Source organism: Podarcis vaucheri (assembly GCF_965113315.1).
Source record: "Podarcis vaucheri genome assembly, chromosome: 9".
Taxonomy (NCBI): Eukaryota; Metazoa; Chordata; class Lepidosauria; order Squamata; family Lacertidae; genus Podarcis; species Podarcis vaucheri.
The window spans coordinates 51,615,658-51,859,450 of NC_138767.1; the positions used below are offsets into that span (position 1 = coordinate 51,615,658).

Here is a 243,793-nt window from a genome sequence, read left to right on the forward strand (position 1 = left end):
CCATGATGTCTTTCAACCTTTCTGCAATAGGAATGATTCGGAGGGAAATTGCTAGAAATGTTTAGATCAATAACAAGTGCAGTAATCCTTTCAAACAATGTTTTTTGTCTGTAAGGTAAGAGCTGCACTGTGAGCTTAGCTAGATGTAAATAAGTTTTTTTCATTTTAACCCTTGCCTAACATTTATTTGCCTCTGTAGCATTTTGCAAGCTAGTTAGCCTCACTGCCTCCATTTCCCCATCTGGAAAATGTTTACGCTACAGCTTTGTACAACTGGTTTCATGATGGATTAATTAACATACGATATACTTGTGCAAATGCCAAGTATTAAGCATAATAATCCTTTATGTACCACCTTTTAAATTTCTTTGGAGTGATTCAGTGCTAGAGACTCTTTTTTTGGATTCTAAAAGAGACAGACAAAAATGAGAAAAACATCAAACAGTATCAAACAAAATAGCACTTGTAACAGTGGAATTCAGTATGTGGATTCAATTAACTCTTTGGCAGTGTCGGTTGTGGCATATCCTATTGTCAGCTCCAGGCATTGTGCCAATAAATGCATGACTGTTGGAATCTAGGGGCTACAGATGGTTTGTAAAACTTCTGTCTGTTCTTGTTTTCAGCCAATTTCTGGAGTGCAACAACAAGTGGCAAGGCAAGCAAAGGCTTTCCTGTCCCTAGGAAAGATGGCAGAAGTCCAGATCAGCAAGCGCAGACCCGGCGGCGAGAAATCGTGGTTGTGGTTCGCAACTGTGAAGTCTTTGATTGGGAAAGGGGTTATGCTGGCTGTCAATCAAGGCAAAGTGCAGACTAATGTGCTTAACATTGCAAACGAGGATTGTATCAAAGTGGCAGCTGTTCTGAACAATGCATACTACCTAGAAAACCTGCATTTCACCATTGAAGGAAAGGACACACACTATTTCATCAAGACCACCTCGCCAGAGAGTGACCTGGGCACGCTGAGACTGACTAGCGGACGAAAGGCCCTAGAAAATGGTATCAACGTCACTGTTTCCCAGTCTACCACTGTAGTGAACGGCAGGACTCGTAGGTTTGCCGATGTTGAAATGCAGTATGGTGCACTGGCTCTTCATGTCCGCTACGGCATGACACTTGATGAGGAGAAGGCACGGATATTAGAGCAGGCTAGGCAAAGGGCTCTTTCCAATGCCTGGGCCAGAGAACAACAAAGAGTGAGAGATGGAGAGGAAGGTGCCAGGTTATGGACAGAAGGGGAAAAGAGGCAACTGTTGAGTGCTGGAAAAGTCCAAGGATATGATGGGTACTATGTACTCTCCGTGGAGCAATACCCCGAATTAGCAGACAGCGCTAACAATATACAGTTCCTTAGGCAAAGTGAGATTGGAAAGAGGTAACACACTGGTTGAGCCTGGGCTGCCAAAGAGACTGACCCTGTACCAGTGTCTTCTGAGAGGGAGACCAAATTGTTTTGCTGCATTACTACTTGAGCCTAAATGTACACCTTTGCTCAGATTTTTCTGTAGCACAATCCCAATAAGACTCTACAACAAAGAGAGAGCCTTCCAGAAGAATGAGATTGCTAAAAAGAAAAACTGGGAGTTGTTTTTCCCTACTCTGAATGACCTTAAAGGTGATCTGCTTTAAAGAATATGTTTACATATGCATATCGCTGCACTCGAGTTGAACTAAAAGTATTACAAGGAAGACCTAAAGGGTTTGCAACAAGCTGCCTATTCTTTTGAGGCACTGTCTTTTAACTAAGAAACAGATCCATACAGTGTTTCCAAATATTACTAAATTGTTGACCTTTGCTTACAAGAAACTAGTCTCTCTCTCCTCCTCTCTCTCTTGCTCTCTTCCTCTCTCTGCATAGGATGTGGTATATATCTTTGTTCATTTTAAAATGTGGGGCAAAAACTCTTGTTTATGGACACCCCAATGGCTTTAAACTGTGCTTCTTTCTAAAAGGACATTGGCACAAGCAATTTATGCTACAATGGGAATTTAATAATGGATTTTACAATGATAACATGGTTTGCCTTGGGTGGGGTGGGGGAATGGCAAGTAGAATCCTTGTCACAGAGCAGCAAAGGAAACCTTGATTTTTTTTGTAAATTATGTGAGACAAGTTGTTTATGGATTTTTATATGAATTACAATTTACTGTACATCAAATATTAGTCTCAGAGGAGTTAATTTATGTAAAGTGTTTAAAAAAGGTTTATACTTAAAATAAAATGATAAAAATGTGCAGTGTGTGAATTTTTTTAAAGGAATTGCACCTTTTGTTATGTTATAGCTGTACAGTATAAAGAGTTATATTGTAGAGATATAACAGTGTATACTAATGGACAGAAGTGTTAATATTTTTGTATTAGCTTTAAAAACAGTGCATTTTTCTCTTTCAATTGCTTGTGGGAAAGGTTAGTGTGGGGCAGCCACTCCGCCCCGCTTCCTGTGCCCTGCTTGGCCCTTGCCACTCGCTGCTAAGAGGGAGAGCAACTCAATAAAATTTATGTATGACAGTAGAAGACTTTTGTAGGCTGGGCTTGCCTTGTCCTCTTCCAGCCCTAAAGGTGTATTTATTCATTTTGCGGCTCTGTTGTGTATTTTTAAAATGTGGGATGTAAAGCTGTGTTATGTGGTGAAAGGAGCAATCCTATACACAGAGAGGTTAGTCTCATTATGTTGAATGGGGCTCATTCTCTAGTGAGCGAGTTTAGGATTGCAGCCTCAGGTGCTCTGCAAATGTACATGAATGGAAAGTTGGTGCAGTGCTCGCTGCCACAACGACAGGGCTTCTGCCTATGTCTTCTGAAAAGGTTTTCAGTATTTCACTGGAAAAACACATAACATGGGTAGGTGGAAAAGCAAGTTAAACTAATACCTTAGCCTTTAAACCTCTTGTCCACCAAAAAGAGTCTATGAATTGCAAGAAAAAGGAAGGTGAGAGTATTGACTTAGTGCCTAATCCACATCATAAAGCTACCATACAGTTTGGCAGAGCTTTTTTCAGCCAGAAACTCACAGGAACTCAGTTTTGGCACCTCTCAGGTGGGTGCCATTGCCATTAGAAGAGAACAAGGGAGGTGTTTATGGTGAGTTCCAGAACCTCTTTTTCTAGGAAAAAATAGCACTACAGTTTGGCATGACCTGCTCATAAGGACAGTCCAATCTAATATGGTTGGACTCAAGACATGCAAACAGCAGAGGTTAACACAGGCCCTTTTGAGGCAGGTTTCAATACTGGGCATCTGCTCTGGAACATCTGAAGTAACAATCAAGGGGAATGCTTCTGATACGAATATGTTCCAAGTGCATCTCTCAACACAGTCTGCTGTCCCTGATCTTAGATTGGGGGGGGGGGACATAAGTCTCATACCAAATGATAGAGCTCTCTGGAAGGTTTGAACCCCAGCACCTAACTTTATAACAAAATCAAATCACTGGGAGACAGTGGCTCTTAGTATGCCTGAGACTGCTTTCAGAGGAATCTAGGTCATGTAATCTCACAATATGCATTCTATTTCAGTAGCACAGAATTCATCACTCTTCCAAAATTCTGAGACTCTCAGCTTCCAGTGTGCTGGGTTTAAAAAAAAAAAAAACTACCCCTCAGACTTGCAGAGATAACATTTAAAAATAACATTCACGCATGTACTTCCCACTAAGCCTTCCTGTGCTAGAGAATCTGCATTAAAGTGTTCCTTGGTTCCTGGCCTCTGCTCATATGCCGTCCCTTCATCAAATTTTATAACTACACCAGTTCCAAAAAGCTCAGCACTTGTAACTGGACTGAACCATGCCTGATTAAAAATACAGTGTGGGGAGGTTGCATCATTTGTAAGTGGGCAGGGAAAGACAAAGAGGGGCATCTTATTTTTAGGGCTACTGCTTCCCACATTCCTCAGTATTTCTGGATAAGATCCCTTGTTCCTGAGGCTGTTTTCAGCCACAAAATGACTAAAATATTGTGGGGTTTGATTGGTTTTTTTGGGTGGGTGGAGGAGAAAGGTTAATTGTGCTGTACTCAGTATGCAGAAGGGCAACAAATGGCAGGTGAATGTGTCTTAAATACCTGAAGGGGTGAAATAAAAATAGTTTCCTAACTGCTTTCTGCACCGAGATTCTATAGTATTATGTGTGCTCTCAACTGCACAGTAGGAGTCTTGTCAAACAGGCTGCGAGTAGGTCAAGCAAGTTACTGAATCCACACTATCAGTGCTGTTGCTATTCATGTACCCCTTGGGTAGAAGCTACAGAACTGCTGACATTTAGAATAAAAGCTGTTATTTTATTAAAGTGCAAATTAACAGTTAAGTTTGTTTTTATTTTTCAACCTTCAAAGAGCCCAAATTTAGCAACTATGATTCATGAAACCCACAGCTCAGTGCCATTATTTCACATATTATTTTTAATCTGGGAAATGTATGGGGATTGCAGTTCTGTTAACTCGGATTTAACAGCATTGTATTAGAGGTTTGTCAGCTCTAGCTGTGGAATTAGGTTCATGCTCAAAAAATGTAGTGGAATGTTATTGACTTGGAATACCGCAAACATATCCAGTGTGTTACATGTCAGAATAGAATTAAAGCTTCTACTTCCTGTGCCCTTGTTCTTTCTCCCTGGTTTAGGCACTGGTAGCCCCCAAACTATAGTTTCTCTTGATGGTCACCTAGACTTAGATAAAGGTCCAACCAGCAGCCTTTTCTCTAGCTATACACTAAAGAGAAAAACAATCATTCTGAGATGGACAGGCTCCTACATGAGACAGAGACTTGGGGGGATTTGCAAACAAGAAAATTTAAAAGAAATGGGAAAAAATGTATTAAAATAAATACCCTACAAAAAACAAGGAGATTCAGAGTATTTTAGGCAAAATGCTTTCATGCTATTTTGAAATGTAAATTTTGTCTGATTTGTATTGTTCTTTTAATTTGCCTTCTGAACTTTATATGTGTCCTGAATTTTTCCACACCTTGATGACTATAGATTGCATCTAGGCTTTCCAATAAAAGCCAAGCCAATGTGTCTGCGTTTAGATTTGTTTTCTTAACTATGTGTGTCAGACATTATAACTGTGTTGTTGCTTTTCTGTTCCTACTTGTAGATGCAAAGTGATCCAGTACTGCTAGTATTGATTCATTTGCTGCCCAGTTGGGAGTTATTTCCTGCCCCCTCTGCCCAGTGGCCCAGACTGCTAGCTCAGCAAGGCTAATTACTCCATGGGATCTCTCTAGCGGCCTACTTTACAGAAGCATTAACTACACCTCACATTGTTAAGCATCATAAAGCTAAGAGAAAATGAAAAATGAAGGCTTATTCCCTTTCATATTAAAAAACACAGTACTTAATTAAAGCAGCTGATTATATATAACCAGTTTGACACTGATAAGTCATTCAAGGCCTGAAGAGCCTTCAATCCAAATTCACACCATTTGCTGAAAAGTGCTGCCTTCAAAACACTCTGCATGTTTTTATGTTAGGTAGAATAGGCAGACTTCATCACATTTGCTTTGTAGTGACAACTGTAGCTTGATAAACATGCTCATCCAGCCCAAATTGGTTATTCTATGTCACCTTTTAAAAAAAATATGCTGGTTACAGACTTGGTATTTTCACACAGATGAGAGAAACAGATCTTCCATTTTACAAGGGGAAATAATGTCATCCTGAAAGCATTATTAGCGTTTTTATAGAGTAGTGACTAAATGCAGCAACAACAGTACTACAATACTTCACACGTGTATAACACTTAAGAATGTTCAAAGTGCTTCACACTGTAGCCTATCCTTATAACAGCTGTGTTAAGCCAATCTATAATTATTGCCATATTATATCACTGCAAGAACTCTAATAAACTATTGATATAAAAGGGGGAAATCCTAGCTTGGAGCCAAGTCCAGCTTCAGGAGAGCAGCAACATTTTGTTTCAAATACGAGTCATGAGAGTTTACTATCTGAGGATATACTACACTGATTTTACTAAAGGAAACATTAAGCATTGTAGCCCAAACAACACATTTTCTGTTAATGGTTGGTCTGCCTCAGCAGTGGACCACTTTTGGGGTGGGGGGGCTAGGTCATATGACCAGACTGGGGTGTGCTGAATGAATCCAGAGCCAGACTAGATTAGATAGAGATGACAAAAAGTTATAGATGCTCTACCAGAAACCCAGATTAAAACTCACGTTTATGTACCACTGTACTGAGAACCTGTATCTTGGAGGTAGGGTGAACTCTGTGCTTCGTAAACAGTGAAGCAAGCATGCCCATCACTGCAGCACCGGTCAAACCTAGCCTACATCCATTTAGGTCTGCAGTGGGGAATATGTTGTTGGACTGTAACTCCCATCATCCCAGACCTCAATCAGATATCTGTTATAAAGACCTGGGTAACAGACCTCTCCACTAAGAGGGGGGGGGGGTACAAAAAAGCAATCTCACCTCTTTGTGCAAAAGAAAAAGATATTTAAAAAAAAATTAATTACAAGTACTATTGCAGCCAATAGCATTTTCAAGAGCAAGTAATTCTGGGGCATGATTTTCATCAGGAAAATGACACAGGGTTTTTTTTAATGCCATGCTGTGGTTCTATTATGATTTTGTACTATTATTGCGAATTTCTTATATCCTATGAAACACGTTGAGCACAAATGTATTTGTGGGAAATGTGGTATATAAATAAATAGACTATGGCTTGCCTTTATTACATACACAGCCCAATAAACCCCTTGACAGCATACAAATCAATAGGGCTAATTTAACCCAACAACCCCCACCCCCTCATACAAACAAACAAAACTTACTGCAATCAGCTAGATGCAACCAACCATACTCTGAGCTCTCCAATCTCTTGCACCGCCAACAAAAACAGACAGATAAATAAAGAACTTATCCTCACAACACTGGCACAAAAACTCTGCACATACACTAAGCCAAAGAATGAAAAATCACTACCCCCTTATTTCTCTCTCTCTCCCCCCCCCCACTTCACAATGTCTGTGACAGCTCTGTCTCACACCAAACGTAACTGACCTGTAGAAAGGACTCTATGAATTGAAAACAGAGACATAGTATGTACCCTTGTTAACACTGAAAATCCTTTAAGGAAAACAACTTTAAGAGGTGGAAAGAAAATAAATTGACTGTAACTATGATCCAGAGCCAGACCCACTGCAGGTATTCATGCTAAATAAGAAGATGGCCAGTTGCAAACAAGCATGTGTTTGACAAAATGTGCAGATTGGCCCTTCAATCTGTTTTTAGATTGCAGCCATATGTACCCAGCCCTTTCATTGGACAAGTTACATTGCACCTAGGGTGTCCTGCTCCGAGTTTGGAATTAACAATAATCAACAGTATTAACTGTATTTGGTCTCTGAAGCAATGGCATAGACTCTATGGTTTGTGAACTGCATGGACCACCAGTGTTTTAACAAGTCCCTAGAGTGTGTTAAAAGTTATTTTGGCTTTTAAGTTCTAGAAATTTGATCAGAACCCACAAACTTTTGTCTGGAGGTTTGATGTACTGGCACCCTGACAAATAAACATCACTTGTAAATGTAAAAGTCTAGCCAACAGAAGGAAACTTTTTTAAAAAAGCAAGCCTCTTTTGTACTCTATATTGCTCAAGAATGGAAGACTAGTGAATCTTGGCAGTGGTAGTAGGGGAAGCAGCCTATGATTTTCAAGATGGCTTTTATTGTTGACTTTACAAGTGCTTTAGTGCCAAATTTTTCAAACTACTGAGAAGGAGAAAAATAACTGCTGAAGATTTGCATAAATGTAGATGTAATGGCATTTGCATTTATGCAAGTATAAACAGGAATATATTTTATAGAGATTTAAAGTTATTATTAGATTACAACATGTAGAATGGAAAGCACATAACTTCAATGCTCAGGAGTATGCCCTGGTGGCCAGCTTCAAGGTTAGTGATTCCCCCATGGCTTGGATGTATGGCTCACATCCACCAGGGGGCATGTGTTTAGTCTGGTGGGTCCAATTTTATGGAAGTCCCTCTTCCAGTTGAGGTCAGATAGGCCTCCTTTCTACAGGGCTTCCACTACCTACTGGAAAACTTTCCCCATTCAAGCAGGCCTTTTAACTGAAGTTTCGTTTTATAGGTAGTTTTGACCTATTTGTATTATAACCTAATAAACCACTTAGGGACTATTGTAGTTAGGGTAATTGTTCATATAAATAAATGTCATGAATAGGGGTGCTGCTACCAAACAGGCAGGTATCACCCCATCTTAAAGGGAACCTGGCTCTCCTGTGTGAGCAGATACTTGGACAATCCCGTAGGAGCTGCTCCACTCATGCCCCATCCAATGAAGGGAATGAGAGAGCTCTCGTCAGAAGCGAGGGCCATATGCACATTTAAATTGGGGCTGCCATATTTCAAAGGTAAAAACCAGCAGACCGCAAAAGTTGAGCTTTTTTAGGAAGACCCCAAATTTTTTAGGCCAGTATCTAATGTCTTTCTAGTGCTCAGTCACTCTCTCCCCCCCCCCCCACTTTTGCATGAGGGTCTCTTCATGTTACTAATAACTTTGAGTAAACTTTTCTATTAAATAACTTGACTTCAAATTATGTCATGGAGGAATAGGAATTCCTGGGATCCTCCATAAGTGGAAAAATAGATTCAGAATTAACCAATTACCTAATGGTGCATTTTAGAGTCCATGGCTTCTACAAAACAAACTTAATACGTTCGGGAACAAGATCGGGGGAAATATTATAAAGCTATGATTGAGGCTACTACAGAGGGAGAAGTTGGTTTGGTTCCCTGTGGCTCCTAGGTAACTTCCAAATAACCTGTTTGTTGAGCATTTATCCTGATTTGTTCCTGGTGAGGTTATACAAACATGCACCAAGCAAGTGTTATCCCATGCTTCTCAGTAAATTTCCTCATCACTTTCCCTATCACAAAAAGTCTGGGGGCGGGGTGTAGGAGTGCCAAATCAACTTTAATTGTTTTACCTAATTTTGCTGGCGTGGAACAATGTTTGAAGTGAATATCACTGTTCCCTTGTAGCTTAGGGCAGCCATATGTCAACAACTTTCAGGTCTTCCTAAAATAAAGCTCAAGTTTTGAGGAAACAAAACTCATTCAAATACTGGGACCCTTTACCTTAACATTATTACTGGATACGTCCTCTAACTAGCACCGGCAAATTGTTCCAGGGGATGAAATTACAGGATCTAATTAATCTGAGACACTTAGGAACAGAAAACTCACACTTGACCCCCTGGGAATGTGTTGTTTCTATCCCTCATTGAAATTGTACCCATACAATTTAGAAGGCAATGAAAGCAATAGGTTTTTCACAGGAATTATGCTAAAACCTATCAGGTTTAATAGAAAATGGGAGCCTTCCCCTGGGTTGCTTGTTTTAAAGCCACTGCAGAGAATTCTACAGCAGAGGCAGAATCTGTCTGTTGCATTTTATAGCTAAAAGATTATTTTCAATCGCATTCTGTATGACAGTTCAAATAATCTTCACGGGACAGGGCGAACTCATGTTGTGCACGTGGAATAGCTCTCATGGAGAGATCGCTTTAAATGGCCCCTTCCAGGCACTCATGTGCAGTTCTTGCCAAGAGAATCAGTATGTTTTCCATGCTACACTTCCATAAAATCTCTGATGGCGTTATGGGAAAGACAACACAAGCCGGTCCATACAAATGGCTCACTTGTGTTGAGACAGTCACCCAGGAGTAATTTAAAGGGGGCTCCCAGTAGTTTCAGAAGCTCTTGAGATACCTTGTCACCCATCTTCAATTATTCCCACCCATCCACCCAACACAGTGCTCTCCTCTACTGATGAGCCCTTCCCCACTACTGCTTTTCCAGCTGAAACTATTTTAAAGCCATGTGTCTTCTGATGGGTGTATATGACCAGGGAAGGAGTAGCTAGTAAAAAGTAGACTCCATAGGCAGAGCAGACGGTTCCAACTCCTTTCTCCTGCCCCAAGTGCTACTTTTAAATTGCCTCCCAACCTGCCCCTCGAACGATTCAGTGGCAAAAACTCTTTCTTGCACACAGAGCTGCCAGCATCACATCTAGTTTGTTCCAGATTTCACAAAGACCAGAGTGCAAACAGACTCTGTGTAGTGCAAGAACGGTGGATCTCTACAACCGTCAGGGGTACCAACTTGAATAAAATATGGGGGGGGGCAGGTAAGCCCCATCCCGCATAATCAGTCGCATGACATGGCACACACCATTTGAACGGCAATGTCCATCAACTTTGGGGGAGGGGCAGACCTCTCAAATATTTTATTGGGGGGAGTGAAGGTACCTCGACCCAATGCTACGATCAGCTCCTGCAAAAGCTGCAATCCTAATTTGGAAGTAAATTCCCCTGAATTTATTGCTTCCCAATAAGTTTGTTTATTATTAGGGTACCAGTCAGTGTATCTGTTTTAAGAGATACAGAAGCAACATTCTATACTTTTTCTGGCTGATCCGTAACTTAAAATTACAAGCTGGCAGTCAAAAACAGCTCCACCACCTCCCACTTCAGCCAAGACCATTTATTCTTCATTTCTGTCATTTAAGCACAGTTTATGAGCCCAGAAGTAATATAAGAATTTGTAAGTCCATTACAAATACACTTTTATAAGTAGAGAGCTTTATAAAAAAATAAAAAAGCAATTTCCTCTGGATTTTGATTACAGGACTTCAGAGAGGTTGATTTTAAAGGGTCCTTGAAAACCAAAATTCCAGCTCAAAGGAAGAACTCTTTCAGGAGCAGCAGGCTTCCTGAAAATGCAAATTCTTTTTGGCAATTCTCCCACCTCTCTCCCTTGTAAACAGAGAGCATGAATGGGAAAAGTCTTGAACTGGTTGGGGAGCAGCCTGCAGTTCACATCTCTACAAGAGAGCAACCAGTGCAACTTGCTTTGATCAAAATACTAAGCACTTGTAGTACTCCTGAAAACAGGATTGGGATTTTCAACCTGAATAATTTGTTGGGATGTCAACAACCTGAATAAGGAGGGACAGGTAAACCTTTAAAAGGAGCCTGTCTTTTAAACATCAGTTAAGCTGCATGTGCTCCCTGTAGGTCGTGCAAATTTCTATGCAGTTAATATGTCCCCTGCTCAAATCATAAATGGGGCTTAGACCCATAAAAAGGCCTTATAGGTAACCAGTCATCAGTTCTTCCACATTTGCTCTACCACAAATGTGATGCTAGCACCCCCTAGTGGAGGATAAAAGTTTGGGAGAGACTCAGAAAGTGGTTGGGGGAAGGGGCCAGAGTATGCCTTGTGCCATTTAAGCAGAGTCTGCATTTCTTTTGCTATTGTTTGAAGAATTCTAATTATCCTGCATTTTAACAGCTTAGCACTGCCCACAGAGTTTCACAAATAAAGGCTATTACTGCTGCTTCATGCTTCAGCTCACTGATGCCTGGGCCTTGCAACAACAACAAAACAACAAAATCACTCCCTTAAGATTTCTTTTCACCTCAAGCAGAAGCTTTGTCAAACAAGGTTCCTCTCGCCTGGCAGATCAAAATGGAGCTTGCTGCCAAGAATTGTTTTCTGGTCAGCTGAGTGTGGCAGGCCCCAGCGCCAACACCTCTGACTGCTTCGTGAACTACAGCCGCGGCTCCGATTCAGCTGTTCTGCACGCAGCCCACCAGGCAGCGAAGAGGCCAGAGGAACTCAGAAAAGAACAGATGAAGGTGTAGCTCTGGGAGGAATGGAAGGTGCTGCTAAGTCAGCTCACCAAACTCACCCAGGTGAGCAACAAGCAGCAGGCCTGCTCTGCCTGCCTTGCCTCTTCCAATACTGGAGACTCTGAGCAAAGGGAAATCACCCCTCAGGTGGGTGGGGGTGGATTGAAGATTATATGATAGCTATGCCTACTTGGATGACCCCTGGCAAATGAACACCAAACAGCTGGGGTCACTCAACTCACAGTTTCGTGGAACTAGGACAACACTCCAGAAACCAACGTTTTGCCTTTGACTTCTGCTGCCTTGAACTATCGCTAACAGCATATTACCACTATTGTGTTGTGGCTTTATTTTTTTATGGCATTTCAACATCTTAATGTGGGAAACAATTTAAAGTCTAAACATACCAACCTTTCTAGAAGACGGCTGTTAAGCTGCTTCCATCCAAGTGTGCAAACACGCACAGCACTAAAGCTGTTTAATTTGCTTCACGTCAGCTCACCAGCAATTAATATGCCTGCTATAACAAGGCCCATAAAACTCGCTAGCAGTAGGGGAGTGAAATGATTATAACATTTTCTCCCCTTTCAGCAATACCCGTCTACAGTTTGAGCACTGTCAAATCTTTTTAAAAGCAGATAAAGAAGCTGAGCTGCATCTGAACAGCTGTTGTTTACTGAAGCAATAATTAGCAACAGGGATAGTGTTAAAATACCTGCTACCTGATACAAAACCAAAACAGCACACACATACACACACAAACCTGCCCCCTACCTGCTGGTTAGCCAAACAAACAAAAAATCAGCAATACAAAGAATAAGCTGCTCTGAGGTTTCTTAATTTGTTTTATTAAACAATCAGAAGCCACCCGCTCTACTGTGCACTGCTCATTTAGGCAAACCTGCTTGGTGCCACGTAATTAAATTCAAGTTGTCCCACTTGACTTTATTATGCATCTCTGGATAATTACTAATCAATATGTGCAAGTCTGGACTTACATGGCTGTTCTAGCGTATCTTCTCCAGGAAACATTTGTACCAGGTAGATACCGTATTTTTCGCCCTATAGGACGCACCGTCCCATAAGACGCACCTAGTTTTTTGGGGGGGAAATAAAGGGGGGAAATTATTTTTCCCCCCCAGGCGCGGGGCTGGGGCAGCCCGAGCTTCCCCCGACCCCAGCCCCCAAACAGGCAGCTCTCTGCAAGCCGTGGGAGCCCAGCGGTGGCTCCCACTGCTTGAGGAGAGATCCGCAGGCGCGCGCAGGCTTCGGGATGCCGGCAACTCTCCCCAAGCAGCGGGAACATTCCCGCTGCTTGGGGAGAGATCCGCGAAGCCTGGACACGCTGAGATCAGCACGCGCAGGCTTCGGGATGCCGGCAACTCTCCCCAAGCAGCGGGAACGTTCCCGCTGCTTGGGGAGAGATCCGCGAAGCCTGGACGCGCTGAGATCAGCGCGCGCAGGCTTCGGGATGCCGGCAACTCTCCCCAAGCAGCGGGAACGTTCCCGCTGCTTGGGGAGAGATCCGCGAAGCCTGGACGCGCTGAGATCAGCGCGCGCAGGCTTCGGGATGCCGGCAACTCTCCCCAAGCAGCAGGAACGTTCCCGCTGCTTGGGGAGAGATCCGCGAAGCCTGGACGCGCTGAGATCAGCGCGCGCAGGCTTCGGGATGCCGGCAACTCTCCCCAAGCAGCGGGAACGTTCCCGCTGCTTGGGGAGAGATCCGCGAAGCCTGGACGCGCTGAGGTCAGCGTGCGCAGGCTTCGGGATGCCGGCAACTCTCCCCAAGCAGCGGGAACATTCCCGCTGCTTGCGGAGAGATCCGCGAAGCCTGGACGCGCTGAGATCAGCGCGCGCAGGCTTCGGGATGCCGGCAACTCTCCCCAAGCAGCGGGAGCGTTCCCGCTGCTTGAGGAGAGGTCCGCGAAGCCTGGAGAGCGAGAGGGGTCGGTGCGCACCTACCGCTCTCGCTCTCCAGGCTTCAGCGAAAGCCTGCATTCGCCCCATAAGACGCACCCACATTTCCCCTTCATTTTTGGAGGGGAAAAAGTGCGTCTTATAGGGCAAAAAATACGGTAAATCAAACATATACTACAATCTGGGACCAGCATGGTACAAATAAAACCCAATTTTAATAATTAATTTAATCACAGACACACCCATGCAGCAAAAAAACTCCCACTAAGTTACATGGATCGAGGATTGCAGCCTAAATCAACACTTCTCCAAGCTTATTCTCAAAAACCTCAATCAGATATCTGTTTCAAAGCAACCTCATCCCTTTGTTAAACAACAGGAAAAGCTTGTGAGAGTCCGCACTAAAGTTGGCAGACCCAAAAATATACTGACCTTGAACCCAGAGTATGGTCTGAAGGCTCAAGAGGAAAGCAGGCCTGCTCTTTTCCAATAGTTGAGACTCTGAGCAAAGGGAAGTCATCCCTCAGAGGGGTGGGGGGTGGCTTGAACATTATCTGACATGCACCACACACACTGCCTTGGGTTCCCGGCATGAACTGTGACATAAATTTAGCAACATAAATAACATAGGACTCTGAGTAGGACTTAGTTAAATACCACCCATTGGTCACAACCTGGGGCCCTACTAAGCATTTGTTACAGCTGACAGACATTCCTTTGTTAGGCAGATTAGCAATTGCCCAGATTGGTTAGCTGGTTGGTAGTTAATCAGTAGGTTATGAAATAGTCCTCTTGAGAGTCTAAAGACATTGTTTGATTGTTTTAAAGATGAGAGCCATCAAACCTTGAGGAAAGGGGGTTCTCCTTTACTCAGCTAAGAGGAGGCATATGTGTGTGAAGAAACAACAATTTGAGACACATCTGAAACAGACACAAAGGAAGGAGTTACCAAAGGAGGGAAGAGTCTCTCTCTCTCTCTCTCTCTCTCTCTCTCTCTCTCTTGACTTGATACGGCACAGCAGATCTCCTGCCTCACTGGAGTGTGAATGTTGCTTGTAAATAAAGCAGTATTTTAAGTCTCCAGTGTTCTTTCCACCCAAAGAAATGCAGCATGGGTAATGCTGCCTCTCTAGAACTTCTTACTGCTCTTGAAGTGAACTGCTGTAACCAATCGTTTTGATTTTTTTTCAGGACAAGCCAGAAAGTTGCCTGAAGAAAAACAGCATCCTTTTCAGGACTGGAAACATTATTCTGATTTTGCCAGGAGGAAACAAAGTGGTTGAACTCTTTCAAAGCACACTCAAAGAGAGGCCACCTTTCTGGGCACATTTGGAGTAGGTAGGTAATCTGCCCAGGCTGAGCACACTGATAGCAGCATCTGACCTGACAACCTGCTGACTTCACTCTCTACTGCTGCAGACCTATCCCAGACCGATGCACTTCCCAGCCCTTCATTTAACCCAGGGGCAGGCAACCTAAGGCCCGGGAGCCGGATGCGGCCCAATTGCCTTCTCAATCCAGCCAACGAACTGAAATCAGTTCTGGAATCTGCGTGTTTTTACATGAGTAGAATGCGTCCTTTTATTTAAAATGCATCTCTGGGTTATTTGTGGGGCATATGAATTCGTTCATCCCCCCAAAAAAAAATATAGTCCAGCCCACCACATGGTCTGAGGGACGGCTGAAAAAGGTTGCTGAAATCTGATTTAACCCTTGACTCTAATTCCTAGGAAGTATTACGCAGAAAGGAAAAGACCCTTTCTTGTTAAATTAGAAGGAAATAGTTCACGTGCTCCTGCAAGTTATCTAAGTCCCACCTAGAGCTAAAGATGCTCAATAAGGTAAAAAAGAAAAGAAAAGGTGTGACTATTATCAGGAAGGAAGAACATACCACAAGGTAAAACAGGTGTTGCCTGTGATACCTGGCATGATGTCTGAATTAGCTTTCACAGTGAAGGAGCTCAAAATGATTATCAGGAGCCTGTGCTCTTTCACCATCAAAACCAAGCAAAATAGGTTAAAGTAAACACTCCAGCAGTGACAGCCGCTGAGCAACAGAAGGAAATTCCTTGCTGACAGGCTGCAGTTAAGGCAGACTAGCAAGCCTGAAGTGCACAACCCAGACGTAACACACAATCATAACTGTGCACTGAAACCACCAGAATGAGCAGTCATAGCACCGTGAGTAAGCAATAGAGTGGAAGCCTTTCCACTGAAATGCTTCCTGGTGTCTAAACTAGAGTTCAAACTAACATTTCAAATTTCTTTCTCTTGCTCACTCCTGTATATCCTTCTTGAAGATTTTTGTTTTGTTTCTGTAAAAACAAAGAAGTGGGAATCTTTTACCTTTGGCTATGAGCTTTAGGACACAACTGGATGTGATGTGGGAGATCTGCAATCAGGATTTCCTGTGTGGTGATTTTTGTTTTTTAAGTGAAAAGCAGCTAAAGGGAAGAGGCATGTGGGAAACAACCCTTTCTCTCCTGAAATAAATTATGTCACCCAAGCCGCTCTTTGCCCCATTGGGAAACCATACATGTATGCTCCCTTCCAGCACGAACTCCTCAATCTAACCCCGCCCCCCAAAAAAACTGTTTTTTAAACTTTTTAAAATCACTGGAGATCACACCTAGTCAGGATGACCAGATGCAAAAGAGGACAGGGCTCCTACAGTGCAAAATTTAATTTATAAGCCAGTGCATCCACCTCACAAGCCCCAGGTTCCCTTGCCTAAAAAAAATCAAGTGCTTTGAGGATGACATGATCAAAATTACATGCCCTCCAACATTTCTCCAATTAAAACAGGGACGTCCCATTCCATAATAATAATTTTACTATTTATACCCCACACATCTTACTGGGTTGCCCCAGCTACTCTGGGCAGCTTCCAACATATATAAAAAGATAATAAAACATGAAACATTTTTTTTTTAACTTCGCTATATAGGATTGCCTTCAGATGGCTCAGGGGTTGGATAACTCCATACCCTCCAACATTTCCCCAAAGAAAATAGGGATGTCCTAAGGAAAAGCAGGACATTCTGAGATCAAATCAGAAACCGGGACGGCTTCTCTAAATCAAGGACATCCCTGGAAAATAGGGACACTTAAAGGGTCTGAAATTGTCCACTGCTGTCTCACTCCCAGCTTTTCTCGCCTAGCAACACCACTTTCTAATGAAGCTTAGACTTCTGGCAGCGGACAGGCTGATTTCATGCCACATCAAACACAGGACAGGAAGGCAAGTGATCAGGCAAAAGTAGGAAATGTAGGCCTGGTAAGTTTTTCTCCCCTTAAAGGTACAGGAAACCCAGCCAGAGATTTGTTTTCTTGACTCTCAGAACTTTAAGGTCCAGAAGGCATTCTGCAACCATGATTTCACCATAATTCAGTGGCTCTTGATACTATTGACCATAGTAGCCTCATGAACTGCTCTGTGGGACAGGAACAATATTCTACCATGGTTCTGCCCCTGCCTACAAAGTTGTGTCCAAAGGACAACATTGGGAGACTGTTTCAGCCCCGTGGTCTTTGCACTGCGGTGCACCACAGGGTAAAACCTTGTCACTTTCTATATGAAGCTATTGGATGTGGTCATTCAGAGTACTGGGGCAAAGTGTCAAAAAAACACTGATGATACAGCTCTGTTTCTCCATAACATCAGTGTTAGGAGAGGGTGTGCATGGTCTGGACTGATGTCTGGGTGCAGAGATGAGGTGCAGAGGATGAGAGCCAATAAACCTTGGGAAGATGGAGGCACTGTGGGCTGGTGGGCCCCATGTCCAGGAAATTATCCATTTGCCTGTTCTGGATTGGGCTCCTTCTGAAATAAGAGGATCCATCTTTGTCCTTCGAAGGTCAGACAGCCTCCATTAGCTATGACTTGTACTCCAGTTATGGCCATTCTTGTATAGGGATAGTCTGGCCACAGGGATTCATGGATTGGTAACCTCAAGGCTCAATTATTGCAACATGACCTATGCAGGGCTACCCCTGAGCCTGGTCCAAGGCTCCAGCTGGTGCAAAACACCACAGCTAGAATGTTGATGGAGACAGACCATCACTCCAGCAGCCAAAAGCTTGCACTGGCTGCCCATATACTGCTGAGCCAGGTTTAAAGTTATTGTATTATGTTACAAAGCCCTTAAGACCTTGGGTCCAGGAAACCTCAGGGAGTGCCTGATCTCTTAATGCCTAATTACTGAGGTCTTGAGGGAAGTCACTGTTAGTGCTTCCCTCCTGTTTCATATCCATGAATCGTATCCACAAGGAGCAGTGTGTTCAGTTTTGTGGGTCCAATTCTGTGGAACTTCCATCCAGTTGAGGTCAGAGAAGCTCCCTCTATCTTGAAGTCATTGAAGACTTTTTATTTCAGCATACTTTTTAATCTGAATTCTGATTTTATATGTTTAACTTGTTTTTAGTCTTATTGTATTGGGGTCCCCAGTGCACTGCTTAGAGGCAGCTGTGATGAAGTGGCACAAAAAATGTTAAACAAATAGGCCATCATCACAGCTCTGCGACACTTGAAAACAACATTTTGCATCCAGAAGCAAGAGCATCTGAAACTTGAGTATTCCACACACGCCCTTTTTGGCAAATGGCATTCGGACTGAGGCCTGCCTCTTAAGTCTCCTTTCCAGGCTCTGGTTGTTTGATTCCTGCCACTCAGTGGAATCGTGTGTGAAGTTTCTGATTTGTGTTGACTCCTCCAGAGTGGGAGAAAAAGCTGATCTTCAAAGGGGAAAACAGCATCAACCACTGATTAAAGTGCAGCTTTAGCATGCTGCTCAAACGCAACTGGGTGCATCTCACATGGCACATTCTGATTAGGAGCGTGCAGAAAACTCAAAGGAAGGATTTCTTTTTCTTTTTCCAGCAAGCTGATAGGCAGAATGATGAAAGTTTAAGGGATTTTTTAATAGCTTCGGATTTAAAACACAAAATGCAATTGAACTAAGTGCAGTAAATCCAATTAGTCACCCTGGCTCTGTCCTTTTATTAGTTATTTCATTGAGTTTTAATAGGCTCTTTGGCCCCATCTAGAACAGAGGCAAGAGGGCTTTGACCTTAGGGAGGCCTGCACCAAAAGGTACTCTGTCAAATTAGTGATGCAAGCACAGAGCTTTATCTGCAGTAGAGTGCATGGTCTGTCCACCACTCTGCTACCCTGAACCAGCAGACACTTAGTGCTCCCTCCCCTGGCCACTGACGGATTTGCAGAACTGAAGAATGGGGAGACTACATAAGCATTGTCTTGGGGCACATTGTTAGGAGATATATTTCAAAGACTTGGTGAACTCAGGCAGCCCTCAGACCCCAGGGGCTTCAGCACATGCAAATTCCAAAAAGGTACACCATCCAAGCTGCAGTTTGGATATGGATATTAGTGGTACACTGAGGCAATCCCAGTAGCACACTCTACTCCTGTTCACTGCCAAACAATCTGACTGGCTGGTCCCCATAGTCACAGCTGTAGTACCAGTTAGGATACAGGTTTGTTTATTCCTCCTTTGCAGGAGGACAGGGCAACTAACCAACTGCTGGATGTCCCTCCAATTGGAAGCTTCTCCATTCCACTTTCCTACTTTTCATCTTACACGTGGATCTAGTACCTTATCTTAGAGTCACAGAGTAGGAGTTTAGAACTGCATGATCCAAAGATGAGAACTAGAGTCAAGTAGAAGCCCATCTCACACATGGAACATAGGAAGCTGCCTTACACTAAGTCTGGCCATTGGTCTCTCAAACGTAGTATTTACGCTACACTGACTGGCCAGCAGCACTCTAAGATTTCAGCCAGGGTTTACCCAGAAAAGCCAGGGATTGAACCTGAGACCTTCTGCATAGACATGGTGCTGCAGTTTCTGGATTTTACAAGAATCCTCACAACAAGAGTGGTTCTGGACTATGTACTACAGTGATACTTTGGTTTACAACCATAATCCATTCCGGAGATCTGGTTGTAAACCAAAACAGGTTGTAACCCAAGGTGTGCTTTTGCTGATGGGGCCTCCCCCCCAAAATTGGTTGTAATCCAAAAAAAGGGACACACACTTCAGGGTTTGCCGTGGTTGTAATCCAAAACGGTTGCAAACCAAGGTATCACTGTATGTGCAATACTTTAGGAAAGTATTGTTGTTTGTGAGCAGACAAGACAAACTCCATTTCCGGATCACTCTTTCATAGCTAACAAATTGAGCCAAACCTGGGTTTTGAAGGGCCTCTGCTCCAAGAGTGCTGAGTTATATGCCACATGTCAAAACTAAAATTATGTGTGAAATTGTAGACACCTAGATTATTGAGTTAACCATCCATGGGAGAGCAGCAGGTCACACTATGGCTCTTCAAATAGGTTTTACTATATAAACATAAAGCAAAGATTGCTAAGTGTATCAACATCCCTATAAGGAGCCGAGTATTCTAGGGCAGCTTATACACAGCAGAACAAGGACAAGCAATTTTTTGGTGACCCAATGTTTACAGCAGAGAAAGGTCTAAGCAAAGGTCAGGCAAAATTGTCCTGGAAATATCATCAGTGTTACATTTAAGTGGTCACTTAAGCTAAAGGTTGCTTATTGCTGGAGTCTGCAAATGTTGTAGCTATTCACTCCCTGATAATCATGTTGTTTTATTTTTTCCATTTATTTATTGAGTAAATCGAACTAATAAAAACACAAACCATGACTGTCATGGGAACACTCCAAGGAGGAGTGATCCAGTGCGGCTGAGGAAAGGAGGGGGGTGCTGGCGTCAACTGTATTTTTACTCACAAAGCAATCAATACAGTTTAACACAAATAGTCCTTGAATGTTCCACATTGTGCATTGCTTTCCCGGGGATGGAAAGGGGAAGTGTATTCATTCTCTCTCTCTCTCTCTCTCTCTCTCTCTCTCTCTCTCTCTCATGGTTTCATACATGCCTTTTGGACTTATTTTACTTCTCTCTAGATCTTCACATCCCATGAAAAGACCTACATCTAAAGCAGGGCTGGGAAAACTTTGGCCTTCCAGATGTTGTTGAATTCCAATTTCCATCAGCCCAGCCAGAATAGCCAATGGCTAGGCAAGATGGGAGTTGTAGTCAGGTAGCATCTAGAGGGTGAAAGGGTTCTCAGCCCTGATCTAAAGCATGACATAAAATAAAAACAGCTGCAAATAATTTTTTTAACAATTCCAAAAATAACTGAAGATAAATTTTAAAACAATACAAAACGAACATCAGTGGCAGAGAGACCTTTTCATTCAGATGGAAAAGCTTCGTGTGTAACAGTTGTTCTTCTGTCCTACACAGATTGGAGGGGAGGGCAAAGTCTGAAAAACGCCCGTGGTCTACAGGCAAGAGCAGGAACACTTGAGGCTAAAGCTGCCTTTTTACAACCTCTTTATTCAAAGCTAAGGAGACACTGCTCTGTTATGTGGATTAGTTTAATTACATTTCGTTATTCAGCTTCCACATCAAGCAGAATCAGAATAGGGAAACTGTACATGGAGATAAAACTGCTGAAACTCATGACAGACTCGTCTCCTTTTTTTTATCATCTCCCAATAAGACCTACAGGGGTCAGGTATAGTAAGATCACTTTTATAGGAAACATGAATTCATTATTTAAAGTCAGGTTACAGAATTTGATCTATGTTTAGTACTGAGGTCAATTGTGTATATATAGTATAAAAATCAAGCAGGCCTAAAATATACACACTAGTTACACATGTCATGTCTGGTAAGATCATTCCACATATGCCTCAGCCAATATTTATCCTCTGTGCAAAAATCCTGTAAATTCATTTTTGAAAGCAAAAGTCTGAGAGCCATTATGAGACTAGCCTCATCCTTGATGGCATTTAGACAGGCAGTGAAAGCAGTCCATGTGCCTTTAAATATATGACTGAAGGTTATTTTAACTGTTCCATTTTGGTTCTAATGTTTTAGTTTTAGTTTTTTGTTTGGCTTTATTTTCTTCTTTTATGTAAACCACTTTGCGGACCTTGTTAGGGCAGTGTATTTTTGAAGCAAATAAATGTATGTTCCTATTTCTTTAATTTTAAAAAAATACAGGTTCATAGGTTAGTGAGACATTGCTATGGGCATAAACCCTACTCCTCTTCTCTAATTCTTTGCACAATAATCCATTCCAAATATTCTTTTTATAAAAAACACACCAAACTGCAGGTATGCAGGGGAGTAACCTGTAATATTATGACACAAATATTATTCACATAACAATTACAAAAGCAGCAAATGAGGTATGTGGATGAAGGACTGCACTTTGTGTGCTCAGTGAACAGGATGCCCCCACAATCTTGAGGGAAGCTGTGATGTTTTGTTCAATGAATTTAAAACTACTGGCACCAGTCCTATCTTTTTAACTGACACGGGCTTTTCCATGCCTTTAACAGCTGTATGACAGGTGGGTCTCAACAGGTAAACCTCTTCCCATCACTATATCTCCATGAAGCAGAGAAGTCATCTGGTGGTTTCTACTTATTACAGAGTTGTTAAATAGATGCATTCTTTGCCCATTTAGAAAAGTTGCAACCTAGGAGAAAAGGCCATGCAGAGGCTACTTTAAAGTAAACAAGTAGCTTCTCAGGAATACCTTCCAAAATATGTTTCCTCATTGGTGATGAATTATTCACAAGTGATGTCTGCTAACAATGACAATATTCTAAATATATAATGTAAACAGGTTTCTTACCTGTTCATTATGTTGTCAAGCTGGCATGCTGCACAATTCGCTTTCATCAAAGGTAAGGTGTATGCTCATTCAACTATTTGAAGATTGTATAGATCTCCTATGTAGATGAAATAAACAACCAGAAATAATATTGGTCAATAATAAAAATGGCTCAAGAGGTTATCACTTACTTTCTAACATAGCAGCTCATTCAAACAGTGCTGAAAAAGAGATAGTTCACAGAAACCACTTGAACAGTATCACGAAGTACATGTACAATATATTTGGTGCAATTTCTTTAGATGCCATTTATTATTCCACACGGTACTCAACATCCCTATTCAGAATTTACTATCCATGGATTGTAGCAACATGGTACAGAGTGGACTCATATTTGAAGAGTGGAAGAAGTTACCAGCAGAAATAAAGGCAAATGGAAGCAATTGGGAAAGGGGTCACAGAATTGTGCAGCATCCTCCATATTTCTGAGGCTGTTCTGCCACATTGTATGCCAAGATTAGATACAGAAACTTACATACAAAACATTTAGCAATAGATTATCTTGACCACGCCTGGGATGTGACCTAGAACACTGTTCCACACTTAACACAATAATATTTTATTATGATTTGCTGCTTGCAGACAAGTGAATCCTGCACTCTGCACATAGGCTAACATTTCAGCTAATTTTCAAGAAGAATGGCATTTCCCAGATCTACAGAAATTTCTACATCATGGTAACACTGGCCTTGGGACACTAACCTTCTGTGTCTCGCCCTGCACATCTCCCTTTCCCTCTGAGAATGCCACAGAGGCTATTTCCTTCCCCCCTATGTCCGTAATTCTCATACCAATGGCTATATTGTGCCCCTTTCCATATTCTGGGACACACACATCAGATTTGTCATTGAAGAATTGATGATTATGCAAGTCAGATCCCTTGTAACCCACACTGAAAACAGCCTACTACAGTGGTGCCTCGCAAGACGAAAAGAATCCGTTCTGTGATTCTCTTCGTCTAGCGGTTTTTTCGTCTTGCGAAGCAAGCCCATTGACGGATTAGCGCTATTAGCGGCTTTTAGCGGCTTATCTGCTGATCGGATCAGCTGATAAGCGGCTTAGCGGCTTAGAAAAGGGGGGGGAGGGAAAAACCAGCAGGAACTCGCAAGACATTGTCATCTTGCGAAGCAAGCCCATAGGAAATTCATTTTGTGAAGCACCTCCAAAACGGAAAACTCTTTCGTCTAGCGAGTTTTCGGTCTTGCGAGGCATTCGTCTTGCGGGGCACCACTGTAGCTGTACATTGTGGCAAATGTACAGTGGTACCTCTGGTTAAGAACTTAATACGTTCTGGAGGTCCGTTCTTAACCTGAAACTGTTCTTAACCTGAGGTACCACTTTAGCTAATGGGGCCTCCTGCTGCTGCTGCGCCGCTGCAGCACGATTTCTGTTCACATCCTGAAGCAAAGTTCTTAACCTAAGGTACTATTTCTGGGTTAGCGGAGTCTGTAACCTGAAGCGTCTGTAACCCGAGGTACCACTGTCCTACCATATTTTTTAAGTTGCAGGCAGACAGCAAAAATAGAAGGTTCACTGAGCTCCTGCACTGCTGTGCAAGACTTGATGGGACACAACTTGTACAGATCTGAGCACAAGTTGTACAGATCTGAGCACAGAATTTAGTTTCAATTGGAGCAACAGGAAACATTTTCTTAGCACATTCAAACCTAGTTCCCAACATGGGTTAGGGACACTTAATAAAGCATAAGGGTTCAAAACAAAACTTTTAGACCAGACTGTAAACTGAAGCTAAGGAAAGCTGCAGATGTTTTGAGCATTCATTTTCTCTCCCAGCAATTGCTTTAATGGGTTGGAGCTCCTGGGAGACCATTTGACTTTTGCTCATGTCTATGCCATTCCTCCCTGTCATGCTGACTGTGCAAAAGCTTAAAGCTGTCAACAACCTGCATTCGGTATTATTTCAAGTAAAGAAAAATAAAGTGACATCTGATCTGTCAAGAGGAAGGTGGGGATTTTGTTCTGAAAAATAGAAAGCAAAAATGTTCTGTGCAGAATCAATAGTCAAATCAATATTGTGCCCTCCCACCAAAAGCTCAGCTTGGCCTGAACTGCAGTCTTCCTCTCACTGCCCCCATCCCCCCCGGTTACAGCAACCATCCATTAAAGTGAGTGAATGGAACTTACTTTGCCAGGACCACATCTTTGGTAAGTGTTTCTGAAGCAATACAGTAATGATTATTTTGCAGTATTGCATTTTAATAATTAAAATAAAGCACTGAGCATTATGCGCACTACTCTGTGGGAAATACTTCCCAGTAACCAGGGCCCTCAGAAAGCATAATTCACATTAGCAGAGAGATGCTTCCACAGAGCAGAAGCCAATGGCGATAGCATAAAGGTGACCCTGACTCATTCTCTCTCTTTCTAAAACAGAATCAACAACCAAGCTTTCAAAAACATGCTTTTCACCTCACAGAATTGCTTCTTTTTCAGTTCTTCCAATTAGAGAGAGAAGAACCTACTGCTCACAGTTACTGTCCACATCAGAATGGAAAACAATTTGCATAAAACAAGAGTGGGGGGTAAAAGAGGAGAATGAAATAGAAGACACACAGACTGCAAGAGAAAACATGCAGGAGAATGTCACAGCAAAACCAATAACTAACAGTCTACACCATACATTTAAAGCACTCTTACACTGCTTTAACAGTCATGGCTTCCCCCAAAAGAATCCTGGGAACTATTGAAGGTCCCCCATCAACATTGTGTCCTCTCTCTGGTGAGGCAAGGTCAAAGGAAGCTTAATCTATTTCACCAGCATGATTTGTTGTTTTTTTCCTCTTCAGAAGGGGATTCATGTGGTCAACCACTGGGGAACATAATACTGCTCTAATTTTCAAAATGAACAAGACACCAAATGACAATAATTTTGCCAGAATCTGGGACGGAGTGTAGGGGAAAGGAAGAAAATCATTAAGTAAAACTGACAGGTCTTTCACCTTATTTTGTCATTTTCATTAGAAACGATGATGATGATGATGATGTGACTTCAGTGGGCTTGGTGGGCAAATAATTCAGAAAGAAATCCATTCTCACACTGTCAGCAAGGTCACCATTAGGTCACGATGGAATTGCATCTGAAAAGAGTTACAGGGCAGTACGGGCCAGAACACACTAGCTGGAGGGGTTGTGACATTTAAAGAGGGGGATGCATAACTTGAACAGTGATAAGATGAATTACCGTATTTTTTGCTCTATAACACGCACCTGACCATAACACGCACATAGTTTTTAGAGGAGGAAAATCCGTAGGCATGCCACCCGTAGGCATTCACTCCATAACACGCACAGACATTTCCCCTTACTTTCTAGGAGGAAAAAAGTGAGTGTTATAGTGCAAAAAATACGGTAACTTATGTGGGGAAAGATAATTAAACCACCTGAAATGCATGTGTGATTTCAGCCTTAGATTTGCAAACTGCATCCTGAAGGCAGTAACAGCATTTGTAAAAGGTTTAAAACACACATTCTTTCACACCAGCCCTTAAATAAACGCTTTCCACATTGCATCTAGAAAATATTATCCTGACTGAGTATCACTTTGGAAACAACCCACTGCTATCCTGCGAAAGAACTTTCAAATCCAGAGGGGCCTATTTTTTGTTTGCATACACATCAAATGTTTACAGGAGAGAAAAGAGTCTTTATTGGACAAACACACAGCCTCTTCAGTTGCACCTGCAACACTCCAAATAGACGCCAGACCACACCTATAAGGTAAGATTTCCCATTTTTGACCAGCTCTTGTCTTTGAAAAAGTCTTTAAGGACAGCCTCCTAGCAGATGAGACAATATTAACTACTATACTTTGCACAATGGTACACATACAAATTTAAAAAGTGAACAAGCACCCCCCTCCCAATGTTCCCTGGTTTTGAAAATAACAGGCAAATGCTCCAAAACATACTGTAATTTCTTCAGATGTTGAGAAGTCTAAACTCAAAAGATTTCCCCCCTATGTCTTTTGTCCTTCCCTTAAGTACAAAAAGTCCAATTTTGCACACCCTACATGAGGATTACTTCTGGACTTCACACAAGTCTATTTCAAATTGCAGCAAGGCCACTCACTTGACTTAAATTGGTACAGGAAAGACGAAGGACATTGCTTTAATCTATGAAGAGACACAGTTAAGCACTTTCCAGGGTTTTATGTGCAGGTTTCATAAAAATCCCAGATAGATAGATAGATAAGATTAGGTAACACATTATCAGAGCCAGACTCACTAATGCCTCAAGAGCAAATGAAAAGAGTCATTGACTGACTATTAAAGTGTAACAAAATTACTGACAAGGAAATGGTTGGATAGCAGAGCTATAATAATTAGCAATACTTTTAATCAAATATTTTATATCTCTCCATCTCAACAGTGGATAAACCAGTTCCCATCTCCTGTTCCCCGCAGTAACAGAGAGATTTTTATCCATGTTGCCAACAGAGACACATCTGCCTGAAGAACATATACAGTGGTACCTCAGGTTACATACACTTCAGGTTACACACTCCGCTAACCCAGAAATAGTGCTTCAGGTTAAGAACTTTGCTTCAGGATAAGAACAGAAATCGGGCTCTGGCGGCGCAGCAGCAGCAGGAGGCCCCATTAGCTAAAGTGGTGCTTCAGGTTAAGAACAGTTTCAGGTTAAGAACAGACCTCCGGAACGAATTAAATACTTAACCTGAGGTACCACTGTACACATTCTTTTTGCCTCCTCCTCCCCCCCAATATATGTTTTCTAACTTTTTCCATTGTCAAATAGTGTTCAGAATACAAATAGAAAATTAACCTTCCTGTTACTAAGCCCTTTGTCAAAAGTCATTTCTAAAGAAAAGGACCAGCAGAATAAGAGAGAGGGGCTACTATGTTGAAACACAAAGATTTTTTTAACAGCTTAGAGTGACTGGTGTTGTTTTTTTTTGGGGGGGGGGGTAAAATGTATTCTTGAAGGAGTCCAAACTGAAGGATGAAAATAAATTCCATTTTCTCACTCGGTGAGAAATTCTGAATTTCTGAATACAACCCTCCCATTTACTGAATGATTTTCATTTTGAGGTTCTTGTTAATGTTTATTTGTAATTCATAGGAACAGAGAAAGCTGCCTTGTATGCCTTGTATTGAATCAGACCACTAAGCCCTCCAGCCATGTATGTACGTGTACATACAGAAAAGCTCAACAACTCTGGTGAATCCTCCCCCAAAAAGCTCAACAACTCCAAGCAATCCTCCCCTTTCACCCACTCCACGCACACTCCTCCTCCCTCCAATGACAATGGGTAGATCCTTGCCAATTTTTTTATACTGGAAGTAGATCACAGTCTCTTGGGAGTTGGACGTGCTTGTTCTACATGAACATGATCTACAGTTCAAGCTCAGTCAAATCCCTTCTTGGTCAAAGATGCTGAGCTATCCAATCAAGGGAGGTTTTTAACAAAGGAAGGTCCAGAAATCTCATGAAGGCTCACACAGTACAGCTCTCAGTGTCTCAGAAATTAGAATTTTCATTTGCCATAAAATCAAGCAGCAGCCTGGACACTGCAGCACCAGATCAGTTCCCAAAACCACAGAAAAAGTCAACACTGGGAGCTCACAAAGGAGGCATGGAGATAATGGTGTCCCTGTTTGTCTCAAGCAACTGGTAATGAGATACTGTCTCTGCACATGGAGGTTCCACAGCTAATATACTTTGTAAAACCTAAACTTATGAATTTGTCTGACATTTAAAAAAAAAAAACACCTAAGCTAATGGTGTGCATATTATGTTTGTCAAAATGTTGCTAACTACAACATGTACCTCTTTAAATGTAATGTTTAAAGTATATTTGTTTTTCCCCCACTTTGTACACATCATGGAAACAAACCTAGGTAAGGGTCTAATATATCCATCTCAGTTTCCAACACCATTTCCATTATACAGTGGTACCTCAGGTTAAGTACTTAGAATCATAGAATCATAGAATCATAGAGTTGGAAGAGACCACAAGGGCCATCGAGTCCAACCCCCTGCCAAGCAGGAAACACCATCAGAGCACTCCTGACATATGGTTGTCAAGCCTCTGCTTAAAGACCTCCAAAGTAGGAGACTCCACCACACTCCTTGGCAGCAAATTCCACTGTCGAACAGCTCTTACTGTCAGGAAGTTCTTCCTAATGTTTAGGTGGAATCTTCTTTCTTGTAGTTTGGATCCATTGCTCCGTGTCCGCTTCTCCGGAGCAGCAGAAAACAACCTTTCTCCCTCCTCTATGTGACATCCTTTTATATATTTGAACATGGCTATCATATCACCCCTTAACCTCCTCTTCTCCAGGCTAAACATGCCCAGCTCCCTTAGCCGTTCCTCATAAGGCATCGTTTCCAGGCCTTCGACCATTTTGGTTGCCCTCCTCTGGACACGTTCCAGTATGTCAGTGTCCTTCTTGAATTGTGGTGCCCAGAACTGGACACAGTACTCTAGGCGAGGTCTGACCAGAGCAGAATACAGTGGCACTATTACTTCCCTTGATCTAGGTGCTATACTCCTATTGATGCAGCCCAGAATTGCATTGGCTTTTTTAGCTGCCGCGTCACACTGTTGGCTCATGTCAAGTTTATGGTCAACCAAGACTCCTAGATCCTTTTCACATGTACTGCTCTCAAGCCAGGTGTCACCCATCTTGTATTTGTGCCTCTCATTTTTTTTGCCCAAGTGCAATACTTTACATTTCTCCCTGTTAATTCGTTCCGGAGGTCCGTTCTTAACTTGAAACTGTTCTTAACCTGAAGCACCACTTAAGCTAATGGGGCCTCCTGCTGCCGCACCGCCGGAGCACGATTTCTGTTCTCATCCTGAAGCAAAGTTCTTAACCTGAAGCACTATTTCTGGGTTAGCGGAGTCTGTAATCTGAAGCGTATGTAACCCGAGGTACCACTGTATATACATAAGAATAAAAAGCCACAACCAACCACAATGCATACGAGTTTTGAATGCCAACACCTATAGAATGCAAATCTATAGCATAGTGTTGCACACCACTCCAATCTTCAAGCTGTCTGAGATTCCAGGGGTCCCACAGCCTTGGATCCCAGCCGAAATCAAACGCTGCTTTGACACTCTTTCCAGCTTGCTGCTTTTTCTTCCAGTTTCTGGCTCACATCACTCAGCTCTCTACTCTGGCCTTTTGTCCTTCCATTTGCCATCTCACACAGATCCACTTCCTTGGTTCCCTTAATGGCCCATCGCCCAGGCGACCACCTCAACAGGAAGCTAGCCTGCCTTAAAATATAACACTTGCTGGATCCAGCGATTAGGAGGGTCTCTGCATACAGCCTACTTCCCCCCACACCAAGCGCATAACAATATATTCCTTGAAACTATAACACATGACAAAGCCTTCCATTTTCCAAGGGCCAAATGGGAAAATAAGAATCACAAATTTAATGGAGTTGCTATGAAGATGAGTACTAGGAGGCTTGTAAAATGTGAAGGCCACAATCCAGACATGCCTGATTCCTGCTGATTTTTTTTAAAAATCCCCCCAAAAAATTATTACAAATCAAAACAAATTACTTTAATTTAATACAATTTCTTAAAATCAGGTTTCCTGCTCCTGTTGCACACATATGTCAATCATGTTTGGGAAAGATAGAAATTTTGTTCCTTAGCACTTAGGATTGTTTCACAGGTACACAATTTCTTATCACCACTTGATGATCCCACTGAAAAGTATTATATGGAAGTATTATTTGTGCTACTGTCCAGGGCATGGCCTGAAGCGAAGACAAATGATGTAATAACCTTATGGAAGCTAAGCAGATCTGGGTCTATTAAGTGCAATGCCCAGATGGCTGAAAGGCTGGATATAAACGTAATGAATAAATGTGTGGTGATGACTCGTTCACACGTGGAGGTCATTCCTTGAAATTGCACTCAGTGTGTAACAAACTTTGATGTGTGAATGAGCCTTTAGACTAGGCCATTTCTGTCACTTTATTGCAGAATGGAAATCACTCTGACAGCAGCTGCCTAAAATGGCACTGGCTACTGTTGCTCAGGCTCTGGGGACAGCACTTCCAAACTATTACTCACAGCATGATGACCATTTCAGCAGGTCACAGCAGATATTTTCCTGCTAGATTCTCACTTCCTACCCCTGCATCTTCTATACTAGTTTCCATCTTTAAAACTTTACTGTTTGCAAACTTTTGGAGCTTCCCTCCCCCCAACCCCTTTCCTTTTTCTTTGCTGGGCAATAAATAGCAACCCAACAAATGCATACAAATAGCTTTCCATTAGAATTTTAATGTACTCTTGGAATGAAAGAAAAGCTTAATATAAATCTTTAAAAAAATAATAATAACCAGAACATAAATTCAGACTGGGACATTGCCACCTAGGCTGAGCTGGAGAGTTCACTGTCTGCTGTCCCCCTCGTAAATTAACTGAGGTCTCCTGCTGCTGTAAATGAATAGCGCATCTTGGAAAAGATCATATCTGTCAAGATTGCAGATTGGTTTTCTCTCAGAGTTTGCAAAAAGTCACAGCTTTACAATGCCTTCATTATGTCGATGAGAATGGCTTCCCAACTGGAAAGAAATGTGTGTTTTATTCCGTTAGGCCTAAGATTTACAGAAAAAGCAATTTTCCTTCACAGTCAAGATACAACTCCCACCCCCACGAAAAATGTCATTTCACGTCTTTCATTCAGTCACCTTTTTACTGACAAATGTATATTCTTTCAGCTTCATGTGTACTCAAGAATTGTGACATTTAATGGCCAAGTAAGGTTAATCACAGGTGAGTGCATATACCTGATGGATATTGCAGCCAAGGCTGTATTCTCTGCCTTAAGAGAAATTGAATGATCTGAGCATATGATCTGGTGTCTCTCACACTTCTGTAAATGTGGGTAGCTAATATTTCAATTCCATCTGGAGAGCTAGGAAATCCACCTCAAAATGTTACAATACGCTAGGACTGTGACCTAAAAGAAAAAAAGGAGGGTAAAGAGATATATATGTATATATTGTGCCCGCAAGTAGGGCTAGACGCTTCTCTCTTTCTGACTTTGCATGACTGCAGTGCACTTAAAGACAAGTTTAGAACTGTTTCTGGCTCAGCTTTTAATTTACTAGTTTCTGTCACAATCCTGGACATTATGTGCACTGACCTTGTACTTGGCTACATGAATGCAAATAGGCAGTTTTCTCAGGGCAAAGTGCCCTATTAGCATTCATTAATGCTAATGCTAATGTTACTCCTCAGTGCAGCATAAAACTCTTAATGCCAAGTTATTTGCTGAGGAGCAATATAAAAATTGCTACTCCACAGCGAGCCTAAGCCACCTGCTGCTCCAAATCAGCAAGAAGATAATGAAGTGTGTGTCTGCTTGCTTTCGTTACGTAAGTGACTATTTCAAAATGAACAGCAGTTCTAAGGCTGTCTTAAGGGTTTTTTTTTTTCGAGGTCTGAGACAAATGTGTTAATGAGGTCCCTGCCACCCTTTGTGCAGGCCAGTTTTGTTTGAACTTGCCACAGAGTTTTCACACAAAATGGTTGGTTTCATTTTTCACATACTTCCCTTCTCTTTCTTTCATTAGAAAGCTCCAAAACAACTGCCATTTTAAAACAAACCTGTTGTTCTGTTTCACCGTATCTTTTTACCTAAGCATATTTGCATCCCAGAGAAATGTCCCTTCCCTTTGTACAATCATATTGCTGCAATCCAACCTGAAACCTTATGGTGCAGGGCAGTAGGAAATCTCTTAAATAAATTAAATCAAAGCTAGGAAAGCTATAAGTCATCAGTTATTCTAACCCCTTGCTTCCATTCTTAATGTGTGGACTAGGTTAGCATAGCAATATAGCAAAATAAAAGGTACAGGTTTCACTACTAATATAGCTCTCTAGCTCAGCCTACTCGTAACAGGTTTACTTTCTGTGTGACTACACTCACCTGTAAAATCCAGAGGTGAAGGAGTAGGAATTCAATCTATGTCTCATTGGTGCTGGTAGATATTATATATCTCAGTCCTCCTCTAAGGAGCTCAGATTGTTCTACATGGGGGTGAGGACTCTTTTTCTGCCCAAAGGACACATTCCTTCATGAGCAACCTTGAGGACCCAGGTGCAGGGCTTATCAGGGGCAAGGGGTGTGAAAGCAGCACTAAAGACATTGCACAACAACTTGGGATCAAAATGGCCACAACTTTATTGATTATAGATGCCAGTAGGCTTTGGCACAGGCATTGGGTATGGATCCTGAACCAACTAACCTGATTGCTGGTTGATTACTCCACCAGGGTCGATCCAGAGATAAAGGATTTTCCCCACAACGCAGGATCAAATAGGCCAAACCCACCAGGACACCATTTGGGGAGTTATATGGCCCATTAGCCCTCATCTAGGCCTTCAGACAAAACTCTGCCCCCCCATACCCTTTTACCCTTGTTCCAGTTTAGACTAAGAACCCAACCCAATTCCTTTTTCTACCATCTGAGTCAGCATCTCCTCACCGTCTTGCCACCAAACCACTCACATCTACAAGCAATCACACAAGCCCCTGTAGCTATCCCATAGCCAGGCCTCATTGCCCCGAAATGATATATGCATGCCACCAGGCCTGAAAAGCTTTGCATCGCTGAAACAGATGCCAGGGTGCTGAATCACCTGGCCTCCCAAATGTTCCACTGTGCTGCACATTGCCCTGTTCACCTTCTTTCAGAAGTTCCAACTTCAGATCCTACTCTCAGCAGAAGGCTGATGTTCCTACACACACACAATAACGCACGCACAAATCTATCCCCCTGTCCAAGAAAGCAAGAGGCATATCACAGTTCGAAGAAACATGCCAGCCTGGCAAAATCATCCAAGCAGAGCTCAGAGCAGGACAATGGAGAGGTGCAGCCTGGAGAGAATCTAAAGAGAGAGTGCATTTACCCCTGGGTTTCAGAGTCTCCACTGCGCTAATCACTGCACCTGTTCTCGCCTCGACACACATTAGGCCGTATGTCTGCACATTTAGCTAAAACTCACATCCAATCCATATTTTCATGTAAATCAACTCTATTGATAACTTGAGCAGCAAGCAGCTTCTAAATGCAGGTAATCAAATGGTTAGTTTTAAAAAGGCTTAAATAGATGGTTGAATCTAGCTGAGATGAAAGAGGCGGCAAAAAGTCAATGCAAGGCCAGGCCCTCCAGGTTGCAACTCAGAGTGGCAGAGAAACAATGCCAGTGAGAGGTCTCCAAGATCTGGTCTAAATAGGATTAGATATTCTACATAGGTATAACCAATCAATGCACGATAATAGATGCTAAGGCTTGAACAGTTGCTAACAGTTCCCTAAAGGGAACATTTAAAATGTTCAAAATACAGAGAAGGGGGGGGCATCTAAGAAATAACATACGGTAATGCTCAATTGGTGCAGAACACCACCATGCTAGCTCTTTTGTGGAACTAAAAGAGCACCAGAGCTTTTGAAAGGGCGCTTTTGTTCCCATATTTTATTCTGAAAGAATTTGCAGCAATTGCCAAAAGAAGGATACTTTAATGGCTGCTTACCTACAAGTCTGCTTTCTTCACAATGCAGCTGATAATGCAGGCCTCTCCCTGCAGACTTTCTGCAAGTGATGGTTCCTGGTACATTGCTAAAGTTATTTCCATTCACTTTAACAGCTTACTCAAAGAGGAGTGGGGGCAGCAGAAAGAGGTTTTTTTTAAAAAAAATATCTGGATACAAAGAAAGGTTTTATCTATTGTATTCTAACTTTAGAATAGTTTTTCCCCATTCCAAATGTTAGGTTTTATAGAAGGTCTCCCATTTGAAGGGGAACAAGCTCAGTTTTAGGTACAGCATATGCCCACTTTGCAATTTCTTAATCTTCACTTTAATGTTAACATGCTATCAGCAGAACAGATGGTGACCATTCAACAATAATAGCGGTTCTCTGACAACTATATTAGAGGGATCAGGCCACCATAAGGTGCACCTTGTAACAATAGTTTTTACCCTTTCCTTATTTTGCAGTTGTAACTGTTTTATTTAGTTTATAATTGTATATTTTATTGCTGTAATCTGCCCTGGGACCTTATGGTCAGTGGGACTGTATGGCCAACTCCCATTGTTCTAGGTGCATTTTGCGACAGGAAATTTCATTAGGGTGAGCGGTTTCTAAGCACTGGGCGCCTGAGATTTCAGATTAAAACTGCAGAGTAGAAGGAAAGGAGGACCCTTCTCTGCCTCCCCACTTCCAGCCACTCTTTGAAGACGGGAGAAGAGGCCCTCTTAAGAATATTAGGGGGGGCATAGGAAGGACTAGACCATGTGAAAAATGAACATAATATTTGGGCTACAGTTCATTCATTTTCAGCTTTGTATTCTTGTTATAAAAAAGCATGCCTAGACATTCTCTTGTTGCTCCCATAACCTAGGTTTAAGGTGCCATTTAGCTCCTAGCTTTCATATCTCAGTTTCTAACACTGCTTATGGTAAAAGGCAGATAATAAATTGATGGGCCAAATTCCTGCTCGCCCACAACTCCAGCATATCAAAATGGCAGTTCTCAGTCTGCAGCTGCTGCTCCTCTGCAGGATCCCAGAGGAAGGGCACTTTGAACAGTCATGGCTTCTCCCAAAGAACCCTTTGAACTGTAGTTAGTTAAAAGGTGCTGAAAGTTGTTAGGAGACCTCTATCCCAGTCTCAGAGCTAAAATTTCCAGAGTTCCCAGTGAAGAGGGGTTGATTGTTAAAGCACTCTGGCAATGGTTGCTTTGTGAGGGGGAAAACGGTCTCCTAACAACTCTCAGCACCCTTAATAAACCACAGGATTCTTTGTAGGAAGCCATGATTGTTAAAAGTGCTATAATATTCCCTTAAATGTATAGTACAGAAGAGGCCTAGGACTTAGTATGTGGTGATAAGTGTCCCTGCTCTGTGTGCTGCCTTCTCAGTAAAAACACCACACACAAACACATAAAAATAAAAAAGATACATAGCTAAATTCTATGTCGTAAGTGATTTTTTACAGTTTGGCCCTGTAACAACACTATGTGAGGCATATTTAAAAAGCCACATACCAATATTGTGGGCTGCCCTCTGAGAGGAAGTGTCTCTGTTCTAGCTAGCACAGCCAGTGTTTTCAAGATGGATTCACAACACATACACCACTTCCCAAATTACAATTGCATCTTTTTTTTAATAACAAATATCGCAACACAATTGTTTCTCATTAAATTGCAACGGTCCCCAACTGGGCTTTACCTCTTCAGGCTCAATTCACATATTAACCATATTCAAATACTAACATTCTCGTCTTAGAAATCAATTTGGTGGTTGTCTTCAGATATAATCATCTTAGGTCAAACCTGAAGCAGCAAAATGGCCTTAGATCACTCTAGCATTCTGCTCTCTGAGGAGAAATCTTTTGGCTCCGGCTAAAATATTATTATTGCTATTGGTTTTTATTGATTTATTGGTTTGTTTGTTGCTTGTATAGGATATCTTGTTTTTTAATGTTCGATGTTTTGTTGTTTTATATGTTGTAAGCCGCCCAGAGTGGCTGGGGAAACTCAGCCAGATGGGCGGGATATAAATTTATTATTATTATTATTATTAGTTGTTGTTGTTCTAAAATAGCCAGAATCTTGAGGAAAGGAAGGGCCTGCTCTTTGAATTGTGCCTTTTCTTCTTTGTACGACAGCTCCATTTAAGTGTATGAGTTCAGAATGACAAATTGCTATAAATTCTGGTATTTTGGTAGGGGGTACACAGGGGACAGGGATCTAAAGCCCAGGTTTCATCCTCCATCCTATTTAATTAACTGATTATATCATGGATATTAGCACTGTGTGTCTAGTTTGGGATGTGTGTGTGGAAAATATTATGTGTGGGGAAATATTATGCCGCCTGACTCAAACATTATTATTAAGTCAGGACTGGCAAGTGTTGATACCTTTTCCTGGCTCAGTTTTTAGCACCTTTAATGGCTGCATGACATTATCTCCCTTCATATCTTGTGCACTTGGAGGACAGTCATGTGTGAAACAAGAAATGGGGTCAGGCCTGCTCCTTGTTCTGCACATCTGCCCTTGATGTGGGTTACTCGTGAAGGCGACTGTATGATGAATAAAGTAGCCACGTCTGCATCACCAAAAAAGGCAGGTGCAATATAGTGCTAATTTGCACAAATTTTTCATGTTGTGTATATGTGTGCATATATTAGGAATAATTGCTGTAATTTTAATAGAAATGCACCTCACTATAGTGGGGGAAGTCTGTAATAAGGTAAAACCCAGTCTTCTTGAGTTCTTACAACTTATAGGATCCTGAAGAAGGGTATAGCTGGAAAAGGGTACTCCTGTTTGGGAGTGAGGATGAACTACAATGTTTTATGGCAAGTCTCCCGTGTTTCTTTCTGTTACACGATGGTTAAAAGTAGGGTGGTGTGTAAATTCAACGAAGTAATAATAATAATAAGTCATAAATAGAAGTACATGAATTGTGTGGGGAAAACAGAGCAAAATTACAGTTGGAAAACAGTCCACCATCTGTTGTGAATGGTGACGTACTACAGGCTGGTACAATACTAATATAAGAAAGGCTGCTGTAAGATGTGTTACCACTGGTCACTGTACATTATGGCTTTGGACAGCTTTTAGAGCTGCTGCTGGTATATGCTGTAATATTTTTTGCTTCAGAAATATATATACAGCGGTACCTCGGGTTAAGAACTTAATTCGTTCTGGAGGTCCGTTCTTAACCTGAAACTGTTCTTAACCTGAGGTACCACTTTAGCTAATGGGGCTGCTCGCTGCCACCGCGCAATTTCTGTTCTCATCCTGAAGCAAAGTTCTTAACCCGAGGTACTACTTCTAGGTTAGCGGAGTCTGTAACCTGAAGCGTCTGTAACCTGAAGCATCTGTAACCTGAAGCATCTGTAACCCGAGGTACCACTGTAAATGTTTTTTAAACATTTAAACACAAATATGTTGTGTTGCACTCTGATCATGCTAGCATTATATACATAAAAAACTAAGAATTATTATCACCATTGTGCATTAATGGCTCTGTTGATTCATGTTTACACCATCCGTCTCCAAGAAACAATGGTGTACAGCAGTTGTCTGATTGAACTGTGATTCCAAGGCTATTGCCAAATATGAATAGAAAATGCTCTAAAACAGTGTGAACAGTACGTTGGAGATAACCATTTTATTAAGACTACTGGTTGTTATTTTAATTGCTTACAAAACACTAACAAGCGCCGATAAGATTCAGCCCCAGCTGTGATGCTTTGCAGCTGCACATCATGATGCGGCATTTTCCCACCATGACTCTGCAGCACCATGTCATGAAAGTAATTACAATACAATTTATTTATTTTATTGCAAGCACTAACATTATTCCCAGTACAATATTTAACAGTTTGAACAGTGCCTGCTTAAAAAAAAAAAAAAAATGATCATGAGTCCAGAGCTCGAGCATCAAATAATCATGATAGTGTGTGTGGTGGTGGGGGGTTCTATTTTATTCAGGAAGGTTTTTGCGCTGCTGAGTTTGAGTCAGGTTTTATTGACTTCGGTTGGATTTATATTTATGCTGCTTTAGTGTTTTATGACTGCTGTTTTAATTTGTTTTATATGTGGGGTTTTTTTATTCTATTTGTAAGCCACTGTGAGAACCCTCTGGATTAGTCAGCAGGATATTAACTAGTAGAAATAAAAAAATGTAAATAATGTTATACTTGCAGTATGTTTAGCACAGCAGCCAAGCAGCTAGCGAATTTTTCTAAAAGCTGAGAATTAGCAATGACTCTCACAAGTATATCATGCGCAATCAACTCTCTGTAGATCCATTCCAATCCAGGTCCATGCCTGGGCATGGGAATGAGCCAGTCTTGGTCACCCCAATGGATGACATTTGCAGAGAGTGGGCAGGGGGAGTGTGACCTTACCACTGCTTCCTGATAGCTCATTGCCTTTTGAGACCATTGACCATGGTGTCTTCCTGGATCTGCTCCAGAAAATGGGAATTGAGGGCAATCTGTTACAGTGGTTCCAATCCTACCATCGGGACAAAGTCCTGAGACGATCATTGGGAGAATGCTTTTCAGCCGCTTAGCAACTATGTTATGGGATGCCACAGGACAAGCTGTGGCTGTGGCACAGCTACACACACACATCACCTTTTGGGTGGCACAGCATTGCCTGCTTACTTGAGTCTGGCTACAGCACCCATTACGACAAATGTAAAATTCTGAAATTTTAGAATTTGTGGAGGGAGATATTATGATAGAACAAAATGTGTTCATTTCTAAATCTGCATAGAAACAACCCCACAGTTTCTAGTCTGTAGTGATTTCATGCTTTTAAAAAATTCCGAAGACAGAACAAGTAATCAAATTCCATAGTTCAACATGAACCCCTTGATCCTTTCAATATAAAACAAGTGTAAAATATTGACGAGTATATGATGCTTTAAAGGAGAAGAAAGAAGAAAAATAGAGTAGAATGGAGTACGTGACAAGTCTTTTGGAGTGGTTTTTAAATCTATGAACAACCCACAATATTTCAGTATAGTTTAAACAATGGCTTAATTTGTGTTGTGCTCCTAGGCATCATCTTGCCCTGGTAGATTTAATATTTTCAAATAATATCTAAGTGCCAGCAGATCCCTAAAGATAGCTTCATATAGTAGCAAATGGATACTAGGTTATATCAGTGGTCTGTTTGTGGGCCTCAGTGCAATGAACACTCCAAACTGTTGGCTTCATAGTCATCCCCAAAGGACATTTAGATAGCAAGAGTTTTGCTATTGCAGCAACAGACGAGGAATTTGTCACCTGAAAACAAAAGCTGTAACAATGAATGCTTCTGTTATGTGCTACAGTTGTTAGCAATCAACAGCAAGAGGAGGGGCAGGAGACAGAAAAAAACTGGACAGGGAGCACATATGGGAAAACAAATCTTCGAAATCTTGTCTGAGCAGCTATAAACTGAAATATTGTTCAGTAGGAAGTGAGGCTTTAAACATTAAAATGTGCTGGCAGAAGGTTAGAAAGCAAGTATTCTGGCTGGCTATAGCAATTCAGTAACTAAGGAATGAACAACCCCACATGAACAGTAGCTTCACTTGCTATATTGTTAACACAAAGGCTTAATTCTTTTACCCATTAAAATATTTTGCTGAGTTCTTTTGCAGCAGGTTTTGTCTTCTCTTGCTGGTAGGTAATGAGCTCACCTGCATCATCTCTGATTGCTTTGAGTATTTCATCTGATCTAGATGGTTTTGGTCCTTAGAGGATTCAAACAATTCCTAAAATGTTGTATTTTTTAACCTTCCCTAGAACCCGTGGCTTCAAAAGTAACAATAAAAAAGAGCACAGGTCTAGTCTTAGCACACGGGGTGGTAAGTCCTAAAAGACTTTTGTGGGGAACTTTTAACAAAAATATTGCACAATGTTCACTGTTTCAGTCAGCAAGTCGTTCACCACTAGTCCATTATATTCAGCATTGCGTGGTCACTGAACATGCTCAAGTCTTTTAAGGCAGTTTGCTTGCCCCTCCCCCCCAAAAATATGGAACACTGTGGTTCCCAGTTTGGGAGAATAGGAATTCCTATCTATGAATATTTCAACATCCTTACTGAACAGTAGGACTACCATTCCCTTTATCTTCCTTTTGTATTGAACATACCTAGAAAAGTCCTTTTTGTTGCTCACTGGCCTCATTTGCTACAGCATTTCACTCTCTTGAATGTCTGTGCCAGTGTGCACATTTTTGACATGAAATGCTACCTCCACATTTCTTTCTGTTGCATCTGTTATTTTGGAACAAGTTAGAGCCTTCAGTTCCTAAATTCTAATTATTGAAGTCATCTCACCAAGTCTGTTATGCCTGTCAAGTTGAATGTATCTTCCAATACTAGAAGTTCATTATCTGTACTCCACTTTGGGATACATTTAAATCCTTAGATACTCTTTTCTACTGACTCTCCTGTTACTTTAGTATAAGGTTTCCAGGTACCCCCATAGGTCTCCCAGTTTCCTCTGTAGCAAATTCCTAATTTTGGTGCTTGCATTACCTTACAGGTAATTTATCCTTACCCCTTTATTTAAAGACCTTTTGATCAAGCACCCCATTTTTTGCCAAACACATTTTCTCCAGCCCTCAGGAGGTAGCCTATAAAGAAAGCTTATACCTTGGGTCCCAGAAACTGAACATCTCAGATCAATATTCATCTGTGTAGCCAGTAATTCACTTTAAGAAGTATACTTTTTTGTACTCCTCTCCTCTTTATGAGAAGAATTAATGTGCTCTTTAGGTAAGAAGGGTGGGATATAAATTTAAAATAGTCAAACATAAAATGTAGTTCTGCCTGGCAAGTAGGGCTGTTGAGTGTTCAGTCTTGGGCAACCTGTCTCTCATACCCTGAATCCATGCACTGAGGAGACAATGTACTTCACGAGTTTAACAGACGTGGTCAGCACACAGCCATATCTCGGTAGGGGATCCCCAATCACCACCACCCTTCACCTTTTTTCTACAGACAGTAGTTGAACTGCCTTAGTCTTTGAAGGGTTGAAAGGCTTCCTTCCTACCTAGCACAACCTGCTGCAGCTGTCCTCTATCAGGATCCTCAGTCACACTCATTAGAAAGATACTAAAAGGTTTTTCTTAGTTCCTATAGATCAGAATGCCTTTGACATCCTGTCTTCCATGCAGTTTTATCTTCCCCATTGCCATTCTCATCATCTTACCTGACAGTCTCTCCCCTCTTTTCCTTGCTGAGCTGCCCTCTTGTCCTCTCCAAGAACTCATCTTCTCTAATGAGGCAAGGTGTGGAAACACAGTCCTTACTTCCTCTTTCAACAGAGCAATCAGCTCACACTTGCTGCAGGTGTAGTCTTGCAACTCCACTGGGTCTCTGCTGTCCACTTTCTTGGCTCTTGTTTACATCTTAAGACTCTTTGCCTGCTGATGAACTGGCTTTTGCTTCTTCCTTAACTTCTTTGTTTAAAATTTGCTTGGATGTCTGCAATATTTTTGCCTGCTGTTGCAGAGAGTGCAGGGTCTCAATAACCCAAACCTCTGATCAGCTCACAGCAATCTTGTGTCTTCATCAGGGACTCCTGGGAGAGTATGCAGACAAGCAGCATACTACATCAGTCCATGAGAGAGAACAATAACCTACCACAGAGAGTTGTTGAGTGACTCTGAGAAAGCTATTCTTGATGCTCATTTGATTCACCATACACCCTGTAGTAACCCCTAAACTCCAAAGGCTTAAAATATGGTGCATATATTGTGTATGTATTTATTATCCCTCTTCTGAAATGCTCAGAACTTGTCATATTCCTTCAGACAATTTTGCCTACTAGATCAAGGGCTGACGACCTTTTTGCAGTGTTGTAGCATGTGTTACCAGTGCCTGGGGCCGTGCAAGCGGTGGGTGGGAGGGAGCAAAACATACAGAGTACGCATGCACGTTTCAATTGCCTTACAGTGTCCACATCACCCAGGAGATTGCAGCCGCAGACATAAGAAAAGAAGAGTCATTCCATTGTCCGGAGAGGTCACTTCCTGGTTCACATGAAGAAGCCATTTTCAACAGAACCGAGAAACAGAAGCGCACAGCTATATTGAGGCAGCACTGGATGTTGAAATTTTGCGCTCCTAATTTTGTGCCTGGGGCAACCGTTCCTGTGGACCTCACCACGCTACACCACTGCCTTTTTGGACCCAAGGGCACATTTGCAATCAGGAGGAACTGTTGTGGACCCCACTTACACCAGAATCAATTGTTAGTCACTATGGAATGCTTCTGATGAGCCTAATTTCAGCAGAAGGGCCCTTTTGGCACCAGGGCAGGCCACTTAGGGATACATGTGTGTCTCTGGGCACAAGAGTGGTGAACTCAAAACTTGTTGTTGTTGTTTAGTCGTTTAGTCGTGTCCGACTCTTCGTGACCCCATGGACCAGGGCACGCCAGGCACTTCTGTCCTCCACTGCCTCCCGCAGTTTGATCAAACTCATGCTAGTAGCTTCAAGAACACCATCCAACCATCTCATTCTCTGTCGTCCCCTTCTCCTTGTGCCCTCCATCTTTCCCAACATCAGGGTCTTTTCCAGGGAGTCCTCTCTTCTCATGAGGTGGCCAAAGTATTGGAGCCTCAGCTTCACGATCTGTCCTTCCAGTGAGCACTCAGGGCTGATTTCCTTCAGAATGGAGATGTTTGATCTTCTTGCAGTCCATGGGACTCTCAAGAGTCTCCTCCAGCACCATAATTCAAAAGCATCAATTCTTCGGCGATCAGCCTTCTTTATGGTCCAGCTCTCACTTCCATACATCACTACTGGGAAAACCATGGCTTTTACTATACGGACCTTTGTTGGCAAGGTGATGTCTCTGCTTTTTAAGATGTTGTCTAGGTTTGCCATCGCCTTTCTCCCAAGGAGCAGGCGTCTTTTAATTTCGTGACTGCTGTCACCATCTGCACTGATCATGGAGCCCAAGAAAGTAAAATCTCTCACTGCCTCCATTTCTTCCCCATCTATTTGCCAGGAGGTGATGGGCCCAACTCAAAACTAGGCCATATTAATATTGCCTCATATCTCATGCTTTCTCCCCTGGCAGTTACCTGTGGAAAAGAATAGCCTTTGAATAAAGTTGCTAAAGGAGGTTACTGCTTAGTACTTTTAAAGTCTAAAATACATTTTTAATTTACTACCCTTTGAACACTAGGTGTATTTTCTTCTGTATTTATTTATTAAATTCATACCTGACCCTTCCTCCCAAAAGAGCCCAGGACAAAATTGGTATCCATATTCTGCATTACATGCAGAGAGCATTTGTTTAAAGTCATCTTTGTAACTCACTGTAGCTGCTTGGCAAATGTTCCTTGTGCAAAATCCCCTCCTCCCCCGGCTCCATTCATTTATCAAGTATAGATGTATGTTTTTCTCACATAAAGGAAAGGCTATTTTATAACTATTATGCAGATGCTTTTTAAGGCTAGCCCATTAATCTTAATTTACGGATTTAAACAGCTGTTTAATTTATTTAAAAATGTTCCACTTTGGCTGCAATTCTAAATTTGCTTCTCATGAGTTAATCCCACAGAAATCAATATGAGCGCAGTCATTATGGCCCCAACCCAAGATGGCTAAGCCCATTGAGCACAATGGGCTTAGACCTATTTATCTCTGTGTTGGATTGTGGCCTTTGCCTTTAACTACTTAATTATAACGGTCCAAGTCTCGGGAGAGGGGGTAAAGAACTCTTTTGTAGCTCCTTCTTTGCCAGAGGGAAGTATAAACACACATTCTTCACTGATTTATTTCAATACTTAAACTAGAAATAAAGAGTAAGGAGCTTTCTACTGGTTGGCCGTAGTACAGATGGAGATGTGGACATATCAGACCTACAACTGCAGTTATTATTAGTACTGTTATGTGACAGTGACATCTGGTCCTTGGTGTGGATGTGTACACAGGTCTAATTGTGTCCAAAATAATTGACATTAAAACTAAGGGCTCATCCACATTTCCTTTTCTGCTGTGTTTCTAGGCGGTTTAAAACTCAGTGTCTGAGCGCTTCCACCCTCCTGGTACTTTCCCTGCGAAGACCTGCTCTCTACCACTGAACTGGAGCAAACGGAAATCCCCAGAAAACCCAAATCGCTGTTTGTTCTGATTCAGGGTTAAAGGGCAGGTTTTCCTAGAGAAAGCGGCAGGGCAAAAAACCCACAACCCCACTAGGACACAGAGCTTTAAAGTGCAGAGCTGTGCCTAGAAAACGCAGGGCAAAAGGTAAGCGGAGGTAAGCCCTAAGCTTCTGGGCAGTGGGCAAAAAGGCTGCGTGAAATAGCTATAGATGGACACTATAAATCACTGTGTAGCAGAGCCAGAAGTTACAGCTATAAAGAATGAAGTTGGCAATATAACTGAGAGAGAAAAAGCTGCTCAGACCTGCTGATGCTCTTAACAGCAGCTACGTATATAGAAATCAGCAGGCTGCAGATCACACTGTGTTGCAGGGGTGAATTGAAAAGAAGACAATTTTAGCAGACGTGTGGTAACCTCTGCCCCCATGTCTGGAATTTCTGTGAATTTCAATAGCTACTCTTTTCTATGTAATTCATCTTAACAACAATTAAATCAGTGGGATTGTTGTGCAATTTATTTGAGTTTCTTCATATATATATATTTTTTATAAACCAAAATTGTCCTCAGCATGCTTCTCCTTTCTCTTCTTCAGTAGCTTTTGAAGATTCAAATTTCATTCTGTATGTTAACAGTGCTCCTTCTAGTCCAAGCCTCCTTTCCAGAGACTAGGCTGCAATCGACACACATCCAGTGTCACATTTGTGAATGTTTTATTTGCAGCTGTGTAGCTGAGCCCTAGGAAGTTCAGTCCCGCTTTGCTGAACACCGCTGCTGGCTCCTATTCAGATAAAGGCATCAAAGCTTCCAAGCTTCTTCTTCGCCGCCTGTCTGTCTCCTACACTGCGGCGATCAGGAGTTTGCCCCCTAAATTAAAACAGACAACCCATACAGGTAGACATGTTTTTGCAATGCTTACTACTCAGATCTCAACATGTGCAGCCGAGATGCCTGTAGTCCTGGATGGAACAGCCAGAGAATGAAGAAAAAGAAGGTGTCAGCCCGACATGTATACAAGAATACATCTTAGATGAAGCTCATTTCTCTGGAGACAGCAACAGTAACTCAGAGAGGGTTGCAGGAACACTCCTGCTGTTCCTTTCAGAAGTAGGAAAGGAAAATAACATCTCCAAAACGATCTCGCCTTAAGTAACTGAATTATGTTATATGTCAGTGGATCTGAGGATATGATACAGTGCAAAGAACCTAGTGTTCGTACAAGAGGATGAGGTCCTTGCACCAACACAGGAACTCAAGTTCTGGTACGTGCATGAGATGTGTAGTTTTGCAACTCTCGGCTGATTTCCTACTCCCCCTCTTTTTCTTCTTCTGTCCCCATCCCCTCTTTTAATTATATCACCAACGATAGAACAAGGACTTGAGAAAGGATAACTAAGACAGCAAAGGAAGTTATTTGGAGGTAAAGTAAAGGTAAAGGTACCCCTGACCATTAGGTGCAGTCGTGACCGACTCTGGGGTTGCAGCTCATCTTGCTCTATGGGCCGAGGGAGCCAGTGTTTGTCCGCAGACAGCTTCCGGGTCATGTGGCCAGCATGACTAAGCCGCTTCTGGCGAACCAGAGCAGCGCATGGAAACGGCATTTACCTTCCCGCCAGAGCGGTACCTACCGTATTTATCTACTTGCACTTTGATGTGCTTTCAAACTGCTAGGTGGGCAGGAGCAGGGACCAAGCAACAGGAGCCCACCCCGTCGCCGGGATGCGAACCGCCGACCTTCTGATCAGCAAGTCCTAGGGTCTGTGGTTTAACCCACAGTGCCACCCGCGTCCCTTTATTTGGAGTTATAGATCAATTATTACCTTATAAAAAATTAAAGTTGATACATGGTGCAGCTTTGTCACAGATATTTTATAGAGAGAAGAAACTGGCAGAACTACCACTGGCTGCTTAGGCTGGGTTCTAAATGTGTTGGGAGCTGCCCTGTTTCAAAGCGTTGGATGGGGACATGATATGTATTAGACAACCATCACAAACACTATTAAATATACCATTTGGCCTTGCTCTATCGTAAGGGATAAATGGGAATGCAAATGGGAGGGAGGGGGAATGTGTTATCAGTAGGGCATTAATATATGCATCATCCTTATGGCTGCCGCAGCAAAATGCCAAATGCATGCAATTATTTTTTATATTATATTTTATAATATTAACTGGTTTTATTTATGTCCACTTCTTGGCCTTTTCACAGCAGATATCCAAGAGCAAATTCTCCCAAGTCATGGTTCTATAACAAGATGGGTTCTAAACAAGTTTGGCATTACTAGAAATGTACCTCCCATGCCCCTTGTTCATTATAAGTATACGAGCAAATGTAGAATACAGTCACTCACCAAAGAAAAGATCTGAGAAACACTGGGTTTCTGACAGCCCAGTACAGGGTCTATATCACCTTTGCAACTGAAGTAAAACACCTGCAGCTACAGGAACTTGGTGGACAACACAGAAAGGTCCCATGAGTAAAAGGCTGCTTTATGGCAGGGTAGATTGCTCTGCACTCCTTGAGTACCGGACAAAACTCCACACATACAAATGTTCCTTTATTGCAAAGGCATATTTTTAGAACCTATCAAAAATGAAAGCTTAAAAGAAGCACCTCAGATTATCAGCCAGATGTGATTTAGGACCCCAGAAGAACAAAGCCATAAACAGTTATTGGATTTATAATAGAAAACTCTCTGTCTATGCCATACTTGCATTCTGGCATTGGCACATGGCCAATACAGTAAAAGCAGCATAAATATAATAATCTCAAAATGGAATGGCTTAAATACAGCTACCCTGTTCTAAATTTAAAAAAAGGAATATGCTTTGGTTAAGCCCAAAGTCTTCCTGTGGAGCTCTCTGTGGACATTTCATAGCTCTTCCAAGGAACCTGTATCAAACGTTATATGCAGGGGAACATTTCATTATTAAGTTTCTTTTTATTCCCTAGGGCCACTTGGCTAATGCAGTGTGAAAGGCACTGTGCAAAGCTCTCTGCAACGGGGACATTCCAGGGCAGCAGTGTTCAAACTGTATTCTGGAGGAATCCTCAAGTTCATTCAGATTGAATGAAAAGATCGGTAATGGGAGAAGCTTCCCTGAAGCTTGCTAATCACTACTGATTTTATGCTGCATTGTGCAGCTGTACGTTGATATGTAGACTCCTCTAATGTGGCCAATAACCTGTGTGAACACCCTAGAAACTTGCCCCAAGTCCTCCCAAATGAACAAACGGATCCGTAGCAGAGGCTTGGCAGTTCTGCAGCCATGTGAAAAGTGTTCCCTCCAGACAGAAATGCTGAAAACCAGTGCCCATCACATTACCCAAAAGAAGCCTGGATAGCACTATGAACCATTCCTACCTCTCATTCAGTAGACGTTATAGCAGCACTGTCTTCAGGGATTCTTAAGAGTCTCTTGTGTACATGCACTAGTCAAGTTCTTGTTATGAACAAAAAATAAAAGTAACAATATTATTAATGGGTACTTTTAAATCCAGCAATATTCCAGCTAGAACATAGTACAACGGAGGTAAAAGCCAACCTGTATCCCTGATAAAACTTCTCCATGAAAAGCAAGCATAGGTTTCTGTTTATTGACTAGCTAAAATATGCTGCAAAATAACATTCCAAGGCATTAAGTGGTGACTTAACCATGACTGCATTTCTTTCCTTTGGTGGTGGTGGTCTTTTTGAAACCTTGGACTGCTGTACACATTTGACTAAACAAGAAGACACTGTTAAAAAAAAATCACCATGATTAGAAGACCGTAGTACCAGCATCCAAATGAGTCAATTCTGTTGCTTTTCATAATCTCCTCTTCAGGCATTTGGTACTGCTTAGGATAGTGGGTTTAAAAAGAATAATAATTTTGAACATGCATAACTGAATGACTTCCTTTAGGCTTGTAAGAGGCCTGCATTTCTACCTCCTTGTGTATGCTGCTGAATATCAACCAGCAGTGACAAAGTAGTCTATCTCTTATTTTCCTGCATGTCTCTCCTTTGAGCGTACCAATTCTACTGAGTACTTTGGGCCCTTTGTGTTACTTATTGGTCATGACAGCCAGCAACACTCCTCTCAGATTTAGTGTTATTATGCCTCAGTTATCAAGGAATTCCTTATAGAATGACTCTTGCCTGTTTGGAATATTTCCTTTTAAATGCAACCATTTCAAAGCACTGCCCTACTAACCGCAACAGGAAAATGTCTCTATACATATCTAGGCAGTACAATTCTGCTCCTTCTTTAGATATACAGTGGTACCTCGGGTTAAGTACCGTATTTTTCGCTCTATAACACGCACCCGACCATAACACGCACATAGTTTTTAGAGGAGGAAAATCCGTAGGCATGCCACCCGTAGGCATTCCCTCCATAACACGCACAGACATTTCCCCTTACTTTCTAGGAGGAAAAAAGTGAGTGTTATGGTGCAAAAAATACGGTAATTAATTTGTTCTGAAGGTCCGTTCTTAACCTGAAATTGTTCTTAACCTGAAGCACCACTTTAGCTAATGGGGCCTCCTGCTGCTGCTGCGCTGCCGGAGCATGATTTCTGTTCTCATCCTGAAGCAAAGTTCTTAACCCAAGGTACTATTTCTGGGTTAGCGGAGTCTGTAACCTGAAGCGTATGTAATCTGCAGTGTATGTAACCCAAGGTACCACTGTACTGCACTAAGAACAAGGGTGTTGTGAAACCCAAGAACATCACAACATAGGTGAATAACCAGCCACAAAAGCATGTCAGATCGCACTGCAGAGCATCCACACTTGTGCAGTGTTAATGCAATACGTTTCATACCAGATTATCCAGAGATTTGGGGGTGGGGAAGGGAGGAGTATTAAATTGGAAAAATGTTTCAGCTGGCCTTTGGATTAGGACACAGCGTGGACAAGAAAAATATGTGCACTTCAATCCACATGAAACTGCCATGTTAATACACTACCAGAGACTTTTTGTGTGTTTTAGGGATTTTCCTTTAAATATTCAGAAACACACACAAGAAATAAAATTAAATAAAATGCCATGTATTTTCCAAAAACAATATTCATCTGCATAAATGATTAGGCTGACCCATAAATTAAGAAAATACTCCTAAAACAATTAAGCCACATTTCAGATGGAAATTAGGGGAAGCTAGAGCGTATTTTTCAATTGGCTGAATATTTAAAAAATATACTTAAAGGTTCACATGTAACCACCACTACAGCATGACTTCTTCAGCAGCTAAGTAATTTTTGATCATTACAATTTCTGTAATGATACAACAAATATACAAAATACACTTTGCATATGATTGCAGAAACAGCAGCTCTCTAGAGCCAAACATATAGTGTAATATAATAATAATGAGTCTACTTCAACAAAGTAGGATTTTAATAAGACTTTAATAATACTGGTGGCAAGCCAAATTACACAATGTCTTAATCTACAGAATGGTTTCAACATAGAAAATAAGAGTCCAGGAAAACATCACAATGTTTAAAAAAACATGAATACCTTTGGGGTTGGAAACATTTTCTAAACATGCACAATTAGGCATTCCCTCCCAAAATCAAATAGAAGGGGAGATATTGAAAGCCCTTGATAGTTTTAGCCTGTGTTTCCAGAACTTATGGCACAGGGCCAGTTTTTAACAACTAAAAGCAAGCTAAAACCATAATTATGACATTTGGCATGTTCAACCTCAGTGCGGACTGAATCTCCTCATTTCCCTTAGAGGGAAAGCAGTGATTAAGTTACCTTAGAGGCTGATCCCAGAATTGTAATGTGCTGGATTGTCTAGTAGAGATTTAGACCAATAAATGTGTCTCCTTTTAGACATTAAAATCAGTTCCAAACAGAGTCCCATAGGTGAAAGCCTAATGATTTATGCACTTATCCTCTGCTAAATGGAAGGTATCTTGGGGGGAAAGGAATTAAAGCTACTCTGAAACTACATCCAATACAAAACATTCTTCAAACATAATTGAACACATGCTCACACGCTACACTGCAACAGGAGAAGCAATTAAAGAGATGAACATCTGGTAAAATATCAAGGTGTAATGTACCAGTATGGATTTCACACAACACAATATTTTGACTGTTATAGAGACATCTAGCCATACTGCTTGAAAAATGACATTTTCAATAGTTTGTGCTTTATGCAGACCTGCTAGGCTGGTAGATGCATCCCTACAGTTACATGTCATCACACAAGCTATCCAGCAGCTTTCTTGATCGAGCTGATATTCATAGGTTATTGCTTGTGACTTTGGTCCTCTTCATTCCGATCAGATGTTTGCACAGTGAACACACCTTTCCTATTGTTCATACACAAGTCCAGACCTCACCTATAGGTTCCATTTAGAAAAGATTTGGAAAACTCCAGGAAGTCAAAGCTTAAAACATATGGCAAGGAGGACAAAAATTTTCTGGGCCTGACATATTCCTTAGATGTCTACTTACAACTGTAGTGGGCTATTAAAAAGTTATGCCAAACTTCAAGATGAAAGGCATTAGCAGCTTCTAAGAAAAGGATAATCACAATCTTCTAGAGATTTAATTAGATGTAACTCACAGAGGCTTTTGACACGGTCTGCTGTTAATTGAATCAAAATCAATGACTATCTTACTGCACTTAGGTTTGAATTTCCTGGGGAAGAAATGGAGAAAGAGAGAGAGATGGATATTATCTAGTGAAGTAGTTAAACATTTTGTTTGCTTAGCCTCCCAACTAAATTTTAAGAAGGGGGAAATATCATTGGATTCACTCTGTGTTTCATCTCTATAGGAGCCAATTATAGTGCACCATACTGAGAGAAACCCGGACAAGAAAGTCTAAGACAAAAAGACACATGGGGTTGCTTAGTTTGTATGTTCTTCAGCTATTGGAGTTCATAAATTAGCCAGGAGTCAAAGGATTTCTAACAACCTAGCTGCAGGAGGTGGCATCATGTAACCAGTCTTTCTGTAACATTTGATATTTTTTCATGCCAATTTTTTCACAGAAAACTTCCAAAGTTTGCTTCAGTAATTTCACTGCAAAGGGGGAAAATATACTGCATTATGCAAGGGATAGAAAATATAAACTAGTGAAACTGGAATAATTTTTAAGTTACAACTATAGAATTGTAAAATTAATATTGCCAACAAAGCTCATCCTTTTACATCATTAGAGCATCTGCTGCAGCAATTAGCAAGAAAGGTATTTGGGGACTGTGTGTATATTTTACAATCTACCAGTAAACAGAGGATTATGCAAATAGTGTGGATTTAGTGTCTCATTAAGCTTGACAATTCAGTTCTAGAGATTCATTAAGCATAACCATATCCTCACAAATCAATACGAAGAGGCAAAAACAGCCAAGAGAATGAAGGACAAGTTTGGGAGGAGGGTGGCACACACACTTTATCCAGCCTATCGCTTGGAAGCGCTGGAGGCACCCTAATCATGGGCAAGCTCTGGAAATATTTCACTTGCAACAGAATGAGTTATGCCTCCACTTCACCTAGTGCCCATGGTAGACATATAATACAAGGAATAACTTTAGAACAGAATTTCAAAGGCTGCATTATTGGCTCATGATTTCTACTTTAGCCCAGGAGCTAGAAGTCAGCTTAATGTTTTCAGTCAGAACTGTTAAAACATGCAAAACTTCAAGAAGGTTCTACATTAATATTAAGAATTTCAAGTTTTTAAATTCATAATAATTAGCCTTTCACCACGGCATCATAAAGGTGTTAAACCATTAGTTGAACACATTAACCTCCCTTAGTGCCTTATAAAATATACCCTTTTCCCCCTTCGGGCCATATTTCATGAAAAGATTGGCTTGGTTATACCCGAAGGCTGTGCACACAGTCTCCTTTAGTCTGCATAAAGTCCTCTCCCACCATTGGTTTGCGAAGTGATGTACACACAACATTAGTCACAATCCGTATCTATCATGGATCTATACTGCAATTTCTTCTGGAGTATTGTACGTGGATGGGGAGTTGGGGTGTTAGGGGAGGGCAGTACCTCTGGTGGGGAACACGTTGTGCTCCTTCTGGGGTAGTTTGTCCACATTTGGTCTCCCCCCTGCACTCAGTTCTCACCTGTGGCTCCTAGAAGCTGCCAGCATGTGACAGCGGCCACACCCCAGGAAACAGGACATCCCAGGAAATGGCTTTGATTGGCCAGCTAAACCAGGGGAGGTGTATAGGATTGCAACCTGATGTTTATCTTTTATGCTCTTACATGGAAGTAAAACACTGTTTTCTGAGTGAGGAAGCAGAGGCTTCAGCTTTAAGAAGTAACTTGCTAGGAATAACCGAAGACAACCTTTGTAACACCTCTACTGCTATATTCTTTAAGCACAGCCAATATGACAACATGCTATACAGCCTATACTTTACGTGAACAATAAATTCTTATTTGGCAGAATACAAACAAGAATAACACTGCAAACAATAAATATATGCATTTTGCAATGTACAAACAGAGGGAAATACTACGCAATATAGGAAGAAGGTATAAGGTTTTCCATAAAGGTATCTTCCTCATAGATAAATAAATATGACCTGCTTTTCTCTATAGGTTGGGGCAGGAGACTTGTCTGCCATGATTTTCAAAGAATCCAAATATATTTGGTGGCAGCCACTACATCCCTTTTTGCACAAAGGCTGTGAAATAGGTTACAGAAAACGCTTACAGCAGGCAACCACTTCCCTGTATTTGGCCCTGACCCTTTGAGCCCTTAATGATATCATTTCACTTACTTGCATCATGTAAGGGACACGGGTGGCGCTGTGGGTAAACCCTCAGTGCCTAGGACTTGCCGATTGCATGGTCGGCGGTTCGAATCCCCGCGGCGGGGTGAGTTCCCGTCTTTTGGTCCCAGCTCCTGCCCACCTAGCAGTTCGAAAGCACTCCTAAGTGCAAGTAGATAAATAGGTACCGCTTTATAGTGGGAAGGTAAACGGCGTTTCCGTGTGCTGCGCTGGTGCTGGCTCCGAAAGCACTCCTAAGTGCAAGTAGATAAATAGGTACCGCTTTATAGCGGGAAGGTAAACGGCGTTTCCGTGCGCTGCGCTGGTGCTGGCTTGCCAGAGCAGCTTCGTCACGCTGGCCACGTGACCCGGAAGTGTCTCCGGACAGCGCTGGCCCCCGGCCTCTTTAAGTGAGATGGGCGCACAACCCCAGAGTCGGACACGACTGGCCCGTACGGGCAGGGGTACCTTTACCTTTACCTGCATCATGAATGGGAGGAGGCCTATAGTTGAATAGGTGTGGGGCTTCAGAACAGCACAGAAGCATATGAAAGGATGGAAGGGAGAAAAGATGCAAGAGCCCATGCATTACCTCACCTGTATATAATTCCAGCTAAATCAAACAAGCGCCGTGCAGCTGTCATCTCCACAGTATCGTGATATTTGTCAGACATAAAAATAACTTTTTTTATACCTAGGAGCAGACACAACAATGAGAAGCAAAAATGTTTAGATGCATTCAAGGAAAGACAGAGTTAAATTTATATAAAAAAGTAACATCTACATAAAGATATTTTTAAGCAGAAGAAATGTATGCAAATCTTCCAATTACCAAATCAGCTGTGCTCCTAATAAAGCAGCCCCTTATGTACAGCAGGATTTCACACCAGTGTATACAGAAAAGGGAGAAGACAACCCTTTGCTCAGAGAGTTCTGTTGGCTATAGGCAGTAGTAAAAGCTCTGAGGTTCATGGACACTATTTTAATTACAGTCATACCACGAGTTGAATGTGCTTCAGGTTGAGCGCTTTCAGGTTGCGCTCTGCGGCAATCCGGCAGTAATGGAGCGCGTTACTCCCAGTTTTCGCCACTCGCGCATGCGCTCAAAATGACATCACGCGCATGCGCGGAAGCGGCAAAAGGCGACCCGCGCATGCGCAGATGCATCTTACATTCCATTCAGGATGCGAGTGGGGCTCTGGAACGGTTCCCGTTTGCATCCCGAGGTACCACTGTATAGCGTAAAACCCATCAATTGATTTAGGCGTGATTTGACTAATAGGGAGATTTGTCAGCTTTTTAGAAAAATTGAATGCAATATTTGCACATAAATAGTTATGTTCACACTAGATTGTCTAGAGATCTGGAGAGGATGTTAGGATGGGGATTTTTTTTTTTTTTGAGTCATTATTTGTTTCCTATTCAGAGTGTTTTCTGTTTAACCTGCCTAGTTTTCTTTAAACTAAACCACTTGTTACCAGTTAAAGAGTTTAAAGACATGCTGATACTTCATGTTACAAACAAGTTAAAATAGGGCATCCAACATTAGCAACAACTAGAACCAGCATGACAGATCTAGAGCATAGGTATTTTGTCCTATAATGCTGCTATATAAAATTTTTAAAAAAGTAGCTTAATCTGGGAAGAGATGGGATTGTTAAAGAGGCCAAAAACTCTGAAGGTCATGGAACTTCAAAAGTGGAGGAAGACAGATTTAGCCTCAGGATTTTCAGGCCCAGCACTTAAGAGGGTGCAATACCAAAAGTGTTATATATTTCCCCAAGCGGATCTGTAGAGTTATTGGTGGGATATATAAAGAAAGCTAGAGTAGATGGAGCCACACACTGAACTGCAACTGTGAAATTGCTGCTACCCAATTGTCTTCTGCTTTGCTGGCATTTCTGTTTCCAGGATGCGAAGCTATTACTGTCCATCAGTGTGCACAATGTTTCACACTGAAAGACAGGAGACATTTCTTCTCTGAAGAATTTGTATGTATCGTGACTTCATCCTTAAAAAAACACAATAGGACAGTCTCACGTAATTACTTAAAGCAGATTTTGGACAATTTCAAAGCACTCATATCTCTTGCAATTTCCGTTTCTGCTTCCATGGCTCTTCCCTACCCCCACCGGACTGCAAGCATTAACTGTGACTGTGCTGAGCACAATCCTACAAATTTTCCCATTCTGCCAACATGTCAATATTACATACTGAACACACAAAGAACAGAAAAAACCAAGAGTGATAACTGACAATGAGTCTGACAGGAGAGAGTTGAAAGAGTGATTGCTTTAAGAGCTTAACTATTTCACTGCTGCATATAAAGCAAATGAATATAATGGCAAATGAGTTTATTAGGCAAAATCGAGATGGACCGAGATTTCTAAAATGCCCCAATATTACATGGTGTCATTTCCATCAAAAATTAAGAAATACATACAATGTGCTGAGGCATTTCCAGGGCCATATCCCATGTAAAATGTGGAAATTAACCTTTGATAACTAAAAATTTAATTATCATTAAATCATACTTGTGTTTATGTACCTTACACATACTTTATTTCGCTGAATCTTATTTTACATTTATCAATTTATTTATTTATATCAAATTTATGCCACTTCACATCTCCAAAGGAATCTCTTAAGTGGTTTACAGCCTGTCTTAAACAACCAAATGGAAAATGATCTCTCATATATATATATATATCTCAAACACTATGAATGAGAATCAGATGCAAATAAAACCGTGATCCACGTTTAAAGTAGCATAATTAACACATGAAAAGAAAATCCACAAAAAAGTTCATGGTAGCATTGCGTATGATTTAGAAGCAGCTCATTCGCCCCCTTCATCTAACGCAAAACAGTATCATACAAACACCTTTGGGAAGAACGGAATGATATACATTTAATAAATAAATAGACACATCATGCCATCTCCGACTCAGGTAGGGCCTTACTGTGTACTGATTCAGTTTCTTCCCCTAAGTGGCATGAAACTCAGTTGGTTAGAGCATGGTTCTGATAATGCCAAGGTTGAAGGTTAAAGTAAAGGGTAAAGGGACCCCTGACCATTAGGTCCAGGTGTGACCGACTCTGGGGTTGCGGCATCCATCTCGGTTTATTGGCCGAGGGAGCCGGCGTACAGCTTCCGGGTCATGTGGCCAGCATGACTAAGCCGCTTCTGGCGAACCAGAGCAGTGCACGGAAACGCCGTTTACCTTCCCGCCGGAGCAGTACCTATTTATCTACTTGCACTTTGACGGGATTCGAACTGCCGACCTTCTGATCAGCAAGTCCTAAGCTTAGTGGTTTAACCCACAGCGCCACCAGGTTAGATCCCCGCAAAAGATAGCTGCATATTCCTGCATTGCGGGAGGCTGGACTAGGTGACCCTCGGGGTTTCTTGCAACTCTACAATTCTATGATTCAAGCAACATTAAAACACTCAGAAACGTTGCAACGCAAACTATCACTCCGGGTTCCAAAACGCATGCAAAATTCAAGTTGCCATCCCGTAATACGTAACTCACTTTTGTATACCAGATGATTAAATTCAAAAATGCAAAATTAAAGAGAGTGGTACCCTCACTCTCTTGGTGACCCCAATAGGGATAAATCTCTTTGACGTCTCTCCTTGGGGGACAGGGGTCAACAACACTGGTGGTCTGCACTGGCACTGCAGTGGTCCTCTTATTTGGTTTGTGGGCAGGAACGCCAGTCAATTAGTCTCCACTCTCCTACTCCTGGCTGGCAGGGGAATTGGGAACAAGGTGGGCAGACAGGTGGAACAGTCTCTCCCAGGATCCCTTACTAGCCGCAGCAGTCAGACAAAGCAGGGCAGTGTCTTCTCAGAGGCAAGACTGCATTATATTTATAGTTTATTTTGGCCCTTTTATTTTATAATTGCCCTTTACAATAGACTAAGTAATTGTGTCATGGCCGTGGTGTCATTAGGTATAACTTTTTCAAAAAATAGTGCATATCGTTTTCCCCCTCCTTACATTTCAGCCCTGATAAAATGCTTAAAATCTACAAGGGAATACTTGTGAGAAGTTTCTCCATGTTTCTAAAATTTTGGCCTGCCAATCCAGTTGATTAACATTAAAATTTAATCAAAACAGAGCCATTTATATTGCAATTAAAGCTCTTCCACTTGTGGCAGAGGAAATTAGCTGTATAAAAGCCCAGTGCCTGAAACCAAGTGTCACTCTCCCAATTTTCCATCATAGTGAAGTATGGCCAAGAAACAAGACCAGAATGTCCCTAGAGCCAGTGTGGTGTAGTGGTTAGAGCGGTGGACTCTTATTCTGGTGAATTGGGTTCGATTCCCCGCTCCTCCACATGCAGCTGCTGGGTGACCTTGGGCCAGTCACACTTCTTTGAAGTCTCTCAGCCCCACTCACCTCACAGAGTGTTTGTTGTGGGGGAGGAAGGGAAAGGAGAAAGTTAGCCGCTTTGAGACTCCTTTGGGTAGTGATAAAGCGGGATATCAAATCCAAACTCCTATGCAGGCAGAAGAAGACTTAGACCCCATCCCAATGGGGCACCCCTTTATTTTCTCCCAAATAAGTGAGGGTTGCCATTCATCCCTACAGTGAAAGTTCACAGAGAAATGTCAGACCCCACTGGTCCATTGATTGGCAGTAGCGCGCCAGAATTTCAGACTTAAAGATGCTGAGGATTAAAGTGGGACCTTTTGCAAGCACAGAATATACTCTAGCACTGTGGTATGGAGATTTCCCAAAGTAATGTGCTTGGGGAAAGCGTGCCTATGAGTGTTAACAGCGGGTGACCCAGGTCTCATTGACAAGAGATCCTGTACAGGTGCACGTTCCCCCTCTCTCAGACCGCAGGGATCTGTGAAATATATAAGCCTTCATTCTGCATCTTGTCATAATAATGGACATTTTACTAGTATCCAATAATCTGAAGAAAGGACTAATGATCAGACTAGCACACCTGCTGCAGTGGTGAAGATTTATCACTATTGTAATGAAAGACATAATTATAAGAGAGATCATAGAAGTCTCCGTGACATTTATGACCAAAGAGATAAAATCTTCAAGTGTCGACCATGTCTGACGCTCAAATTAAAATGTTACATATATATACTCCCAGCAGATCTTGTGACACACACAGTTTATTCTCTCTCCCCCACCCCCACCCCCATTTTCTGTTCGCGATGTGTCAGAGAATTGTAAATTGACACTAATTATATGCAACGCCTGCACAGTTCCTTGGCAGCTCTTGGTCGAGGAAGAGGCAAACCTGAATTAAAAACAAGCTAAGAATCACAGAGGATGCAATTAGCACGGGAAAACCTGGCACCACTCAAGTACAGAAAACACAAGGAGTGTCTTAAAGGTTGATAGTGCAATTAATTTAGATCTAAACAGCCGCAATTTGGAAACCAAATACATCTGTGATGAGGTACCCATGAACAGACAGTGCAGCAACACTGACAAATCAAGCTGGCACCTTCCCTTACCTGCCTGGATGATGAGCTTTGCACATTCATTACACGGAAACAAGGCAACATACATGCTGCAGCCTTTCACATCAGCAGAGTTCTTGTTCATTATGGCGTTCAGTTCAGCGTGACACACTGATTAAAGATAAAAAGAACCCAACAAATATTCATATGAGCGTTCATTAAAGTGAGTCATCAATCTGAAACTTAACAAAGTGTTACGCCGCAAATGCCTGCATCCTTCCAGAAGCAAACAGCCAGCACAATCTGTCACACCAGAGAGAAATTTAAAGTGGGGAAGGGGAGGGGAAATAATCCAGAAATACCAAGATCAATGAAGGTCAAGCAATCTGGCCAGGCTTGCAGTGAGTAATGAAATCATTAAGCACATTAACATGGCTATTCGTGAACACCTACAGGACGAAGCAAAGCCATAGGCTGAAGGCCAAATAGTTTCAGTCACCCTAAGTGTGGCAATATCTCACGGCACCAGTGCTCCCAGAGAGCTCTAATTGCCATTATAAAGGAGCTCATTTGTGTGTTTACATGCATGGATAGGAATGTTCTTTTGATTATGCAAGTGCACTCTGTGTTCTTAAGAGCAGAGGGAATTATGAAGTAAAGCCAAGCAGCTCTCACCTCCAGGTAAGATAGCTGGCAATGAAGCTTGAGAAAAAGCGACCAGCACTAAGAATGCAGTTTAGACAATCATTTTGTACTGTTACCATCTTCACTAGCACCTATTAAGACTGTCTTAATTGCTACAAGGTCATCTTGGAACAACCCAAAAGTGAAGAGGTTATTTCTAATTTCCAAGAAGCACCATAGTAGGCTCCTGTGAAAGAACAGTAACGCCATAAGGAAAACTCATTTTTGTTGTTGTGGAGAAATCCTATTGTTTCCAAGGTTTTATATAAGGGTTAACAGTTATGTAAACTGTCCTGGGTTTTCTTCTAGAGCTGTGGAGATAAAATGTTATCAGCAGGAAGCCAGCAGGTCACCTGAGTGACAGCTTAACTGCTGTTGTTTACACTGCTTCAAAAAGGAGATAACTAACTGAGTGAGATTTCTGTCTTTTTAAACAGGTGCTAAGGCATCAGAAGCTAGTAAATTCTAATTGGTCAGCTGGCGGGTGCTCTGCTTCATTCTTCTGCATAATAGCTATAGGCCAATAAGGGGACACAGTTCTATCCAAATTTAAATGTTTGGCACCAGAGAATTATTATTTAAAGAAATCATTAAAAAGTAAACTATCTAGTTCATGGGTAGGCAAACTAAAGTCTGGGGGCTGGATCCAGCCCAATCACTTCTAAATCATGTTTTTCCTGTTGTTATTCTGTCTCTAACAGCAACAATAAACCTACCATTAAAATTACGGACTGGTCATTCCTTCGTCAGAGGGCAAACGGGCAAATTTAGCAGGGGATCAAATACCCCCCCCTCACTGTAAGTGTTCCAGTTTTTGAACGTTTTTAGGAAGCCAAACGTCTGATGCAGCTGTCAGCTATTGTTTCCAGGGCACCTGCACCAATCAGAAGCTGCACCTTGGTTTTCAAACATTTCGGAAGTCAAACAGACTTCCAGAACAGATTAATTTTGGTGCTTTTGTTCTTGCTATTTATTTTGCATTTTCGTTTTTGAGGCTTTTTAGGTTAATTTGTTTTTGTGACTGTGTGGTACCCAGTTCAGCTACTGATAGAGTGATTGATTGTGTGACTGCAGAAATGAATAAAAGCTCCCCATCCAAACAATGACTATCATCAGTGCAGGTAAGAATTATTTTTTATCATCTATAATACTGTCTTATTTATTTTATAGTATAGTACATTGATTATTGCTTTCATTTTATGGATCAATGGTCTTGTTAGATAGTAAAATTCATGTTAAACTGCTGCTTTAGGGGTTGTTTTTAAAAGTCTGGAATGGATTAATCAGTTTTGCATTACTTTCTATGAGAAAGCACGTCTTGGTTTTGGAACGGACTCCCGGAACGGATTAAGTTTGAGAGCCAAGGTACCACTGTACATTGGACCCCCCGGATACGAATTAAATTCGTTATGGGGGTCCGTCCGCAACCCGAAAAGTCCGTAGGCAGAGGCACCGCTTCTGCATACAAACGCGGCGCACAGAGCGCTTCTGTGTATGTGGCGAAACTCGTAAGTATATACTTCAGGGTTTGCCACGTTCATAACCCGAAAGTTACATATCCAGGGCGGTACGTAACTAGAGGGTCCACTGTATTTTGTTCTACATTTAACTTAAGCAATTTGTTTGCAAAGGAGGTTGGGGGTGTATTTTGAGATAAAACAGAGGTTGCCAACCTTTTTGGACCACTGGACCCATTTGTAATTTTGGGCACCAGTAACAAAATGGCCGTTGTGAGGTGTGTAGGAGAACAAAAAATGTATGCCACGTTGAAAGAGCAGTAAAAGGCAGGACCACAATATGGTGAGGCTTGTCCCATCTCATCTGCCACCCTCATTAATGGTAGGAAAAGGACACTTAAATCAGGCAACACCCCACTCACTGAAAGAAGCTCTTTGCACATCTATGTTCAGGATGGAAAGTGGATGCTCAATCCTAGCATCTAATGAAATGTGGACATGTTTAAGGGGTTTTTGAGTAATCTACATTGGCACTATTGCTTTAAATAAACATGCATTTTAGCGCTCTCTCTATATATATAGATATACACACAACAAAACTTAACAAACACTACTAATTGCTCATTTCTTAATACTATTCACATATGGCATCGACCTAATTAAAATACTACTACAGTCCAATTTTATTTTGCATTGCCTAGCCTGCGTTGTGACTTGGAATATGCTTTTCCTAAAACACATATTTACAATTAACACTGAAACTCTTGTAAGGTTTGAAGAAATTCTGTTCAACTTCAGTTCTTACAAAGAATAAATACTATATTTGCCTGATTTTGGGTAGATAAACAAACATTTATTCTACTTACACTAGCTGCTAGGCAAGCATTCCTATAGGCTTGTACAAATAAAACAAAAAGCTTAAGATGACATTATGTGAATGCCTAAGTTTTTTTTATAGAGGAAAATTTGGTTGTAAAAGCCTCTTTCTTTAATATAAAAGAGAAAAATGTTTTACAAATAAAAGCAAGGATATTACTTAGTAAGTAAAAACAATAAGCGATCTGGTGTAGATATTGTATTCCTTACCATATGGATATTTTGTGTCAAGTTTACTATCTGCTGTTCTGGTCCAAGGTAGCAAGTCATCACTGCATCCATTAGGCATGCCGTTGTATCCAATCCCAACAATCTTGTTTTCTGAATTCACAATACATGCACCAACCTGAAATGAAATGAACAACTTTGTTTCTTGTAATAGGTCAGATATTTTGGTGATCCCGTACTCACCTGGTTTCTCTGCCACGGCAAGTGGTACCCACCCTGTTGTAGCTGGAGCTATACTTCCCCATAAAGGAAACCCAAGTGAGCCTGGTCTGACCTTGAGCATCAACACTGAAAATGTTCAAGCACTATGTAAGTACCATTTGAGACCATGCTTCGTCATTCAAACTGCACCATCCTGAAGAGGACAAAAGTTCCCAGCATAACAATTCAATTCAAAAACATGCAAGGTACAGAAATGCTTTTTATTGTGATGCTTTGTAGGCTAAGTTGGTCTGTTCCTACTTAGTGACATGCAGGTAAAAATGGAAAAGTCAGAACGTCAGTAAAAACATACCATATTACATGGCTAGATCAAACTATAATCTCAAATACACTAGCTTCTTCTTCAATTATTGTCATCAGATGCATTATCTGTAAACTGTAAGTATTTTTACTTCTTATGGGGAAGGGAACCACACAGCTCCTCATCTAGTACTATAAAATAACAATCTTCCCAAGAAAAAACAGCTCAAGTTACCACTTGATAGATAAAATCCTCATTGTAGTTTCCTCTTTGCTCTAACTTTGGATATCCTTGTAATTAGATTGTGTTGAATGACTAGAAACATCGCCATATGAATTTATGAGAGACAGTGCAACATAAGCTGCCTGGGCACCATCTTCTTACCTGAGAATTTGGATCTTTGCTTCTTTGTGCCGACAAGAAAGCTACAGCCATGAAATATTCAGGCCACTCCAAATAGTCATCACGTTTTTTACAGGGTGTTTCACAGCCATACCTGCAAAAGTCAAATCAAATGAATGACACTAATGGTTACGATTTGCATGAATTGTTTTATTTTTAAAAAATAGTCTATTAGGTATACTTTGACCCCAGTGTTTGAGTCTCTGGAAATAAGTCAATTACCATGATGTAAAATTCCAGAGTGGCATGAGGGTTTAATTAGTACAACTAAGAGAGCAGCATCTGACCATAAAGGTTATAAATTCAGATCAAGAATTTAATAGTGGAGAATATCAGTGTTCCATATCTGCCCAGTGCCATATGAGCAACACTTCTTTATCAACCAAAAAGGCCAAAGGGAGACTAAATTATCTCATTTAAAGCAGCAATTTGCAGTCTTTAGGCAGCGCAGTGCCAACTATTATCTATCCCTCAATGTTACCTTCTTTAGAGAAATATGCAAAAGGTTACGTTCTTTGCTCCAGCATTACTGACAGTTAAGTTGCTTGAGCAAAGATACCTCTTAGACCAGCTATTCTAATTGCAAGCATATGGCGTGATATCTTTTGTTACAGCTAAAATATAAAAATAGAATATGAGGCACTCTCTGCTGAACATTTCTGGTGGTATCACTGTCTGGTAAGAATGGTTTTCAGTTACACTGCCCATAAATAGTGTTGCCAATGTGCATTCTAATGTGAGGAGTCAAGTCTTTGAATCTCTCTATAGGAGTCTATAGACAGTAATGGCCCTTTTGCCAAATCTCTACAATTGGGAAGCATGAATAGGCAGGTGGAACAATTAACCCCAAATAGGAGCATTTCAAATAAACTCATTTCTCAAACAAATACATGGTCTAAAAAAGAAAAGCCTATGTGTACGAGTTTCATTCTTTAGATACATAACTAGAATAGAGCAGGAAAAAACCTTAAGAGTGTGAAAAGTGGTCTGTGACTTGCAAGAGGTTTTGTTTTCCATGGTGTGTATTGCACACACCAAATATAAAGGTAAAGGGACCCCTGACTGTTAAGTCCAGTCGCAGACGACTCTGGGGTTGCGGCACTCATCTGCTTTAGTGGCCGAGGGAGCTGGCGTTTTGTTTGCAGACAGCTTCCGGGTCATGTGGCCAGCATGACTAAGCTGCTTCTGGCGAACCAAAGCAGCACACGGAAATGCCGTTTACCTTCCTGCCGGAGCGGTACCTATTTGATGGGAAGTTTTGCTTCTGTACATTTGCTTCTGCACATGAGTCTGGCAAACTGCTCTGAGCTGAAACATTCCTTCCTAGAATGTTCAGTTCACATTGAGTTCATGAAACATACCCTGACCTGTTCTTAAAGCATGGTTGACCACATCTATGGAATACAATAGTTATGCCCTGTTAAGTTTTCCTATATCAATCACTAGTTATAGTTTATAAGTCTTGCTATATCAATCACTAGTTATAGTTTATAAGTCTTGCTATATCAATCACTAGTTATAGTTTAAGTCTTGCTATATCAATCATTAGTAATTGTTTATCTACGAGGTCTTCACGCCTGTCCAACTCTGTGTTCCTTTTCCCAACCTTTAATCTATTGATGATTAATGTCTAATATGCAACCCTTGCAATGTATTTGTGTTAACCAATCAGCAACAAGCACATACGTGGCAATGCTGTAATATTCAATAAAAGGGACTCCCCGAGACATGCTCGGGAGATGCCTCCCATATGACACTTGTCACTCGTCTGTCGTTTATTTCAACCCAACACCTAATTTATCTACTTGCACTGCGTGCTTTCGAACTGCTAGGTTGGCAGGAGAAGGGACCGAGCAACGGGAGCTCACCCCATCGCTGGGATTCGAACTGCCTACCTTCCGATCGGCAAGCTCTAGGCTCTGTGGTTTAGACCACAGCGCCACCCGCGTCCCTTACCAAATATATCCACCAAATATATCCACCCCAAATTTTGCCAGGTACACAAAGAAGCAGCCTCCCTCTTTCAGCCTGCCTTCAGCTCCTTGAAAAAACTAACATGTCTCCCAGCCTCACCTTTTGTCACTCAGCCATAGCACCTAAAACTCTAATTTGTAGGTTTTGTATATACCAAGACACCTGTCGCGCCAGCATTTCCTAGGACACCTCAACTGGATCCAGCATTTCAGAAAACAGAAAGTGACAGCTTTGAAATAACTCCTTTAGAAGTCGCCAGCAAGAATCATAGAGTGCAGCAGAGTGGCACTCCTCTATTTTATTCCTAATGTACAAAACAAACACTGAATTTTTTTTCATGCTTAAATCCTACAGTAAAGGTTAATCCTTCCACCTTTCTGTAATTGATTTTTAGGCACAGAACAACCTAGAAGGCCAAAAACCCCACTAATAGTCTGTTTCGTACTGTGGTTGTGTTATATTGGAACAGATTATCTTTTGCTCCCATACAAACTATTGCACATTTGAGTCTCACATGTACCAGGTAGAAGTGCTTAAAGATGACTAAGAGGGCACATAAAGACGTAACTATCCTGCCCCTATCTGTTGATACTCAAACACATACAATCTTTGAAGTGAATGTTGATCTCCTCTTCATCCCTCCTTCAAGGGATAACAACAACAAAAACAGCAACAACTCTCTTATTTATACCCTGCCCATCTGGCTGGGCTTCCCCGGCCACTGTCGCTGGAATGATCGATTTGTTGTTTGTTTTAGTTTGCTTTCAAGCACTTTGCATACTTAATATTTACATTTTAAGAAAGTTTCAAAACACTTTTTATGCACACTGTTCTTTACTCTTGAAACACTACTTTTAGAGTGGAGAGTGGAGCATCAGCTTCACCACTATCCCTATCAATGAGTTGGACAGCATCTGTTTGCCGTGAAGTGTCTCCTTTATTCGTGGAAGCTTCCCACACAATACAGAACTCTGAAAAATAAGTTGTACATTGTGTGGGAAGGCTCCTTGAGTAGAAGCAGGCTCCCCATTGCAGAGAGCCATTTTCCAATAACAAGGGCAAGGATACAAGCATGTGCAGCTAGCATGCTCCTCCCAGCTCTCATTTCTATTTCCTTGTTAGTATAATGCCTGAAGAGGGCTTTAGCACTGTGTAAACCCAGCTTCTTCGGTGAATGGACTTCTTCAGAGTTTGATTCAGGTTGGAGACTCAGACTGAAACCCTACTCAGGCAAGCCTATTCACAAGCTGAATCACTGCATGAGCATGGCTGAACTAACTTTGCACCTGACATCACACCTTCCCACTACCTGGTATTTGCACAAATGCCTCTGTGTGTGCAGCAAATGGGTTACATGTCAGTCTTTGTGTGTACAGCTACATGTGCAAAGACCCTCCCCCTGCAAACATTCATAGCCAGGGCTAATCAGACAAGGCAAGACTGGTTGGTGCATCCCCACTCCCTGCCCACATACTAATTCAACTTGAATAGGGCATATATACCATTATGGGGCAAATGAGCTTCCATGGTGAGCTCATTATGTCTTTATACACCCAAATTTTCTTTTTCCTGGTACAACAGAAATAATTTTCTCCTTCATTGTGCCACTTCCACACTGGTATCTATGGAAATGTCTAGAGAAAAATTACAAGAACAAGCTCTCTTCTCAACATTTTTGCTCCTTGGGGAACCCACCTGAAGGACAATCATTACTTTAGTCTAAACTAAGACAAAGGAGGTATAAGGTGTATAAATTGGATTTAGCTAAGACACCAGTCAAGACAAAGGCAATTTATTCATTACATCATGACAGAGATTCAGTTTAAAGGCACAGGTGAGCTTAGACTTGAAATTAAACTATTTCAGCTCTTGCTGAACAAGGTTTCAGTATGAAAGATAGCATTCTTTCTTGGAAGACAGACACAATGGATGGATTCAGATGACTTATTCCCTCAGGAGAACATAGAAATATCAATTTACAAGAACTAGCATCTTCAAAAGACCAAGCCAATCTGCAAAAGGCTCCAAGGTCACTAAAATTGTGGCTACCGTATTTTTCGCACCATAGAACACAGTTTTTCCGTCTTAAAAACTAAGGGGAAAAGTCTGTGCGTCCTATGGAGCGAATGCAGGGGGGGGGAGGCAAGCAGGAAAAGCCCCCAAGAGCCACACACAAGCTTCACGCGGCTCTTGCGGGCTTTTCTAGAGGAGGGAGAAGGGACTGACTGGCCGCGTCAGCCCCTTCTCCCTCCTCTAGAAAAGCCTTGCGCAATCTCTCCAGTCGTGGGAGGCTGCGCAAGGCTAAAAAGGAAGCCCGGGCAGCGAGCGCGATCCATCCCGCTCGCTGCCCAGGCTTCCTCTTTTGCCTAGCACGCCTCTCCAGCCGCGGGAGGCTGCACAACGCTAAAGAAGCCAACTTTTTAAAAATCTCTCTACCTCTACCTCTTTTTTCGTCCTTTCTCCACCCCCTTATTTTCCTCTGGATCAGTGTTTTTATTTAGATTAACGTTTTAGTTTTCAGAGGGGGAATATTATAAAAAAGGAAACTTTGCAGCTTTTATTTTAGTATACAATAAAAACAGATTAAACAAAACACAGGAGAAGGAACTAGCATAGAAGAAGAGAAAAGGGAAAGAGGGAGGATACAAAGCCATTTACCAGAGGTAGATCTTAACCCTTGCCTCACCTGGGAGCTTCTCTGGGCAGGAATTCCCTCGGCTTAAGTGGGGTGAGGGAAGAGTGGCAGGTAGGGGGGTACTTACCTAGACAGTGAAGCCACATGTCTCTCCAATGAAAATTGGGAGTGGGCATTGTGTGAAGTGGCTGTGGATCTCCTGCCGCAGAAGTGTAGCACTGTATAGAGTTGGGAGGGCCACCCGAGGGTCATCTAGCCCAGCCCCCTCACAATGTAAGAATCACAGCTAAAGAACGCCAGGCAGGTGGTCCCCCAACCGCTGCTTAAAAGCCTCCAGTGGTGGAGACCCCCAACAACTTCCGAGGTCACAGAATTGCAGGGTTGGAAGGGAACCCCAGGAGTCATCTAGTCCAGCCCCGGTGGACAGCGGGCACGATCCATCCCGTTGTGCAAGGCTAAAGATGCTGCTCAAGGCTAAAGAGGAAGCGCGCAGCCTGTCCGTTGTTCTTTGGGGCTGGGGGGGAATAATATTTTTTCCCTTGATTTCCCCCTCTAAAAACTAGGTGCGTCCTGTGGTCCGGTGCGTCCAATAGAGCGAAAAATACGGTAATTAGATTTGCTCCTCCTATACTGAACATAGTGTAAGTCATCCTGATGTGAAATAAGGAATCTTGCAGAAATGAAAATTAAGGCTAAGGTACCAAATAGAATTCCTTAAAGTAAAAAGGGGGTGGGGGTGGGAATCCTACAACCATTATACTGTACATGAGTTGGGGGGGAGGGGGTTAGGCTGTATGAGATCCTTCAGACCCCTGGATCCAGCAAGTTTTTAAACTATAACCCAGACTAGCTTCCTGTGTTGAGGTGGTGGCCTGGGTGATGGGCCATTAAGGAAAACAAAGGAAAAGAGCTTTGAATGAGACAGCAAATGGGTGAGGCCTCTCCCTCAACTCACAAATAGTTTGAAGGACAAAGCCTGAGTTTAGAGTTAAGTTGCAGTGATTTGACTTGGAAGTAAAGCAGCAAGCTGCAGAGAAAGTCAGTTTTGAGTTCTGTTTGAATCCAAGGCTTGGGCTATGGGAGAAACAAGATCCTTTCAGAGTGCTAAATCTGTGAACCCTTCCATTGTAGACTCAGGTTATATATGTGTAAATAAACCATGTATCACAAAGAAACCACAGTCTCCGCTGTACCTCATCTCCAAAAAGAAACACAAGTCCTAGGTACGTGTCTAGAACATAGCTGTCAACCGTTCCTTATTTGGCGGGAAAGTCCCTTATCCCAGCGCTGTGTCCCGCTGCTGTCCCTTATTGATGATGTCCCTTAAATTTCCCAGGTTTCAAAGGAAGCAGCTCCTCTCCCTCCCTCCCTGCTGGCCAGGGAGGAGGGAGGCTCCAACTGTATTGCGTGGCTGCGTTGCTCACCCAATAAGGAGTCTAAGAACGACTGGGGGGTGGAGCTTGCATGCCTTGTGCCGATCAAATCGGCTACATTGCCTGGGGACTCGCATTTGCTCAGCGCTTTCCAGCGGAGAGGTGACGGAGGTTTTCCTTGATGCATCCCCTTTGCCGGGTTGCTCGCTGTGGGAACCACAGCTTGAGGCTTCGTTTGGCTGCTGGCTGGGCTTTCTGCCTTTGGCTCGGAGGGGCTCAGAAGTTAAACATACATGTGTTCGGAAAATCCCTTATTTTGGCTGCTGGTCCCTTATTTTCAAATCTGTAAGTTGACAGCTATGGTCTAGAGCCGCTGGAATCTTGCACCACTCAGAAATTTGTGTGGCATACAACAATACTGTACTATCAATAAACTAGTCTGTTAGTATATAGATGGGAAGTAAGGAAGCTCTAGTATTTTTTTTTTTTTATAAAGACTGAGACATCAAAGCTTATCAACAACCTGAACTGCATTCTCCACTATTCTGCTTCTTTGCTGCTAATTTAGATTTATTTGAGTAAGAACAAAGAGCATGGTCGGCTATCTTAGAGAAGAGCTTTATGACTCTTTCTTAGACCAGTGTTTCCCAACCTTTTTTGGGCAAAGGCACACTTGTTTCATGAAAAAAATCTCGAGGCACACCACCATGCCAGATGGGGAAAGGTCACTTTTTACTTATGTAAAAAAAAATAAAAAAATAGTAACAGCATAGAAGGTAATGGTTAGGCTAGCATCCCTCTTCCAAATATGCTAGGTTTTTATTTGCAGGGACTGTTCTACATGGGAAAGCATTCAGCACTGTCATTCTCCCATCTGCCATCTGAATTGGTACTATTCTGGGTCAACTTACTCTGCTGCATGTGTAGATGAAAATGGCACCAAGTGTGGGGGAGGGGGCAGAACAGGTTTCAGATACAGGATATTAAGCATACACGTACTTCAGATTGAACTGGTTGCTTGCTTTGCAAGTTTTCATTTCCCAAATGACTGTCTTGGCAAGCGCAATACCTACCAGGCTCAACGCCGGTCTCGCGCTGCCGCTTCCCGCGCTCTCAAGGACCCGGGAGGAAGGCGTGAAGGCAATCCCGAAGGCGCGAAAACCTCGCGCATGTGCAGGCCTTCCGCCTGCGACAGCCCAGTAGGCCGGCCGAAGCGAGCGGCGATGGGATGTGGGAGGGAGCTCGCTCGCCGCCCCGCGTGTGCCTATGTGGGGCAAGTTACAGCCCCGTGACGTCAGCGCCACGCAGGCAGCCAGGCAGGCAGACGGCGAGAGCCCCGCGCTGGGCGGCCTCTCCTCGCCGCCCCCGCCTCTCGCCGCCCGACTCGCCCGCCTCCCTCCCACGGCACACCAGGCAACGTCTCGCGGCACACTAGTGTGCCGCGGAACACCGGTTGGGAAACACTGTCTTAGACAAAGCTCTATAAACCAGTGGTAGGAAAAAAAGCTTTTCACACAAATTCAATCCTATGTCTAATCCTTGACCACCTGTAGAATCAGAGAATTGTAGAGTTGGAAGGGGGTCCAAGGGTCATCTAGTCCAACCCACTACAATGTAGGAATTACAGCTAAAGAATCCCTGACACATGGCAATCCAACCTCAGTTTAAAAGTCTCAAATGAAGCAGAGTCAATCTGGTCAAGGAAAAACCTCTTTCCCAAAGCTGTTAAGAGACACTGCTCTTAAGGGAAGATAAAAGTTAACTGGATAAAAGTCTGGCTTAAATTTGTATGAAGCCAGCTCATTTAAGAATTACCTTGTTCATAAAACGTGTATGCATTCTGTGACCCATATGTACCTGCCCATAATGCATTACAAACTGTCTGAATTTGCTCATTTCAGACTCATAAACAAAAAAATATTAATAACTGTCTCTCGGTAGTATTTTATCATATTACTCAGCTCACGAATTCATATATAGTAAGGCTTTGGCAATACTCCACCTACCAAAGACCACATTCATCACCTTGGCTGGATTTCTTTGGACATTATTAACCTACCTTCCTTCAAGGGCATCAACTGCTTCCTTTCCTTTAGATTTGTCTCCTTTCATTTCACAATCAAAATGAAGCTGAAATGCTTGCATAGAAAGGCCTTTTTTATCTAAATAGTTGTGTATGTTTTTTTAATTGCATGCTACCCCCTGCTCAGAATATTGACTGTAATCAAAACCTTTATAGAAGATAATATTGTTTAGTTTTATGGATTTCCAGGCTTTTGGCAATAATCAGTCCCGCCTGACACCATCAGAACATAATTTTTCTTCCTGAAATGCACTGAGAGTTGCATCCACAACACTGTGCTGTTCATTTAATTATTTTGGTGCTTTTTATGCCTGTGTCTCTGGGAGAACATCACAGCAAAGCTAGCTCAAAGAGCTATTTAGGGAATAGCTAAATGATATATTTTAAGATAATTCTGTATATTAGTAGTGCCCCTAATTTTGCAGCATCACTGTGAAGTCTCATAAAGTTCCCCTGTAGATTTATTTTATAGCCCAGATATCCTCTATTCTTCTTTATGTTATACATTTTCATTTCCTCAGCTACCCTTCATCTGTACCATCCCTTACTATGCATCCAAGCAAGAAGCCTCAATTATATTTTTGCCATTTGGTGCCTTTGCTCGTGTACTTCACATATTCTGCCTCTCACACTCACATTCACAGTCAACTTCTTGCATATCTTTTATACACTGTTATTCTAAATGTCTTTCCCTTTTTAACATCCATGATGCCTACTCAGAATATTTCCTCAGACCAAGAGACAACAACCCCCTGCAACATTTGAAAAGGTGGTTCAGCCAGTGTGGAGCAGGGCATATTGTTTTCAAAAATAAGAATATTAAAAATCCCTTCAGTCAACCATTGGCCACTCAACACAAAATTACACACACAGGCATTTTAGAATGCTTCAACACTTCCACCATCACACACACACAAAATGTATGGGGCATCAGTTACATGACAAGTGGGACCAGCAATGAAATGTTGCAATGCAGAGTGCTTCCTGTTCCAGCCACCCATCCACCAATACCCTCTTAATGATAGCCCATCCCTTATACCGGGCCGAGACCACTTACCGTATAACTTCTGAGGCCCCTAATCATAATAAAATTTAAAAACAATGACACATGAAAACAAAATAAGGTATTTTTAATTCCGTAATATGACAAAATCTCCATCACTTAGCAAAAAGAAATATATGTGTCTTTTACCAAATCACATCTCTTATTTGCTGAAATTTGCAGCTCTCAGCTGAGAGAAGGCATCACATTTTGGTACGGTGCACATAAAAACATATCACAAAATTTACCAATGGAAAAAAAAGAAGTGCTGGTAAGAGCACTTACTGAATTTTGTCCTAGCCACTTTAAGGAATCACTCAGTTGGTACCTCAATATACTCCCTTTATCTTCATTCTTTTATATCAAGGGAGCAGTGTTAGAAACTGAGATATGAAAGCTAGGAGATAAATGGAACCTTAAGCATAGGTTACGGGCGCAACAACGGAATGTCTAGGCACGCTTCTTTTATAACAAGAATACAAAACTGAAAATGTATGAACTGCAGCTAAAATATTACTGTATTTTTTGCTCTATAGGACACACTTTTTCCCCTTCAAAAATGAAGGGGAAATGTGTGTGCGTCCTATGGATCGAAGACGCCATAGCCCCGCGACCCTCTCCCGGCTGGAGAGGCGACGCGCGGCTATGGCAGGAACCTCTACAGCCCCGTGTCACCTCTCCAGCCGGGAGAGCGTGCGTGCGGGGCTAAAGCAGCCCCCCGCAACCCTCTCCCGGCTGGAGGCGACATGCGGCTATGGCAGGAGCCTCTATAGCCGTGCGCCACCTCTCCAGCCGGGAAAGCACTCGCGGGGCTAAAGCAGCCCCCCGCGACCCTCTCCCGGCTGGAGAGGTGGCGCACGGCTATGGCAGGAGCCTCTCCGCTGCGCTTTTCCGCTGCTCCCTCACCTGCTCTTTGGGGCTGGTGGTGGGCTTTCCCCCGCCAGCCCCAAAGAGCAGGTCGAAAGGAACCTGAAGCCTGGAGAGCGAGAGGGGTCAGTGCACACCGACCCCTCTCGCTCTCCAGGCTTCCAAGGTAGCCGCCTGAACGCACCTTAAACGACACCTTGTTTTAGAGTGGGAAAACAAGAGGGGGAAAGTTCTCCCCCTCTCTGTGCAGCGCCTCCTGCCGCTTCACTGAAGGGGCGCTGGGCAGAGAGGGGGAGATTTTTTTTTTCTTGTTCTCCCCCCTCTAAAACAAAGTGCGTCCTATTGTCCGGTGCGTCCTATGGTGGGAAAAATGCGGTATGTTCATTTTTCACATGGTCTCTAGTCCTTCCCCTGCCCACTCCCCTAATATTCTTAAGAGGGTCTCTCCTCCAGTCTTCCGAGTGCGGCTGGAAGTGAGGAGGCAGAAAAGGTCTTCCTTTCCTTCCTCTGCAGTTTTCTGGGTGCAGTACTGCCCCCAGAGCTCAGAAACTTCTTGCACTAATGAAATTCCATTGCAAAACACACCTAAGAACAATGGGAGTTTTGAACGCTGCAAGGGAGCCAGCCATCTCTCTTGAACCACACATTGGCCAAAAAAAACCTGCATTGTAGGGGGTTGGATTAGATGTCCCTTGTAACTCTACAAGTCTACAAGTCTACGAATCTACCCATCACCATGGCCTGCAAGAGACTGCCGCTACATATTCCCGACAATCTACTGAGGTTTCATTCACTACGCTGGCTGTGGATACATGAGCGAAGAAGGGAAACCAGACTATACCAGACAGGAACATAGGCAAGAGAGTATTGAGAACAAAAGGCAAGGGGTACAGAATTTCTAAACCAGAACCAGTTGGAAATAATCCTTTAAGTCCCCATTAACTCATCTACAATTATTATTATTATTATTATTATTATTATTCAGTGTTATACATTTCAATATTTTTGCAATCATTTTAACATTTTTCAAAACTTGGCTTCCTTCCCTCTCTTTCTGTGGTTCCTTAAATTTATTTTTTAAATATTTTCTGTGTCTACAATTGGCATCACCATCAGAACCACTACTTAACTAGAAGCAGCCATTGCTTCTTTCCTGCTCTGCCCCTTTATCTACTTTGACTGCGGATACAAACTGGTTTGCCAAAGTGACTTTATAAAGCGACTTACAGTATATCTGTGTTAAGCAAGGTTGGCTCTGTGCAATAATAAGACATCACCGCATGGGCAGGGAAGCCCACGACAGAGACGGAAGTAAGTTGAATTGCCTTCAGAAACGTGATTAGAAAAGAAAGAAGTTTCTAACCAGAAACATTTTTAAAGAAACTTCCTATTTATATAGCCGTCTGAAACAAAAGGATAGCCCGTTCAGAGACGCGGCAATCCCATATCCATTTACCTGAACTCTGTGGGACTTGCATATAAGCAGGAAAAGAGGTCGTTACATAAATCAAGAAAAGATTCAGACGGAAGTTCAAGGGGTTGGGAAACGAGGGAATAAAAGGAAAGTTTCCAAATTCCACGGAAGGGGATCAATGAGCAGACGTGGGGTGGGGGGAGGAATGTTTTTCCAAGTCACTTTCCCCTCCTTGCAAAAAATCCCCAGCAAAGCGAGCGAGAGGAAAGAGATTTTTCTAAGCAAGCCATTTCTTAAGCCTGGAGGGAGAAGCAAGAAAAGTTATGAGGAGGGAGACCCACCACCATGCGCCTACCCATTCAGGCAGCTCGCCTGCGTCTGACCCCCACCATTCATCTCGCTGCCGTCTGAGGCAGGGACAACGTCACGGCCCCGGGGAAACGCCGGCTCCATGCTGGACACGTCCGCTTTACAATTTGGCGCCAAAGCGGCAGCTCGGGGAGGAGGAGACTTGAAACTACGCGCATTGATAACTTTTCCAGAAGCCGCTCCGCGCTTTCTCTGCCCGATTCCTCGAAGGCGCGCGGCGACTCAAGGAGCGGAGGGACAAAAGGCGAAGCGCTCCAAAAAGTTAAGTCCGGACTCGGACTACATTTCCCAGGATGCATTGCCCTGCCGCGTCGGAGCGGATTGTGAACCACGGAACTCCTGGCATGCTGGACGTTGTAGTCCTCAGGGGGCGGCGGGCACTCAAACTTAGTGAATCAAATCAACCAAAGTGGACGCAGTTTTCCTTTGCAAGGCAAGGCCTCGTTTCAGTGGTGCGCACGCTGCGGTGTTCAGCAAATGCTGGACGTGCCTTTCAATTAGGGGTGTCCTGCCCGTGTATCTTTGTTCTCCCCGTAATGTTCATCTTTCAGAGCATTGCAGCTTAGTAATTTGTTTTCAGAACGAATTCAGAAAATTGTGCTCCTGTGTGTGTTCCTTAAACCCCTCAGCCTGTTGTATAATTCCATCACTGGCTGACTTTTAACGTAAGTGTGCAACAGGTTGGCTATGCTTAAAATGAACATGTTTACGTAATAAATAAGTCACTGTTGGGTTCTTATGAAACAGGAGCTGGCAGCATTTAATGTGCAACATAAATGGAACTGGAATGATTCCTCTTCCCCACCACGCTTTTCCCTCTGAAACGTACGTTCTTAAAATACTTGCCACACACTGACTGTCCCAATGTACAATAGTTTTTCTTACCTTAGTGACTATTATGACAATAAATAAATCAACTGTTATAAATACTGGTCTGAGTATATACTGAGCTGGTCCACCCTATCTATTGATTATTGTACATTTAATGACTAGCAGTGAGTATAGATGTCTGAATCAATCTACCAAGGAACAACTTTTCTCGATACTTATTAATCCATTTTTATATTTCTGTAACCCTAGTGTTATAATTATATTTTATGGGTATATCTGCTGTACTTGAAAGATGTCCAGTGTAATTTCCATTTTTTTATTTCAGGAGCCAAAACACCTCTGAAATGTCTAAGTCTCTAAGATATATAAAAAATACATTTAGACGTTTTTAGGAACTTTAAAACAACATTCTATTTGTTTAGATTGCCCTTTCAAAATTACTAACAGCCTTTTACCATCTCACTAACACCAAGCTCATAAATTGGTTTATGATGGCATGACATTAATTCATTGCTAATAAGCTTTGAATTTCTCTTGGATAGTCAAACCTGAACCAGGTTTAATAACTCATGCATTCTTGTCCTTGCTTTAGTTTCTGATACACCTGGAGCCTCAGGGTTATGTTAAGAGTAAACTGTGTTGGCCTCGTATCATATTGTTACAAGTTTGTGGGTGCCCTCACCAGGGCCGTCTTTAGCATATACGCCACCAGGGTGCAAAGACCCACCCAGCATCCCCAAATTTAGCTTAGCCCCCAAATTCACTTTTATTATGCTTATGTCACTATTATCATTTGATAAATAGTGCTCATGCCTGCACACCTCCAAAAGGAGTTTTTTGTGTTTTTTGTTTAAAACCACCTTTTCTAAAGAAGACAAAGAACACATTGGGAGTCGGTGCAAAGACTCCACGCATGTACTTATGGTGGTAGGGAGGTGTCTGAAAGATGAGACGGGGGGGGCATTGTGCGCATGCATGGGAGAGCCATCTCAGGCAGCCTTTAATTGTGGGAGCAACCTTATTTCTAGAGGAGCTGGGAGGGCCCTTGTGAGCGTGCATATACGAGTCTTCTTGGGAAGGTTCCGGAGCCTGTGCACGCTCCCTTCGCTATATAGGCACATTCTCTTTCTGTCTGTCTCTCCCTCTTTCCTGTCTCTCTCCCTCCTCCCAGCTTGGGTGAGCGAGACTTTCCAAACAGGTGCCGCTGACCCCACTGCTGCGTAGCAGCTCAGTACAATACAGTGGTACCTCGGGTTACATACGCTTCAGGTTACATACGCTTTAGGTTACAGACTCCGCTAACCCAGAAATATTACCTCAGGTTAAGAACTTTGCTTCAGGATGAGAACAGAAATCGCACAGCAGCGGCGCAGTGACAGCGGGAGGCCCCATTAGCTAAAGTGGTGCTTCAGGTTAAGAACAGTTTCAGGTTAAGAACAGACCTCCGGAACGAATTAAGTTCTTAACCTGAGGTACCACTGTACGCTTAGGTGGCTTAAGCAGTGGGCGCCTGGTGCCCCCCTGACGCCCTGCACCCCTTGTACGCCCGGGTAAAGACGGCCCTGGCCCTCAGTCCCTTGGGTTTCTGGGCATCCTGACCTGCTCTAGATGCTCCGGTTTAATCAGTGATTTAACAGTGCAAAAATGCAGCCTACAGTAGTTAAGAAGAACAAAGGTACTGATGACCACTCATCAACACATCAAAGAAACATCTTGGGAGTCTGGGCAAATGGGGATTGGCAGGTTATGGTGGCCATGACAACTACATGGGGATAAATGTGTCCTTTTAAAACAGATGTTTGGAGAAAGGGGGGGGTGAGTGGAACTTCTTGGTGGGCTGGCCAAGACAGAAGGGTTGCAGTGGTGCCTTCTGCCCATTTTCCTTTTTCTATCCACGCTGGTCTAATCACAACTTCCTGTCACTTCATTGTAAGTGTGAATAGAAATAGGACAGAAGTCAAATGACAGTGCTGTGCAAGTGAAATAAAAAGGAATAAGTTTGTGGATCTAAATTTCCCTTTCACATCTACTCTTGTAGACACTACAGTGTGGAGAATTTCAGTCTGGCTGAAGATGCTTAAGAAAGGGGATTACTGGAATGAGATGAGGTCAAGATCTTGGCTATTGCAAACCTAGCTCCTGTGCTGCTGTATGCCTAATAAACTGAATGAAACAGTGGTTCTGCTTGCTGCAAAAGAATATCAAATCCTACTTCCTGAATTGTCTCAAGTCCTTGGGTGATATTTCTAACTTTTAAAAGGGCAGATAATCTCTAGGTACCAGTAAGTACGCATTTGCTCTCTTTCTTTAATCACAATTCACCCTCTGTTGAAGTAGAATTTTGCCCTTAGCCTTTACAGGGGGCATGAAAAAAGGAGGGTGTTTATCACTTACAGGGAATGTCACTAGGACGTAGTCTTTAAAGCTACCTTTAAAAGTACGGTAGATATTATCTCTGAATAACAGGTTATTGCAAAATAATTCTTAATTAAGTTCTTTGCCCTTTTCTTTCCTTTTTTAAAAAAAGTCTTTAATTGTTTTGTTTTTCCTTTGCTTCAAAGAAATAAAAAGTAACTGAGGAAGAACAAAATATTTCAGGATTTTTTTATATAAAGTGAGAAGTCAGGAAGGTTTGCTGCAGTTGTTGTTTTTAAGGAAATTTTACTCATGGTGCTGTTTACCACAAGCATATCTAGGATGTTATCAGTAACTACTGTTTCAGGCTTCATGTACACTACATTTTATTCTAGAATCAATGAAGAATGAGTACTTGTTTTTTCTACATACAATCTAGATCTATTGCATATGTTTTGGCCCTGAAAAGCGTTTCTTGAAAAACTGGTTTCATTCCAAATATAAAAGTTAATTGCATGTTGATTCCACATTACTCCAGTGTGTCCATTTGAAAACAAAGGAAGGATCTCCCAGCAATGGAGGCAGTATCCACACCTGCGCAGTGATGTTGTGCGTGGGTGTATACACCAAGATCGCAATCACCGCTTCCTTCTTCGCTCACCTGGGGCATGTACAAGGAGGAAAAAGCCATAGATAACCTAATAAAGGAGAGGGTTTTCAAATGCATATCAAGAAGCTACACCAGGCTTCCTCAACCTCAGCCTTCCAGATGTTTTGAGACTACAATTCCCATCATCCCTGACCACTGGTCCTTCTAGCTAGGGATCATGGGAGTTGTAGGCCAAAAACATCTGGAGGGCCAAGGTTGTGGAAGCCTGAGTGACACCATCCTTGTGGACAGCAGGATCTAGGATAAATCTAGATTGAAAGCAGCATGTTGAGGACGAGCATTAATGATTCCAGACTGAGAAAAACTCTCTGATACCAGTTGGTTAGTGTGTACAGTATTCAGCCTCATACTCACTACAGTGGTACCTCGGGTTACAGACTCTTCAGGTTACAGACTCCACTAACCCATAAATAGTACCTCAGGTTAAGAACTTTGCTTCAGGATGAGAACAGAAATTGTGCGGCAGCGGCGTGGTGGCAGCAGGAGGCCCCATTAGCTAAAGTGGTGCTTCAGGTTAAGAACAGTTTCAAGTTAAGAATGGACCTCCAGAATGAATTAAGTTCTTAACCCGAGGTACCACTGTACTTCCCTGCCAACCTAGCAGTTCGAAAGCACACAAGTGGGCTTAAATAGGCACCACTGCAGTGGGAAGGTAAGTGGCGTTTCCATGCGCTCTGGCTTCCATCACAGTGTCCCTTTGCGCCAGAAGTGGTTTATCCATGCTGGCCACATGACCCGGAAAGCTGTCTGTGGACAAACGCCGGCTCCCTCAGCCTGAAATGAGATGAGCGCTGCAACCCCATAGTCGCCTTTGACTGGACTTAACCATCCAGGGGTCCTTTACCTTTACCTTCTTCCCCCTGCGTGGAAAACGTTTAATTTGAGCTTTGAATCCAAACCAAGCAATCCTGATGGGGAGTTCCGAAGGCAGCTGATTCCAGTGGGTCTCCCTGTTAGCTCTGACTCACAGGAAGCACTACATTTTTAGTTTTTACCTGCTTTGGGCTTTTGAATGGATGGAAACAGAGAGGCCCTGTTCTTGACACCCTTCGTGGAGATCTCTTAGTGACTCCCTTACAGCTCAAAATATCCACTTATAAAGAATCTATAACCCAATATTTGTTGAGGAATGATACTCCCAAAACTAAAAAAGATTGTTTCGGGATACTTAGCCAAGATTTTCAAAGCTGATTTATTCAGCAGTGGTTACCCAGCCTTTTCTATATTGTATGTGTTTGGATTATTAATGTATTTGGATGACTTTGTATGATTTTATTGTTTAAACTTATGCCAATAAAGGTTTAAAAATAATAATCAGAGAAGTTGCTTAGGCAGAGGAATCTTACATAAGTAGAGCTCTGATTTTGGCCATTTCTTCCCTCCGCCATTGCAGCATTGTAGACTATGATTATGAAAGTGCCCCAGATCCTTCAGAAAGGCTTGGCGGTGCATAAGAAGGAAAGGGCAACTCATCATAGGCGCCGACTCCATGGGGCTTGAGGGGGCTCGAGCCCCCTCAAAAAATTTTTTGGGGGGGCTCAGCCCCCCCAATAATCTCGGGTGGGCGCCCTTTCAGCAGAGCGCCGCCGCCGTCCCCCGCCTCCTCCCCACCTGCTCCTTCGCCAGCCAGCCAGCCGCGCGCCCTAATCGCCAAGGCACTGCCGGAAATCCCGCGAGAACAGGGGAATCCCGACTGGCCACACCTCCCAGCCAGCCAATCGGCTGGCTGGGGGGCGTGGCTTGCCCTATTTAGGGCCGGAGCCACTTTATTTGCATATTCATGAGCTTATTTATTATTCATGAGCTTTCCCGGGCCCCCCCAATATTTTTTCTAAGTCCGCGTCCCTGCAACTCATGGAAGGCAACTGTTTGAAGCAGGGAGATTTTGCATCTGTGAAGCTTTGCTGTGTTTTGGAAACCTGATACCTTCATGGACAGAAACGGATCTCTGTACATTCAGTCACTTTCCATGAGTTGGAAGGCGATCAAAATTATTATTATTCACTTGCTTCTCCTAACAAGTTGCAAGAGAGCACCTGGAAATTATTGATATCTGTGGTTGAGCTTCCACAGATACTAATTCAGTACTAAAAAAGGCCCGTTTTTTATTATTTGGCTTGGGAAAATGGATAGCACTTTGTTTTTTAGAACCTTAAAGGACAAGAGGTCGCATTCCATGCAATTTATACACCATATAGTAGAACAATGGATGTTCTTATTGGCTGCATAGATAATGGATATGCTGGGTGGGTGTGTTATTGATCACAGAGAAAAATATGCTGTCAAATGATGCAAAGAAGTCCAAGCTGATGAATGCATGCAAACCTTGCTTCTCACTTTACAAAAATAAAATCTGATAAGACAACTGACAGTATTGACAGGAACAAGGAATGGGAGAGGCAGGGGGAGCCTATTTGTCAGAATGACTAATGGCTGACATGGATTTGTTAAGAAGAAACTGTGCTAAACTAACTTGGCTTCCTTTGACAAAGTATCTGGTTTGGTAGACAAGGGAACTACAATTGAATGTTTTAGTTTTACTTTTGATCTAGTTTCACATGAGATCCTCCAAAGAAAGCTTGATAAATGTGAACTAGAAAGTACAACTGTAAAATAGATACACCACTGGAAGAAAAACCAATTAATGTAAAAAGGTACCAAGCAAGAGTGTGCCAGGGTCACTGTGTTCAATATTACCTGGTCCCTGGTCCCGAGGATCCTGGTCTGAATATATTCCTGTAAGATGTGCCTCTGTTCAGCAGTCTTTCATCTTAGAATATGATACCTGTGGGAAGAAAAGTCAAAACCCTCCCAGCAACACAATAAAGAATTTAACTCAATGTGACAAAACCTTTCCTCTCAGCAAAAAGCCTTCGGGAAAGCACCAACTATATTCACCTAATATATGTACGTATAGCCTGCTCTTCTCCACCAATCTATCACAATATAGGTTGCAGTTTAATGCCTCAAATAAAGCCATGTAAACCTAATCATCAATGAGCCAACATAAAAATACAGTGGTACCTCAGGTTAAGTACTTAATTCGTTCCAGAGGTCTGTACTTAACCTGAAACTGTTCTTAACCTGAAGCACCACTTTAGCTAATGGGGCCTCCTGCTGCTGCCGTGCCACCGGAACACAATTTCTGTTCTCATCCTGAAGCAAAGTTCTTAACCTGAAGCACTATTTCTGGCTTAGCGGAGTTTGTAACCTGAAGCGTATGTAACCTGAAGCGTATGTAACCCGAGGTACCACTGTAATCTTAAACAGCAATCAAGGCTAACAACAGCACTGTAACAGGAGCCATCCAGATTTCATCCTATAACGCCAAAGCTAATGCCCCATAGCTTTAATTTAGGAGTCACATAAGTATTTTGCCCTTTCTCCAAGGGTTTGCCCATTTTTATCCTCACAACATTCCCGTTAAGTAGATTGCAATGAATGGTGGTATAATACCGTCAACTACTGTATTGGCCTGAATATAAGCCACACCTGAATATAAGTCGCACCTTTAAAATTCAAGGGGGGGGGAGAAAAAAAAGACCATACCCAAATACAAGCTGCTCCCTTAAAATTCCACAGGCACACACACCCATTCCATTTTACCATATGTCTGTTTCAGCAGCGATATTGTAAAAGCCAATTTTTGTAAGGTCACGACTTTAAGCCGCACTTTCACTTTTCACAGTCGGAATTTGGGGGGGGGGGAGTGAGGCTTATATTCAGGCCAATACGGTATTATTACAGTCAAAGTTTGGTTTTCGACTGCCAATTGTCAAAAACCCAGAAGTGAATGCTTCCATTTTCAAAATGTGCCTTGGATGTCGAACGGCTTTCAAGGTGCGTTTCTCAATTTTCCCCATTGAACTTGCTGACAGCCCTTTGATCCTCCATTTTCAAACGTTTCAGAAGTCGAACGGACTTCCGGAATGGATTACGTTAAAAAACCAAGGTTCCACTGTATGATGAAAACTCAATATGCCTATTCTTACCTGAATTTTTTCCAGCAGCAGAAAGCTGAGGGTTTTTCCTATTTCCTCCTCTGGGTTGTGACCCTACTTCTAGTAACCCCGTTGGACCAAGGAGACGATTTCAAATCCCCATTTAGCTATGAAGCTCGCTGGGTGGCCTTGGGCAAGTTACTATCTAGCTCAAAGAACTGTGAGCTGTGTGCCCCAGTAAAGTCCTTGGAGGAAGAGTTATACAAACATGATCAATAAATAAATAACATCTTTTAGCATCGCTCTGAGAAAGGAAGATAGCATACATCACAGGGGTTTATATGCTGAGTTACTACTGCAAACACAAGACAAAAGAGATGAAGTGCTACAGTTTTGTCTTTGCTGGGTGACCTCTAATTGTGAAAGCATAAAACCAAAGGCAGCAGTACTGTCACATCAGCTCCTTCCTGCAAAAATGTAATTCTTCTTTGCATTTTTGGAAATGCCCGTTTACACTCTCATATTAAAATTTCCCCATTCTGCAGTACGCAATTTGCTGAGAATACAGATTTGTTTTTAATTTACTAGTAAGCCATGAAGTACTTCAGTTCATTTAGTTGGCTCTCTCTCCCTTCCTACAATTCTATGATTCTGTGATTATATCATCATAGGTAGGGAAACATGAGTAAGTGCTATGGGAGAGGACTGCCCAAGGAGAAGGTTTTGGACAGGAGTCTAGCATCTCTATTTTACACCAGGGATGCAGAACCTCCAGCCCTCCAGATGTTGCTGGACTGCCCCTGACATTATCCCTGACAACTGGACATGTTGGCTGGGACTGATGGGAATTGGAGTCCAACAACATCTATAGGGCCACAGATTCCTCATCCTTGCTCTACATCCATGCTTCAAAACATGTGTGCCCGAAGGACAGAAATAGCACTAAGCAAGCAAATTAGAATGGCGTTTAAAAATTCATGCCCTTACAAAAGCTCAACATATATAGCTCAAAATAAGCCCTTCACCACACTAGATCGGACTGAATCGAATCCGCCAAGCAAACAGGTACGGTAAATCTATTGAACTCTGGGGATAGATGACCTGAACATTCTTAGCTGTCATCTTTCAGGACAGCAGAGACAAGGAGCAGTCTCTAGAATTCCTGGTTATCACTAGACATTACCCTTGTTTCTGAAGATTGTTTCAACTAGATGCGAAAAGAAAGCAATCAAAGCAGCAATATAAAATATTAAGCTTTTTTTGTTGAATAGCTGGAACAGAGACCAACTGAAATGTTACATTACTTATTTACTGTAAGTCTAACCAGGATGATCCCTATTGCCACAATAAAAACTGTGCTGTCCGCCTGCTGAATCCATACATGAGAGGCATCTGTCTCTGAAGCACATTTTTTCCTACTGAAGCTAAACATTTTGTACAAGCTCAGTGAAAAAATAGGCCAGAAAGCATCAAAGCTTTAAAGCCCCTCTCCCGAGATAGAATATTTATTTATTTATTATATGCTATAGTAAAGGTTAATGATGAAGTTCTTACAACACAGCAGAGCAAAAGAAAGAAGTGAAATCATACGCCATGTACCTCGTTTATATAACAATGGGAAGTTAGGCTATATGGGCCCATATTTTTCATTGTATTACTCATTCAAAAAAACAGCGTATAAAGGCCACGTTTTGTATACATCTGCCATCTTTTCTAAGTTGAGCATGATTTGCAAGCTTAGACATAACAGCAACATCCTTGAGTACATGTGAAAGGATTACCCCCTCCCAAGGGTATGATGGAGCTGTGTGCAGATGGTCTCTCAAGATTCTCCACCCTGTTTGGGGACAGAGGGACCACGGCTTCCATTTCAACAAATTTCTTCTCCAGCAGGGGAAAGGAAACCAACTATATCACTCTCTCCTTCCTCCAGCAGGAGTCACTGGTGGATTGGAGCCCCTTCTGTCACTGGAAAGAATTATTCCATTCACGGAAGGGCATGTCTGGATCCAAGCCATATTTTTCAGATTCACTTCACAATGTTTGCTAGTAGCAGAGCTCAACTAAAATATATGAAAAAAGTGTTTGGGTTTCTGTAAACCTTCTTGGGTTTATAGGAGTCAGGCACCACTTATACGTTATGTTAAAATAATTCTCTTTTTAACTTATACTTTATAAATTATTTGGATCTTTTCCTCGGTAGTCTTGAATCTTCACCTTGAATCTGCCTTATATTTTTGACACATTTTGAATTAAAATTAAAATGTTGTTATTAACATTTTCCTCTGTAACGGTGTCCAAGAAATTAAAAACATTTTGAAAATGTACAGGATGAGATGGTATAGCTCCTTGAAACATGGCAAAATGTCCATTTCATGGGATTTTTCTTTGGTGGGAAGGATTTTAAATTTATTTTAAGAGTCTTTTTTCGGTGGATTGTAAGTACTGTTCTTTTAGGAGTAAAGCTTTGAGCATTTAGAAGACCTCGTCACAATCTTAAACACTGTTTTAGCTGAACAGCAGTGTGAGAACCCGAAATTATCTAGTGCACTGGGATCAATATCAAGCAATATTTCTCTTTGAAAGAAATTTAGTCTGACAGAAAGGAGTAAGAGCAATGTAAGGAAACTGAGACCCTAGCTAAAGAGCTGGATATAGAAATTCCCTGTAAAGCAGTACAAATTAGTTGATGTCACTAGAGCAAGAAAACCATAGTGACAGAGTAAAATGTTATCTAGGTTCCAGAATACTTTATTATCACCACCGTAGGTCACTAAGCTTCACAAGCTATATCCATCAAGTTTGATAGCAATTTATAAGCTAACAATGGGAGCTAGAGAGTGCTTTAGTGTGCTAGCCATTTTCGGAGACACCTGGGTTCAAACATGGCTTAGGACATGAATGAAACAGGATTGCTGATCTCAGCCTGCTCTCTAGTGGACAGTGATACACAAAACGAGCATGGGAATAAGAAGAATCGCAAGATAGAAATGTGGGAAATTGTGGGGAAAGCAACAGTGATTTGAAAACCATTCCAGTGCGCAGTACGGGTTTTGTTTTAGGTGTTGTTCCATATTAGGCTATATCACAAGGAACGCTTACAGAATTTTATTTTAGTTGATGCTGAAATAATGGGTTGTACAGAATGCTAAGTAGGAGATTCTGTTACTAAAAGAGAGATTCCATAGGGGCAGCAATGTCACTAAAAGAAGATGGTGGACTGACCTGAGAGCTTCCTTTCCTGCCACATTAAAAATAGAAGAGTTTCTAAAATTAGATAAGAGAACAGCAACTACACAACCCTGAGAGAGCGAGCGCATGCAGCAAGGTTCGTTTCTGTTCCAAAGCAGAACCTAAAATCACATTTTGGAGCCAGGGAAAACATGAGGCAACACTACTGGAAGAAGACAGCAGCTGCACAGTGGTGTACAAAGCTGCTACACTTTTAAAGGAGGAGAATGTTTTTAATAAAGAAATGATTACATTCATGCTTGTTGCAGCTAAGCTACAGGTAGACAGACAGTAGAAAGCTGCTACTGACTTTATCTGGATTTGTGGGATCAGCAACTTTGGGATATTGCACTTTTAGAGAAACTGAAAGAGCAACATCTCCTGTCTTCAAGAAAGGCAGAGGCGACGTGGCATTGTTTTTAATGTCTGATGTTTTACTGTGGTTTTATAATTTGTTGAAGCCACCCAGAGTGGCTGGGGCAACCCAGTCAGATGGATGGCATATAAATAATAAATTATAATAATTATTATTATTACTAGGGAAATGGAACACATTTGAAGCCACCAACTACTCATGGACAACAGCGGAAGATACTTTAGATCAGGCTTTGCCAATCTGGTACCCTCCTGATGTTTTAGACTGCAGTTCCCATCAGCCCAACCAAAGAACAGGGGAGCCCCTTGACTGCTCAATCAATTGGAGTGGAAGGGGGCAAGCGGGCGGCCCCAGCTCCAGGAGCTGCTCTTCTATAGCACACAACCATAGGAAACCTCTTAGATAGGGTACCTGCACATTTGCTTCATAACTTTTCTTCTAGGAGGACTCTTGTTTTAAATGGCCATCACAGGCATCATGGCACCCAGACTGGACTAGACTATAAGCTCATGCATAGTTGTTGTTGTTGTTGTTGTTTAGTCGTTTAGTCGTGTCCGACTCTTCGTGACCCCATGGAACAGAGCACGCCAGGCACTTCTGTCTTCCACTGCCTCCCGCAGTTTGGTCAAACTCATGCTGGTAGCTTCAAGAACACCATCCAACCATCTCATTCTCTGTCGCCCCCTTCTCCTTGTGCCCTCCATCTTTCCCAACATCAGCGTCTTTTCCAGGGAGTCTTCTCTTCTCATGAGGTGGCCAAAGTATTGGAGCCTCAGCTTCAGGATCTGTCCTTCCAGTGAGCACTCAGGGTTGATTTCCTTAAGAATGGATCATGCATAGTATTGTGAAGCTAATGGCTAGGATACGAGCTCATGCATTGTAAGGTACACAGGAAGGCTTGATCCACTTCAAAGTTACCTTCTAAAGCTTTCGTAAGAATGAACAAATAAGCACTTGCTGAGTTGTAATCCTGCACCATGTACCAGAACTGCCCATAACAGAAAGTTAGGATTCAATGCCGCACATTAAAAAGTATATTATAGAGCTGGAAATAGAGAAGAAAAAAAGCAACCATAATGATCAAACCAAGTCACTTATTGTAAGGCTTAAACCTTTGGTTCTATTTCATTTAGAAAAAGGTGAGTGAGGGGGGACATGATAGAGGTTATAAGCTGGTGTGTGCTATGGAGAAAGTGGAAAGAGAGATTTCCTCCTCTCATATAATACTAGAACTACGTTACCCAATGAAGCTGAATGCTGGACGATTCAGGACAAACAAAAGAAAAGAATTCATACAATGTATAGTTAAATGTGGAATTTGCAACCGCAAGGTATATGATGGCCATCAAGTTGGATAGCTTTCATAGTGGATTTGACATATTCATGGAGGATAAAGTTATTAATGGCATCTAATCATGGTAGCTTCTGGATCAGAGGCAGCCAATGGCAGCAGAACAACAGTGGAAGAGTGCTGTTGTGCTCATGTCTTGCTTGTGGGCTTCCTATGGGCATCAGGTAGGGGGAAAGGGTGCTGGACTAGATAGGCCCTGCTTATATTCCGTTGCAGTTTGTTTGTTCTTCAGATATTGCCAGGGAGTTGAGATGTCAAAGGCAGGATGGGAACTTGCGATTCTCTCTGTGTCTGTGGGTTCAGGGACTCCCCTATCACATGTGCAACAGGTCAGCGTAAAACATGAGATCAATGTGAAAATCATGCACTTTCCACGCAATTGGGCAGCAGTGTCACAGACTCCATGCATTACTGTTACATTGGCAAAATGTTCTGGATTAATTTATTCCCATGGTGCACTGCCACAAGTTGTGATATTCTTCCAGTATGGCAATCCAAACCTCCCCTATCACAAATACAGCTTCAAAAGAATGTGAAACATGCATTTAAATTTCAACCTGTGATATTGGCTGAGGCAATTTACCAAGAAAGTATAAGCTTTTGCAGCTTGTCAGTTTCTGACCTGACGATGAAAGATTATATATCTGGAAACGAGATACAGATGATATGAGAACTATGGCTCATGTGAGCTCATGCTTTTAGCCTTGAAGCCTGAAGCTGAAAGGAATATTAATAAAGCCATATGTCTTTTTGCTAATTGTCCAATAAAAAAGATCTGCTAATGTAAGACAATTTTTGATGGATGTCATGTTCTATTGCCAGCTGGCACCAGCCGTAATCCTTTAAAAAATATTTTCTTCCTCTTTTCTTATGAAAATTCCCCGGCAATAATGATCTACAAAAAGAAAGGAGGAAGATGGATGTGCTGCTACAAACTGAAATGAATGGGAGAAGAGAAAAGTGTTTGATGAGGGCCTTGCATTTTTCTAAAATGAGTTTCACATCAGCATTGTTTAAGTTCTTATAAAAGGCAGTATTATGGCAGCATAAAAATATAACAAAATTTAATATTATATATTAATAAAAGATGCTTATGAAGTTTGAGATATGAAAAAAACCAACCTTCCAGCTTTTGACTGGCTATTAGCAATGTGAAATAAAAACACGCTTGTGACATTTTCCATATACTTACAGTGCAGGCAACTTTTGATTTTCCAAAAGAGGTATAAATCAGTTAAGGGAGCTAGTTGTTAAAGTCAGGATTAGCTTTTTAAATGAAGATACTAAAACTGAAAACTTGACTATTCTCTTCAGGAAAATACTTTGATCATGGAGGCCTCAAAGGAATGTTGAATGGTTACAGTTTAACAGCATGATCCTATGCATTCCCTGTTTTCCCGAAAATAAGACCTCCCCGATAATAAGGCCTCTCCCGAACATAAGGTATGTGTACCGTATTCTTCTTCGTGGAAAAATAAGACATCCTCTGAAAATAAAACCTAGCTTAATATAAGACACTGCCTTATTTTTGGGGAAACAGGGTATCTACTCAGAGTGCAAGTCCAACTGTGTTCAATAGGGTTTACTCCCAGGTAAGCATGTATAGGATTGCAGCCTGAGTTGGTATGCACCAACAAATGTAATACTGCCAAGATCAGTATTGAGATCTGCCACTAGCTACTGTGATTAGAGGTGAAAACAGAAAGGAATGGACAGATGCAGAGCACAAACATCAGGGATTTCTGACATACATTCCGTTCTTCTACACTAATTCAAATGTAACATTGTGGGAATTCCATAAAACCATGTAATCCACTTTCATCACCTTAGCTGCTAGCAGGCTGTACAGCAAGGTGAACAGGTTGCTGGTAGCACAAATGAAACATCTGGCCAGCATGAAAAGAGATTAAAGAAACCGAAGACCTGGAAAAGAAACAGGAATTGGGCCGGGGGGAGGGGAGTATTTGTAAATTTTGCTGTAGTAATGATTTTGTGGTATGCCATGCCACCATGGCACCCTTTTTGGAGATGGTGCCAAAGCACTTTCTCGAAATTCAAAATGTGCCTGCTCATTTAATAAGCCTGGTGACCCCTGTGATACAGCTTTTTTTTTTTTTTTTTACTTCAGGCTGCTTGTGGAACCTGGAAGGTCATATACTTTAATAATCATCCCCCCAACAACAAATTAATGCCCATATGAAAGCTGTCAAGTCAGGGTTCTAGCCCACTACCATAGTAATTTTAAAAGCAGAATTTTACAACTGCACTGAAATAAACCTAAAGTATTATAAATCATTTTATCCAGTGTAAGTAATGTACTTCTGATTCTGCAGTTTGGTCTGCTTGAGTCTAGGAAAATTGGTTCTGCTTCAGACTCTTGTAACTACAGTGGGGTTTTGCCAGGCAAGTTTCCTAATCAAGTTGTTGGTTGCAGAATGAGGCACATAGCTGTCAAGTGTCCTTTATTTGAAGGGACAGTCCCTTATTCCAGCGCCATGTCCCGCTGCTGTCCCTTATTGATGGATGTCCCTTAAATGTCTAAATGTCCCTTAAATGATGTCCCTTAAATTTCAAAGAAAGCAGCGCCTCTCCCTCCCTCCCTGCCGGCCAGGGAGGAGGGAGGCTCCAACTGTGTTGCTTGGCTGTGTTGCTCACCCAATAAGAAGTCTAAGAACGACTGGGGGGTGGAGCTTGCATGCCTTGTGTGTGGCTAGTTAATGCAAGCTGAGGGGTTTTTTGAATGCTGGACGCCATTTTGTTGCACGTGCTGCTGCAAACTTTGCAGTGCAAAGCCAGGCCGGGGAGCCATCTTAAGTTGAGGCTGCATAGGCCTTGTGGTGCATGTGATTCAGATTCTATTCAGTTGAACCTCTGGTTACAAAGTTGGTTGGACAGTGTTCTCGAAGCTACCCAGCATGAGTTTGACCAGACTGCAGGAGGACAGGAAGACTGGAGGGCCTGGAACAGGTGAGGCTGCAGGTCCCTTATTTTGGCTGCTGGTCCCTTATTTTCAAGGCTGCTGGTCCCTTATTTTCAAATCTGTAAGTTGACAGCTATGATGAGGCATAAATACATTATTTCTTGTATCAAATAATTTATCATTTTTGTGGCATTCAGTCTATAACCAACAACCTGGTTAAGTGTCTTAAGAGGGTTTCTCTCAAATGTTGTTCTTGTAGTTACACAAAAACCAATAAAAAAAATTTTTTTTTGGGGGGGGGGGGTAGGTTTCTCTCCACCAAGTGTACCCAGGTCTAAGCATAAATTTAAACCTAGTTGCCTCATGTCTAAGAGGACCAAACTGCATTTCCAGAAGTTCCTCTTTTGCCTGGACAAGGACAATATAGACTCTGCTGTGCATGCCTACAAGACCATATATTCCAGTGTTGATGCACTAGAAGGCAAAAACCATGGAATACCCATTCAGTGCTGGCACAGCAATGGAGTCACATTCTCACCTCATCTATGTGGCTAAGAAAGGGTGTGAGAAATGGGCAGTTGAAATACCAGTAAATTTGCCATTTAGTCTGCCATTAAAGGTGGAAGTTGGCATTTGCTGAGATCTGAAAGTAGTTTTGCATGTTTGCTAATTTCTCAACTAGTCTACTTCATGCCCTAAAAGCATAATTGAAAGGGAAAAAAGTTTCAGCTGTGATGTCTGTAATAAAAATGAATACAATTTGAAATAACATCTGACAATATATGTTTTTTTTTCTGAATGGGGAAAATCAATAATCTCAAGAGGCAATCAACCATTAAAAAACAAATTGCACATAAAGATACATGCTGTTTCGCTTGGCTATAATGGTACGTTGTAATAAGAAAGATCAGAATCTAGTGTAGCTGCCTTAGGCATCCATTGTAGAGACCTAGGGCAAAATTGCAAATCAAATTGTATTATTGTGGTGTTAGAGTGAAAATGTTTAACGTGCTTTATTCTCCTGCTGCTCCTGTTACATTGAACTCTGAGACATTGCTGTTGGTTCAAACTCCCAAATGATATTGCGATGCTTGTCCTAAATCAACCATTTTCAACTTTGTGCTTTCACTGGATAATCCACAGTCTGCTTCCTACTGGTCCCTTCCACTGAAATGGAAACTTTATCCTCTCCTGTTTCCAGCAGTCAACAGGACTGAAACAGCATATCACTGTAGAATGGGAGGAAACTGCAAGTGGTGAATCCCATATGGCAAGCTAAATTTGACTTTTGAAGTCCAATTAGCACCACACATGTAAAGCTGCCAATGACTGGCTGTTTGGGTCAAGAAACAGAGCTGCCACACTCTAGGCAGCCTCAACCTTTGCTCTAGGCAGATGGCATTTTGTGTGAGTGCGCATTGCTAAGGACCAAACTAAGCACATAGTTGATTGTGTGGGTGCAATTAACCTGCAGGTCTTTATTACTGTAAATAGAAGCTGTGGGGGAAGCCTGACTATCCCTGGGGCCATGGAATGCAGGGGAGTGGAGGAGAGAATTTGGACTCATTTTCTTCCATCCATTTCCCCCACAAAAGCCACTTATCCAAAGCTACTGTTTGCATTTCAAGGGACGATCCAGTTGGTGCCAATAGAGGCTTCCCTTGTCATACAGGTGTCTTCCCACTTACGCGTAATCAACTCATACATGCAATACCGGGAAATAAATAATTTGAATCATACCAGAAAATGGTAGGAGAGAGCTGGCGAGTCCTCGTGGCTCATAAGGAGACCCTCCATGGGGCCTGAAGAGGATGTCAGTGAGGGCGGAGGATGCTCAGCCTTCCCGCCTAACAGCTGGTGTGTGTGGTAGTGCAGCAGAAGCAGCCGCTTTTTTGCACGTCCTCCAACTGGCCCCAGAGCTTCAATTCTTGTGGTGTATATTTTTGGTCTGGATTGGAGAGAGAGCAGCTGAGAGGGTTTTTAAAGGCTGTAAAGAGGGTGCTCTCCACTTATGCCATTTTTGCTTATGTGCACAGGGCCCCAGAATGTAAGGGCCCCCCAAAAGTGGGGGGGTGACACACACCTGTACAAATAACAGCTTCGGAGAGGTGATTTTTGTTGGAACCATGGCAGGTTGGCAGAAAGATAAATTCATCTTCCTAGCTCCCATGACCCCTTCATGGATCACTGCCTTGCTGTGGCGAAGGGGCTTGAACAATTAGAGAAACTTCCTGATCACCTCATCTGTCTCCTGAGAAATCTCTATGTGGGACAAGAAGCTACAGCTAGAACTGGATATGGAACAACTGATTGGTTCAAAATTGGGAAAGGAGTACAACAAGGCTGTATATTGTCTCCCTGCTTATTTACAGGTAACTTATATGCAGAATTCATCATGAGAAAGGCTGGGCTGGATGAATACCTAGCTGGAATTAAGATTGCTGGAAGAAATATCAACAACCTCAGATATGCAGATGACACAACATTGATGTCAGAAAGTGAGGAGGAATTAAAGAACCTTTTAATGAGGGTGAAAGAGGAGCGCACAAAATATGGTTTGAAGCTCAACATCAAAAAAACAAAGATCATGGCCACTGGTCCCATCACCTCCTGGCAAATAGAAGGGGAAGAAATGGAGGCAGTGAGAGATTTTACTTTCTTGGGCTCCATGATCACTGCAGATGGTGACAGCAGCCACAAAATTAAAAGACGCCTGCTTCTTGGGAGAAAAGCAATGACAAACCTAGACAAACCGAGCATCTTAAAAAGCAGGGACATCACCTTGCCAACAAAGGTCCGTATAGTTAAAGCTATGGTTTTCCCAGTAGCGATGTATGGAAGTGAGAGCTGGACCATAAAGAAGGCTGATCGCTGAATTGATGCTTTTGAATTATGGTGCTGGAGGAGACTCTTGAGAGTCCCATGGACGAAGATCAAACCTATCCTGAAGCTGAGGCTCCAATACTTTGGCCACCTCATGAGAAGAGAAGACTCCCTGGAAAAGACCCTGATGTTGGGAAAGATGGAGGGCACAAGGAGAAGGGGACAACAGAGGACGAGATGGTTGGACAGTGTTCTCGAAGATACCAGCATGAGTTTGACCAAACCGCGGAAGGCAGTGGAAGACAGGAGTGCCTGGTGTGCTCTGGTCCATGGGGTCACGAAGAGTCAGACACAATTACCGTAAATGGCTAAAAAACAACAACAACAAAAGCTCCCATGAGCCTAAGTCTCAGTCCCTCTTCCCACCTCAGGAGCTATTTACATAAATAAATAATTGTATATGTTAATCTAGTCATCTAATATGGATCTGAGTTTAGGCTTATAGGTGCTTCCATTTGCTCTCCACAAAGATACACGAGAACCGGCATGCAGCTTGTACTACTCTGAATGCCTGTTTTCCAAAGGGGAAAAGGAGAAACGAAAAATAAAGGGAAGGGTGTTAGATGAGGAAGGAACAAGCTTTTGTTCTCACTTCCACAGCTATGGTTTCTTCCTTCCTGCTCATACTATTGCTCTACTTCTCATTGATATTGTACTCATGTCCTGCTTGTGAGCCTCCCATCGGCATCTGGCTGGCCATTGTTACTAGATGAGCCTTTGGTCTGATCCAGCAGGGCTCCACTTATGTTCTTTTTCCTGACTAGAAGTCTTGTCGCAGCATCCTCAGTCCCCTGTTCTTACCGTGCCTTTGACACTTGAGCTGTGTGTTTTCTGGACCCACCCTATTCCTGAGAGTGCAAATTCTGAATTGAAAATTGTTGTAACCAGTCTTGTGATAAACTTAACAACAACAACTCAGATTATAAAGCTCTGCAGAAAAATAGAAGTTGAAATGGTGGGAAATAAGTGCCAAAAATTACAGAATGCCCAGTGTCTGAATTGGCTTGGCATCGGGAGGAGAATTCATTTCAGATTTTCCTTCCTCCCCAACAAATGAGAACTGTGATCATGACCACTGCTACCCTTTCCATACTATTTCTCACAAAAGAAAAGCTCTCTGATGTCCAGAGAGAACTGGGATACTTCCAGCTTTTGAGGCTGCCAGTCATAATAAAAATGACGACATGTGAAAACAAAATAAGGTGCCAAAAAAAGAGAGCTTTTGTAGCCTTGGCAAATTCTTCAATTTGCACCTCTAAGCTGTGTGTGTGTGTGTGTGTGTGTGTGTGTGTGTGACATTTTGGTCCAATGCCCACAAAAGCAAGTTGCAAAACTTATCAAATGCCGAAAAATAATAACAAATGTTCAAATTGGAAATCTCTTCTGAGCTTGAAGCCCAGTCCTACACCTAGCCCTCTGACTGGTTCTGCTCACATAAAGAAAATGTACTCGTAGGATATTAGATGCTTAGTGTTAGTGAACCAACATGAGTGCTCAAAGTGCTAATGACTTGGGAGCAGAGTGATGTGCCCTGTGTCTTATGTCTTGACATATGGCATCAGTGTTCCTGAGTATCAAATACCTCTGGCACTGTGTTAGTTGGAGTCCTATTATCCTTTGTGATGATGGACAAGAATGGGGGGAAATAATCCAATATCCCAGCCAATAGGTGTTCAGTCAGGGACATGTTTGTGCTGCAAGATTGATATTTTGCTAGCACCACATTTTATTATTTTTACCCCCTCCCCTTCATTTTTAATTAGTGGAACGTTTACATGAAAACAGGATCTTTGTTTCTTATGAGCTCATCTGCTACTGTTGCTTATATTCCTCACTGAATTTGTTGCTAGCACAATGTTATATTTTCAGGTGAGCAATAAGCAGAAGGAACAGATGCGCTCTGAAGAAATAAAGATCTTTTTTAATGCAAATCTTCTAATAAAAGCAGGTGAAGATAAAAACATAAAATACATGCTATGGAAAGTAATGACAATCTTCCCTCTCTCTCTTTCTCTCTTTCTTTTAAAAAAACAATGGTGTCTCACTAGAGCAATCACAATTCGAAGTGCTAAAATTTAAAACAGAAAATAAAACATAAAAACACAATATAAAGATGAAAGACACACGAGGCTCTGGAGAGAGATGAAGAAGGTAAGATTATGGCTTTTATTGGACCAACTCCCATGGGTGTGGATACTCTTTTTTTTTCCCACAAAAGGAAATCCACAAAAACAAAACCTGAAGAAGATCTCTGTGAAGCATAAAGGCTTGTACAGACGCTAGCTCAATAAAATGCATTCTCTAGAGATGGTTAGATTAAAGTACACTGTAAAACACACTGAAGCATATTCTGCGTTGCCAAATGCTTCTAATTCTCTAGGATATATTCCTCTGAGGATGATATTGCAGTCCAATGGCATCATTCACAGGAAGAGACAGGTGAGAATCTTGGATGAAGACTCAGGAGATGTGGGCTCAAATTCATACCCAGCCATAAAGCTGACTGCGTGCATCAGCCTAACCTACTTCACAGGGTTGTTGTGAGGATAAAATGGGAAGGGAGGGGGAAGGGTGACGCACACTGCCTTGACTTTTTTCAGTGAATGGCCGTGTTTAAGCCCATTAGCTAATGCAGCAACAAAACTGTTATGTACTGAAGTTCTCACCCTGGGCCAGCAGGGGGATACTGTAGATAGTTATGCAAATAAGGGATCGAAAGTGACGTTCAGTGATTGGATATTTTTAGAAAATTGTTACAGTTACGCTGTACTGGAGCTCTATATAAGTAGGCTGACTGAACCCTTCAGTTCAGTTCTGTTCTGGCCTCTGAATAAACAAGAGCTGTTTGAAGAATCATTGTGTCGTCTGATATGTTCACCCACAACTTAACAAAAACTATACTTAATTCTATACATTAATTATGCTGCTATATAGAGTCACTTCACATATTATGCTTTCCCTACATGTAGAGCCCTTCTTCCTAACTCATATTCAGAACTTGGAAAGTTCATTTCAAAAAGTAATTAGTTCAGGTTTCGTATGTCCCAAAGGGAACTAATTCAAGTTAATGTTTGTCCCTTTATGCAACAAACTAAACCAGTTCACTATTCAGTCTGGGGGCATCCAAATGTTCCTAGGCTAACAACAACACTCCAGCTTTCAGAATGTTACAAGCTGCTGTGCTGAAGTAACAATATATTTAAAAAGATTAAGAAAAGGCCTGAAGAGTCTAAAGGGTAAAATAAAAAACACATGTAAGAATACAAAGCTGAAGATGAACTAGAAATCATTCAAACTTCTACCCCAAATTACTCAGTTCACATTCACTTTACCCAACCATTATGGGAACTACTTTTAAGAGATGTTTGAACCATTTCAGTGAGCTTGGTTAAACCAAACTAGTTCACTGAAAGCTTTGCTCAACAGTATCAAGAGATGGAGTAAGCCCAGTCAGACTGCCGTTCAGGCAACTTTGCTAGATCTAAGCAGTTCTGCGGTCTGGTCAGTGTGCTGACTTGAGGTCTGTGATAGAAGAAAGACAGGCAATAAATGTAACAAACCACTAATCAAAAAAATAAGTGATGGAGTAAATGAAACTCATGCTTTCTAGCCTATGATTCTGGATTATAGATGGCAAGGATGGTGTCAGGGCACTGTCAGGGGAGCAGGTTCATCAACAGCTCAGAAAGGAGACTCGAAGGAAAGTCAGCTATTTTATTTAGGAAATTAGGATACAACAGAGATCACTCTGGCATGGCTGCCTCTGTGTAGACATTGCCAAGGCTGGCTCTTGGCACCTCTTCTTCCTGCTACCCCTCTTCTTCCAGCCATATTCTAAGCAGACGCAAAATTCTGGGAAGAAGAGCCCCCCCCCCGGCTTTTCTGTTCAGCTACGTGTAAAGCTTTTCATGACCTCGGAGTCAAACGGGGAGGGGAGCTCAAGGCAGAGGGACTGGGCAGCTGCTGTGAAGCTGTTGCAGCATATGGCCCTTCCCTGCCCTGGCCTTCAGATTCTGTTCAATGTGTGTCATCCAGTCCTGACCTCGGAGGGCTCCCTGCCTCTAGCTCTTCTTGTTCACTCAAGTCTCTTGTGTCTTCTGCCCCCAGCTCCTTCCCTCTTCTGATCTGTCTTCTGTGTCCCACCACCACTCCCCTGGATCTGAGCCTTCTTCCTCTGTGGCTTCTCTAGGGAGTTCCTCAGCTGCAGCCTCCCACCATTCTTCTTCTTCTTCTTCTTCTAATAATAATAATAATAACAACAACAACAACAACAATAATGATAATATTTATACTCTGCCCATCTGGTTGGGTTTTCCCAGCCACTCTGGGCAGCTCCCAACAGAATATTAATAATAATAATAATAATAATAATAATAATAATAATAATAATAAATGATAAGACATCAAACAATAAAAACTTCCCTAAACAGGGCTGCCTTCAGATGTCTTCTAAAAGTCATATAGTTATTTATTTCCTTGACATCTAATGGGAGGGTGTTCCACAGGGCAGGCGCCACTACCAAGAAGGCCCTCTGCCTGGTTCCCTGTAGCTTCACTTCTCACAGTGAGGGAAGCACCAGAAGGCCCTTGGAGCTGGACCTCAATGTCTGGGCAGAATGATGGGGATGGATATACTTCTTCAGGTATACTGGGCTGAAGCCTTTTAGGGCTTTAAAGGTCAGTACCAACACTTTGAATTGTGCTCAGAAACATACTGGGAGCCAATGCAAGTCTTTCAGGACCTGTGTTATATGGTCTAAGTGGCCACTCCCAGTCACTAGCCCTTGAGAGATGGCTCCAATTGTTATAGAGGGCTCTTGGCAAGTCCCTGCTGATAGAACCCCTGAATGTGGTCCACCTGGCAGCAACAGAGCTCTGATGATTAACAGGCAATACTCAGTGAGTATCTGCGAGTGGTCATTTAAATTTTCCCCATTGCCCACTAAGTAGCATCACTCCAGGACATTGTGGGGTTACTAGAACCAGTCACCAGTCATTCACTGGAGTGCTATAAAATACTTTAAGAGGGGAGAGGGTAATTGTTTAAAGAGAAGACATCATTTGTGGATCCTACCAAGGTGCTGAGGCCAAATAGCTGCCTGACAGTCCTATGTGCTAATGCCAAGCCTGTTAGACTGGCAGCACCTCAGCGAGTGGAACCACTGAATAGCAGTCCTAAGAATGCCCACAATCACAGTTTCAATACCCCACTCTCAGCAGGAGAAAGACCTGGGAGGATCAGTAATGTGTGGTTTGCACTTACCTGTATATCTGGCAGAGAGAGTTGACCAGCAAGCCTCAGCTTCATTATGGCTACATTGAAAGTTTGCCAGTTATGTAAATGAGTTTGAATCTTGACAACAGTGATTCAGAATAAAACCAGTTGGATCTCAACACTAGTTGTATGTGAACGAGTCCCCCTCCATACTTATTCTATTCACATTTTACACACTGTTGATGTGAAATTCTACCTGGGCTTTACTTTCAATTCACCTGAATGACACAAGAGCAGATTGACTATGTAACTGACAAAAATGAAATTCTTTCACAACTATTAAAAGAAAATATCAACACTAATAAAAATAGGAAACAGAGTCCCATTTGGCATGGCTTTATTCAGTGGAAAAGGCAAACATTTGCACATGGCAAGCCACAAATGGATAAAAGCTCCAATGAGAACTTCATAAGCCATCTGCTAGTTGCCTAATGAGGCCAGTAACTATCATTGTTTACAGTCGAACACTGGGGGTCATGGATTTTTGCTGTAACGAAGGAGTCAATGCATCACTGCGGAAACGAAAAGAGAACTTATTCTTGCAGAAGGCTAATTATAAATACAATAAAAGAACAAATTATCCCCCCCCAAAATCTGCTCAGGTCTACAGAGAAATTGAACTTGGAAGGCAAGATGCAAAACCATGAAGCATTGTTTTGTTTTCCATTGGTCTCATGTCTAGTTTTGACACAAAGGAAATTACAGATTTTTTTCCTTATTACTAATGAGCAAGGATTATTTCTTTCTAAGTCTCAGAACCTCTAATGTCATTTAGATGTGTTATGTTTCAAACCTAGGTTGTTGTGGGTTTTTCTGCATGCATCACAGCGCTCCAACCTGGTCATAGCTTCCACATTCAAAACAAAGTCAAGGACAATTCAATTTGTATGGGCTGCCCTGGACTTTGTTTTGAGTGATGATTTGTACTTGCCAGAAGTTCTACATTAGAATACACACAGAGCTCTGGACCAGGCTACAGATTTGTCACCCTTTCATTCTGTTTCTATTGCCTGAATGTTGGTCTACAGACAGAAGAAGCGAGCCACTAGGGATAAGAAGTGAAAAATACATAACGTAGAAACAAATTTAATGGGATTAATACATAAATTTTAATGACCACAAGATAATAAAATTCAGAATCTAAAGACTGATAAAAGAAAGCAAATATCTAAAAAGGAAAGTTTGATTGGCTGTCGGTGATCTTGAACCATTTCAAGACATCTTCCTGAAAAGAAAATACGGATTCAGAGCTTCAGCAATCATATTATGCAAGACAAGATTGCTGGTGCTGGGTCACCTTAGTAGCTCCTCAGAGTTTCAAAATACATATTCTGTGATTCAAATGTTTGAGATATTGAAAGTCATGGTGGAAAGATTCCTCAAGGGACACTCTTTACATACAGTACATGTTTTTGTATAGTTGATATTTGAGACCCTCACAGAGTACTCCAGGAAGCAATTTGCAATCTGACTCAATCTGAGATTGTTCATACATTACAATGTACAATATAGTTTTAAACCAGGTAGGCTGTAATCCAGGGATGGGGACCTGTGACTCTCCAGATGTTGTTGGACTCCAATCCTGTCAGTTCCAGGCAACATGACCAATAGTCAGGGATGCTGGGAGTTGTAGTCTAGCAGCATCTGGAGGGCCAAAGGTGAGCCACTTTTGATGTGGTCATTATCAACATAGTTCTAATGTGACGTCAAGTGAATAGTGTTTCTGTGTTGCAATTACACACCCCATTCAGTGTATTTATATATTCAGACCTACCTCAGTGGGGATTCTAAGCATAGCTGTCAACTTTTCCCTTGCGAGGAATCCTATTCGGAATAAGGGAATTTCCCTTTAAAAAAAGGGAAACGTTGACAGCTATGATTCTAAGAAGGCATTAGATGTGTACAATTTGCACTGACTTGCATTGATGAAGAATCACACACACTGTGAAAATTGTGCATTCTACACATAGAACTACTTTTGTCATTATTTAGGCTAGTAGAACAACTACTTTCTGGTTACATGCAGTGACGAAGATGCAAATATGGATCAGAAGCAGCACTAGGGGACAACAGGAATAACATTCATTTTTGTCCATTCAAGATAAATTAACCCTGAATAGCCCCCATCCCCATATTCCATATTTACAATCCACCATACACATCACAATTAACATTTCATAACACCACCATTTTAATTTCATAAACACCGTGATTGTGTGATCAAAATGTAAGTTAACCATGATAAGTAATCTTGGGGCGTATTCAACTAAGTTTAACTCTGCATAGTACTGAAATTAATGGGCCTAGCTTTGTTGTGTTTATTAATTTCAATGTGTCTCCTCTGAGCAAATCATAGTTGAGTACACCTATTTATTATGCAGTACCTTGGTTCTCGAACTTAATCCATTCTGGGAGTCCATTCGACTCCCGAAACCATTCGAAACCCAAGGCGCGGCTTCCAATTGGCTGCAGGAGCTTCCTGCACTCAAGCAGAAGCCGCGTCGGACGTTCGGCTTCCGAAAAACGTTCGCAAACTGGAACACTTACTTCTGGGTTTCCGGCATTCGGCAGCCAAAACGTATGAGTACCAAGGCATTCGAGAATCAAGGTTCTATAGTAAGCTGGGGGGGGGGGGTTCCTGCTTTTTTATTTGAAAGTTGGCAAAGTAAAGCCTAGATTTCACATTATAATATAGAAATACTGTATTAAAGTAGAAACTGATCACCACAAATGGATTTCATTTCTTGCTATAGCAGTGTGATGGTTTTTTCCTCCCTCTTTTTCCTGGTGCCTATAAACTGTTTTCTCTGCAAAATGCATGAGACAATGCTTATTTACCTAAATTACAGGGAAATGTGTGAGGATGTACTTACTTACTTAAATTATAGGAGTCACTCAAGGATTAATTAGTTAATTAATGTTTGCAAACTGTTCTACATGGGGAAAATGTAGTCAGTAAGTGTCAATTATTAAATCACAGGTTTATCTGGCTTTACAATTGAACCCCTAATAAAGCAAGTTACATAATAGTTACAGGTTTGAAAAGCCACTCTTACTGTCTAAAAGATATAAAGGTTTTAATTAGCAGAAGCCTGGAAAATGTTTTTCAGGAGAGAGAGAAACACCACTAAATATTATTAAAGGTTTCTTCTAATGAAAATAATAAGAAAATATAAACTCTCAGAATGCAACTATTACTTTGAGATCTATTACCTAAGGGCTTAGCCAGTGGGAATATTAACTGTGTTTGACAAGCTTTTCCTGAAAATAATTATATTTGTCAAATAAATGGTGAAAACCGAAAGCTATTTGTAGTATATATGCCATAATTTTAAGCAATGTTCAGAAGCAGAAGCAGATTAAAGAGCCATTCCTATTCAAGAAAAAATAAGATTTAGTGCCCCTTGAAACATTCTGCATAATGCTACGAAAGGACACTTTAACATATATTATTTAGGCACCATAATGCATAGTAATGCCTGAGTAGTTAAGGCTACAATGGAACTATAGTGGAAGATAAAAGAGGGCCTGATCCTATCCATTCCAAGTGCAGCATCTACACATAGAGGATTCTAATAGACTCAATGGAGCCTTGTTTCCTTCTTCCCCCCTATTTTCATATGTGCATACACCTCTGTGAGCAGGCAGAAGGAAGGACCTGGAGGATGTGCAGATCTTCCACATCCCCATCTAACTTCCTCCCTCTCTCACTTCTGACTTGCTCTGAGCAGAAGGTGAGGCTAGACAGGGTGAAGGGGGATTTGAACATGTCCTCCTATTTACCCTGAGAGCTGCCACTTGAATTGCAAGGACAGCCAGAGGGGAACTGGCCCACTTATCTTTCTTATGATCCCTTCCTTAGCTAACATTTTTAGAAGGATGAAGGCTAAAGTTGGAGGGATTAGTGGGGTGGGATTGTGGATCAAGACCTCATAACCTTCCACCCCTAATTTTAGCAGTCCTAGTTGTGCCTGCTCATGCACAGACAGTGGGAAGGTGAGACAAGGTCAGATGAGAATCCTGGTTGTCTGAGTACTGAAACTACACTGCAGAGGGTGTGTGTGGATGAAACTGGGTTCTAGTGAGCCAAAAGGAATCTTCCCCAGTGAAATCTCCTTCTAGAAATTTGCTGTACGTGGACTACATTGTTCCCTTAACACTTCAAAAAAACACATGGCCAGTTTTAATGAAATGTTGTAGGTACCTTGTATCAGGTACAATCAATATTAGATCTTGGATGCTAGGCATCTGTTTCCCATTCCCTATGCCACCATGACAGCTGATCAGAAGAGGGAGCTGTACTCTTTCTAACCTTAGTCTAATATCCAACTGAAGTGAAGCCTAGGTACATCATGTAATTGCATTGGCTCTCAATCATCAGTGGCTACCTTTGCTCCTCCTGTCTCTTTCCTCTCTTTGCTACCTCCCAGTCCTGCCATATTGAAATTTATATTCTAATATTCTTGAGAACCGACTTTGTTGTTGTTGTTACTATAAGGTAAAGGTAAAGGAGACCCCTGAGCATTAGGTCCAGTCGTGGCCGACTCTGGGGTTGCGGTGCTCATCTCGCTTTACTGGCTGAGGGAGCCGGCGTACAGCTTCCGGGTCATGTGGCCAGCATGACTAAGCCGCTTTTGGCGAACCAGAGCAGCACACAGAAACGCTGTTTACCTTCCCGCCGGAACGGTACCTATTTATCTACTTGCACTTGACGTGCTTTCGAACTGCTAGGTTGGCAGGAGCAGGGACCGAACAACGGGAGCTCACCCTGTCGCTGGGATTTGAACCGCCGACCTTCTGATCAGCAAGTCCTAGGCTCTGTGGTTTAACCCACAGTGCCACCTGCATCCATGTTGTTACTATACTACACTATTAAGCATCATATTGTGATGAGTCCATCTATCTTCAGACAGTTCTGTCTCTACAGTTTGAAAATTGTCTGGCAATGTGCAGTAGCTCCAATGTTTTATCATGTAATGTCCTTTTAGACCTAGAAAAGTGTGTGTGTGTGTGTGTGTGCGCGCGCGCGCATGCTGCAGCAGCTCTGCTGTAGAAGCTAACTAAGTCTCTAAGATGCTTTGATCAGTTTTTCACCTGAACCTATATATGTAAGATTCATATACAGTGGTGCCTCGCAAGACGAAATTAATTCGTTCCGCAAGTTTTTTCTTCTTGCGAGTTTTTCGTCTTGCGAAGCACGGTTTCCCATAGGAATGCATTGAAAATCAATTAATGCGTTCCTAGGGAAACCGCCTTCAGACCAGGTCCGGGGACAGTCTGTCCCCCGACCTCTTCTGAAGGCTGGGGGGGGGGGGACAAGGGCTTTTCTTCCCACTGCCAGCCTTCAGAAGGCTGTTCTGAAGGCTGGCGGTGGGAACAAAAGCCCTTCTTCCCACCTCCCGCCCCACAAGCTCCAGGGACAGGAGGGCTTTGCTGCCGACCGCCAGCATTTTAAAAGCCCCTGCTGTCCCGGGGCGATTTTAAAATGCTGGCGGGCGGGAGCGAAGCCTCCGCTGTCCCAGGGAGATTTTAAAATGCTGGGGGTCGGCAGCGAACGCTTTGCTCCCGCCCGCCAGCATTTTAAGATCGCCCGGGACAGCAGAGAAGTCTCCGCTGCCCCGGGCGATCTTAAAATGCTGGCGGGCGGGAGCGAAGCATTCGCTGCCGACCCCCAGCATTTTAAAATCTCCCCGGGACAGCAGAAAAGTCTCCGCTGTCCTGGGGAGATTTTAAAATGCTGGGGGTCGGCAGCGAACGCTTCACTCCCGCCCGCCAGCATTTTAAGATCGCCCGGGACAGCAGAGAAGTCTCCGCTGTCCCGGGAAGGCAGGCGGGGGGGAGCAAAGACTTTTGCCCCCCGCCGGCCTTCAGAAAAGGTCCAGGACCTCTTCTGAAGGCCGGTTGTGGGCGAAAGTCTTTGCTCCCGACCGCCAGCAATTTAAAACAGGTCCCCGGAGATTTCCCTATGGGCTTTCGTCTTGCGAAGCAAGCCCATAGGGAAATTCGTCTTGCGAAGCGCCTCCAAAACAGAAAACCCTTTCGTCTTGCGGGTTTTCCGTCTTGCGAGGCATTCGTCTTGCGGGGTACCACTGTACACAAATCTTCCCTGTTTACCACGGACAGTCCCTTTTTCCTGGTAAAACATTGTTCCTTTTGTTTTGGGGAGATTTGGGGAATGCTGTTTCAAAACGTTAGGTGAGTGCATAAATGTCGGAAAGCATCATTCTAGAGTTGCCATTCCTGTTTCATTCTCTTCATTCTCTAAGACTTGACAGGCAAAATTATTATGCCTGTCCCCAATGGCACTTTGGACAAATTTCCCAGATGTGTTCTATGCTCCCAGCACCATCTACTAGTTCCTTGATCCTCATGAATGGATCTTCTGGAAACTGACTCTGGTTTGATCCCTGGCTAAATAGAATGTATGCCTTTGTCCTGTTGACGCTCATGAGCTGATTCCTTTGGCATGGTTTTCTCTCTCCTTTGGTTATACTGGCCACTACCAAGGACTCATTCAGCAACTACGGTGTGTCCTATGATCAGTGAACAAAATATCAACTCAAGCCAATTAATTAATACATGTAGTTCAATTAATACATGTAGTTCTCATATGTTATTGTAGTATTAAAATCAAATTATTTTATTCCAAATTATTTCATGTAATTCCTAACTGAACATGCTGCTTGGTTATACAGCACAACCAATGCCAATAAAACCATAGCTTTGTTACTGAAACCACCCTTTTCTTTCTGAGCGCTTGTCTCCTTGGTGCCTTCTGCAGAACCCACAGTAGCTACCAGACTGTTGCTACTTTGCAGTGGGACTGAATCGCACACTGGTAAATTCACATTGTAGAAGTGGATTTGCTGCTCTTGTGCAAGAAACCAGCCTCTTCTCACAAAGAAAATGGACTTTCTGTGCTAAGAAAAGTGCACGAAAAGTACACTAGAAAGTATGGGATAGCAATTGTTTGATGCAATGTTGAAGAACATGCCCACAATTAAATCAGAATGAATGTTATATAAAGAGGTCATCTGGAAGCAACCCAATTCAAAGGACAAATGTCCCACATTTCCAATAGATGAGCCAGCCCTAACTACATGGTAATTATCTGAGAGTGCCTTGTAATTGGAAAGTGGATTTGTCCTATAGTGGGCTCCTTCAGGAGAGAAGAGGCCCTGTTCCATGTGTATGGAAATTAAGTAGTTTGTCCACTGCAAAAAGTAAAATAACCAGATAGGAGATTATAAAAGAGACGAAGAAAAGGTGTCTGGCGTTTTGTGTGTTTATTTGACTGCTTTCTGTGTGCCTAACAGGAAGGAAAGCAAAAAGTGTAACAGATGGGTCAGTCTCACAGTATGATTCAGCGTAATGCCTGTATATACTTTAATCCAGTCTGTCTGAGACCCTCACACATGTCTATACATTCTTTCACTGGATTTCCAAATATTCAAAGCTAAAGAGGTTAATGCAGTCAAATGGAACAATATTATTAGGGTGGGGGACTATGAATATTGATTACAGCATAAAAAGATAATACACAGACCGTATAGAAATAATAATCCACTGTGCTATAAATGTGATAGTTGCTGCATATTTTGTAACACTAAGAACTCTTCCATCAACTCACTGTACAAATTACAGCCCTGTCCTGGCTCCTGTCCAACACACACACACACACACACAGAGAGAGAGAGAGAGAGAGAGAGAGAGAGAGAGAGAGAGAGAGAGAGAAGCTCTTACTTGGATGTAGCAAAGACATTTTTATTCAGGCAACTAACAGTACCGGCTCAGCAGCAGGGATAGTGCTCAGGAGTCACGATTCAGGAATTCAGGAGCAGGACTAGAAGTTCAGAAATGGACAGAAGCAATGAAGATGTCCAAACAAGTTCCCCTACTCCTCCCACCAAGATTTCAATGAGAGGGATGGTGCACTCATTTGTGAGACTCTCTTTCCTTGTGGGAATGTCAGGATTGCAAGCATGCACTCCGTCGTGGCAGGTGGGTCTGCTCCCACCTGGGAAAGCAACATTTGGTTCTAGGTGACAAGACTGTACCCTTGTGTTCAAGCTCCTATTCTGCTTCCTGCCTTGGCTGATCAAAGCCTCCCCCAGCCTCTACTGAGACTCTCTGCTCCTCAGGACGGTCAGAGGGGGAAGCCAGCACTTCTGCTCCCCCTTCCAATGTTTCTGATGTACAAGAAGAAAGGGAAGGTTCCCCTCCTCCAACTCAGGTCCCCCCATTTCAGCCCCGTCCCCATTTCTTCCTCCTCTATCAAAGTCTGCCAACTCAAACCTGATCCTAGCAGTGCTGTGGGGTTCATGACAGCCCCCTAATAAATCTGATTACATGATTAAGTGCAAGTTTAAATGTTTTCCTGGGCTGCTGTTTCAAAATACTGTAATAAAACATGAGAACAGGAAAACTCTGTCATTGTCAAATGAGGACTTGTATTTGCATATGCTTCAGTCTTGCATGCAATGCCAAAACATTTTCCTCCTGCTTTACTATTAATGCCAAATAATTTCATCTGTATTAGAAATATTTCAGATTGGTATTTATACTCCCTGACCTGTACTACGGAAATAAGTCTTTTTAACTAGGCACTACTTCCTTATTTGTGTCAAGGACTTTCCTTGTTACTAATCCTTTCTTAAGCTATATCATCCTACTGATGAGGCAAACATTCCCATGGAGAGCAAACTATAGGGCTTGAGCAGCCAGAATCTGCTCTCTGTCTTTATTGTGCATCTGTCTGGATTTTAAAGCACAGAGTTATCCTATGCCCTAATTGTACACTGGGACAGGAGAGAGATGTCAGTGGAATTGCCACTCTATCCTAAACCTACTCAGTTCAAGAGGGGAGCTGCAAAGCAGATAACCAGAAAACAGTGCAACAAATGGCAGATAACAACCCCCCAGCATCTTTGAAAACATTAACCAATGCCCACAAAACCAATGACATCTCGTGTCACCCACACACGGAGGGAGCCAATGAACTTAGGGAGGCAGGGGACACATTCAACTAGCCCACCTCCTGGCATCTTAGCACATACAGCAATGCAACGCTGCCTGTTCCCGCTTACACACACAGCAATGCCATCACCCTTGCTTCTGCTTACAAAGCAACTGAAGTCAGGGTAGAAGGGGTGATCCCCTCTCCTCCATCCCACCAGTGGCGAAGGAACCCTCTCCGGCACCCGGGGCGGGACGCTGAGGAGCAGGGCGAACCGCCCGGTGACGCATGTGTGGCATCCCGTATGGATGGATCCTGTACGTTCGCTGTGCGAGAGGCAGCCCATATGGACGGTGAGAGCGGGAGCCCGTACGGACGCCCCATGAGCGGCGTCCATACTGACTGTGCACACCCTCAACCACTCTACAGCTGGGGGGAGGCAGGGGTCATCTTGTCACCCCCCCGAGGGGCACCCGGGGTGATCCGTCCCCTCCGCCCCCCACTTCGTACGGCCCTGCATCCCACATCCCCCAATTCAGACCCCTCCCTCTGTTTCCTCTTCCTCCTCTTCCATCAGAGCCTGCCAATTGAAACCTGATTTTAACAGTGTTGTGGGGCTCATGACACACACCCCACCCCACTTTAATGGGGTTTGGCTTGCTCTTTTAAACATTGAATATACTTACACTGGAGAGGTTTCTGCATGATAAACTCCACCCTAAAGGGCTTGAACTTTCTTTTATCAAATACTGTATATACAACACCAAAGTGAACTAAAGAGTCACTGTGGGTCGATAACCTTTACTGAGTGGTTGTCTTTTGTGTGTATTGGCGAGGGGTGGTCCGCCACACATCTGTAGTGCATTTTCCAGACTGCAGTAAACTGAAATTGTAAAATAAACCACTTTCCAAGCCTGAATTAAGTTCTGCCTTGGCACATGCTGGAAAATGATTGTTTGAACTTCCATTGGGTCACAGGTTTCCTTTGGTAATTTCCCAGCCAGGCCTACTTTTCATTACAAATACACCATGTGGTACAAAATATAGTTTTAGTCTCATAAGCTATCTTTCCATCTGTTGCTGTTATACATGGATCATGTTAGTACACCAAATAATGTAAATATGCCCTTACTCAAGTCTGGAAGCTGTTGCATCTCATAGGACACTAGTATAATTAATTGCAGAGAAAGAAGCAAGGTAGATGAGATATCTGTACTAACTCTTTACAGTATATAGAATTTGTAGACCATGTATATAGTTGCAGAGGCTACTTAGACACAAATGTGCATTAGCTGGTGAATAGGCTACTCTCTCCTTATAAGAACTTGCTCTGTTTTCATACTTTGAAGTTCTACTGTGGTGCCAAAATCAATACTTGGCAGCTGGGTTCAAAAGACAGGAATCTCCTCTTCACATTTTTCAATGTACATACTTTTGAATCTTATTAATAAAAGAAAGTGCATCTGATAAAATTAAAACCAGTTGGTCTGGTTGGGCACGTGTGTATTTTTTGCTGCAGATAAGCTCATGCCTACATTTAAAAGTATGAAGGAAAGTTGGTATTCTGTTAGTGCTGGTATTGCTGTTTAATTAAAATGGTTTTTTTGAGGGGGGATTCAAGTAAATATTAATTAAATAACTAGTTGTCAATTACAATTGAATCTAGTGATAATGCTTTTGGGAAACTCAAACATCAGGTTCAGAGCAATGAAGATTTTTGTTATTCATATGCTGATAGCTGCCTGCATAAAGATCACAAGGACATGGAAATGGATAGAATACCCTTAATAGGCTAATGGAAGAAAAACATCAGAACTTGATAGTATTGAATAAAATAATGTAATATAAACAATTATACAATGAATGAATCAACTCAATAGAAATATTTCAGAAAAAATACTTCTTTTATTCTTTACTGGAATCAGCATTGTACAAGGAATATTCTAAGCATGGATATTGAAACATGGTAATTAAGGGATATGAAACTTCCGTTCAGAATATAAATTGTTACTGTTATTTTGCTAATATGTACAGGGATTGTTTTATATTTTGCACATTTCTCTTATTTTTATTTATAATGACAAATTATGAATAGAAAAGGTGAATATTTTAACACACCACATACTATATGTGTCCTAGTCACTTTCTTCTTCCTTTTCCTATCTTTGTTTAGCTTTTTCTGTTACTTCATCATACATATATCTGATTTGTCAGTGAGTGGTTATTATTTGTGTTATGACAGGAGAAAATGAGTGTGTCAGAAAAAGAGTAAGGAAAGACAGGAGATTATTATTACTATTATTATTATTATTAATCTTATTAGTCACTTTTGTGTCACAGGCAACTCAAAATGACAAAAAACAAAATAAAATACATACGTACGGTGCTTTTTTTCTTAAAAATGTTTAGGGGTACTCTCATTTTGACTCAAGAAAACCCTCATTTTATAGTTCAAAAAGGGAAAAATAAATACAGTAAATGAACAAAAGTACAAAGATTCACAAAATATTTAGGGTATGCATAACCCTGCCCACCCCAAAGCACTGCATACTTATATTAAAACAAGGTAGCGAGGGGGAAGAAAACATTAAAACATCCCACCTACTCTAAAAGGCCTTACTTAGATTGTTAAAAGCCAAAGGCCTCCATCTGGCCTGGTTAATTGTTCGATTTGGATAAGGTTAAAAACATAGGGTGCTATCCAACATTAAGGTACCCCTGACCATTAGGTCCAGTTGTGGACGACTCTGGGGTTGCGGCACTCATCTCGCTCTATAGGCCAAGGGAGCCGGCATTTGTCCGCAGACAGCTTCTGGGTCATGCAGACAGCATGACTAAGCCGCTTCTGGTGAACCAGAGCAGCGCACGGAAATGCCATTTACCTTCCCGCCAGAGCGGTACCTATTTATCTACTTGCACTTCACGTGCTTTTGAACTGCTAGGTGGGCAGGAGCTGGGACCGAGCAATGGTAGCTCACCCCGTCACAGGGATTCAAACAGCTGACCTTCCGATCAGCAATCCCTAGGTTCAGTGGTTTAGACCACAGCGCCACCTGCGTCCACTCATACTCAAAGTAGACCCATTAAAATCAATGGACTTAGGTCTACTCTGAGTATGACTAACATAGGCTATCACCCATACAAATGGTTAAATAAACTAGCTTTCTTTTTCTGTATTAAGTAATAGGTTGATAGCTCCCAACTAGATTGTGATTCCAAGAATGACCAGATTATGTAAATTTGGGAAGCAAAGCACAGAGTGCTGCTGCTGCTGCTACTGCAGCAGCTAGTGAGTCATCAGGTGGAGGTGTGGCCTGGCGAGACTTAGCAGATGCAACTTGTCATGTAATCGGCATGGTTCAAAGCTTTGGTAGACCCTTATCATCTGTGGGAACAGGTAGGATTGTTGTGAGCAGTGCTTTTTTCTTTAAAAATGTTTAGGGGTACTCTTCATTTTCCTACTCATATTGAAATACTGCCCCTCCATGATGACAGACTTAGATTCACAAAATGTTTAGGGGTATGCGTACCCCCAGGGGGGAAAAAACACTGGTTGTGAGACCACCTGTGGCCTGGACAGATTGTGGAGAAATCTTAATTATAAGGCACCTTCAGATGAGGGTTATGCAAAAATTGCTGTGGCTTAAAAAGTGATTTATAAAGAAGTTAAACTAAAGCAGCCCCTAAAACAGTCTTAGTAAACTCTGCTGTGTATGTTGCTCTTTGTGAAATCTGTCCATTATAATTCCCCCAAATGATGACCTTCAATGGTCCCATGCCTGTAAGAAAACAGATATCCCAAAATAAGGTAGGAGCCTAGGTTTCTACAAACTTCTAGGACTCACCATGTACGAATAAGTATACAGTATTAGTTTGTAAATGAAAAGAAATAAAAATAATATAAAATTTTAAAATTAGAAAGACTGACTAGGAACTATGGAATGTTGCAGAGTTGGGCCACTGAATGTTCCCTTTCAGCTAATCCTGCAATAGTTGGGAAATTTCTCTTTTGAAATTAAATGTGACTGTTGGACTTTCTGGGCAATTTCCACTCATATCTGCAGTGAATACGATAGTTAAAGCTACTTTTTCAGTTTCACAATGCTTATGCGCTGGACATCATTATGTTTAAATATTTCTCTCTCCATTCCACTAAATTCCAGCTGTTTGTCCACAGGACCATAACCGACTTTGTCTTCCCATTATAGGCATTCCCATTATTGATACCTGTGCTGAGAAAAACTACAGTAATACCTAAAGCAGGTAGTTCCTGCTTTATTTTTTCACTGGGTTGCATCTGCCAGGCACCCCCTGATTTAAAACAAGATAAATGTGAGGAAAAGGTTGTCTTTGTCATTTCAGGCTCAGGAACGCTCTGTGGCCATTCCAAGACTCCCAGTGGCATCTTGAGGGACAAAATGAAGCCTTCTGGAACATGAACACAATGTTCTTAGTTGCTGAAGTGACTCCTGAGAGTACTTGCCCTACTTATAAAAAGTGTGATGTAGAAAGCAGCCTTTGCTGGGCCAGAAAACAATCCGGCTGCAGGTCACAACAGCAGACCCATTGAGGTCATACCTAACTACTTTGGGGAGCTGACTTGGTGGGACTGATGGACTTTCAAAGTTTGCATTTTGAGAGTTGTAGCAGTGAACTTTTAACGCCCCACCCCCACCCCCATACAGTTCATAGAGGGTTTATTATTATAATAAAAAAAATACTTTTGTGATCACCTTTGTCTCTGCTTCTCTTTCCTCGCCTCTTCCTCCCCCATCACCCGCTTTTTCTGACTACCCGCCCCCCCAGCACATTCACATATGATGACGGCCTTTCTGCCTGCCTGTCTTTCATTCTCCCTTCCTTTCTTCCTTTGGCACTGGCAGGGTTAACGCTCAGGAATGCCCCAGCGAGGAATGTGCATGCAGATGAGATGGATGCTAATCTCATGCTAATGAGCGGCTGCTTCTGCTACCGCCGCCGCCGCTCCGGGGGCTGAGCCGGGCTCCCCCCCCCCCACAACTCGACCCTCCGCGTCCGCCCCGGATCGGAACCCAGTCGCCGCCTCGGCTCAGCCTGGACCCCCCCCCGACCCACTGCTGCTACGGAATGGGGGCAGGAAGCGGAGACTCCCGTTCAGACATGGTGGACTGAAACTCCGCCGAGTTTCCTGGCCGATTTGCAAAGGCTCTGCCTGCCTCCCTCCCTCCGCCCAGGGTTCCCGGGGAGAAGTAAGAGGGGGTGGGGGGGAAGAGAGAGAGAAGTAGGGTCGTCCTCCTTTTTCCCGCTTCCCTCCTTCCCTCCTTTCTTGTTTTCTGGTCCCTATGGAGCAGCAGCAGCAGCTGCTACCCCCCGCCCTCGGCCATGCCTAGGAAAGTGGGGAATGGGCAGCTGCCCTTACCCGACGGCTGGGAGGAGGCGAGAGATTTCGATGGGAAAGTCTTCTACATCGACCACAACACCAAACAGACCAGCTGGATCGACCCCAGAGACAGGTGGGTGTAGATTTGGGGGGGGAGCACAAGAGGCGGGGGCTGAAGCATGCGGGGGGGGGGGAGCACTTGGCACCAGCCTCGCTTGTCCTAACTTTAGGGAGTTTCTTTCCGCCTCTCCTCCGCTCCCCACCTCCTCCTCCTCCCGTGTAAGGGAGGGTCTCGTACAGTTATATAAGAATCTGCAAAGAGTAAAAATAAAAAAAGGGGAGTGGGTTCCTCTCCAGTATTATTTTGGGAGGAGATGAGGGGTGTGTGTGTTTGTGTGTTTTTCTGGCATGTGTTGTCCTGCGAGGGGGGTGTGTGTTTGTGTGCAGTTGGAGACAAGAGAGTGAAAGTGACTCTTGCAAGGCTGGGAAGTAAAAAGGAGAGTTTGCGAAGAGGAAGGAAAGAACTCTGGGAATGTCTTCAGGCTCTCGTGACCCGCCACAGAATCCCCACCCATTCCTTCTCCCCAATTTATTTATTTTTTAAAAAATGCAAATTCCTTCTACCGTAAACTTTATTGCCTTTAGAACTAAAGTCGGTGGAGGCGCTCTCTTTTTAAAACAACAACAACTTTGCACAAGTTTTAAAGATTTATTTTTTAAGAAATCAGGATTCTAATTAGAATAGATTTGTCAGTCTTTTAAAGAATTCCGCCAAGTTGTTTTTACACTGCCTTTTTCTCTCTCTTCCAAAATCTACACAGTCAAGATCTTGGGACTGTGTGCAAAAAAAAAAAAGTGATAAGACTGTATTTGACTTCGTGCTCTTTAGTACAAAACTTTTTTGAACAGCCTTTCTGAGGAGTAAGTGCTGGTGGTGGTGGGGAAGTGTAGGCAGTTTGCTCAGTCTGTTTTTGGAACTGCAAGTTTGGCATGTAACAGGTTTGAACTTCCATTACTTCTGAAATCCTGGATTATTATTAGTATATATATATATATATATATATATATATATATATATATATATATGCCTTGTATGTTGTCTTGATCTCAACCCTAGATGTGTATCCCTTGTTCCACCCCACATCTGTCCAAAGTGAGTTCTTGTGGAGAATCTGAGGGAAGTCTTCACAGGCCTCATGCCTGAACCACAAAACTAGGCCTCAACTGACTGCTTTTATTCCCCCCCCCCCTTACAGATTATAGGATGCTCCTTGCCTTTCCTAGTCCTCAAACTTGAGGTTTTGAATGTAAACAAGGGGATAAAATTCATGATGAGATATCCTATAACTAATTATTTACTTTATAAATATTAGTTTCTATTTAATCCGTTGCAAGAATAATACTAGTGATCTAAAATGGCCTGTCTTTGGTTAAGGAACAGTTTCTCCAGTATATAATTTTCTTAAAACATATCTAGTGGCCATTTGTTCACATTTGGAACTAGTGTTGGACATTATTAAGCCCAATGAAATCCAGTTATCTCCCAACTAATAAGGGGCATTATAAATTTATGGCACAAACGGTGCTGAATTATTCATGAAGGTCTTGGCTTATATTTCCTGGCTGAAATAAGAAAGAGTAGCTGCAGTGACTCCATGGTGCTTGCAGACTGAAAAGTTTGACATGCCTCGTGCAAAATGTTGTAGCAGCTGCAACAATAAACACGTTACTGGAATGAAACTGTTTTTAAACTGCTGATCTAACATTCTTATTTGACGTTCTGTGTACTTCAAAAAAATCTCTGAAACAGAATGTAAATGTTGATAAAGCGGTGGGTTTTGCAGGTTGTGGTAATTGTACTGAGTTCTGCATATATTTGGCAACTTATAATGATAAAGTTTTGAAAACGTCTTACCTGTTTTCTGTTGATTTTACATTTAAATGTTTGTTTATGAATAGATTACAGAAAAAAATGCAATGCTTGAATGAAGGATATTGTGCTACTGTCTATCAAGAGTGCTGTAGACTCAAATTAAATATTGTTTTTGCTGTGCGTTGTTAACTAAATTTTGAGTTGTTGTGACACCTTGAACATGTGGATAGTATTGATCAGATATCTGGTTTTTCTGTTCTGCTAACCAGACTTGCAACTATAACTTTACAATTACATTTCCCCCTGCTATATTAAGAAAATGAAGTGCAATTTGCCTCTTGTATCACATGAGATTTGAGTTGACTACTGTCTTTCACTTTTCATTAATTTCCTAACTTCTGAAGTGAGAGAAGACTTGGGGCACTTTCAGCCCAGAGCTTGACTGTATTTTCTTTCACAAGAGCTAATGAAGTGAAGTCCTTGTTAAACAGTGTAGGAGACAGTGTTTGGGGTAACTCTATTAATGCTTGTCAATCTCATTACTCACTGTTACAGAACAAACAGAAAGAGGTATGTTGCACTTCGTACTTAAGATAATCCATAACTAATGTATGGGTCTCGGCTGTGAGACACAAATATGGGAACAAAGGGGAAAAGGCAGGTAATGTATACCCTGTTATTTGAGTTCAGTATACAGTGCATGATCCGCCTTGTAAAAGGTGAACATCTCATCTTGAATCTATCCAGAGTTATAGCCCAGCTATATACTGAAATATATGACTTACTCCCAAGAAAGTGTGCATAGTATTGCAGCATCATCCTATGCATATTTACTCAGAAGTAAGAACTACTATCTTCAGTGGGTCTTATTTTCAGGCAAATGTGTGTCAGATTGTAGCCTAGCCCCAATTATTTCAGTTGATTTTCTTTCCTAGTACAGTGGTACCTCGGGTTACATACGCTTCAGGTTACATACGCTTCAGGTAACATACGCTTCAGGTTACAGACCGCTAACCCAGAAATAGTACCTCAGGTTAAGAACTTTGCTTCAGGATGAGAACAGAAATTGTGCGGCGCGGCGGCAGCAGGAGGCCCCATTAGCTAAAGTGGTGCTTCAGGTTAAGAACAGTTTCAGGTTAAGAACGGACCTCCAGAATGAATTAAGTACTTAACCCGAGGTACCACTGTAAATGTGTTTCAGAGTAAGGGCTGACCTTAAGAACTGTTGTGCTGGCACAGTGACTTGTAGAATCGGGTGTAAGGGTCTCAGAATGGCAGCTCAAGAGTGGGCCATATCTCAGTGCATGCTCTCAGTGCAGAAGGCCTTAGATTTACTGTCTGACAGCTCTACCTTTAAAAGGCATTGAGTAGCAGAGCAGAGAAAAACCTCTCTGACAGTCAGTCTTGGTCTTACCAGAGACATTTATAGTTAAAACCCCATATTGGGGATGAATTGCAGAGTAGTCACGGCACAAGCATTGCATGTGAAAGTTACCAGGTTCAGTCCTTGGCATCTCCAGGTAGGGCCCATTATGAAATGATAGAAATTTGCTGCCACCTAGTATAGACAATAGTGAGTCTGATGGACCCAATGGTCTGTCTTTGTACAAGCAAACTTCTGTGTTCCAGGTTTGCTATGGGGAAAGCTGCAGAAAGTTGAGTTGGGGTAGGTGCTTAACCATTTCTCTGCAAATACCCCAGAAATCTTTTCAAAACCTTTAGTTAAAACCCTAGATTCACTTGAAATAGAGCCCAGCTGAAAGAAAATGTGTGGGATGCCTTCCGCATAAGTAATCCCTCCCCCACATTCTTCCATCCTTGAGAAAATCTGGGGTTGGGACCATAAACTGGCTGAGATAAAGTCTACCAGTCAATAGTAGACCATACTAAGCTACCTTAGATGGACCAGTGATCTGAATTTTAGATAAAGTAGTATCATATCTAATATATTGTATCTTCCTAATGTTAGGACAGTATTCAGTGTCCAGCACCTGTTCAGTAGCTACCAGGTGCAAAGTCGATGCCCTTTGTACTTTTATAACATTGTTCTTTGTTATTATTTTTAAGGGCACAGGGTTTTAAGGCATATTCAATGCAATTCTACACAGGTTTACTTGGAAGTAATCCCTGTTGTGTCCAATGGATTTCAGCCTTAGTTTTAAATGGAAAGCAAGAGGAATGTCATGGCCTGGCAGAGGATGCTGTTTTAGCCACTGATAGCTGGTGGCTGTTGAGACTGGTAGGATGGAGGGTAGAAAGTTTCTGGAGACAGTCAATGACAGACCGAGCTGACTAATTATAGTTTCATCACCATCCTCCTCCATGCTGGGCCCTACAAGGATAGCTGAGTCTAAGGCTGGGAAAGGTGAAAGACAGTGCTGCCACCCCCTGGACTGTTGCAAGTAAGAAGGCAAGCTGGTGGGGACTGGCTGAGGGCAGACGGGTTGGGGAAATGCCCCATTTGCCCAATAGACCAGTCTCCATTGGTTTTAACTCTTGCATCAGCAGCAGCATCCTCTGCCTGTGTCACTGCAGGGAAAGCAATCTGTTATGGTTGAGCTGTCTGGAGTATGCAGTCCCCCAGTGGCGGACCTTGGCATCTCAAATTTCAGTGGCGGCCTGTGCAACACCAAAATCCAGTGGCCCCTCATCTAGAATCATAGAATCACAGAGTTGGAAGAGACCACAAGGGCCATCAAGTCCAACCCCCTGCCAAGCAGGAAACACCATCAGAGCACTCCTGACATATAGTTGTCAAGCCTCTGCTTAAAGACCTCCAAAGAAGGAGACTCCACCACACTCCTTGGCAGCAAATTCCACTGTCAAACAGCTCTTACTGTCAGGAAGTTCTTCCTAATGTTTAGGTGGAATCTTCTTTCTTGTAGTTTGGATCCATTGCTCCGTGTCCGCTTCTCTGGAGCAGCAGAAAACAACCTTTCTCCCTCCTCTATATTTGAACATGGCTATCATATCACCCCTTAACCTCCTCTTCTCCAGGCTAAACATGCCCAGCTCCCTTAGCCGTTCCTCATAAGGCATAGTTTCCAGGCCTTTGACCATTTTGGTTGCCCTCCTCTGGACACGTTCCAGTTTGTCAGTGTCCTTCTTATACTGTGGTGCCCAGAACTGGACACAGTACTCCAGGTGAGGTCTGACCAGAGCAGAATACAGTGGCACTATTACTTCCCTTGATCTAGATGCTATACTCCTATTGATGCAGCCCAGAATTGCATTGGCTTTTTTAGCTGCCGCGTCACACTGTTGGCTCATGTCAAGTTTGTGGTCAACCAAGACTCCTAGATCCTTTTCACATGTACTGCTCTCAAGCAAGGTGTCACCCATCTTGTATTTGTGCCTCTCATTTTTTTTTTGCCCAAGTGCAATACTTTACATTTCTCCCTGTTAAAATTCATCTTGTTTGTTTTTGCCCAGTTCTCTAATCTGTCAAGGTCGTTTTGAAGTGTGATCCTGCCCTCTGGGGTGTTAGCCACCCCTCCCAATTTGGTGTCATCTGCAAATTTGATCAGGATGCCCTTGAGTCCATCATCCAAGTCGTTGATAAAGATGTTGAATAAGACTGGGCCCAAGACAGAACCCTGTGGCACCCCACTAGTCACTCTTCTCCAGGATGAAGAGGAACCACTGATGAGCACCCTTTGGGTTCAGTCAGTCAGCCAGTTACAAATCCACTGAGTGGTAGCATAGTCAAGACCGCATTTTACCAGCTTCTTTACAAGAATATCATGGGGACCTTGTCAGATGCCCTGCTGAAATCAAGGTAGGCTACATCCACTGCGTTCCCTTCATCTACCAGGCTTGTAATTCTGTCAAAAAAGAGATCAGGTTAGTCTGACATGACTTATTTTTCAGAAATCCATGCTGACTATTGGTGATCACAGCATTCCTTTCTAGGTGCTCACAGACTGTTTGCTTAATGATCTGCTCCAGAATCTTCCCTGGTATTGATGTCAGACTGACTGGGCGATAATTATTTGGGTCCTCTCTTTTCCCCTTTTTGAAAATAGGGACAACATTTGCCCTCCTCCAGTCTGCCGGGACTTCGCCTGTTCTCCAGGAATTCTCAAAGATGACTGCCAGTGGTTCTGAGATCACATCTGCCAGTTCTTTTAATACTCTTGGATGCAGTTCATCTGGCCCTGGAGACTTGAATACATCTAAACTAGCCAAGTATTCTTGTACTATCTCCTTAGTTATTCTGGGCCGTGTTTCCTTTGCTGAATCATTTGCTCCAAATTCTTCAGGTCGGGCATTGTTTTCCTTATCAGAGAAGACTGAGGCAAAGAAGGCATTGAGGAGTTCAGCCCTTTCTGTGTCCCCTGTTTGCATTTCACCATCTTCTCCTCTGAGTGACCCCACTGTTTCTTTGTTCTTCCTTTTGCTACGAACATACCCATAAAAACCTTTTTTTGTTGCTTTTAACCTCTCTAGCAAGCCTGAGTTCATTCTGTGCTTTAGCTTTTCTGACTTTGTGTCTACACGTGCTGGCTATTTGTTTGAATTCCTCTTTGGTGGTTTCCCCCCTTTTCCATTTTTTGTACACATCCTTTTTTAATCTTAACTCAGTTAAAAGTTCTTTAGATAGCCACCCTGGCCACCTCTTGCCTTCTGTTGGATGTTATTGTTGTGGTGGTGCTACCACACTCGTTGCGCTCCCCTAGATCTGCCTTTGGCCTCCCCCCCATTGAACCTACTTATATTTCACATAAATTGCTATAAATAACAATAAATACACAATTGGATGATGGGGGGAAAGTAATCTGATCACTTCTGCGGTAACGATTCAGTGCTCATCTCTTTCTACCCTTAATCACCTTCCTTCCCTTCCCTAGACCTAAAATACAATTTTTAGAGTGTATTCAAGACCTCACAAGCAGTGTTTGGCTTGAATCCTACAGTTATTCCAGCTGAGTTGGAGATCTGGCATGATGGCATACTGTCACACTTCCCCAAAGTAGAGAAGTGGTTTGCTGGAAGTAAATGTTATGTAAGCATATAAGGTCAACAATAGGTGGTTCGTGTGCTGCCACTGAGATGCATATCCAGGATTAACTGTTTACTACACGCCTGCCAATTACATATTTGAAATAGATTAACTGTCTAGCTCAGCTGCCAGAACATTGTTTGAAGTTTGACAAAAAGAAAGTGGGTAGTTTTGAAGGAGTGATTTAAATAGCTTTTTAAAAAAGCAAATATGGTTAGTGACAGTCAAAATGTCAGTTACTGACAAAGGTTGCAGAGGTGAGAGTAGATAGACAGGTTTCAAATGCCAATATCAAGGGGATGTTTGCGTAGCCATAAGATTTGAATCGCTGAGGACAGGGTGACTTTGCAATAGATTTATTTCTCCCCACTGATCATAATAGAGTCTCTGTATTTGTTATGGAATTGTGTAACAATTCCACCGTGCACAGCTACAAACACCTAAGAATGAAGAGTACAGTACAGTATAATACATCCATTGGAATGTGTCTGTATGGAGAGTTATTAACATCACTCTGCATGGCATAATATTAAACAGCATTGTATCACCTTCTCTGAGTATTCAGGTTCTATCTGGTAGCTGCTAACACTCCTACCTGTATATTTTAGCGCTAGAAACACCCCCTATATTCTTTTTCCTCTCTGTATGGTAATGTGAGGGCACTTACTATAACCCACAATGAATAGAGCTACTTGTTTTACTCCTTCAGAAAACTTTTTTTAATGGAATGAAAGTACACAGTTATAATTGCAGGGTTAAGTGCTAATGCTCTACGATAGCAGTAGGTAACGTTATTATTAAAATAATAATAGCTGCTCTGCAATGAGCTTTCCTCTTGGGTGTAGTAATGGGTGACACCTTTTATAGTCATAATGGGACAAGATTCAACCAATGTTAAGGACTTTGAAGCCCATTTATTTCAATCGGAAAGTTAAGTACATGCTTCAATATCTCCCATTGAAATCAGTTAAATTTCAAAGTGCTTAATGTTGGACAGGTTGTCTTCTGATGCAAATTGCTTCACTTTGCATATTTGGAATAGTGGTGGTATACTTCCCCCTTAGTTTAACCCCTTCATTGAAACAGTTGCCAGACCAATGACACAATATGCTGAACAGAGAGGAAGAAAAAAAAGTTGAAGGAGAGTTGAGACAGTGTTGGAGAAGACCTGAGAAAAAGACTCCATTGGAGAAAAAAGTTGAAGAAGGCAGGGCAATGGCAGCTTTGAAAGCAAGACAATTAATTGATCAGTGGAAGAGAGCAATTTAGAATGTGCTGCAGACATGACTGAATGAAATGAAAGGCATTTGTTGTTGTTGAATGCGAGATCTTTATCTTTGACAGTCAGAAAAAACTCACTTGGAGAAGGCTTCAATGGTGTCACTATGCTATTTGAGGAGTTGAGAGAAATTTGGGTAAATTGTTGGCATTTGCTTCGAAGCACCCACAAATCCATTTATCAGCAAATGCCACCACCCTTCTGATCCCATCCACGGATCCTTGCCCTGGAGGTCCTTGCCTTTATTTCCACTGCAGTTTTTGAGCATATAATAAATAGCAGGAGTCTTTCGGAGCAGCAGGCAAGACTTTTCTCGTTTATTACCCCACACAAATGAGAAATTGCTCTGGATCTCTGTCAAGCCCCCTTGCACACCAGAAGACACAGGAGAAGGGATTAGGAGTGACCACAAATAATGGCAGGCTAGGAAGCAAAGCCAGTGTTTGAAGACGATATTGTTTGGTTAATTACAGCACCATGGAATACTGTACCTTTAAGTTGTTTTACATAGGTACAGATATTAGAATAGTGCTAGTAAAGCAGAATGTTTGGGGCACCTCACTTGAGGTGTCATATTTGTGTTCTCAGGGTAGATATAATGCATTATATTTTGCATGTTTCTTTGAAAATGGATGTGATGCATCAAGCTTGTAATTGAACTCAAAATGTAGAATTGTGCCCTGAACATATGCATTAAATTTCACTCTGATACTTGAGTGCTCATCAGAGTGTTACTGCATTACAAGCAGACATATGGAATACTGAATGGACTTGCTGAACTGAAGGTCTTGTTTCTCTCAGCTAATTTGTTTGATTTGTTGTGTTTATAATTTAATAATTTGAATAATAATTTGAATAGCTTAATGTTAATTTTTGATATAGTGGTACTCTTGCCTTTCTGCACATCCTTAACAAATCAGTATATGTGTGCATTACTATACGGTCGTATTGATCACTGTCAGTCTTTAAGGCTATATTGATCTGTTTGGGGAGAAGTGGAAATGCTCTTATCCTCTTCCTGTTGTGCTCAATACACACATTTATTTGTTGTTGCTGCTGAATTTCCACTACTGACAAAAAGATTGCTCAGAGTTTTCATACCACCTCTGGAGGTGCATGCCAAACTATCAAAGATCTTTGTACTATTCCCTTAAGTTCAGCTAGAGGCATGTACACTTTGTTGTGTGATAGTCACTGACACCTACTGGGTACTGCACTCATATGACACTATTATCACTTCCCAGGGTTGAAACTCTGTCTGGCCATGTCTCTCTCGCTTTTATTTTGTGGGACTTAGTTGTTACCCACTTTACCACATGCATTTTTATATTGGCTTTTAGTAGGAGAAAAATATTATATTCTTTTCCCTCTAGCAACGCAGGAGATTTCCCTTTTTTAAATATCCCAAGTTGAGTTCTTAAGATTTCTCCTAAAGGAATCTTTACGGGAACAAACAGCCACAGTGGGTTCATTCAAGTGCATTACCTAAAAGATCTGCATCTCCTTCATCTTTGGAGGGGTCCATTGGAAGTTTCCCTTTAGACTCAATCCGCTCCAAGGAGTCCTGGGCAGAAGATTTTGGCTCAAAGTAATTGTCAAAGGAGCCAGTCCTTTAAAATTGCTTACAACAATTATGAGATTAAAATTAAAATGCAAGAGAGAACTTTCGTGTTTGTGTGTACCTGCAGTCCATATACATTTGCTGGGTAATAAATTCTTTAAAGCTAAAAGGGACTTTAATTTTGAATAAACAACATAAGATTGGACTACAGAGCTGCATTAGGTGTGTTCTTTTTTAACCTGTGGGTATTATTGAGAGCTAGAAGCTTTAATACATTAAAGTTCTCCGGTTTCTGAGTCTATACAAAACCTCATGGAGACAACTGGGTAGAGTGTTTTTCGTCACACTGAGTTGTCAGCTTGACCCCTGTTCCGTGAAAATATTTCCCCCTCCCCCAAACAGGGGACCGTTAACATGCAATAAATGGTGTGGGCGAATAACTTCTAACAATACATAGTGCTATGTATTCAACTGGCGTTGAATAAAGAGTGGAATAGTTTTATAACTAGTTGTAACTATAGAACACAGTCTTGAAGAGGGAGTGTGCTGTATTTTTCACTTGAGATACGTATGGTATGAAACTTCCTTGTTGAAAGCAAACATGCCATTTAGTACAGTGATTTACGGTCATCCGTCTTTATTAAAGGGAAAATCCATAATTCTGTTGTAGAGTGTGCATTATTCATTAGGGTTTGATTAGCTCACATTAAAGAGATTTTACCCTCTTGCATGATTAAAAACCTCCAGTATCCATACAGTGTAATTCAACTCGCTTTGATAAAAAGCTAATGTGTGCTTCTGATATTTCTAGCCCTTAATGCTGTAAAAATGAGCTAAAAAGTGTGCTGGCCAGCACCTAGTTAAAATCTCAGAAGGTGCAAGGTGGGACTGGGTTGGAATTTCTAGTGCTCAGGGAGTGGGGTTGCAGTAATCCTTACAGTTATTTAGCCTTCTCAATAATAAGCAAGATAAGTTAAGCAAAATAAGAAAATAAACACAAATTTGCATAATTTAAGCAAATAATAAAATTCTGCTTTCAGTGGCTCACATTATGTTAGAACCTCCAGAGTATGGTGTACAAATAACTCTGATTTTGTCATGTTATGAAGATATGCCTTTCAGAAATATCTTCAGTTGAGAAAATCCCCCCCAGCTTTCTTTCGAAACGTTATAGCCCTTTTGTTCACACTTGATTTCTGTCCATGAACATTTGATGTGCTTGTCCTAAGCTGCCCCTTTTTAAGGATGTGTGTGCTGTTGTGCTTTTTGCCATTATACTTCATTCTACCTTTAGATTTGATTACATGATCACTTGTGCTGGGATAAGAATTCCCAAATTGTGTGTATGCCTTAATTCATTTCAATGATCAAGCAGTTAATGAGAGACTGAAGAGAGTTCACTTGAGTAAAAGAGACCTGAGATAAGTATGGGCTCTTTCGTGGTCTCAATTAAGTTTCGGGCAACCTGATGATAACAGGATTTTTGCCTCTGATATGTGCTATTGGGAAAATTTGACAATTCACAGATAGCATGCAGTTACTTGAGAAGATTCGATACAATGAGCAAATATACCTGTTCAAAACACTGTTGTATTTCCTGCCAACATAAATAAACTTGAAGTGAACCTACGCATTTAAGAACTGTGAATTAACCTCTGGTATTCCTAATCATGTACCGTAACTGGTTCATGGTTGATAACGTACTTAAATGGCTAGTTTCAATCTCTCTAGTGCAATTACCTTTTACTGGTAGTATATTGAGAAAAACTGGGCAGCTAAATTACTGAGATAATTATTGGTTTGCTTTGTAGAGTAGACCAAAACACCATGTAAAACATATTTTTCCTTATGCTTAGAGATCGCTGCTGTGTACAAAATAAACAGTTAATACAGTCATGGTTGTTAGATGAACAAAGGAATGCTATGGAGATTAATAAGCATCTGACATGTTTTGTAAAACATTCCTAAAATGATGATTAGAGACTTTATGGGGCACAAAAAAGAGAAGAGAAGCCTTTCCAGTTAGTGTTCTGTGCTATACTGTGCTTACCATTGATGCAATACTTTTGGTTCACACAGTAAATAGAAGCCTTTAAAAAATTTATTATTATCACAGTAATTGGGGCTGTTTTTTCTTGGGATGTGTACTATTATATTTATTGTTTGATATCTTCAAGGAGCTCAGGGTGGTGAACATTGTTTTCCTCTTCCTGCTTTATCCTCACAATAGCCCTTTGAGGTCGATTAAGCTGAGAAATGGTGGCCTGGCTAAATCATCACCTAACAAACCATGAATTAATAGCAAGTTGTCCCTCAGGCAGTCAAATAAATCATGTGGTTTTTTTCTTCAAAGTTTGATTTATTTCCAAGCTTTTCTTATCTTGTGCTCTTATAACCTGGTGAGTATCTGGGGTGAGAGTAACCAAACAAACCATGCTTAAGGAAAGGAGCCGTGTTCACATGTAATGCCATAGTTAAAACAAATCAAGGTTTGTAAGCCAACAACAAACCATGACTTCACATTAGGAGTCATTGGTAAACAAACCATAGTTAAGCCACTGTTTGGCGTTCACACATAACACTAATAAACAATGGCTTAGAATTATGTGTGTGACCCAGGCTAGTGACCGACCCAGGGTCACCTAGTGAGTTTCTTTGCTGGGTAGAGATTTTAATCTGGGTTTTGTCTTACAGAATCTGATGGCAGCCATTAGATAATTGCAGAATGTGTGTGGGCCACTAAGATACTGACTTCGATTTATTGTAAATCAGTTATTGTGAGAGACAGTACATGAATTAACGCTGATATTGTGAAAATTGGATTACCTTTTAATATGTAAGCTTTTCTGGCAGTATAGATTCAAAGGGCCCTAAGGAAGCCAGACTATCCTCCACTAGGGCCAGGGCTTTTTCAGTGATGGCTTTGACCTGGTGGAATGCTCTGTCCCACGAGACTAGGGCCCTGCAGTACTTGATCCCCTTCCGCAGGGCCTGTAAAACAGAGCTACTCCACTTGGCCTTCAATTTGAATTAGCCTGATCCTCTATTCCCTTTTTCCCTTTCCTCTTCTATGAAGAAACCCTTTCTGGGACCCCATATTTAAATTCTTCCCTGGTCTCCTTGCTGGCCCTAGTAGGACCAACTTGGCCAGTTGCCCTGGTGATCATTTGATGTCTACTGACGGGTTCCCCCCCCAAAAAAAATGACCCCTGAATTTTTGAATGTTATTGATATTGCTGCATTTTATGTTGTGTTTTATGCTGTTTTTAAGTCACATTTTAATCAATGTTTTATATTTGCTGTTAGCTGCCCTGAGCCTGGTTTTTAAACCGGGAAGGGCGGGGTATAAATAAAAAATTATTATTATTATAAAGTTGGTGGTTGTTCCTTATTTTAGGAGAGCATCCCTTATTTGCAAATGTCACAGGATTCTAGAGCATATAGCATGATCCTTAATTTTCCTGCAGCTTAATACTACTCCTTGATCATACATTGTAGTCTATTTTTTAAAGCATTCACATTTGTTTGTTATTCAAGCCCTTGTGTTATCTGTGGTCTTCTTTCAAATCAACAACTTCATTCTTGAAGGCAGAAAAATGAAAGTGTTTCACTATAAATCTAATATTGAATTAATCTCTCGTTAGCCCAGACTAAAAGCTGCACACCTAGTTTAATATTGTAAATTTATACAAAGCCTCCCCTAGGAATATAGGAAGTTGCTTGTTCTGTGTCTACTGGGATAATTTGTAGATCTCTATAATATTCTTCCAATATAGTTTTCATTTCATTTATCTATTTACCGTATTTATAATCTGCCCTTTGCAAGAAGCTCTTAGGGTAGAAGTACACAGCAAAAATAAAACATTGTTTAATAAAACCAAAACATTATTAAATTCCAGAATTCAATAAAGTAGATCATGGTAGCAAGCTATTAAAGCAACAATAAATGAACATACCTGAGTGGATTGAAACCTTATCCCACACCAAAGGCCTGTATAAAGAGGTTCCTCTTCAGCTGCTAACAGAAATTAAATAATGTCACTGCTAGACCCACCTCAGAAGGAAGGTCATTCCAGAGTTGGGGAGCCACCACAGAAAAGGCTATCCTGTGTACTGCTGCCTTTCCACTAGGACTTCCCCTGGCAACAGAATCACCAGCAGAGCCTCCCCTGCAGATCTTAATTCACAGGCAGCTTGATTGGAAGAAGGGGCACCTTCAGATATTTGGACCCTGCATTGTTGCAGGCTTCCTCAACCTCCGCCCTCCAGATGTTTTTGGCCTACAACTCCACCTCCCATGATCCCTAGCTAGCAGGACCAGTGGTCAGGGATGATGGGAACTGTAGTCTCAAAGCATCTGGAGGGCTGAGGTTGAGGAAGCCTGGCTTGCATTGGGACCTTGAATTGGGCTTGGAATTGGATTGTTGCTTTAGCACTGGTGTTAACAAGTCTGGCCAGTCAGCACTGTGGCCCCTGCATTCTACCTTGTTGTGCTATATTTTTGGATTCATTGTGTGGCTCATGAGCAGGGACAGAGGCAGAGGTGTCCTGGTGAGGCGGTTGTGAGATTGCGGAGCCCTGAGGTGGCGGTCTTAGAGATTCCTTGCCCCATCCCCATTCCAATGAGCACAGTCAGGAGGATGCCACTGCCTCCGTTTCAAAGGTTTTCTAGGTTCAAGAAAGGTACTCTCAGGCCAATCAGCACAAGCACCATTAATTCAGCCTTTGATGGGAAAGTGCCAGCTAAATTAGTTAAATGCTGGGCTGCGAGTCCAGTTGAGTGCAAAGGTTTTCTTTCCTTTTTAGCCCGTAGAGTTCTAACTAGTTTTACCTGTCTTGACTAGTGCATTTCTTCTGATCTTTGGACTGCAGATCTGTGCATTGCAAATTTGCTAACTTTAGTAGTCTGTCTTGGTTCCCCCACCCCCTGAAAGAATAGAAATGTTTCTTTAATGTGATTATTCAAAAGATCACTGATCTAAAGGGGATTTTCTTTCTCTGACAGAGGCTTTTAATATATTTTCTCATGAGTCTTGTAACACTTTCTATAGGAAAAAGATTGATTCAAGTTTTTTGAAACTCAATACTTCTAAAAACATGTATAAAAGACTTCAGTAGTTATGATATGAAGAAATAGTTCTGTGACATTCATTTGTATCTCCTGAGTTTGTATGATAAATTACGAGTTCAGCATAAATTGACTTCCACAGACAGAATATTGCATGCTTCATTTGTATGGAACCCTTCTTGAAAATAGAATGCCTTTCAGCTGTCATCGTCAAGTGGAGGTTTAATATACGGTACCCTTTTGCCATTAAGAAAGATGGAGGTTTAGGCTGCAATCCCATACACACTTATCTCAGGATAAACACAATTGAATTCAGTGGTGCTTACTTCTGAGTAAACATACCTGGGATTGTATTGTAAATGTTAAACCTAAATTAGTGGACTGCACTACCGTTTCAAGATACAATTCTACTGCTATTTTAAAATTACAATGTGGAATAGAATTTTACCTTGTGCTCTTCCATATATAGATATAATTGTTTATATAGTATACAGTGGTACCTCGGTTTAAGAACAGCCCTGTTTACGAATGATTCGGTTTATGAACTCCGCAAAACCAGAAGTAGTGTCCTGGTTTGCGAACTTTACCTCGGTCTAAGAACGGAAGCCGAACGGTGGAAGGGCACCAGCGGCGGGAGGCCTCATTAGGGAAAGTGCGCCTCGGTTTAAGAACAGACTTCTGGAACTGATTAAGTTCGTAAACCGAGGTGTTACTGTATTAAGATAATATTTGCTGTGCAAAGGCAGACTTTATTAATACCTAAGGAGCAGTAGTGATCGTTGGAATATTAGTCATGTAATGATTTCTGTGAGTGATTGATTTTTTAAAAAATAGGGGGTTTTTTTGTTGCATTAAGGGAATGAGACATGGACAAGAGGAAGCCATTCTACCATTCTGTATTTTGGGCAGCCTTTCCCAGCTTTGAATCCCTGATCAGAGACTATGGAAGTTGTAGTCCAACAATATTTAGGGGAGGCTGTTCCAGAGTAGATGGGTGAACTTCCAGGTAAGAACAACACCAGGACATCTCTTGTTAGTCTTCTTTTCCTTTCTGTGTTCTTCTTCTCATCACCAGCAATGCACAATCTTTTATTTATTACCCCATAAAATGTTGTTTTACCAATCCAACAAAACAGGGAGGCAGTAGCAGCAATACCGGTTTATGACTGAGATTTGAATTTTGGAGCAAAGTTTTAAGCTGAACGTGTCTAATTACAAAAGAGGGCAGACACACTTAGACTATAGCATATATCAAATTATCTACCCAGACAACGTAAATGAAGCAAGTTAGGTTCCTTAAAGGAAACACAGACATTAAGTTTTCTTGTATTTTTAAATTGGAAATGTATATGTATATGTAAACGTGGAGTTAAAAAGGGCAGGATCCAGAACAACCAACCAACTACTACCATGTACTCAAGAGGGCTTTGGGTTTGTCTTCAACTGGCCCAATGCCACACAGCAAAAGATTGCTTTTGAAACTGGAGGGTCTGACTGCTTTTTAAATAAACCAAGTCAACTATTATTCGTAAAGTAGTTCTTTGGATCATGGTCACTTAACTACAGCTAAATCAAAGGCCTTCTAAACTCAGACCAGCAGTTACCCAGCCTCCAGGGACTACATTCTTCTCCTTTTTTTCTCTGCCTTCTGGTGTGTATTTTTTGTTTTTCCTTATTTGTCCTTCAAAACTGAATGTGAGTATAATGTAAGATATGGAATTTAGGCATTTGAAAGTAAACAGGCTTCCACCTTCTAGATGCATGAAGTGCAGCGTGATCTCTGGCCATGCAAACTATGCTAAGAGGCCCTCTTATTTGACCCAGAGCTTGCCTTATGGCTTTGGTGACACAAGATGAAGCAATGCATCATCTGAAGTAAGGCATCTCAAATAACTGTGCTTAAATGCTAAATAGTTTGAGCATGGAGAGATTGGAATAAAAATTGGTACATGGGTTCAGGGTAACATTTCAAGTGCAAATATCAGTTTTAAATGTGCACAGATTTTAAAGTCAGGGAGTAAAAAGACAGTGCAGTGTGATAGCTCCCTTAAAAGATGAAGATATAGGAATAAAGGTAAATGTGGTTACTTTAGGTACCATTCTGTGTTTCAGGTTCAAAGCAGCACCTCAGCTCCTGCACCTATTTTCAAGGGGTCATGAAAAGAGTGGTATATGATTTGATGGTTGATAAACCATAATTAAACAAGTTTTTGGTATAGCTTTCACTTTGAACTTCAAAGCCTACTAAGTCCCCACCCTTATTTTAAAAATAGGGTGGGGATGGGAAATGAAAATGTAAAACGTATTGTAATGCAGTGTTTGCCTTGGAGATCAGAGAAGTGGATGTCCATATTCAGGACACTATTTTAAATGTCAGCTTTATACCTAATAGAGCTCATTTTCCACAACTGTTTTCAAGAGAGCTCGGAGTGAATGAGACTTCTTGAGCACTGTGCTTTTTCTAGGCAAATAGGTGAACTCAAGTGGTTTCAGTTCTGCAGGCTTTTCTTGTGTAGAGGTTTTGACTCTCCGTAGATATTGCCCCATAGCTGTGTAAAATGCATTGAAAAACTAAATTATAGAATGGAATTTAATGGACATTGACTGGACAATCAGGGTGACGTGAGGGTCTCCTAAAATGGGTTGTCTGATGTGAGAGAAGCAAATACATCTAAAACTGTTCAGAATCTTGTTCTGGTGGCAGTTGGAAGAAGAATTGCTAGTTGCTGGCAGCAAGGGAAGGTCCTACCCCCTGCCATTTCTGCCATTTCAATGCTTAATCTGCACTGGCAGGCAGACTTTACCAAGATCACCCTCCTGCAGAGCATTTATGAGAAAAATGCCAGCATTTTGAACTTTTATTGGGCTCAATTAATTTGCCTGTCAAAATGCCAGCTCTGGGAAAGGACTGCTTTACAGTCTGTGGGGAGGGGTTATTTCCCCTTCTGTTTTGCTCCCCTGTCTGAGATAATCTGCTGCTTGATCCTTGATAACTGCTTCTGGGACCAATAAAACAAAAGGTGAGTGCCTGTGCTGAATGTGCTCCCCTAGTCAAGTTAAAGCCCCGCCTCTTCGCAGGGTAAAACAGAGCATCCCTTAGGTATACCCAAAAAGTTTCTTTGAACTTTTCTTTCTACGGGAAGGCAAGGTGGCAAGAAAGGGAGGAAAGTGATTAAGATCTGTAGTGTGGTGTCCATTGTGGTAAAGGGCATAACAAACATCCTAGAAGCACAGATAATTGATTAAAAGAAGATGATGTATTGGAATGTAGGCCTGTAACACAGACTTCTCTCTTCTGGACAGACCTCTTAAGACAGGTTGTATGAGTTGCTCTTAAAGCAATGATAACCTGGTTTGGACATCGTTTAGCGTTACCCATCACAAGTGTTCTCCTCTCTCCTTGCATTGCTGTGATGAGGATATTGGAAGCAGATGACAAATTGTGGTTAGTTTAAAATGGAAGCAGATGCTTTCAGTCGCCTTGGTTTTGGCCCAACTGGAGTAGAAGAGGACAAGCAAAAAGTTCATGCACTTGAGTCTATGGTTTAATGTAATGTCTAAATCTTCCCAGTGCTTCACATTGCTTTAGAACTATAAAACTCATTTCAACATTGCCAGCACACACAACAAATTGTATAGTATTTGGCATTGTTCTACTAACTTGTAGATTTCCTTTATTTAAAAGGTTAAGCAGTCTCAAATGTATCTTTTGGCATGTTAAGAGTTCACTCACAGGCACAGGTTGTATTGCTTCCTGATTAGTGCTTTGTCTCTTGTTCCTCTGAGTCCATTTTATTATACAGTGGTACCTCGGGTTAAGTACTTAATTCGTTCCAGAGGTCCGTTCTTAACCAGAAAATGTTCTTAACCTGAAGCACCACTTTAGCTAATGGGGCCTCCTGCTGCTGCCGCGCCGCCGGAGCACGATTTCTGTTCTCATCCTGAAGCAAAGTTGTTAACCTGAAGCACTATTTCTGGGTTAGCGGAGTCTGTAACCTGAAGCGTATGTAACCAGAGGTACCACTGTATCTAGTACTGCTAATCTTGTAGTATTCAGGGAATCCTTTGTTATCAGTGGCTTGGATGCACCAATGGGTCAAAGACTGAAGAAGTTTCAGTCTAAATTATGTGTGCATCAGAAGGTGGTGAAGAAAGGTTTTTGGATGCAGCTGCATCACTACAATTAATCCCCTATAGTAGTGCATGTCATCTTGGTTCTTTAGTAGTGTGTACTGCTATTGTGTTCTTTGAAATCAAAGAGCAAAAATATGTTTTGTTGTTACCTTGGCAAATTGGAGGCATGTGTCTCACCTAGCAAGTAACTCAGGCTAGGAGAAAAAGAGATGAGGAGAAGTAGTTTCAGAGGCAAATGTGATGGTGGAGAGAGGGATCAGACTCACATCTACCCATGCTGTGACTAATATCCCCCAGCTTCACATAATGTACCTGAACTTTGCACAATTCAAATTGAGTTGCACTGCTTATAATGTCTTGTTCACTCCTCTACTTTAAAATTCTTAAGGATGAAAATATCCTTTCATTTGACTGTCACTTTCCCTTTTAAAAGAGCTTTTAAAAAGCTGTTAAAATGCACATTGATCTAAATTATGGTTCTTTGCTGTTTGATCATGGCGATCAAATTGAGACCTAGCTTTTCAAGACATCTCCTTTCGCATTTAATTTTCTTTACTTTTTGTTGTACCAAAACTTCCAGCCTTTTCTGAGAAGTTTTTGATAATGACAGAAAGATTTTTACCGACTGGCAAACCTAAACAAAAAACCTTTCAGAAAACAAATCTTGTCAGGATCAGGGGACTCACCTAGACTGGTAACGGAAAAAGGGATTTATGTGTGTTCTATGTGCGATATAACATTGTGCTACCAGATGGAGATGTGGAGTCCTGTTTTTCTCTACCTGTTTTCCCTGTTTAAATTTACAACGCTTTAAACTGAAACGCTTCTTTGATGTGTCTAGATTCAGCCAAGAAGTGCTCTGATGATAGAACACAAAATTCCAGAAATATGGACACAGAAGGTCCAAGCAGCTGAAGAGAAAAGAATCCAGTCTCATTCTCCATTTCTCCATCAGTAATAGAAGTTGGATCAGTATCATCCTGTTGTGAATCTAACAGCTTAGTAAGACACATGGCTGGACACGTGGCTCTTCTCAGGCCTCAGAACAGGGGTGAGAGCGTATCCAGAGTATAAACATTGACAATGACATGGAGGTGGCCTTTGATTTTATTGCAAAAGAGCATATCTGCGTCCTGCCCTGCAATGCAGATTCTATCCTGACAGGAGCAAAAATGGAATCCATGTGACCCACTTAACTGCTGAGCTGAGGAAGTGACATTTAATTCACTTTAGAGTTATTGCTCCAAGCAAATACTAATAACTGGGCCATACTTTGGTTAGTCACCAGTTGTTACAATGCTAGCTTTGTTTTATTTGTTGAAGTTTTTGACGGGTTTTTGAGGGTGTGAAGGAAGGAAATGGCCACAGAACATTTAGATGTTTCCTGTTACATAAATGTTACATGCTTCTTAATCTTTAAGCCTCATTATGAGTGAGGAATGAATTAATATTGAAGCTCAATTCCCAGGCTGCTCTATAATTAACGATCAGAAACAAAAATCATATGGTGCTGCATAAAAATAAGGATATTCAGTTAATTTTTCTTCTTCAGGTAGTTTAAACATTCTGTTTTTCAACGAATCATTCTGTCTTCTTTCCAGTTCAAGGCTTTGTGTGCTTATACAAATGTAGCTGGACCTACAAACCACCTATGTACAAAAGGGAGGTATCAGTAGACTTTGTGTAAGCTTAAAGTTTGAGGGGGAACCACAGAAACCTCAGTAAGAACTCAGTGGCCATGGAATGCTGACTGACTGGGCTGGGGCAAACTAAGTGGCTGGAAAAGGAGGATGAAGGAAAAGACTCAGGTATAAAAGGGTAGAAAGAACCATCTCATCACCCAGATATGCATTTTTCTGGTTCACACTGAGAAACTATTTTTAAAATGCCCCCAGTCGCAGAAGTGAGAGCTGCCAATAGAAATCAGTGGAACAATCCAATATTTTAAAGCAGCTGGGAATGTGAACACACATGTCACTCACACCTCTGTAAACAAACTAACAAAAACAAAGGGAGGGATTGCTCCCTCAACAGCCCAATGTGGTGCAATGTTAGTAAGGGGGGAAAGGAAAAGGTGTATATGTGTGGTGGGGGGAATAAAGTGTCTGGAACGCTGCAATGAAGCACCTTGTTCTTTCATATTATCGTACTTGATCTCCCTAGAGTATAGGATGTCCAGTGTAGGGTACATGTTGCAGAATTTCTCTGTAGGCTGGCCATCTTAGATCAGAAAGATGGTAAATGCTGTCAGTTGCTAATACTTTTTGACATTTGGGGAAGCTACTGCAAAAATTTGGGTACATGATAAATTTCAGACCATGAAGAGCCTTTAGCTGATGATATTCTGCCCCTCCCCCTTGTGAGTCACCTGTTGGCAAGGGTAAAAGTATGCAAGTAGTAATATCAGACTCATTTAAGGTTCTCTTGCTATGCATTTTACATATACTTAGCAACATAGGCACAGAAAGATCAAGTTATGTCTGTACAGGTATGAGCCTCACAATGTCTTCCAAACCATTTTGGGAATGGGGTGTGTGTGATGTAGTTTTAGGTCATTACAGATGACCTGTTTGACTAAAATGTAGGGGTATTTGCATTTTTTAGCTCTTTAATACATACAGATGAATAATCCGGTCCAGAGTTAATAGTCGGGTGGGTTTCTTTTTTAAAAAATAAAATGGTTGCATCCTAATAAGGATTGTATTGAAACCATTTAGTCACAGTTTTGGATCTCTGCTACATGCAGACATGCATGGTATCTAGAAAGTGAAGTTGTTTAAAACTTAAAAACTGCTTTGATCAGTCAAGATCAGATATCCTGCTTGTAACTGATAACCATGAAGATGAATATCGCACTGTATCAGTGAAAGTGATGGTTGAGGCTCTTATATAATTATAGGAATTAGCAACAAATTTTATTCTTTAGAGAATTGTCCTGTTTTCCCTCACCTTAGGGTACTGGAGAAGTTGACGCTTATGCACTCTCTAATAGCATGCAGACTGCATCCAACAGAGCAGGGTCATGGTCAGTTACCGTAGGTCCAGTAGTTCAGTCAGGGTAGATGCCACCAGAACTCAGCTAGGACAAGGGAAAGCAGAAGACAAATTCTCAGCACCCTGGAGAGCTCACATCAACCATTGCTGACTACGACTCACTCAAGAGACAGTTGTTGCCTCAGCAGCATGCCGAAGCCTTATGAACGCTGGCTGGCTTGAACCTCCTTTCCGCCTTCCCTCTGAGGAGCTGTCTTAAGAGCCATTGCCTTATTCTGGAACTGCTGGTTCCTACAATATGGAGGCAGTTAGGAATGAATTAGAGGGGTGTCCTGAGCTGGAGAAAAAGGTAATGCCACACCCTCTGGCCTGGGATGATCTGGGAACAATGGGTTCCTGAGTGATAAAAAAATAGTCTTAAGAAGAGAAGTGCACTTGAAGAAGCACTTTGCACACTAAGACAGTGGTCCTAACCATGGGTAAATGTCTTATTTAAATCTGTGGGACTGACAGCTGCATAACTCTGCATGGGATTAGGGTCCACTTGCTTTATATTCCTTTTATTTTCACAGATTCCCTCCTCCCACTTTCTTTTACCATCACAAGTAGTGTGAAAGTGCATGTTAAATATCTTGGAATAGCTCCCAACATAATGGCCTCTTTATAATTCTGCTGCTTCAGAGTTTCCTCTGGAAAGCTCAAAGGTCACATCATTTGGTTTATAGTGCTGGAATGATCCCTGCGCAGGGTATGGCTATCAGAAATTCCTAGCATTCCATTTGTCTAATATTTAGACCTTATATGCTCAAGCAGAGCAGAGTGCTTTATCAAAGAATCAGGCAGTAAAACTGTCATGGCAAGAGCTAAAAGAAAGAAAGAAAGAAATGATGCTTAGCAAAATATTTTCCCCACTTTGAAGCAAGTGCTGTAGTTTAACATTAATCTTCTTTTGCGGTTTTGTAGCCTTAAAATGTTAGTTTGACTTTTGTGTGTCTGTATCTAATTAACTTTCAGCTATGCCAACTGGCTGAAATGTGTAGCAGAAAGTTATTGTAAAATTCAGGAAGGTGTTTTCTCAAGGGAAGATGATTACAGACAGAAGTTGAAATCTTTGAGACTCCTGTTTTCTTCTGAAAGCATCCTTGCTTTCAGTAGCCAATATTTAACTCAGCTTGGCACCTACATAAGAGTCAAGGTTGAAAGACCATTAGTGGCCTCCCTCTTTAAAATATATATTATTGAAATACAGTAGCATTGCTTAGTATTTTGAATCAGCTTCAGAGGATAAAGGAATCAACCCTTTTTAAAATTATACCATGTTTATGGGAAGTTTCCAACAAATGGGATCAGTTGTGAAGACTGTTGGGTCATTTAAAATAATGCATTTTACCAGGTTTTCCTTAATTCTCAGAGATGCAAGTTGTATGATGTCACCATAATTTATTTGGTATCCAGTATACATATTATGTATACAGTAAACAGGTTATTTTAAGGGACGCGGGTGGCGCTGTGGGTTAAACCACAGAGCCTAGGACTTGCCGATCAGAAGGTCAGCGGTTTGAATCCCCGTGATGGAGTGAGCTCCCGTTGCTTGGTCTCTGCTCCTCCCAACCTAGCAGTTCGAAAGCACGTCAAAGTGCAAGTAGATAAATAGGTACTGCTCCAGCGGGAAGGTAAACAGCGTTTCCGTGCGCTGCTCTGGTTCTCCAGAAGCAGCTTAGTCATGCTGGCCACATGACCCGGAAGTTGTACGCCGGCTCCCTTGGCCAATAAAACGAGATGAGCGCCGCAACCCCAGAGTCGGTCACGACTGGACCTAATGGTCAGGGGTCCCTTTACCTTTATACAGGTTATTTACACACAGTGAGACATGAACCATTTCTAGGTGTTTGACACCTATGCTGGGGTATTTCAGAAGAAGAGTATGTTCTACACACACCATATATTTAAAGCACCCCCCCAAAAAAAAGAACAATGGGAGCTGTAGTTTACACATCACAGGGCTATAGTTCTCAGTGCCCTTAACCCACTGCAGTTCCAAGGATGCTGTGGGGGGTTGCTTTTAAAAGTGTTTTAAATATGTGCTGCATTCATAGCCATAAGCACAATTCTTTCCTGCAAACTGGAATTTTTGGAATGTGGACTTTTCATCTGGATGGGGATCTTAAAAATGTAGTAGTCCCATCTGAAATGGGACAGTTGTAGGGTGAGTAAGTAAGTATACGCTGGATTGCAGCCTGTTTCAGATTCTTGGTGTAATTTCGGCATCTATCATAATTATCATAGCTTCCAACCCTGTGTGTACATCTGAATCTGTTCCACTGAAATCAATGGGAAGTATTTCTGAGCTGTAACTGCATGAATATATTAAAAAAGTTGTGTTGTGATTGCAGACTTGTTTCTGATCCAGGATGAGAGTGCAAAAAGGATAGTGGTATCCTTATAACAGAATTTGTACTGTGCTAAAAGTAATTATTTTCTTTCTTTTCTCTTTTTTTCCCTTTTCATTTTCAGTAAGATTTGCTTTACTTCTATCTTGTGAATCACAAATTCTTTCTTTAATATTTGTCGGGAAAGTATCCCCTCCTTATGTTTATGTTCACCAATCAAAGGGGGTGGTGGTAAATGCTTTATTGTGTGCTAGCTGAAGCCATACATGGAGTTATTTCCCTGCAGGGGTGGGGTAAAGCAATATGATGTATAAACTATTGTTGTTTTTAAGGAATAACCTTCTTTTCCCATGTGAAAGGCTTTGTTTGAAATACCTTGTTCCATAATGAATTATTATATTTACTTAGTAGCCAATTCTATAAGGTTGGGGAAAGGCATTAATGATACCCCCATCCTGACATGCATAGTTAACCTTAAAATCAAATTATAGAGTTCCTCCCCCTCCCCCCCTTTTTTTTTACTGGCAAAGGATGATTTCTGAAATTAAGCAAGAATAGTAGCAAAGAATATTTTCATTAATGAGGTTGAAATACTTTGTCTTGACTGAGTGTCCTCCTTGTAAATTGGTCCATTGGGGCCAATTTGCTGCAAAATGTTTTGATCAATTGGGTCACATTTTTCTTACTAGGTCTTAAACATTATTCTGATGTTAATCAGAACTGTCCTCCATGGTTTATAAACTGTGAATAGGGATCTCATGCCCCACGTCTCTTTGCCTTCTTACCTGACCCCTGCAATTCCAGCCAGGCACCTATTAATTTGCTTGCCTTCTTGTTCTCTGTCCCCAACTGCATGTTACTTGACAATGTTAGCTGGGTATGTGGTTAAGGAAGAATTTCAGTAGGAGGTAAAAGCAGAACTGCAAAATAAGACACGTCTCATTTTTTTCCTGTCCCTCATATCAAGCCTCCCTTTATGAATTGATTTTGTGAAGGTTCCAACCAAGTTTGCACTGATGCAAAAGTTGAGAAAGGAGCACATATCCATGAACAAGCACATAGCAGTATTATTAAACATTAATTTATTACCAGTTATTAGTGATATGCTTACTGCCTAGAGAACAGATAGTGTACAAGAGATGTACAAAGACATTAATATTCTTTATGGAACTTGGGGGAAGTGTACATTTATTTTAATTCAGAAGAATTGATAAACCGTTTAATTGAAGAATTTCTAAGTGATTAAAAAAATATATCAATATATACTGTGCCCAGGGAATCCTGTTATCGCTGCTGCTGTGAAGAGTCATTCTGAATGTATATAAGCTCTGCTTGAATAGTCTGCATTCCATTGCCATTTAATTCTAACCTTTGCATCCCCTCCTTTACACCCACTTGTATATATACCTGACAGGTGAGAATCACACTCACTGCTTCTGATGAGGTATGATCTCATCCAAAACTCCATATTAAAGTGCCTTGCCCTTAGTCTTTAAGGTGATCCCACCCACAACCTGAAAGTAGCTAGGCTCTCCTGTGTTCTTGGCAAGGAGCTATATTGCCGCCTCTGAAACTGGGACTAGAAACTCAAAAAGCTTGCCTTTTGTCACCTTTTGCAATCTGTCATTGATTTTCTCCACTGCTGTTGGGGTCAGGTCTGTTCTGCTGTGCCTTCCCTGTTCTCCATCTGTCTGCTTCTTTTCCCACCTTCCCTTTTCTTTCCTTCCCTTTTCCTCCTCCTGCCACTATCACCTGCTTTTTCCACCTTTCTCCCCTCCAAGCCCTGCTGGGGGCTCTGCTCACACTTCTGATAGTGCCATTGGCCGTCTGGGGAGGGGCTCCCACAGGGCTGCTGCAACAACCCATGCCCGCAACCGGATTCCTCCTCTGGGGTGCCCAGAGGACCCTGTGTGTCTCCCATGGTTCCCAGAGTAACTGAGGAGCAGCCCAAGGAGTGCGCAGGTGGGCAGGCGGCTCCTAGCCACTCTGAGCCAGAGTGGAGAGGCATGATTTTTGCACCTGCTTGTGCCCTTGGTGGGGGCAACCTAACCAACCCCTAGGAACGCCCATGTCCCCAATGTCCCCAGGTATGCCAATTCTACCCCCACATTCCCGTGTTTAGCAGGGTCAGAAAGGGGATTTGAAGCATATTTGGATGAATGCCCTTACAGGTCTCTTCATGAGCAAGACACATACACACACATGCGCGCGCACCCCCCACCCCCACCATATGTGGAGGCTTCTAAGCACACCCAGCCAAATACCTTTGTGTTCAGACTCAGTGCCTGAAGAGGATTGCCTAGTTAGGACAGGTGGTATGCTAGGCAAGAACACAGTATTGTGAAATATGAAATTCTTATCCCCTTTATGAATAATTCTTTCTGCTGCCTGGCATTGTAATTCTGTTCAATCTCCCATCATCGCTGATCCTTTGTCATGCTGGTTGGGAGCTCAGAGGAGTTACAGCAATACCTGGTGGGCCGCAGGTTGGCCACACCTGAATTCTGCATTTTGCTAAATATTGACCAGTTAGGATACCTCTGAATCTGTGAGACAGTGCATTCAGGTGATGCCTAATCCTTGCTTGTCCCCATATACTTGTCCTACGTGCAAGGAGTTTTGATTTCTTCTGTCATAGCTGATTACCATTAATACTCACAGGTCGTCTTCTTTTTGGAAGTCATTTAAATTAGTGGCTATCGTTGCACCTTGTGGCAGTGAATCCCGTAAGATAATTATATATTATGTGATGACTTGTCAGTCCTGAACCGAATCAGTTTCATTGGGTGATCTGCTAGGTTAGTGATATATAAAAAGAGTGGAAAGCAAGAGCTGCCAGCCCCTGCACCTTGCATCCTGACACGGGTACTGGAAAGTTGTAACCCCATAATTTCCACTTAAAATGTCCTGAAACTCTTGTTTCGCTGGATGTTCTTTAGGAGGAAAAAATTCCCTAATGATTTCTTTCCTTTTTTGAGCACTTGAACCCAGCTGTTCTGTAGCACCCATTCTATTGTAGAGTGGTACCTTGGTTGTCGAACATAATCCATTCTGGAAGACCATTCGACAACCGAGGCACAATGGGCAGGCGGCAAATTCCATACAGAAAAATGGAGAAGCACGCCTCGGAAGCCATTTGACTTCCGAGGCGCGTTCAAAAATGGAAGTATTCACGTCCAGGTTTTCGGTGTTTGGCTTCTGAATCATTCGGCCTCCGAGGTGCTCGAAAACCGAGGTTCCACTGTATCTTGCTCTGATGATGATGTCTTAAGAAAATAACTTTGTTTCATAAAAGAGACAGCTATACCAGAGCTGATCTAAAATTTCATATTTAGAAGCATATACCGAGATGAGTGCTGCAAGCCCAGAGTCGTCTAACGGTCAGGGGTCCCTTTACCTTTACTTTTACCGGACCCTTGCTTGACTCACCAGCCTATGTTTTCATGTTTGTTTTTATTTTTACATTACAGCCTGTTCAAACCCACGTGGGTTTTGTGATCGGAGGGCAACTGGGCATTAGATGATTGTTAATTTCACATTCTTCCTCATTTGTTCTTCCCAATTAATGGGGCCAGACCTCAACCAAATAGACTTTTATCCTGCTTGGGCTATTAGCCATGCTGTTCTCTGACCTGTTTGGACTATCAGGCATGCTGTTCTTTGACCTCCTAACTGCAGTAATAATTGGGAACAAAGGAAGGATTTAACATTTTAGAGCTCCCTTGTGCAAAACAAGGTGAGGAAATGGCTGAAGCTGATCATACGTTCCTTCTCGGAGTGTTCATCCTAATTAAAGTTGCTTCACACTGTTACAGGGAACCCTAGGAGGTAAAACAAAACTGCATTACCACCACTTGCTTTCATTTGGAAGACTTTTGAATGTCAAAGAAGCTGCTCCGCAATCTTATCACACAATCTTTATCTAACCGCCTCCATAAAGGAGAATATGCTGAAATGAATTAAATGCCAGTTAGGTGGTCCTGAGCTCATATTTTTTGTCACTGGCTATTTTCCTGAGATAATGAGTTCATTATTTATTTGCTCAATTTATTTCATTCCCATAGCCCCTCCATGTTGCCACCTTATTCGTTCTAAATCCCATCAGTTAACACAACACAGAATAACATGGACAAAAAGGCAGGGACTTGCAATTTGTGTTTCAGCAGTGGGGAGTCAGAGGAACAGAACATAGGCCCAGGAAGCTAGCATAGGCCCAATATAGATGACCAGCAGTGGCAGACCTTGGTCTTTCACATTTAAGCAGGGCCCTGTATGAAGCCGAAATTCAGAGCCCCCCCCCCCCACCTCTCGCCTTCCATTCTGTGCATATGCTACATCATAGTTATGACGCCCTGCAGTGCCTGCCACCTAGGCTTGGCGCCCAGTGCAGGAGAACTAGTCATCTGCCCTAAATTGACTGTGACCAGCATACCAAATGGTAAGGTTTTCTGCCACAAATTCTGTTGTGTAGTAAAGGTTGGGGGCCTTAAGTGGTAAGACTCCACATTAGTCCCTTTATAAGTTGATGGTCTGTATACTAATTTTGTGGCAAGTAGAAAAGGGTATTTATCTGAGCTGGAGAACCTCACAGCTAGAGTTGTCTTTTAATGAAAACCTTGTCTCCCCGATTTCCCTTTATGTTTTGTAGATTTTAAGTTTTTAAGATTTCTATTCCAAGTGTTCATGTATTTTTAAAAGGTCTAAATATTTGTAGTTATCAGAAGAACTTAATGTTGGTGTGTTTGACAAGGAGCAGGATTTAAGTAGCAGGGGTGGGTTGGGCAAGAGTTGGGCTCAAGCTGTTTCACAGATTGGCACTTGCCCAAGCCATCTAGTTCATAGGTGACGAAGGATTTTCCAGATTCATGTTGAACATGCTTTTCATTGCTCCTGTAAATCTAAGTGGAGTTGGCCTATTAATGTTTATCCTTCTCTGTTGCTATGGAGTGAAATAAATGGGACATGGGAAAGTGCTGTGAGCCTCTGAGAAACATGAGGCACTGCTTTGGTTTTTGGAAGGATAGGCACGAAGGCTAGTGATATGTAAGGAATAAGAAGCTTGAGTTTGCCATTAAGAAAGGCAAGAGAACCATTCAGATAGGTTCCTGAGACAGCTCCCAGAGTTGGAGGGGCCAATGATTCCCTGTGGTGCTGCTGCTACTTACAGTGACCCAGATTCATTAATGGTTAGGTTTGTTTCTCCTAGACTAATCCTAAAGACTTGGTGCAAACTAGCCCCTGTATATTTTATTATACTTCTCCATGCCCTTTCAACCAAATGGTGAGTGGGAGTCTCTCTTGGAGACGAGCACCAGTTTCCCCCCTCTTGGGTGTACCAGCTACAGAGGTACCTCTGGTTAAGAACTTAATTCATTTTGGAGGTCCATTCTTAACCTGAAACTGTTCTTAACCTGAGGTACCACTTTAGCTAATGGGGTCTCCCACTGCCGCTGCGCCGCTGCTGCACGATTTCTGTTCTCATCTTGAAGCAAATTTCTTAACTGAAGGTACTATTTCTGGGTTAGCAAAGTCTGTAACCTGAAGCGTCTGTAACCTGAAGCGCCTGTAACCTGAGGTACCACTGTACTTGTCTTCCTCCTTCAGAGCACATATCTTTGTCAGGCTAGTTATTGTAACTGTCTCATGCATTCAGTGCCAAGATTAGAATTAACATCTAAGAGCTGTAAAGATCAGAAAACCAAAGTTGTTTGGAGACTTCTCACCTTTCTCTCCCAGCAGGCGTTTTCTCTAATAGCCATCAACACAAAAGTAGATTTGGGTTGAACATTACGATTATGAGAAATAATCCTTATGGTGAGAGCCATTTGACAACAGAGCCAGTTACTGGTGTGGGTGGGTGTGGGTGTACCCTTGCTTGGAAGTTGTTAAGTAGAGGTTTTAGAGCAATCTGAGGATGCTTTAGCTCTGGATTTCCTGTAGCAAGTAGAGGGTTGAACTAGAAGATTTGAGGATGCTTTCCAGCTTTTTAAGTGACTCCAAACAGAATAGATTCATGGGCTAGCATTACATAGGCAAAGAAAAACAGCTTGGGTTATTTGAGTGTTCAACTGACAGTATAGAAGTCCTACTACAGTGGTACCTCGCAAGATGAATGCCTCGCAAGACGAAAAACGTGCAAGACAAAAGAGTTTTCCGTTTTTTTAGTCGTTCTGCAAGATGAATTTCCCTATGGGCTTGCTTCGCAAGACGAAACGTCTTGCGAGTTCTTGCGAGTTTGTTTCCTTTAAGCCGCTAAGCCGTTAATAGCCGCTAAGCCGCTAATAGCCGTGCTTCACAAGATGAAAAAACCGCAAGATGAAGAGACTCGCGGAACGGATTAATTTCATCTTGCGAGGCACCACTGTTTTAGATTTTAAAGGTTCACAGCTCGTGGTACACTCGTGTGGCGGATGAACACACAATAAAAGTAAACCACATTTTTAATTTTTCCTTAATCTGTGTTTTGGGCTTTTTCACAGCCTGGAGTTGTAGGAGATAAGTGATTCTGGCAAGGGGCCTTAAGAGCTTAATTTGCGTATGGGAGGGTGATGAGGAATAAAAGAGAAAGACAAGATTTACTAGAAAATAAGTTTATTATCTTACTTGTAATTCCCAGACCATGCAGATTTCCACATGAGAGGCTATTTTAAGCAGGGGCTTTTAGGGCAATATGCGAATAATTGGGTTGCTGTTTCCCTTTGGACCTTCATGTTTTCTGAGAAGAAATCTCAAGCTGGAGAGACAGGCATACTTTCTCCCTCGTTCTCCTTCTACACAGGAAAAGTATCAAACAAGCTGAACTGTAGTGCATGCGTTTGAACATGGGATCTTTCTGTCTGTGTAGTCTATCCCCAGCTGAAAAGGGAGATGGATTGTGTGGTCAGAGGGGTCTGCATCCAAATCAATGTGATGCCCTATGGTTCACTTGTTTTCCCCCTGCATGGTGAAGGGGCAGGAGCTTGAGACTCTTAACTGGGTTGAGATTTCTCCCTGGAAAGTAACACATGAACAGGAAATTTCGTCTGTTTTTGTTACATTTCCCTTTTATGACTTGCCTCTAGTTACCTTATCTCTCTGATGTCAAAAAACAGATAACCATTGAAATAATAAATTGTGCCCAAAGGCAATTTACACTCAATATTTTCTGGATGCTTAAACTCTACTTCCTACACAGAGCAAAACAAAATTGAAATTCCAATAGTACGCTGTGGCCTGTGGATAGAATACTTGAACTTTTGCTTCTTGTCTCCATAATGTGCAATCTTTCATATCACTTGACAGTGTGCTTTTGTAACTAAAATTCCTCCACCATTAGCAAAAACACCTTCTAAAGGCAATTACTTAGACCACGGGTGTCAAACACAAGGCCCGCGGGCCGAATCCGGCCCGCCAGACCTCGTCATGTGGCCCGTGTAGCCACCGCCGGCCGCCAGCCTTCACCTTTTATTCCCGCTTCTTCTTTTTTGACACAAGAAAGCTGCCTCTTCAGCGCATGCGCGGTAGCCTAAAAGCCAGAGAACGTCTGCCCTCTAGCAGTGCCGGCCGTTCTACACAGGAAACCTCCACTTTACATGCATTCATGTAAAGTCCTACAGATACAACCGGCCCTTTGAGGGTGACCAAACTGCTGATGCGGCCCCCGATAAATTTGAGTTTGACACCCCTGACTTAGACTATCTGCCACCCTTGCATCCTTTTTGTAGCAGAGCAATATACAGGACTGCATATACTCTGCACCTGTCAAAAATTCTGCACCATTGTAGCTCAAGAGAAGCTGTTACACAACCACAACACAGTAGCAGTTCATTCACTGCTAATATGTAAATTTTGTCATATATCTTGGGTGGTGCTTGCTTGAGGCTCCTACGCTATGTAGGTAGTAATTAAATAAGCACTATAAACTTTGCAGAAGCAGAAAATCTAAATAAATAAGATCTGCTTGCAAGAGTTTAGACTTTTTTCAAGATAAGTAGAATAAACATTGCAGACTGTAAGTTTCAGGTAAGTTCACAGCTGAGGTTCTAAAATGCAGTAATGGAAATTAGAATCATAGAATCATAGAGTTGGAAGAGACCACAAGGGCCATCGAGTCCAACCCCCTGCCAAGCAGGAAAGCAGGAAATTCTTTTAAATGTATTTGGGAAAGTTGTCTGATTTAACACAGATATAAGTGGGGCCCTGGTGTGCATGTGTTACCTGAGCCCAGTGCTGGAGTGTGTTCTGCTGGTGCCCAGGACATGCATGCATGTGCCAGGGGTGGGTGGGAGAGCATGGAGGATGAACGGAGACTGCTGTGCCAGCCCAGTTGGCACTGCTGATGTGATGCCAGCCCCAAGCAGCTTCGAGAGGCTGGGATGATCCCAGACTCGCAAAGTGGTTGGGGAGGGGAGTGTGAGAAGGACGCAACAGCCATACAGTGGTACCTCGGGTTAAGTACTTAATTTGTTCCGGAGGTCCGTTCTTAACCTGAAACTTTTCTTAACCTGAAGCACCACTTTAGCTAATGGGGCCTCCCACTGCTGCTGCGCCGCCGGAGCATGATTTCTGTTCTCATCCTGAAGCAAAGTTCTTAACCCGAGGTACTATTTCTGGGTTAGCGGAGTCTGTAACATGAAGCGTCTATAACCTGAAGCGTATGTAACCCAAGGCACCACTGTATTTCGAACCCATCCTCACAAAGTTGCACAGGGCTAGCCAGGTAGCATGAGGAGGACCCTCCATAAAAATGTTCCTGGGTTCATCACCCCAGCAGCTCCCCCCCCCTACAGAACAGGGGGTTCCTGTCTTTGATAGTAATTTATGACTTACTTTATGTGCAAAGTGTGTGTGTTTGTTTTTGAACATTTAAAAGTGCAATGTCAGGACTGGTTCAGATGCAGGTTAGCACTCAGGATGCAGAGACAAGCAGAAAAGTTAGCTCTTTATTCAAGAAAACATCACATCAGGTAGCAATGCCGACAAACAGGACTGGCCCCCATGAAACAGTTGCCAGGACTGAAGGTCTTTGCCTTCTACTTCCCACTAAGTCCTCCTCCCCAGCCAGATGTCTCCCAAGCAGCCTTAAACTACTTTGGGCAGGGGCCACTTACGGTTTTTGTTCTGCTACAAGCAAAGCTTTCTGTGACCTTGGAGACAAGGAGGGAGGGGCACTTACCGCAGTAGGAAAGGCAAGCTCCATGCATGCTTCTGCAGCCTTTGGCTCCTCCTTCTCTGCTGCATGTCCTGAGTCTGCATTGCTTTCTGCATCTCTCTCACTCAGGCCTGTTGCTTCTTTAGCCTCCAACCATTCTGCCTCCCCTTCATCCTCTGACTTGTCCTCAGTATCCCACCACCACTCTCCAGGCTCTGAGTTTTCCTCCTCTGAGGCTTCCCTAGGGTGTTTCCTAGCTGGTGCCTTCCACTTCTCCTCTTCGTCCACCCAGTCCCTGATATGCAACCAGTCTTGCTGAAGAACAACGGACGCCAAGGTTTCTGCATGTAGCCGTGATAGTTTGGTCTGGCAACAGGACTGAGGTTGCAGTTTGAGAAGACTGACCTTTCTTGCAACCTGAAAGGTATGGGGGATTTTTGACCCAGAATCCCAACCAGCCTCTGTCCTGCAATATAAACAGTTAACTACATTGCAGGATTGAACTGTACTGAAGGTTTGTTGTATATTACTCTCTTAGCCCAATCTGCAGCATGAAGACAAAGGCAATGGATAATATTGCATTGTTGGGGGGGGGGTGTTAATAATTTCCATCAAAATTGTAGGAAAGGTTTAAAACTTACCTCTCACTGTAATCCCCCTTGTGCTGCTCAGCTGACTGGGGAATAGCTGAGAGTATTGAAAAGAGGGTTGGACTGCAGAAAAAGTTAATCTTTATCTGGAGTCCTCCGTTCTTCCTGCTGCTTGGCTGATCAGTTGGAGGGAATGTTGGAGGCCATGTCGGATTAGGCAGTGGGCCAGAAGCCACCTGAAGAGCACAGATTGCACCCTTCTGAACAAGAAACTGAAAACAAAAATGTTTCTTGGCGTTTATATATAATGACAAGAGAATATACAGTTTGCCCAGAGAATGTACAAGATTCAGCAAATATATAGTATTTGTATCCCCCAAAGTGCTGAGTATTCTGCATAATTGCTGAAGAATGTATAAAATTCATTCAATATATGCCCATTTCCCAAGGCTTGTTGAAGATTATGTGTATTGACCAGGAAATGTGCAATACCCTCTTTATGGAATAATTATGTGCACAGTCTCGATGAGACCTTGCAAATGTGCACAGTGTCTAGTTGTTCAGCATATTAACCACTCAGTTTACATTCCCATTAAAGTGTGTGTGTGTGTGTGTGTGTGTGTGAATGATAAAGAGGTATAAGGGAAGGGAAGAATCTCGGATTTATCCATTTATTTCAAGAGGCAAATCTTGCTTCTGTCTCAAAAACAGCTTCTTGATCTGAACCAGACAAGGAGATGGCTCTCTCAACCTTTTGTATATCTGTGTCTCCCTTCATCCAGCCTCCTTTCCAGGATGCTCCCTCCATTCCATCACCACCACCGTCTCAACAAGTCCCCATCCTGTGCCCCCTGAGCACGCTCTGTCCTCATTTAACATTTGGGGGGATTCTTCCTCTTTAGGGTTTTTTTTCTTCTTTAAAAAAATTGCAGTTCTGTATACCTTGGGTTTACTCATGGACCACTATGCATTGATGGTGCTGTTTTGGCTGCATAAACATGAGCTGAAGGGGGAATTATTAAATTAACAACTGACCTTGATTTTATTGGCTTTGCTTTCAACTTTAGGCATGATATACTAGGATTTATAGGAGCCTAAATATGCATCCTATATTTGCTTACTCCAAAACATCCTGCAACTCCCAGTGGGACTTATTCCCAGGTAAATATGCATAGAAGTGCAACCTACATCTGCACTCCTATACCTAATTACTGCACTTGGAAGTATGATCCACTGAATTTACTTCTGAATTGGTATAATGAAGAATTCCCCTTCTGAATAAGAACAAATTCAGTTTATTCCAGAATGCCTCTGGCAGCTTCCTAGCAGAATATGAAACTGCTGCTTTCCCCTGGTACCTGGGACTTAAATCCTAAAGGTTTCTTTTAACTACTATGTGTAATCACACCATTGGTAGAGCTATCCTATTTATAGCTGAATTCCATAAGTCTTGCTTTTGTCATGTTGCAATACTAAGGTTTGGATTTCGAAAACTGGAATTTAATTTTGTTTTTTGTAAGAGCTGGCAACCCACAACTTGACATAATTCTAGCAGTTTGTAATATTCCTTAAACATCTGAGACATAAAGAATGTTCCTTAGGTATTTAGAACCAAGCATGTTTGTAAGAAGGTTTGCAGAATCAGAACTACTGTTTTTGCTAGCATACGTTAAAAAATGCTTCTGAGATCATTTGAATTTATTTATATGGATACTAAACTTCATAGTGGTCTTTTAGGATTAGGCTCAGGCTTGCTCATGAATCTCAAGTATGCAATCCAACTTCTGTTTCTGTCCCAACCTTCATGCAGTGATTGATCCAAAACAAGCATGTTACTTATTAATTGGGACTGCTAAATTAGTTCCCTTCTGCAAGATCTGATAATGAGCACTACCCAAGTGTATAAAAAATAGAGCTGGGACAGATTGCATGTTGAATACTTCATAAAGTTGGTCAAAAGACATGAATTCTTTTACAGCTTCTCTGTCAAGAATTGGTTATATATTAAGTTGTGATGTAGCTCTCTCTTTAGAGGATATGTCCATATAGCCTCTGGTTAATGATTTCTTACATTGGAAATACTTATTTTTTTCCTTGGCAATTGAACATTATCGATTGACTTCCCCACTTTTGGCTTTCTTAATCAGCTCTGCACTATTTTTTTTTAATCTAAAAGCCACTTCATACAGCATAAAGTGGAAGGCACTTGTATTTAGAAATTAAGAGACTCTTGCATCTGTGTAGATTGTAATATGTGATGGTCCCACATTTATACATATTGGACGCTGGCTGCCAGAGGGGGCTGGTGCACTAGGGCTATTGCGGCACATCCTTCCTAGGGAGAATGGTCAATAATTTTTTAAAAAATCCCTCCAAAGCCACAGATTTTTTTAAATACTTCTGTTAGAACTCACAGAAGCTCCACAAACATTTCTGCCAATCAGATCTCTGCAGCATTCAACCAATCCTAATAAAAATGTATAGCTGTCGATCACCTGACATCACCATGATGTCAGATGACCATTTTTTCTCTCTTTTTTGAAATAATATTTATTAGGTTTTCCATTTAACAATCCAATAAAAACCACATTAAAAAAATTCCAAATGATGACCATTTTTTCCCTTTGCAGTGTGGATTGAACTTGAAAGAAAGATTCCAGTAGGGCTTAAAGCCACTGTCAATCTCTTTTCAGCGAGGATTGGCTTCACTATGAAGATTCAGCTGGACAAGTCCTGGTTGCCCAAGAACAACCTGGAGCTTATTTTAAGGCTTGTTCCTTTGCAACTGCAGCTTTACCTCCATACACTTGTATGACTTAGAGAAAATTTGGCTCATGATCTGGAGGTTCCCCATGACTGGTTAAACTGAGATTAGCAAGCTCAAACCAGGTTGATATCATGGTATCAAATTATGGTTTGTTCTCACTCCACAGCTCCATGAAGTGAGACATCACATAGAACTGTGGTATCTTCAGAACTAAAAGTAGCTCTTGGAGAAGTAGAGAAAGAAGGAGCACATGAGCTCAAGACATACTGTGTCTCTTGCTCATGATGGGAAATCAAGGTGCATTTCTAGACCTATAAAGTGGCCTTTTATTTAACAACACACTGTAGCCACAATGATGAGGAATCCCATGCAGGTGAGTGAATGGCTTAGCAATGGAGGTGATGGCTATCTCCATCCCTTGTCCACCATAGTGCTCCACCAAGTTGAGAAGAATGGGAAGGCAGTCTTTCAGCTCCACCCCTTCTTTGCCACCTGTGTTGATAGAATACAAGGAGGTTTTACAAGCCTGCTAAGAGGCTAGTATCCTCAATATCCGTATTGGAGATTGAAGAGGTAGTTCCGTGATAATGCAGAATAGTACTCTCTTAACTAGTAATGTTATACATATATTTGCAGGCTATGAACTTTTGTGGGCATATTTACAAGGATGTTATGTACATTGCTGAAACTGAGACTAGATATGTAGAAGCAACTCCCTGAAATAAAATCAGTTTGGTGGTCAATATCTAGTGTTTGCATTCAGGTTTGTCCATGTTCAGTGCTTCAGAGTCACAAAGATGCTCTCCCTTGGAAAGCTGTCCTTCTGACTCTCTGGAACCCTAATGCCGCCCTTTGAACATGCACACTGAGTTTCATGCTCCTGCACTGGCACAGCAGTCAGTGCTCTGTTTCTGGGGTTTCTGAACATGGCCTTGACCCCTTTCTACTGTCTCTCTTGGTTGGAGCCAGAGGCAGAGTATCAACTCACTGGCTGCCCTATCCTAATCTGTGCCTCTCCCTTTGTGATTTATTGTTAGTGCTGGACTATCAGTAAGGCAGCTCTCTCCCTCTCTTCCTCCTTTTTTCCTGGAGTTCCTCTCATAAGGACTTTAAAGTACGCTGTAAGCCAGCATGACTCTTCTTCCCTCTTTCTCTCTTTGCTTGCTCACAGGCTGAGGGCAAGAACTGCCTGGTGGAAACATCTGTATTTATACTGATTAGTATCACCAATCTGCTACTTTAAAAAGGCATGTCTATTTAACATACATTTAAGTGCTAATTATCACTGACTGTAATTGCTGCATCTCGTTGCCCCACCTTACAGTTTTCTCCTTTATATACCTGCCAACTGATGTTTCACTTCATGCATTTGACAAAGCGAGTCCACGAAAACTTAGGCCACAGTACATTTGTTAGTCTTTAAGGCATCACAAGGCTCTTGGCTGTTTATAGTGAGAAGGCTGAAATCCTGAACCTGTTTACCTGGGGCTCAGCCCATTGAATTCAATAGGTTTTTTAAGAGACCTGTTGTATTGTATTGCCTGTTAGTTACACATGGGATGCCGAGATGTTGTTGTCTGTTGTGAGTTATTGCCATACATTTGATCTGAATAGAGACAATAGTGTCTATTCCTGCTACAGGTGTTAATTAACTTTACACTGTCAATTTGATTGTTTTATCACCTACTACTGCTGTTATAAAGGCCTACTGTGTTTATTTTGCACACACTCAAGCAGTAATTGAATTATCGCTGTCTGTACTACTTTCATTTCATTTCTCTTTGATCTCGCTGCTTACAACTCCTCTTACAACCATGTGAATGTTTATCTGCATCTGAGGATTGCATCTGATGAAGTCAACTCTACTCCACACAAGTTTATACCATAATAAAATTTGTTAATCTTTAGGGTGTCACCAGAGTTTTTGATACTATTGTTATTTTTGAAGCACTTACTTGCAGATGCTGCAAGTTTTAGCCTTGGTTATGCAGCTATCCTAGATGGGACAGAGACTCCTCATTTTCTTCCAGGAAGAAGCACATTGATTGGACCATGGGTGACCAAACTGAGTGAATTGGCAGAGGCAGTGGAGATTTGTGACACATTTGTGGCAAGCCTAACTATGGCACTTGGTTGGGCCAGCACTCCTGCCTGTTTTTCCAGCTTTGCACTGCTTGCTGCTGCTTCCCAGATCAGTGGACAGACAACACAAATGTATTGTGGTGGCCTGTAAATAGAACCATTCATTTTCAAGCATTGTAAAGAAATGACAGATCTCTGCCCCAGAGAACTTGCAGTCTAAAAAATAGGAGCAAAGAAGGCGAGAGTGAGTTTACACATAGTCTGTGTAAACACTCCAATTTTGTCTACATTCAGTGAGCTCCCATCGCTGGTTTGGGAAGTGGTATACACACCACGTTAGCCACAATCCATATCTATCCTGTTGTTTCTTATGAAATATTGTGTTTTGTTGTGCTTTCCCCTAAACCAGCTACATGAAAAATTTCATGCTTAAATATTAACTGGAATTGCATAAAGACCACCTTCTAAAGGAAGAAGGTTCAGCAGATAGTGAACTGTTTCAAGTGCTAGTGAGAGAGGAAAACTTTTGATTTCCTCCCATCTTCGCACACTGGTTCATAACTGCATCAACCTTTCTCTCTTTTCTGCCTCCCATCCCATTGTATTTTCATCTTAACTAAGCGACCCAACCCTATTTAGGTTTTTTTATTTGTTTGTTTATTTTATTGCCACTTAATCATCCCTGTCCCACAAGCTTGTAGTTCTTTTCCCACCCACTTTATTCTCAGAACAACCTTGTGAGTTGGAGAGTTAGAAACTTGCCCAAGATTACCCAGTGAGCCTCATGACTGAGTTGAAATTTCACTCAAGGCCTGCCAGCTTCTAGTCAAGCACTTTAATAGCTGCACCACTCTGGCTGGCCCTACCTTTTGCCTTTCTCCTGAGAGAAAACCAGGAGATTTTTATTTGTACCCTGTAAGGCTCTATGATATCCACCCTAAGTTAGGGAAAGCAGAAACAACATACTTAGTATTCTAAATGTGAGTTTGCTATAGATTTATATAACGATATTATGATACTTGCTGTTTCATTTTCAATTTATTTCCTGTGAATTCTCATCACTGAATTTTCCTTCTCACTTCCCCAGCACACAGAGCCAATGTCTTCAGCGATCTATTTGCTATCATACCACCCCCCAGGTTTTTTCTTGGGTACTTACAGCCCATAGACCTGATCAACATATCATGCTGTTGCATTTTACTGTATAAATTGCCTTTCAGTATTATTTTTATTAAGCCAGATCCTTGGCTTCCTTGTCAGTCTTCTATATTCCTCTGAAGTTCCTAACTTTGGTCAGAAATTGAGTGCAAGGTTAGAGTGGTGGAAAGGGCTTCACCCTTTTTTGATATCCCTCAGACTCCAGTTTCTAGAGATATTATAGCCCCTTTGCTCGCATCATGATAGTTCGTGGCGTTTGCTGATAGATCCTGCTCTAGCAAGAAGCATGCTGTTTCCCTCCCAAGACATCTTTCTGCAATTATTTATTAGATGTTTGGGTTAGGCAGGAGGGCTAGCAGGGTGCTTTGCCCTGCATGAAGCCACCAGAGAGGCGCCATTGAGACTTCTAGCCTCTGTGTGTGTGTTTGTACGCAAATGTGCATGGGGTGAGTGCCAAAGTGGGTCTTTGACTCTGGTGAAATAAAGCCTAGTTTCCCTCCTGGGTTAGGATACTACAACAGAGTCTCTTAACAAGAATCCTTAACAAGGTTGATAAAAGGGCAATCAACCTTGTGTATGTATTATTTACGGTATGTATGCTACTATACTGCGGCTCATGTTTTGTTAGCCCAAAAATAGAAAACGAGCAAGGTCCCAACCAAAGAAGAACAGCAACTTAAGTTGATAGAATTGGCACAACTTGCAGACTTAACATATCGAAGAAGAGAACAAGAAGAACATATGTTTAAAGAAGATTGGAAAACGTTTATTGAATATATGGGAAATAATTGTATACAACTGAAAACGCTGGCAGCATTAAGATAAATTCAACAGTGTAAATAACTTTTGATGGATGGAATACTGATTGGTATAGTTTTTGTAAAATATGCAGGGATTTACGATATGTAAAATGAACCAGGGAAAGAGAAGAAGGGAAGTCATTGATATCTTAAGGATGTAAAATGAGTATTTTAAATTGTAAAACAGAAATATATGAATGAAAGGTTGCAGGGTTGGCGACTTTCTACTGTATAGCAAAGGCAAGTAGGAGGCATGGCGAAAGTGGATGGAGAAAAGTTTTCCTCCCTCTCATGACACTTGAACCCATGGACATCTGGAGAAGCTGAATGTTGGAAGATTGATAAACAAAAGGACTTCTTCATGCAGTGCATAGTTAAACTGTGGAACTCAATCTCACAGGAGGCAATGATGGCCACCAACCTAGACTGCTTTAAAAGAGGATTAGACAAATTCACAGAGAAGGGTATTTATGACTACTAGGCATGATGTCTCTCCTCTGCCTCCACAGTAATGCTTCTCATTGTGAATTACTGAATTCCAAAGGAGGGAAAAGAATGCTCTTGTGCCCAAATCCTGTTTGTGGGCTTTTTGTTTCATTTTTATTTGTAAAATTTCTATATTGCCCTTCATCTGAGGATCACGGGGGTTTACAATACAAGAACACAAATATACATAACATAGTAACCAAACACAGACAAAAACCCCACCATAGATTGTTTAATTAGCCAAAGGCCTGGGAGAAGAGGCATGTATTTCCTGGCACCTAAAGATATGTAACAAGAGTGCCGGGCGAGTCTTTCTAGCAGGCACCCGGTTAGCCACTGTGAGAACAGGATGCGGGACTAGATGGACCATTGGCCTGATCCAGCAAGCTCTTATGTTTTTAACCCTAAATTAGGCAAATCTTCAAATTTGTCTTCTGGGTTTATATGGGATGATGTCCGTCTAGTTTAATTTGGCTCTGCCCCATCGAGGAGGGGCTCCGATTTTTAGAGCAAAAAGGGAACATCATAGCTCTGGAAAATGGGTGTTCCAGAATGGCATCCTGTTTGGCCTTGAAAAAAGGAATATATTGAAGATTTCCTTGATTCTGTTTAGACATCTCAGACATTGGTTTTTTAGCCTCTTACCCTTGTCAGTTCATCCTAAACAAGCCTTTCTCTCTTCCTCGTTTGAAAGTGGAGATATTGAACAGTATAGTGCCTGAAGTGACACTTCTGAATTACTTTGCCTAATTTTCTGCATGTGTATGTCTAGGAAAAATTCCATAATCTTAATTCAATTACTTTCTGGTTTTGTTTTTAGGTTAACAAAGCCATTATCCTTTGCAGACTGTGTTGGAGATGAGCTACCATGGGGATGGGAAGCCGCATACGATCCTCAGATTGGTGTCTACTATATCGACCACATAAACCGTAAGTGTTTTCTCTAAGTGCTTTATTGATTATATAAGAAGGCTTAGCCAGATTAGACTCTGTTGTTAGACTCTTAACAAGAACTTGAAGAGGAGAGATTTCTTATGAGACAGTCAAAACTCCCCATAGCAATTCTTTTAGTGCTTTTCCTAAGAAAATAAATGAATGTCTACCGCTGCTACTCCCCCCCCCACTTCCTTCCTTCCTTTTAAAAAAACTGCTCTTACATCCTTCTGTCTGTCAAGGACACGTAAAACTGAGGTTCTCAAAATGGAGATCAGAACTGCACAGGATTGACTGTTAACCTTAAAACCTCTGTGCCACTAATTAAAACATTCTGTTTTTCTGTTTATACATACATAAGGAATAACTCCCCATCTTTGCCAAAACTTAACATTCTAATTGGTCTCTCTGTAAGCCAGAAACACAAAATCCAGAAGATGCTGGAACAATATTCAGTAAATATATTCATAGGAAACTGCATTAAATCCAAATATAACCATATATTCATAATTGCTTTTGTGCTGTGGTTTTCAAACCGAGGGATCCTCAAAGTGGAGGTGAGTCATGGCAGGCAGGCAGGCTTCCATGAAAGCCAGCTTGCTCACAGATGTCAATCTTTCCCTGCATTGTGCAACCACAGGGGAATGCTGGGTGTTTTCTGGGATGCATTCTCATTAGGCTCAGTAGACCTGACTAGCGCCCCATGTAAGATGTATGTCTGCCCCAGAACTTACCCCAGAATTCTTTGCCATTGGTAGAAGTTTCTCAGTTAATAAGTTAATGTCCCTCATCCAGACATTAGAAACTGAATTTTGCTACAGTGGTACCTCTAGTTATGAACTTAATTCGTTCCGGAAATCTGTTCTTAACCTGAAACTGTTCTTAACTAGAGGCGTGCTTTTGCTAATGGGGCCTCTTGCTGCCGCTGCACCGCCAGCACACGATTTCCGTGCTCATCCTGGGGCAAAGTTCTCAACTCGAGGTAACTCTTCCAGGTTAGCGGAGTTTGTAACCTGAAGTGTTTGTAACCTGAGGCATTTGTAACTCGAGGTACCACTGTACTTCTGACAGTATGGGTGATGTAAAAACCTCAGAAGTAGCTGATCTAATGACACACAAATGGTCCCAAAATTATTAGTTGGGAGTTGCATGTGGGCTGTACAGAGTGACGTTCCATTGCACAAGCAGAACTTCACAAACATAGCATTGGATACAACCCAGTGCAATTGCTTACTACTTTTCATTTAAGAATTTCTGTCATCTGTGCTGCTGAGATGTTACTTGTTAAAAAGCAGTGAAGAGCTTAATCTTCTTGGAACTGTCTGAGCTTTGTGTAGCTTGAGATTTAAAAATTTGTTTTTAATAACAATAAAACCAATTTTGGAAGAGTAGCCATAGCACAAAAAGGAAAGGAAAAGCCTGAGTAATTCATGTACTACATTGGTGTACTCTCAGCCTTGCCACAGAGAGAACAAAGTAACAACCTTCATGTTTGTATACCGTAACCTGTGAAAGAGCTTGTGCATGTATGCTAATAGGGTTTCCCCATGTTGTGATGATCACATGTTGCAGGAACATGTGGAGTCTACTGGCATTATCCCTATTCTCCACCCATATACATATTTACTCTAAACCAATGTAGTGTGTATAGCATTGTAGTGACATTTTATCACAATAGTAGGGTCTTGCTAACGAATATTCATATCAAAATAAAACCAGGCTCCAAGGGACTGCAGTAATTCTTGTCTCTTTAAAACAGAGCACCAGCAGAAAAGGGGTTATCACTTGGGTAAGATACGATTAAAACATTTCTATTCTAATTGACCCTGATAAATATTAAAAGGTGGCTTACTGAAGTCATAATGGTCCATCTAAAGAGCATGCTGTGAAGAAAGGAGAGCCATGGACCAGCTATTGGTTATTATTATCCTAGATTATAACTGGACATGGCTTGTTTGAGAAATAAGATTAAAACTGCATTAAAATCAGAGGCCATAAAGTACTATGTTTTGTAGTTTGCTAAAAATCTTTACAGGGCTAAGATCCATACTTGAGGCTTCAAGGATGAAGAAACAAACAAGATATGAACTATGCCTATAGCAAACCTGAGACAGCTTGTTTGGAATTTGTTTACACGGCGGGTTTTTACTGGGCATGCAGCACTGGAATGCAACAAAATACACATATTTGTAATGAAATGCCCTTTCTCCTGTTGTGGGCTTTAAAATGTGTGTAGGGGTGAGGTTTTTGAGGGGGTGTTTTTGTAAATGTGTTTTATGGAAGGTGGTGGAATGGGTGTACTTTTGTTTTGCTGAACTGGTTTTACCTCATTGTTTGAGACTGAGGTTTCAGGTACTTAATGCTCTCTTAGTGGTATATTAATCCATGTTGACGGAGCAATTTTGGTGAAACTTTTCTGGAGCGCAGTAGACATCAGGTATGTGGGGTATTGGAGTGGGTGTTCTGAAGAGAGCATTCTTTGTTTGAGTTACTGGATGGTAAACTGCCTGTGATAAGGGTCAGAGGCAGGTCATTTGTCTTACATGCTAAAGTTGAGATTATAGCTTTAATTCTCCTGCCTGGAATGCAACGGTCTGATAATTGCTAACTGCAGCACACAGGAGTTTACCAAAAGTTTCATTAACTTTTAGCTGTAGAAATGGCAGTTTGGGGAGGCATTTGTATACATTATCAGTTGTGCAGAAATGTAGATGATGTATTAACAGCTGCACCACTTGCGTTACTGTTAGTCTTTGTACTGTTGGAAGCAACATATCTCCCCTTTTTCAGCCCCAGGAGCATTTTGCTTTTTAAAAGAAATGGATGCCAAACTATGCTGGCTATTTATTGTAGGTAGGAGGATAATGTTGCATCCCAAGCCTTTTCATGTAGCCTGAATTCTTTTGAAACAGCTGGCATGGTGTAGTGGTTAAGACTGAGAGCTGTCAACCATGGTGTTCCTGGTTCTAGGATTGTCCTTTCCAAGAATTCATGAGGAGGCCTTAGTTAGGGCACTGCTTTCTCAGCCTCTGTTCTCTTCAGAAAGATGAGGATGATAATAGTCACTTACCTTACATGGTGGTGGATTATGGGATGGATGTTCAAATATGCCAACCAAAGCCCCACATAAATGTTAAGTATTATTGTTGAAACCGTAAGAATCCCCAGCAGTGATTTCCATCCCTTAGCCATTCTGAAGAATTGACTTTCAGTATGTGATGACTGTTGGGCTTGATTTACTACCTCCTTTTTTCATTTTGGTATGGTTTCAGTGTTGCAGTTCAATAAATCAAAGTTGTATATCAGTAGCACTGCTTGGATAAGTTCCCAATTTGTATTGTAGGCTCAGGATCAGAAAGCAAAAACAGTTAAGAAGAATCCCTTGTTTAGTTTAGTCTTTAGCTTGCTCAAAATATATTTAAGTTCACCTAACTCATGTACGCAATTTTCTTTTTGAAAGGGTACCTCAGGGCTTTTCACATAATTTCAGAATTACAACACTAGTACAAAATAAGGGCAGCATGTCTACCAATAGTAGCTTTATGTAGGCTATTGACAGAGAAATTGTGGGTATATGTGTAAGGTAAATATATATATTCAGAAACTTGTGAGAGAGGTGGCACAGTCACTGTCACAACCCACTATTGATTAGTTATTGTTTGTGCACAACTTCTGGTTCTACAGTTGAGTTACTATATACAAGAGGGGCTTTGGTAAGGTGTCTGCACAATCAGAACTTACGTGGCCTGTTCTAGCCAGGCAAGGAGATTGTACTGAAAAAATATGGAGCAAGGAAATGCAAGACTAAGGAAGGGCTACCTCCTGGAGTTGTTGCTCTGTTGCATCAATGCTGAGCAGCCAAAGACTCAGGGCTTTCCCACCCACAACCAGAATTCGCCAAAACTCAGTTCCAGCACCTCTCAGGTGGGCGCCATTGCCATTATAAGAGAACAAGGGTGGCATTCATTTTGAGTTTTGGCACCTCTTTTTCTGGAAATATAGCACTGCAGAGACTGGTGGTGGTTGTTTTTCTTTTTTTAAAGTGGACCTATAGCCTCACATAAGGGACGCAGGTGGCGCTGTGAGTTAAACCACAGAGCCTAGGACTTGCTGATCAGAGGTCGGCGGTTCGAATCCCTGTGATGGGGTGAGCTCCCGTTGCTTGGTCCCTGCTCTTGCCAACCTAGCAGTTCGAAAGCACGTCAAAGTGCAAGTAGATAAATAGGTACCACTCCAGTGGGAAGGTAAACGGCCTTTCCGTGCGCTGCTCTGGTTCGCCAGAAGCAGCTTAGTCATGCTGGCCACATGACCTGGAAGCTGTATGCCGGCTCCCTCGGCCAATAAAACGAGATGAGCGCCACAACCCCAGAGTCGGTCACGACTAGACCTAATGGTCAGGGGTCCCTTTACCTTTACCTATAGCCTCACATCTTTCTGGAGCCTCTCACAGCCAGTATCCAGAGCACCTATGGGGTTTGTGTTTCCCTCCTAAGTAGTCCAGTTGGATGGTAGGTCTGAGGCTGCTAGTTGGGGATTGCGTCACCATACCGGAACTTCTGCCCAGGCAGAATTGCCACTAGTTCTGGAGTCCTGGAGAGAATGATGAGCAAGCCCAGGTCTGGAATCAAGGTCCCAATAAGGGACAGTGGGGTCCCTCATATTGGAGGCCCATAGTGGAAGACTGTTATTATGGGGGAAGGGCCTCTAGCTGAGCTTCATGAAGCATGGAGTCCCCAGGTCTCCATTTGTACTAGAGGGCTCTCTGGAACCTTGTTCCTCCTCCTCTGTACAGGAGATCTCATTGGGGCTCAGTTCTGAGTCTGGATTCTGATGCTTAAGCAGGAGAAGAGAAAACAGAATCTAATGCTACAGTCATACACACACAAAAACGAGTTGAACCAAACCTCAAGATATATCTAAGCAAACTAGTACTGTTGCCCATATAACATCTGTGCAGTTTCCCCCTCAAAAGACTAACACTAGGTTTGATTGCTGAAAGAACAGGTAATCCTCTTTTTTCTGCACAGGACAGGTACAATTACAACTAGAAAAAACACAGCATTATCCTCAAATGTCTTGGGAAAAGACACCTTCTTATAACAGCTTGACTTGTAAGCTGCTAGAAATCCTCTCCACTTCTCACAAGCCACAGTGTTGGAATTAATGTTTAACCAAGTCAAAATATTTTGCAGGAGCCTGAAGCTGCTAACCTATGTAAGCATCTCACCCATCATGATCTGAAAAGAGTTGTGTAATATGATGTATCATTTGTGGCCATTTCAGCAACATGTTCACATGTTTTATTCACCCCCACCCCCCGTGTTGCTACTTTTATGTTTCTGGCAGGATTTCCATCCTGTGCCAAATGCATGGAGGCAGATGATGGATTTAAATAGCGCGCGCGCGCGCACACACACACACACACACCTCGGCTTGAGATCTCAACATATAAATGGTTATTTTTCTAAAACATCTACTAACTTCAAATAAAAATTCCGATGTCTGGTGACTCTCACTATGATGCAGACTTCATGACCGTTTATCACAATATGGCAATTTGTATGTTTGTGTCCATTGTTGTTTTTTTGTAAAGCGTTTGTGTCCATTGTTGTTGTTGACTTCCTGCTGCTTATGAATGGTTCCCCTGTAAGGTTCTCAAAGGTTATAGACCGAACAAATGTTTTGTTTCTTGCTCTGAATCAACGGCACAGACTGTTCTTTAGTACCTGGAGAAGTACCTGGTGAAGTACCTGGTGAAGTATACTGGCAAGTGAGAGGATTATTTGCTCCTGGGCCCTTTTCTGTACAAGTCCTGGCAGGATTGGGATTGGAGATCCCAGTAAGTAGCACTGGAACAGGAAGTGTTTGCCTGGAAGCATTTATGTCAGGCAATGCCCATTCCCACCAACTTTGAGTGCCAGAAGAGGCATTGGGATGGATCCTTAGCCGACATGGCCAGGGGGTACTCCCCACTGCTCTGTAGTCATGTATACCCTTAAGGGAGGCTACGGGGTGCCTCATGTCCAGAAACCCAGCTCAGGGGACCGTTGCACCCCTGTTATGGTGATCTTGGTGGGTCACCCAGATGTGATGCGTGTTGCAGGGTGACCCTTTACCTTGGTCAACTCTGTTTAAACATCAACCTGCACACGGGCTTGTTGATTTCAGGATACATACCCAATGCCTACATCAAACCATCTGACATCTGCAATGAATGAAAGTTAAGGACTTATTTCATTCCAACACTGTTGTCCTGTGCCTTTTGTTGTATGGTTGTATGTCCTTTGCACCTGGGACTGCAATGGGGAATCAGTGCACTGCCTGAGATAGAAGGGAAGATGCAGTCATGGTGAAGTCAAGAAGGATAATACTATTACTTTCCCTTCTACTTTTTGAAGCTTTAAGAAGCACCAGTGTGCTCACCAGCTAGCTTCTGATTGAAGTTTTGGCAGATTGCCTCTTTGTTTCAGGGTTTGACATATGGACCTTGGATAATTTAATGCTTTAGTATGGAAATGTCTGAGCTCCAAAAGTGACCTGCTTTCTCTTAGCTTCTTCCGTGTTGTCATTGAGCTGTGGGTTAATGACTCCTTTATATAGGGTGCAGATACACTCGCCCCATTGGGATTGATTGGGATCAATCAGTTTGTAGAAAGGACACCTGTATACACCTAGCTTTCAAGAGATGCCACCTTCACCACTCAGTTAACCAGTAGAGCAGAAATGACATATCTGCAGGAATTCAGTGGGTAAGGCTTGGTGAAGTCTTGACCCCCCCATGGTAACATTTTTAGTTAAACAAGTTACCTTCCATGGATCTCACCTAGCAATGCCAACACTAGAATACAGCAGGAAGCTTGATAAATTTAGAAATTCTAGTTTTGCATGCTATTGTTGGTAAAGAAGGTAAGTAACAGATTGTTGGCCAGTTTCATGAGTGGGTGTTTAATTATGTTGACTTAGTCTTCGCAGTGTGAATTGTGCACTAATGACTTGCAGTCAAAAAACATGTTGTAGAAAAGATGCATGGCTCCAATTTTTAGGGTTGATGGAAGCATGCCATACTTTATGAAGTGTTGATTAGGTGGTTAATCACGCTAGCAATTAATGCATTAAATCTACGTTGATTGGACTGGGGTTCAGTCCCCCTTTTTGCTTTTTAGGTTTTGTTTTATATTTGACATTTCAATTGTATGATGGTAATACACTTTAAGTAGGGAGAAACATAAGTAAAGCTTCTTCAGTAGATGTTTTGAAAGGAAACCCATGAAAAATAAAAGTACCTGGTGTTTTACGGACTATTTAATTTTACATTAAATGTATGGCAGTTGGGTTTGATTTCATTTTTCTTAAAGAACAGCTTCAAACGGGGGGGGGGGGCTGGGTTGTGTTAGCACTAAAATACTGTTTTTTTCAAACGCAGCATGCTCTTTCTGCAAATCTGCACACTCTGCCTTGGGAATAAGCCCCATTAATTACAATGTCCCTTCTGTAGGATTCTGCTCTGTCCCTTTAACCCTTTCCTTTTCCAAATAGCATTGCCTTTACAGTGGAACCTCTACTCAAGACCACAATCCATTCCGGAGGCCCGTCCTTATGGTGAAACAGGTTGCTGGTAGAAGTGCCATTGTGCGCAGGCGCATTTGGCGGCAGCCCGCTTCTGCACAGGCGCATTGGGCAGCAGCCCACTTCTGTGCATGTGCAGACGGCGGCGGCCGCTTCTGCACATGGGCGAATCGCGGCAAACCCAGTGTTTACTTCTGGGTTTGCCATGACCGTGACTTGGAACAGGCCTAAGTAGAGCGGGATGTAAGTAGAGGTTCTACTGTAGCTTGATTTGTTTTCCCTCCCTAAGTTATAGCTGGGGTAGGGGGATCAGGATTGGGACTTCAGCAAGGACGGAGGGGATATTTAATGCTTTCCCCTCCCACCATGGTTCTGATGACCATTCCTTTCCCGACATTTGGGGCTGTTGAAAAGGGACTGTCCACCTGGCTACAGAATGTCGTTTTGGATTTCACAGGTCTGGTAGCAGAGTTGCTTTTCCATTTGCAGCTTGAAGCTGAACAGTGACAGTTGGGTGCTTTTAAATTCCTCATTTCTTCAAGCATCCCAAGGATTTAAACGTGATTCACTGTATTTCAGTTTCTTTTCTGATAGTCTCAGGAACCGTAAGGCAGAGGACCTAATTTTTCAACAAAGTCATACCGACAAAAGGTACATATGACAATGTGTGACAACAGAGGTACAGTCTCTTATATTACAGTGTTGTGCTTGTCTCAAGAAAGATGGGAAACTGTGTTGTCTACAAGCTATTTAGTCAGAGGAAGAGAAAACTCTGGTCCCTCACTGCTTTCTTTAAGTGCATAAAATTTTTATTTGAGCCAGCAGCTTAGAAGAGCAAATGGGTCCAAAGATTTGAGTTATTTTTTTCCTCCCTCAGCACAAGAAATTGACAACCTAGCCTGAAATTACTTGCTGTTCTCCACTATGGAAGAACAAGAATACAAATGTTCATGATCCCCAGAAACACCATATGCCTTACACAAAAGGACAGTTAACTCAAAGAATAGAGATCAATTCCATGGTATGACATTTCAATCAAGCCTGACAGAGTCAAGAGAAATGCTCTTTTGTTATGGAATTACAATTGCACTGAAATTTATACAGGTAGATTGCAGCGCAGACCAGAGCTTCATATCTGCATGCAGAATGCTCTCTGAGTAAATATGTTTTTATTGGGAATAAATGGTGTTTATGAATCGAATTTATGGGCTCATATTTAACTGGTGCTCTGAAAATTATTTTTACGGCAAAATATGGTATTTTGCTGTCATCATTTGTCCCAGTATGTTCCAAGTAACAGCAGTTCTGAAACAGCATATGCGTACTGCTCTCTTCTGCTCTGCTACCAAAGGCAAGCTTGAATTATGTCTGACTTATTCCAATTGCTTTTATTTGAGGGAAGCAAGGTTGCAGCAAATATTCTGCAGATGCTTGCTGTGTGGTGTATCCAGCTTTGGCTTTGCTACCTTGAAGGGGAAAGGTAACCTTTTTCTTTAATGCAAGCAGGACTGGCTTTTGTCCCGCTGCTTCGTGGATGTAAAAGTACACTGCCCTGCTGTTAGGAATAGATGGCCTGTGAAACCTCCAGTAGGCTGAAATTCACCCACGTAGCCTTAATTTATATACCCGTTTGCCACTTGTCAGACAGTGAACCTTTTCATGCTATTTCTTGTAACAGCCATAGAGTGGAAGCCATCTTTAGAAAACTTAGGGTTTGGAAATCATTATTCGAAAGGATCTTAATTTTTCCTAAACCTGGAACGTTTCAGAAACAATATCACCAGCTTTTCAGGACTGAGACGATCACAACTGATTTTGTTTTCATATTCAGAAACAAAAATTGTGGCCACATGAGGTTTCATAAAGGCGAAAATAAATAAAATTGCTTGATTTGTGAGACTGTAAGTGCTAAAAAACGCACACCCTGCATTGAAACAGCTTTGTCCTTGTCCTACAGTCACAAGGACAGCATTGCTGTGGGCCACATTTTAGGACTCTGCAGGCTACTCCTTTAGTTTGGGCCACACATTGAGCAATCCTGACTTAAACCTACTGAGCAATTACCTGAAATGTGTTCGCAGATATGGCTTTTCTCTCTTGTGAGATTATTTTCCATTACGACTAGTGCTGCTCTCTTAAAGTACAACCGCAATCATTACATTCATCCCCCAAAGCCCAACAGAACTGCCTTTATCCTCTTTGATTGTAGAATCATTATGAAATCCCATTTGATGCTTTGGGTTTGCTTTCATGATCACTTCCCCTTAACCACCCCAATAATTGTTATTTTTGCATAGGTTAGTGTGTGTGCCAAAAAAAAAGGCACACACAAAAGCAGTAGGAAAAAAGGCTCTTTCTGTCTCAACTAGAATTTCTCCAGAGTTTTTTCTGCCTCATGATGCCCAAGGGAAAGACTTGCTCCTGGCTCCTGGCTCTGAGATTTAAGGATGTATGCTGGTGCCCATAGGGATGATCTCCCCCTTTCTCTGTGAAGGGAGGAAAAAAAGGTGCATTTTGAAGACAAGGGCAATGGAGGGAACATCTCCTGTGCTCTGTCTTTGCTTGGGAAACACCTCTTTATTTCTGCTTGCCTTGACTGCATGTGGCTTTTGCCAGCTTCTCTGCTTTATATAAAAATTATTTGTATGGGGTGTTAGGGGAGGGGTCATGCCTCTGGTGGGAGACACATTGTGCTCCTTCTGGGGTAGTTTGTCCCCACCCTGCACTGAGCTTTCACCTGTAGCTCCTAAAAGCTGTCAGCATGTGACAATGGCCACACCCCAGGGAACAGCTTTGACTACCCAACTAAACCAGGTGACGGTATACAATGGATCTCAAACCCTCAATGAATTAGGGACTTTCCCTGCACGTGAAGACAGGCTGCACCGGATTGAGTGGATGAGACAAGTAGTGGGTCAAATGGTCAAGAAGGCAATTTCTGCGTTTGCTGTAGAGGGAAGTGAGGGTCAGATGGGGCTCATCAACCTGGGGAGGTAGCCCATCTAGAAGGAAAACTCTGATCCTAAACCTCCATTGCCTTGCGAGAGATCTTTGGGAGAAGAGAAGGCAAAGGAGTAAACCCTACAGAAACCCAGAGTGGAATCCCTGAGATGGTTGGATGGTGCCTTGTACGACTTCTTTCAGCAATTCCTGCAGCCAGGTTGGTGCCAAATGTATTGCTCTGGTTTCCTTTGGAGCAGATCAGCAAGGCTGAGAGGGAGGTCATCACCTGAGCAGCCCAGGACCTCCATGCACACAGCCCAGGGAGGTCACTTGGATGCTGCTAACAACAGCAGTTTGACTTCACCCCTGGAGGCTCACATCACTGTCCCTTGAGACCAACAGATGCCAAAAAATTTTTTGGATGGGGAGAAGCATCCTATTAAGCGTATGAGAAATCAGCGGTATATAAAGTTGTCACCTTTTATTTTCCTTCCATATGCTTGTGTAAAAACAAATACTATCTATCTCTAGTCTTGTTTTGAGTATATTTGGCAAAACTTTCCATAGAAATGTACCTACATAAACTGTATTTGAGTTTAAGGGGGCGCATGGGAAGCATTCTGATTCCTTTTTCTTTTTTTGAAAAAGAGCTACTTCCTCATTTACTTGCCTCTTGAATTCACATCAAAGTGTAGCAGTAGGAAGATTAAATGTGTAGGACTATTGAGCATTATTGGCAATTGATACCACCAGGGACCTCCTTCTGCTGCAGCAGAAGCTAACCAAACATATGTTTAAAGTCTATTGTGGTGCATTGGAGTTACTGTTTGCACTGGATAATTTAAGTAGGCAAAAGTAGAGAAAGTGTCTTAGAGAAGTATATGTAACTAACGTTAGAGCTAGGAGAAGCACTTGAACCTAAATCAGTATCTTGGATTAATGTTTTCCTAGAGAGCTTTGAAGATGTAAAGTACTGTTTAAGACTATAGCATCTTTCATCAACATAAATTGAACTCATTGACCTGAGATCTTCTTAAAACCTGAATCTTTATCTTTAGCCTTAAAGGTTTAAACATTCTTTTCTGCCTTTTATATAGGAGAACAGCAGGCTGAAAGTAGTAAAGAACATAGAGCATAACATACATGTTGCATGTAAAAATTGCTTTTTCTCTTAAACTTCTTCAGTCCTAAGATACTTTGGAAGTAATCTCAGTTCTTAACATGTTTTATACCCAAATATCTGTGGGACAAAAATGTTATTGGATCCATCAGTTGTATTCAGTGTTAGTCCTTCTCAGGGTAGAGCTATCAAAATTAACTGACTTTCATTATTTTCTTTGGGTCTACTCTGACCCATTGTATTGCTTGAGTATGTATGTCTTGCTTGGGTCTGGTGAAAAATGGGTAGATAATGCAGAGGTTCAAAATGTGATTCAGTAAAGATGTCACTTAAAACTAGCAAGGTAATAGAACAAAGCTTTTTAAACAAGTCCTTTGGACATCACTAATTTGAATGTGGCTAAGATTGACCAGTTTTATTTTACTAAATAAAAGCTTTTACAACTGCATTTCTCCAGAAACCACACAGATAGAAGATCCAAGAAAACAATGGAGGCAAGAACAAGAGAAAATGCTGAAAGATTATCTTACAGTAGCACAAGATGCACTCAGCACTCAGAAAGAACTGTACCATGTGAAAGAACAGAGACTAGCACTTGCTTTGGATGAATATGTGAGGCTGAATGATGCTTACAAGGAGAAATCAAGTTCTCATACAAGCTGTACGTATCTTAGAAATACGGTATTTGTATTTATTCATTCATTTGTTGCTGTAATAGTAGTAGTAGTAGTAGTAGCAGTAGTAGTAGTAGTAAATTTGTACCCCGCCCATCTGACTGGGTTGCCCCAGCCACTCTGGGTGGCTTCCAGCATATATGAAAACATAGTAAAACATTAAACTTTAAAAAGCTTCCCTGTACAGGGCTGCCTTCAGCTGTCTTCTAAAAGTTCCTTGACATCTGATGGGAGGGCATTCCACAGGGCCACTACCAAGAAGGCCCTCTGCCTGGTTCCCTGTAGCTTTACTTCTCGCAGTGTGGGAACCACCAGAAGGCCCTTTGTGCTGTATCTCAATATCCATGCTGAACGATGGGGTTTGAGATGCTTCTTCAGGTATACAGGGCTAAGATCATTTAGGGCAGGGGTGTCAAACTCAAATTCATCGGGGGCCGCACCAGCAGTTTGGTCACCCTCAAAGGGCTGGTTGTATCTGTAGGACTTACAGTACAGGAGAGAAGGGTTCAGGCAGCCGTTGGATCTGTCACATCACAGGATGGCATGTGCTCAATATAAAAACAAGTGGAGGTTTCCTGTGTAGAACGGCCGGCGCCGCTAGAGGGCAGATGTTCTCTGGCTTGTAGGCTGCTGCGCATGCGCTGAAGAGGCGGCTTTCTTGTGTAAAAAAAAAAGAGTGAGAATAAAAGGTGAAGGCTGGCGGCTGGCGGCGGCTACACGGGCCACATGACGAGGGCTGGCGGGCCGGATTCGGCCCGCGGGCCTTGTGTTTGACACCCGTGATTTAGGGCTTTAAAGATTAGCACCAGCACTTTGAATTGTGCTCGGAAACGTACTGGGAGCCAATGTTGGTCTTTCAGGACCCGTGTTATTGGCAGTTCCTCCCACTCGCCAATCTAGCTGCCACATTCTGGATTAGTTGTAGTTTCTGAGTCACCTTCAAAGGTAGCCCCACATAGAGCGCATTGCAGTAGTCCAAGCGGGAGATAACCAGCGCATGTACCACTCTGGTGAGACAGTACGCAGACAGGTAGGGTCTCAGCTGCGTACCAAATGGAGCCGGTAGACAGCTGCCCTAGATACAGAATTAACTTGTGACTCCATGGACAGCTGTGAGTCCAAAATGACTCCCAGGTTGGGTAGCTGTTCCTTCAGGGGCTCAGTTACCCCATTCAGGACTAGGGAGTTCCCCACACCTGCCCGTCCTCTGTCCCACAGAAACAATACTTCTGTCTTGTTGGGATTCAACCACAATCTGTTAGCTGCCATCCATCCTCCAACCACCTCCAAACTAGTGATGGATGAAACTGTCAGTTTCGATTCCTCTTGGTTCCTTATTTTCCCAGCCATTTTCACATCAGTTTGCTATATATATAAAAAGTCACTACAAAAATTATATGTATATGTACATTTTCGTGCACTTTTCTCCTAGCATACACATTTTTGAACGAAATTCTGCTTGATGTGCCATTTGCAAGCAATTTCCCTTAATATCGTACATTTTTGTACACATATTTTGAGTGGCAAACTACATTGCAAGATTCAGACAGGTGCAAATTCTGAAGGATAGTTCTGTTTTATTTTGCATCCTGGTTCAGGAAGTGCAAATTAGGTAGTTTCCTGTTAAAATGCAATGTGAATGAATTTTTCCTCCATCCCTATTATGGTTGTGTCAAAATGAATTTTAATCTTGAGCCAGTTTTAAACACCCCTAAAAAGGCCAGTTGCTTGTTCATTTGTGTAACCTTCACTCGTGTATCATCTTCTAATAATTTTATGGTGCTCTTCAGTTGATAGAAAGAAAATGTATTTGAATATTTGTTGTTCTCGTGCTGTAGCTTTGGCTGTAATGCAGCAATGTGATGCAATTAAACAATGAGCCATTTCTTAGCTGGTTAAATATATTTTCCATTTTCTTTAAATTTTCCTAATAAGTATTTTCAAGCTCCTCTTCCAGCACTAAGTATGACCCTGATATTCTGAAGGCGGAAATCTCCACTACAAGATTAAGGGTAAGAATGCTTAATTTGAGATCTATGGGGAAATGTGTGTCATCTGTGGTGTTTCTTGTTAGACATTTGCCATCCAGGCACTGAAATCCCCAAATATCCAAATGAAATGTTTGCTGGGTTTTTTTGTGGCATGCACATACGAACACATATTTGTGTGGGGGGGGGGGACATTGGCAGTTCTAATAATACGAATAGGACTTGGCAGTTCCAATAATATGAATTGTACTTGGTTTAGGGTATGTTCATGCTTGTTGGTGGTTTATAGAGGTGTGTTGTAACGAAAATAAAGTTGTTGTTGTTTTTAAATGCAGTACATATTGTAGCATGTGTAGATTGACTTCCAGATGGAAACTTCTTGGTTTCTGAGTTAGTGTAGTGTAGAGACACACACACACACACACACACACACACACACACAAAGTGGCCTTTGGGGATCCTCTCCCGCTTGCATGTTTACTCTCTGTTTCATTCTCTCTCTCCAAGCTATGTCAGTAGGTGCTATGTTTCTTGAATGAGAACAGGTGGCATGCGCACACATCCAGTGACAAATTAACTTAAGCAAGTAAATGTTAAATTCAACTTTAATTACTATAATGAGGCTATCCAAATAAAGAGGTGTCTTAATCTGGCATGTCTCTTGCATTAGTTGCTTGTTCAGGAACATCAAGAGGAAGATAGAATTCCTTTGTGTTCAACAAATACTAACAAGGGCTTATTTATATGTGATAGGCAAGGCTGGTAGTGTTGAAACCAGCTATATCTGCTAGCAGAGTATCTTGAACACTGACACACATGCTGCACTCTTTTTCAGAGCAGTTAGTCCTTTTGTGAACAGTTTTTTCACACCATATTAGTAAGCATTAGCATATCCAAGAGTGGAAATTGCCTGTTACTCCTGTAGAAGCTAACGGATTTATATAGTGTGCCAAAACTAATAAGGGCTAACAAGTCTAGAGATAGGACACAACATTCAAGCATTACACACAGAGACATGTGAGGCAACCCCCAGAGGTATTGTGTCATGTGGTTGTAACGTCCAGTCCCTCAACTAACCAAGAATGAATGCCTGGGGGGACACCAATTGCTGATCCAAACCATGTGTTCCATTGTCTTAAACAAATGGCTCACTAATTTGTTTTTCATCCAAGGTTAAAAAGCTGAAGAGGGAACTCTTGCAGATGAAGCAAGAATTACTGTATAAGGAGCAAGGCTATGAAACATTGCAACAGTGAGTATGAAATGATTGAAATTGACTTAAATAATTCAGTCCGCTGGTTAGGACCAAATCAAATAGAATCATTGCATCCGTTTACTGAGAGAAGCTTTGGAATAAGAAAACAGCTGAGATAAATCTATTGCCTACCGGCAATGGGAGAACCTAGCCACTGTTTTAAAATGTTTTTGTTTTGAAAAATTAACTTCAAAAAAGTCAGGGGGGGTTCAAAGCTGATTCAAGGCTTTAAAAAGCATCACTGAATGATTCCATCTGCCACTTGCGGGATGCAGAAGAGCAAAGAATCAGCTGGAAAAGAGAGAGAAGAGCAGCAGTGTTTCATTTTCCTGCCTCATCAGCCACTAAAGTGGGATTAGGCTTTTACCGCATCCTTACCTGTCATGGAGAAAGACATGCTGTAGTGAAGAGGTTGAAGCACAAGAAAGCTGCTGTAGCTTGAAATGCCGCAAGCTGGAAAGATCTCAGGACCTTTTTCTTTTGCATTTCTTTTGCATTTCCAAATGCAAATTCTCCCCATGCTGTGTAAAGTGTTGATGGGCATAATACAAGTATCTACAGTGATACCTTGGTTCTCAAGCGTAATCCGTTCCGGAAGTCCGTTCGACTTCCGAAACGTTCGAAAACCAAGGCGCGGCTTCTGATTGGCGCAGGTGCCCCAGAAACAATAGCCGACAACCGCATCGGACATTCAGCTTCTGAAAAACATTTGAAAACTGGAACACTTACTTCCTGGTTTTTGGCATTTGGGAGCCAATTTGTTCGTCAACTAAGCCGTTTGAGAACCTAGGTACCACTGTACTTGAAGACCACCGCTCCTCTGGAAAGGAAAAGGCAGCAGTCTAAATAGGCTGCGGGGCAAAATAAAATTAATAATGATAAATAATGATAATTATAATAGGTACTAAATTTATAGGAACATAAGAAGCTGCCTTATGCTGAGTAAGACTGTTGGTCTATCTAGCTCAATATTATGCATGCTGACTAGCAGTGGTTCTTCAGGATTCGAGATGGGAAACATTCCCAGTCCAACTTGAAAATGCCAGGGATTGAAGCTGAGGCCTTCTGCACGCAAAACAGGTGTTCTACCACTGAGCTATAGACCGTCTTCAAGGAACTTAGGGTTAGAATTTACAACACACCCTTAAATGTGTTTACTTGGAATTAAGTTGAACCACTTTCTAGTAGGTATGTTTGGGATTGCAACCAATGAGGCAGAGAATTCCTAGTCTGTCTGTTGCTGAACTTTTGATTAAACTTTACAACTGGTTGAGACTTTAGATATCTTTGTGTTGTGGTAGTTAAGGTGCTAGAAAGACATACCACATTTCACCCATATGTTGGAAGACTGAATAGAATAGAAGAAAAGTTTGCACACAATTTACAGTAGTAATACTTTTGAATACAAGTAAAAGTTGTTGGGAGGGAATGAAGAGGTACATATTTAACCATAATTTAGCTATCCCTTAAAACATAGGGGGTTTTTGTGTGGTCGGGGGCCTATATCCAAAGCTTGGAAACTTCTGCTACTATCCCAAGATTAAAGCTTAGCCAAACATGCTGGTTTTATTACATTACTGTAACAATGAAGTATTGTTTTAAAGCAACTTGCTTGCAAGCAATTTTGATAGGAATCTAAAACATGTTTGGGAAACTTTCAGCAGCATACCACAAGCAAACAATGGACATTTGTTGGAAAAATTCAGACAGCCACTTTGGGAGGTCAGAATATCTTGTGTGCTGGAGAGCCATTTTATTCATTTTTGCCATATATGTGATGATATGGCAGCTCCAGCTTAAAATGTGAGACACCACACTCCACAGCAGCAGACATTCAGCATGCAACAAAACCACAGTCAGTTTCACTTGTTTTGGGGTTTCTTTACCATAGCTGGGTAAAGATAGTAAAATCAAACAAGATTAGGGGCTATATGTTCACTATCCATGGCAGTTATGCATGTTTAAATTGGATCCTGATGTGGTCTTTGGCTGAACTAATTGTTTAGCATTGCAAGTCTTGGGCTTGAGTGCCTTTCCTTCTGAGTGGCCACAAGGAAGGCATGGGAAGATTTCAATTCCATTTTCAACAAGCCACAGTGTGTTGGGTCTGAACTCAGAACTATGGTTAATCTAAACTGTGGTTTAGGACAGGGCTGGGAAACCTGTGGTCTTCCAGATGTTGGAACCCAACTACTACCAACCCGAGACAGCATGGAGAAGGGTCAGGGAAGATGAGAGCTGTAATCCAGCAACATCTGGAGCAGAGGCAATTTTGTTGTTGTTTAGTCGTTTAGTCGTGTCCAACTCTTCGTGACCCCATGGACCAGAGCACGCCAGGCCCTCCTGTCTTCCACTGCCTCCCACAGTTTGGTCAGACTCATGTTTGTAGCTTCGAGAACACTGTCCAACCATCTCGTCCTCTGTCATCCCCTTCTCCTTGTGCCCTCAATCTTTCCCAACATCAGGGTCTTTTCCAGGGAGTCTTCTCTTCTCATGAGGTGGCCAAAGTATTGGAGCCTCAGCTTCACAATTTGTCCTTCCAGCGAGCACTCAGGGCTAATTTCCTTAAGAATGGATGCATTTGATCTTCTTGCAGTCCATGGGACTCTCAAGAGTCTCCTCCAGCACCATAATTCAAAAGCATCAATTCTTTGGCGATCAGCCTTCTTGATGGTCCAGCTCTCACTTCCATACATCACTACCGGGAAAACCATGGCTTTAACTATACGGACCTTTGTTGGTAAGGTGATGTCTCTGCTTTTTAAGATGCTGGAGGTGGTTTTAGAGTGGTGCAACTGGTGTGGCAGCACTGGGTGCTGTGCTGCAGGGGACGCCACAGCAAGGCTGTAGAACAGAGTGCGAGAGGCAAGGGGTACCGAATTTTTGTGTCACACAGGGCACTGCTGAACTATGAGATCCCAAAGTCCGCCACAGACTGGAGAATCACAGGTTCCCCATCCCAACTTGATTGAAGATGGCTTGCTTCCCATAGTTAAAACCATCCACAGTTTCGGTTTGGACTAGCTAGGACCCCTGTGAACAGCAGAAATAAGATGTGTGTCATCTGCATATCCAATCAGAGGAAGCTATAGACTCCTCTGTCTGAGATAAATGTGTTTTTTTTCTCTGGTTTTCTTGCTATACTTACACATATCCGGAGAGAGCGTGATTCAGCTTGCAAGAATGCACCTATGTCTTGACAACAATAACCCAAGAAGCAGCCAGTCATTATTTTGCTCTGTTTGCAGAGAGCAAATGGCTTTACCCGCAAAGTAACAATTGCTCTCCATATTGCAGTGTGGTGATAAAAGCCTCCTGTAATGACTGTCTCAGTCAAAAGAGCCTCCGGCCTTGATTGGCTAAGTGCTCTTATCCTACCTGCTAGCAAGGTAGAAGATCATGGGGGGGGGTGAGGGCTAAAAGAATCAGAACCCTACAAAAATAACCATGGAAGAGGCACTGACCGCTGCAGGAGAATGCAAGAAGTCAAGCAAACGTCTTGGAGGAAGAGGAGAACTGGCAGAGAGGAAAAGTTCATGTGGCCAAGAGCCTGAGTTTGCATAGTTTGCTATATCTTTGGCTGCAAGCCTCTAGTGCATTTTAATGTGCTACCATGGTTGCATCTTGGCCACAATGGTTCTCATTCAAATCAATTGGAGCTTTGCCATGGATTTCTATAGGAGCCAATTGTCACTCACAGTTTGTGAACTTGTGTTCACCTTTTGGAAAACTTAGCTTCCTATAACAGATAATGTTTAATTTCCTGTGCATGTATCAAGTAGCCATCTGCCTGTCTACCTGTGTTACTAGGTCGGAGGCACTTTTCTTCCATGAATTCTAAAGCATAGCAAACTATGTGTGCAATTTCAAACTCTCTTTAACACTGGGAGCTTAATGTCAGGGTTAAGAAAACATTGCATTTTCAATGCATGCATTCTGTGTAAGATATTGTATGTGTACTTGATGCTGAAGACTACTTCTTATCTTTGAAGTGTTGGTGCATCCTTCTGTTGGAAAACATAAATTTATGACTGAAGTGGATAGATGAAGAAGCAGGGGCAAGAGGGAAGGAACCAAGGATTTTAAAAAATGCTGCTGCTTCTTTCTAGTTTGCTGCATCACTTCCTTTTTGTTGCTTCTGTAAGGCTGCTGTTTTCTTGGGTTTGTTGATAATGTCTTTTAAATGGTGGTTTTAATATATTTTCCGTTAGATATTTTTATTGTGTTTACCTTTTTAAGCAAACCACTTTGAGAATATTCTTGATGAATGATGGGGAGATAGATATTGTAAATCAATAACAATCTTTTTAAAAACTCATATGGTTATATTAAATTGTTCCTCTGGAAAGTATCCAGTCTGGCTAGAAATGAATATTTAAAAATGTTTGCCTAGCACTGGGTCACCAACCTTTTTGGACAAATGGGCTCATTTGGTACTTTGAGAAAGTGCTGTGGGTGCCAGAAATCGGGTTGGCAAAAATGGAACTCCACAGCGCCACCTGGTGCCACAGTCTTAGAAAGCATAAACAACTCATATAACAATCTTTTTCTTTGCCAATGTAGCTGGGTCCTTACTATGTTATGGGAAACAATATCTTTAGAACTACCTATTATTTTCCCTAATTTGGAGAACAATATTTGTTTCTCTACAGTTACCCCCAGTGTCTCTGTTTTACAGAATTGACCAAAAAATGTCTGGAGGCCAGAGTGGGTATGAACTAAGTGAAGCCAAAGCCATTGTGAATGAATTAAAGTCTATCCGAAAGGCTATAAGCTCTGGTGAGAAGGAGAAGCAAGATTTAATGCAGGTATTTTTGAATTTCTATCCTACAACTTTAGTGGTAAATGTTCTTGCATTTTTGTTTTTTTGTTTTGACTACTCATGGTTTTTTGTTTTCCTCTTGAAGTAGTAGCTTATTTTTGTGATATGCGTATAATGCTTTTATTCATGCAAATATGATCAACCTTCAGTTGAGTTGATTCCCTAAGTGGATATGTTTAACTGTTGAGGGAGCTCTTTACACCGTTTCTCCTTTTATGGTTTGTCTTTTCCCTGCTCCCCTATCCAATGTATTTTTGCTGTGTGCCGATCTTTTACAATAAATGAAGCATGAAAGTGCATCATTATTTGTGTTTCCTTTCAGAGTCTTGCAAAGCTGAGAGAGAGGTTCCTCCTCAATCAAAATTTTGGCAGATCAGAACCAGATTTGAGGTGCAGTCCAGCACACTCTCAGCTCTCTCTCTCAAGGCAGACTTTGGATGCAGGGTCTCAGACAGACATTTCTGGTGATGTAAGTTTTTCATGCCATTCAAAGGTGGGGAAGAGAGAAAATAGCTGCAGAACATTCTTGAGGGGATTTGAGTCAAATGCTTGGCTTCTGCTATATCTAATCAAGATGGCTAATATATTTTCCACTAAAATATTTTTTTCTGATAGTGAAACCAAGTATTGCCAGAAAGAGGCTTTTCTGTGGTACATTTAGAATTCTGAAAGCTGGGTTTCAAAAGAATATTGTTAAAGTGATAGAAACAGAGTTTTGTCTTCCAATTTTGTTGCTGGCTTCTGAGAAGCTGCAGGTGGGTGAAAGCATAAGAAAATATGATAAGCTAAATACTCCTGTGTATGCTTTGCAGTATTTTGTGGGGGAGTAAAATTTTCTAGCTAAATATTTATAATATAGCACGTCTTGTATCAAAAGAGTACCATCATCCATTTGGAGGAAATATATTTCAAATTCCTTTAGTAAAAGTAATATTTTTTTCTGACATTGAAACCGGTTTCCTATGCAAGCCATTTCAAAAGTAAAAAGCATGGGAATTAGCTGGTTTACACATCACATTAAGCCATAGGTAAGATAAACTGGTTTAATGTGGATGAGCAGCATGCTGGGCTGCTGCTGCCCCATTTCTGCTGCTACCAGGGTACAAGCCATGGGCTGCTTCGTTCTAGCTTCCAGATCTGATGGTAAGCCAAGGTTTGTTTGAGAAAGAAACCACCAGCCTGGGTTCAGATGAGAAAAACCAGACCATGGTTTGTTTCCCAGCAGTGTGGCAGCAACAGAAGTGAGGAAGGGGTGAAGTACAGTGGCACCTCGGTTCCCGAAGGGCTTAGTTGTTGAACAAATCGGTTCCTGAACGCTGCAAACCCGGAAGTAAATGTTCCGGTTTGTGAACGTTTTTCGGAAGCTGAGCGGCTGACGCAGCTTCCAATTGAGTGCAGGAAGCTCCTGTTGCCAATCAGAAGCTGCACCTTGGTTTGTGAACATTTTTCGGAAGTCGAATGTCCAATGCAGATTCCACTTGACTGCAGGAAGTTCCTGTAGCCAGTCGAAAACTGCACCTTGGTTCTTGAACAGTTTCAGGAGTTGAATGGACTCCCGGAACAGATTAAGTTCAAGAACCAAGGTACTATTGTACCCATAATTTCATCAGCTTGCAGTAGCACACTGTCCATTCACATTAAACCATTTTTTATCTAGACATATGAACCCAGCCAGTAAGCAGTCATTTGTAATCTGTACCTTTCAAAATAAAAGATATAACTTAAATTATCCCATATTTCTTGAATTTAAGTGGTCCGTATTAGTTTTTCTCAAAAAGAAAATAAGTATATAAGTAAATAAATATAAGTAGGTGATAAAATAAAGTTGACACCTTTCTAGTTTCAAAAACTGGTGAGCAAAGATCTCTTCCAATCTCTGTTTTTGTACATCTAAAAGTGACTGATGGAATTACCACTTTAGTGACTTAAAAATCTTTGGCATCTCATTGACCCATATGTCAGCCATAGGTTTACATCCACAAATGTTTTCCAAATGCTGGCATATTTCTTTAAGGTAGCATGATGAAAGGCTGTGAAAGTGATTGTACTAAGATTTTCTGAGAAGAAGCCCAAACTTGAATGTGGTTTTTAGTAATCTTGATTTCATTGAAGTCCTACTTTGAACTTCATTGATCTCCACCAAAGTTCTGAGTTCAAAGTAGCAAGTAACAACTTGGGATGTATTAAACGTTACTTCAAAGTAGGCCTTAAACAGAATTGTACTGACTTGTACTAAATTCTGTCCAGAAATGATTTAGCAATTGAGAATGTAAATTCCTTAGAAAAACATTGAGTAATTATGAGTGTTTGTGCTGAAAAATCAATGGTTACTATTTTGAAATGTGTTTCTACTTATATTTCATTAAATTGCTTTCTCTCTTCATTTAAAAATGATCCACGCAATAAGCTTGCTGGTTCTTTCAACAGGTTGGTGTCAGGACTATGTCCAATTTAGCTGAAAAGGTCAGACTAAGTCTTAAGTACGAAGAAGCCAAAAGAAGGTAATGACTGGATTCTTTTCTTTTTAAAAATGTGAATTTGTATCAGAGTTCATGAACCTTGTAGCCAATCTAATGCTTGCAGTGACATCTACTGGATGCATCTTCATGAAACATTGCTTATCAGCATCATTTATTTCTATTCTTTCTAGGCTGATTGTACCTTATGTATTGGGCTATTAGTAGATTCTGTGATGTATGCTTACACAGATTTATGAAATATGAAAGTACCAGAAACAAAATAATTCTTCTGCTGCTTATAAGCAGCAGAAATTGGACCTAATTGAAGTGCATGTTCAGGAGAAGAGGACGTTTATTGCAAGTTCTGTTCCACTTCCTGGCTTGTATACTCGTATTATACTTCATTAATGACTGTAAGGATAGGAGATTTTCATGCACAAAAAACATAATTTGTATAATTAGTGCCCATGAGATCAGAGCCTTGATGGCTGTGCTTTGGGACTTTCTCAGACCGATCCACAAATTTTAAATGAAGATTAAATTATTTCAAAAATATGTGTACTGAAATACCTTGATGGAAGGTACAAAGTGGGTCCACATACGTGTAGAACAGGAGGATCAATTCAAAGGTAGCTGGAGAATGAATGGAGAATTAGGTATCCATGTCTAGTGAGCATTTGACTTCTTTTTGTGGTTGGAGGGGGAAGCAGGGATTAATTATCAACAACTTCCCAAACTACAAAAGAAGTATTCAGTTTAAGCTAGGGTGTCTGGAAACTGCCATTTAAATGAAAAGATAGCAAAGGCCTTACTGAACACATCATAACACTTCAGTGTATTTGAAGGACTTCTCAGTATTAATAGCCTATATGGAGACAATCCAATTTCATGTTTCTTTAACAGAGCCAGCCCTACTAATATGCAGAGTGAGGCAATCACATCAGGTGGCAAACGCTTAGGGTAGCAATGGCTGCCGTACGCTATTCCCTACTATTGGAGATTAGAGCTATATGTTATCCCTAAATTAACCTGCTGCCCATTGAAGGGTGCTGTTCCATTGCCAGTGTCAAACTAAGATTTAGTTGCCAATCCAGTCAGCTTCTGTACATGAAATGGAGGGAGGCACCATCTTGCCCTTTGATTCAGGTCGCAAAATGTCTTTGGCTGGCCCTGTTGTTCGATACCAGTCATTTGATAGCTATGCAGCATAGTAAAGGACATTCTTCCTGCCCACACCACAAGTGACAAGAGATCCAATCAAGCACATCTTCCTCACTGAGTTGAAAGCCACAGATAGCTGCTCCCTGTTGCTCTAATTGATGGTGGGTGCATGGCTAAGTTAAAATTTGTGGTACAGAACAAAAATGTTTTGTACGTGCTTCCAGATCAAAAGCAGCTTAAGTATGAGTAAGGCAGAGAAAACAAAAGGCATGGGAAAGAGAACTGTATTTGATAAGGGTTAAGGTCAGGGAAGGAATACAAGTTTAAAGAATGAGCAGAAAAATTCAGGTTGTGTTGGTCCAAGAAAGTATTCGCAGGTGGAATTTGGTGAGAGATTTGGAGGTAGTGTTGATGCCAGGGCCCAGTTATAGTGTGCAGTATTGTAGATGGTGTGTTTTCAATTAGCCATCCTCCTCCCTCCCTCATCATTTTAACAAGTTTGAAGAATAGTTCCTGAAACTCTTTGAGGGGCCTCAAACAAACTCTTCAACATATACAAGGGAAATGGTATTGGATTGATTTAAAACATAAAAACCTGCCTTAAAAATGAAACTTGGTATTGACAAACAGTGCCAGTCAAGAGGCCAGAGACCTCTTCAGAGAGCAAGTACAGTATTAGATGGGGATATTGCAGTGTGTATAAATTGACTTTGCACTGTTAAAAAGATGTTCGCTCAAAGGTTGAAAGGGCATTTTAGTGTTCATGTCCTTGTTATCCTGGGCCCCTTTTATGAGACAGCTAACAAGGGTGCCAATTACAATAGCGGATAACTGTCAGCATTGCAGTGAAGAAAAAAGCCCCTGTGAGACTGCCACCTCATCTTGTAAGTCATTGAACAGCTGTCAAAAGCAGCTACTTTAAGATAATACGAAGGTTGGCTAGATTTGAACCAGTGACCCAGAGAATAAAGCTGCTGCATTCCATTATCAGTCTTGGGCTGTCAGGCAGGCTTCTCTTCAAAATGTCCCATATACATATTCCATGTGGATTTCTTAAACAAAATAATTATCATCCACCTGAATAATCTTCTGAATCAAATTATCATCTTCCAAAATCAAAATAATTTTTGGAGGAAAATGAATTTAATCACTGACTTCATACTCCAAATGATGATCTACTAATTTAAAAAAAGAAATTAAAATACAAATGATTATAACCTGAATTCTATACAGTTTTTAAAGCTGAAGTTTAGATAGAGTGCACAAAATCTCCACAATCTTAAGGCTAATCAAAGGTATTTATAAAGCAGTTTCCTGCTCGGTTTGTGTTTGTGGCCCAAGAGAAGGAGGCTGTTTCTTGTATCATGTCTGTTCTAGCTTGTATTTTCTCTGGTTAATCAAACTAATGCTATGCCCATTAAAATGGTTGCTAGTTTTTTTAGTGTGTTGCGGAAATGGTTTATAAACCTGTAATGTTTGTTGTCGGAGCTTAAAAACAGAGGTTTTGTATTTGCTGGCTAATGTATGATTTCTGGAGACTGCTGAGATGCCTCTCTATTAATTTTACCCAAGGTAGAGTAAGGCATAAAATAAATAATTATAAAATTTTACAAAACAAAAATAAAATAATTGCTTAGTACAAATCTCTCATAATAGCTGCTTAAAATCAGTATAATTAAAACAAAAACTAGCAGTATTCCTGTATGCAGCCTATGTACATGAAAGAACAGGGAAAGACTTTAAGTAAAGGGAGATTGTTACCTGCTGGAGAGAGCTGGTAAGGTAGATCTATTTTGAGAGCAAATTTCATGAAATGAGTGCTACAGCTGGAATACATATTTGCAAGCTGCAGCTTTTACATTGCAATAATGGGAAGAGAGTTCCTTCTCAAAATTAGCTGTTTCTAAAAAAAATTAAAATTGATTTGACTCACTGTGTGATAAACCCAACTATCAGATGACTAATGGGACAGGCAGTCTAAAACTACCACTAGGATGAGAAATGCCAGTACTTAAGATACCATATGCTGACTGTTTAAGCCAGTGTTTTATTACACATCAAGTTTTACACATTATTAAGCACAAAGCAAACATTGTCTGTCTGTCCTTTTGTGTGGTGACATTGCAAGATAACGCCATTTCCCTCCTCCCAGCTATTGACTGGGATGACAGAGGGCCAAATGGGATCAAATGGATCCACTTGGTCTCCTACATAGCATGGGAAGCAATGGGAGTTCTATAAGCAAGCTTTGCCTCCCTAGCCACTCATATGTCTGCCCTCCCTCTGACACAACTAGCCATTCATTCACATGAGGGCATAACATTTGATCAGGGTCTATGTCCATAGACTTGCTCATATTGCACGGCCGCCTTTCCAAATGAAACTTAGGATTTTAACAGTGCTTTTTCTGGGGGTACTCAGGGGTACTCATACCCCCTAAACACTTTGTGAATCAATGTTTGGTCTCATTGAGGAGCAGTATTTCAACCTGAGTAGGGAAATGAGAGTACCCCTCAACATATTTTTTTAGGAAAAAAAGCACTGGATTTTAACATAGATTTTGTTAGATTTTACATGGGTCGTTCCTGCTTTAATATTAGGTCCTGGTCTGGGCAGCTAATAGCATTGGCTGTTTGCTTCTGCTCTCCACCACACATAGATCTGTTTCATACAATCTAGCCCAAGATCATCCTCCCCTAAAAAGCATTATGGCATACATTTGCTGCTAAGGCTTCTTAGTTCAGTAGGTTTGATTATTCTGCCCTGATAGTTGCATCCCATTGACTTGCCAAGTCTAAATATGTTCCTGTTCTACCAGGTGTTGTTTTTCACTCTTAGGGGCCTGTTGCTCATCTGAACTTTCTTCTTCCTTCCTTAATGTGTGTGTGTGGGTTTTATGCATATATGATTAGAATGGCAAACTTAAAGATTGAACTGTCCAAGTTAGAAAGTGAAGCTTGGCCTGGGGCACTGGATATTGAGAAAGAAAAGCTGATGCTGATTAATGAAAAGGAAGAGCTTCTGAAAGAACTTCAGTTTGTCACCCCATGTAAACGCACTCAAGATGAATTGGAGCATCTGGAAACAGAAAGGAAAAGGCTGGAAGAGGAGCTGTCTGTGAAAAGCGCACCTAGTGACGAACTTACAGAGAGGTAAGATTTCCCTCTTTTCATCCCCCCCTCCTTCCTCCTAACATTAAGTTCCGCTTTCTTCAGTTTAACCTTTATACTCATTTTAGAGTCAGAGCTGCGCCCTGATGGGCCATTTTCCTTCAGTAGCTGTTCTGTGTAGATTTTAATTAAATTTATTATTAGTCCACCAGGCAGTAACACAAGGAGACCTTCAAACCGTGATAGAACTCACAGAGTTCCTATTATTCCACGCTCTATGTTTTGCATTTGTGACCAGCATGAGAAAACCTAGACCTGATGTTAAATAGTCGAAGGAAGTCAGCAGAGTGCAATTCATCATTGGCAGGTTTTGTGATAATAGCCACGACCTGTGTGAACTCCTCACAGCAAATGTTGTCCCGATTGCTTCAGCACTGGAACCTCTTACGCTTGATAGAGATACTAATTCACACATGTGCTTGCATGAGAAAATGAATGAATAAATGTCTTGCTTTAAGTTCAAAAGGGGAGACATACAACTGCCGGGGTCTGTTCGTTTCCACTGCAAGCCATGCCATGGCTTATCAGCTTTCTGAACTTGGCAAGCACTTAATGAATGATGGGGGGAATACCATAATAGTTTCTGCCAATAGGATTTATATGAGAATTTCAGTCTAATTTTATTTGTGATGTCTAGCAAAGAATTTTAAGTATACAGGGCACTGGTAGATAGAATCATAGAATTGTAGGGTTGGAAGGGACCGCGAGGGTCATCTAGTCCAACCCTCCTGCAAAGCAGGAATGTTTTGATGTTAGGTGTGTACAAAATGTCTCTCCTTAGCTGCTGTCACTCTTCACCCAGTGATAAATATAATAAGGGACCTTTCTTCCCAGCAATCAGTGCTATTGCCATACAAGTAAAAGTCTAGGGATTTTGACCCTCTCCGGTTTAATGGAGTCTGGAGTCTGGGTTCATCCACACTTCTCTTAGGTCTGCAATTTCTTTCGTTTGTCCTGTGACTTCTAGGCACTGGTCTGAGAGGTTTTCCTTGGTCCCACTGGTTTCCATGGGAAAACCTGTGGTTTAGCACTGAATCGAAACAAACATCCATTCACCCGATTGACATTTGTTGCAGTTCAGTGTTCAAATGTGAGTTTTCCCAGGGTAGGCTGCGGGAGAAAGGAAAAACCTACTGGACCCATGCCTCGAAGTCAAAGGACAAACAGAATAAATCACAGACCCTACAGATGTGTAGATGAGCCCTTAGTGGAAGGGCTATTGGAGATTTTGTTGTTGTTGATTCCTTCATTCCTTGCTTAAGAGGGTTAGAGAAACCCTTTGGAACAGTGTGGTAGGTGACTGGAAAATATGGGAGAAGAAGGGAATAACTTCTTCTCCCCTGACAGAAGCCTCCACTGGATCCAAGAGCCTTCCGTCAACAGAAGGACACAATTGGGAACAACCCTGTGTCCAGTTGTGGGTGGCAGAGTAGGATGGGGCAGATTTGCTTCCCTGACTTCCCAATGCAAAAGCCATTGCTGGTAACCGAGACTGATCTGCACAGCATCTGGGTTTGAGGAATTGTTTGTTGTGTTGTATCAGAGAGATAGAAAAGGGATGTTGCTACTGCACTGTTCATCCTGCTGTTCTGCAACCTGCCTGACCAAGCTGGTGTCTTGGATGTGGTGTTGGAGAACCCTCACTCAGTGGTCTTGGGGGGACTTCAGTATCCATGCTGAGGCTGCCTCAAATGGGCTGGCTTAAGACTTCATGACAACCGTGGGGATGTCTCAGTACAGTACATCAATGGTCCAGCACATGTAGCAGGGCATACCTTTCACCTGGTGTTCACCTTAGAACTGAGTGGTAATACTCGGTTGATAGGTGGGGTCACTGTGAGTCTGTTGTCATGCACAGACCATTCCCTGGTGAGGTTTGAGCTGAGCAACTACCCACTCTCCAAGGGTGGGCAACCCATCAATATGGCCCGTCCTCAGAGACTGATGGAACCTGCTGGGTTCCTGAATGCTCATGTGAATTTCCCTAGGACCATATTGTATGCTGTGATTGGCAGGGGGCCCCTCTTGGTAAATTCTCTGTCCTCAGAGGCTCAGGGGGTGGTGTCATAGAAGAGGACATTTTCTGTGACCGCCCCTATGCTGTGAACTTCCTCACAGAGGTGCTTCTGGTACCTTCATTATAAAGCTTCCTGCGAATGCTTGTTTAAAACGCTTGAGGTATATATATTTTAGGACCCACCTTATTTTTGTGATTGTAAGTTGTTTTAAACTGTTGTTAATATTGTGTCTTAATGTAACACACCCTGAGACGGATGCTTAATAATATTTATAATAATAATCGTAACCATCACATCAATAATTGAGTAGTCTTAAGTTCAGTGTCAGAAAGGGAAGGCCCAGTTTTAAGGAGGTATATGCTAACTCTGTAAACCAGTGTTTTGTACATATCAAGCACAAAGTGAAAATTGCCTAGCTTAGCTTTTGTCTGTCACTGAATTTAAGAGTATTAATTAATAAGCTAGCTTGGATTTGCCAGGGAAAAGCTACTATGAGCCTCCTTTATATATAGGACTCTGCTGCCAAGGATGCAACCATTATGAATGTGCAGAAAAATCCTTGTTAACCTCAAAGGAAAGAGGATTGAGTGAGCCCTCAATCATTGTTGAAAAACAAGGGGAGAAAAACAGCAATTTTGTTTTTCACCAGACTTAAGCAAAGGATCTTTTGTACCTTTTTTGCTAGAGCTTTTTGATTTTTTTATGCCTAAAGGTTCTGGTATATTCAAGCATCTACAGATACAAATGAACATACAGTATTCTTTCCCTTACGAAAAGATATTTTAATAGGTGTGTGACTTTCTGCCCCCAAGTGTGTGTATCTACATTTATGGGGATGTTTTAATTTAATGCTTTTCAAATCCAAGCCCTTTGTCTGCTTGGCGTAGTTTTGCCTTTGGCAAGGTATTATCCTAGCCACAGAGGAACAGAAAGCCAAGTAAATACTATTAGGTTTTCTACAAGTTTTCTCTGCATTTTGAGAGGTCTTGATGAGGTGTCCGATGCACCATCTTGTCTAATTTGGGGGATCAGTTTCAGCATTTGAGGTCCAAGGATGTGAACAAAGTGTTTGTAGCTGTTCCGCTGAGCTTTTGACCCTGGCATGACATGCCTAATTCAAGCTATCCAGTAGGCGCTGATGAGGCGGTCCAAGGTGTGGTGAGCTTATTGTGGGAGGAGGCGCTGTCTGCCACCTTGAAAGAGATGGTGATGCATTCCCACTCTGGATCTTGAGGTATTAGAAACCTACTGCCTGATCACAAATAGCCCTTTCCTGAACTAGGTGCTGGAGAGAGTAGTGGCAGCCTAGTTCCAAGCATACTTGGAGAAAAGTGATTATCTAGACCCACTTCAGTCTGAGTTCATTCGTGGGTTTAGAACTTAATCATCCTTGGTTGCCCTAACGGTTTTGCTATATCTCTGAGCAGCTTTTGATAACATTAGGTAAAGGTAAAGGGACCCCTGACCATTAGGTCCAGTCGTGACCGACTCTGGGGTTGCGGTGCTCATCTCGCTTTATTGGCCGAGGGAGCCGGCATACAGCTTCCGGTTCATGTGGCCAGCATGACAAAGCCGCTTCTGGAGAACCAGAGCAGCGCACGGAAACGCCGTTTGCCTTCCTGCCAGAGTGGTACCTATTTATCTACTTACACTTTGACGTGCTTTCGAACTGCTAGGTTGGCAGGAGCAGGGACCGAGCAACGGGAGCTCACCCTGTTGTGGAGATTCGAAACACTGACCTTCTGATCAGCAAGCCCTAGGCTCTGTGGTTTAACCCACAGCACCACCCGTGTCCCATTGATAACATTAACCATCAGATTAATCTGGACCAGCTGTGTAAGATAGGAGTTAGAGTTCCTGTTTTGAAATGATTCTTCTTTTACCTGCGCAGCTGGTGACAGAAAGTTGCATTCATTGACTCTACCTCACCTCCTTGGCAATTACGCATGTGGTATCTCAGGAAAGCATCTTGTTCCCAATGCTATTTAATATCTGTATGAAGCTTTTGGGTTCATTCATAAGAGGATTTGCAGTGCAGTGTCATCAGCTCTGCTTCTCTGTTACATCTGAATCAGGTGGGCTATGGAAGTGCTGAATTGGCGCCTGGATTTGGTCATGAGCCCAGAAAGTTGGATCTGAATCCTGACAACAGGGTAGTCTTGTGGGTGGCTAGTTCCCGAGTCTGGGACTCAGAGAGTATGCCTTTTCTGCATGGGTTTTTGCTGCCTTCAAAGCAGGTGTGTAGCTTTACACTGCTCCTTGATCCATCTTTGTCACTGGAAGACTGTGACTGTAAAGCTTCTCTTTTACCAGCTCCAACTGATAGTTCCTATTGCAGTCATTCCTGGACAGGGGTAGCCTTGCCACTGTGACTCATGTATTAGTAACTTCATGATTGGACAGCCATAATGCACTACCCTAAGCCAAGTCGAGAAGCTGTGGCTAGTGCAAAATGCAGCAGGGATAGTTTTCAAAAATATTTCATAATTCCACTAAACTAGTTTAAAGTATCTGAGACCTGTGAAGTATTTCCTCTGCTTGCTTTCCCTTCAACCCAAAGCAAATCTGAAGATGCCCAGTTCTCATGCCCTGATAAATTTCTTCTACCACCTCTGCCACAAGTCTTGAAAGAGAGCCAAACTCCAGACTTCTGAGATGAAGTTATGCATATACTAGACCTTGCTTGCCAGCAGTGTGTGTTTGGTTTTTCTAAATTTCCTGAAATAGCTTCTCTATTAACTGGCCAGTAATTTAAACACAGTTCCATAAATATTTGAATTGGATACTTTACATTTAGTGCAATGTGTTTGAGTGGGCCAACCTATTAAAAAGAAAATTTTAAATCAAGGTATTAATATATGAATGAGTGTTAACCCACTCTCAGGAACACGAATGTTCTTTCAGCCTATAAAATGAAGAATTCATCCTTTCAGACATAGAAAGTGTTATGAGCAGAACTGAGGAAGCAATCGCTTATTTTTATTTGCTTGCAGCTTCCTAAGAAATGTTAGCTGCCTTGTTAAAACCATTACAATTATAAAGCAGGTGTCTCCAGACAAATAAAGAAAGCAGCATCCAGCTCCTACTGCCCTTAAAATCTATTTATTCAAGGAATTGAGGAGGGCCATATCCAAATGGCAGAGCAGGAACTTCCAAGCTAACAAACCCCTCTAACTTCTAGTGTTTTTCTAAGTTTTTTATATTTAACTAAATAATTCCTGTTCCTCTTGATTGTAATAAAACTTCTGAGTGGTTTACAAGAAAGTTAAGGCTGTTTTAAATGGTCTTATTTCTTCAAGGGCTTGGGTGCACCAAATTTAAAAGGCAAAGCAGAAAACTCATAATTAGTAAAATGCAGCCGAACAACTCTTTTCTATGCTGTAGGGATTCGTACCACCAGAACCCTTGTCAAAAACAGACTGCATATGCAAACTGGAACTTCCAAACCACCAAACACTCTGTTTAAGTCTCCCCGAGGACAATTGCTCTTGTTCAAAGATCATTTATATGGTTTTATATATTGCAGAATAAGAAGCAAACCTTTAATCTATTAAACATTGCTTGATATAAGGGCCAAAGACACCGAGAGGTCTGTGGTTTGATCCCTGTTTCTTTCTCCTTAATACAACTGTGAAGAAGGGAGGACCATTAATTGGATCAGGAAAGTGATGGGGATGGGGAGGCGGGTTTGACACTTTCCATCTGTACTGATTTCCCCTCCAGGCACTAGGGGAAGGAGGTGCCTAAAATGTCCCCCTATGGATCAAATAGCACCTGGAGGATGTATTTTATATTGGGGAAATAGTCCAACAAAACGGATTAAGCGTCTCCACCCACCGCTCTACTTGTCTGATCAAATTAGGGCAGCCCCTTCCTCCAAAGATGTATTGGGGAAAGCATGAGAGAAGGAGGGAGATAGGAAGGTGAGTTTTAGATCTCCCTGTGTCATGTGCATTTTGCCCAATAAGACATTGCAGGTATACTATAGTGCCTACCAGGATGATATTCATGTTTGCAGCAGAAAATGGACATTATCCAGAGGACAGAAGCAAGGAAACACATAAACCTAGTATTTTGATCAATTTTCAAAGCTATCCACTGAAACATTCCCTTTTGTCATTTGTCGGCCTCCTCTAATGGACCATTTAGAGCATTATGCTGAACAGAAATAGACTTCAACCTGTATTTAAATGCTGCACTTAAAAAGAGGGCCTCCCTTAAGATGTCTGCATCACAAAGAAAAACCCTAGTGCTAAGCTTCCCCCCACCCTTGTATGTATTTTGCATGCAGAGCAGTATCTTTGATGGGGGTCTATGCATCTGAAACCTTGTCTTCTACCTGACATTTCAGAGAGGAGACTCCCAAAGGAAAGGTTTCTAAAACAAGTTTAAAACTTTTCAGGTGAAAGGGGAATAGTGTAATTTTTATTCAGAATATCTTAATATTCCAAGGCAAAGGAGCAGCTAAAAAAAGAATAGAGTGGTTTGGATAAATTTGGAAACTGTTAAACAGCACTGGGAAAAAAGAAATAATTTAATATGACATGTGGAATTTATATAAGAACACCATTAAAAACAGGGCTGTGAAACCTTTAGCCTAGATTTCATCAGGCTTCAAAAACATGGATGCTAAGTGATAGGATTCCTTTAGAAGTACATTTGGCAAAAATACTGCAGCAATCCTACGTTGATAAATAAACATCTTACCCCATATTTAACATTTATATGAATCTTTTAGATATGCATTGGAATGTTTGGATAACAAACTGAATGTGCAGTGAATCAGAATTTGGATCATGGTTTTGGCAGCAAATATCATCTGAATCTTTATGAGGCAGCATAAGGTCCAAAGCATTTTCTTAAACATCAATGAATGTTATTTCAATGTTTGTGCTTTTTACAGTCTCCGCAGTTCTTGTACTCTTCAAAGTAGTGAAAATGTATGGCAGTTGTTTTCTTCATTCGTTGTTGGTTTTATGTTTCAGAGCAACAAAATGCTGAAGAAACAGTATAAAAGCCAAAATAGATGCATTTCATTTGGTCTTTATTTTCCCTTCATGCCTTTCTTCCACAACCATTTTCTTTGTTCAGGTCTCTTTCGCTATTGGTATAATCTTTTTTTCTGAACCAGTGAGAGCAGGATGGGAGGTAAACTGACTCTTTTGGTAGGAAAGCGCTGTAGTTCATCCTTATGTTAAAACAATGGAACTGCACAGAGATTCTGTGACAGAAATTCTGTAATTGGAATGATTTACACATGTTTAAACAACTTTACATTAATTTTACTTAATCTAGACTTACACGTTGCACATGATTCTGTTGGATCATTTTTGAAAAAAAAGCATTTCTGAAGAACAACTGTGCGGGAGGGTGAAAATTGCCCTGAAACTCCTTGTAGCAGGGGCAGCCGATCTCTTCTGCCAGGGGCAGCCAACTCTATAAATACACCTTTGGGCTGGAACATTGGGTGCTGCTTCCAGGGGGTGTGTAAAAGCATGCGCTTCCTTCCACACAGCCTTTCCCTTGGTGCCATCCAGCAGGCACAGAGGCAAAGAAGCCCAGTCTGTCTGTGCTGCTCCTGGTCAGCTCTAGGTTGGAGGGGGGTGGCAAAGGTACTTCCTTTGGTCTTTAATTTCATGCTGCGTTTCAAAGGTGCAGCATGAGGTCAAGGAAGAGACCGCACACTTGGAGCAGAACACACCATGTCCTGGTGACCACAAACAAGAGAGGGGAGGGCAGGGGAGGCTCTAATCCATGTGTGACTCCAGCCCCAATTAACTTTTCCCGTGGGTCAGTGGCCCTCCGTTAAAAAAGCTTCCATATGCATCAGTTTCAGTTTACTAACTACCCTGGGGTCCCACAACCCTGCTGGCCCCAACACATTAAAACAGTCATCGGATGCTGAAGAAGAAGCCATTGTGGAATGTGCTTAGTTGCTCAGTGGAACATATGGAGCCACAATTGCCTAATATGTATAGCGTGTATTAATGGCTATTAATAAAATTTTACATCATGAAATACTGCATTCAAAATATTTTTTGTTATGTCAGTATTCCATATACTTAAATGCCCCTGGACCCAGGTTATCAGTTTTGTTCCTGCCTATTTTTAATGTTTGTTTTTGAAAATGGTTTTGAGTTTCCTTTTCTGAAAAAAGTGGCTAATAAATATTAAATAATATTGAACACTACTCTCTGTCCACCTCTGGCTATTCAGGCTGCAGTGCAACACAAAAAATGAAGTCAGTGGGATTTGAGCAGCTTAGTGGAACAAGATTATAGCCTTTATCAGGGGCATATCACAATTATTTGGGCCAGAAACATTTTTTTAAAAATGAAACCAGTTGCTTTAAGGTACTGTGTAATATACACAGGAAATAGAAAATAGAAAAGGCATGGGCCATAGATCCTCATTAGTGCAAGATTGCTGTTAAACAAATGTTCAACAGCTGGCCATAAGAATGACATTGCTATGGAAACTTTAAAAAAAACTAATTAACAGATACTGCTCAATCAGTTATTATTGGTGCACACATTATCTGCCAATGCAAAGCTGTTTTACAGTTCCTTCAGTTGCTGTCACTTTGACCAGCAAGGAGAAGATTAGGGTTCTATGGGAACTTTGTCTGCTGTTTAAACTACAGTGGTACCTCAGGTTGCATACGGTTCAGGTTACATACGCTTCAGGTTTCAGACTCCGCTAACCCAGAAATAGTACCTCGGGTTAAGAACTTTGCTTCAGGATGAGAACAGAAATTGCGTGGCGGCGGCATGGCGGCAGCAGGAGGCCCCATTAGCTAAAGTGGTACCTCAGGTTAAGAACAGTTTCAGGTTAAGAACGGACCTCCAGAACGAATTAAGTACTTAACCCAAGGTACCACTTTATTTAAATACAAGGTGGCAGTGAAGCGAGAGTTTTTAGGATTGTATTTTATGTGCTTGAATAATAAAGTCGAAAGAGTTTTTAAGTATAATTATGGTTCTTGTATCTTCTAGGTTAAAACTGGAAGAACGAAGGAATAAATTAGTAAAAAAACTTGAAGAAACTAGTCAACTAACTACTAACCTGCATTTGCAACTTAAAAGGTAAGGTTTCTCTGTTTACACTGTTGTTATTGACAAGAGAAAAACAGAGGTTTGTCCAACAGAGCTCAGAAAATGTCTACTTTGAAATAGTACTAGTTTGTTTTGGGTGGAATGTTGTTAACTTGGAAACTACTTTTATGCCCCACAAAAATTTAATGTACCTCCTAATAAATATTTGGCTCCCCACAGCCTGTGTCCCAGACCACAGACTCCGCAGAGCAGAAGCAACTTCTATATGAAACAGCTGTTACAGCTGTCAACACACGTCTTCTCCAAGGCATTGCAGCTGCATGAGAGTGGGCAGAGGGAAAGGAGAAAACAAATTAGCAGACACATTTTAGCTGAACCAGGTCTTGTGCATGCAGAGGTGATCACAGTGGAAATTTAAAAAAGGTCCTGATAATTTCTGTTATGTGTACATGTTCCATGTCACTTACCTATCTATCAAGGGGGAACAACGGAGGGTCCCAAATAGTGAAAAAAGAACTGATAAGGGAAGCTGTCACATAAATTGTGAACAAATTGATATCCTGTGAAAGTATGACCATTCTTGGACACAAAACCTCAAAAAATGAGCTTAAACACTAAAACTACGCTATAATTGGTACATCCTCATATTGTTACCAATATGATGTATAGTTAATTAACTGTCCTCCAAAAACTGTTATCAGACTAATAGGCTCTACCCCCCAAAATTGTAACATTTGTCCTTTTTTCAGATGTCATTGCACTTGACACCTTTACGACCTGACTGGACTATATATTCATACTTTATCCTTTATTGTGGGCTGAGACTAATTGGACACATTGTAGTTTCAGATGAATGCTCAATCTTTTTCTTCCTTTTTTTGCAGTCTTTCAGCCAGTACGTTATCTATGTCTTCAGGGAGCAGCCTGGGGTCCCTGGCATCCAGTCGTGGGTCTCTGAATACGTCCAGCAGGGGGTCGCTGAATTCCCTTAGCTCTACAGATCTGTATTATAACCAAGGTGAACAACCTACAGATTTAGACTATCAGTATAAACTGGACTTCATATTGCAAGAGAAATGTGGTTACATTCCTTCGGGCCCTATTACCACAATTCATGAAAATGAGGTGGTCAATTCCCATGGGAGAATGGACTACAGCGATTCTTCCAGCTCTCTGGCAGCAAGCCATGCACCAAAATTAACTGAACCTCCAAAATCGGTGACATCGCTGTCTTCAAGATCTTCCCTTTCCTCTTTGTCCCCTCCTGGATCACCTTTGGTTTTAGAAGGTGCATTCCCAGTGCCTCCTCAAGACTCTCCATTGCACCATCTCGCCACGGACTTTGAGGACTGTGATTTACCCAGTGACTTTGCAGGCATTAGCCTCTGTGGGAACCAAATGTTGTTGAACTCTGAAGCCAGAGCATCTTCTCAGTCATCAGTGGATGATAAAGACCTCCATGAAAGTGTTAGGCAAACCATGTCGCCTTCAAGAAATACAGGTAAAAAAGAAGGGTCAGGCCTACTTGTAACATATGGGTATATCTTGCTATTTGTACTCACAAATGTCCATTCTTCCCCCCCCCCCCCCCGGATCATTTTTAGTACTTAAATCCTGGAAATGAAACACACACACACACATGTTCAGAGCAACAAGCTGTCTTTTAACTCGGGGTGTCACACTTAGCATGGGACTGTAGGCAGCTGAGCATAGACAGGAATTATGAGTTCTGGCAAGATGTGAGGTAGAGTTGGAATGCAATGCCGGGGCAGATCCCATAAGGGCAACTGGGCAGAATGTGAGAAGTAGGGATGCATAACTAAGCTCAAGAAAATGGATGGCAGGGTATATCGTAGGCCAGGAAAAAGCTAGAACAAGAGTGCAGGGTAGAAGTAAATTGAGAGACAACCAGATAGATGGGCAGTGGGTGACTGGAAAAGTAGCAGGCAGAAAAGGAGACCACAGGACAGGCTGACTACCAGAATAATCTATAAAGAAGTACACAACTAATTACTTGGAGTTGCAGGTGAGCAGTGAGGTAGCCACCTTTGCTATTGACAAGAAGTAGTTCAGGGTGGTAAGAACAAAAAGGGATTGCATGGAGCTCCAAAAGGATCTCTCTAAACTGAATGAAGGGGCATTAAGATGGAAACAAGTCTAAAGTAATGCACACTGGGGCAAAAAATCCTCACTTCATATATACACTCTTAACTAGTGGTGACTGACCAGCAAAGAAATGCTTGTGGGAGATTGCTCAATGAAAATGACCCAGTGTGAAATGACTGTGAAAAAGGCAAATTCCATATTAGGGATCATTAGGAAAGCAACTGAAAATAAATCTGCCAATACCATCATGCCATTATACAAATCTATGGTGTGATGGCACTTGCAGTATTCTGTACTATTCTGGTCTTTGCCCCTTCAAAAAAGGATATTGCAGAACTGGGAAATTAGTAAATGGCAACCAAAACGATATTGAGGCTAGAGCGACTCCTCATTAAGAAAGTTTGCAATATAGCTTTTTTAGTGTAGGAAAAAGAAGGCAAGTAAAGGATGATGGGATAAAGGTATAGAATTACGCACGAGGTGGGGAAGTGGATAAAGAGTTTTTCTCCCTTAATACTAGACCTGGTGTCATCCAAGGAAGGTGAATGTTGGAAGACTTGGAACAGTTAAATGATTGAATATTGCTACCACAGTATGCCATGATGGTGACCAACCTGGTGGATAGGGATTGATAAATAAGATAAGGCTATCAATGGTGACTGTCCATGGTGGCTTTGTTACTAGGAGTGCAAGGGAGGAGAGTGCTATTGTATTTATGTCCTGCTTGGGGGGCTCCCATTGGCATCTGGTTGGCCCCCGTGAGACCAGGATGCTGACCTGCATTGGCCCAAGGTCTGGCCCAGCAGGGCTGCACTTACAGCTGAAGGCCCTGACAAGGATCTAGACCTGAAGTGTTTGTATTTACACTATGCCAGGAAGATCACTGGGCTGCCATTTTTCCAGAACAGGACTGTCCTGGAACCTGAGTTGTCAATATAGAATACGTCCGCCGTTCTGAGGCCTTAAGCAACTCACCCACAGAGTGCAGATTGTTGTTTTGTTGTTTAGTCGTGTCTGACTCTTCGTGACCCCATGGACCAGAGCACGCCAGACACTCCTGTCTTTCACTGTCTCCCGCAGTTTGGTCAAACTCATGCTGGTAGTTTCGAGAATACCGTCCAACCATCTTGTCCTCTGTCGTCCCCTTCTCCTTGTGCCCTCCATCTTTCCCAACATCAGGGTCTTTTCCAGGGAGTCTTCTCTTCTCATGAGGTGGCCAAAGTATTGGAGCCTCAGCTTCACAATCTGTCTTTCTAGTGAGCACTCAGGGCTGATTTCCTTAAGAATGGATAGGTTTGATCTTCTTGCAGTCCATGGGACTCTCCAGAGCACCATAATTCGAAAACATCAGCCTTTTTTATGGTCCAACTCTCACTTCCATACATCACTACTGGGAAAACCATAGCTTTCACTATACGGACCTTTGTTGGCAAGGTGATGTCTCTGCTTTTTAAGATGCTTTTTAAGAGTTCAGATAGAGAGACTCATAATCTAGGCTGAGCTTGACCGTCAAAAGTGGGTGGTACCCTTACTCTTCTGAAATATTCTGTCCTCTAGCATAGGACTTTAGCTTTGGGTTAAGGCAATTTCTGGCAGTGCCTTGACAGTTCTCCCCTGATGCATGCCAAGTCATTCGAGACAATGAGTTAAAACTGTTTTAAGAGCAGTCCGTGGTGTGCTGTTGTTTTCTTTAGCTAACTGACCAAACAGTTTTCTAGCAGCTGACTGTTGGGAACTTAGCAAACGTCTTGTGAGTTTGTTGTGAATGGATTTGTTCTCTGGCATCAAGAGCTTTATTTGTGTTTCCAAGACCAAAATGATTTGTGGCTTTTAGATCCAGAGAGATAAGGTTTCCTTTCAAAGTTCTGTCTTGGAAGGATAAAGAAACAGAAAGAGAGGCATGTGTGTGTGAATACACACATACAGAGAGAGATGCTGTGTCTCAGCTCCTGCTGATACCTTTCTTGTGCTTCACTTGCGGTCTTTCCTTGATTCCTTCAGCTGAAGCTACACGTTCAAAACCTGTCCTCCTCTCCTCTCCCACCTCCCCATGTTCTTACATACAGTATTGCTGCCACCTTCTGGTTCATGTATTCAACTTCACAAGCATTTTGACCTGGTTATAGAGAATTTTGTTAGTATTTATCCATCCATCCATCCATCTATTCCTTCCTTCTTGTATAATACCTTCAATGAAGGAATTTCCCAGAGTATTCCTCAACACAACAGAATAATGATCAAATCAGTCACAAAGCAAAAAGAATAAGCACCAGCGATTTTTAAAAGCAGATTAAAATAGTTAGAACTTAATTGAAAGAATAATAGTATGTTACCTGCTGCTGAAAAGACAGCAAAAGAGGCGCCAAGTGAGCCTCTTTGGAGATGCACTTCCATAAATAGGCAACTACCCTCTCCTGTTGCTTCTGGACTTACCTCAAATGACAGTAGCCTCTATAGCAAAGCTCTGCTCTGCAATCTTGGGCACATTGATGTGGGACTAGGCATTCTTTCGTAGATATTGACATCTCCTGCTATATAGTGCTTTGATGCCAATGCTTTGAACGAGTCTTTTTCAACCTGCTGCCCTCCAGGTATTTTGGATTACAGTTCTTATCATTGACCATGCTAGCTGGGGCTAATGGGAATTGGAGTCCAACAACATTTGGCGAGCACATGGTTGGGGAAGGCTGAATTGTGCTCTGAAACAGGCATGTTCAAGAAGAGAAGAGTTGCTGGCACTGTTAGTTGCTTTGGATAGCTGTAGCAAGTTATTTTTATTTATTAAATTCATATAACACCTGTTCTCCCAAGTAGCTCAAACTGGTACACGTGGTTCTCCTCCTCGTTTTGGGATTTGAAACCTGGTCTGCCAGGTCCTAGTCCAGCACTCTAACCATTGCACCACACTGGCTGTCAAGTTGATTTGGTCAAGTATTGGATTAATGTGGTAACTGAAGCTCGTTTCATGGCATAGACCATTGTAGCAAAGAATGCTGGTTGCAGCCCAAGTGGATTCATGACATACAATATCGATAGCCAGCTGTTATTGCCCAAGCTGGGCTCCCAGAGCTGACTGTCTGCCATCTGCTCAGTTGCCTGAGTAAAGAAAGAAAAATCTATTTGTAATATGAATGACAGTATTTCAGTGCTTAACTCAAGCTTAACACACTTGGCTGAGCTTACTTGATATGAAATAGTACATTCTCTAGCTTATCGCAAACTTGCCAAAAGTGTAAGGACTGCAGATGGCTAAAAGCAGGGTCGGGGTTTTGGGTTGTTTTTTTTTAAGATAGCAAGAGGCTTTTCTTCTTGCTCAGCTTGTGGAGGGGGCGGCTGTATGCGTCTGTTTTGTGCAATGTGAGACTTTTATTGGCAAGCTGTAATCTTCTCTAGTTCTCTCCCAGTGCTATAGCTATCAAATTCTCATGCACGACACCATACATGTATGCTCAGGAAAACTGGACATCTGTACACCTTCAATTCTGCCTCACTGTGGTTATCTGATGCATCTGTCAGAACCTGGAATAAGTTGTGTTTTATATCTCAAACTTTGTGGAGGTTTCAACCGCTCATTAGTAATGGAAGAAATGGTTTAAAAATAAAGGCGTTTGTTGGCAATACCGTGGAAGTTTTTTGTAACCTGGCTGAGGCTACATGTGGCCTGAGAGGGATTGTCTGCAATTTACATACTCTCTCCTATTCTTGTCACTTGGACTTAGTTTCTGATCCAACATGTACCTATAGCTCCCAGTATTCAAAAATCCATTTATTCTGCTTTCCTTTCCCTATTGCCAGACAAATGGGAAAATATATCCTAGTTCTGTGCAAAGATGCAGACAAAATGAAGTTGATAAAGGATGTGTTGTAGAAATTTTCTTTTAACGGGATAGGGAATCCTTTTCAGACCATGGGTTGTATTCCTTCATGGACAACCTTTCAGAGGCTGGGGGACAGGTAACACATCGATTACATGATGTGGCGCACATACACACTATTTGAATGGGAATTCCACTCAACTTTGCGGAGTGGCCCCCTCAAATATTTTATTGGGGGGCCGAAGGGACCTCAGTCCCTAGGAGTTGGTTTCTGTGCTACACTATGTTACATCCTAGCTTACAATAGGCTAGAATGGATTGTTTGTTTGTTTGTTTGTTTGGGGGGTTTTTACATGCACACATCCACCTGTTAAGATCAGCAGGAAGGGTGTCTCTTCGTATTTCTGCCACCCTCAGAAGTTTGGGAACAATAAGCAGCCCTGGAGAGGACATTCTCTGTGGCAGTCCCTAAATTGTAAAATTCAGTCCCCACAGTGGTACCTCTGGTACTTCCACTATACAGCTTTCAGGGAATAGTGAAACGTACCTCTTTACCTGGCATTTGACACATGAGAGATGTATTTTCAGGGTAGATTCTTAATGGCCAGATAGAGACGGACCTAGAGAACCACTTTTGTCCGCAGACCTGAGGTTCCGCATCCCTGTTACATATGATAAAGAGTGAGAAACAATTATCCCCTTATTCAGTCTGAGCCTGTATCTTGTAGAAGATAGGTGTACCATAACTCTGAATGTTTTTTTGCCCTCCCAAATTCAGTCATACCTTGGATCCCGAACACCTTGTGAGTCGAACATTTTGGCTCCCAAACGCTGCAAACCTGGAAGTGAGTGTTCCGGTTTGCGAACATTCTTTGGAACCCAAATGTCTGATGCAGCTTCCGCGGCTTCTGATTGGCTGCAGGAGTTTCCTACAGCCAATCAGAAGTTGCGCCTTGGTTTCCAAACGTTTTGGAAGTCGAACGGACTTCCGGTACAGATTTCATTCGACTTCCAAGGTACGACTGTACTGGAAAGATTTGAGGGCCTGTGTATACTTTGTATTACTTGCTTTGATAGAATTTAGCATTCCCAGTTGGCAGAATTTTTATTCTAACAAATGTTGTCATATGTACGCTGTGTGGTCCCTAAATGTACGTTTCTTGTGGCAGCTTGAATGGTCCTTTATCTCTAAAGCATTCAAGGGCTATAAGAATTTGACAGGATTTACTTTCCTTAAAAAATAACTCTTCTTTCATTTGCAAAATGGGATATCTGTAATCCTAACTTTGAGTTTAAATTGGGAGCAGGGGAGAAGTTTACTGATGGTACTCAATCTGCCATTTAACAGAGCAGTTCTATGCAGAGTAACTCAGTAAGTTCTACTAAGTTTAAATGGGTAAGTGTTCATAGAATTGCAGCTTTCACCTGCTTTTTACAACTGTAGTACCAATGTATTTGGTAAGCTTAATCATTCTCTTGATACTAAGCATATTTTACTACTTGAATGTGAATTGGGTAGGTTATAAAGAAGCTACTCTGTAACTTGCATCCTTCTATGTATAATCTACAATCTCCATTATATCAGCTTTGTTTATCTGCAACTGCTAGTTATCTGAATTCACTGTGCGTCCTTTAAGTAGCACATAGGAAAGGCAATCCCTAAGTGCATACTGTACCTTTTGATCATTCATTTGCATTGAACTTATTCCTGAAATTCCGGTATATATCTAGTTTCATTGTTAGCTGCTTTTAGTTCTGTTGATTTCACTGAGAAATTTAAGCATGTGCTTAGTTCTCTCTCTCCCCTCATTGAAATCATCTCTCCCCCCCCTTGCCCCCCTTGACTTTGACTCTTTTATTTTTGCAACATCCATGCCTGCTGTCTCTTGCATCTTTATATGGTGCGGGGGCTTTGTCCTCAAACATAGGTTTTCCCATGCCAAATATCTTTGGGAGTAACAGAGTTAGAATTACCATGAAGTTCTTCCACAGACAGTCTCTGTCATTGTCAAAGTCGATTTCAGACTGCTGCGGTTATTCCTGGGGGTAATCAATAAATCATGTCATCACCTTCACCCCTCTCAAAGTGGTGGAAGAAAAAGCACTTCATCATCAAGGAAAAAGCATCCCCACTGCTACAAATGAAAGGAGAAATGCAGCAATCAATCCTCTAATCTGAAGCCTTAAAATTTAAACATCTTAACAAGATGTAAAGTCATGACTCAGGAGGGGGGCGTAATGCATACCAATACACTTGGCTCCTTGGCAGATGAAAGGACTCCTCAGCCTTGCAACTTATTATATTACAGGATGCTGCTTACAGTGAATGTTTCTTGCTCTCTGCAGGAAACTCTAGCTCATGAATGTGAGCTGAAGATTGAAATTAAGAGGTGGTTGGCCCTAAAGATTCTCCTTAAGTTTTGATAGTAGAATCATATCACATTCGGCAGAACATATCACTGCTGAAACGAAGGCAGAATTAGAATTAATTTCTTACAGGGATTTTGGTAGGAAGAATTCTATAGAGAGCCAGTGTGGTGTAGTGGTTAAGAGCAGTAGATTCGTAATCTGGTGAACCGGGTTCGCGTCTCCGCTCCTCCACATGCAGCTGCTGGGTGACCTTAGGCCAGTCACACTTCTTTGAAGTCTCTCAGCCCCACTCACCTCACAGAGTGTTTGTTATGGGGGAGGAAGGGAAAGGAGAATGTTAGCCGCTTTGAGACTCCTTCGGGTAGTGATAAAGCGGGATATCAAATCCAAGCTCCTTCTTCTTCTTCTTCTTCTTCTTCTGTATGATATTTTAATTCAAGTGTGGCCAGCCAACAAATGTCATCTGACCTGTAGCACTTGGGCAGCTTTCTTCCTAAGGAGAGATGCCTTTTCAAACATGAATTGCCCATCTGTCATCCATTTCATGTGGGAGAGGAGCAACACCTTTGAAAGTGTACATCATCCAGGTGTGACCTGTCCAATCGGCACTTTCAGAGCTTCCTCTTCTCAGGTGTAACGTTGTCCAGTGCTGGGCAGTCTCCTATCTGTGTCGAGTTTTGGAGATTCAGACTGGGGCATCTGACATCCAACCCAATCTGCACTTTCAGAGGCATCTCTTGGGCCACTGAGCCACATAAAAAACCAGTCCCCCAGTTGATTCGTCCTGGCTGTGGTTTAGTAACCTTTGATAGGGCAAAGGATAGGTTCCCCAATCCTGTCCTAATTGCTAGGTGTGGGGACTGATTCACTTGTTGGCCAAGTTGAAGAATGGGGCCTTTGCTCTGACTTGGCCCTTAGACATTCCATTTGAAAGGCTTGTCAAGCACACTGCTTTATAGTATTTCTCAAATAGAATGTGGTGGCAAGCTTGAAAGGTGGGGAATATTCATTTGTAGCTAAGGACTTGGAATAATGCTGATGGAAAACTGTTATGGGCAAGTTAATAACGGTGCTAGGCTATGAAGCTGATTAGTTTTGCACAAAAGCCCTAATGAAAGTATGCAATACATTGGTTTTCCACTAGTATGTTGGAACCTACAAGTGGATCATTCCCAGACCTGAGATTGGTGACATCAATGGCACCAGCATTCCCATTTTCTTTGTTTGGTGGGAGTATTGTTTTTGGGGGGGAAGAAGTAGGGAGATTGTGATAAGATGCAAAGCAAGATAGTCCTCCTTTACCTTTAATGGTTGTACAAAAGAGAATTGTAGTGGCGGTAGCTTTTTTCAGCCCTAAACAGCAAGATGCACTTAACACAATCTCTCTTCTATGTAATTGTAGGTTGGGGTTAAAGGGGAGTCCTGGATCTAAAAAGGTGTGGTGCTATTTCAGTAAATAACAATAAATGACTTGTGATGAAACGAGTTACTCTGCTTGTTGCCCAAGATGCTTTTCAACTTGACTGTGACTTTAGAGCTTTGTGTATATGCTTTTCAGATTGATAGAACCTAAAACAAAGATTTTCTTCCTTCTTGCCTACTTAGGTGTTGACTTACCAAGAAGAACAGTAAGTCACCACATTGAGGAGAAGGCAGGGTGTGTATCTGCTGCAGTATCTGACGAGTCCATGGCTGGAGACAGTGGTGTATACGAAGCTTCTGTAAAACAGTAGGTTTAAGGCAGAATTCCATTTATCCAAAACTAAAATATGAGCATCTGGCTCTGTCATGTCCAGGCATTTTGCAACAATTTGAAAAATAGTATGTGGAGCTGAGTCGAAACAATTTATCTCGTTTTGTATTGGTTCCCCACTCCCTTTGCTCATTTGGGTAATTGTAAACACCTTCTCCCTATTTTGATGATGAGCTTCCCCTGCTGTTTCATTGCCCACACAATCCTCAGCCTCATTTGCCCACACTTACCGGCTATTGAAACTTATGTCATTTTGTCAATAGCGTCACAATGCTGCATCTGACATGATGGTGTCACACAGATGCCACTTACCAAAATAATGTGAGTTGCCACAACCAATGATATTAAAATGCAGTGTGGATGAACCAAGACTGTGGATTGAAAGGACAAAGAATTTTTAAAACTGCACAGAAACCAAACATCAACCAGGGGACCAAAGGACTACTGTATAAGAAGCAAGTATAGCTAGGGGTTGTAATCTTTTGGGTATTTTGAAACCCTTGGCTTGAAGGACAGGTTATAAATATGTAATAATAATATAAGAGGAATATCAACTTTGCAAAAACCATACTGCATGTCCCTAATTTAAATTTAATAGTGTACTGTTGAAACATCTGAGAATTCAAAGGCAGGATTAAAATATTAGTATTAATAGTAATTAACTTACATGCAGACCAATCTGAATCCCTTTTTTTGACTGGAGCATCTGCAGGGGCCCCAAGTGTGTTCACCAAACGCATAAGGTAACATCACCGGGAGCAGAAGAGGGGACAGAGCTGGATCAGCTAAGAATCCACTGGAATTTAATTAAGGTGGTCTAGTTACTGGCAATGGGCCTGATCTGAGCTTTTCTGCTGGGCCAGCTATGGTTTTGTTGCCCCATTCTGCCTTGCTGCTAAGAGTTAAAATTGCTCCCATAGTTGGCCTTTCATTCATTCATTCATGTTAGCACAGAAAGAGGAGAAAGAAGATACTACTTGTAGAGACTGAAAAAAATAATCTAACATCCCAATGCAATGCTTTCAAGAACAGAAGACTTTTCATTTGTTTTTTTTTAAAAAGCTCTTTCTTGTTTCAAAGCACAATTCTTTATAATAATCAGAATAAATGACCTAATAAACACTGAAGGGTAAAACACAATTTTATACAATTTGAGGCCAATTGCAAGCATGCATGCATGAATGGGGGAGTTTCTAGTCCTTGTATTGATTTGTTCTCTCTTTGCGCATGCAAGCAGTTATAAACAATGATGACCCTTCAAGGGAGGATCCTCAAATAATTAGCCATTAGTGAGATCTACCTTAGCAATGCTTCCTTCCTAGATCCACAAGGAAGTAGCTGTTTTCTGTCATCACTTTTTGACATTACATATGAAACGATAAAATCCTAAGCATTGACTTGAACAGTGCATTTGGAACAATCTTACAGTTTTGGTATAGAATAAATAAAGTATATTACTGCTCAAAGGTATAAATGTTGGTCTGCTGTGGCTATTCAACCTCTTTTCCTCTCTCCTCTAGACCAAATGATAGTGAAGAAGTTGCATATAGTGAAGATGATACAACAGTTCTGGAGGCACCTCAAGTGCAAATAGGACTCCGGTAAGTCAGTGGCGTAGCGTGGGGGGTGCAGGGGGGGCCGGCCGCACCAGGCGCAACATATGGGGGTTAGAGGGCGCAAATCCACGGGTTAGGGGGCGCAAATCCACAGGCTAGGGGGCGCAAATTACTTGCCTTGCCCCGGGTGCTGACAACCCACGCTACGCCACTGCGGTAAGTCGGCGCATGTGAAAAGTCAGGCTATTCCTTGACTTCTGCAAATGTGCTACAAGTGCCTGATGCAGGGTTTTGTTTTGTTTTTGTCTCTTCTTAACAGATACGATACAAACAGCTCAAGTTTTGTGGTCATTGTGGGGCAGTTACAAAATCTTCATGCCCTTTCTGTATCCCCTGGCTCCAAAGTGTAAGTAACGTAATCCCCGGATTACGGTTTATCACATTTTTTTGGATCCATGGGTGTATTTGGAATTGGGAGAAAGTGCTGTGGGAACCCCCTTTTCTGGTTGCTTATCTTTCACCATCTCCCCACAAACATACTCCCCACAAACATACCAAAAGTCAATGATCTTTGCTTTTCTGAGGAAGCTGGGTTAAAGTTGGATCCAGTAGAATTATTTAAGGGTTTTTTTTTTATTCTGTAAAGGTTGATGCCTTATTTCTGGACTGGATAAATACTCACATAGTCTTTAAGAAGATGGCGGTGGTGGAGGAGGAAGGAACCGTACGGATGCAAGATTACACTTTCCCCTTCACACCAAAGCCCTGCCATGTGACCCTGTCCTTATTTTTCCATTACATTTCACCTTAGAAAGTTGTGTGCTCCTTCTCTGCGTCACAGAAGCACCCATCTTCTTTCTTTGCCAAGCAACAAACAGTGCCCTGCCCCACAAATAAACAGGAATATAGGAAGATATTTTTAATACCTGTGAGGTTTCAAACTGTGCCTATACACAACATTTTCAAAAGGTGGTCTCAGAGCTATAGGTGAACCCAGCTAAGGTGTCCTTTTAAGTTCCTGTTGCTTTTTGGCCTTACCTAAAAAGGACACAAGTTTCTATAGTTTAGCAATGCCCCATGCATGATATATGCCTGGATTTTTCTAACTATCAATTTGACAGGCAAGCAGAAAGTCTTCTCCAGAAGGAGCTGACCTTAAACTGACTATACCTTTTGAGTTGTATCTGAGATTCGTATGCTACCTGGAGACCATTTTAAACATTCATTGTATGTGTGTAATGCATTTGCATTTCAAAGGGAATGGAGTTTCACCTTCTCACTTGATAAGCAGACCAGCGCCTTTTTGCGAAAGCATGAAATGCCTCTTTTACTGGGAGCACTTGTTTCCGTCAAGGTAGCTTAATTTGTGGAAATATTTATGTACTAAAAGGCTGCTTTCTACATCACAATATGGTCTGGGAGCGCTCCCACAAGACTTAAGCTGTGTACACATTACCGCTTACTCGTGCTCCAGCTCATTCCCACCACTGGGAAACCGAGTAAGCGTGACAATAAGCCACAGTCCATAGGTATCTTGCCGCTTCTTGAGAAATATTCCCAGCCTGATGCATTTTCCCTCAAACCAGCTTTCACCCAGTTAGAAAATGGAAGCTGCAGTTAAGCGGAGGTATGTACAGTTCTGGATGCCATTGCATGTGCACAGGTAACAGCTTCGGTGAATTGGGAGTTCAGCGTGGGGAAACAAACCAGGTAATAGGCATCAAGTGACGACATCCATTCGCCCTATCTGGTTTGTATAGAAAAGTGAGAACAGGTCTTGAAACACAGCGGGGAGAAACAACCTCACTGTGTTTCAAGCGACTAATGCAGTGTTTCCCAAACTTGGATCGCCAGCTGGTTTTTTTTTGGACTACAACTCCCATCATCCCTAGCTATTGAGGGCAGTGGTCAGGGATGATGGGGATCGTAGTCCAAAAACAGGGGGAGATCCAAGTTGGGGAAACACTGCACTCATGTGTACATGGCCTTAGGAAACACAATGTAGAACAGAGAGCGAGAGAGTGCTCCAGCTTGGTTTCTATTTTATCCCTCCCTGCTTTGTTTTCAAGCACGCAGTGTTGTGCAAGGAGCACTCCCAAGTTGCTGAGCTGTATTGTGGGATGAAGCAATATTACGAGCATTCCTTTAAGCTTTAATTGTGTGCTTGTGGCAAATAAACAAAAGCAGCTGTTTGGGGATAGCAGGACTAGCTATTTTCCAAACTGTAGATGTGGATGGGGTTGATAACTGTAAAAAAACTGGACCATAAAAAGATTGGTTGACATGATTATATGAGTTGAAGATACCTGAGGGAAGGTCTTGGGATTTTTTAAATTTTATTTTAAATAATTTCTTTGCCTCTTTTCATTTAAAAATAAATCCCAGGGCAGTTTACCACAAAATAATAGTAATGAGACAATAGAAATGAAATAGTGAAACTCCACAGTTACAGTCCCATGGTTGCTAAAAGGTGGCATCAGGAAATGCTTGTGCAAAAAGATGGGTTTTTGGTTTCACATAAGATAAATAAGTGTCTGTGAGAAAGGCAGCATTTGTAAATAACTTATTTTGTAGCATGATCAACAGAATTGTTCCAGAGGTCTGCATTAAAAAGTAATAATAATCCAAGAGCAATATGAAGAGAAAGTGGCCTTTGAAGTAGATTACTGACCTCACGATTTCAACTGGTCATTGGGGTACAGGAACAATAACAGAAATATTAGTGGGAATTGGACAACTTTATATGAAGGATTGAAGATTGTGGAAACTCCTGCTGGCTGCTGGGGGTTGTATTCACATGCAGCTGGATTTACACTGACATTTCGTCACCTGTCACTGGAAACGGTCAAAACGAATTGTGTGGAGGGAGAAATGACAATTTGTATGTGTGAACCAGCACTCAGAACCTGCTAAAAGCTCTTAATATTTCTCTCTTCTCCTCCATTTTCTGCCACTTATTCTCCTTTACTTCTGTATTTTAATCTATGTGTCAGCATTCTGTTTACAATTCACAACGTTTCAGTTCACTATTTCTTATTTCATTTCAAACTCTCAAATTTCTCTGCTTTATTTTTCCTAGCCCCTTTTGCATCTTTAAAAGACTTTTCCAACTTTCTAGCATATCATCAGGATAGTATTTAGCAGCCTAACACATCCCCTGCTATTTCCAGTAGGATAACGGACTCTACAAATTCCATCTGTGATTTGTGAGCTCTTCTTAACTCCCACCCACTCTTGAGTTTCAGCATTTCCATTTCTATTTCCACTTTTCTTTCTTTTCCCCCTATTTTTTCCAGTGGCCGGGTTAGGTGACACACCTTTACTATTGACATCTACAGTATAAGGCAGTGGGCACCGAAGTCTCTGCAGTTGAACAAAAGACTTTTCCAGGAATAAGACATTTCTTTTACAAGTGTTTTGCACAGGGGCTTTCGGATACTTGTTTGAATCATCTTCCGCATATTTTTTCTTCCCACCTCCTAGGTATTTGAGAGTTGCAGTTCTTCCCTCTTCCGCTGACATCAGCTGTCTTTTCCGCACGAAAGTCCACTCTGCTGCTGAAACTCTTTTATTTAGTGAGATGTTCAGAGTAGCCATTTCCCAGGCATCTTTGCAGCAGAAGACTTTGAGAGTGGATGTCTGCTCTGTCAGTAAAACTCGCTGGGAAGAATGCCTAGTAAGTATTCTTTATTATTGGCTTTGTTTGATGTTCTTTTGTTTTTTCTCATGCTGATAGATAGGGAGGCTTCTGAGGCATGCATTAGCAACCTCCGCAGGACTTAATATATTCATCTCTGATATGGGATGATTGTGGAATTTAGATTCCCTTTTGATCACAGTATTACAGAGGTAGACAATTTGTTCAGTGCTGAGGGCTTCATTGAAAATGCATCATAAGCCTGAGGGCTGCAGCTAATATACATATTTTAGACACATGTAATAAGCATAATTTGCATATGGTTTTAATCGATGTAGTCAACGGCAAGCTACAATGAGCTTTGCAACAAAATAGTGTGCTCCAAGCATGGCAGCCTTTGGTTCAGCCTCTCAACTCAATTTTTTACATTTCAGCTTAGAAGCTGAAAACAGTAAGAATTTTTTTTTGGGGGGGGGGATTTGCTACTATTTGCATTTTTTCATCAGATTCTTCTACATCTCTCTCCAGCTGTGACAACTAGGAAATTTAATGAAAACCGAAAATCCTTTGTTTCTAGCAGATATGCAACCCACATGGAGTAGTTATCCCTTTGGCCCTAAAAAAATTGTGTAACTTTAGGTTGCAGGTAGATGGACAGGGTTCAGTTTTGTTGCTTTTATTTTGACTTCCTGTCACATTCACAGAGTGGGAGGGGATGATGGAAGATTGGAATTGAACCTACTAAAAACTTAAATGCCAAACAGTTGGTGCAATTGTTGTGCTTGCAGGAAGCAAACTTTTGTCTACCGGACAATGTTTTTGTTCTTTGGCTATGGAGAGAGGGAAATGCCCCTCCGCAACACAAGCACACCGGTTTATTTATTTTGAGAGGGTAGAAGCACTGGAATGTATTTTACGTTTGTGACACCTGTTTTCGCTCCATGGCTGACACGATTCTGTCTTACTGTGGCTCTCAAAAGCCCTATTGACATGAACAAGAAACACACGAGTTAAATACTTAAAATACAGTTTTGGCGCTGATGCAATTTCCTGGCCTACCTTTTATGTTGATATCTGACAGCATTGACCCACAACACACATCAATACAGAAATGATGTGCAGCCTAGAAAACTGCAAAGCTAGTAAGTTTCTTCCATTTGCCTTTGGAAGATAGTCTACTAAAGTGCCTTATACCAAATTGCTCCATGGAGCCCAATATTGCCTACAGACAATCTTTTTCCAAGACAGAATTCCCATGCCAGGGAATTGAGCCTGGGAACTTGTGCAAGCAAAGCATGGGTTCTGTCACTGAGCTCTGGCTCCTCCCCTACCTCAGTGGCAAAGGTGCATCAAGCAAAATGGTCACATCCCCCCTGGATAAGAGCACCCTGGTAAGAAGCTGATTGCTCTGATTTTCTTTGTGTTTCTCACGCTATCATTGCCTCAGTAACCATTCAGTGGATAATAATATAACGGAAGCATATTGATTAATAACCATGGACACTGCTAGAGTTTAAAATGATGGCGCCTGAGGCATGTTGCGCAATAGGGCTCTTCAAGCTTCGAATAGGAGCCTGAATTTTCTTTTCTTGCATATAAAACCACATTCTTTCCTCATGATGGACTGATGCCAGGTTTTTTTTTTTGCCTCAGGCACCAACTTAGTACTGTTTCTTGCATGGATCTGTTATATTTGATTAGATTTACAGAATTTAAACTACTATATATATTTATCCTTGTGGGTATGCATTGTCTGGTCCTTAATATTTCTAGATTACAACACACACACACACACACACACACACACACACACGTGTGTCCCCTTTAAATCAGGTTGTCCCCACATTGAGGGAAAACACAACAGCAGCAAAAGACTGGCTCTTACCAACCAGTGAAGAAGATCTGGGTCCCAGGGCTTAGTTGGGACTCCTTCTGTAGAGTCCTTCTGAATCCCAGTTGCTTGTGGGTTTCCCACAGGTAGTAGTTGCTGTGAGAACAGGATTCTGGGCTACTGTCGATGGGCCATTGTCCTGTTATTATGTAAGAGGTACAGGAAGCTAGAGGTATTTGAGGATAATAATAATAATAAATTTTATTTATATCCAGCCCTCCCAAGCCGAAGCCGGGCTCAGGGCGGCTAACAACAATCAAATAATCAAACAATCAAATAATTCAATATTCTAAAAACATTTCATTTTTAAAATTAATTAAAATCAAATTGATGGCAACCGTTAAGCAAAATTCTGTGCAGGTTGCCAGAGGAGGGAGTCAGGCTGCGCCCTGACCAAAGGCCTGGTGGAACAACTCTGTCTTGCAGGCCCTGCGGGAAGATGTCAGGTCCCGCAGGGCTCTAGTCTCTTGTGACAGAGCGTTCCACCAGATTGGAGCCGCAGCCGAGAAAGCCCTGGCTCTAGTTGAGGCCAGCCAGTGTAAAACTATGTTGACATATTTGCATTGTTTCATCAGGGAAGGGGTGGTTGTATCTATTAAAATTACTGTTATTTTTTATTGATTTGGTTTTCTAAATAACCAATGAATTATCATTTCACATTTCTGTGCAGGCTGGAACTCAAATAAGTCTGGCAGACTTGCCATGTTCAGATGAGACTTCTACTCTCTGGTATAACTTGCTGGCTTACAAGCAGATTCCTAGGAAAAAGAATAAGGAACTAAAGGAGGATCCTGTATTTGTACCAAACAATCAGTCGCCTGGCTCCTTGGACCTGGTGAGCAATGTGTGATGACTTCTTGAACAGGAGACTAGAAAAATAGAAGCGGCAACGGTGAAGCAATTGTACTGTCTAATTATTTGCTCCCTCCTGCTGCTTTTGTTAGCTGACTGCCATATGGCCTGAGTAGAGGTGTGTAATTTGGCTTCTAAGAACCAAATCTACCTTGTAAGGGGGAGGGGGACACCTGCAAGCCGCATGTTACCACATTAAAAATTCCCTGTGCATAAAAAACACAACACTAGCTCATCGTGGAGAAAGCTTAGGCTACTTTCCACAGTGTTATTTGTTTTGTTTATTTAATAAAATTTGTATTGTATTGTGTTCTTATTTTTTTAAAAAACCATTTGTAAGCAGTTTGCAACAATATAAAATAAACATTAAAAATGGTTGAAGGAAAACAGTTAAAAACAGGCATTAAGATATTCAAAAGATAATTAAAATCAGCAGAAGCCAAAGAAAAGCTCAAAACATATTTAACCTCTATGTGTCTGGATAGGCTTGCCTAAACAAAAATAATTTAAGCAGGTTTTGAAAAGAGCACAGTGATGGTGCCTGTGGAATGTCAATAGGCAGAGACTTCCAAAATGTAGGCCCTGCCCACACTGGAAGCTGGAAGTCTTGCAAGGCCAGAATGAGAATTAAGGGGCACCTATAACAATGCCAGTTCCACAGGTCGAAGCTGTAGAGTGTGTGCATATGGCATGAGGTGTTCCTGTAAGTAAACTTGAGGACTTTATATACTAATAGTAACACCTTGAACTGGTAGCAGTGCTGTTGTTTTTACATGGAGTTCAGTTATTCAATACATACACACACACACACACGCCTTCTGCCTGTACTTGGACACCTATTCTCAGCTACAAAGTGTGCAATTATACTGGGCCTGCTTGGATTATCTTCTTTCCTTGATCTGCTATTCTATGTGTGATGAAAAGTAAGAGCATATCCTGCCTACCTGGCTTGCGTAGCCCTCCTGAAACATGTATAACAATCTTAAAGGCACATAAAATCCATCACACACAGGCCCGATCACATGATTGCTTCCTAGATTTTACCTGGAATGACAGCTTACAAGATCCGGGCCTTCCTGCATTGGATTTAATGAACATGTTGTCTTTTATGAACATTATGTTCATGTACGGTTGTCCCGCTTCAGCGACGTGGGAAGGGAATGAGCATTCCTGTTCGCTACTACAAGTCGGGGAACAGAGCCAGAAAAAGTTGTAATCTTACCTGGCTGGTTGTCATTTATGAATGTCAGATACTTCTGTAAAGTTTGCTTTTGCCAACTATGCATAAATGGCAGCTATTTTTTTTGCAGCATACAGTTAATACGTAATTTTGAACCAAAGAACCACAGTATATTTCCTTTACTATATCCTTTCTGAGACAGTACATTTTGGAAGGGGGTATAATTTTCACAAGGGATGCATGAATTCTGAAGTCACATGGAAACATGGTGTCACATGAACAACCAAATATGTTCGGCCCTGAGTTTCTCATGATGTTGCCCTGCTTATGTCCATGTGTTCCTGCAGATGTTTTTCTGATCAATACATTTAATCAACACCTTTTCTGAAAGGTAGATTCCGGTAGAGTGTAATTGGCAGTGCCGGTGTAATTGACAAAGGCATTGTCTGTTCACAACTATTAATAGGGCAGGTTTTATAAGTAACATTGCTCAGTATGTCTTCTAATGTAGATCTGCTTCCAATGTCTCTGTTAGGATGCTGTGTCAGCATTACTGGAAAGGACATCAGCAGAGCTGCAGGCAGTAGAACAAGAGTTGGCAGAGGAGGAAGATGAAGATGAGGAGGAAGAAGAGGAGGAGGAGGAAGAAGAAGAAGAGAAGGGTGTACAGGAGCCACAACATGTTGAAGAAGACTGGTAGATTGATTTTTTTAAAAAATAAAAATAATGTTGTTATTTATAAAGCAACATAAAAAACAAGGCTGATCGCTGAAAGAAACTTCTGCTCACCATCTGCTCCTCGTGCATGTAAAATTAACTTCTTACCCTTTTAGACCCCTTGGTGGAGAACTGCACGTTTCACTTGCTGTTTTCCCTACACCAGTTTTCCCAGTGCTGAAGAGAGAAGCTGTTTTTATTTGTTTGTTTTAAATTGAAGTTGTATTTTGTGTCTTGAGTGGGAAGTGCAGTAGGAATTATGAATGGCCTATCCGCCACACACGCTACCACCATTGAGTCTGCACACAATTAAGATTTCCAGGAGAACCCCACCCCTTGAAATCCCAACCCCCATTTCCCCTGCCAGCCCTGGCACCACACTGTCTGCATAGGAGAGGGGAAGCCTGGTGGACATGCATTGGCTCTCCCCATGAGATTGTGGGTGGACAGCGATGCAGCCGGAAGGCAAAGGCCTGCTCTCTCTCTCTCTCTCCTTAATAGCACAGAAGCTAATGACTTAAGGGGCTACAGCCCACTCCCCATGCGTAAGAACCTGTGAGACCTCTTGGATCAGACCAAAGGTCCATTTGGTCCAACGTCCTGTTTCCCAGACAGATGCCTCCAAGAAGCCTATAAGCAGGTTGTGAAGGCACTAGCTCCTCCCTTTTGTTTTATGCTATTTAGTGACATAAAACAATGAAGATGGGTATTATCTCTTCTTTGAAGCCAGCCTTGCATTGTCCACAATAAATGTCGAGTTTGGGTGATTCATCTTTCAGTAGAGATGTTATTAAATGTGGCTTAATTGCCTTGTGTTAAGATCTCACGTAAAAAAAAAATAATTAATGCAGGTAGAGTGCCCCCCCCTTCATGTTAATATAATCTTGATATCTGTAGAGAATGTGAAAAGAATTAGTCTGTATTTGCTAGTTCTACAATTGCTGGTTAATAATCATGAGAAAGGTATCTTGCATCTCTCCATTAGAACCATCTGTGGATGTCAAACGTACTGCGCTTTTGTCAGAATGTTCTAAGGGAACCGATTTGCAACAGACCTTTCTGTTTTTCTTGGAGCGGATGACTAATATAATGCATTCACATGTCGGATCATGAAAGCATTGTACTGAAATTCTAATCTACTTCTGGCTGAGATAATGTGTCGATAATAATATATCTTTTGTACAGGGTTCAGATCCCAGGCATGCCAGTATTTTTTCTTTTTCTTTCCTCTTTGCGGGCCTTGTCAGTTTTCAAGGGTAAACTTGGGTTACTTTGTTCTCACAGGCTAGGAATGCTGGCAGAGGCATCCAGTGAGATTGTGACAGAAGAAGAGGACAATGTTAAAGGGGCAGAGGGAAGCAGATACTCAGATGACAACAGATTCTGCCTTAAACTGGTGGAGAAAGGTGAAACCAAGCACAGGGAAGACAGAAAACATGCACACACGTGTCACAATGAGCAAGCAACGGCACCACCCATACTGGTGAATATTTTAGATTGTTTCTCTAATACACCACAAAGAAGACACTGACATCCTGTGGCTGTGCTTGGTCGAGCAAGGTGGTGTGTTTAAAGGCAACAGTGTTTGTCATAAGGAATCTGTTTATTGTTTTCAGCCCTATGTTAATAAATGAAGGCCTGGTTTGCATGTAACATTAAACCATAATTCAAAGCAAACCATAGTTTATGAGCACATAGCTCCACTGGAAAACAAACACAAGCTGTAGTCTGGCTTATTGTGGTGCCTGGACCCTGTCACGTGGTTTCTTTCCTTCCAAACAACGTACAATCAAAAGCCAAGGTTTGTGCTCATGGTTTGGGGCAGTGCACCAGGAGTGGGAGGGGTCTGCATGCGGTGAGCACCAGCACACTGCTTCTTCATGTTATATTTTTATGCACGAACCTGGCCAAAGTCAGCTCAGCGTTTAAACTCTCCACTGATTTCTAACAGGTTCTGTCCCCTCTGGCAAAGTGATCCTTTTTTTGTTTTGATATACAGCAAAGGGGAAAAGCAGAAAAGAGATTCTTAAGTCCTCAAGAAAAGCATTCAGCTTGCTAGTTAACATTTAATGTTTATTTGGGAGATTATTCATGTTTAATAATGAATGTATTAAATATTTAATAGGCTATTTTAATGTTTAAGCTATACTTGCATACACGGATGGTTTAATATTTTTGTTTTTGCATTTGTTATGAAGTTTTAATAATAAGGGCTCAGCGCTTCAGAGCAGTGCAGGAGAATTGTGTGTTGTGTGTTTAGGTTGCAAGCTTTAGTCAAAGAACTGGTGGAATTAAACAATGAAAAAGCACTTTTGATCAACTAAAAAGGTGTCTCCCAGTTAAGGAGGCAGCACCTATGGGGTGGGATCCAGACCTGATCTTCTGTGAGCAGAAGGACTCCTCCTATGGAGGTCAAATGGACCTAGTGGAGACTCCCACTGTGTGAAGAGGATTCTGCTGTGGGCAGAAGGAGTGGGAGAGTGATTTTCACCAATTCCCCTTTCCCCTGCAGTTCTGAATGGTCCTCCAACCCTCTGGATCAGGGTTTTGTTTTTTGTTGTTGTTTTTTTTGCGAGGGGAGGGGGAGAGAGATTGGAAGGGAAGAGAAAATATCACCCCAAATCAGCTCTGCCTCTTCCGCTAGTTTTCAGAGTTCCACTTTATGCAACTCAGGATCCGAGGCACTAAAAACAATTACTTTAATTGCAAAAATTATGGGTGGCAGGCAGCATCTTCAAAGAGGCACTCCTCTTCCTTTTGCATGAAGGGATGGCTTTGGAAGCATGTGAGTACAGTACAGTGGTGCCCCGCAAGACGAATGCCTCGCAAGACGGAAAACCCGCAAGACGAAAGGGTTTTCTGTTTGCGAGTTGCTTCGCAAGACGGATTTCCCTATGGGCTTGCTTCGCAAGAAGAAAGCCCATAGGGAAATCTCCAGGGACCTCTTTTAAATGCTGGCGGTGGGGAGCAAAGCCTCCCCTCCCCTCCGGCCTTCAGAAGAGGTCCAGGAAGGCCGGCTGGGGCCGAAAGGCTTTGCTCCCCACTGCCAGCATTTTAAAAGCAGTCCGGGATAGCACGGAAGCGCTTCCCGCTATCCCGGACGGCTTTTGAAGGCAGGCGGGGGGGGGGAGCAAAGACTTTTGCCCCCCGCCCGCCTTCAGAAGAGGTCCTGGACAGAAATCGTGCTCCGGTGGCGCAGCGGCAGCAGGAGGCCCCATTAGCTAAAGTGGTGCTTCAGGTTAAGAACAGTTTCAGGTTAAGAACGGACCTCCGGAACAAATTAAGTACTTTACCCAAAGTACCACTGTATTACTGAGTGGTGCATTGGATTCTTTGTCTTTATCTTAATTAATTTGTGCCAGAATGGGAGGGAAAGCAAGCTTCGTGGGGAGGTTTTGGTTTTAAGGATTGACAACAATGCACAATATCCTCAACAGGTTGATAAGGAAACGAACACAGAAGACAGACGTGAGGGTGTGGCTGTACGACCCAAGGACAGAGCCGGCCTCAAGTCTCAGCAGCATCCCTTTGTCAGGAACAGCATGATAGTGCGCTCACAAACTTTCTCTCCAGGCGAGCGGAACCAGTACATCTGCAGGGTAAGACAAACAGTGTTCTCCGCGAGGTCCCATTAACTAAAAGACTCATTTAACTTCTTTGGCAGTAGCACGCTACTGGCAATGAGCCATATACTGACAACCCGGCATCCATCTCTCAGCTGCTAAGCTATAGCAAGCTTGTCACTCTTGCCTGTGGACTTTAGAATTTGCTGCTTGCCATGAGCGAGCCTGGAGCTTGTTGCTGCTGTTGACATCCCCCTCACCCCACCCCACTGACATAAACACATTCACACTTTCCTATATAAACAGTACAGTGGTACCTTGGGTTACATACGCTTCAGGTTACAGACTCCCCTAACCCAGAAATAGTACCTCAGGTTAAGAACTTTGCTTCAGGATGAGAACAGAAATTGTGCAGCGGCGGCAGCGGGAGGCCCCATTAGCTAAAGTGGTGCTTCAGGTTAAGAACAGTTTCAGGTTAAGTACAGACCTCCGGAACGAATTAAGTACTTAACCCGAGGTACCACTGTACACACTTACTTAGGAGACAGGCTGCACCCAGGTATTTAAAGCACAAGGCTTCTGCCAAAGAGTCATTGGCACTGTAGTTTACCCCTCACAGAGCTACAATTTCCAGCACCCTTAACAAACTACAGCTCCCAGGATGCTTTGGGGGAAGTCATGTGACTTAAATATACAAGGGTGCACACAGGCCTCAGCCTGAAGTCAGTAAGGCTTGCTTCCAAGTGTTTAGAATTGCACTGTAATTCCATATGCCAGGAGTGGGGGGCCCTTTTCAGTCTGAGGTCTGCATGCTCTCCTGGGCAGCCTTCTGGTGTCTGTGTGCCAATGGTTGGTGGAAGTGGGAGGCCCAAAAAATGAATGCAGGCTAACACACCTAACTTCACATGTGTACTACTGGAGTGTGAACTGGTGGTGACTGATCTGGAAGAAGATATTGAGGCTGTAGCAGATGACTCAGTGAAAATTTCAACCCATTATTCAGTAGATGTGAAAAAAGCGGATTCCATGCTAGGGACCATTAAGAAAGGGATTAGAAATATAACTGCCATTATCATAATACTATTAAACAAAGCTATAGTGCAACCACACTAGGAATGCTGCTCCAGCATCATAGAGTTGGGAAAGGTGCAAATAAGGGCAGCCAAAATGATTATAGGGCTGGAGCAACTCCCCTGTGATGGAAGGCTACAGCACCGGGCCTTTTTAGTGTAGAAAAAAGGCAAGTAAGCAGGGAGGGGGCTCGATGAAAGTTTATAAAATTATGTGTGGTGTGGACAAAGTACATAGGGAGACATTTTTCTCCCCTCATAATACTGGAATGGGGGGGGGGGCTATCCAAATCAAACTGAATGTTGGAATACTCATGGCAGACAAGAAGTACTCTTCACATGGCACAGATCAGCTAAGGAATTTAGCACCACAATACAGTGGTACCTCAGGTTACATACGCTTCAGGTTACATACGCTTCTGGTTACAGACTCCGCTAACCCAGAAATGGTGCTTCAGGTTAAGAACTTTGCTTCAGGATAAGAACAGAAATTGTGCTTTGGTGGCGCAGCAGCAGCAGGAGGCCCCATTAGCTAAAGTGGTTGTAATGGTTCTAGGGGTTCCTCGTGCGTAAATCGGCGCCACAGCTGGCTGGGTTGCCTGAGTGAACCCTTTCTGTCTGGACAGCCACTCGCCCGTGGCTGTCTCAATCGCTGGCAGAATCCGTCAGTGGGCGTTTCTTGAACTTCTTCCAGCAAAGAAGCTCTTTGACGCCTAGTCTCCGCCTAGCTTCCCTGTGTGGAAGCCTTCCGCGCAGGGAGGGTGTGGATAGCGGAGGACCCATGCTCTCCCCGCTGGTCCCCGGCGAGGAGTCTTGGAGCCACCTCGCCGATTCCCCCATCTGCCCCCCCTTCTCCACTGGTGCTACGCTGATTTCCTTCCCCAGAAGATGTGCTGCTTCTCTCCCTCCCGGGACGCTCTCCGGAACCCCTCTGGAGCCCTCCCTCTCCCTCTGGCTCCGATGGCAGTTCCCTGACAGTGGTGCTTCATGTTAAGAACAGTTTCAGGTTAAGTACAGACCTCTGGAACGAATGAAGTCCTTTTTTAAAAAAAAAATTTACTTATAATTTTTTTTCAAATATAACAATAAAGGAAAAACATTCCATTAAAAATATACATCCAATTCTAATCTTTCCACTTTCAGACTTCCTTCAGTCTATCTGGAAATTTTCCATATTATCACCATTATTCACATTTCTTCCATCTGTATTGTTTTTTTTAAAAAGAACCATATTAATCTTAACAATTATTATAAAACAATATTTCTTTCCATTATTATCACAGAGCTTCTTGAAAGCCTACAAACTCTAATTGTCCTTCACATATATTTTTAATATACTCTGTAAATTTATTCCAGTCTTCGGTAAATCTTTGGTCTCGCCGGTTCCGAATTCTCCCCGTTAGTTTGTCTAATTCTGCGTACTCCATCAACTTCTTTCTCCATTCTTCTTTTGTCGGGATTTCTTCCTGTTTCCATTTTTGTGCCACCAAAATTCTTGCCGCTGTTATTGCATATAAAAACAACTTCTCATCCTTCTTTTTTATATCATTTCTTAGTATTCCTAACAGAAAAGCTTCTGGTTTCTTAACAAAAGTATATTTCAACATTTTTTTCAATTCATTGTAAATCATTTCCCAGAAACCTTTCATTTTTTTTTACATTCCCACCACATATGATAGAATGTTCCTTCTTTCTCAGAACGAATTAAGTACTTAACCCGAGGTACCACTGTATATGTTCATGGCCACCTGCATGGATGACTTTAAGACAAATTAGTGGAGGATAAGGCCACTGAAAGATGCTAGCCGCAATGATTATGTGCTGCCTCCAGTATCAGAGGCAGTGTGTCCAGCAGGGCTGCTGTTATGTCCTGGTCTACTGTTAGTGGACCAGTGGATGCAGTTTTTACCTCTGCAAAGCAGGCGACATTCCAATCACACAAAAGCAAAGGTTTCTACACCACAACCACCCCACATGCGCACATCTGCCTGTCCAGGCAGGCAAGCAAGAGGTATTATCACAACATAAGGACACTTCCCAGTCAGGCAAAAGCTTTTGAGGAGGGCCAAGATTGTGTGTGATGGAGATGGGGAAGGGCTTGGGAAGAATCCCAGTGGCTGGACAGAGATGCCTAGATGGCTGCATTGGCCTCCCCTCAAGCCTAAGATAATCTTGTCTCTTTTTCCTGTGGTGACCTCTGCTAATGCAATTGTTTATATGCAACATGCTGCTTCTGTGAGATATCTAGGAGCATATCATTTTGAAATTAATATATGCAATGTGGAAATGGCACTTCCTCTGACGGTGCTGTTTCAGAAATACCTTTTCTGGAAGAAGCTGTACTGACACAGTTTCCATGGAGCTCCTTTAGTTCCGAAGCAACAGTTTACACATTATCATAGTAGTGCTTTCAGACAAACTGCTCATGTGAAAACTGAGACGGTAGAGTTACATGAGAGACTTGCAAACAATCAGTGACTGAATGTATGAATATTCAGTTTGGCTTCCATTACTCTGAAAATCGCTCCTTATCCTCCCTTCCAGTTGCAGAAGGTTGAACAATTTCTGTCTGGTTCTGAAATGCTAAATATCTAAAAACTGGATGCTAAACAAAGCCTTGTTCTTCACACTTCATATAATATCATCTTTTTAGCTGTTCTTTAAATCTTTCCTAAATTGAACTGGGTCTTCATTTGGGGTGTGGAGGAAAGCTATTGTATTGTATAAATCAAGACCCCTACATTTGAGGTGCTAGTAACTTTCCATCATGGATATGACAATTTCAAAATGGCAGCCATCTTTGTGCTCGAATTGTGGTTAATTTTTTTGTTCAAGCTGTCCCTCCCTCTGTCTGCGATGACTAACTGGACTGGCTTTTCTCAAATAAAACTCTGAAGGCTTGAGTCTCAGTCTCAAATCCAAAGGAGGGACTAGGAGAAAGGTGGCAAATGTGGTTAAAGTAGCTACCGGCATAGCATGCAGCTATGGGCATGCAGCTAAGAAGTGGGCGTAAACACTTTCCCACACAAAATGGTGAATCCTTGAGACAACCTAACTGGAGGCCCAACGTGAATGAACAAAAGGTAGCAAAAGGCCTGAAAAACTCTACATTGCCTTGCCAAAAAGGGGCACTTGGCATATATATGCTGATAAAACTTGATCTATCTTGGTTGCCTTTACGCAATCCCACTAGCTATCTCATTCAGACTATTAGCCTTTACACACACACTGGGAAAATGCGGTTCATCTACCATGATTAATTCCTAACAAATCTATGTTGGCTGCTACTGATCGCACCATTTACCATTAGATAATTGCAGGTTCTTTTAATATATTTTTTACTATTTATTATCCATCTTTCTTTAAAAGTAATAATTCTGCAAATCGTATAATGGGAAACTGAGCTTTTGATTCTGTTTGTACCTCTCCATATGCATAAGTGACATTTAAGCACTAATGTATGGCATTATCATCCATGGTCGCTTAACAGCGTACTTCCTAGAGTAGGAAAACGAATGTCTCTTTGGGGAGAGAGAAACTTAGATCACAAAGCTATTTTTCAAATGCTAGCTACATCAGCGTATTTTAAGACTCAGAACTTGTTAATTATTGAAAATTCTGTGGTATAATTCTTGTAAATAATGTTGTTTAATATGCCTTCTAGAAGAACTGAAATGTATATCTTGCATGTAGTTTCTTTTCATTTAAAGTTTAATATGACATTTTTGTTTATACAATACAAAATCATTCCCTCGGCGTTACCCTGTCTTGGAATGCAACCCTTTGAGGATATACAGCAAGAAAAATGAGATTATTTGAAGGGGGTGGGGGTTAAAAGTGAGACAATCCGCAATTAGTTAACAAAACTGGAGTTACAGTTCAAAGGCATCCAGAAAGTTGTTTGTTGCTCTTGCACTGTGATATCATTCTACATGGTGTTTCATGGAATAGCATCGGAAACAAAGACAGGATCCTTCTCAGAAGGATCTTTCAATATAAGACAGAAATGTGAAGAAACAAACAATTCTACGTTTTAAATTGGTTGTAGTCTTAGGTCTGAGGAAAATACTCACTGCAATCAACTGTAATAATACTAAATCATGGTTTAGCGTTCTATTAAATGCAAGCAGCTTTGAGTCTTGGGCTTACATATGCTCCCTTTCCCCTCCATGGGGAGAGAAGGATATTGGAAGCTCCCATTTCTTGTTTGCAGGAAACCACAGTTGGCTGTTTTGTCCAAACGCAGCAAATTCCAGCCTTTGGGTTGCTACTAAATTAGAGCAGAAGCATTCAGTTACTGTTCCCAAGGGCATGAGGAAGGAATGCTTGAGCCCAAAGCTTGGACCTGTAATGCTACGCCAGTGTTCTGTATAAACAGTAGTTGACCAAGCAAAGGTCCCAGTTTGGTGCAGAGGGAAAAGTCCAACATTATATGCGCCTATGTAAGCTTAAAAAAAATAAATCAGTTTTCAATACATAGCTTCTTAATCCATCATGCACTTTCCTGCTTAGAGCTCTGCTGCAATCTGTAGAACCTTAAAAGCACAGTGAATGAAGCTTCCTCACATTAACCAATATAAAGAGTTTCTTGGTGATCCACTGACTAAACAAAGTTTCCTTTGAAACTTTCAGACAATTTTCTGCCTTAGACGCTCAAGTTTTGAAACTTGAGGGCAGCAGAGCAGTTGGTGATGGCTTCTATGTAAACATTGTTTAATGTAATGGAATCGTGGCACTTTTCCGGTTTAATGAATTATTGATAATCAAACTGTGGCTTTTTAGCAATTCTGCATTTATTACTAATAAGACTAATGGTGAAAGTGTAGGCACCTCCATTAGTACATGCGGTAGTTACTCTTGGCAGTTTTAACACTCGGAGCTGTTCCATTTCAAACCCAATCACTTTATGTTATAACTCTCTTGTCTGTTCCTTGTTTTGGCAGTTGAATCGAAGTGATAGCGACAGCTCAACCTTGGCCAAAAAATCCCTTTTTGTGAGAAATGCCACTGAACGGCGGAGCTTGAGAGTTAAAAGGGTATGTGCTGTCTGACCATTTGCTGCTCACTTTTCCATTTCGCTGCAAACACTTTGCTAGATTAAAGAGGTTCTTCCACAAACTGAAGTTGCTTGCTGTGGTTTATTCTCATTCCAGGAAGCCCTAGATTCCCATTAATATTTGAATGAAGCCCAAAGGAAGTTGTGGCGCTGATCTTCTTTTTTTTTTTAGCCCAGTTGTGCTTTCGTTGTGCTCAGATTGGGGAAACAGTGAATTGAGCTAGAGAACAACCTGAGTCAGAAAATCATGGCTGCTGCCAACAAGCTTTCAAGTGGTTGAGAAGAGGGTACCATTTGCTGTGGGTAGTGCCTGGGGCAGTGGGGACTAAATTCCTATTTAATTATTTCTGAGTCAGCCACTTTTTGCCTACAACTTACTCTCCACCTCGTACCACTATGAGTAAAACTCCAGGCAATTGCATTTCAGTGCCTAGTAGAGTCGGTCGGCATCTTGGATTTGCCATCAGTGTTCTGCTCACTGCTGAGCACTTGGTGGGGCGATGGTCACTGCCACAAATTCCAGGGATGTGCTTCATGGTGTAGTACAATTTAAAAAGGGGGGGGGGGAGTTGAGCAAGGCAGTTGTTGGGGGTCTCATGAAATGGCACTTTGCCACAGACCTCCTCAACCTGCCCCTTTCCCTGCATCTACTGCTTTTCCCTTCAAGGTGGTAAATACTGTCTGGGAATCCCAGATGGAGGTGGAGGCTGCAGGTACAGTAGTGGATGAGAAAGGAGTTTAGGGCCTTCCCAGTTGTGAAATTTGTTCCTAACATGTAATGGTCTTTGCCTGGAATCATAGAGTTGGAAGGGACCCTGAGGATCATCTAGTCCAACCCCCTGGAATGCCGGAATATGCAGCTGCCCCAGATCAGGACCAAACCTGCATCCTTGGCATTCTCAGCAGCCTCTCGAACCAACTGAGGAAAATCTTCTTAATTTTCAGGACAACTGAAGGATAATGGAACTGTAGCATTTAGTCTGACCACAGCTTTGTGTGTGTAAATCTGTACACAAAGTATGTACATAGGTTTAATATTATTTATTGAACTTTGTGTTTTTAATGAGATGTAAACTCAAAATGACTTACAATATAATATAAAAATGAAAACCAATATAAAGCTAAAGCAAAGTAAAAACTGAAAACACTGCTATATGGGGGAAAGCTGTCTAGTACAGAAAGATAAATAAACCTAGCATGCTTTATGTAGGTATGCTGACATCACCTTGAGAGGTTTTCATTCCTGGTTTTAAATTCATTCTTATGTTTTTGGGATTCCTGAAAACTGTAGCCTGCCTGCCAGCCTAACATGCGAAGAGCAACGCAAGAGTGCCCTGTTCGCACCTCTCTGGATTTGGAGCTGGACCTCCAGGCTTCTCGCACCCGGCAGAGTCGCCTGAATGACGAACTGCAGATGCTGCGTGACCTGAAGCAGAAGCTGGAGGAGATGAAAGCGAGAGGAGAGACAGAACTTCCTCCACGGGTGTTGGAGGATGAAAGGTTCCAGAAGCTGTTGAAACAAGCTGAAAAACAGGTAGAGACATCAAATGGCTCATCGCTAAATGAAAGAGAAGCATGCACATGAAGGTACAATGGGATGTAGCCAGTGCTTTTTTTCCTAAAAAAAATGTTTAGGGGTACTCTCATTTTGGCTGCCCCCCCTCCCCCCAACCCCCGGACGAGGGACTCAAGGTGGAGGCGGCGCTGAGAAGATGGGAAGACTCCCAGTGACAATGGTGGCGGGGTCGGCTTGAGCGAGGAGGGGCGAGCGCTGGCTGGCTGGCTCTAGCCCGGCAAGAGGAGAAGGAGGAGCACGCAGCTGCCCCAGGCTCCCCTCCCTGGGCACCGGTGGGGAGAATGACGGCGCTCCAGTCTGCACTGCTACTGCGGAGACAGCTGGCATGTCAATCTGTCCATCAATGGTCGGGGCAGCACAAAATATTTAGGGGTACATGTCCCCCTAGAAAAAAAGCACTGGATATAGCCAGTGATGTTGCTTAGCTGATGGTAAGGCTTCCTCAACGAAATGGGAAGGGAAGCAATTCCCAGCAATTGCCCTGAGACCCCTGTGCCTCTCCCTTAAATCTGCAAGTGGAAGTCGCTAATGGAAGAGGAACACTGGATGCAGTCCAATGGGCTTAAGCATACCTAATTCTGTTAGGTGTGGGCTATTATCTCCCATACATAAGAAAAATGTTCCAGTTGGTATTTTGTCCCCTCACCCCCACCCTTCAACTTATTTTAAATACAGTGGTATCTTGGAAGTCGAACGGAATACATTCTGGAAGTCCATTTGACTTCCAAAATGTTCAGAAACCAAGGTGTGGCTTCTGATTAGCTGCAAGAAGCTCCTGCAGCCAATCAGAAGCCGCGTCGGACATTCGGGTTCCAAATAACGTTCGCAAACTGAACACTTGTTTGCGGGTTTGCGGTGTTCGGGAGCGAAAACGTTCGACTTGCAAGGCGTTCAGGAACCAAGGTACGACTGTATCTAAGTTCTGAAGTTGATTTTTTTTCTTAATACTGAGTGCATTATTATTATTTTTTGAAGAGCTAGAAATGAGAACCTATTCTGAAGTCTATAAAATTCATTTCTTACTGTTCAAGTCTATGTACTTCTATAGATCTTCAAAAGCTTGCTTGGATCATCTTCTGCAGTTCTGCAATGTTTACTCCAGAAGGCAAAGCTGTGCTTACTGTAGAAATGCGGTGTCCATTAAAATGCAAAAGTCAATAGGCACTTTAGGGCTTTTAGTGTACTAAAGTAAAAAGTTGAGACAGGCAGTAAGATACCAAATACTTTATTAACACAGCAGGGGGGCATTTAATAAAACTAATCAACATCACAGGAAGTAAATAAATGAAAGATGGTTTGGGGTGTTTGAGATATTAGACACTCTTAATTGCCACAAGGGTTTTCAAAACACTTGGCTGAAGAACATTGCCTGATTATAAAATCCAGACCATACCTGCTTCTTAGTTCATCCTAAGGACTGATTTTAAATGAGATACTGGGTGTGCAAAAGCAGGCTTTGCGTGGCTTGGCATCTCATTTAAAAAGCTTTCCATCCATCTGCCAGCCTCTGCGACACAGAGCTTGCATGCCAGTAGAGCTGCCTTCTGGGCCATAAGCTTCAGATGCACCAGCACATGGATTAAAAGCCCTTTAAAGGACATGCCAGGAAGTGTGGAGTCCTTTTCATGCATCTTGTTTAAAAATTGGCCCCAAGTCATTTTAGCTGCGGTGCCAATATGTCTTATTTTGTAAAATGAACAATGCACAACTTCCAGCTGCAGTATGCACACCTCTCCTCTGCTTGCAAGTCCACCCTGTGTCCCATGAGCATGTTGTGTTGAAGACATTTTGTGAGGTGCTCTCTCTCTCTCTCTCTCTCTCTCTCTCTCTCTCTCTGGCTTCTTGAATCCTGTCATATTGTCATTTGGTACCTGTTAGCTGTAATTTTGTTCCCTCACCAGGCTGAACAATCAAAAGAGGAAAAAAAACAGGGTTTAAGTGCTGAAAAATTGATGAGGAAAGCGTCGAAGGATGTTTGCCGGTTGCGAGAACAAAGCCAGAAGGTTCCGCTACAGGTGCAGTCATTCAGGTAAAGAGACCCCTGATTCCTTGGAGCTGGAGAAAAATCTGCGACAGTTTCTCAGTTGCCCTTCCCATCTTATATATGCACCTTTCTAGAATTAGTTGATGCCATGGGATTAACTATTCAATAAATGCAATTCAGATATGCAATAAGATGTCTTCAGGGCATGCTTTGTGATGTGGTTTCTGAGCATCAGGAAGAAGGTGCAGTGATTGGAAGTGGAATCTACAGCTCCGAGTGCTGGAGCTAAAGGCATTAATGGTTTCATCAGTAAATCCTCACCCCAGTTTCATCCATTTACGAGCCAAATGACTTCAAATAATCCAGAGGAAACAGCCAACCAAATAGACATAGCTCTGTGATTCCCCGTGGCAGAATGCAAATACAGTGGAACCTCTACTCACAACCACAATCTGTTCCAGAGGCCCGTCCTTATGGTGAAATGGGTCGCTGGTGGAAGCGCCGTTGTGCGCAGGGACATTCGGTGGCAGCCCACTTCTGCGCAGGTGCAGACGGCAGCAGCCGCTTCTGCACGTGCACAAATCGCGGCAAACCCAGTGTTTACTTCCGGGTTTGCCACGGTCGCGACTTGGAGCAGGATGTAAGTAGAGGTTCTACTGTAGAGGTGTAGTAGAACTGATTTTATTTTCCCCAACTCCAGCAAGAAAACAGATGTTTTTCTGTCCAGAGAGCATGCTTGCTGTTTTTCTACTGGCTGTAAAGTTCCCTCAGCTCATGTACCGTATTTTTCGCTCTATAAGACGCACCCGACTATAAGACGCACCTAGCTTTTAGAGGAGGAAAACAAGAAACAAGAAAGCAAGCAAAGCCTCTTGAGCGAAGCGGGAGGAGCACTCCGGCTGCGCTCAAGAGGTTTGCGTGGCTATTCCTGAAGCCAGAAGAGCAAGAGGGATAAGTGCGCACCGATCCCTCTTGTTCTTCTGGCTTCAGCGATAGCTGCGGAGCCTGCATTCGCTCCATAAGACGCACACACATTTCCCCTTACTTTTTAGGAGGGGAAAAGTGCGTCTTACAGAGCAAAAAATATGGTAATCTCCAGCAGATAGAATTATTGGTTTGTGGCAGGAGACTCAGGTGGTCAACATGCATACCAAATGCATGGGGAACAACAGGCAGGCAGACACAGACATTCAGTTGGCTAAAGAGAGATTTGTCCTGAGAACAAAACCTAAGTGGATTGACAGCCTGAATAAATACAGCAAAGCAAAGTTAGATACCAGACTACCTTCCTTAGTAAGGCATGTAGCCCCAGATGAACAGAATACCATGGGGCCCTTGATAGAGGGAGGGAAGTCAAAGATTCACCCAGGTAGCCTTATTCAACAGTAGCTAAGGGGGCCAGTGCAAAAGGTCGAGGGAGGGCTGAGGCCTCTGTAATTTGAGCCCTGCTCCAGTAGTACAGTTTAATTAATAATATTTTTTTAAAAAAAATTATGCCGCCCCCCCCAATCTGACTGGGTTGCCCCAGCCATTCTGGGCGGCTTCCATCACATACAAAAACATAATAAAACATCAAACATTAATAATAACAATCTGATCCAATATTAAAAGTCGCAGTAACTTTAAAATACAAAATTTACCTCGGGTTACATACGCTTCAGGTTACAATCGCTTCAGGTTACAGACTCCGCTAGCCCAGAAATATTACCTCGGGTTAAGAACTTTGCTTCAGGATGAGAACAGAAATCGTGCTCCGGCAGTGTGGCAGCAGCAGGAGGCCCCATTAGCTAAAGTGGTTCTTCAGGTTAAGAACAGTTTCAGGTTAACAACGGACCTCCGGAACGAATTAAATACTTAACCCGAGGTACCACTGTAATCAGTTTATTCCAAAGGATTGAATTATACAGAGATTTGCTTGGATGGGTGGAAAATTGTTACTCAGTTCGTACATTGCTTTTACTTTGCCTGTTGGAGTTCACTGTGATTTTCTTTTTTCTTTTTTTTTTTAACCACTTAAAATGTATTTCCTCTTCCTTCTTTTTTTAAGGGAGAAGATTGCATACTTCACAAGAGCAAAGATCAGCATACCATCTCTGCCAGCTGATGATGTCTAACTATGCTTCTCTCCACAACCTGTTTTTCTACTCGTTCGTCTTTTTTATTTTAAGATGACAGTTTTTTGTAGTATAGTCCCATGATTAAAAAAGCCTACTGTTTTACATCCAAGCCTAGATACTGTTTGTAAAAAAAATAATACAGTACATTATGTGGTGGTATATATTATGTGCTGGTAGATTTTATATATGCATATACATATAAATATATATCTATATAAAGGCAAGAGAAAGCCTCCTCTCTCTTCCCCTGCCTAAATCTTCCACACCAGAAAACCAAAGTAGAATATTTCTGGTACATGATGCTAATTTTGTACAGTTTGTATGTATTACAGATATGCTACTTTTTTGTAAAGATGGATCACGGAACAAAGGCTGTACCAAGTGTGTATATATCCTGTTGAACTGCACTGTGTTGAGAAATATTGTGTTCAACAGGCGGTTTCGTTTCACTGTTTTTTTCACAAGAGCAGACTGTGAAGATGGCTGTTAGGCCATGCAATATTTTTGTACAAAGTGTGATTTTTTTTGTAGCTAGCAGCAAGCACGAGCCCTCTTCCAAAACAGCAAGACTGCCTCATGCAAACAGGTGCTGTTTATATTTGTGTCACTCACATTGGAACTTTCAATGTTGAACCCAGTTCTTTTCCTTTCTGTCTTGGTATGAAGGAAGCGGCATGGGCTACTGAGTTGCAGGAGTATTATTTTGTGAATGTACTGGAGTTTGGGCTATATTGGGGGTTTTCCTAATGTTTTCTGCATCTATCTATAACCTGGGAGAAGTAATATGGGGCAAGTCTGTAACCCTGAAATGTGTCTATAAACTGAAACTACCCAAAGGGCAGCTGTTTTCTGAAATGGGACTCAGGTTCACGCACAAAGTATTTAAACCTGAGCTGAAAGATAAACTGAAATATAAAACTAACCCTTGAATATAAAATAGTTTGTTTAGTATTGCAGCCAGTAGCATGTAGGAAAAGTCAAGTTGATAAAGCCCAAACAGACCCATGCAATTTTCAAAGGAGTGGTTCTTAGGAAATTCATTGCTCTTAAGTACCGTGTGTGTGTGTGTGTGTGTGTGTTTCTTCTAAGAAAACTCATGATATGAAGCACTTAAAATGATGTGTTTAATTATGGCACAATAAGCATGATCAAGGTATCTATGGAATTGGAACCTTAACTTGTTTAAACAGGAATTTGTATTGATAAAAGGTAAAAGACGATATGAATGTGCTTGTCAGAATTCAAACTGGTAACAATCTGGTTACTTTTAAAAGAGGCATATATCTGCAGATGTGTCATGTGTATATTAGCACTACCAGTGATGGGCTCTGAATGTCACCGGGAAGCACATTGCTGATCAAGTCTGAGGTCGTCACAGTGGGGCTTGGCAAAGCTCTGTCTACTTTCAGCTGTGACGAGCAGCCCAGAGGAGAGCACTTGAGAGAACAAGCAGCAGTGAGCTACTTTTGCTGAATCAGGCCTGAAATCCTATGCACACTTAGTAGAGTGCAAACTCCACGGAACTCAATAGGACTTTTGTGTAGGCATTTATAGGATCAAACTGTAAGCCTCATAACTATTGCTTACAAAAGATGGGCTTTCAGACACCATTTTGCAAGTTGGCTGAACTGTTTGGAAGCATTTTGATGAGCACAAATAAATGGCTGGTTATGTACATGAATCATAAGTGCACACACTATATATGAAATCAAGCAAGGAAACAAAAGGGCTAGACTATTAGAACACTGACCATTTTGCAACATTATTATAAATTATGTCATATTTTATTTTTTCCAGAATGTAATTGTCTCATTGAAAGATTAGGGGAACATAACTAAAATATGTTTGTTGCCATCTTTGGAAATCCTGGTGGGGGGGAAAACTTGTGCCTTAATTTATTTTTGTAAATCTCCCCAAGTGTTCTCTTATTATGCAGAAGTCTGTGTAATTATTCAGATTCTTAAAATATTACTTCAAACCTGGAGGTAGTCAGTAAACTAACTGTGCCCCTTTTTCTTTACCTCTCTTTTTAGGCCTAATCTAAACACATACATGCCATGTATTCTGATGAGGTCAATCTCTAAAAGCTAAAGTTTCAAATTGTTTAATATAGAAATGAAGTTTGACTGTTTCAGCTTCTCAGTTTGACAATATAAATGTTTGTAGAAATGATGTATAGAGCTGTATCTTGTGATTTATTTATTTTCAGTCTTATTTATGTACTGCTTAATATAGTTCAGTTCTGGCCATTTAAAATTTACGGGTTAAAAAAAAAAAAAGCTACTGTGAGAAATGTATACAGCTTTCTGGTTTCTTAGTGGAGAAGCTGTTCATACATACACACAGAGAGAGAGAATTTCAGAGGGAACCAAAAAGGATTCTCTGATAAATCATGAATATTGGCAGAAATAATATTGTTGGTAGTTCTGCAAAATTTGCTCATTTATAAAATGAGAGCAATTGTCACTGCAATAATACATCTTCTGACTTCGTCAGACTACAGTAATATCAACTCATTTTTAGGAATAAATTTTGAACTGTTCTGGGTTTGTTGGTTTGTGTTTTGAACTCAGTTTATATACAGTAATGAAATAACATTGGTGAGACACTGATAAAAAAAAATACCAGCCACATTTCATGTTATACAGATACTGCTTTTATTGTAAGATTTACCCTTCATAGGATATAAGAAACATAATAATCCTCATGTTCCCATTATCAGTATGTTAGTACAGTTCTATATATCAAATTTTAAGTATTACAGGTACAAGGCAATATTATTTTTTTAGCCAACTGAACAAAGTATATAGCAAATCATTTATAGAATGAAAATCAAATTTCAACTTTTTGCCTTCTTGTTACATTTAAGTAAAAAAATGCTCAGGACTGAACTAAATATTTAATCAGGTTATATCACGAATGTCTTTCTGTGCTAATGTTGTCTGTAAACGTACATATGTACATCACCTAGATTAACTTTCATCTCTGCACTTTCCATGTGTTTCAGTGATTTGGAAAAAAATACAGTTTTTTAACAAAGCTTTTGTGCTCATTTGTGTTCTTTTGTTTTTGTTTTTGTTTTTTACAAAAACAGCCCATAAGTTTTGATTTTTGCATACAAAAGACTCCTTGGTGTTTTTATAAGATTTGGACCATGTAATATTGGTGGTAAAGTGATCAATATTATCAATAACAGTTTGAATTGTATTTTGATACTTATCAGCATACCCCCATGTAAAATGCATGGGCTGGCAGTAATATGTGACAATGTCTGCATGATTCTGTTCTGACAGCCACAACTGAAAAATGGGATGTTATATGAAGACAGTGACCTGACTCTAAAATCCAGAGTCATACTTATGTCCTTTTTCTTAGGATATAATTGAACAAAGTTTCTTCTTTTTATGGGGGCCAAAGAAATCACTGCCATTTTGCAGAATGGAAAATTCTTTTCAGTCAGTATCATTTTTTTACTGTTCTTTTGAATGCTGGTAACTTTTAGGAATAGATTGGGCAAATAGGAACTGTTTAGTTTATAATCTTAAACTCCTGACAGTTTTTCCATGATTCCAGCAGAAACAGGAATTCATTATGTGACAAATAATTTGATGTTATGCAATATCTCAAGTTATGTGATAGGCAGCTAGTTTTGCAAATCGAATTATCATGGAAACATAGATACCCCAATAAACAAACATAGAATCGCTTTAGTTTTGGGAATTTTCACTCAAAATCTGAACATTTTCTATCAGGCAGAAGCTTTTTCCTTTTAAAAGAAAAAGTTAAAGGAAGCATGCTTTTCTAAAGTACTTGTTTATCAACATCCCTCAGTCATCCTTAAGATATTAGTTTACCCATGACTGTATTGTCGATTTCAATGTTCTGATGATATCTTGAATTTCTGCCATGACCTAATGGATTGCAGAATTATGATGAATGAATCTCTGATGAAAGATGGGCAGAGAAACAGGAATCTACTAAAGTAACAAATAAACACTATACCCATCTGGTGGCAATCTTTTGAATAAGTGTCCTACCAAATTTCTGCAATATGGGTACACTAAGTAAACTGGAACAAGACAAACCTTGGAATCAGTCACAATGGCACTTGTGTTGTTGTTTTTTTGTCCCTCTGGTGTCCTTTCTTCAAGCAATTATCCATTCATCACAGATGCTAAAATTCTCTAAATTTTGACTTCTTCAGGCAAAGCTAAAGGAAAAATATTAACATTTTTTACATAATTCTTCTTACATAGTTCCTTCTTGGAATATTCACATGGTACTGTTGGCACCTTGCTTCAAATCATATAAAACCCAAAGCTATTCCAGCCTTGCAAGTTATTAAACACCCTAGCTATCATTTCCTATTAAATACTGTAAAGTTTTCATAAATTGCATAGTTGGAGTTGTAAAAGCTGTGGCGTTAATTTCTGAACTTGCTGCAGTTACATCTTTTGGAAGTTATGTTAATACTGGCTATAAACAGATGTTCATATTCTCACACTGAAATTCTACTTGGTTAGCTAAAGAACATGAAGCCATATTTCATATTTGCTGACATAGAAATACTTTGCACATAAAGAAACAGTGCCAAGCCATTGTTTCAAAGAAAGAAAGCCCATTCTCCACTGAAACTGAATAACGAACTATGGTGGTTGTTTTTTGGTTTCTATTCAAATAACAATAGTCAATCCCTTTCTAGAATAGCTTTTCAGTGTCTGGTGGCGTTAATAAATTAAACGACGTAATACAAAACTACTTAATAAAAGTTAATTTAGATTGCATGGGACACGAATGAAGCAATCCCGTTCCTTCAAGCTGTAAACTAAAGACGACACTGCCCTCATGTAGTAAAATAAATGTAGAATTTATCAGATTTTAGGAAACATATTGTGATTATGCATGCTTAAAACTCAACTATTTACATAGAGAAGAACAGCATTGATTCTTTACAAGAGCAACATTTAACACATTATTTCACAGGTTGTTTTCTGTTTGCTACTAACTTACATATATAGATATATAAAAATAGGTAGACACTAGAGCATTCAGTTTAGGGAGTGAGGGGGACTTTGCATTTCCCATGTGTTAAGATGAGTCACTCGTTATTCCATAGATGCTATCACTGAAATCATTTAAACATTTTGCCAGTGTTGCAGGGCAATTTGTAACTCATATTAAAAGTCTTTTTGCATGAATTAGATTTGTTTCTTGCAGCAGAAATCTACAGGCAGGTTAGTTCCTTGTACTTTTTGACTTGAAGAAATTCAGTGGGCCATAGAAATAAATTACTAGCTTTAGTAGTATGAAGCTGTGTAATAAGAGCTATTATATTACATTTTTTTCTGTCTTAACTTGAACTTGGGATGCTTTTTGTTTTTACATTTTAAACGAATCACATAAAATCTACACAGTGGTGATTTTTTACACAGTCATTTTAATCTCATCCTGTTGGTGAAGTCAACATTCTCAGTTTTGTAATGAGGAGGGTAAAACACAGCTCTTGAAAGAAAAAGCGCAGGAAGAAAATTTAGACGCCCAAGTGTAATGAATCTGCTAAGGAACAAAGAGTCCTTTGAATCTTAATTGGAACAAGGTTCTGGCTCGTGTGTTTTAAGTGTCTGAAAATGAAAGAAGAATCCTCCTTTCTGTCTCTCTCAAACTCTTAGGCTTTTGGGTCTGTTGTTACTTTCCAGGTACTGACAGTTATCTTGCTCTTCTGCCACTGTATAATGGACCGAGGATGACTGGGCATCAGCAGAACAGACAGTGCAATTTAGCATTGAGCCTCCTAAGATGAGACAGAATCCAGCAAACCAGCCTACAAACAGTGCTTCCCCAAAGTCCCACCTGGGAACGATGTCTGGAATATTCTCATCCCAGAATTCCTGCACAGTGGTGTGAGCAACCCAGGAGACTGGGACTATGGCTGTGACTCCTGATATCCAGAAGAGTATTCCTCCCAACAGCAGTAACCTCCTCTTTAGGTCCAGTTGTTGTTCACCAATCTTCAAGCAGTCCAGTCCGAAACCTGAGAGCAAGAGGCCTGAAAGTCCTAATCCATTAGATACAAACATCAGAATCCTAGAAATTTTGAGCTCTGGAGGTAAAGCCAAAAAAGAATCGAATTCCTTGCACTGCATTCCCCCTTCTTCTTGAACTACACAGGCTTGCCAGAGTCCCATTGTCCAGATCTCCAATTCATTCAATTCCAGGTTGAGATTTTTCCACTGAGGTAAATAGGTAGTGAGGCAGGATAGCACCCATCCCAACAAACAAAATAAAATCCCAGCTAACTGCATCATGGTTCGGTACACTAAAGCCATTCTAAAGGCAGAAAACGCACGGCCGGAAAATCTTGGCCAACTCTATAAGACTTGCTACTTTATATGGCGGCTGCAGCTCTGATGATCTTTAGCTCTTTCATGCCCTGAATATAAACTTTTGCATATTAACCCTTTCCAAGCTCTGAAATGTGTTTTTGTTCTTCCTGAATATAATGTTTCTTGTAAAGGACGAAGGACTCTGCTTAACCATGAGTTAGGTTTTGTGATAAGGATTTGATCTGTTACCTTCCAATTTGCTTGGTAAAATTATATCCCAATGCCTGGTGATTACAAGTCTGAGGATGAACAAAGAACGCTCTATGACCCCTAACCTCAAAAAAACAACAGAAATCTTTGTGCTTCAATACGGATTAATTAGATTTTAAGTGGTGATAAAAAACCAGCTCTGTCTGCAACAGGACTTCATTGTAATGGCTAAATCTGAGATTTCAGGGTTGCAAATCAAGGCCTTGTAAAGAAAGGTATACTGTTTTCCTATAATCTGTATTATTAGACTTCCTCAATATATGTATATATACACCCAAAGGCTTTCCTTTATTCTTCTTTTCTTTCACCACCACAGAGAAGATTGCAAAAGATCTTTTTCATGTGCTTTATATAAAATTAAATTTAAATAGGCTTTGTTATATATCTGACCCTTTTAGAGCACAGTGAAGAAGCAGCAATACATAAAGTAGGCTACAGGATCATTGTAGCTACCGTACATTCCTGAAATATCCATTGTCAATGACAGAACATTCCTCATTTGTTTTAAAAAGTCAATTTTGGTTATCTTATTTTGTTTAGCAGTAGAACATACCTTGCTTATCCCATATATAAATTTTATTTCTAAAAATATTTATATACTGCTGTACCATAAAAAAATATATCAAAGACCTTTACAGCAATAAAACATAAAGCCATACAATAAACACAAAGAAAAAAGAAGTTAAAAGCAGACATCAATTAACTGTTGTGGTAGAATGTATTCCTAATTGCCAGCAAAGGCCTGGCAGAACAGTAACATTTCCAGCAGGTGTTTAAAATTTGTGACTATTTTGTGACCAGTTTCCATAGACAAAGCCCATGATCCATAGCGTTGAATGCACAAGACAATCAACTTCTTGTGCCTCTCTGTGCATGGCACTTGTACAAGAACAAGAGTGTACACAAAGACTTAGATGTGCAAACTGGTTTGCACATGTGGAACAAATCACCCAGATACATTTCTTTAAAAACCTGCAAGCGCGCAATGAAAGCAGTTCCTCTGAATTTAGGAGATCTGTTTCCAATCCAGAGAATATTATTTGTATTATGTTGCTCAGTCTATCTGCTTCCAAATAGGGTCTAGAAAACATTTTGACCTAAGGCTATTGATTTATACCATACATTTAACTGTGCTACACAAGAATTCGCACAAAAGCAAATGGCATCAGAAGACTGCATTATAGCATTGTTATTGAATTCATACAAAAAGCTTTACAAATATTATTCAAGGTGCAAGGCTCTGATGGGGGGGGGCAGATACCACCAGGAAAAAAGCATTGAGTTCATCGATTTTAGTCCCAAAGGGACATCTAAGAATTAAAACACATTAGAAGTTTCAAGTTCAGGGGAATGTTTGTCTAAACTGGTGTGTCTTCAAGAGCCGGTGGAATGGCAATATTGATGGGGGTTGGCATTTCACAACACAGGTGACATGTTATCACAAGCCAATAATCAGGACATAGCAAATTAACTGGGTTCAATTTTTTGGTCTTCATGTCCTTACTGAGCATTAGAGGGGAGAACAGTTTTTTAGGTTATTTAGGAGTGTGTGTGTGTGTGTGTGTGTGTGTGTGTGTGTGTGTGTGTGTAAGTAGCAGAACATTAAAACTGACAGATCCTTTAGCACTGCTGGGATATGTACCCAATAAAGAGCACCACTCACCACCCAGGCTGTGATATTCTATGCCAGCTGTAGCCTCCAGACCAGCTGCAAGGGAAGCTCTACATGGGATGCTTTACACCAGTAATGTCTTGTTTGGACTATTGTTTGTCCAAATAATTCCTGTGCAAGAAAGGATGCAGTTGGCAAAAGCAGCTGAAGCTGATGTTAGGTCTCTTTGCCACAGAGGCCACATGGGCCTCAATGGACAACGATGAATCCAAGAAAAGCCCCAAGCTGCATACCTGCTCCATCAGATACAGTGCAACCCCACCTAGAAAGGTAAACTCCCCAATTCTCAGGCCTGGGAACCCAATTCTCTTACCCACCATGTCTTTGACTTGGCAGGGTTTGGCTTCAACCTATTGGCCCTCATCCACTCCAGCACTGCATGCTGCCACTGGCTCAGCTTTCACTGGGCCTCTTCTGACTCAGATTTAATGTGGAAATAGACCTGGGCATCATCAGCAGTGTGCCCCAAACATTTTGAGGATTGCTCCCAATGGCTTCATATACTGTACATGCTAGATAACATTGGGGGCAAAATAGTGCCTTGCAGCACCCTGCCAATACAGCTCCCAATATGTAGTTATAGAGTGCCCTAAGTACTGTTCTTTGAGACTTAGCCATGCAAGTAGGAGCAGAACCACCGGAAAACATTGCCTCCAACTTCCAACCCACAAGAAGGTAGTCCAGGAGGATACCCCACAACTTTGGGCATCAAAGGCATCAATGGCTACTGAGAGATCCTACAGCAGACTTGAGGAATGAGGTTATCACCCCTCTTTTATTGTCCATTCTGGGTCGCCCAACCACTGCCACAGTGTCCTTTCTCTTGGCAGATCAAGATGAGCAGGTGACAGCAAAGGTTGCAAGGTTTTTAGCTGGGTCAATTAGAATAAGATCCACTATTTGACTATTGATTCAAAACCCTAAAATATAATTGACTTTTTATTTCTATTATTGTATTTCTATTATTTCTATTATTGTATATTGTATTGTTGTTTTATTACTATGGCCGATGGCTGACGCAAACAAAGATTCATTCAGATCCTACAGCAGCAAAAGCATCACACTCACACTTTCTCCAGGGAGGTCATCCATCAGGGCAAAGTGAAATGAATACATAATATGTTTCTATAGGCTGAATTAGTTCATTTTTTAAAAAAAGTTGGTGGTTAGAACACTATTCTGAAAGCAGGGATTTGAACTCCCCTTCTGGGAAGCCTATGAGTTCTTCAGAGATATCTCTTACTCCCCAGGCCACATAGCTGATTGGGTGCTCCAGTTGAATAGCATTTCTTCCTTTCCTGCCTGGCTCTATCTTTGCTGGCCAATGGTGATGATTTTCAGGCTGCCTATGTTTCATCTTGGAGTGTGTCAAAGCCCTGGAATGTGTGGCCATTGCAGTCCAGTTGCTGCCCTCTTGTCCTCTGCTCCATGGTAATCTGCACTAAGGAAGTGGTCTCTTTGTAGCTTTGTGGTTGTTCATTGTATTGGTTGCATATGTACAGGATTGCATATGATGCAGCATATGTTGATGTCATAAGGGAAGCTGACTCACCCAACTGTTCTCACACATCAGTTGGTGCGTCCCACGCCTGGTACAGTAATAAGGGAGACTTGCTGGTGTGCAACATCATGACCAGTGGGTAGCAGGGGATATCCTAGTGGTGCCTGTGGGTATTGCTACATTGGCAGAAATTGTGTTGCTTTAGGTCATTGGTAGGGAAACTAAGGCCCGGGGGCCGGATCAAGCCCAATCGCCTTCTAGATCCGGCCCACGGATGGCCCAGGAATCAGCGTGTTTTTACATGGGTAGAATGTGTCCTTTTATTTAAAATGCATCTCTGGGTTATTTGTGGGGCATAGAAATTTGTTCATTCCCCCCCAAAAAAAATACATTCCAGCCCCCCACAAGGTCTGAGGGACAGTGGGGCAGCCACCTGCTGAAAAGGTTTGCTGACCCCTGGGTGCTGTTTCAGCATAGGATTGCAACTATATTCGCACTGGTGTGAACCCTAGGATAGTGGCTAGCATCTTAGTTGGACCACTGCTTCGCCTGCCTTTAAACAAAGGCCATTCAAAAAGAAAATATTTAACAGCAAGGTAAAAGAAAGCATGGTGGTGCTTTACAGTATATTATGCACCCCCTAAATCCTGTAACAAAACCCAGCAGAATCTTATAAGGAACAAAAGACACAGGAAAGTAAAGATTAAGGCATATGTGAAGTGATGAAAGGTTAGAGTTAAAGCTCTAATCATTTTAGGAATGTTGGTTGTACTTTGCATTAACTTTTTAGTATAGATTCATCAGGTTTCCCCTTCAAAAGTAGGCCACGACATGCTGGAAGTTGCTTCCTCACAAATATCCCATTATACAAATATAAAATGCTATGTCGCTTAAGAGGGCTACCAATCTAGGAATAAACAGCTCAGTGATCACTCTGAAATCCTGAATGAATAGTACACTCCTGTCATGGAAGTTAATTTAAGCACTTGGACTCGTATCAGTATTTATGGCGTGTATAAAATGTTGCCCAAGAGTACGTTCAAGTTAATGCCTTCAACAATACAACCTGTATTTTGGAGGTTTGTAACAAGACATAATTTACCTGGTGAGTAAGGAAGGGCTCTTAAGGCAAAATTCATTCTCTTTACAGAGGGAGCCATGGGTCTGTGGGATCTCTGCATGGCTTTGGGTGTGTGTGTTTTTGGGGGGGGTCTAACTCTGAGGTCCTGGTTAGCCTGTCCCCTGCAGCAGTGCAGCTGCGATTCCTGGTGGTAGGTATTTGTGTCTGGAGTCCTGAGGCAGGACTTTCTGCAGGGTCCTTAGAAGAAAAGTTTCAGCAATACGCATATCCCACTTGGGCATGATCCTTAGCTGTTTGAGCACATTGCCCTTTCACTCACATTTAGGATTTTACCTGTCTGGTATTGTACAAGGATTTGCTGCAGACCCCTAAGACCTTTACAGCTAAGGGGGCAGAAGGGTAGTATTGGGTGGCACCAGGCGTGGCCCGTCCCTTTTCACCACCTGAGGCAAAACAAGAACGTTTCACCCAGCACACGCGCAATGCCCACCGCCTCACTTAATGGGGTTGCTCAGCTGCAGCTTCCAGGTTCTGGTGAAATCTCACAAGAGCTGAAGAGATTTCACAGGACTCTCGCCGGAACCCAGAAGCCACTGCAGCTGTTTCTCTGGTGTTGGCACTAGTGAAGGTGACCCTTGGATTCTGCCACCTGAGGCGGCTTTCTCAGTCTACCTTATGGCTGGCCTTGGCCACTCAATTCATGAGTGTCTGCAGGGAAGAAGGGTCTGAGTGCTTGCCAGCTCATCCACAAGAGGTTTAGAGTGATCTCTGAAACCACTCATTTTGTGGCTGCCAGTCTCAGACTCGCTGCACTTTTCTGAAGGAGAGCTTTCCTGGACCAACAGGTAGCTCATATGAATGCTGCTCATTCTGATCCAATGATGCTACTTTTCCAGATATTACAAGATTTGGAAAGCTTAGAAAGACAATGATAATGTAAACAAAGGAGTGGTGATGCCTTTTTGAGATCAGGTATGGAGCTTGTGTGTGCTGCTACACCAGGCCCTGCTTTTTGAGGGGCAGATGGGACCAGTGGCCAAGACTAGAAACCAAAAGTAACCCAGCAGAATAGAAATCACTCTCCAGGACAGTCCTGGATTTACAGAAGCTGTCTGTGTTTCTGATTTGATCCCAGAATGTCTTGCTTTTCCTTAGGACATCCCTATTTTCATCGGAGAACTGTTGGAGGTTATGGAGTTCTGAGAACCCCCGAGCTAAGAAGGTGAGTGACTATACAAGCTTTAGAAGGTAGCCCTGTACAGGGAAGTTTTTTAATGTTTAATATTTTATTATGTTTTTAGATATGTTGGAAGTTGCTCAGAGAGGCTGGGGCAACCCAGTCAGATGGGCAAGGTATCAATAATAAATGGTTGTTGTTGAATAGGATGTCCCTATTTTCATCAGAGGGTATGCTGATATAGGTAGTGTAAGTCCTTTTATGATAAAGTTATACATCCACAGTCAGTATGCTTCTCAGTACCAGATGCTGGGATTCACAGGCGAGGAGAGTGCCGCTTGCCAACTTCCCATGGGCTTCTGGTTGGCCATTGTGAGAACAAAATGCTGGACTAGACAGGCTTTTGCCCCACTCCAGCAGGCTCTGCTTAAGTCCTTATGATTGCTTCATTTACTTTTGAAATTAATTAAATGTGCAAATGCCAAAACCCATAATACTGCATATCAGCAAAACTACTCAGTCTAGTTTAAATATAATAGATGAGTTGGGGGGGGGATATTTAATATGGTTTTCTTTATAACCATAAAAAATGTATCTTGAAAAATTAACCAGTTTTTTCCACCATCCAGCAATGTTTTGATCACTTTTTGATGGAGAGGTGGGTAAGAGGAATAAAAAATAACACATTGCATTATGAACCAACAGAAAGAGGAGAAAGAAGTGTTGCTTCACTGGACTGGCAAAAAAAGGAAGAGGAAATAAATATCAGAGCAAGCCAATATACAATAGGCTATACAATAGGCAAAATGGAGGCTTGTGATCGATGTACTGTGATTATGGTCTCCACAGATCTTTCAAATACAGTGGTACCTCTGGTTACGAACTTAATTCATTCCGGAGGTCCGTTCTTAACCTGAAACCGTTCTTAACCTGAGGTACCACTTTAGCTAATGGGGCCAGCTGCCATGCCACCGGTGTGCGATTTCTGTTCTCATCCTGAGGTAAAGTTATTAACCAGAGGTACTAATTCTGGGTTAGCAGAGTCTGTAACCCAAAGTGTTTGTAACCTGAGGTGTTTATAACCCTAGGTAGCACTGTACAGTTCAGCCTGCAGCCACTGGGTGGAAATAGGCATGCTTGCAACACTCAGGCTGCCAGAAACAAAATGGTTGTTTTCAGGGGAGGAGCAAACAGGTATACAAAGTGTGACAATCAATACCACCTGCAAAACCTCTCTCGAGCGTCTAACCACCCACCTCAAAATATAGGGGTTTGGTGCTAATAATCTCCCACACCAACACTGTGTAAAATTTGCATTACACAAACTGTTGAGCTTGTATAACAACACACACACACACAAAAAAAAAAATCTGGAAGCTCAAAGTCTTTTGTAGTCAGTGCAACAGCAAACAGAACTTCAGTATCAACAGGATGACAGGGCCCTTGAAGAGGCTTAGCCTTCAACTCCTCCGTGTGTTTTGCTGCCTAAAGAAGATGAGTTTGGAGACTCTCTGTGGCATAGGACTCTGTAGACACTGCAGAGGGAGTAGCTGGGAGTTTGAGGTGATGTCAAGTAATATTGAATTTCTGTCAGTTTCATTTGATCTTTGACAGATAGTTCATAAGTAGAAGGCATCACCCGACGACACCATCATGCCTGTGCAAAATCCCCCCTTGTAATAGAACAAATACGTTCTGTTGCGTTAGTAAAATGCAAGGGCAAGGGTGGTCAAAAATGAATTTCTCCTTTTATTGTTTACAAGGGACACACAATCTGTTGTGTTAGTTTGGCTATACCCCACAGAAGCATGAATGGGAAAGCAAAGTTCACTGGGGGAGAAGTCCTCAAGGGTAGAAGTCCTCAAGGGTAGAAAAAGGCAGAACTTGGTAGCATTTGAAGGCTGATGAAAGGAAAACATGAAAGGCTCAGTGGCAGGATTGACGCTGTTAAGAAGTTTGTTGTAACTAGGATTATTTGAAGAACTCAAAAGACTGAAGCCAATTGAAATATTCACTAAGGGGGGTGGGGAGGCAGCCATGTTGGGATGGAGCAAGACGCTACCTTTCAGATTTCTGCCAGAGGTCAGTGAAAGAATGTTAGGGCTTAAAAGATAAAGCCAAACGAGATATTCTCAAAGTCCAGAAGCAGCAATAAATAAAGCAAGCTCACGTGATGATCTGCTGGGCAAACGAAAGAATAGGGTGATTTCTTTGAGGAAGCACCTTGCAGAAATGTTGCAAATTGAAACACAAAAAAGATCCTTTGAAATACCAGATACAGTATGTATTAGATAATTAATATTGTATCCTTGAGATACTGTATGGCCGTGGGCATCGGGTAATAGAAAATGTCTAATTTATAAGGACAGTGAGAAAATCTTTAAGGAAAAAAGGAAAAAAGAGAATTTCTGATCACAAAGGAAAGATGAACTCTATTGTTTTAAGACTTTACATAAGCGGCACCACAGGAGCATTATGGGAATAAAAGTTTGACTTCCCAGTATTTCTGATCACACCTTGATCTTCTGAGTGTTGGCTTCTTACAGGAGCTTTTTCTTGTCCTTATCTCCTTTGGCAGTACAAGACTGCAGTGATGCTACTGAAATGTATGTTGAACAAGCCTCTTAGGTAACTTTCTTTACATCGTTCAATAGACAAGCGTGTTTTATGTGAACTGTTTAGAAAAACGTTGGCTCTTGCATTACTCTTGAGCCTTAAAAGGAAACTCTTGTTTCAGGCCAAATTGCTGATCTTTGTGACATGACAGCCTGATTCATTCCAACATGTACACTGTAATTAAAAGGTAATAACATAAAATTAACAAGGCCATCTCATAGATATACATTTCTATGCGCCCAGGAACACTGTAGACTGGAAGCATAGAAAATGATAGCTCCCACCACAAAACTATCTACAGTATATTGTGACTCAAGAAAGAACAGGATTGAGAAAGCTTTTTAAGAAAACCACCCTCATAATGAGAATGTTCCACAACGATAAGCTCCACTGTTACTTAAGATATCTTAGGATTTTAAATTGTGTATACTAGGAACTGCTGCTTTGTTTGGATCACTCGGTTTTGGTGATGCTTAGAATAGGGGTGTTTAGACATGCATGATGGGGGAACAGGATTTTGCCTGCTTTGCCTCTGCTCCTAACAATGCACATTTTGTCATAATGGTTTGGGGGAATGTCCTCTTCTGTACAACTCCTCTAAGTAAGTGGGAAGCCCTGGCCAAGCTCACCTAGATGAGTCCTACCTGCAAACATCTTCAGGAGCCCATATGTTTGCTCATTTGCACTAAGCTATGGTTTAGCTTTGAATATTGTGTGTGGCCAGTAGGAACACAATTCTACTCCTTCCCTTATGCATTTACTGAACATAGAGATGCGTGTTGTTTAAACATCCTTTATTATATGCTATGTGTAGCAAAATGTGTTAATAGGATCTAATAGCACAGAATAGAAATCCTTAGTTAGTGCTCACTTAGCCTATAGGTGGCCAACCTAGTCTGGTATTGGCAGTGACAGTTTGTGGCATTCTTGAACAAGGACAGACGGACACACAGGCTTCGTCATGGCAGAGAGTGTGGCCAGCCGGCCTCTCCATGGTGTGCCGCTACCTCCACCTGAGCTAAAGACAAAGCCATCACAATGCATATTTATTGTGGCACTCTCTAATGCTTTGAACTTGATGTACAGCACAGCTACCAGAGGTCGTCTATCACCGAGCCAACGAACAGTGACTCCCAGTATCTTTGCTTTGTCCCGGTTACAAAAGGTTTTCATAAAATGGCCAAACTGTATCAATAAACGTGATTTGCATGATATTTATGCTTAAATGCAGAGCTGTAGCTGGGGGGGGGGGAGCTAGCCAGGTTTTTTTGCCTGGGGGGAATCCTCCAGAGCGGTGCCCTTGAGGCTCCCAGCCTGTGTGTGTGTGTGTGTGTGTGTGTGTGCAAATAGTCATGAGTGGGTGGGTGCCAAACTGGGTCTTTGACCTGGGTGAAATAAAGCCCAGTTTTGCCCCTGATCAATGGTAACTTTTGCCAGAGCCGTGGGCAATTATCACACATGGGACAACTGCACAGGCCACAGCAGTGACCAGAGGTGAAAATACTTCTGAGAGGAGTTCAGCAAGAAGAAACACCATGGTGCACCTGCAACACACAACTGGGCGCCTTCATCTGCTCCACCTACAATAAAACATGTCTCTCCCATGTCGGTTTCTACAGTGACAGCAGGCGCCGTAACTCGCTAATGGTTTGACTTTACCCCCGAAGGCATACTCTTGCATCCCCCCAGACAGATAGATGCTAGCAATAAGAATTGTGACTCGCACTGAATCCTAGGGATGAGATGAAAAATAACAGTGCTGACCCCAGACAGAGAACACAGTTGACACATTGATAAGTAATTTCAAGGCATCACCAGTTAGTATCCGAATCCAGTCTAGGGGTGTTAAGGGTTCGTGTGTCCCCAAAACGTGTCCTCTGTGTAGAAATTCTGATCCAAATGTATCTAAACATGCTGGAATAGAAAAGCTGTTTACATGGACAGCCACAGCACTCTTCATAATCCCTTTCTTTGAGTACTTCAAACACTGCATCTCTTTTCCTCCCCCACCCCTTTTAATAAGTGGGCTCAATTTCTTTAAGCATTTCAAGGACATCATAATAACCAGACCTTCTGTGTTCAGTAACAGGTCCACTGGAGTCGCACTTGTTCTGTGAACTGCTTTGCCTCCTGTGGTGCTGCATAATAAATTGCTTTGACAAACTGGGCATTTTTCCATCTGAACATTAATGTTGGTTTTAATGAATCCTTTATTAGTGGAACAAGTTTTGTTTTTTTTAATTTCATCTGAAAACAGCCATAAAATTACAAACAAAGGCTGGCGTTTTTGTTTAGAATCAACTTGAGTGGAAGACATGAATACATGAAGACCTTAACATTGATTTAAAAGTGGGGGGTGAGGGACAGAGCACGTTTCATTTGACAACAGTACATTTTACATTTCTCTCATTTCAAGTGCATAACATTATGTTTGCCTTTTAAAAAACAACAACGGTATATATCTTGCCTAATGCAGCCAGGGTTCTATGAGAACAAGTGAAACAATGTCTTGAGTGGCGCACAAAGCAGTCCATCTGGAATTGGAATCCAGTTTTGTTGGCAATTGATTGCCCTTGTAGGATACAATATGCTCCACTTATTCTGTAGCCATTAACGCAAACGAGTTTTGTGCAATATAAGGACATATCAAGGTGGTAGCTGATTGTATTCCCAGTGAACTGAGGCTGCACAAAGCTGAATATGCAGGCAACATCCTTGTACAGGGAGACAAGAAAAGGACCATAGCAAAATAGCATCCCAACTTTAATATTTCTGTGCCTGCTATTTAAAATGCACGCACATTTAAAGGTGTGGTTGCTAATGACGCATACAGTATAGTGTCACATCTGGGTCTTCATCAGGGCCCCTTCTTTGTGTGCCCCACCTGAGGAAAATGCACAAGGTGATCATATGATAAAAGGTGTTCTCAGTTGTGGGCTCCTGTCTGTGGGATGCTCTCCCCTGTGAGACGCTCCTAGCACCCCATCCACCCCACAACATTAGAACTGCCTATCCCACAAACAAGAACCGTGTGTCTATCTTCTGGGAAAGTTAGCCAATATATAGGGATGTGTAGTATCCGTGCTAACATTTTCCTCTGGTCAATTGCCATTTGGATAAATTATCTCATCAGGGCAGGGGTGTTAGAACCAGACATCTGACCCCAGATGGACAACAAACAGCAAAATACATCCTCCCTGTGAAAAAATAGCACACATCTGCCTCAGACTGTGTAGAGGAG

The 243,793-nt window shown here is 41.8% G+C and overlaps 4 protein-coding genes and 2 long non-coding RNA genes across 19 annotated transcripts in view; 3 read left to right on the forward strand and 3 right to left on the reverse strand.

Moving 5' to 3' along the window:
• Positions 1-2,236, forward strand: part of TENM3 (teneurin transmembrane protein 3) — a 1,324,874-nt gene extending 1,322,638 nt beyond the window's left edge. For all 12 annotated transcript variants that reach the window (XM_082237150.1, XM_082237146.1, XM_082237151.1 and 9 more), the window contains one exon: positions 627-2,236. In XM_082237150.1, coding sequence (XP_082093276.1) covers positions 627-1,382 — 756 coding nt within the window. In that variant the 3' untranslated portion in view covers positions 1,383-2,236. The remainder of the gene's footprint in view (positions 1-626) is intronic.
• A 28,379-nt stretch (positions 2,237-30,615) lies between these two features.
• LOC309540456 lies at positions 30,616-32,777 on the reverse strand. The gene is made up of 3 exons (XR_014223307.1): positions 32,286-32,777; positions 31,141-31,313; positions 30,616-30,915 (listed from the first exon to the last, which is right to left on the reverse strand). It is a non-coding gene; the product is annotated as an uncharacterized lncRNA (long non-coding RNA).
• Positions 32,778-49,368: 16,591 nt separating this feature from the next.
• DCTD (dCMP deaminase) lies at positions 49,369-74,263 on the reverse strand. The gene is made up of 6 exons (XM_082237302.1): positions 74,030-74,263; positions 62,269-62,380; positions 61,404-61,539; positions 58,231-58,347; positions 53,334-53,430; positions 49,369-50,637 (listed from the first exon to the last, which is right to left on the reverse strand). The coding sequence occupies exons 1-6, from the start codon at positions 74,125-74,127 to the stop codon at positions 50,559-50,561; spliced, it is 639 nt and encodes a 212-aa protein (XP_082093428.1). The 5' UTR covers positions 74,128-74,263; the 3' UTR covers positions 49,369-50,558.
• A 37,570-nt stretch (positions 74,264-111,833) lies between these two features.
• WWC2 (WW and C2 domain containing 2) lies at positions 111,834-228,951 on the forward strand. 2 transcript variants are annotated; one of them, XM_082237189.1, is made up of 23 exons: positions 111,834-112,324; positions 154,326-154,435; positions 166,525-166,728; positions 168,677-168,753; positions 169,902-169,981; positions 174,663-174,792; positions 175,129-175,275; positions 177,234-177,307; positions 181,339-181,578; positions 190,610-190,699; positions 191,554-192,170; positions 200,566-200,689; positions 202,234-202,314; positions 202,589-202,675; positions 205,753-205,945; positions 208,468-208,632; positions 210,365-210,525; positions 211,831-212,029; positions 213,984-214,145; positions 220,123-220,215; positions 221,527-221,769; positions 223,713-223,840; positions 225,843-228,951. In XM_082237189.1, the coding sequence occupies exons 1-23, from the start codon at positions 112,194-112,196 to the stop codon at positions 225,907-225,909; spliced, it is 3,603 nt and encodes a 1,200-aa protein (XP_082093315.1). In that variant the 5' UTR covers positions 111,834-112,193; the 3' UTR covers positions 225,910-228,951. The 2 variants fall into 2 exon arrangements, with proteins under 2 accessions (XP_082093315.1, XP_082093316.1); XM_082237190.1 differs by lacking the exon at positions 111,834-112,324 and adding an exon at positions 112,860-113,190.
• A 2,456-nt stretch (positions 228,952-231,407) lies between these two features.
• Positions 231,408-232,338, reverse strand: LOC309540576 (claudin-22-like). The gene has a single exon (XM_082237515.1). It carries the CDS (start codon positions 232,236-232,238, stop codon positions 231,570-231,572), a length of 669 nt encoding a protein of 222 aa, XP_082093641.1. The 5' UTR covers positions 232,239-232,338; the 3' UTR covers positions 231,408-231,569.
• Positions 232,339-237,913: 5,575 nt separating this feature from the next.
• Positions 237,914-242,719, forward strand: LOC309540794. 2 transcript variants are annotated; one of them, XR_014223502.1, is made up of 4 exons: positions 237,914-238,007; positions 240,483-240,564; positions 240,674-240,739; positions 242,636-242,719. It is a non-coding gene; the product is annotated as an uncharacterized lncRNA (long non-coding RNA). The 2 variants fall into 2 exon arrangements; XR_014223503.1 differs by lacking the exon at positions 242,636-242,719 and having other exon boundaries at positions 240,674-242,597.
• The last annotated feature ends 1,074 nt before the right edge of the window (positions 242,720-243,793 follow it).

What these genes read in the sequence shown, in the direction of transcription:
- DCTD (XM_082237302.1), bottom strand. Translation starts at nt 74,127, where the DNA reads ATGGAGCCGGCGTTTCCCCGGGGCCGTGACGTTGTCCCTGCCTCAGAC. An exon ending in CAGGCGAGCTGCCTGAATGG is followed by an intron (nt 62,381 to 74,029) that starts GTAGGCGCATGG and finishes TGACTTTTGCAG; the next exon opens with GTATGGCTGTGAAACACCCT. An exon ending in TGACACAAAATATCCATATG is followed by an intron (nt 58,348 to 61,403) that starts GTAAGGAATACA and finishes ATCTTTAATCAG; the next exon opens with TGTGTCACGCTGAACTGAAC.
- WWC2 (XM_082237189.1), top strand. Translation starts at nt 112,194, where the DNA reads ATGCCTAGGAAAGTGGGGAATGGGCAGCTGCCCTTACCCGACGGCTGG. An exon ending in GTATCCCCTGGCTCCAAAGT is followed by an intron (nt 202,676 to 205,752) that starts GTAAGTAACGTA and finishes CCCACCTCCTAG; the next exon opens with GTATTTGAGAGTTGCAGTTC. An exon ending in CAACATGTTGAAGAAGACTG is followed by an intron (nt 210,526 to 211,830) that starts GTAGATTGATTT and finishes TTGTTCTCACAG; the next exon opens with GCTAGGAATGCTGGCAGAGG.
- LOC309540576 (XM_082237515.1), bottom strand. Translation starts at nt 232,238, where the DNA reads ATGGCTTTAGTGTACCGAACCATGATGCAGTTAGCTGGGATTTTATTT.